The sequence below is a fragment of the Lichenostomus cassidix genome, chromosome 8 (assembly GCF_008360975.1).
Source record: "Lichenostomus cassidix isolate B80296 chromosome 8, HeHo_3.0, whole genome shotgun sequence".
Lineage (NCBI taxonomy): Eukaryota > Metazoa > Chordata > Aves > Passeriformes > Meliphagidae > Lichenostomus > Lichenostomus cassidix.
The window spans coordinates 4,316,683-4,560,475 of record NC_139489.1 but is presented as its reverse complement, the minus strand read 5'-3'; the positions used below and the strand labels follow the sequence as shown (position 1 = coordinate 4,560,475).

Genomic DNA, 243,793 nt, shown 5'->3' with positions numbered 1-243,793 from the left:
TAGCAAAATCTCAAAAAGGCAGAATATTTAAAGCAAGAGGTATAGAAGTAAGGTTTTCAAATACTTAATATCTGACAAAAATATTTTCTCCATGTTCCTAGCTAAGGCAGAAGTAGGGAGAGCAACTGGAGAAAGCATCTCATTATTTTATCAGCCTGTGCTGTAAAGAGGCACCTTCACTACACAGTGATTGAGGGTGGCTGAAGCACAGCTTGAACTGGTGATGAGACCTTGCCATGGAATGACCATGGATCTCTCTGCATTGAAACCTATTCCAGAACCCTATTTTAGGTCAGGAAGATGGCTTTCTTACCAGCCCCTTCTCCTAGAAAGTTAACGTAAAAGCTGCAGCTACACTTGATTAATTCCAGGCATTTGGTAACTGGAGACAAATCTCAGCGGTGCAAAGGGAACTTACACTCCCTCCCAAATGTGTGAATCACGGCAGCACTTCAGTGCACACTGTGTTTTTTGTGTAACAGACTACATCTCCTTTGTGTAAGGTGTGGCAGTAGACACAGGTACAAAAGCAGCATGAATGATAATGAGGTAATCATCAGACACAGCCTGGAAAACCCAAACATGGGATGGATTTGGGAATGAAAGAAAAACCCAAGGTGTGCAGAAAAGTTGTATTTCCAGGTGTAGATAGCAAACACGGCGATCTAAGAAGGTAAAAGAGTGGACAGCAGATACCTCAGAAGAAAAGCAGCAGTATTTTTGGACTAAAAAAGGAGGAAGAGGACCAAGTGCCCAGACTGGGTGCTGTGCCAGGTTGTCATGCCCGAGGCAGGTCCCTGGCTCTGCTCCCTGTCCCACAGGGAAGCACCCCAGCAGATCCCACACAACTTTCACTCTTCAGGTAGTGTTCCTGTATGCTTAGAGAACCTCCTCAGGCACCTGGGAGAGTCCTGTGACAACACCAAACAGCTGTTTATTTGAAAAGAGGTTCAATTTAATGAGCCAGGGCTGTGATACAACACTTAGGGGACACAGAAAGCAAATATCCACCCTCTCTGACAGGCAGCAGCTACAACCCAGCCACATTCTCCCAGTTTTAGGATGGGCTTTTTGTCTCCCTAGGTAGCATTTCAAGGGTTTAGCACAGGGTAGGTAACACAGGCTGTGCCAGGGCAGAAGCTCAGCCTGCCCAAATCCTCACTGGGCATAACATATAATTCCATCTTTATGGATAGTTTTTCCATATATGGTTAGAAAGGCTGTTTTTAGAAATCAGTGGCACCTTCTCCTTGTTAGTGTACAGTGGAGCAACTGAGGCACAGTGAGGTTGAAGGGACTTGCCTGACATCACCCTGCACATGACAGAACCTACATGATCCATTCTCTGCTGTTCCCTTGGCCTGGCAAGGATCCCTGAGAATTAAATCTCTCCTCTGGACACCTAACAGGGCACAACACCACTGCTGAAAAACACAGATTGCAAAGCAAGTCACCAATCTTCATACTACAGCAGAGCTGTGTTCATGGATGCTTTTTAGTACCCCCTTAGGAGATCTCTCTTAAAATTGCACTTCAAGACTTCCATTAAAATTATCACGCTGGTCCCTGAGGTGTGGGTGGCACACCATGTAGCACCCATTCCTTAAAACACTCAAGAGTAATGATCATACTGGAGACACATAGTTGCTCCAAGGAGCTCAGTCTTCTGAGCAGGACCATTTTATGCAATGTCTGCAAAGGAACAAGGACACCCAAGGCTCAGCCTAAAGTTCCTCCTGTCAGGAATATCCTGCTAAAAGACAAAACAGGAATTTTCTTCAATTCCTGCAGCTTTCAAGTATCTACTCATATCTTCATTGAATGCAGAAGAGCCACAGATCAATACAAATGGTCTTCTTCGACAAGAATTTACTATTGTCTTCATCAAGTCTTCATTGAGACGACCAGTGTATGTGTTTTCCTGGTAGCTCCAAGGAAGTTTTTCCAGTGAAGTTTCCTGGAAACATAGAAGGTTTGCCATGTGTGACACTAAAAAGGACAACTGATTGCTCAGAACCCAATCTTCCTCCTCCCCTCACAGTGTACAGGATAATTTTCACTCTTGTGACACCATGTGGGTGATACTGACCCTTCCTGAGAGCTGCATTCCTCTTCCCAAGCTCAGATGAAATCTTTCCCTGACATGGAATGTGGCCACTCATTCATAGGGGACTGAACAAAACCAGAGTGTAACCAGCACTAATAAATGCTGCAGAACCTTCTCCATGGAGAACCATCTCCCAGTGTACCTTTCCTATTCCCAAGCCCCAAATCTATTCCTCTCTATTGCCTCTCCCATTCCCAAGCCTCTTCCAGTCCCAATCTCCCTTGACCAAAACCCTGCTCCAAACACAGCTCTGATCCCATGAGAAGTGTCAGATCCCATGGTGTTGGATCCAGCGGGGACTCCCCCTGCTGCAATTAATCAGGAGCAGAAGGTGCTCAGATGTGGTGCTGACAGGCAGCACAATGAAATACAGACAGATACATAATCCCAAGAGGGAGCATGCATGAGCCAGCCTTGGACTACCACAAGCCTGCTAAGGGAGGAGGAGAAAGGGAGAGAGGAGGGGCAGACAGTGTTGACAGGGGTCAGGTGGGTTTCTTGCCCTTCGCTGATTGAATTTCAAGACCTCCTCATGCTCTTGAGACAGCACTCAAAAGAGTTTAAACACTCTGAAAAGGGTATTTAAGCCATGTCACCAGAGCCAATTATGGCTATGCTCCTACAGAGCAGCCAAAGGGGTGCCCAAGCCACCAAAGGGGTGCCCAAGCCACCAGCACTTTTCCCTCTACCAAATCTCATCTTGCCGAGGCCACGTGTGGAACAGAATGTATGAGGCAGTTCCACTGTGAGAGATACAAAAAAATGATTCATCTGAGAAACTAAAAATGCAATGGGATTCATTCCCTTAGCATAAATAATTCTTTCTATATCCTCCCTGCAATGAATCCTCATTTCTGACGGAAATAATTTTTAACCACCAAATCCATGCAGAGCACAGGCAACTTTGGGACCAAATGGAAATGAAAAAGACTGCTCAAAATGTAAGACCACTGAGAGGTATGCCCTCATCCCATCAATGTGGCAAAAAAAGTAATTTTACAGAGGGGGAAACAACTTTTAGAAGTTTAAAAATGGGTCAGCAAGGAAAAATAATTGCTGGGAAGTTGGTGCTAGCACACCAGAAGAGAGCTCTAGCAATGAGCAATGAATGGAGGATAAGGACAGATTAAGGCACTGGTATTAGGAAAAAAAAAAAATGTTTATCTGCTGTTTAGGTGCAGCAACAACTGCCTGAAATGGGAGGGAATAATCAACAGTGACTATGAACAGCAGGTCCATCCCAAAAGAACAGCTTCCAGGGAGGCAGAGAGGGACAAACAGTGATGGGCACTTCCCTGAAATTCTCCAGACTAGCAGCAGTGTGAGTACATGCAGCAGATTTAAGAACAGCACCTACTGGATCACAAATTAGGCTGGATGACTGGGAAAGAATTAAGATCAAGCCTTTGGAAAAGTGGAGGAGGCAGAGGCCCATCCAGCACACAGAACCCTCACACAAACACACTTCATATCCATTTATTTACCTGACTTAGGACATAAAATATTCTGATGTTCCAGTACCGTGCCAGATCCTGCAGAAGAGGCTTCAAATAAATTTTCTCAAAGGTAGGGAAGCAGCCAACAAGAGTTACAAAGGTTTCATCCTCTTCATCATCTGTTATGGACCGGAGGATGGGAATCATTGGTGCAAGGCCAGTGCCAGAGGCCAGCATGAGGAGTTCTCCATGCTAACAACAAAACAGAGAATTTGGAATGAGCTGTGGTGCCTGGAAGTGGCTGTGCTCATGGTCAGCTCCTCTTGCTGCCACACTGGTAAAGGATCTCTGGAGAAACAACACATCAGAAGGTTACGAATTGGTAAATCCAAAACTCAGAATGTATTTTTCTGCAAAGGATTACAGATAGCACTTAAAGGATTTACACATCAAATCTAACAAAACTGGATTTTACTCAAATATAATAATTTATCCTAACTTTGGCCTTGATTTCAGTTAAATCATGTTTCAGACACAATTCTCCAGTACATTTTGCCACTTCTAGGTAAGACTGCTATGTTCTTTGCCAAACCATTATCTGGAAGCTCTTGAGAAGGAAACAGCAGCCTAAACCAGCAGGGAGAGTACGTCAGGAAGCAGGACCCAACTGCTCTGCATAGAGCTTGGCCACTCAGATTTTACTTATTTTGTTGGGGGAAAAAAACAAACCAGAAACAAATCCACCAAAAACCCCAAAATGCTTTGTGATCTTAATGACCAGTGTTTCAAATTTGCTCCTCATTTGAAAGGTCAGAATGAAGTAACTGAATTAGTGTGTGAGAGAATCCTCCCCGTGAAACCAGATCTGCCTTTCCCTGCAGCCAGCCTGGTATTGGCAGGTGGGATCAGTGTTTGGGGAGCGACCTGACACCTCAACAGCTCAGGGAATACCCAGGAGAGGAGAAGATTAACACCTCCCCTTCGCTTGTGCTCAGTCACAACACATTGATGTGGATCAAATCAGGCAAAAACCCATCCACACTCATTGCTGGTGCAAAGAAAGTTCCTCTTGTTAGGCACATCAGGAACTTCTAATGCAAATGAACACAGAGCCTTGCTAATATATTCCTACCTCCTATCCACCTCCTCTTCCCTCTTAAATATTCTGCAGTTCAAGAAGGTGCTCCAACTCACTGCTAATGCTGTCACACTGCACAGTAACCCAGGAAGTCTCTAAAATAATCATGAAAACAGCAATCAAATTGATGTCTTCCCTTCAGAGTATTGAACAAAGCTAGCTGCCACAGGCTGAAGCATCCTATGTCTCTTAGGGAACTAACCTTATTACGTTGATATGGGAACCCTCCAAACGGCCCACGCCAAAAGACCACATCTCCTCTTTTCCATGTTTTTATGTACTGTGACATTAGCCCAGCTTCATAGCACTAATAAAAAACAGTGCACAAAAGAAAACAATAATTATACTCCATTGGAAAGTTTCCCAGCCTAAAGTCGATTATAAAGTTATCTACACTTAAGCGAAAAGGGGACAAAAAACCATTTCGTGTGTTTAAAAGAGAAAGAAAGATCTTTCTGTTTGAAAAATAACTCAAAGTTATACCCAAAACAAAGACATTTAAATTAAATCATATTGGAACCACTCCAGCTTGACTATAATGTAAACACAATCCCCTCTCATGCAGCCTGAATTTCCAAAACTGGAAAAAGCTTATCAGAGTTCTTGCTTACAAAGCACACAGAGAAGAGTGTCTTGAATGCAAAGCACAGTGCAGGTCTTCAAGTGTTTTCCAAATCTCAGGGTATGGGGTCTAGAAATGCCCTCTGGGTACTGTTAGTTATACAAACACTGCACAGCTCTTGCTTTATTTCAATCTCTCAGATGCTGTGCTGATACAATTAGTGACCCAAAGTCAGGTTTTTCATTTGTAAAACTCTTGTTTCCAGAACAGATCATCAGGATGCTGACGGATGCCTCCACATTTCCAAAGGAATACGTTAATGTTGGCCCCATGGAAGAAAAACACGAGAAAAAAAAAAAAAACCTGCCTTATTTTCTACCAGGCACAAACAACATTATCCAGGCTGTTGCCTGCAGGAATGCTGATCTCACTCATGACTGATGAGAGAGGGTCAGTGCTTGCTGGAAACAGAGAAGGGAGGAGAGGCTGGAAATTGAAGGGCTCATCCAAGCAGTCTTGTTGCCATCCATGCCCTAAAGGTATGCCCACTGGATGTTTAAAGAGAACAGACATGAGCAAAAGAGCAGCCACAGTCTGGGAAATGGCCAGAGAACCAGGAGTGGCCCAAGCAGCAAGAGCAGAAAAGCCCAAAGCTGCAGCACACAATGGGTCTCACAAGGAACCACCTGGGGAAGAGCAACACAACAAGAGGTCAAAAGATGGGATGTGATACAAGCCTTTGGCAACTCCACACAAAAGAAGTGTATTTGGGGGTATTTCCTGAACAGGCATTGGAGAGAAGCCTGGCTCCACACCCCAGTGCCTTGGCTGGCCACCAAGCTGCACTGCAGTCAAACAAAATTGGTGAACCACAAAGCAGCTCAGAAAAAGCGAGTGAGGGAGCTTGTGCTTGCAAGCAGTGTGAGCTAAGAAAGAACACAGATGCTCCTCCCCTCCTAGCCCTGCACATAAACCTGAAATATTAGGAAGTATCAGCACCAGTTGTTACATTCAAAAGGTAAATCACACACACATCCGGGCTATGAGTTACTGTCAGAATCATTTTATGTTCAGAGGGCTCTGGGGCAGGTGTTAAATCTCATGCAAAGAGTGTGCACTTGCATCAAAGAAGCAAATTTTATACTTCCCTTCTTCAAATAGATCTGTAAACCCAAGGCATGAGCAGAAAAGTAAGGCCCACTTACTGCATATTCCCAAAGGACTGGATAATGGAAACTAAAACAATCCTTCTTTCACCAAAATTATTTCCAAAAAAATTGAAATGAGAAGTGATTGAATGGGTTTAAAGTGAGTTTTTCTAAATAAAAAGAAAAAAAAATTATCTCCTGGGGGAAAACTTCCACACCCCATTTTACATGGAGAGAAACCCTAACATTATAAAATCACTCAAAAAGAGGGTTATGCTCTGTAAATGGCAACTCCCTCACTCTTAACTGTAGTATCACAAATGCAATGCTGTAATAACAGGAGACAGAAGGGTTTGAACAGTGCTTGGATTGCATAGTAATAATAATATACTACTTTCCAAAATTGCCTCAATAGTGTGAAATATACCACAACCTACAGAGTGAGTTATAAAAATGGCTGCTTTACACTGGGTGTTACCAACCTCTTTTGTCACTGCCAGAGAATAACTATAGCTCTTTTTGGGATGAAAGGTTCTATATAAAGGAAAGTTATCATTACAATCATTACTATTATTATTGAAATGCAAAACCTGTGAGTAATGAGCCGCTATACATGAAATTTCACAGTCATCCTGTGAATGTATCCTATTAATGCAACTCAAATGCAACATTTCTCTCCCCTACCACACACCAATTGCCACAAGAATGGGGAAATGACCCTCCCACAGGTGTCCTAGAGAAGCTGTTCACTTTTCTAAAGAGCAGGGCTTGTGTTCGAACACACAATGCATAATAAACCCCAGAAACATGAAATCCTGGCAGACAGGCAGAGGACAAGTGGCCCTTCTCTGCAAGCCACCTGGGATACCCAGCACTCTGAATTTCACACCTTTACTGAAGTCTGTGCCTGCCCTAAGGAATGACTAGTAACATACAGATGCAGTATTGGAAAAATGTTCAAGTCAATATTTGCTACACAAAATAATCACTTATGAGTGCCCTGAAGACTTACAGGAGACAAATTTCCAGCCAAATCTCCTAAAATCCATTTGAACTCAACCAGCATTTTGTGGTTGTCTCCAGAAAGGCCAGGACACTTGTCCAAAATGGGCTCTGCCACCCTGATAGATGCACCCTGTGCCCATGGGACACCTCTGTGTCCCTCTCAGACTGCAGCTCCAGAGCCCCATCAGCACACCAGGAATAGCTGCCCACTAACAGAGGGGTGTTTTTCAAGTAAAATACAGGTGAGGAGAATCAGGGCAAACACTTCCCAAAATCACTGGCTCAGCTGAGCTGACAGCAGAGTGCAATTTCAAACAGAGCCTGAAAAAGCAAAATGAAATGAGGGAAGTGAAATGGACACCTCTTTCCACCCACAGGGCTCTCCCAGGTGCTCCCAGGGCTTCTGCTGCAAAGCACTTGTGTGTAAACTTCTGCTGTCAGTTTTGTGGGGAAAACTGCAATTTTTATCAGCAAAGCACAACTGCTTCAAAACAACAGAGAAACAGTCCATGAAGGATTTGAGAGTCTCACTTGCAGCACTGACATCATGCTTGGTTCCTACAGAAAACACCTTAGAATCTAAACCATATTGTCCAGGCATACTTACTTTAATTAGAACTTCAAAGTAACCTTCTGCATTCCCAGGGCTAATCGGAGTATAGGCTCTCTGGACCTCCAAACCATTCACCACTCCTCTGAGAAGAGAAACAGGAACCCCCTATGACTTGGGTCATTTGGGAGCTCTTACAGCTCTCTAGGAGACAGGGCAGGCAGCAGGTCCTCCTTGCAGTGGCCCAGCCTGTGCACAGGTACAAAACATTTCCCTTCCAGAGGTAAAAATCCAGGGGAAACATAATGGTTAACAGCACCTTTTGTTTTCCCAGTGGTGGCCTCAGCTGTACCACATCCAGCTCCTGACACACCCCTGAAAGGGATTTTCTGAGAACATGCAAGAGTGGCAAAGGGGAGAGAAAACATTTCCATGGTTAAGTTTGCTGTTCCTTTTGAGCTGGGGTCACTTTCTGCATCCAGTCAGCATCTGGTAATCAAAAAAGAAAAGCCAAGACACAGCCTTGACCTCAGGCCTTGTCAGTATAGACTGCGTTTTCCTGTAAGTCTTCCATGTCTGTAGAATTATCCACCCTGCTCTTTACTACTGATCACGGGAATTGATTGAACTGACCAAACCTTTTTCTGTGCTGTGTGATGAGCCAGGGCTGGAGGGAGGAGCATGTGCTGTGAGCAGAGCCAGCTGCACACACCAGCCCTGAACGTACCAGGGACGTCAACAGATGCACATCAATAGCATCCTAACAGGACTTTCTCTATCTGGCAATGATCACCACAGATGGCTGAGAGACAGAAACTTTCCCCAAGTGGCCTCTTTCTGGCAAGCAACAAACTACACAGTTTTTTTGCTCGAAATCAGTCAGGCAGTGCCTGGATACTAGGGTGCTGAGTTACCCCAAGATATAGGGCCTAAAATACTGAGCTCTGAGGCAAGTGCAGCTCATTGTCTTCATTCCAACATGCTGGAGTAAATCATCTGTGGTAATGCCTATTCTTTAAGTCTTTCTTTCTGCAAATGGATTTTCTTAATCACACCTAGCTCTTTCTGACCCACCAACGCAAGGATAATGCTGAAGAAAACTACAGCTTTTACCATAGAATTAGTAGAGCCAGTGAGCTCACGAGCTCTTTCATCTGTGTCATTGTGGAGGTACAGAAATCATGATTTGCCTGCTATGAAGCCTTTGTCTATTGACAAAACCCTACATGTTAGGTTACATAATGCAGACTGTTTAACTAGCACAGAGAACAATACCTTAACACGATATGTTGTCCTAAACTCAATCGCAGGCTGCTATTTCCCGGTAATTCAAATTTGTACTGGTAGGTGTCCTCTGTCAGCTGCTCCACCGAGCTCACGCTGAATGCAGTGAATGTATCTGGATTCAGCTCTGAATTACTGCTCTGCAAGAACAACAATAAATAATTACTTGGTTAGATGGTGTCTTTTATGATTTCATTTTTCTCTGGAAGTAAACGTGCGTGCTAATTTAGTGCCAGAGATACTCAGGACGTGTATTAAACACCGAGGCCCGGCGCAAATTTCAGCTCTCTGCTGATTCATTACCATGTTCTGCAGCGTGCACTTTGGGATCTTGCATTTCGCCCCACCACCACCTTTTTAAATTGCATTTTTTTTACACCTTACAGCAAGGTCATCCTGTTATGACTCACTGCAATCATTTTCTCATGTCTGGAAAGAAACAGAAATAATTCTGCTAAAAGAGCCAAGCGCTGCTTTGGGGGCAACTTTGCAACCTGCTGATGGCCACAGTGAACAGAAAATATTGTCAGTTGTTTCAGCTGATCTTTTTTGCTTGACCCCGCATAGTTAATCTCATGTAAAAGGGCATTGACAGGCTTAAAAATTACACTCTGAAGACAACTGCTCCACTACACAACGCAGCTTTTTTCAGCTTCAAAATACGAGTCTAAAAATCAGGAAAAGATGAAAAAAGGTGAGGAAAAACAAAGCTTCTCCAAGGAAACTCGGAGAGAAGCTGCAGAGCCAGGGCTGTAATGCGACACCAGGGAGAACTCTACACTTGGAAAATCACATTACAGCAGGGAGAGAGCGGCCAAGGGGGAGGGTGAAGGCTGAGTTTGGGGAATTACATTTACAGCCATCTCTTAAGGCACCACTTGAATTAATCCCTGCATCCCTCACCCATCACCACAACCCCACACCCAAACAAGTACGATCAAAGCACAGGCACCAGAATGCAATGAAGATAAATCGACCTGCTCCTTCTTTCCCATGAGAAGGCTTTTGTCTTGCATTGCTTTGGCTCTCTCCCACTGTGCAAGCTCCTTCTCGTACACATCGTAGATGCAGGGCTTGCAGCCGCTGCCACAGCACTGGGATGGAGAAGGTTCCTGGGGCCTCAGAGCCAGCCAGTCCTGCTCGTTGTCACTCATTGCCTGCAAAACACAAGCCCTCATCAAACCCAGCACGATGAAGAGCGGCATGTGCTCATCAGCTGGGTGTTTTGGGAGGACTGAGAAAATCTCTCTCGAGCATCTCGCACGTGTATCAAACTGAAAATCTGGAGCTGATCTGCGCCTGCAACACCTCATTTTTGCTCCAGTGCTCAATGCCTGTGCACTGCCTGGTGCAGGAATGCCAGATCTGGCAGCAGAGCCTTAGTTCAGCCTGAGACCTTCCTCCCCAGCCCTCCTGGCTACCCAGCCAAAGCTACACCCTTTAATCCTGCTCAGTCTGCCGTGGTGATTTCCTACAAAAGAGCAGCTTGGTCACCCGCAGCAGAAACATCATAAAAATCTGCTGCTTGGTCCAGGATAAGGGGTGACAAACCCAGCCACCAGGACAATGGGTGACAAACCCAGCCTGCAGCTGTGGCCTGAGTTCTGTGCAGCTTTGGAACAGGGTAGGGCAGCGAGCTCAAAGCAGCGTTTAGAGCCAGGAGACTTGAGGCAAACAGGACAAAAACTCAGGCGAACAACCACCTTGGTTATGGCCATTGAATATGGCTTTAAACACAGACAGGGGAGAGCAAGAAGCACAGGATTTTACTCCTTGCTCCATCTGCTTCCGAGCGACCTGTACCCATTGAACTCAGGCCAAAATCGAGCCACAGACCTCGCAGGGATGCTGTTTTTACACATCGGCCGGGCTAACGCTGTTCCCGACGCTTGCTGTCCGTGTGTTCCCGTCCCTTGCGTTTGTATCCCTCGAGCACAAAGCGGCCCACAGGAAATTATGAAGCCACGGGTGACCAAGCAGAGGAAGCGAACGTTTAGCGCTTCCAGCAGCTTCATTGTCAAGGTCAATTAATTAACTAACCTTCAGCCCTGTAACAGAAATACACTTATTTTAAGGAGGGGGGTGGGGAACGGAAGAGAGAACTAAAGGCGACTGCTCCGGCTTCCCACCGCGCCCGGAGCATCCGCGGGCTGCGAGCGGGAGGTAACCCGACCTGGCCGCGGGTGGGTCCGGGACACCGGGGCTGCGCAGATTTACGGAGTTTTGAGCACTTACTGTGCGCGCCCGGGGGCTCGGGCAGGCCAGCCCGGGGCACAGCGGCCCGGCCCGGCCCAGGACACTGTGCTACCCCGCGCCTCCTGCCCAGGGACGGTTCCTCAAGTGCCCCCCCGCCCCAAGGGCGAGGAGGCGCCTCTGCCCGCCCACCTCCCCACTCACCAACCCAGCGCCTGCCCTAACCCGCCAGGCAATTTGCCGACCCTCCCTTACCGCGGGGCGCGCCTGCCCGCCATTGGCCGCCGCCGCCGTCAGTCAGCGGGGTGACGGTGGGGGAAGAGCGCTCGCCAAGATGGCGGCGGGCGGGCGCTGAGGAGGAGGAGGAGGATGGCGGCGATGGCGGCGGGGCCGATGGCGCTGAGGCGGGCGGGGGCGGCGGCGCGGGGCTTCACCCGCGGCATCACCACCCGCGCTGGCCGGCCCCACCGCCGCGCGCCGCTGCCGCGCACGCCCTGGACCGTGCGCGGGCCGCCGCCGGACGTGCTGGCGGAGATGGTGGAGCGGCGGCCGGTGCGGGAGCAGGTGGAGCTGGACACCATCACGTATGCCGGACGGCTGCACTACGTGCCCGGCCTGGCCCGGCCGCGCTTCCCGCCCTGGGACCGCGGCTGGCGCGACCCCTGGCACTCGCCGGGGCCGCGCTACGAGGAGATGCCGCTGTACAAGGAGCGCGGGTGCTACATCTGCCATCAGGGTGTCCGCATGCTGGAAGGTACACACACCCCGCGCTGCCCCTCAGCGCTGCCCTTCCTGCCCGAGCACAACCCTGCTCCACCTGCCAAGGGTTCTCCTCGCACAGAGTATAAAACACGGGCTGTGCAGAGCCTGCCCGGCCCCACGAGCTGCCAGGCAGCCTGGGTAACACACCGTAGAGTGGTTTGGGCTGGAAGGGGGCTTTGAGGATCCCCTCTGTCACCGGTGATATATCGCGTTGGGTTTCCTTTCCAGGAGTGCGGCAGGCGCAGTGGCTCACCAAGACGAAGCTGGTGGAAGGTTTGCCCCCAGCCGTGCAGGGCATTGTGGATAACCCTGCACTCGGGCTCCAGGAGCTCGAGGAGAGGGCGAAACACGCAGTGTCCCACGCGCGGCTCTGGGACACCACAGAGGTTGCTCCCAGGAGGGAACAATATTGGTAAGTCCTCAGCTGTAGGGGAGGTTTTAAACGCTACAGAGAAAACTCATATACAGCTCTGCTGTGGAAAGAGGGTGTGCTGTGCAAGACTCTCTGCGTCAGATTGTCAAATAAAAAGAACAACCAAAGCAACAAATAAAACCCAATTCTGAATATTGACAGTAGCACTGACATAAACACTATGCTACATGAAAGCTTCTTCCAGGCCAATGTCTCTGTTTCAACACAAGATCTACTTCTAGCTGATGCAGAGTACCAATTTTTAAAATAAAAATTGTAAGCATTACCTCTGCCAATTTGAAACAGGACTGGTGTGTGTGATACCAATCTGCAATCTGTGTTAACTGTTTGGGAGTGTTATGCCATTATATATTTTGCATACAGTAATTTTACAGCATTTGTGCCCCAGAAGCATTTGCCTGCTATTATGATCTCATTTTTATGTAACTGTTTTTCTTCTTATTTTGCAGCCCGGTGTTGTTTGAAAACTTGATACATATATGCCGATTAATGTCTGGGAAGTATCCTTCTCTGAGTAAAAGGATGTTGGCTAGAAACTGCAGGATAGCAGCAACGTGGGAAAGAGGTCAGTTGTTGCTGTGGTGGAAGCATTTAGCTCTGTAAGATAAGAAGGATAGCAAAGCTCCTGGCTTTAAGGCTGAGGGCTTGGAGAAAATGAAACAGTTTCTGGAACCAGGTAATTCTTTCTGATTTAAATAGTGCCATTGGCATGAGCAGCCTTGGATGATGGCAGGGTGCTGTCCCTGAGGAGATTATTAGGTGTTAGGCAATATTGACGAGATGGTGGGAGAAGGGAACCAGTGTCTGAGACCTGATTGTTTATTTTCTTGTGTCCTAAATCAGAGCTGTTGTTTTTCTAAGGATGGTTAGTTAAGAACTTAACCCTAGCATCTAACATTGGCATTTTAGAAGAAGAACCTACAGCTGAGCTACTATTTAAGATGGGTTTGGAGGTGACAGGGAAAGAGTAAGCCTTGCAGAACAGACTTGCAAAAGGAAGTGTTCATCTTTCCCTGATGTTATTTCACCAGTGTTTGACTGTAGCCTAATTTCCCTCCCCAGAATCCATCCTCCTTCAGGTCCGTGGTCTGAGTGGAATACTCATGAACTCTATGACACCAATACCACCAGTAGGCTCCAAAGAGGACATACTGGCCACCAAAGAGCATGTTCTGGAAACCTTCTATCCCATTGCACCTACAATTGATCTTCAGGAGGTGAATGTGTACAAAGAGCTCAATGACACAGGTAATGCACAGGCCAATGTTGATGACAATTATCTGTCAGTGTTCAGGCTAACCTGGAGTCCTTGTCCTTCTGGGAGGCAGCTGAGAGTAGGGAGTGTGTGGGAATGAGGGGACAGAGGAATGGGCACAGGTTTGAAGTGCAAGGGCTCCAGACCTGTGGTGAGTATGTTGTTGCCTAAGCAGGACTGAGGAGAAGAACTTAAACCCCAGCAAACTACTTGAACAGTTCCTGAAGATGATAGGAGAAAACCTTGGCTGCGTAGTGTCTTCCTGAGTGGTTTCTGACATGATTATGTGCCCTTTAGGTTTCAAAGATGGTTATCCCTACTCTCATCCTCACACCCTGTTCTTCCTGGAGTCGGCCAACGTTCGCACCGACAGGTTCAGACCAGAACAGCTCCGTGCTAAAATGCTGATGTTTGCTTTTGGCAACGCTCTGGCCAAGGCCAAGGCACTCCACGGGGTATGTATGGGAGGCTGCTGCTGGGCCTCTCTTCTCCCTCTGGTGTTGCAGTCAGTGGAGAGAAACCTGAAATCCCCTTACAGTAGTTTTCACCTCCAAGCTTCTCAGCCCAGAGGTCAAAACCCAACCTTCAGAAATCCAGGAATTCACTGCTTGGCAGCAAGCGTGTCTAACATGCACTGGGGTGGCATGGGCAGGAACCAGGGAGTAAGTTCAGCTGTAAAAGTCTAACCCATCCCACAGCTCAGTATGTAAATTGACACTTCATTAGTGGCTGAAGGAGGAATTTTAATTAAAATACAAAATCTACATTCAGAACTTGTTTGACTAGAGTAATTTTCTGGGCAAGGTAACAATATATTTATTAAAATCTTGGCTTTAAACCAATCCAAAGATGCAGAATCAGCAAGTACTCATGCAATTTCTGTTGTAACTAGTTTTTGAAACATTCTCCCCCACATGCCCCTTCTTTTCCTAGAATGATCCCAAGGTTTTGGAGCAACCAGTAGTGGTGCAGAGTGTTGGCACAGATGGCCAGCTCTTCCAGTTCATGGTGTTCCAGTTAAATACAACAGACCTCGTCTCTAACGATGGTGTGAAAAATCTGGTCTGGATTGACTCTGATCAGAACCTGTATGAGAAAGCCCAGTGTGTTCCAGAAGTCAAGAAGAGAGTTGTTACGGTAAGGAAAACTTGGGAAATGGTCCTGGAAATGCTGCCCTTTCACCTTGGCTGGGGTTTGAGAGCTGGCACAGAGCTGCAGCAGGTTTTAAACCAGCTGGAGGGACCCAAAGTGGGCATTGGCCTCATTTTTACCTGAGCAGGTATTTCTGACGTCCAGTTCCTGAGTATTTGTAGTGCTGATGTTCTGCATGCCAGGCTTAACATGAACTCCTACATACAGATCTCCCCAGCTGTAATTCACCATCTCATAATGTGCTTGTTTAAAACCAACTCTGATGAAGGGAGCTTGCATGCAATTGTCAGCCTTGCTGAGGAGTAAATAGAGCACAGGGCTGCCAGTACTGGTTATACTGGGAGGGCATCTCACTGATGGGCAAAGGATTTCTGCCATCTGAGATTGACACCCCCACACAAACCCTTCTGGGGAGGGAGAGCACAGTTTGGAAGCTGCCATGCCTGAAAGTCTTATTCAAGCATGTTTAAAGCCGTTGTTTGTCTACATTAATCACTTCACTGCAAACTGAGCATCCGTGTCTTTTTCTCTGCAGAAGCCCGCTGGAATTTCTGGCTTTCAGCCAGACACATTCAAGAAGTTTCTGGCACTGTATCTGCATGGAACTGTGTGAAATTCAGCTCAAATGAAAATACTTCACCAACTGTACCTGCTGCTTCTCTTTGCCAGAACTGTCATATAATTAAAGAAAGGTGGATTAATTTACTTTAAAAAATAAATTATATTATTACTGAAAGTAAAAATTTTTTTAAACTAAATAGTGCATGAAGAAATTCTTTCATTTTAGGGGCTCACCTCTGGATTTGGGTTAGAGAAGTCATCAGATGCATCCTCCTGCACTCTTCCTCCATTGCCTGGGAAGAACATAAGCCAGTCATTATTCCTCTGCGCAGGCTCTGTTCTCAGTGTGCTTCTGCACAGAGCCAGACTCAAACCTATTCCTGAGGTTGCTTTGAGTCCCTCTGAATGCAGAAGAGACTTAAAAAGCTTCAAGGGGAAAGCCTGAGCCACAAGCCTTTTTCATTCTGCCTGGCTTTGACTTTGTTTTACTCCTGGCTGCTGTGGGATGCTTCGTGCTGCCCTGTGCTTAGTTCCCAAAGCACTTAATCGGAGAGATTGCTTTGTTGGATCTGTAGAACCACAGTCCTTTTATCCCCCAATCCTGGATGAAGAGACCTGTGCATTTGGGGAAAGTGGTGTAGAATGTAGCGGGAAACTTTGGTGCCTGTAGCTGGTATTTGCTGCTAAAAATACAAAGGAAGAATTTCTTCCTGCCACACAGAGTTAACTGAGCAGGAAGCATATTCTTTTTAACATGGGGGGATTAGTGTGGGTTTTGTAAAATGAAAGCTAAATTAGCTGCAGCCAAATGTAGAATGTTTTGCAGTTCTGATACCCTCCAGCACATGGGAAGGAAGAGGACAGCCTGCGCTATTTTAAGGTGTGGAAGAGCATATTTCCAAGAAATTCATCTCACTTCAGTGTCTTGTGTCAGAGGTTGGTCTGTGCTTTGTGATCTCTGGCCATCTGGATGAACACCCCAGTTGTGTTCCAGTCCCAGTCCATCAGGCAGCTCCACTCAGGAACATTCACCCCTCACGTTTTGAGATCAACAGTTGCACCCCGTAAATTTGGATGCAGTGGCTGCAAGTTAAATTAACAAATCCCCCCTTAGCTAGGGGAAGTGCTTGAAAGAGAAACAACCTCATAAGTGTTGCGTTTCTCTGCATCATGTTAATCCTGCCTGCTCGAGGGATGCCTAATTCAGCTCATTGGAGTAAATCTATTCAGGTCTGTGATTTGCACCCAGGTGTTTGGGAATACATTTTAACACAGCCGTGCTCTGTGGAGCCTGTCGCACACAGTGGGTGTTTCTTTCTCCGGCTGTTGCCTCCCTGCTGTGTCACATGGACCCTGCTTGACATCCCCTCGCTCTTCCAGCTTCGGGTCATTACCCGTCCTAGGGAGGAAGCCCTGTAGGGCAGCCAGCTGCCCGATAGCATTCCTGAGGAGAGAATTTCCCTGAGGAAGCCTGGTGGAAGGAAGAGCAGTTGTGGTGGGGAGGGGTTGTGTGGAGGTGAAACACCTCATGTCCTTCAAATAGATGTGGGAATTTGTGGGGATGGTCTGTGTGGAAAAGAAGCAGAGTCCCTTCAGCTGCTTTTACCTCTCAACAAAGACATCTCTGTCAGGGCAGACAGAGATGAGGAGAGACTGAGGGAAGCTGGAATTCTGCTGTGTCCAAACTGAGCTGAGACAAAGCACGAGCACAAGGAGGGATGAGCAGAGCAAAGAGTTTGCTCTCTTTGGATTGTCAGCAAGAAAACGAGGGTTATGGGGTTGTGTGAGGCATCAGGAAGCCACTGGATTTGAGTGGATCACACACAAGAAAGTGAGGCCATGTCCCTGCTTTGCTCAGGCACAGCCGTTCTTACCAAAGGCCAGGAGGAAGAGGTATGTGTGTGTTGCTGGATGGAGCAGCTGATCCTCATGCAGGGAATGCTGCTCTGAGGGCCTGGAGGGAGTTCAAGGTGGGAGACAGTGGAGCTCCCAGCTTGGCACGTGGCATGGCTCCTCAGGTTGGCTCCTCGTGGTCCATGAACCAGGCAGCCCCTAGCACCTATCCATGGTGTCCTGCTGTGCTTCCCAAGCACTCAGTGCAGGGCTCAGCTCTCCCAGTAACTCCAGGGTGACCTGCTGGAATTGGCCCAGCTGAGGGAGCTGGGATGGGGAGCCCAACAATGGGTCACAGAAGCACATCTGGGTTGGCATCAATAAGTTATAAAGAATCGTCAGCAGACGAATGGCGTTACCTCAGCACGGACCCAGGGCCAGGCATTAACTTTTCATGAATGGCAGCCAGGGAAGCAGAACATGCAAGAATGGGGTGGCAGGAGCCTGGGAGGATGAGGCAGAGGAGCCTGCCTGCCCACAGGAGAGCTCTCCACCACTCCACCCTCCCTTCCCCTGAACGGCTCCCACTGCAAAATCCAGCTCCACAGGCTGCACACATCATGCCAGCAAGTACACACCGTGCTCAGCCTGGAGCCCCTGGTCGTTCAGATCCTCCTCCTGCATTTAATTTAATGAAAACTAATGGGGGAGACAATTATCCCTGAGGCTGGGCTCAGGAGACGTTCCGAGGAGGGAACTTGGCAGTTTCATGGCGATATTTAATAATACCAGCCTGTAACCCTTAAGAACCAACAGGAAGGACTTTTCTCTGCCCTGCAATAAAAACACAACAGGCAGCAGTGCAGGAGCCTGCTGCTCTGGGCAGCTGAGCAGGGCTTGGATAGGCAGGGATGGCCCCAGGGGTCTGGAAGGGCAGGATTTCCTCTCAGCCTCAACCCCTTGGGGTCATGAATCCAAGTGATGGACAATGTTCACACTCTACTTTCTGCAAATCACAGGGGGACATGATTGCCTGGACAAAAACCCACATGGCTGTGGGCCCTGCACATGGACATCTATGGCATTACCCTGGAAGCAAAGAGTGCAAACACACCCTGCTCCTCTGCTGATGGGCTCTGCAGGCACCATGGTGGTTCCCAAACCCAGCATTTCCCCCCAGCCCTTCTGCTCCGTGAGCATCCACAAGCACGCGGCGCTCGCTGCTGGAATTCCAGCAGTGACGTGGCTGTGGGTGCTGGTGCCAGGTGGGAACATTCCCCAGGAGTGGCAGAGCTCCAGGATGGCCCCACAGCCCCCTGAACCTGCAGCCCACGCCTGAACATTCCCACAAGGAGGGAGAGAGCTCACAGCCAGCCACGTCCTGCCCCGACTAGTCAAAGGTAGAGAACAAGTCTCACACAGCAGCTCCTGGGAGCGTTTCAGGCACCTGGCATTTGCAACCACCCATCCAAAGGCATAAAAATTCCCAATCTTTCCCCAAGTGCTGCAGCAGCCTCTGATGCTGCCCACTGGGGAACCAGGTTTGGTTGCCTGTGTTTCTCCATCCCCAGTAGCTCCTGGAGCTGAGTTTGTTGCTACACTGGTGCACACACACACCCAGCACTGCAGCTCTTGCCCAAGGAGGAGGTCATAGACCCTATTGCCAGCCCAGTATTGCCATATTTAAAAATAACACTCATGCCTTCGTCTCTCTTACCTCCTAGCAGTGCAGGATTCTCCAGCAATGGGAGGTAGCAGGACCTAGCTCCTGTCCCAGGAGCTGCTGCAGCCTTCCTTGCCACACTGGCATCCCAATTCCTCCAAACTCTAATGAGCAAAGCCTGGGGAAGTGTACAAAAAAAATTCCCTGTTTAGCCCCTAAAACATCCCCCTTCTGCCTTCAGCCTGGTGGGCTGGGTGTGGGGAGGGCAAGGGTCCAGCAAGCACATCTTCAGCCCAGTGCAGACACCACTGACCATTTTCTAGGCTAAATTTTCATAATGCTTTAAAAAAATATTCAAGAAACAAGCAGGCATGGTTAAACCTCCCACAGGTCCTCAACTGCAGCCAAATCCCTTTGGGATTTTGAATTCTCAGCCTCAGCCAGCCCCCTAAAATGCCACCTTCTCAGCTCTGCATCACCTCTGCTCCTGCACCCCAAATCTGGGGTTTGGTCCTCAAGAAAGGTTGGAAAAAAATACCCAATTCCCGCCCTGGGTCTGGCAGCAAACACCAGGAACAAACTGCAGAGCACCAAAATCAAATGTTTATGTTGATATTTATTACATCAGGGGGAGGGGGGAGAAGGGGGGGAACTGTTTCATTCAAAAAACCATCCCATACCAATGAAGACAATAATTTAGCTATTCATTTTAAAATACATTAGAACCGGTCCTTTCATTTCCTCACGTCAGAACAAAAAAGAAAAATTAAAAAAAAACAAAAAGGGAAAAAAACCCCAAAACCTGAACAAGATGTAAAGTGGAAAAGGTAAAAAACTGACCCCTTGGGGAGCCCCTGGGTATGCAATGCAACAAATCTGTATTCAGTTACTTGGAAAATACAAACCTGACTGTAACTATGAGACTGACACCCTCAGATCCCCCATCCCACCCGCCCCTCCCTCCCTCCTGACTTTCTACAGGTAAAGCACAATGAAAATGCCTAGGAAAAAGAAGGCAAACATTAAAAAAAAAAAAATTCGTATTACACACTAAAAAAAGAGAAGTTTTGTCATCTCGTGTCTTGCATTCAGAATAATAAAAACAAGCCAAATGTCCCCCGAAAACATTTCAATGAAGGGGTGCGGAAAAAAGACATCCCTTTAATAAAACATTATCAACAAATATCGTACACAAACTACAATGTATAATAATTATTTTTTTTTTCCCCTCTCGGTAATTTTCGAACCAGACTACAAGGTAAGAAAAAACACTGAAACAAGATACAATGCTTTCAATAATCCGCACAAAGGTCAAATCCAAGGGAGAGAATATTTTACAGAATATGATATACATGGAGCAGAAATGGGAGCTGGAGAAAAACAAAGACCAAACTACAGGGTAGTGTCATGTACAGAGATCCCAACCCGCCGCCTTGGCTCGTCCCTTCCTCTCCCACCAGAAGGAAGGGCCTTCGATGCTTGCCATTAATTTTTATTTTCTTATTACAGAGCGAGCCTACAGAATAGCAAGGTTACATTTTAACAACAAGAATTCCTTAAAAAATATCTCCATCCAGTTCCAAATCATAGGTAAGTGAAATCCTGACAAGAGCACATCTCTAAAGAAAAGACCCCCCCTGCCCCCTAAATACCCCCAAAGCAAATAAAACCCCCAGAAAATCCCGAAGTTAGCTGGAGATCACAGTTTCAAAGTCCCAGGTCAGATCAACCCTTTTTTTTTTTTCAGTGGATTAAAAAAAAAAAAAATTATTAAAAAAATCAATCTTTGCAGTGAACCAGCTGAAGGACTCTGGGGAAGGGAGGGACAAGAGATTTCTTCTTGTACTCAGAGGGGGGGGAAAGACTAACACAGTGCATGCCACAGTCACAGAGAGCAAGATCACGATTCATTCGAGGATGTGATCCTAGAAGGGGTCACCTGCGTTAACAAGTTTATAACGAGGTGGTGGAGTCTCTTCCCCAAAGCAGATCTTGTTAACTGGAGGAGGAAGCGTTGTGCTGCAAACGAACAAAAAAACCCCCAAAAAATAGAAGGGAAAAAAACCCCCCAAAACAAACAAACAAACAAATAAACCAACAAAAAAAAAAAAAAAAGAAAAACAACAACAACAAAAAAAAGAAAAACAGGCCTTCTGAACGAAAACCACCATTGTAAACTGTCCAGTTTATTTTAAAAAATGACTACAACAGAGACAACATGATTTCATATCTAGACTAGCTTCCTGGTGTCGCACGGCACAAACATACAACAGGTTCGGTTTCTGTCTTTATTTAAAAGAACAAAGCAAAGAGATCGGAGTTGGGTGCTAGAGGCTTCCGTTTGTTTCCAAAAAGAAGTGTCATGTACATATATAAACCCTTCTGCACAAAGAAGGGTCTTGTCATGTCTTGAAATATTTTAAGTTTTGTCCTTCATGTTTTATGGAATAAAAAGTTCAGCCTTTTTATTGCATGAAACTAAACCTGGGGTTTTGGCCCCCGCCACACGTGTCCCTGCCCATACACCTAGCTTCTTCTTCTTCTTCTTCTTGCATAATTCGTTGAGATCCTCCGAACGGCAGCTGACTCTCTTGATCCTGGAGAGGAGGAGGGGGAGGGAAATCACACACTCATCGTCATGCTGGGGGAATACTGGAAGAGAGACAGAGCCACGGTGAGAAACCAGGTGGACATCGAAGGGGAGGATGCAAAAGGAGGTTGATGACAACTACACAGCAAGCTAATTGGATCTAATAAACCAGGAAGAGAGGATATGCTGGAGACTCCAATTTATCAGGGCATAATCTACGCTGTAACTTGCTTTTCTGGGAAGAAAATCAGCAGAACAGTATGGGGCGAGATGCAATTTAAAACAAATAATTAACATGCACATGTGTATATGCTGCTAATAGAGGGAGGAGGGATGTCTGCAGCCACCCACAGAGCCTTGAATTGGCCAGGCTGCTCCAGCTCCTCTCCATCCTGCAGTTCCTCCCCCCTCCATCCCACTAAGCACCCCAAACTTCCACCCACTGGCCTTTTTCTCCCTGCCCACTTTCCTGTCCTGGAGCAGCTCACACACAGCACAACCCAGCTCCAAAATGCACCCCCCTGTGCCCAGCCCACCCATCCCTGTGCCAGGACACCTTGGGAACCATTCCCCCGTCCCCAGGCAGGCACTCACTCACATTGTCATTTTGGAAGGAATGGAGAAAGTTGCCTCCCAGCTCCCCGTCGTCTCTTGGAGTGCCCGGGGGATTGCTAATGCCACTTATGTTGTTTGGAGAATTCTGTGGGAGAGGGGAGGGGAGGTGGTGAGCAGGTCCCCATGCCCCCCTGAAATGCCACAGGGGCAGAACACATTCCCTGTGTCCCATGAATGTCTCACCCCAGTGCTGAGGAAAGGGGACAGCCCACACACCCACCCTGCAACCCCACTTACTTTTGGAAGTCCATCTATGTCTCCTGACCCTGCACAGAGGGGAGAGAAAGGAGAAAAGCCTTACTGGGCTTGCAGCCACAGCCCCGTGCTCCCCACACCCCCTGATTTCCACCCAAAGGCTTTGCTTTGAGTACTGGTGCCAACTGGGGGCTGAGCCCAGGATGGGAGCGTCCCCAGGGAAGGAAGGACCACTGTGGCTCACCTAATGATCCGTTCATGTGATGGGGCTCCATCCCACCCATGCCGCCCATGGGGCCGTCAGAGCCAGGGCCCATCGGGAACTGCAGGAGAAAAGGGTGACAAAACCAAAATCAGCCACAAAACCCCAAGCAGCTGCCACGGTGGCTCCTGGGGACTGTCCCCTCCCCAGCCATCCCTCTGGAGCAGGGCAAGGAGGGATTCATTGAATTGTTAAGGCTGCAGAAGTTCTTTGAGATCACCAGTCCAACTGTCAACTCAGTGCCACCACTGAACCATGTCCTCAAGTGCCAGAGCCACACATTCCTTGGACACTCCCAGGGATGGCAACTCCACCACTGCCCTGGGCAGCACATTCCAATGCTTGACAAGCCCTTCTGTGAAAAAAAACTTCCTAATATCCAATCTAAATCTTCTCTGGCACAACTTGGGGCTCTATCACCCCTGAGGCTGGGGGGCTCATGGTCCTGTGGGTTCATCTATAAAATTCAGCTGGATGGCAGACCCACAGCCATGGCAGCACAGAAGGCTCTCTCCAACCAGCATTCCACAAGATTTAAGGTTGCCCATATCCCACAAAACCCAGCACCTTGGCCAGAGCAGCAGGACCGCTGCTCTCTTAATAAGCATAAAAAATTAACAAAGTCGCCCAAGAGTTAATCGCTTTTTGATGGTTTGTTTTATTTCTGTTTTGTAACAAATGGCTGAAATCAATTAAACTGCTTTACTCTCAACTGATGAAGTTAATTATGATTTGTTATGGTATCTGATATGTAAATTATTAGAAAGCAGACTTACATTCGATCGACTGCCTGCGGGCGGTACTGGATTAATCATTGTGTAGATGTTGTCACTTGAATTTGTTGAATCTGTGGAACAGTGAAGCCCAGTAAGTCGGGTGATTAATTCATTTCTTAATTAAAACAAACTCATGCCACTTGAACTCATTCTTTTGTATTTTATCACCCAAAATTCCCTCTAACTACCACCATTTTCTGGCTAATTTGTATTTAATGAAGATCCACAAAGTTTTTAATCACAGAAATTCAACTGTGAAAAATAATTCAACTCCTGGCTGGGAAGCATGGGGAGGTAGTTCCTCACCTTCCTGAGCCCTACAGCATTCAAATCCATAGGGGGATGTAGGAACATCCCCAAATGCCATCCTGAAGCCAAGCAGCCCATGCTGCTCACTTCCCAGAAAGCCACATGCCACAAAAATTGGTCATTATCAATAGTCTCCTGGCATGGGAAGAGGCAGGAGCCTGGGAGGGCTGGCCCTGGAGAGGGGGGAGTCTCAGGGAGCTCATACCTGCAGGACTGGGCATGATGGGTGTCCCTGGAGGGCCACCGCCGCCGGGCGGACCCTGCGGAGACAAACTGATGTCAGATGTGCAAACACATGCATTACTCACCTTTGTATGTTTCAAACACTTCCCCCAACTCCCACACCCCCTAGCCCAGCCCAATCACCCCTCATGGCACTGATTATCCCTCTAGACCACATGAACTCCTGATGAAAGGACAGACAGACAGGGCAGGAGGACTCACCACGTATGTACCAGGTGATGAAGAAGAGTATGGGATCTGTAGGAACAAGAGAGACAGGTTCAGCTCCCGTATCAGGATCACAGCAGGGCACAGCCAAGACCCCCACTGCCCCCTCAGCCTGGCCAGGATGGGGATCCTAGCAGCCTAAGCAAGAGGCTAAGAGGGAACAATCCCATGTGCAAGACACTTCCCAACCAACCCTGCTCTTGCTCAGAGATACTCACTGAGTTAGCACTGCTGGGGTTCGGCCACGGTCTGCCAGCGCCTGGCCCCCTGGGGACAAAATTAAACAGGGGAAAAAATAAATGTTGTGTTTTTATCCACACAGTCCCGAGCCAGTGGTCAAACCTCCCAGCACGGGGATTGCCTTACATGTTAATTCCAGGCATGCCAGGACCTAGGGAGTTGGGTGGAGGTCTCATGCCGCTGCCGTAGTTCTGCAACGATAACCAAGGGTCAGTCTACCGTGACAGGAAGGGACACCAGAGAGACAAGGGAAAGGGGAAAAAAGCCAATAAACAAACAAAAAAACCAAGTGGGTCTTTGTGCAAAAATGAGCTTTAAAAAAAAATTAATGATGGTGAACATAGAGGCAATTGTGTTTATAAAAAAACCCAGGCAGCTGAATATGGATGGGAGCCAGGCTGAGCCCCAAATTCTCCCTCCCTGCTCTCTGTGGAAACATCCCCCTCCCAGCTCCAGGAGACAAATCTGTTCACAGCCGCCAGCGCCAACAACAGCCTTTTGGGTTTTTCCCTTTGTGCAGGAGAAAACAGGGGCAGGAGGAGAAAAGGCATCACTTGGAAGGTTCCTGCTGCAGTGTAAGCATGAGGAAAGGCTGCATGAACTCCCCCTGAGATGGAGCACTCCTTGCTCCCTGGGTGACTGCTGGAACAGGGAAAACCAAGCCAGGCTTGTTTTTCTATTGCTCCCCAGCTCTCTGCTCCATCCCCCAGAGCGGGCAAGGGCAGGCAGCCCCCTGGGCCTCCTCTCCTGCCTTATTCCTCCCTGGCTTAGCCTCCAGCTGGGACTGGGAGCCTCAGATCTGCATCCCTCATCTCCTAAAACCAGCTCCAGTACAAAGCCAAGCCCAAGGCAGCGGAGGAAGAGGAATCCCCCGAATGCCGCGCTCCATTTGGTCTGTGCTTTGCTCCCTGTGCCCTCCAGGCGACTTGCAGCCGGATTTAGGTCGCGCTGCCACTCTTCCCCTCCCACCTCCCTCCCTGTAATGCATCTTTTTGGACTGTATTTCTGCCATTTAAAGAAAAAACTACTAGAGCAAGAGGAGGGATGGCTGGTCACTTCCTACACCACAGCCCCTTGGAGTGTGTCAAGCTGGATTTTAAGTACAATACTTTAGTGCTGTCAATTTTTACCTGGATTTACAGATACACCAGTAAATGATGCACTGCTGAGGGCACCACCAAAGTTTGTTTTGAAGAGGCAGGAAAGGGTTTTCCCCAAACAAATTACCAGCAAGCCCTTAATTGATTGAAATTTCAGCCATTTACACTGAATGGAAGCATCAAGCCCCTTGTTTAAAAAAAAGAAAAAAAAAAAGGGCTCAGCATTTTTAATTGGAGCTGAAAGGCTGGAAAACGAAGCCAGCTGAAAGATGCTCAGGGAGGGTGGGGAGGGAACGCAGCTGTGCTGAGCGACCTGGATGCTGGGCTCCGGCAAGGCACCGCCAAAACCCACAGAGCTACAAACCCTCTTCATACTGGCGCTGGCAAACCCCATCCTGGCTTCTGCAGAGCTACAAATGGGACTCTTAAAGGGAAAAAGGCGGCAGCAATCAGCTGAAAGGGATGATTCATCACTGCTGTGTAATAAGGAGCTGCTGTCAGGACGCCGGGATGTCCTGGCTGGGTGTTCTGCAGCCCTCTGGAATCGTTTGAGCGGTGTTTGGGAAGGTCCCAACGCAAAGCTTGAAGGCAAACAAGCCCATGGCACACAAGGTGTGAGGGGCTGCCGGGTCTGGGTCGGTATTTTTGGTGGCTGCCTGCGCAGGCGCCGATTCCTGGATGGCTGCGGGGAGGCAGCGCCTGCGGGTGCCAGATTGGGAAGCCCAGCGCTTCTCCAGGGAAAGGCTGCCTCCTAAAAAACCTCTCCCCGATGTACACACACAGGGAACGGTGGAGTCAAAAATAAAGCCCTGAACATTTCACAACTCCTGCCGGCTCCCGGAGCCGCTGCCATCCCACGCGGCGCTCAGCGCGCGCTCGCCGCTTCCAAGTTTCACGGCGAGCTCTGGAAGTGGGAAGCAGCCTCCCCCGGGCAAGCCATGCTACCAAATGCCTTTTTTTTTTTATTCCCCTGGGTGTAATCCTCCAGGAAAGGAGGATTTTAAGCAAGCAGCAGCGCTATTGGGAAGGCTTGCCTGCGAAACGATGCTCGCGCAGGGCTTTTGTCCCCTGCCCTAGGATGGAGCTGGGTGCCCATGGAGATGGCCGAGCAGCACCCTCAGGTTGGTGCTGAAGAGATGACACAACTCCCTCTTTACACAACATTCGCTTATCTCAACAGTCTCCAGGGGAAAAACAAAACAAAACTCCGGCGCATTGCTCGTCTCTTGACAGACTCTGATCCTCGCGCTACAAACTCCATGTAGGCGACGATGCAGAGAGGATAAACCTCCAACCAAAATATGGTAATCTGGTTTTGAAGTCTCGTGGAAGGAACAAACAGGAGTGAGTCAACAAGCCACTCCATAAAGTGAATCAACGGAACGACAGCATATATTAACCCAGATCTGCTTAATTTCAAGAGTTTACTCCCCTTTCCTGAAATAGAGAGCTCAAGCAGGCAGCAGGAGGGGCAGGTGGAGGGGAACCTCGCAGGGGAAAGCCTTATTCCCTTACTAAAGGGATCTTTGCCATTTCTTTTTATTTATTAATTTCAAATGTAAGCCTCCTTTCCCTTTCCTGCTGTTAGGGTCGTAACTGTTTCCCAGGCAGGCAGTGTAATGCACTCAAAGGCTGCTCTGGCGTGGAGCTAAGTGCCATCCCCTCTGACAGAAGGGCAGGAGGGAGGCTGCAATACCCTTAATGAGCTCTGAAGACCTCACTCATGTTAAAAGGAGGGATTTCCAGATGCAAGACTAATGCAAAACGCATTAACACTAATGGGGGGACAGGGTGTGGGGGGGGAACTCCCAGCCCTCTGAGCCCCGGGAGGTTGTTCCGACGGTTTGGAGGATGCTCTTTGGCACCGGGCTTACCTGTGGACCAGGACCCATGGGGCCCATCCCTCGTGGAGGATTCATCCTTTGCATGGGGCCGCCCATGTTAGGGTGCCCTGTTGGGGAGGAAAGCAGGGCTGTTACACGGCACGGCAGCCACCCTGGGTCCCAAATTAACAGCTAATTAGAAACATCAACGCTCGACCCTCCTCTGCTGGGTTTACCTTGCTGTCGCGTGGGATCCATGGAATTGGGCAGCAATGGCTGTGTACCGGGAACGGCACCCGGGGGCTGTGGAAACAAGGGAGCAAGATTACAAAAATAAATCCTGCATCCCACATCCCACTGCATCCTGCTGCATCCCGCATGCCACTGCCACAGCCTCCACTTGTTTGCCCCCCTCATCCTTTCCCAAAACCCCTCTAAACCCCGAACAAGGTACCAGCATTTCCTCCTCCCCACAGGCTGCATGCTGCTGTACTTTAGGGAAACATGGGCTGAGCAGGGCACAGGTGTCAAATCCAGCAGGGAAAGGTGATGAGCAGCATGGCACTGGTAACACAGCACCAGGGCCAAACCAGGCAGTGATTCATCATCTGGGGCAGGGAGATGCTCCATGTGCAGCAGAGCAGGGCTGGGACCTGTCCCCATGCAGGCTGAGGGGAAGCAGGATGCTCTCCCTCCCCAAACTCACATTCCACTCAGGCAATGCTGCTACCTAAGCTTCAAAGGCTACTCCAAACAGATAAAGAGGAAGAAAAATGCAGATACTGTCTGCTTGAGGGAAGCAAACTGTAACCAGTTTTGCTACAGCATTGCCTTTTACTTGCGTAACACTTGCTGACACCGAGGATCCCAGTGCTGGAGCACAGCACAGGTCCTGGGTGCACATGGCTGTGCTGAGGCAGAATCAGCCCAATCCCAAGTTTTTCGCAGGCTGGAAGCTGGCAGCAGGAGGAAGATAAACCAGGGGGGGTGCAGAGGTGGATATTTACACTTCTGCTGCCTGACCTTCCTGCCTGCCTATTTATTCCTCCTGTCCCTCAGGATGTGACCATAACCTCGCTGAGCTCTGCCTAGGTACAAACATGTGTTTTATATGTGGTGTTTGGGGGAAAAAAATGGAATCTTTCTAATTAACTTCACCCACTCCTGGATGCTTGATCCTGCTGTGTGAACAGCCTCCCCAAACCAGTCTCCCCTTCCTCTCCTACCTGCCCAGCTAACTGTGCTCACGTCCAGCAAAGCTCAGCATGAGCCCAGAACCACTGCAGAATAAGGTCCTGTTAAAACTGACCCATGAGGAGGTGCAGGGAATTAATACTGCGTTAAAACAGCCATCAGTGCCCTGGGTGGATGGACGCTCTAGCCATCCAGGCATGGGGGTCCTCTGTTAGCCCCTGCTGGGTATTTCTCAGCTATATCTCGGCTGTATCACCATCAGTTAGCAAGTTCCAGAGATTCAGGTCTCAAATCCAGCAAGCACAAACCCAGAGCAGGCTGGTATGTCCCATTTCTTGACTATCCTGCTCTTTCTGCTAATTAGATCTACAGAAAAATAACGCTGATAGCCAAAAAACAAGCTCCCAAGATAATTTTTGCCCAGACACCTCTACTGCTCAAAGGAATTACAGGTTTCCTTTAATTTCCCTTTAGTGACAAATCACCTCTGGCTTGGTCATTACCCTACAGATCTGCATGGCATCATTGGGAAGGAGATGAATTCCCTAACCAAAGGCCACGCATGCGTCCAGGCAGGGCGTGGGGTGGAAGCCTCCGTCCGTAAGGCCAGAAACAAACTGCCCTTGTATAAGCTGGGATAAGAGGATAAACCCAACCCAAAAAATTCAGCAGTGACCTGCCCTGCTTGACCCCGCCGCTGATCTAAACGCTCGGTCAACCCAGCAGCAGGATTATCTCCATCACTTTAATTTTCTGCGATTGCAGGGAAAATCCAGGCGGGCAGCGAGCACGCGGCACGGCACAGCCCTGCTGGGAACTCCACGGATGGGAAACAGCACATCCCCACTGCTCTTTCCACCCTGGACAGGCCCAAACCTCAAAATAAAACTCAGCTACCATCATTAAGTGACACCTGATCACCTGATGCTCCAGCACTAGGATAAATGAGGTGACCAAAAGAGGCAATGCTTGCTACCCAAACCCAAGGAGCATCTGCAGGACACCTGGCCCTCATCACCCTTCCCAGGTAACAGCTATCCCTAGGAAATCCAGAATCCCGGGAGCACAGTACCTGGTTGCCCATCCTGATGGGGGGCCGGGGACCTCCGGCGTAGCGCGGCGACATGAACGGCTGCAGGGACACAAAAAAGGGTCAGGGCTGAGCTGTGGGGAGGCAGCACGCTCCCCAAGCACACTGGTTAGCCTGTACACACTGCTTTTGGTATTTTTGTTTTTTTTGGTTTTTTTCTGGAGACATCCTTTTTTAAAAAGTTAAGTTTCAAAAGGAAAAAAAAAATGAGAAAGGTGTCTGGAGTCCCATTTTTTTTTAGACATTTTCTCTGTAGGTTTATTGTTTGAGAGCGTGTTTGGCATCGGCAATACTAGGTGAGGCTGTTAAAATTAGTGCATGGGAAACCCTGAGTGTTAGAAAATGTTCAAGTTTAAATATATAGAGATATATTAAAAAAAAGTGGCAAATAAGCACATACAGACACGCACACACAAAAATCCCCAGTGCTAAGTACTGAAAAAAAAAAAAGAAGAAAGACTTAAAGTTACTTCTTTTTACAACTGCTGCTACTAACAGAAGCTTAAAAACCCACATCAAGGTAAATTTCTCAGGCTACCTTGGGAAGGTAAAATAGTCTGAAACCCATGATTGACTTCTCAGTCCATTGACAACTGCATATCAAAAAAAAAAAAAAGAGAGAAAGAAAAAAAAAAAGAAAAAAAAAGGGAAAAAAACCAACATTTTTCTTCAGAGCTGGGATGCCCGGGGGGATGCTCCCCGGGGAGCAGGTACAGCTGCCCAGCATGCTTACAGAGGGGGAAAAAAGAAGTAAATCGAGCGCACGTCCCGGTTCACAGCCCTACCCATCACTAGTGTCTTTACCTGACTGTGGGGTCCCATCATGCTGTTAGGATTGTGGGGTGGAGGCTGTGCGTGTGGCGAGGGCTGTGACCCAGGCGGTCCCTGTGAGGTCAGACAGTAGAAGGAGGTTATAGATTAGCACATGAAAGCGCAGAAAGAGCTAAAAAAAGGATTCATGGGAGGACCTGTTTAGTTGGGGAGTCAGTTCTCCCGGTTTTAAATTAATTTTTTTTTTCTCCTTTTTTTAAAATTGAGTTTCCATTCATTTGCAGCTGAACAATGAGTAATGATATACGCAAAAAATATATATATATATTCAAAATCAGAACATCTGTCAAAATACAGCAGCCACATTGAGGGTAAACGGTCCAGTGGTTCAACCAAGTCTGCAATGATAAACACACACGGAAACACTTCGCAGGGGCGTGCAACGAGGAAAAAAAAAAATTCAGGAGAGGACCAGAGAGGCTGGGGGGAAATACAAAAAAACACCCCCAAACCAGAAAAGAAAAAAGAAAAAAAAGAAAAAAAAAATCAGAAAAAAATCATTTTTTTCCTCTCTCATCCCAAAGGGTGGAAACACCTCTGGGTTTGTGTTTTGACCGTGGTTCACTGGAGGTGCTGGAGCGAGCGCGGAGGACGAGGAGCACGTCCCAGCTCATGCTTGGGCAGCTTTTGGCCGGCATAACCGGGGCTGCACCGCCACACTGAAGGGATGCAACATCCTTCCTCGAGGTGGATTCCCTAAGGATGCGAGTAAAATGGCTTGCGAGCAAAGAAAGGATGTCTAGGGGAAAAAAGGAGAGATTAGTTGGTGCAGGTTTAAGGCTGCAATGCAGCAGTCGCTGACATTTTGGGCTCAAACGCCCACTTTAATTTTTTTTTTTTTTTAAATTTCCCTTAAAAGCATGAAATGAAAATTTTTGCTTGGAAAAAACCGCGAGCTCGGTGCAAGAAATATACCGGTGCGTGTTAACGTGAGGAAAGACAAAAAAAAAAAAATAGTATTTTTTTGAGTCAAAGGAGGTGTAATTGGTAGAGAAAGCACAGGAGCTCTGTCAGTAGGTGATGGGAAGCGACGGCAGGCTCCAGGACCGGCGCCGGAGCAGATGTTCTCTACCTGCCTCGTTACTAATTTCAACAAGTGTTCGCCTTCTAGCTGCTGCCAGCAATGGCATGGTTTGTTACCATGAGCAATTTTCTTAATTAACAGACATTAATTAGCCATTTAGCAATTTTGCAAGCATTTGTTTAGCAGCTTTCCTAAACATGAATACCACTGTGATAATGGTACTGATTAGAGGGTCCCCTAATTAACAGTACAGGGAAGGAAAATTGAAATCACATAAATTAAAAAGGGAGGGGAAGTTAATGAAGGCAGGACATATTTGCACCTGCAAATCTTTTGTACAGCGGAAACTTGAGTGCAATGTAAATAAAGTAAGAGGGTGGGTTTTTTTCTTCTTCTTTTTTTTTTTTTTTAATTTTTTTTCTTAATTTGAATGGTTAGGCAGCGAGATGGAGCCAAGCGGATTTAAACCAACAGCCTCCTGCCAGCCTCTCTGCTCCAGCCGCTGAAATCCCACCACTTACACCACCATTTATTCTCCAGGAGCCTAAAGGAACCAGCCTCTGCCCCTAGTGCCTGGCCAACCTCATCTGGACGAGGTCACAGCACCTCAGGACAACCATCCCACTGCCTTCTCCATCCATGTCCCACCAGAGCGGAGAAGACAAACCTCTGAGGTCCAACTGCAGCATCAACCTCCTTTAGCAGAAGTCCTCTCCAGGCATGAAAGTTGACTTATTTTTGCTTCTGAGTTGCTAATTCTGTCTGTGAATGCCAAGTGCAGCAAGGGCAGCAGACACCTCCCACCATCCCCCAGTGAGGTCTGGCCACCCCCAAAGCCCTTCCTACATGTCTCAGCTGCAGGATTTGGGGCAGGGAAGATCAGAAGAGGTGAATGAGTGATGAAATCAAGTGGAAGGTAAAAACCAGGGCTGGCAGAGGCCAAACCTCAAGCCTCATTGATGCAAGAGTCAGTGTCCTCCACGATGCCTGCCTTGTGCTGCAAGAGGGGTCACTGCTGTCCAGGTACTGATGTCCTTCCTCTCATATCCCACAGCAGATGAGGGTGTGAGGTGAACAGGTATGAAACACATGGGGGACATGGCCACCTGAAGGCACCCTGACTGGGTCTGAAGGTGATGCTTTGGGTCTGCATTTCGAGCTGCAGAGCAAACAGTGCTTGATTATTGGCAAAAAAGCATCTATGAGACACGGCAGCATTTCCACCAGAGAAAAATCCCCTGTGGCAGCTGGATCCAGAGAGCATCCGTTGTTTGTGCTGCTGAGTGCATCCTCTGGAGTGTGGTCCTGTCCTGACACCAAGGCTGCTCCCGGGATGCTCCAGGCTTGGCACCACAGCATTCTTGCCCTTGCATTATCCCATGTGGTACCATTCCCAGAGGAGACTTCTGACGCCCAGCTGGTGCAAACATTTTGGCAGGCAGAGAGGAACTGAAAGCAGCTTTTTTTATTTTTCCTCCTTCTCTTGCTTTTTCCGAGCAGCAGCATCCAAAATGCTCACTTAGAGCTGTGACCCCCTCAGCATGGCTGCAGAAACGCAGCCCCTCTGGATAGTGTTATCTCCATAAATATTTGCAGATGTTTCAGGGCTGGGACCCGTGCTGGGCTGGGAACGCCTGCCAGAGCGGTTGCCCTTTCGCACGGGATTGCCTCGCTGCAGAGGAAGCAGCAGATGATCCCCATGGATCACAGCAGTTGAGACAAGTGTTTTGCAGGGACCACATGTGGGCTCCAACCAACGGAACAACCCCTTTTTCTTTAAAAACCCGTGTGTTTAGCAGTTATTAACTACTTCTGTTAGAAGAGGAGGCTGAACACATGCCGTCCTGCTGCCTCCACATCCCTCCATCCAGCCCTGGAGTCACATCCTTGTGGCACAGCTCCTTCTGAAACACCATGCTGGATGAGCAGGACCTGCTCTGCAGTTGCTTCAATCTCATCTCCAGACCAGCGCTCTCCCCAGCCAGAGAAACCCCATCTCCTCTCAAGTTTTCCTTTTTTCCCCTCAAACTGGACACTTGTGTGCGGGGCGTTATTCTTCATCTTCTTGTAGCTGCCTCAAAAAACCCCAACAACCAACCCCAACAACTAAAACAGCATTAGAGGAAACTGTTTCCAACAGCTGTCGGTGCCCCAGCCTCTGCTCTGCTTTGTTTTTTTTTCTCCTGTCCACACTCCAGGGGCTTTAAAAGCCCAACCTGGCCCACTGGACAGCCGAAGTTTGCTGCCACAGCTGCTTCCTACAGGGAGTTTCCAGGAGATCAGGTTATTTCCACTCTGTCTTTCATGAGCTCGACTCCTCAAACTTCTTGTAAAATATTAAAGATGGAAAATGGCACGAGTGATCATAGCTCTGCGTGTGTCAATTTATGTTCCCAGCGTAATTCACCACAAATGGATCATGTTTTATGGGCTACATACTTTCAGCTAATGGGGGAGTTTTGCTATTTAAAAACATTTTCAAGAACCTCTGGGGGTGGCAGAACGAGGCAGGACGGTACGAGAAGGCAAAGCATCTCTGCCACGAGACACTGATGGTTTCGAGTTAGCAATAGGGAGGCATCTGGTGTTTAAAATACCTGCCCGTGCCTGCCGGTTTTGACATTAGAAAACACTAACATGAATTAGATGGATATTAATTAAAGCCATGCCTGGGTTTATTGGAGAGGAGCTTTATTCTACTGAAGGAGAGAGATGTTTTGCAAGTCGTCAAGAAAAAAATAAGCTATCTCTGAGAGAGCCTTTAGGAGAGATGCTCCAGTTGCCTTCAAAGAGAAAGATCCCGGTTGGCTTCCAGCACGTGGTGCTGGGTGAGGACCTTCCCGAGAGAGGGCAAGGTGAGGCCAGGAGAGGTTAGACAAGGCAAGGCAAGGCAAAGCAAGGCAAGGCAAGGCAAAGCAAGGCGAGGTTAGGCAAGGCAAGGCAAGGCAGCAAGGCAAGGCAAAGCAAGGCGAGGCAAGGCGGGCCAAGTTCCCCCGCAGACAGCGAAAGGCAGTCGTGGGCAGGAGCTCTGCCTCGCCTGCAGCTGGGGCTCCCAACTGCAGAAGCCTGGTTTTAAGGAATATGTTTAACACAAGCTCTTCAGGAAACAAACCCGTGTCAGCCGGAGCCAAGAACAGTCACCTCCATCTGGCTGGAGCACCCGAGAGAAAGTTGACTGCAAATCCCACCATATGCTCCAGACGCTCGGTACAAAAGCCTCGGGCATCCTACTAAACTTCCAGAAAAAAAACTTTCTCTGATGCTTGCTTTTCCTTTCCTCCAGCTTGTAGGCTACCTTCCTTCAAACCCTGCCTGGTGCAGGCTGCTACCAAGTTCTACCCCAGGATTTTGGGAAGGGCAGCCTGGTTTTGTGGCTCTCATGCTGCCTCACTGGAACTGGCTGACCACAGTTGGTGGCACCCACCGAGCAGTGGCAAATCCCACTGAGACATCAAGACAGCTGGGCAGGGGGAAAATGGTGGCATCCAAGGAGGGAGCAGGACAACATGGACCCTTTCCTATTGTCCCTGGCTTTACCATCCTCACCCCATGGGCGACCTCACCCCAAAAGGGAGGTCTCCAGGATGCAGGGAGGAGAAGCAGGGAGGGCAGGGGACGTGGGGGGAGATCCCCCCGGGCTCTGGAGCCCCCGGTCCTCCCCAGCTCCCGAGGTCTGCCTGCATTAGGGGGCAGTGTGGGAACACGGAGCAGCCGGTGCTTTGTTTTGGTGCATCTCGGCGCCGAGCCGCTGATGCATAGCTAACGCAGCGCCGACATTGATTTATGGTCAACTTTCCATTTCATCAGCGCGGGGTACGGGGCGGCGCAGGGACTCCGTGCTGGGGAGAGCAGGCACGGCTGGGGGGGCTGCTGACTCGGCCCCCCCCCGTTTATTTAGTGGTATAAAGGCGTGGTATTAATTGCCTTCAATTTTTCGTTTGCCTTCCTATATTTCCCTGGCACACCCCTGTCCCTCCTGCGAAGGATCTGCACCCCGGCATCAATCCAGCTTTCAAAACAAAAGCAGGAACGCCTCTGATGACCTTTAGGAGGATGAGCAGAGGGTTTGTTTGCTCATCTCCATGGGACAAAGAGAGAGATTTAAATAAAAGCATCTATCCATGCCGGCCGTCAGCCCAGCCACCTTTTGTCCGGAGCACAGCCGATGCTGTGCTGCTGGCTGGCACCATGAAATGCTCCAGCAACCCAGGAGTGCCATGGGCCTCTCCTTTCCCATCATTTTGGGAGACTCTGCAGCCTGCACTTCCCTTGGCCCCTGGCCTGAAGGTCGCTGCTGAGCCCTAGCACTGGGAAAGGAATCTCACTGCAAGGCAGTGGCTGCAGCCTGGAGTCCTCCTTGCTTCTCCCTTTCCTGGTGCATTCCTTCTCCTCCAAGCTCACTCACGTGGGTTTTTGGGCTACTAAGTACCAGGAATGGTCCATACAATTTTATTCCTTTGCCAGCCTGCACTGGACAGGGTCTTCATGTGTAGGGCTGGGGGTTTCATGCACCCCCAGGGTGGCAGTGTGGGGTTTCTGCTACCTGAGCTTGGCTGGTGACTCATTCCTCAGCTCCCTGTGTGATGCCTCACCACACCTGGACATAATCAGGCTCTTTAAATCCTCTCAAAAACTATCTGCCCATGCCTGCTACCCTTGGGGACATCCCTTGCAGGTCACTGGTGCAGAAGAGCAAGATGCTGAAGCCCCCTGAGCCCTCTCCAGCAGTCTCCTGGCATGAGGATGGCACTGGCTGAGGTGGTACCACCTCACTCATTCCCAGGGTTTCCATACCAAGGGTTGGGGAGAAGTCCTTTCTATCTTCTGTGACCTTTTTGTTTTTGCCTTCTGAATTTAGGTACTTCAGTGTCCTAGAAATTACCCTCGAGCTGTGACTGGCTCAACACAGCCTCCAGCCCACCTCTGTAAGAGCTGCTCTCCAGCATCTCCTGAAGCTGGAATGAGCTCCAGCAGCAGCAATAAATCAGACAGGCTTTCATGGAGGCGATGTTCAGACTGTGTTAAAAGGTGGGATTTTTCTTCTGCTTTCCATCCCGAGGGCTGGGAGGAGAAACCAGATGTTGGAGGGCTTTCAGGAAAGGCAGGCTCTTGAGATGTCACATGTGAGCCATATGCACCAGCACCCATCCTCTCTTCCCTCCAGCAGCGCTGGGGATGGGCAGCATCCCCCACACGACACCTGTACCAGTGTCATGACATTGCCTGGGGTTTAGGATCCCCTCTTGCTTCTGAGCCACCCCCTTCCCCAGCAGCTCCTGGGCCAGCTGCATGGGAGGCAGGGAGCTAGGATGGGGTTGTTTGCTCCTGAATCAGACCCTCAGTGCAAAAGTGCTACAGGAGGGCAGAAAGGAAAGAGTGGGGACAGCTTGGAGGCTGTCAACATGAAGAGTTGAGACGGCAGCATGAACAGCAAGTCTGGAGAGATGTGACTCCTCTTCCTCACCTTTCCCACTCCGGGAAAGCCAACCCATACTCTTGATGCCTTGCCCTAAATTCATGCCAGTTTTGCAGCCCTCGCAGCTCGGCGTGAAGCAGAAGCCCCAAAGGACAGTCAGCTTCACCGCGGGGCGAGATCAGGACGTTTGGAGACACATTTGTTGGAAGCAGCAGCTTGGCACTCGGATTGCTGGCAGCAGCTATGACCTGCGAGATTGCATCTCCGCCGTTGGCTTCACCCCCTGCCGCCGAGCGCTGCTACAAGGTTCGCCTGTTTTAGGGTTCCTGATCAATATCGGATATTCTTACTTTGTCAGAAGCGTGTTCAGGAAATGGGATCTCTCTTTCTCTCAAAAAAAAAAAAAAAAAGGACAGGACCCTCCTTCCCCCTTCCCACACAAACGCAATCGCCGATATCGGGCTCAGATATCGTCACAATAAATCACAAGCTCCTTATCGAGCTCGCCTGTCTACTGCCTGAGAAGTTCTCCCATATACAAATCACAAGCCCAGATTAAAAAAAGCCCAGCTTGCCAAAACAAATATTCCTTTCAACTCTTATCCCATTTTTTACACGAACAAGTGTTTTGTCCTCAAGCAGAAAGATTTTAAAGCACTGAAAGCTTGTGTTGCTGCAAACCAGTGCAGTTCACCCTGGGCAAAGAGATTCCTGAAAAAACCGCCAGGGTTCAAGGTTTGAAAACTCCTTTTCTGTGTGCTTCTTGATATCCTTTTTGTCATCATCACTCCGAACATATGTTACCCCTTCCCTTCTCAAAGCTCAGTGTGGGATGAAGAAGGAGAGAGGGGACTTTGGAGACTTTGCTGGGTATTTGCTTACAAGGTGCCTCCACGGCACTCAGGGATTTGGCTGCAGCCCACTCCCGCCTGGAGCCGCAGCCAGGGTTTGTTAATGCATTCAGTGATTGCATTTGGAAAAAATCAAGTGGTTAACCAGAGGAGGGGGAAAAAGTTTCAGGAATCAAAATCCAGAATGTTTTCAATTACGCACGTCTGTTAGGACTGGAGAACAAATACAATCCCAACCCAAACACAAACCAAGCAGCTTTGGAAAAAAACATTGGTTGTAAATACACAGTAACCTCTTCAAGCAAGAAAGGAATTTGCTTTAAGGCCACAAAAGATAGAAAGCAAACGTGGAAGGACAGCAGAACACAAGTTATTCCTAGACAGGTCAGCTATGCAGGCATGCTGCTTCCCTAGCATCCTCTTGGAAAAAAAAAAAAACCACAGGCACAACAGCGCTGACACCCAGAGCGAAAGCAAACACGTGCGTGGTGTGGAGGGAACGCCGGGAGGAGCGGCAGCCTACCTGGAAGAATCCGGGTGGGATGGGACCCCCGGGCATCCCGTCATTCGGGGGAATGTTTCCAAGCACGGGACTTGGGGCGGCAGCTGCGCTCTGCAGGGAACAAAACCAAGGCAAACGTGGTCAGAGTTACGACAAAAGCACGTTAAAAAAGCCAACTCTCCTGCCACATCACACTGAGTCAGTCTGCCTTGCACCTCCGGAGCCCTGAGCATCTTCCCCCGTGGAGGAACCAGCAGAGGATGCTCACAGCTTGAGGGGCACTGGCCTCTGTGACTCACCCACGGAGGACATGGCCACACAAAACCTGGAGATGATTCTGGGGTTTGTTTATTCATTTACGCAGGCATTGAGTCTTGTTAATCCACCAAGGAGCCTCATGCAACGTGTCATTTTAAGCAGAAGCTGTTTTAAAGCTTTTTAAATGCTTCTCTCACACCTCCCCGCCATGCTTGCTGGTTTAGCCCTGTCCTTAGAAAATTATGCTTCCCTGACTTCACCAGCATGCCAAGACTTTATTATTAATTTTCAAATTCATTGCACTCAACCTGTGGAGTCACATTCCCCCTCGTGCCTCCCCAGCATGAGCTGCCAGCAGAGCTCCAGCCCCAAAAATGAGGGACAGAGACAGACATGGGGTACCTGCACACCCCAATCACTCCTGCTCAGCATCCCTATTGTATTTATTCACTTCCTCTGGGAAAGCACCAGAATGATGGGAAGCTCCTACTCTGAAGGAAAATACAAGAAAAAGATCTTTCCCTGAAAACCACTGCTGGTGACAATCCCTGTGGGGTTAGGAGCAGTACCTGTGCCATCCAAGTGCACCCCAGTTTGCCCACCAGCAAGCTACCCCCTTTCCCAGGGCACTTATAAAGGCACCTCAGTGATGCTAATTGGGTTTGGATCGCTGAACTACTCCCTCCACCAGTTTTTATGATGGACGTACCCCCCTAAAACCATAGTGGAAATATTTTCCACTGAGGAAATCCCATGAGCAGATGGGGTACATGTGAGCCTGCTCAGGCTTGGTTTTACCCAACAAACCCCACGTCCCAACAGCAGCCTAGACAGCCCCAGCTCCCGACCACATCCGATGCAGCGACAACCACAAGATGTGAGCAGAGGGGGGAAGCCAGGCTTGTTAAGGATTATTACGGAAAATTAAGGCTTATTACTAAAGACTAAGGATTGCCAAGGTAGGATCCCCACGTTTGGTTGGGAATCTCACTATTCCTGACCAGAAAGCCTTGCAGAGGCAGAGAAACATCAGACTAATCTCTGCCTTGTGCCTTTGCAGGGCATCCCTTGTGCCCTCATCACGCTCTCCAGCAGGAGATGGTGAGCAGCATGTGGGATGAAGGCCAGGACCACGCCGGATGAGTGGTTCCTTTTCCCACCCCAGCATCTCAGACCTGCAAGTGCCACAGACAACAGTGGAGGCTGATTCCCCAGCAAGAGCCTCCCTTCATGAAATAACCAGCTCTCCCTGAGGCTACAGGGTCCTGCACCCCCAGGCACAGCCCACAGCCATGCTCCCCCTGTGCCCCTGAACAAGGCATCCTGAGCAGCCTTCCCCCCATCAGCAGCAAAGGCCAGATCTGAGTGTTTTTACAGTTAATAAAAAAAAAAAAAGTCCTGGCAGGAAAAATAAGCCTGCCCATTCCAGGCTCTTTTTATACATCAGACGGCAGCAAAAATAGATGGGAGAGGGAGTGAACCCACTTCTCCCCCTCCCTCCATCCCCCCAAGTGGGTCAGCTATAAAAGTAAAACCAAATCTTAATCCAAGGCCATGAACATATTGCAGTTTCTCTGCAAAGCAGATGACGGTTCTTAATGCAAAAATATATAAGACCGAGCCCCAAACTGCAGCGAGCCCATTTGGAATTTCCTTTATTAAACCCTCTATCACGCAAAACGCTTCTCTCCCAAGGCGGCAAGCGCTGCAATAAAGCTGCCAAGGTGATATTTTATGGTTTCAAGAGATTTCCAGCACACTATAATCCTTTGCTAGGGGAATCTCCCAAAGCGAAATGGATCCCGAAGTGGTGGGGAGCGAGGAGGGACATGGATTTGGGGATCCAGGGGAAAAGGATGCTGCTCTCCTCCTCCCCTCTGTAACAGGGAGCAGAGGGAGAAGGGCAGAGGAGCCAAAGAAAACCTTGAAGCAAATGCCCATTTTTCCACAAAACCACAGAGTATTTTTCCGTGTTAAACACCCTGAAACCTCACCTATGCCTTCACGGCGTAAACGGGGATTTAAAGTTCCTCGCACATGTGGCGCTTGGCAGAACTCGGTAATTAAAAACCCGCAAGTGCCCTGAGCATATTGTAGGATGGGAGCCAAATTGGTCAGCCCTTGATGAATGATTTACAAGGCTGCGAAGTGACATTTTATTTCTTTTTTTATTCCCCTCCCCATCACCGCTGCTAAGGTAAACACCGAGGCACCTTTAGCCCTGGCGAAGCGATGGGAGTGTAGCTGTGGCTGGAGCAGCTCTGTAAAACACTTGGGGAGCGCCAGAAATGAAAGAAAAAAGGGGAAAAAAGACAGCAGGAACAACTTTTCCAAACCTTAAGGGTGAACACCCAAACCCTAAGGGTCAGCACTCAAAGCCAAGGGCTTTCCAGCACCCATTTCCAGGACTTTTTTGGCCACACAGCTCCTCCTACATGGTTTAGTTTCACTATTTTTTCTCAGAAACCCTTTTTAGGGACTCTTGGTTGCAGTTTGCTTTCCAATGCCCCTTCCTTAGGTGGATATCTAAAACCCACTGAGTCTCTCTGGTGCAGGTACAGACAATGTGCAGATGCCACAGAAGCTGGCAGAAAACAGGAATGGAACTGCTGTGCCACCAGGTCCAAACTGGTGCTGAACCAGAAGCACATCCAGCCACAGGAAAGTCCCCACTGGCATGTGACACCCTGAATTTCCTTCCACCAAAACACACAGAAACCACTGTCAGAAACGAGCCAGGACAGCTCTGGCAATGCTGGCATGCCAGCTCATTTGCCTTTTCTAAGATGGCAAATTCTCTCCACGCTGGAAATCAACATATATATGTGTTCCTGGGGCGCACATGTACAGCTATATACACAAACATACATATGTATTTTTAATTCCCTGCCACATACGTTGGTATTTTTCCTCTTTTTTGGTGGAAGCCAGCGGAATGATGACAATCTGGATCGCCGTGTTTCGCTTCCAAACCGAAGCTCTCAGTTAACACACCGGCCTGGTACGCCAGCAGATGCCGTCTAAGCCTTTAAATCGCACACTAATTGCACTAATTGAGCTAACAGTCTCTGTTTCGTCTCCCTACCCTGAGTCAACCAGCATCTTCTGGTACTGCTGTAGAGATCCAAGCTGTTGACTGTAGTGTTATTTTGTCAGCCATTAAACGATTCATCAGAGTCATTAATTGATTTATTACCGCTGCCTGTGAGTATAGCTTTGCAAATAAAGAAGGATGGAGGTCAGGAGGCAATGGAAATCGGACAAAACAGCACAGCCAGGAGCTGGGCACTTGAATTATCGATAGGAGCCCGCTTGTGCAGGACCGCTGGCATCAGGTTATGGAGGAAAAAACAGGGAAAAAAGGAGAAGATGCACTGTTTGGCTGTGCTGCAAAGCTGGTTAGGTTCTTCAGCTACCATCTATGCAGGATGTAAAAGGGCTATTAAAACCATCTTGTTATCTTAACCTAATCCTTCAGGAGAAACCAGGTTATTCCACTGTATTAGCTGTGCTGAAGAGCAGCAGGGAAGAGGCACCAGCGTTGCTGCCAAGAGCATCCCCACCAGCACTTTGGTGTCACCCAAATTTGCTTTCCCAGACCGGCTGAGCCTGGAACACGACCCACCTCTGGTGTCCCACAGCCCTGGGAGGAGCTGCAGTCCGGTGCTTTTATTTATTTACTTTCTTTACTGCAGGGTTGAGGTCTTAGCTGGGAGTGAGGGTTTGCTGTGAGCAGGGTGCGGCGAGCCATTTCCTGCCCCCCGCCCTGCCGCACGCTGGCCCCAGAGCAGCCGAGAGGCACCGCCGAGGCCCCGGGAGGGTTTTGGGGGCTGAATTTAGAAACCAGAGCAGGTGGGTTGAAATCACCATCACCGCCAGAGCACTGCTGCTCCCAGCCCCCAGCTACAGGGTACCCCCGTGATAAAAGGCAGCACCCTACAAGAGAGGGCTTGGGAAGATGAGGAGCTTTCTGGATGTGTTGTCCACACATAAAGCTGCTGCAAGGAATTCTTCCTCCTCATCCCCACTGCTGGACCTTGAAGAGCACCCTGAAGGTGGGCTAAGGCACTGCCCACCATCCTGCTAAGCTCTCAGTGTCATGGTGAGACAACAGTGGCAGAGCACCAGCCGAGCTCACCACCCACCCAAAACTGCCAATCTTCACCAACACAAGCAGTGGTTTCCATTAGTCAGCTATGGAAACCAGGTTCCAACTGGTGGCAGTAACTGTGCCGTTAAATGCAAGCTGGTGTCCTCACCACACACTCTGGGTGAGCAGCTTGCCCCAGCATCCCATGCTGGTTTCCACCAAGCACTTATTTTTAATAAAAATAACCTCCCAACAGTGGTGGAAGGTGCTGGCAGGTGGCAGAGGCTGTTCTGTTCGTGGGAAACACCACCAGCACTGCTGCTCGGCCAGCCACAGCCTCCATCAACCTGACAGTGAGATGGGGAGAGCAAAAATACCTTCACAGCACAGACCTAAAACCAAACTAAGGATGGCTGGATATTTGCTTTTTGAGCTCCAGCTGGTTTTGCCCTCTCTCTCCTCTCCGGAAGAGTGGACCAGAGGATTTTGGCTGCATCTCACACCTTGCAGCCACTGTGGGAGCAGCACAAGACTTGAGGGCAGCTGCCTCTGGCAGGAGCATGCGGGGGTGCTCAGGACATGCTGGTGATCTGGTATCTATCTGTCTCCTTTGATTTTATTTTTTTGCCTAGAGCACAGGCTTTGGAGCCCAAAGAAGAAACCAGCGTGCAGGTCAGGACTTAAGCAGGCTGCGTAAACAGGTAATACGGAATTTAATTGGACTCCAGTTAAGCCTTTTCATCTCGTTAAAGCTGCCTTCATCTTATATAGCCAGGTTTTAAATTTAATAATAGAACCCTCCCACACCTCACAGTAACCCGATTAACGCCAGGGAGGACGACACGCCGGCCGCTTCCTCCGGACCGAGCCTCAGATCCTCTCCCACATCCCAACAACCTCCGTGGGTCGGTGCCAGCGTCTGTGTTGCATCAACGTGCTCCAAAATAAATGGAACACCAGCCTGCTGCAGGTTCTGTGAGTGAGACTGCCAGCCCACGTGCCAGCAGCGGGCACCCACTGTGGCACCCACTTCAAAACCACGGTGCTTGCAGAGCCTCTCGGGTGGGCTCAGAGTGTTTTTGGGGAGTGGCACGGTCCATTCTGCTTCCTCCAGTGCAAGCCACTTGGCTGGATGCTTCAGAAGGTAAAAAAAAAGAGTTTTGGTTTATTTTAGGGTAAGAGATGGTAAAAGAACGCTGGGTTGAAGCTTTGTGTATTTGCAAGATATTACAAAAAAAAGCCAAAACAGATTAAATGGGCTCATAGCAGTATCACCAAACCACCCAAACGCCATCGCTACGCACCTGTGGGACACCACGTTGTGCATACAAGTTCAGCTTGATTATACCTCTACAACAGCACAAGCTTTTTGTGCTTATTTTAAATCCATCACCTGCGAGCCGCCTGGCACACAAAGCTCCAGCATACACCCTGGTTGAGAACAGCTACGCTTGGCCACTTTTTCCCTCTCCTTTATGGAGAAAGAAACAACCCCCAGCCCCGTATTTTCCTTGAGTCTTAAAAAAAAAAAGACATTAAAAAAAAGGCAGAACAGTTGAATGGTGTTTCAAGCTAATACAGGCTTTTTTTGTTGGTTTTTTTTTTCCCCTCCCTTGTAAAGGATAATCTGAGACAGCAGCTCCGGCCACGAAACAATAGGATTTTAATCTCTTAAGTCGGCGTCCCCCTTATCCCCGGGAAGGAAACCCCTTCAGTCATTTACAAGTTTGTAAATAAGGCTCTTGGTAGCATCTCGCGGACATCTGCTCCGCCAGCCCGCCAGCGTTCCTGCTAACATTTACAAACATCCTTCCACAAACACCCAGCGCGCTCTGCTGAGCTGGCTTTCTCTAAATATATCCCAAGGAAATAACTTGGCAGGGCTGCAAAAATTTCACAGCGATCGAATTAAAGGGGGGGTGGCGAGCGGGGGGGATAAGCATGGGAGGTGTAAAACGGACTAAATGCAATTAGGCTCCGTTTTGCACACGCGTGTGCACGGGGAGATTTGCAAAGGGAAACTTGTGGGAAGTGAAGCTGGGCTTGCTGGAAGTGCTTCCCCCTGACTCAGGAAGGGCTTTGAAGAGGAGAGCACTCCAGGGCTTCACACCATGTGGTTGGGTGTACAGATTCACCCCAACCCTGGTATTTGGGGATGTTGTGCCATGGGCAGCCCGGAGTGTCCCCCATCCCTGGCTTGGAGTGAAGGTGAAGCTGTTGGTCCCAGATTTCCCACTGCCAGCATCTTCCCCGGCACAAGATCCATGTCCAGCTACACCTTAAAACCTGTGTATGAACCCTCCCTGCTGCCAAACAGCTTAAATGGATCCCATGCAATTAGCACCCTGGAAAATGCTGTAAATACACAGGTATTAATTACTATCAATTCTCCTCTAATAATTCCAGCAACAGACAGGCCAGGCTCTTTTCCAGCAATCAATACCATCCATTTCAGGGTCTACCTGCCAAAAAAGTTATATAAAATAATTATATAAAATTTTCATTAGATAATGCAATTGCTTAGGACTATTAATCTACTGCTCATCTATCAGTGAGGGATGCTCAGCTCTGTGAGGGCCCCCAGCAGTTCCTTGCACCAAAAACCTGTATTTCCTTCTGCACTGGACACTCAGTAGTTCCACCTAAACTTGCTCCTGATGTACCCACACAAGACTTTGTGGAAAACTCAGAGATTAATTTCAGATTTTAAAAAGCATCACAATTTTTAAAACCAAGAGGGAAATGGTTCCAGCAAGCCAAGCTGCCAGGAGAGGTAAATTCCTGGAGTTTGCAGCGAAGTTGTGATGGTTATATTTCATGGGACTTTTCTCCCAGTGGTTTCCCTTGCTCCATGCTGCTGTTTCTGGGGTGTAACTATCTGGGATTGCATGGCTGGATGTTCAGTGGCACGTGCACCAGCTCACCTTCCATCCTTCCCTTAAGCATCACAGCTAAAATCAAGTCCTCTCTGTCATCAGCCTTTGAAAAGATCAGATTAAGGAAAATACTTCCTCCCTCTCAAAAAACTAGTAATAATGTGGTGATGAGGTGCAAGACAGGCTGCTGGTGTTGGCAGCTGGACTTCTGCTTCCCAGTGCTTGCTCTTTGCCGCTCCTCTGCCCTCTTCCACACTGAAACTGCCAAGCACATTTTGGAAGGGGTTGTAAGAAAAGCTAGATTTAAATTGGTAATCTAATTCAAGAAGGAAAAATAGTAATAACCCGTGACTTTAGAAAAATGCCACACCACTGCACCACGTGCACTTGAAAACTAGTTTTAACTTGTCCAAAGGATTTACTGACAACTAACGAGGACATTGCCAATCCCGTTGGCAAAACACCCCAAAGGCATCCAGAGTCCGGCAGCAATTTCCCCATTAGAGATGGGCACAGATTACTTTTTTTAAAAAATTTTTTCCCCCCTTAAATTTTTGTCACCTTCTGTTTCAGCCAGTTGATCTAGTCAGCTGCCCTTTGCAATGAAAAATAACACAAAATAAGCTATGAGTTTGCATGGGGAGTCAGTGATGCCTGGTAACTAACCCTCATCTGAATCCAGGGAAGGGGATGAGACCCCCTTTCCCGGCATCTGCCTTTGCAGTGCAGCAAGAAAGACCGTGACCTCCCCGGAAAAACATCCTTTTCCATTGTCTGGGCTGTGGGATGGAGCACTGACACCCCAGCACAGCATCCAGCACTTCCCACCCCCCAATCCAGCCAGAGAAGACCAAGCCCCGGCTTTACCCCACGGGAAAACATCCCAGTTTTCTCCATCCTCTCCCGCCGCAGGGAAAGAGAGGAGAGAATTAATGCAAATACTCCCATTCTTGTCATGCACTTGAATGCCAAAATATCCCATTTGCTTAAGCCTATTTTACTGCGAGCAGCTGCCCTGGTATTATTCCCCGACACCAAAGGCAAAGGGCAAAAGAAGTTGGTCCGGAGCAGGTGAACACCATCTGCCCGTCCCTGACAAGATGCTCGTGGCCACCATCTTCGTGTAATAACACAAAGCCTGTTTGAACGCCTGCGAAAGGTTACGGCGGCGCTTTTTGAGCAGTGCCGTAACCTTTCGCGGGTTTTGTGTACCTACGGAGGCGGCCAAGCATCCAGCCCTGCTCGCAGCAGCCCCTGATGGATTTGCCTGCTGATCTGTGAAGTTTTTCCACAGCGAGCCCTTAAAAAAAGGAAATAATTAAAAAAAAAAAAAAAAAAAAGAAAAGGAAAAAACCCCTTCTCTAACAAAGCAGCAGGTTAACAAAAAAGCAAATCACCCTTTTTAACAAAGGTGGCTCTGTTGATGTTTGACGGTGCTTTGTAGTACATTCTCTGCACGGCATCTTCCATGAAAAATGCTGTTGGAGGGGTGGAAATGCCTTAAATTCAGGCAAAGGTGGCAGCTGAACTTAACTCAGGGCTGTGACTTGCTGCACGGGGACAAAGTCCGGCACATCCTATAAACCCTGGCGGGGCGGATGGGGAGGAAGGTGGTGGACTTTGCACGGGAGCAGCCAGCACTGCTGTGGCCAGAGCCAGGGCAACCCTTCAGAGCCCTAAATTAATCGGGATGGATAGACTCAGTGTACATTTGAGGACTGCTGCATTCAGTAGCAATGATGGCTATGGGCTTTTGTCCTTGCCACCACCCAAGTAACACCCATCCTGTAGGACCCACCCTCCTGGGAGCACTGGCACGACTAACCCTCCATGTTTCTGCACTCTTGATTCATCCCAAGAAGCCAATATGGGCTTAGAAATCCTCCATGAGGCTGCAGTTGTGCTCTGAGAGCCAATCCAGTCCTCGATGAGCCATTGCTGGGACAGTAACACCAGAGCACCACGAGGAAAGCTGCTGGCAAACCCCAATCCCAAGCAAGATGGGTTTTGAGACTGAGTGATGATGGAGAAAAGCCATCACGCCTTGGCATGATTCCTGTGATTTCCGGGGTGATGCTTTAAAAATGGTGAAAATATTCTGCCCTCCATGCAGACCTTTTCACTGACACCCTGCCTAGGAAAGGAGCCATAAAATATGGCTTGCATCCTGGCATCCCTGCAGCGTTTTGGCGTGGAGCTATGGAGCTGCATCCTGCATCCCTGCAGTGTTTTACTGCCCAGTTTGGAGCTGCAGAACACCCTGCACCCCTGCATCCCACAGCAGCAGTGGTGACCCTCCCCAGGCAGTGGACAGCCACCAACAAGGTCACAAAAAATGTGATTTTCCAAGTGCTGTATTCCAGCCTCACCCATCCCTGGGGAGCGGCTTTGTCCGAGCACCACTGATACTCTTTCCAGGCAAGCCGAAAGCTTGAGCAAACAGCTCAGGTTGGAAACACACCGAGAGGAAGGGAAGGTGCAACATGTGGGTGTGAGGAGGAAAATCCCAGCTTTCCTCACCACCTGCCAGCACAGGATCCCAGCCCAGGCCATGGGCATCACTTTACCCCAGCAGCACCGAGACCCAGTTGTGACTCCTGGGGCACAGACAAACCCAAAGCAGTGCTAATCGTCCCCAGAAATCATCCTTGCACATCTGCCAGGGGTCAGAGATGAGGATTTTTGGGGAGGGGGGATTGCAGCAACTTTCCCCTCCTCTCCACTCATCTAATCCTCCAGGCTAATCCCTTCCAGCCATATGGAGCCCTCACATCCCAAACCTGCTCCCAGGCTGCCCCTTCGCACCCTCTATGCCCCTGTGAGTAATGCTTTGGACCTCAAAAGTGATGTATGGGTGAGGAAAGGGTGTGATCCCCCCTCCAGACCCCCAAGAGATCCCCCAGCCACTGCACACACACAGTTGCTAATGAAAATTCACATTAAAACACTCAAAATCCAGGCAAGCACAGCCCCATGTCTGGTGCTCCCTCCATTTTTTTCAACAGCAGGGTTTATTGCAGTTATCTGTGGGTGCTGCCCCCCAAAAATAGTGTTTCCCAGGTGTGATAATTGCTCGAGGCATTTCAAAATTAATAGAGCAGCTAGAGCAAAGGACAGGAGGAGTAAATCTGACGTAAGCCACTGTGTAATTCAGTGTTGTTCCCAAGAACTGGTGGCTTTCTCCACTGCCAAAAAAAGCCAGGGGCTAAGCTAGCTTGGAGGGGGTGCAGATCTCCCCTGGCAGGCTGGGATTTCTGGGGAGGGGGAGGGTGAATGGGAAGAGGCATTTTAACCATTTCAGCGTGTTCTGGAGGAGAAGAGGAGCACATCCATGGCATAAGAGGGAATTCACCAAACCACCTTGATTCCTGCTCTGCTTCCTCTTGCCTGCCTTTACCTGGGGATTGGAAGCACTGCTCCGAAGTGGCCCCACGTTTTATTTACCTTAACACCAGCTCTCTGCATTGCTTTGGTGTTGCTGGCACTGGTGATCTAGGCACAGCTGAGCTGCAGGACTTGCCCATGGAAAAGTCCCCTTGGGGTTGCACAGCTGACAAGGTGAACATTGGGATGGGGAAGGATTTCTGATAAAAATAAGGGGTTTAAAGTAACCACTGGTTTTTTGCACAGAGAGGTTTGGTTAGATGCAACTCCAAGCCACGTCACCCTTGAAGCTTACAAAACATTAATTATTTCTCTTCTAAGAGCACCTCTCCCTGTCAAAACACAGTGGTTAATACAAACCCCCCATTTATGAACTGGGAGCTTTTTGAAGCTGGCTCTGGAGGGACCCTATAAAACCAGCGTGCAAACCCCTGCCCCCTGACCCAGCAATAAACTGGTACGTGAGGCAGGAAAACTTAAAGTCTGGAGAGCAAGGGAAGAAAAAAAAACAAGAGCCCCAGGCTTTCAGACAGCAGAGAGGGGGAGGGAGCGAAGTGAGAGCACTGAGCATCACTGCAAGGTCTTGTTTAGACTGGCAGTGCTGGGAAAAACCTGGCTAGAGAGCCAGTGAGCAGAGTTCAAGGGATGGACTGGCATGGTGAGTGGAGGCAGCCCAGGCGTGGTGGCCATGGCCATGAATTGCTGATGGAAACTTCCCCACAGGCTTTTTCTCTTTGGCTTTTTTCCCATCCACCATTTGATATAGGTAAGAAGAGCTCCTTCACTCCCCACAGTCAGAGCTACTCTTGCAACACCCCGACACAAACCTGGGCACAGAATGTTGGGTTGTCACCAGTGGCATGGCCCTCACAGCACCCTCCTCTCCACGGTGACATTCCAAGCACCAGGTTGTGATGCTGACCCTCCGCAGTCCCCAAAGCTGAGCATCCCAAAACCTTCCAGCTTTGAAAGCAGCTGCCCCTCACCTCCCTGGGAACAGAGCACCCCCAGACCCCATTGGGACCCGCAGGCAGACCCTGAGCTCCCCAAAAGGAAAAACTCCCAGTAAGTTTTTCCAGGTCTCAGCACAGAATGGAGACAACACCCCTCTCCTGCCCACCCCTCCTGGGGCAGCCTGCGGATTCCTAAGTACTGGCGAAGCTCCAGGCATCTTTGTGGTTCCTCCCTCCCCTAGTCCTGGTGGCACAGAGCACCCACCGCAGCAGCCCCCAGCACCCACCAGGCTTTCGGTGGGCAACGGCCTCTCCTGGGAAAACTCTTCCCAGCTGCAGCATGGAAATGACACGAGGGACGAGGGCCCTTTGTGCAGGCAGCACCCTGCTAAGCCGCACAAAGCTGGGAGCAGGGGGGTTCAAAGGCTCCTGTGCAGGGAAGGGGCCCCTCCATCTTCCCCCCTCCCCAGGCACCGGCTTTTGTATCGCCTTGGCCGGATTCGTTAACTCCCCTGCCGGAGCTGGCTGGGGCCTCCTCCGCCTGCAATCCCTGCGGATTTTACCTCCGGGCAAGAGCAAGGGGGGGAGAAAAGGGGGGGCAGCCCAGTGCCTTAAAAGAGCCTGGTAAAAACAACAGACTGCAGTTGGGGGATAGATACACGATGGCTTTAAAAAAGCACACCGCCGAGGAGAGTTTGATGGCTCTGCCAAAAGGAAAGAAGTGTCTTCCCACTTGCAAACAAGAGTTAATTATAGAAAAAAAGGCCCAGGAAAGTGTTAAAACCATCTGTGCCACGAGGAAGAGGCTGGGGCTGGGCGGGTGAAGGCAGCAGCGCTGACAGCTGCTGTGTACAGGCAGCCTGGACCGCTCCCCCGGCGCCGCACCGTGCCCTGCCATCCTCCTGCCCTGCCATCCTCGCTGTGACATCCTCCTGCCCTGCCATCCTCGCTGCGACATCCTCCCACCCTGCCATCCCTGCCACACCATCCTTGTCATGCCATCCTCCCGCCCTGCCGTTCCTGCTGCACCATCCTCCTGCTCTGCCATCCTTGATGTGCCATCCTTGCCCTGCCATCCTTGTCGTGACATCCTTATCACACCATCCCTGCCACCCTACCCTCCCTGTGCCATCCTCCTCTAGCAAGCCATGGGTCCTACCTGCCCTAGCAGCCCCCAGCAGCCTCCCTTCCTGCAGGGATGCACAGGGCAGGATATCCAGGTTCACCAGAAAAAGGCACCACCAAACTCCAAAAGCAGCCTGGATGGCACAGAAGGGACATCCCAGGGATGTACAGCACAGCCTCACCGGGAAATCTGTCCTAAATAAGCCCCACTGAAGCATCACTCTGGTAACCCCAGGAGTGAGACCTCTACGTCTCATTTTTACCCCAAAGCCTAGAGAAACGTGGCCCAAGTGATGATGCCAAGTGCCCTGCATTGCCTCCACCATCTCCTCAGCAGGGCTGAGGATGGCCATGCCTCCTGCCTTGGGAAGGACAGGATCCACAGGAGGCCAGAGCAGCCTGCAGGGCTGCACACAGCGCCTGACCCCGCAGCCGGATCCCAACCGCTTCACAAATATTTACCTAGCTGGTTTTTAAACAAACCCCAAATGCCAGAGAGTTTAAAGTCCATGTCCTAAACAGCTCCTGTCTTGCTCTTGCCTGCCCTCGGGTCCCCAGCCACCTGCCCAGGGAATCTCCAGGCTCCTGCACCCTGCCCTGACCCCCGGGTTTAAGGAAACTGCAGGCAGCAGGCTCCTGCCTGGTCAGGCAGCCAAGCCAGAGGCAACACTTCTGCCTCTGATTTTATTAGGGACATCCAGGCTGGATGATGCCTGAACACGCAACTGGTGCATTTCAGAGGAGCCCTCATGCTGAGGAGCTTCCATATAGATTCATCGCAGAAAATAATTAGCCATAATTAAGGGCTTCTGGTTTATGGCTCCAACAATTGTTTAAACAGCAGAGCCCTGTTCAAATTAAGTTCAGGGCTCACCAATAAATATTTCTTTACTGTGCTATGGTTTAGTTTCTAACTTGTGCTCGGAGAGCAGCCTGGGCTGAGCTGCTACCCCTGCAAGCAGGCAAAGGAGCTGAGTGGTTGTGCCCATCTCCAAAATAATTTTATTTTGAAACAAAAACCTGTTGCAGGGAAGGGAAGAAGGAATGGAAGGATAAAACTGACAGGAGCTGGAGAACACGGCAGTGGATGAAGAGCAAGAAGGTGCTGCCAGTTTGTAGATGGCTCTGAGACGTGACATGGCACCAATGCCCATGGCACAGACGGATCAGCTGGAATCTTGGCTCACCCAGTCTGAGTTTGAGGCACTCTCAGGCTCTTCTACATAGCAACTACCCACCAGGCCAGCCCCTGCCCCACCTGCGGCGCTCCCTCCCTATGGACAACATATGGCACGTCTCACCTCATTAGAGACATAACTAGCAGAAATAATAAGCAAGTCTTTACACAAAATCTAAACTAGTGCACTAGAACAGGCTCTTCAGCACTGAGATTTTTGGTGTGTCCCACCAAACTCTGCTCCAAATTCCAGCTGTGGGTCTTGTAGCCTGGTCATCCTCCACACCACCAGCCCGGGCAATATCAACTGGGCAAAGCAGAGTTAAATGTGGAGATCAATATTCATATCAAGGCAGCTTCTGAGAGGTTTCAGTTGGTTAAGTAGCCTTGAGATTTTGGCTGTGAAAGGCTGCGCTGCTGACGTGGCCGTAGGTGCACTGCGGGGTCATCTATACAATTGTGATCTCCGGAGGAAGTTGCTGACGAGAGGGAATCATAGAATCATTTATGTCAGAAAAGACCTCTAAGAACATCGAGTCCAATCGTTCCCCCAGCACTGCTGAGCCCACCACTAAACCACATCCCCAAGGGCCACATCTACACGGCTTTTAAACCCCTTCAGGGATGGTGACTCCATCACTGCCCTGGGCAGCCTGTTCCAAGGCTCAACAAGCCTTTCAGTGAAGAAATTTTTCCTAATATCCAATCTAAACCTCCCCTGGTGCAACTTGAGGTCATTTCCTCTCATCCTGCCTGTCCCAGCAGTCCCAGGCTGCTGGGATAGGATGCAGGAACCCCTGATGGGTGGAAACCTGCAAGCAGCCCCACAACACATACACTAAAAACTTTGTATTTTCCATTTTTTAATTAACATCAGCCCTCTGCTAGCACTGGTGGAGGGGTGTGCCACCATCCACCATGAGGCACCATACTGTGATGCAGTCCCACCATGCTGGACCAGATAAAGAACAAGAAAAGAGGAGTCCATATAATAGCCTGCATAGGAGCTCTGTCCCCAGCATGATGGGGACATCATGTGAGAACCCTGGCCTTCAGCCTGGATAGCTTCTCCTCTCCAAGGCAGGTCCTGAAGCCACCCCACAGCCACCAAGGAAAGGCCAGATGATGCTGCAAATCAGTAAAACTCCTTCCACTGTTTTCTTGGAGGAAAAAAGGATGTTTTCCCCGTGTCTGCTTCCGCCAGCAGAAAAAACTTTGCAGAGTCCTGGGAGCAAAACCCCAATGCTGCTTTGTCACCCAAAAGGGCATCTTCACAGACATTTGGTGTCTGCCCAGAGGCACAAGCTGGGAGCACTGCTGGCTCCTGCCAACTGCAAGTTTTTCCAAGTATGATCTAGGAGCACCGTGGGAAGCGCGCACAGAAAACAGCCATATCATAAACCAACTCAACTTCATGACCTGAACGTTTTAAGACATAGCAGGAGCCTTTGTACTGTGGCCATAACTGCAATATATCAGTTAGCCATCGCTTCCACCAAGATCTAGTGCTCCAGATCTCACAGCAAATGCTGACTTAAAGACCCATATCAAATACATTATGATTCCACTGTTTCCCGTTACCCACGCTGATGATTCAATTAATTTAAGAACAGCAGTGAAATTTAATTTCACCATTAACCCTGCAATCCCCAGCAAATACTGGCTGGGAAGGCAGCAGCCACCTGCCCAAGTTGGGATGGACCGGAGGGGTAGGAAGAGTGTGAAGAGGTAAAAGATGAGGAAATACAGATGTGAGAAGTAACATGGGGCAAGGCAGGATCTTTTGTAAACCCTCTGAAGGGGTACAATGTGTAGGAAAGTTTGCAGGAGAGACAGGACAGGAAGCAGATGAGGGGTTGCAGAGCAGCACCTGCAAAGGGTTTTATTCACAACAACCTCTTGCAAAAAAGGTTCACTCTCCTCCTTCCACTGCTCAAATTCACAGGGTCTTGCCCAACTCCAGAGACAAACACCACGCAGAGCACAAAACACACCAGCAGACGCCCTCCGAAAGGGCAACCCTCAGAGCCTGCCCAAGCCTTTCCTCAGATCCATCAGCAGGGCCAAGGGTTAACAAGAACCATCAAATGGAGCGCAAGCTGCTCTTTCACGGGGGTAAAAGGTTGCCCTTTTGAGATCTGCAGTGATGGTCTCCATGTAGGCTCAGGTCAAGTGGGGTTCAGCCGTGGCTCCATCAGGCAGCCCAGCTCACCACGGAGGAACAGCACAGAAGGGACACGGCTGCATGACGAGCTTCCCTCTCCGACACGTGGCCGGAGAAGAATAGTTAGCCCAAGCAGAGCTCTCCCATCTGCTTTTGTTTTCCACTCTTCAGTCCTGGGCTCTGCTAAAGCCCCTGAAGTCACCGGGCATCTGTTCTCCTCCACCCATCGCAATCTGCCAGCCACCGCCGCTCTGACAGCCATCCATCACGCCGTAATACGCTGACCACGAGACCCAGTGGGACATCATTTTCAAGTCAAATGCAGCAGTTAGCATAAAATAAAGCATCGCCCTTGGTTTGTTATTTTTTTCTTTTTTTTCCCCCCTTCCTGACGATCCCCGCAGCTGCAGCGAGGGACTCGGTATGCAACAAAAACGAGGGGGGAAAGAAGGCACAGGAAAATGGCAATTCTACTCTTCTGAGTCATAACAATTATGACGTTGTGATAAGAAACGTTTTCTATGAATTTTTAAGTACCAGTAATCCTGTTTTGCAATTGTCCCCCGGGAACTTAGGCGACAGATTGAATGGGGCTGACAGTTATTTCCATCCTGACGAACGCGGCTCCGACGCGCCGTCTCCTCCCTCCAAACTTCCCGGCCCAGTGCTCCAGCTTGTTTGGTGCAAGAAAAGTGGAGCTGGCTTGGCCACTGGTGTGACTGAGGACATCCCCAAACAGCCTCTGAAAGCACCCCACTGGCTCCAAGCCCCAAGCATACACTCTTCTGCTGCCCTCCAACAGCACACACAGGGAAGAGATGCACTCGGGAAGCCCTTTATCCTTGGACACACAGCCATGCCCTCAAGAAACCTTCAGCTGGGAGCTACCAGGTGAGTTGAGCATCTTGGTCCCCCCTGATCCTGCCACAGCAAACACCCTCGGAGGTCCAGGGAAGATGGGGATCAACAGGGAAAGCATTGCTTGACGTTTTGCTACTTAAGATTCCAAAATTTCTATCACCACCGTAAAACTCTGCAGATTTATCTCACTGGTACAGGAGAGAAGGCGGCAGGAAACACCTTTTTTTGTTCAAGTCTTTCAGACTGGGAACAAAACCAGCTCCTTTTACCTCTTTTGTAAAATGAGCACCGTCATCAGAATCAGTGCAGAGGAGCGAATTTGTTTTGCAGAGGATCAAATAAATAATGGATGACGAAGGAAAGCTGCCACGGCGAGACTGCTTGGGAGATGCTCTGCTCTAGGCAGCCTTTCCCGAAATGCTCCTAACATCCTCATGCTGGCTCCAGCTCCAGCAATGCTCCCCAAACCCAGGTACCAAGGGGTGCACTGACCGAAGTGACACTCTCCAAGACATCAGTGCCTCGTGGCTGTTGTCTCTGGCAGCCTGTACCTAGGATGGGAATGTTTTTTAACTGCCATCAGGCAAGGAGAGAGATGTGGGATGTGCTCCTGCAAACCCAGGGCATTGCATGGGCCCTGGAAGTCGAGCAGCCTGGCACAGAGCAGCATCCCTGCAGGAAAGCCTGTCTTCTTGTCCTCCTGTACTGGCCATTCTCAGCCACTAGCCTGTCAATAATTCTCAATCCTTTCAATAATCTGTTTTATTTAAAAAAGGAAATACTAAGTTTCTGTTTCCCTGCGAGCAGTCACCCCATGCCTCTCCCATCTCCACCCTGGAATGGCTCTGTGCCACCATGCCAGCACCCAGCAAGAGCAGGGATGATGCCACACGCCCACCTACCAGGGAAGCCTGGGCCTTCAGTGCTCTATAGCCAGGAGACATTAAAATCAGCCTGTCAATTTACATGCAAATTTATTTTAGATGCGACAGAGGGCTTACAAAAGAAGGTGTACTAGATGCTGTTTGCTTCTGCTGAGGCTGTTGCGATTTGACTCCCAAGGGTACTGGATGGGTGAGCTCTAGGGATGGGTGCTGGGATGCAGAGCCTTCACCTCAGGACCAGTGTCTGGCTGAAACCCAGCTCCAAAAGGACCAAAAACCCTCAGTGTGAGAGCAGTGCAAGCTGCTGAGGCTGGAGCAGTGCAAGCACAGAAGATCCCCCACCACCACTGCCCCTCTGCCTGGCAAGACCTCCTCGGTATGATCCCACCTTGGCGAGATTCCTTTGTCTTCTGCTTTGTTTTCCTTCCCCTGAGCCTGGGGAAGCCTTCCTCCCATCCTCCTCCCCTCCTCCCTGTCCCCTCTGCCACCCCAGGCCAGGCTGCTGCACCCGGGGTGGTTTCTCAGAAAGTGCAACCGTTTCTGCAGAAAGTCTGGCAGTTTGGGCCAATGGCAGCAGCTTCTTTAATCAACTCAAATGGCATTTTCTGCAGATAAGTCTCCCACTCTCGGCCGCCAAAAAAAAAAAAAGCCAGTCGGACGGCAGCAAGGAAAAAAAAAAAACCAACACAACCCCCCCACAGAGGCTGCAAAGTCACCGCACAAGCTCGCGGGGTGATTATTTATAGCCTTTCCCTCTGCAAAAGCCAAAAATAATTGTTCCAGCCCAATTAATGAATTTCTGAACGCTGGGCTCAGGGGTAGCCACCGAAGTGCAGCACTTTGAGCTACTTGCAATGTCTTGGGTTCTGGGATAATGTATTTAAAAAGGGGGAAAACTTATTGTGCAGGAGCAACTGCAGCCAGAGAAGAGAGGAGTGAGAACATGAAAGCAGCAACCCTGCAGACCTGAAGGTCAGTGGGGAAGGAGTGGGAGGAGATGTTCCAGGCACAGGAGCAGAGATTCCCCTGCAGCCTGTGGTGAAGACCATGGTGAGGCAGCTGTGCCCCTGCAGCCCATGGAGGTCATGGTGGAGCTGAGATTCACCTGCAGCCCATGGGGAACACCATGCTGGAGAAGGGAGATGACCAAAGCAGGATGTGACTCATGGAACAAACCCACACTGGAGCAGTTTGTGAAGAGCTGCAGCCCAGGGGAAGGACCCATGTTGGAGAATTTGGTGGAGGACTGTCTCCCATGGGAGGAACCCCATGCTGGAGCAGGGGAAGATTGGGAGGAGTCTTTCCCCTGAGGAGGAAGGAGCAGCAGAGACAAGTGTGATGAACTGACCACAGCCCCCATTCCCAGTTCCTCTTTGCTGCTAACAGGAAGGAGGGAGAGAAAACCAGGAGTGATGTTGGGCCTGGAAAGCAGGGAGGGGTAGGGGGAAGCTGTTTTAGGATTCAGTTTGTATTTCTCATTATCCTTTTCTGATTTGATTGGCAATAAATTATTTTTTCCTCAAGTTGGGTCAGTTTTGCCCGTGATGGTAGCTGGTGAGCGATGTCTCCGTCCTTATCTGACCCATGGGCCTTCCGTGGTATTTCCTCTCCCCTGTCCAGCTGAGGAGTGACAGAGTGGCTTTGGGGGGCACCTGGCATCCAGCCAGGGTCAGCCCACCACCTGCAAGTGGCACCTGGTGAGGTGGGATGGCTAAAGGCTGTGGGCATCTCTGGAGAGCCGACAGGCTGTGGGCAAGGCAGTGCTACTGGATGCCAGGGCTTGGTGAGGAGAACATGTCTTAAGAACCAAACTCCATGGGGTTGAGCTGGAGAAACCAAGAGGTTCCCCAGTTAAGGGCTGAGCTCTAACAAGGTTTCACTACAGCCAGTGCTGAACCCCAGAAATCCCTACCCCTGAAGGTCTGACCACGGTCACCAGCTGGGAGCAACACTGAGCTGGGATCCTTCCACCCTGTCCCAAAGCCCAGCAAGACCAAAAGCCTTCTGCAGCCCTCTCCCCAGGTACCTTCCCCAGACATTTCTGCCCTCCCTCAGCTTCCTGTTTCTCCTCACAAGCCCTCTGGTTTTGTTTGGAGAGCGTTATTCCTTCTCCACAGGCTCAACCCACTCACGCCACCGCTGCCTTTTCTATCAGCAGAAGAGCAACAACTGCATTTGCATGGGAAGAGAGGGGGAAGGGGAAGCACCAGGCATCCTCTCCAAGTTCCCAAGCTCTGCAAGCAAACCTCCTCTAATACAAAAAAAATATTACATTGTCCTGGTTTTGGCTGGGATAGAGTTAATTTTCTTCCTAGTAGCTGGTACAGTGCTGTGTTATGGATTCAGTATGAGAACAACGTTGATAACACACTGGTGTTTTTGCTGTTGCTAAGTAGTGCTTACTCCAAGTCAAGGACTTTTCAGCTTCCCATGTTCTGCCACTGAGGAGGTGCACAAGAAACCAGGAGGGAGAATAGCCAGGAGAGCTGACACAAACTGGCCAAAGGGGTATTCCACACCACCAAATGTCGTGTCCAGTATATAAACTGGGGGGATTTGGCCAGGAAACAAAATTGCTGCTTGGGGACAGGCTGGGCATTAGTCAGTGGGTGGTGAGCAATTATACAGTGCATCAGTTATCTTTCTTAGGTTTTATTTCTTTTCTGTCATCTCCTTTTTCAATCCTATTATTATATTTTATTTCAATTATTAAACTGTTCTTATATCAACTTCTGGGTTTTTACATTTCCCCCCCTCCATTCTCCTCCCCATCCCACTGGGGCAGAGGTGTGAGCAAGAGGTGTTGTGCTTATTTACTGGTTGGGATTAAACCCCATACATACATAAATGCCATACATATGGCACAGGTGACAAACATCCACAGACCAAAACTGCTGGTGGTGGAGCCAAGCCAAGGGGTACTTCAGGGCTCTACATCTGCTGCCCTTGCAGTCAAAACTGATCCCCCAGGTTGGGTATCACACATTCTGGGAATATTAATCTCTTGGCAACTCCCTGAACAAGCCAAACCACCCACAACCCAACATGAGCCCTGGGCAGAGCTGCTGAGGGCATGGCTGTCTTTGGAGGGAGAAAGCCTGGGTTCCCTCTGCATCCCACCTCTGTCTGTTGGCTTGACCCCCCTGGGAGGCCTCAAAAAAAAAAATCAGTTTTGTAAGAACAGGTAAAGCAGAAAGAAATGCAACTGCTCTGGTGGCTCTGGCTGAAAAGCCAGAAGAGGAACTCATGTAGGAACCCAGAGATGCTCCCATAGCAAACCCACAAATAGACGCATTTCTTTCTTTTTTAGAGACAGCATATACTTTTTCCTTATTGGGGAAGGAGTTTTCCTTTGGTATCCCCCTTGGGAGAGCCACATGTATCCTGCTGAGCTGCTCTCAAGACAGCAAACACCCGAGGTCCTTGCGATGTCCACCCTATGCCACAGAGCCACCACATGCCTCCAACTCAGGCAGCCAGCAGAGCTGCAGATGCCTCAAACCCACCAAAACCACCCCATTCTCTTCCACCCAACTCATCCCAACCCACCACCATCTTCATCCTGAGGACGACCCGCAGAGGGAGAGAGGCTGCACATCCTCCTGTGGATCCACATCCACGGGACACCAAGCAGCACAAGCTGGGGACTCAAGCATGCCGGCGTGGGCTTCAAACCGACCTAGAGGACCCCAAGTGGGAGGAACACGGGGCAGGGGGACCCTATCTTTACCCCTGCAAAGCGCTGCCCCCCCTTTTCCGCGAGGCTGCGCCGGCTCCAGCCGCTCCCGCGATCCAAGCGGAGCAGATGGCACGCGCAACACTTACGGCTTCGCTTTCCAGCCGCCATCGCAGAGCTGCTTCTCAGCAGGGCGGAGGCGGGGAGGGGGGAGACGGCTTTTTTTTAATATATTTTCCCTGGGAATTTTGATTTTCTTTAAAAAAAAAAAAAAATCCCCATGGATAATCCTGTGCTCGAGCCCCAGGAGCCCCTGGCAGCAGAGCAGAGCGCTGTGTGCGTGGACGGTGCGCGCCGGCTGATTGGCAGCCTGTCCGTCTGTCCGTGCCTGGGGACCCGGCTGACCGCCCGAAATCCCCGCCGAGAGGGACAAATCCTGGAAAGCCTCACAAAGCAGAGACGGGGGGGAAAAAAAGGGATGAAGTGATCAAAAAAAGGGCTTTCTAGGGATTCTGCTGGCTTGCCTGGATTTCCTCCCTTTGCCTCCCTCCAGCCTTTGCCTCTGCTACCCCAGCCCTGAGTGGAGAAGACCCAGAGAGAAAGCTGAGCTGTTTCAGCTCCCTGGGACATTGGTCCTCCTGTCTCCACCACACAAGATGGAGCAAGGGAGATGCTGTCCCACCAGGGGTGATGACAGACTCTGGGACCATTTGCCAGCTTGGGGATCAGACCTAGGGTCCAGTGTCCCTACACACCACGGTCCTCTCATCCCACTCCGATGGCTCAAACCAGGTTTTCTGCTTCCCAGTGAAAGCCAACACCTCAAACGAGGCTGGGAAACCATAAATCTGGGCATCGCAGACACCAGATTGCTTTCAGCAGCCGCGCTCTGCACAGAGCTCAGCGATAAGTAACAAAAAGTCTGCGCTTTGCACCGCTGATTTCTTGTCTGGGGATGCATAAAACCTGGAGATGACAGATCAGCACCTCGATCCAAGAGCATCCCCGCGCTCGCTCTGCCGGAGAGGCGGGTAAACAAAGGCGGCTCTCCCCGGCGTCCGCAGGCAGCTGCCACCGACGCCGTGGAGTAGTGGGAGGGGGAAAAAACAAAAGAGGTCTGCACGCTGGGATCTGCGGGAATGGGATGCCCCTGGCGCTATCCTGGCCCTTTTATTCCGCTGGTACCCAGAGGGAGCTTGGCCCCAACCCTTTGGACACCTTCCTTCCCTCAGGGTCTCCTTGCCCAGCCATGCCGGCTGGACTCCAAGGCAGCACTGTGCTCCATAACCACTCAGCATCCAGCAAGGGGGAAAACATCATGGGTTTGGGCACACACAGTGCCTTGGCCGTCCTGAAAAAAGAGCTCAGTGATGATTCGGACCAGGATGCAACAGCTCTGTGCCAACAGGCACTGCTGGGTGTGACCAACATCCATTCCAATTCCACGTGGGACTGCACAGGCAGAAGTTTGAGCCCCAACCCGATGGTGCACAGAGATTTAGTGAGGCCAAATACTTGGCAGGGAAGTTTTGTGATGCAGTTTCTTAATTTAGATGGCTTGGATGAGTGGGTGGTCATCAATGCTCTGCACAGGGTGATCACTACAGCAAGGGAAAAGGGACAACACTGGGAAATGCCAACTTGAGGATGTTTCCAAGAAAAAAAACCAAGAAGGTGGCCATGGCTCTGGCACCAAAACACCCAGGTCTTGGTCTATCCATCCATGGGCATGTGCTGGTTGTGCCACCTCGCCCAGTGTACCCAGAGCAGCCTAAAGCAGATGGAATAATGCTGCCACACTCTTCCTAAGCCCACCAACCTTCCCCAAAATGCTGGTTGGATGCCACATCTCAACTCCATCACCTTTTCCAGCCACTGTGCTTCTCTGTTCGTTACTAGAGCACCACAGACCCCAAAACACAGGGTCTAGAAGTGCCAATGAGCACACCATTAGCTCTGGGGCCACATGGATTATTTCCCCAGGCCACCATGGCAAATCCTCTCAAAAGAGAAAAGGCAAGGCAGGGAACCATCTTTACAATCCTAAAGTTGAATAATTATCACCTGGGCTGCGGGAAGCCCTCTCCCCCTTCCTAAGCAAGAGCTCCCAGGTCCCACCAGCACCCAGGGAGGGGACCATGCTGCTGGCCCCTCCAGGGCTTTGCCAAGGAATGCCGGGGGCGGCAGCGGGGGGAGCAGCGGTGGTGGCGGCGCTGGGAAGGGAACCAGCTGGAGAGCCGCAGCCTCATGAAATAATGAAATGCCAAACCAACCCCTGCATCTTCCACAGTCTCTCAGGTCACCTACCAGATTAGGAGGCCTGTTGCTAAGGCAACCATATCTTGCAAGTGCTAGCTGAACTTCCCCATCGGTTTTAACCCTTTAAGGAGCAAAAAAAAAAAACCAACAAAAAACCCTCTTGGAAATAGATATAAAAAGAAGGGGTAATGCCGATGATGCAACCCACAGGAGACCAGCGGAGGCGAAGGGGGGGCAGCTGGGAAGGGGAAGCAAAGGGAAGGCGCCCCAGCAGCCACCTCCCGCGCGGTGCACGCCGCGCTGGCTCCCTTCCAGGCAGCTAATAAAATTATTCGGCATCCACACACGCACGCAAGACCCAGCAAACTTTCGATGCGCCTGGCACGGCAGCAGGGGAGTGGGGGAAAAAAGAAAAGCCCCCCCTAAAATAAGGCAACAAAAAGTCAGGTTATGCATATGAAATGGGGGCAAACAAAGCAAAAATTGGACTTTTCTTGGTTTTTTTTTTTTCCTTTTTTTTTCCTCCAGTGGCCTCGCAGACGCCGGGCAAGCCCTGATGCCTCGGCAAGCAGCCGGCAGCCCGGCGCCGCACGGGAGGGGACAGATGGCTGGCGCAGCGACGTCAGGATGGAGGCGATGGGCACCCGTGGCCACCCCACCAGTTCTGCTGCAATCCATGGCCAGGAGCATCCGGAACGGGGATACGCGACTTGTGCTCCGCGGCCGTAAAACACAATAATAAAACCAGCCCCTTCTACACGCAGGGATCATGTCCCAGTGGGGTGATGGGACCATGATCCCCTCCTCTAGGAGGATAAAACCCCATTCTGAATGTTCACCAGGCAGGGAGCCCTAAATCTTTTAGCTCGCTGGGTTAACAGGGAGGCCTGCAAGCAATAAGGGGGAAAAAAAAAAAAAAAACCCAGGAGCAAGGCAATGCACAAGCAGCACAAGAGAGTGAAGGAAAAAAAAAAAAAAAGGAGGGAGAGGAGAAAGAGGCATGGAAAGGAGGAGAAAATGTGGAGCGGCATAAATCAGGCGCGCGGGGGGAGCTGGGGAGCGCGGCAGCACGTGCTGTGTTCCAGGCGCACAGGCAGCGCATGCCCATGGCTCCTGCCTGGCAGGGTGAGCTCCGGGAAGCAACCCGTCTCATGCCCCAGAGAAAGGGGCCCCCAGCCCCTCCTGGTGCTAATTCAGTGTGGGGTATTGGTTTGACTAGCCAGCATACCGTCATTCCCGTGTTAAAGTCTCTTTGGGAGAGAAAATGCCTCTGCTGTTGGTGTAAAAGGGACTCGATGGCAAAAATTAGAAGGGTTTTTGCACCCTTCTTCCCACCCTCAGGTCAGGCTGGGGACAGCAGGTGTGACGATTCCTGCTGAACTCCCCTCAAATGAGAGCAGCAAAATGGAAATTTGCTCCCAAAAGCTGCCTTCTTCCCACCAGCCTGCTCCAAATTCATAATAAAGAGAGGGGAAAGGCTCAATGCAAACGCAGCTTTGCTCTCACTGAGGGGCTGCAGTGAGATGGGTTCACACTGTGCCGAGGGGCTGCTGGCATTGCTGCCTGGCTGTGATCCTGCCCTCTGACCTCACCCCATGCCAGCACCCCTGCCCCCTGCCAACCAGCTGACAGGAGAAACTTAATTACCCATGTCCATCAACCCCAAACATCTGTAACCAGCAATATTTACAACCAGAAATAAAGAGGAGTGACCTTCGCGGTGTTGAAAGACAGTTGGGTTCTTGTATTACAACAGTGGGGACAGGCAAAATTCATTATCTCTAATAGCCATCCTTATAACCAGATTAAACACAAAGGCAGCAATTCCATATTCCCTGACCTGCCACCGTCCCCATCCCAAGCAGAGGGGAGCTCCACTGCTCACACAAACCCCATGGCTGCATATTCAGCTGATGTTTATGCATGTGGCCACCTCCATCCCTCCTACCTGGGAAAGACAATACCCTGGCTCATCCCACCCCAAGTGGGACACCCAGCTGGGGTCACATCTCTCCTGGTCCTTCTCCAGGTAGCCCGCAGGAGATGCTCAGCAATCCTATGAACGTCCTGGAGATACCAGGGCTCAGTTCCCTGCTACACCAGGGATGCTGTGCTGGAGATGTGTGCTCCCAGGATGCAAGAGAAAACCACTGAGTTTCCAGCACACAACCAAACAGAGCCCAACCTTCCAGAAATAACCGTCGTCATGTCCCCATTCAGAGACATCTCCAAGCATGAGGAGTCCTGAAGACTCAGCCAAAGCTTTCACCTCTGGCTGCTAGATCCTCGTGGTGCCAATCACCAGCCAGGGAGCCAGAGCCTGTTATTTCCATCACAAGATGTTCTCTGTGGGGACCTTCAGCTGCCAGCCAGGAGAAACAAGCCACTGGAGAAAACCTGAGCCTCCTAATGGCTTTTCCTCCACCAGTCTCGGCTCCGACAGCAGTGTGAGGGCAACTCCTTCTCCAGAAGATGAGCACCAGAGGGGCCAGCTGGTTCCTCCAGTGTGCAGCAGCAACAAGTCAAACTGCTTGGAAAACACTTAAGGTTGGGGGGGAAAGCTTCAAATGGACCAGGCGGACGATGCACCGTGCTGGAGCAACGGTAAAAGTTAAAATTAATTAGCTGGCAGGATGACAAAGAAGCCATTGTGCAGCACGGTGGAGCAATCCAAGTACAAAGGCTTTATATAAGTCATGTTGAAAACTCCTTGATGACTGCAGGTAAGGACGGACAAGCTGTCAGGACGCGCCACAACACCCTGAAGGGCTCCGGGACAAGCAAGTAAATCTGCTTTTAACAATGAAATGAGCCCTGGGAGCTTCAGCCTGGACCTTCTCTCCAGTGGAGACTGGCAAAGGTGTAAAGCACCTGGGTGTTATTGGTGCTGTAATACTCAGGATAAAACAAAACCATCTGGTTTGGGGTTTCCATGGAAAACCATGCTTGAGCTGGGCTAAAGGGACCCATATGAAACACGGAGCAGCGTTTGCTTCCTTGTGAGTTCCCACCTCCATCCCCAACCATATCCCACAAAGCATATGCCTGCCAAAAGCCCCCCTGATGAGACCAAGCATTTCAAAGTGTGGCTGTCCCTGCCCCAAACCAGACCCCAACAGATCTCACAAAACCAGACCCACCTCCTGGTTCACGCCTCACACAGGGAGACCCCAACAGCCAAAGTGTTTCCAGCACCAACAGGCAGAACCAGGTTCTGCTCCTCAGCGAGGAGCAGGTACTCTTCCAGAGCCACAGGGACACAGGAGCTGAAGCTGTGATGGAGAGTCACCCCAAGCTGCCACCAGCCACGACCCCCCCACCATCCTGCTGGCAGATGGGCACAGGGAGGCTGGGTGTGATTTACACCCCACCAGCTGCACAGCTCTCCGGCAGAAAGAAGCCGAGGGGGAGAGAAGTACTTCTCCCTCTTCCTCCTCCTTGGTGTGAGCATCACTCCAGGGCAGGGAGATGCGGGGGTTCAAGCAGCTTCTGCACCACAGGCTGCCTTATCCTGATGAGGCTTCCCCCAAAAAACAGGATGAGCACCCAGTGAGGGCCAGGCAGAGCGGGAGGGCAGGGAGGATGCTCTGCCGGGCTTTGGCAGGGGAGAGGAGCCAAGCGTGACGCAGCACCCTTATCTGCCCACTCCAAACCAGCTTCCTTGAAGTGCCCAGCCCCCTTCCTCAGTGTGCCCTGCCTTTTTTTCACTTAGAAAAAAAAAAAAGCAAAAACACAACCCTGATCAACCAACCTCCCAACTGCTCCCCGGCCCTGAGGCTGAGCTACAAAACATTGCTTGAGGCAGGAAGCAGCCACCCACCTGCCTGGAGACACAGCTGGGCACTGCCAGCTGCCCACGGGGTGACAGAGGAACATTTCCCACCTTACAGTTCCCAGAAATGGGTAAATAAACAAAGCCAAGGCTATCCTGGAAGGAAGGAGATGCCAGCTGGCCACTCACCATGGTGGGCACCAGACAGTGTTGGACGAGGTGACCCAGGTACTATGGCAGCCACTGGGGCAGGAGGAAGGCACAGAAGGAAATCCATGTCTGGTAGGAGGGACTGGCTGTGGGCTGTTTTACCTGCTGGGAATGCCATGGGATGCCAGCACCCCAGCCGTGTTGGACAGGTCGTGCTCACCAGCAAGTCAGAGCTGCTGCAGTGCATCCCCTGCTTCAGTTTGTAGCCAAAAAATTCCAATTATAGGTGCAAGTTCAGCCTTGAGAGATTGTAAAAAACCAGCCCAAATCCAGAGAAAATGGGAAGGAAACCCCCCCTACCCCAGACCCTGTTTGAGGCAGGCAGGAGGGGTGGTGAGAGCTCATTTTCACTACAGAAAGCTGCCGCACCCCAGGAGGAGAGGCACCAGATCAAATGTTCAAGGGTTGATGCAGAAACATTATGGAAAAAAAAATTAAAAAGAAAATGTTAGCTTAAGACACAGCCAGAGGTCTTCCTTTGGACTTTATCTTAAGGCAGCAGGCGCAGCCTTGCACATGGACAGACAGACAGACCCCACAGCCTCCCACCCTGCCCAGGGAAGAAAAGTGGAAATCACCTTGCTAAAAACCACTGGTCATGGTGGCAATGGCCACAGAGGAGGAAGAGTAAGGCAAGTGGGAGGGTGTTGGATGGCTGGGCACAAAGCACTGCTCTGTCCCACCACTCCAAGTACACAGGCACATGCACCTTTATCCATATGTACATCTGAATTCTGCATATTCCACAGATATAATTGCATATGTATGCACACATTTGTTTTCTGCTTAATTTTGATACTAACAGTCACCATGCACACTCAGGCAGCAGAATGAGCATTTCTCTTATTAAAAAAAAAAAAAAAAATCATTAAATGCACAAACCCAATACAAAAGAAAAGCTGGTCTAACCACACAGAGCTGCACTCCATCCATATCCAAATTTTACCCAAGCCCCCCAGGTGCCCCTTTTGCCCTGGTTGGCACAGGAGACTGGTGTCACCACTCTGGGGATGAGAGAAGGGAGGTGGCAGCGGGTGGGTGGGCAGCAGGGTCCCATCACACGTGGGAAGCAGCACCCAGAAGCCACCCCGTATTTAGGAAATCCCCCCCTTGACTGCACAGCTGTAGCTTCGAACTCAGCTCCTGGCACTTGTGGCCAGGACCAGGAGTTTTGAGAGAAGAAAAAAAAAAAAACTAAACCCCAAACCAAGGCAGAGGTGAGGTATTTGTTTACTTGCAAAGAGACATTTTTGCTCCCTGCCAGCCCGGAGGAAAGCACTGTTTCCGCCCTGCTGAGACCCCAGCTCAGGGTGTACCCCCTGGGATCTGCAGGGTGAGGACTCGGAGGGAGAAAATGCTGGGAAATAAGGAAGGTGCAGAAGCGTCAGCATAAGCCAGGGAACCTCCCCGACCCACGAGTGGGATGCTGGCAAAGTGGGTGTGTGATGCTCATGAGGATACAGCCCATTCCGTGGTCCCTGTGGGCAGGGCAGGTCAGACTCCAGCACCAGCCAGGCTGCTCTGGGTGCTGGACTGCTCTCCCTCTGCCATCCCCACTGCTCCTAAGGAAAACCAGGAACAAACACGGCTCCCCCCGGAGCACCCCCAGCAGCCAGGGCTTGGCACAGCCGGGTGCCATTTTGGTGGTGCCAGCTCTGCTGCAGGGGCACGAGTGGCAAGAGAGGAGAAGCAGCCAGAGCCCCTTGCCCGCTCCCCAGGACCTGCTCTGGCAGCTGTTTCCAATAGAACCAGGGACAGCTTTACAAGGGAAAAATAGGGAACAAAAGGTAGGAGAAAATCCAAGTTTTCAAGGTAAGGAAGGAAATGATCAGGAGAACAGGAAAGTCTCACTCGTACCCAACACACGGCGTCCTGACCTAACACATCCCCGCTGCCGGACAGCGGCAGCGCCCGTGCCGGCCACGGCTTCCCCGGCACGGCACGGCACGGCTTGGCACGGTGGCCCCTCGCCCTCTTTGTTCCTGCAGAGGGATCCCCGAAGGAAGGCCGGGGAGGCAGGGCTGTGAGCTTTGTGCTCGCCCGGAGCCCAGCATCTGCCGGGGGCAGCGCTCCCCCCGCAGCCAGCCGCGGGTCCCCTCGCCGGCCTCACCGCTCGCCCACGTGGCCGCCGGGGCAAACAATGGGATGGCGCTGGGCTGCCGCGATCCCATCGCCACGCAAGGCCTTCCTCCTCCTCCTCCTCCTCCCCGCTGCGGGCTTTGCCTGCCGCTGGAAGCTGGCCCCTCTACACTCCGGGGGAGGGGGGTTGGAAAGATGCTATAACACCCAGGGGGAATAAAAAAATACTCCAGTGTGGCTCAGTGCTGTAAGCGAGCTCGTGCGAGGCACGCTGACCGGCACACACCGGGATGGGCAACGGGGCAGCAGAGCAGGACCTCCACGGGACACCCACCCCAGCACCCCATCCATGGCACAAACCCCCACCTGCTCTCCCATCCTCAGGCTTGAAGAAATCCTTCCTCTCCTCCCGTCCTGCTCCCGGTTTTTTTGGAGAACCCCCTCCCGGACTGGAGCCAGAGAAACTTTGCATCTTCGCACCATTTGTTGATATAAAATCCATCCCCTGCCTTACTTTTGCAGAGGCACTCGGGGTGGGGTGGATGGGGGGAACGTCTGTTTCTATTTGAAACCGTCAAAATTAGCATTCAGTAATTAAAAATCACACCCTTTCTCTTAATAACCTAACCAGCATGATACAATCAGGTTGTGCCAACTCTTTAATCTAATTGACTAATTACAGATTTTAATTTAGTCAGTTACTGAACAACTGTTGACAATTTGTTTTCATTAGGGACAGAACAGGATAAATATTTAGGCTCCCCAGTCAAAGACTAAGACATAAGCTCTGGGCTCTGACCTCCGGTTTCACAATGGAGCCTTCTCCACGGGCATCACCCGTGGAAAGGTGCTGCTCTGAAATGCCCTGGTCCTGCTGCTGGGCAGCAGGAAGTGTGGCAGCAGAGGTTGCTCCATAGTGACAGCCAATATCGTTTAAAATATAATATTAAACTAATCCATCTTTGCATGGAACTCCAGCAAGAGCAGGCTTTGAAGTACACCAGGCTCACCAGTACTCTAAACTGGGAGGGAAGGCTCAGCCCAGTGCTGCCAGGAGAGAGAATATCTGGATTTATTTATTTTCGTTGCAATTTTTTTTAAAGTGATGTGGAGTTCTGCAGCTGCTCCTGGCAGCCTGCCACTGCTGAAGGAAACTCCTCTCTCCGGTTACCTACCAGGGAACCCTGTCCCTGCTGAGTGGAGCTGGATGGAGCCCAGACGGAGTGCAGTCCTGCATGGAAACAGGACAGAGCTGAGTGTGCCACGTGCCCAGGGCTCAGGCAATGCCTGTGGGGGCTCACAGGGACCACACAAAGCTGTTCCCAACCCCAGTCCCTGCCCTGTTCTAAACCTGCCCCAAAAACATCTCCTGTACAACACATTTTCAATACACTGGCTGCACACAACAGGAGAAGCTCTCATGGACCATCTACTCATGGACCAACACTCTCACACCTGCTGGTCCCACCCTCACCCCCATGGCTGCCTTGAGCAAGGTCTTACAACCTTCACTGGTCCTGGAAAAAGAAGAGGGCCTGGCGTGAGAGAGGACAGTCACACCAAACCCTCATGCATGAAGTGCATCCCTTCCCAGGGGTCCCACAAGGCCACCTCACCATGAAGTGGCCACACAGACCCTGGGCACAGACGGTGCTGTGACAAGGAAATGCTGCCCTGCAGCCCAAGAGTACCCAGGCAGTGATGCTGGGCACCTATCTCACACCTGGATGGGGTGCTATGGGCAGATACAGTAGAAAAGAACCATCTCTGGGACATCTCCCAGTCTGTGCTGCCACCAAGCCAAAGCCCTTCCAGCCTCCTGTGCTTCACCTTGTTCCCACTGAACAGTGTTGCATACTAACTGCAGCAAGCCTGAAGACTCCATCCATCCCTTCCCATGAGCTTCAGAAACCCATGAGACCTCAGTCCAAGAGGTACTGTTTCAGATGGGGGAAAAAAGAGGAGCCCTGGTTGTCCCCAACCAAAATGAGAGGACAGGAGCCCCAAACACACCATCTTTTCCCAGACCAATCACCACATTTCCAGCAGCAACCACCCCTGCTGCTGCAGAGCATCCTTCCAGACCCAAGTTACAAAGAACTGCAGCAGCTTTCTGAAGTTAAAAACAAAAACAAATAAATCAATGCTTCGCGTTAATGGCAAGTTGAAGACACAGTTCTGCAGATCTTGTGCTGCAAAGAAAACAGCACTGTAAATGCTCCCAAAGTGCAGGTCCTTCTCAGGAGGAAACTGGGGAGAACAGAGGAAGGGAATGATGAAGGGAATGATGAAGGCAAAGTCTTCATCAGCTAAAGGCTACCCCAAGTTTTCTCTCCTGCACATTGACACGAGCTGGCTGTGCAGGCAGAGCAATACTACAAAAAAGTATGTAGCAACAGTCAACTAGATTTAAGTTCATTTTCTATAGCTTGAGGCCAAAATCGACTGAAGTGGTTCTGGTGATCAAGTTTTCTGCAATTCCCCTTTCTGTGTATTAGCTCTTTGACAGAAATTCACTGCGGTATTTAAACTGGCAGTCATCACCGCTAACTCAAATTGTATTGGCTTTCACGGCGTTGAAATGCTCAACTGCGACCAGCCATCGGCCAATTCCCAGATAACGCGGCAGCTGAAATCCCCTGTCATGACGAGCGATCCCCTTGCAAGCTTGCCGGCCCCAGGAGCGTGCCAGAATGCTGGCAAGCTCGCCATGGGGCTTGGAGGAGCCTAAATGAATGGCTATGGGTTGAGTTTTTGGAGTTGGTGAGTGCTCGTGGGGCTGTTACCTTGGATAAACTCTTTGGATACAAGTGGAAGAGGATGACTAACAAGCCTCCAACCAACACAACTCGATGGTTGTGGTAACAGACACGGAGTCCTGCCAGAGATGGGAGGATAGAGCAGTGCAGCATTCCTCCTGCCTGTGACAGGTGAATCCCTGCTCCCATCACTCTTCTCCCAACAAGCACCTTTCTACAAAGTCCCAGCAGGCTTTTGTCCCAGCTTGTGGGAAAACGCTCGGGGAAAAGTAAAAAGCAATATTCCCAAGTGCTCACAAGAACCCACTGTTTTCAAGGGTCGCCTCAAAAAAAAGAGTGGTGGGATTTCTCCTGACTTTATTTTCTCACTGGAGATTTAAATAGTCAAAACTGGAGAGCAAAATCGGCAATTTGTCCTGCTGCTCCTAACAGTTTTCATACAGTTATGCTGGAAGGTGAAGTGGAAATGACACAGCATGCAAATCCCATCGTTAGCACCCCGCTAACGAGGAGCGCTGCTCCCCCTTCCCCAGGATGTGTCTCCCAGGCAAGAACCCCTCTGGTGCTGGCTCTGGGAAGGCAACATACCAAGCCACAAACAGCTCCCAAAGCATCCCCTTGTTCAGTCCTTAGGGTACCACAGCCTCTGGGTAAACACACACTGTATTTTGGGCAAGCACCAAGCGGGACACATGGAGTTTGCCCATTGTTGGCCAAGTGTAGATACAACGCTCTACCAACCTGAGGCAAGACTTAGATTGGGATATTTTTAACCACAACCACCACATGAAGCAACTCATGACTCACTGATCCAGCCCCGTTTGGGGCTCATATCCCATTTTAGCTGCCATGCACCACTGATGGGTCACTGGGTTTGGTGCCTGACACTGGCCACTGTGCTCACCAGTACCAGCAGCCTGCCCCGGAAGCTGTAGAGAAACAAGGTGCTATTCACACTCCCACGGTTATCGTTCGGTTCTTTGGTCAATATTTAAGTTTTGCCCAGGTAGGTCCCTCGCCCTGCAAAGTACACGCTGTGCCAGGAAAACACTGCTCTTCAGAGAGGGACTGTACTGTGAGCATCCACCACTGGCCACACCACGGAGAAGCACAACCCTTGTCTTGGGGCCAAAACATGCCTGGGGAAACCAACCCAGTGCCTCCAAGCCAAAGCACAGGGGAGGGAAAATCTTCTTAGGAGTTACCCAAAAGGTAAAGTGCTCACTTAGAGCTGTTACAAAACTGCATTACACCGAGAATTAAAAACAATCAGGATTGTGTCTATTTACTGTAAGCTTAAAGCAACGTGTATTAAAGAAGTTTATGCGAATCATCTAATGCACTCAGGCCTATTGTTAGAATTATTACCAAGCTAAAAAAAGATTAATTTCTCTAAATACACTAAATCCTCAGACACGACGAGGAGGCTGCTGTGAATGAAGCATTACCATGTCTTGCCTGCTAATGTCATCTTCACCTGTGGCTCTATTGCCCAAAGATCTACCTTGCTCCTGATGAGCCTGCCGTCCCATCTGGGCTCTCAAAACCCCCAAAATTTGCCCCCAAAACATCCAGGAAGTGAGCAGAAGGCAACAACTGGTAGATGTGCTGCTGGTTGGCAGCTCTGACCCTTGGTTCAGGAGTTCACCCTCTTAATCCGACCCAGTGAAAACAAGCAACGCAGAGAGCGAGCGCAAGGATGGACAGACAGACAGACAAACTCCACCTAGCAAATACCCAGAAACACTTCTCCCATGACCCAGCGGGGTGGGAAGACAAGAGGCAGCTCAGCAGCCAGCCAAGGCTCTCTGGCACTGCCCGTGCCCCAGGGCAACCGCTGTGTCCAGCGCCAGCATAGGACAGCACTGTGGAGGTCCCTGAGACATTCACCCAGCCCTGCTTGCCAGCAAACCCTCACACATCCCAAGCCAGGCATGTTGAGGCAACGAGAAACTTGGGAAGGGAGGAAAAATGGTTTCCATACCATAGACTTCCCGGAGCAGACAAAACCAGCTCCTGCTACAAGGTTTAAACGCACTTGACTGGGGTCCAAGCCCACAGCCAGGTGACTAATCCTTTGATGCAAATTCCTCCCAAGGCTGCGGACGCGGGCACTGTGTGCGGGACGGGAGTGGGCAGCCCACCCATCGCCCACTGGAGCACACATGCCACGCACCTTTGCCAAGAGGTATTTCTTTGGGAGACATCTCAGTCCCAGCACCCCACCCCAGAAGCATCATCTGTCCCTGGCTCACGCCACCACCTCTGCAGAGAACAACCCAAAAACCACGGAGAACCAAGGTGCACAGTGATCAACCAACAGGGGTCTGCAACCCCAGCTTCAACACGGCAACACCTCTCCCTTGCTGGGGTCAAGGGAGGACTCAGCACACCAAGAAAGCCCCCAGCCTTGTCAAAGGCAAGGAGATATTAACTGGGGTATTCAACAGCAGTTTGGGGAATCCCCCTTCTCCTCCCCACCAAAATCCAACCCCCGCCCACCCTGCGAGGTGTCCTCAGCATGAAACATCTCACCATCACGGTGTCCTCAGCACGAAATATCTCACCATCGACCCTCTACAAACGCTTTGTTGTCCATTGCTATGCAAAACTTCTTAATTCTACCAGTAGCCCGAATGCCTTGAAGTGCTTAAGATAAGTATCTGAGCTTATTTACATAATTGCAACATTATGAAATACTGTTCAGTCAAATCAGAACATTGCTGGTTAAAAAAAACCCCACGCTTTTTGCCAGTCGGTTACGTTAGGTTGGCTCTCGGTGCGCCGGAGCTCCCCAACGCCGTAATTACCGCGAGGATTAGAAACTTGTTACTCACGTAGTCATGAAAGGCTTTGGCTTCACTCGAATGTTCACAAGTGTCTCGCCTTTCGGGAGCTGCGCAGTACAGGTCCCAAAACACGCTGCGTGGTGGGGAGAGATGGGAGAGGAGCAGTTACTCGTCACGGATCGGACACCCGGGTCAGCACAGGTAAGCAGCTTCCCACCCCACGGGGCCCACGGCTGGATGGGACCTCAGCCGGATCCAGCTGTGCATCCCAGCTTCACACCGCTGGGACCTGACCGTCAGGATAGGGGATGCCGGGTGCGCAAGGAAGCAAAAGTAGCCTCTAAGAGGTAGCACCTCGAAGGGATAACCCCCGTGGGACTTCAGGGACTTCTCCCAGCCTCGCAGCCGCCCAGCCCTGCTCCCCCGGGCGCCCCAGCGGCAGCGGCACAGCCCGGTGCCTGCGGCTGGCCCGGCAGCTCTCCAGCGGGAGCCCTGCCCGCCGCTCCCGCGGGGCCGGGGGTGGCTCCGCCGCGCCTCGACGCCCCGCGGGGAGCGGGAGCCGGGGCGGTTCGGGGCTCGCCACCGCTGCTGACTCACGCCACTGCCGGGGCTGCACCCCGCGGGGCCCCGCGCCACCGGCGCGCACCCCCCGCCCCGGGCGCCGCTCCCACCCGCGACGGGACACCCCCGCCCGCCCCCTCGCACTTACCACCACCAGGAGTGCAGGAAGCCGGGGGGCTCGCCCAGCGTGATGTTCTTCTCCCACCGGATCTGCGGGCGAGAGGAAGGCGGAGGGGGGGTGGGTTGGGAGAGGAAGCGGTGCGGGTGGGGGGTGGTCGCGGGTGGGCGTGGGCCCCCACGCGAGGCGACCCCCCGGCGCCGCCGCCGCCCCGCGCAAGATGGAGGGCGGGCGTGCGGCGGCGCACAAAGGGCGCGGGGGGCGGCGGGGCTCACCTCGGACAGGAAGGTCTGCGCAGACTTCTGGGCGCCGACGTGCAGCAGGTACTCGTAGACGTACAGCGCCAGCCTGCAACAGCCGAGCGGCGGGTCGGAGGAGGAGGAGGCGCCCCGCTCCCGCCCCGCACAAAGCCGCCCCGCCGCCACCGCCGCCCCGCTCCCCCCGCCGCCGCCGCTGCTCTTACTTCTCCCGCGCCTGCCCGTCCGAGGGCACCGCCGAGCCCTTCCCTTTGGCGAACATGGTCCGCGCCGAGGAGGAGGGGGGCGGCCGCCGGGAGCCGCCGCTGCCGCCGCCGCCGGAGCCGCTGCGCCCGCCGCCGAGGGAGCGCCGGGGGCTGTCAGAGCGCCGGCCGCCGCCGCGCCCCCATCGCCCCGCGCCCGCCGCCGCTCGCTGCGCCCAACGCGCCGCTGGCCGCGCACCCGAACGTGGCCGCGCCGGGCACCGCCCCCGCCGCCGACGGGCGCCCGCTCCCGCCAATCACGGCCCGGAGGGGGCGGGGCCTCCCCGCGCCACGCCCCGCTCCGGAGGCGGCGGGCGGCCTCCCGCGGCGGGCAGGGAGGGCGGGCGGCGGCGGCGCGCGGTCCTAGAGCGCACCCGGCTCGGCCCGCGGGCGGCGCCGCTTACCTAGCTCGGTGCGGCGCACGGGCCCTTTAAGGCGGCGGGCCGCGGCGCGGAGCGCGCGCTGATTGGCCGGGGCCGCGGAGACCTCGGAAGGGGGGACTTGAAACCGCCCGTCGGGGGGGTGAGGGGGAGCGGCGGTGCGGCCGGGCGGGCGCTGCCGCTCCGCGGCGCCGGGCGGGACCCGCCGGGGCCGGGCGGGACGGACCCGGCGGGAGGCAGGGAGGGATAGAGAGAAGGAAGGAGGGAGGGAGGCAGCCGGGGACTGGGCACGCCGCCTTCTCCTCCAGACCGGGTCCCGCCCGGCGCTGCGCACCCCAGCCCCGCTCGGCGGGCGGTCACCTCGGGGCCAGGCTCGCCCGGCTGCGCGGAGCTCTGAGTGGAGCCCAGGGACAGCCTGTCCCGGCTGCCAGCTCCAGTCACGGGGCTTGTTCGCTTCGCTGCCCTCAGAAACACGTGGGGAAAGCCACCCCTGTGGGCTGGGTGGGGGTCGCGGGGGTGGGCTGTGGGCAGCCCTTCTGACTCTCGGGGGGCTCGGGCAAGGCCACGCTGTGTCTCTGAGCACTCCTAATTTAGGAGTCAGGGCTTTGCGTCCCTCGCCCCGGCAGCATTTCTGCAGGAGCCCACCAGACTAACCATCAGCGCCGGCCTCGGGTGGCAGTGCCCACGGGGACAGATGTTGGGGCGGCACAAAAACAAGGGTTTCAAACAGCTCGTTCCCCCCGCCCTGGCCTCACCTCTACCTCCAAAGTGACTGGCTGAACAAAAACCAGCCGGGACGGCGGCTGCGCGCTGGGCAGGGGTTGTGTGATGAGTTACCCACCGCTGAAACGGGGAGGTTACTCTGAAAACACCGGGGATCTCGGGGCTGAGCGGGGCTGTGCGAGGGCAGGGAGGCTCGGAGCGGCGGCGTGGGGAGCCGCGGGGCGTGGGAGTGACTCCTGCGGCGGCGGCAGCGCTGCGGCGCCCGTGGGAATGTTCACGGCCATCGGGACCTGCCTGAGCAGGGCCAAACTCGCTTCACAGTTCAAACTGAGGTTTAAATTGAACTGGGGGTGGCGGGGTGGGGGGAAGAAAAAAAAGTCTTGCAATGCGGTAGGTCGTAAAGGATCAAAACTTGCAAGCGTCCGAGATCCTCTCAGCAGAAAGGGAAAAACCTGGGGCTTCGCCCAAGTTCTGGTTTGCAGGGTGGGGGCCGGGGTGACGGTGACAATGACAAGGCAGGCGTGTGTGGGGTTCTGCTACACGCACGCCTTCTGCAGCATAGACCGGAGGGACAGGCCAGACAAACCCCAGACTTTGTGTCTCCCGAGCCTTTGCATCCCTCTGCTCCTCTGCTGCTCTGATGGGTTCAAAAATAACTGGGAGTGTCCCCTGGGACTGAGGCTATGGGATAAATCTGACCCTACCGCAGCACGTGAGAAGTTCACTAAATATCTCTGGTTAAAAATAATACCCTGATATCCTGTACCTCCTGCGTGGAGGTGGAAAGCACTAATGCCACTGGAATGATGGGCGCTGTGCCCTCAGCAGCAAAAGGGCCTCTCTGTGCCCAGAATATTGCCCTGCGCTGCTCCTGTTCATCGGGAGTTTGTTTTCTTCTAACTCATTGATTTTTCTGGGATAGGTGAGTAGGCATAACCCAGCCACCTCCTCTCCCCAACCCCTGGAGTAGTTTAGGACATGAAGTGAGCCCAGGGAAATGAGATGGAAGATGGGATCCCTGCCTCTTTAGGTGCCTTCAGCAGTCTGGTTCCAGGTTTCCATCCAGGAGTGGAGCATGTTTCCAAGATGCTCAGAGGAAGGAGATGGGAAACCACCTTGGCTTTCCCTCCCCTCCTCTGGACAGCTGTTGTTCCCAGCTGTTTCTAGAGGAAATGGCCAAGAGCAGTTGATGAAAAACTTCCCAAAAGTGGCACCAAAAGAAAGTATCAATACTGCCATCCCAGGGTGGCAGAGCCTGACCTGCCAGCTGCCAAATGCCAGCACAGCAAGGGCAGAAACTCCCAGCTTGTGTGAATTCACCGGGCACCGGCCCTGCCTTCGCATCTTCCGCGACCTGATGATTAGAGCAAATTATAAGCTGGTGCTTTGGACCAACTTAGCCAAAGATCAGAAGGGAGACTAATTTCATATCATCACCACCGCAGAATGCAATTAAATGGCTCTGCAAAGTTTTAACGCAAGTTATGACAGGAAATTTAGGAAAAAATAAATCCCCACACCCAAAGCCAGCAGCTTCATCTAGGTGAGTCGCAGGAGGATGTACCATGGCTACTGAGCATTCCCAAGGCTTGGAGGACGACCTGGGGGTTACCCTACTTGGCCAGACTTTCTCTTCACCAGGAGTTTTTCTTGGGTTGCAGCAATTAAAGCACCAGAAGTCATTAGAAAACCCCAAACCAGCACCCAGCTGGTTGTTTTAAACACCTGCCTGTGGATTTCTCCCAGCTGTCATGGTGTCCCCCATGCCAGGGCTGTGTTGCATGGCACCCACCTAGTGGGTACCCAACAGATCCTGCTCTCCTGAGCCCAAAGGCAGGAGAAGGTGCTGGGTGCCAGGGAGAGAAGGCAGCATCCCCTGGGCACAGCAAAGGGAAGGCTCAAATTTACTGCACACTGCCAGCAGCTCCGCTGGGACTGCTGTGGGATCCCCGTGGGCAGGCTCCCAGTGGGCAGGGATGTGCAGCAGGAAGGACAGGTTTGGGAGGGAGTAGCTGTGGGAAGAGTGGCCTCTCCACATTGCATATTAATGCTCCTTGTGCTTTAATTGCGGTGGGACCTCTCGCGCAGAGCCATTAGCATGCAATGCGGAGGAACATGTATTTTTGGGATGCCTGCCTGGCTTGCAGACTCTCAGCCATGGGGAGGGGGTAGGCTGTGGGATGCAGGGAGAGGTGTCTCGTCCTCCCCTAGGGACGCCGCTGGAGTCGCAGCTCCTTCCTCGAGCCCCTGAATCATCCCTGCTGCCATCTGCTGCACCCTCGCTCTTCCCCGCAGATGTCCTTCTTCCTTCCCCAGAAGGAGATGAGAACCGAGGATGAGGTGCCAAACACGACTTCAAACAGCATCTAATAAAACACGGGATTAATTTCTTCTGACTGGTGCTCAATGGCTCTGATTAAGCAGAGCAGGATTTAATTAGCTTGTTTGGACTGCCTCGAAGCCCGTGCCAAAGGTGGGAGAGTCTCAGTGGCTCGGTCTCCCCCGGCCCCAACCAAGAGCTGATGTGAGCCTGCAGGACCTTCCCCTTGCAGAGCAGAGCCCACTGCCTGCCCTGCCAGGTTGGCAGCTCCTTCAGGATCCTGTGACCACCCTTTACCACCCAGGATGAGTGCCCTTGGTTGGGCTTAATCCCAGTGACACCCGTGTGGCAGGCACAGGGGAATGAGAGGAGCAGGGTGGGGGACACAAGTTGGTGGCCCCACCAAGGAGACACTACAATCTTCCCCAACAGCATCTCATCCTCTGAACCCCACACCTCCTGGCACAAACCAAACTTGCCCTGCCACCAAGACCTTGAATTTAAAGTAACCCTCTTCTCTCCCTGATTTACTACCAGTTGCTGGCTCCTCTCCTCTCCCTCCGCCTGTCTCCTTTAACCCATTTCATTATCTATGCTAGCTTAGGCTTGTCTATGTGGGAACATCATGGTGAAGTTATTGCAAAATAGATGGGCTGTGAATGTAAAGCGTGGCAGCTATTCCCCAGCAGCTCCCTGCTTGGCAGCTCCAATTCCTCACCCGCAATTCCTGCGCTAACCTCGGCTGTAGGCAGGCACTGCAAAGTGCCGAGCAGGAGCACCCGTGTGGGACATGGCTCCTGGGCTTTCCCCAGGGAAGGCTGGGAAACCATGCTGCGTTCCCAGAGCTGGTGCTCCTGGGATTTTAACTCTGCGGGTTCCTGTCGTTTCAGAGGAGACAAACAGAGGTAGAAGGCTCAAAGGGAGAAAGCGACGGAGATAAGAGCCAAGGAGCAAGACTTCCCTGTCTGAGGAACATGGACAACTTGCAAGCCCCAAACTCACATTCGTGGTTTGACTCCCAAGGAATGGGGCAAAGGCAAAACCCAAAATGTCAAACTCTGGTTACCCCACAAAGTGTCACCTCTGCCCACCTCTTGCCAGTGCCAGCTGCTCTGGGTGAGTCTGATTCTCCTGTTTCCCACTTCCTTTGCCACTAGCCTACATCTCGCTGTGAGGGACATTTTGCAATGAAATATCCCCTCCTGAAGAAAAAGCAGCATGCAGAGGCTGTGGTCCTGCATGGTGACCGCCCCCAGCCTGGCTCCCAGCAGTGCTGCTGACATTCCCATGTGATACTGTCTGTGTCTGACCCTGCTCCTTCCCTGTGGCTGAGTTCTGGTGGCTGCTGTGTGGGGCCAAGCAGGGCACCAGCGTGAGGTGAGCATGCTGCAAGGGGTTACATCTAAGTGCTGCCTGTAGGTCTCCTATGGCAATGGCATAGCAGGGACACTCCCAGGACATGCCAGGACATCCTTCTGTGTGCCTGCAGACCCTACAGATGATGGGATAGTGTCTGTCTTGGAGTTTTCTCGGTCATCCCAGATGGACAGCCTCTGAGCTGTGTCCAGTGTCAGCCATTCTCAAGTGAAGGATCGCAGACTCTCCAGGGTGGCAGCAGTTTTCAGCTGCCTTGGAAGCCAGGCAGAAACCCCACCACACCACCTAAGTATTTGCAGTTCAACATCAGTGGTTTCCTCACCCCCCTGCCCTTGGCAAGGAGGGGTTTAGACAGGGAACAGGCGCCCAGCCGGCATTACGGGATCTAAATCCAGCTCTGCTGGGTCTGGTTTTGAGCCTCCTCTCTCTGCTGTTGCAGAACCTTTGGGTCCTATCTCTCCTGTTTCTTCTCCAGGCTGAGTCCCTTATCTGTCACCTCTTCCATCTGTCTCCGCCTGATATGTGCTGCCGGCAGTGCCCTGAGCCAGCCACCCCCTCCAGCGTCCTGCAGTGGGGCCAGAGTGCCTCTGATGGGGATGACCTTGGGTTTTGGAGCAGACCTTCTCCCTTGCTGCCACTGGCCCCAAGGGTGCTTCCACAGCAGGGTGGACCAGTGCCAGGTGTGTGCGTGGAGCTGAAAATCTGCTGCCAGCACGGTGACAGTTTGGGTACTTATTTTAGCAGCCTTATTTTAGGTAAAAAGCTGCTGCAGGGTGAGCTGTGGTCCAACTGGCTCTGCTGCCCACGAGGATTTCCTCCATCACTCCTGGGAATTTTGTGGGAGGGAAGGGGACCTCAGGGCTATAGGAAAGGCTTTCCAGTCAGCAACCTGCCATTGGAGCCAGCATCCTCAGGGACACTCGCCTCTGCAACATCCCCCAAGGTTTCAAACCCAGATCTTGCTGCTTGGAGGGCTCGTTCTGGCTCTGCTCACACACCCAGCCATGCATGGCCACCTCGCTTCCCAACAGGCAGTGAGGGGACCTGGCTGGTGCTCATCCGTCCCCTGGCCTGCAGAATGCTGTACAGAACAGACTTGCCCCCAGGCCATAGACCACATGCCCTTTCCTGCTCCTACACTGCACTGAGAACTCCTTTCCCTAACTCAAAAAAAACCCCCAAACCAACCCATTTTATCAAGCCCATGTTTCCCTGGCTTGCACCTTCACTTTGTCATAAGGAAACGCTGTGACTGGCTCTCCCTGCTGGGACCTGCAGGCAGGGAGCCACTTCCCCCCCTTCCCTGAGCTTTTACCTTTACCGTTTTCAGTGTGGTCTCTCCCTTCTCCCTCTGAGCACTCACCGCTCACATCCAGCCTGCACGACTTGCTGACCCAGCACTCCTGCCCGCTCCTCCATCCGTTTTGCCTCCACACGTAATGCACTTTCATAATCTTCCCCAGGAAGGTCGTGCAGAGCAGGTCACAGTGCCGCATGGGGGGCTGTGACAGCACAGGGGTCCCCATGCACTGCCTGGGGCTCTGCAGCTGGGTTTCCCTCACCATCCACCCCAGCACTTGGCCCAAACACCTGCCAGGATGTGGGAAACCCCAAAATACCTAGTTAGAGGGCTGCCTGCAGGACAGCAATGCTCCTCTGCCATGGCCCCGCTGTGCCAGTTGTGTCATGTCACTGGTCCCAGGAGTTTTGCACTGAGCCAGGTTCAGGATTTAGGCTGCCCACAGCCTCCCCACACCCTGGTCCTGGTTGCTGCCAGATGAGTGAGGAGTGGGCAAAGGCTGCTGACTGCCTGCAACAACAGCCTGGGGGAAACAAACAGCCCAGATGTGAACCCCAACCAGATGTGTGCAACAGCCCAGATGGGAACTGTAGCCCAGCTCTGCCAGTGCTACAAGCTGAGGGATGCTTTGTGCCACTATCCCAGTGCCTCCCTCTGCTCCTAAATCTCTTCTGGGGGCTTTGCCATGCCCACAGTGTGCCCATGGCCACTGCCATCATCCCACCCAGCAGGAAACACGAGAGCCATCCAAAGCCTTTCCTATTCAAATCGGTGGAGGCGTGGGCTGCTCACCACAGGGCTTCGTTAGCTTAATGAGTGAATTTCAAAGCTGGGCTTTCAGATGACATTTGGGCATACAGCTTTGGGCAAAAGACTTTTGGAGTGCCAGGCTAGAACACAGTCTCCATGTCTCCAAAAATCCTCATCTTCTGGTTTCTGAGTGAAATAATAACCAAACCAGGAGACTCTCATAAAGGAAATCAGCAAAGACAACTACTTTTATATGTGCGCTTAAGTATTTAGGTCAGTATTTTTAGAATAAATAGCCGTGGGTTGGTTCCTATCTTTTCACTTTCATTTTTCACACTTCAGCTTCATTTTCCTGAATCTGGATATACTGAAGCAGCAATTGGGTTTTTCAAAGCACTCACACCTACCAGTGCGCTGACCTCACTGCCTCCTGCTTCTCCATGGCTCCTCTGGCCTCTTCTTCTCCCCTGAGGTATCACCACAATTAGGGGCTGTATCTATCCCCCTCTGCTGTAAACATTTCCCCGAGAGCTGATGAGGGAAAGGAGGAAATGGGCTGTGTGGGATCAGCTCTGCAAGGAGGTGAGGATCTTTGCTGGTCTGAACCGGGAAAGTTGCCTTGCCATGGCCCACGATGGATGTGTGTGGCACTCTGCACGTCTCCAGTCCTGCTCCCAATGCCATCCAGTTCCTTCTTGCTCCAAAGACAGCCCTGGCCACGAGCTGGGCGTTGCACCCTGCAGCCTGCTATTAAAAGCAAACCATCTAGAAGAGTCCTTCGGAGTGAAAGCAGCTTTTAAAGGAAACATTGGCAGCCTCGTTTGGCTGCAACAGCGCCTGCTTTGCTAACGGCCTCCAAAATTAGAAGAGGCTCAGAAACTTAGGATGGATGTTACTGCAGCAGAGTGGGGAGGGGGTATGAGGGGGAGGCTCCAGCCTGCTCAGCCTCAGCTGTGCTTCCCCAGGAATCAGGGTGCTGCTCCATAGCTCATCGATACGACCCTTTTTTGGGGGGAGAAGAACAGATTGGCATGGGAAGAGAGCATGGGGCACAATGCCTGGCCGGCGTGGAAATCCCGGGCATGCACGTGCTGTTGGAAGAAGCAGCGATCTCTGCTGTGCTAAACATGCTCCACGGGAGCGACGGAGATGTGCCAAAGCCTCTTCATGACTTAGCTCCTAATAAACACGCTGCGGATGGGAAACGAGCCCTCGGCTTCCCCCAGCGTGGGCGAGCGGCGAGCTCACCCCAGCCATGCTCCAGCCCCACAAGCTGGGGGAGCTGGGGGGCATGGGGCACATCCCTGCTGATCCCTGGAGCTGGGTCTAGCCTCCTGCCTGCCCTGCGTTGCCCCTGGGAGAGTTTTTTCCCGAAGTAAAGCCTTCCTCCTCTCCGGCTCAACGCCTGTTTCACCTCCAAGAGTTATTCACAGATAAACTCCATAAATTTGGGGGACAGCCATTTTATCACTCCTGGCAGCTCTGTGCATTGCCTGCCACAAGGTGAAGCCGCGGGAGCTGGGAAGGGATGGAAAAACCAGCTCCTGGGAGAGCTGGAGCAGCGGGGTGCCTGGTCAGAACCAGCTCCGCTCTGGGACAGCTGGGGTCACAGCCAGCCAGATCCTGCCCCAGCTCTTGCTGCTCACCTGGGGTTTCTGAGGCTTTGTTAGATACAGGGAGGCTCGACAGCAGAAAACCTCCTCCTCCTCCCTGCCTTGCCTCCATGGATGATTTATTTCGACATGCGATTCCATCCTGTTTTGCTGCATCACTCCAGGCGCTTTATTGCCTCTGGCCTGGGCTGGCGACATCCCTGCACCCATCCCTGGCCTCCCGGGAGCAGAAAGGAGCCCTCAAGCCCCTGTCACCAGGACTCGTCATGACACCAAAATGCTCCCAAGTTTTGGTGGTTAGTTGGCCTTTCCTGACCTCCCAGAGCAGCTTCCCTTCTCCTGGCTCCTTCCTTGAAAGTGTTGGTCCATCACTGCCTGGCAGCTTCCAACTGGGGCTGTTTAGGATGCCCATCGCTGGGAAGGATGCCTGTGCTTATCAATGCACTGGGAATATTTTGCTGGAACATCACCTGTAAAAATAAATACATTTAAAAAATTTCCATCTTTAATTTTGCCCTACTCTTACCAAGGCGCAGGGGTCTATTCAGTAGATCTAATGGCTCTGTGAGCCTCTGAAGTGACATGGCCCTTGTCCATAGTGGGTGTGTGGGCAGTGTGCTCTTGCAGATGGGCACCACTGCCATTCCAGCTGGACACAGACCTGGGCAGGCTGCATTCCTGCCCAGGACACTGCACTCCAGCCTGCTGCAGGACTGTCCTTCCACCAGGCACCGCTGGTGGCAGTTTGGATTTTGAATTTCAGTTTTGACCAAGCTATAGGTTGTTTTGTTTTCATATTGCTGCCAGCCTGGTATTCCCTTTTCCCATGGGAAACCAAAACTCCAGGGCATGATGTCTGCTGGAGGTGCTGATGGGGAAGACAGGAGAGGGGCTTGCAGCCAACTGGGGCACCACACACTCCCTGCATCCCCCCCAAAACTAACCCCTCCATTTCACAGCCTTCCTGGAGCGCAGTGCAGCCATTGAGAGGGGCTGCATTTGCTGTCTAAAATTCCCTGTCTTCTAACAAGGCTTTTTCCCCTCTAAACCTGCGAGCAGGAAGAACCCCCTCCTCGTCTGGGCGAGATTTCCACACCTCGGTGGCGGTGGCGAGCGCTCTGCATGGCTCGCATTCAAATGAACCCGGCGCAGGCAGGCGGGCAGCGGCACCGCGGGGCTGCCACCCATCCCCTCTCCCAGCCCGCCCCACGCCCGCGGAGCCGCCGATGTTTTTGGGAAGGAGTCTTTAGTGGGGTTGGGGTTTCTGGGTCTGGCGGGAGCTGCGGTGTTGGGGTTTCCTGTTTACCCGCGCAGCTGTGCCGGCGGTTGGAGGGAGGTCGGTGCTGGAGGGAGGTCGGCGTTGGCCAAAACATCATCGGTGCCAAAACATCGCCGGTGCCTTAACCGGCTCCGGAGCCCAAGGCCTGCGTGCAGAATCCCAACCAGCAAAAGGCTTTTTATGAAGGCAGCAGCAGCAGCGATCCGCTGGTAGATGCTGCATGCGCATAATTAATTAAATCGCATAATTAATAACCCTGCATTATTGATAAAGGCCTGGGGGGCGTCCCCACCGTAACCAGGGGGCGAGTGCCACCCTGGCCCGGCAGCCCCGCGCGTGGGGACGATGTGTCCGGCGGGACGCGGCGGCGAAGCCCCGCGCCGGCAGCACCCGAAGCGCGGCGGACACGCGTGGGTGCGATGCCTTGCCGTCGCTCCCCTCCCCCAGGCCGGCAGGAAGGCGGGCAGGGGGCGGGCGGCGGGGCCGTACCGTAGCCCGGTCCCTATCCCGGCCCGTTCCCTCCCCCCTCGCTCCGTGTCCCCCCCGGGGCCGCGCGGCGCCGAGCGGGCGGGGCGGGGCGCGGAAGGGGCTTCTTGAAACCGCCGCGCGCCCATTGGCGGAGCCTCGCCCCGCCCCTGCCCTCCTCCTCCTCCTCTCACCCCCCTTGCCTCCCGCCCTCCCCGCTCCTGGGGGCCCGGGGGGTGCCGGAGGGCGCCGTCCCCCCGCGGTGCCCGCCCCCGGCCGCGGGGACAGGCGGGGACAGGCGGGGACAGGCGGGGCGGGTCGCGGCGCTGGGCCGGGCCGGGGGGGCGGGGGGAGCAGCGCTGCCGCTCGGACCAACGGCGCCCCCTGGCGGCGCGCGGCAGCGCCGGTACCGCCCGGACCCGCGGGGGTGCCGTGTGTGTCCCCTCCCGTGTCCGTGTGTCCCCTCCCGTGTCCGTGTGTCCCCTCCCGTGTCCGTGTGTGCCCCGTGTCCGTGTGTCCCCTCCCGTGTCCGTGTGTCCGCTCCTGTGTCCGTGTGTCCCCTCCCGTGTCCGTGTGTCCTCCCGTGTCCGTGTGTCCCCTCCCGTGTGCGTGTGTCTCCTCCCGTGTCCGTGTGTACCCTCCCGTGTCCGTGTGTCACCCGTGTCCATATGTCCCCCGTGTCCGTGTGTCACCCGTGTCCGTGTGTACCCTCCCGTGTCCGTGTGTCCTCCCGTGTCCGTGTGTCCCCTCCCGTGTCCGTGTGTCCTCCCGTGTCCGTGTGTCCCCTCCCGTGTCCGTGTGTCCCCTCCCGTGTCCGTGTGTCCCCCGTGTCTTGTGTCCCCTCCCGTGTCTGTGTGTCCCCCCATGTCTTGTGTCCTCCCGTGTCCGTATGTCCCCCGTGTCTTGTGTCCGTGTGTCCCCCCATGCCCCTGTGTCCTCCTGTGCCCTGTGTCCCTGTGGCCCCCAGGGGTTCCTGTCCCCGCGTACCCCCGGCATCCTGTGCCGGTCCCACCCCCTCCCGTGGGTGTCTCTGTCCCTGTGTACCCCCAGTGTCCTGTCCCCGTGTGCCCACACCTGTCCTGAATCTGTGTAACCCCTCAGGTTGTCCAAGTGTTCCTGGACTGCCCTGGCACAGCCCTGTCCTCATGTACCCCCTGAGTGCTCCTGTCCTCATGGATTTTCCGGGGCTCTCCCTGCTCTTGTGGACCCCTGGAGCTATTCCTGTCCCCATGGACCCCCCTTGCAGTCCCTGCCCATATGGGCCACCAGCGCCTCCCAAGCCTTCTCCAGAAAGTCCTGCTTCCCACTGGCCTTTTCCTGCTGCCCTGCAAGCACCAAGGAACCTCTGGGGCTCCCCATCCCTGTCAGGGCTGGACGCTGCCTGGGTGTCCCTTGTCACATGCTGCCCCGTTCAAACAAACCCTCATTGCTCTGGGCTTTGGTGTCTCAATTACACCCAAACGAAACGCCAGAGCGAGCCAGAGCCTGGCTCAGCCCTGTGGCATACAGCCTCCATCATCCTCTCCCTGGCAAGCAGGCAAGCTGGCCTTGAAATTAAGTAAATACCAATGGAGGAGTTGAAAAATAGGTTACCTTGTAATTGAATTTTTTTAAAAATTTTTTTGGTTTTTTGTCTGCAGCTAAAGAAAAATTAGCCTCCCTCCTATCTTGTGCAGTGTGTTTTAGAACCTACCGGGGTGTGTAGTAGCTGAAGGGGTGGCATGACAGCTCCTTGGCCCAGCCTTTCCCGCTGCCTCGCTTCTGAGATTGGCTTCTTTTTGTCCCTTTCCCCAGCCTTTTAACTCCAGGCGCTGCCAGGGAAATCTAAAGCTTTGATAGCTTGGAGGAGCCAAGAACAGGACTCCTGGCAGAGTGATGCAGCCCTGATTCCGTGCCAGGAGTCGTGGGAGAGCCCTACTCTGAGGGAGACCCAGGCTTGTGGGGTGCCAGTTTATCACCCTGTCCTATCACCCCATCCCACTGCCTCTGTGCCAGCCAGAGCGGCTGAGTGTAGCAGAGCCTGTCAGGATGAGAGGGTGGCCCAAGGTAATGCTGGTCCCCAAGAGGTTGGAGGGCACATCCTCCCTGGTGTCCTTTGTACCCCCAGCTGAGGCTCTCCTCCCTGGTGGTGCAGAGCTCCTGATGCAGCAAGAGACCAGAGTTTGATTTATGAAGTGCATTAGTATCACTTTTTTTCCTCTTTTCCATAACGAGCCATTTGTATGGCAGTGCCTGTGTGCTGCACTCCCTTCTTCCCTTCAGCACCCAGGTTTTGGGGAGCCTTTTCCAGGGAGAAGAGACATTCAGCTCACCCACCCCTGCTACATTCTGGGGGTGTGGGGTCCCTGCGCATCCCCTCTCAGGGGCTGTGGGTGCTGATTGTCAGTGACTATGTGGCCAGGGGATTGTAGGTGATGACTGCACCCCATTGCTGGGAGTGGGATCCCTGCTAAGGGCACTTTGGGGCACCCTGAAAACCTGTCCAAGCCCCTGGTGTTGTGGTCTCCCCCAGCAGTAAAGCAGGGCTGGGGTCTCAGTCTCCCCTAACCCTGTCCCTAGTGTGGGTCCCACTCCTGGCCTCACAGGGTGCTGGGATTACCTACGGCTGCACCAGCATCCCCTTAAAATCTGAGAAAACCTACAATTCAGCACAAACCCGCCTCATGCCACAGCCCCTTCCACCCACTGCCTAACCCCAAAGCAATCCATCCTCCCAACTACTCCAAGACGCTGTAAAACCAATAGGTCACTTTTTTCCCCCGCACTCAGCAGTAATTAATGATTTAATTAACACTCACGACATCCAATTCCCATCGCTTTGCATGAGCAGCCTCCACTGCCGGGGCCTCGCTGCGAACTCTCCCGTAAGTGGGGGTGGAAAGGGTTACCCGGGAGCTGGTGGGAGCTGCCGGCTGGAGGCTGCCCATCTGGCCCGCATTTCTTCCGAAGCTGGAAAGTTCTCCTCCTCCCGAGCAGCAGCGGCAGATCCAACACGTTCCACAGCCTGCTCTGCTTTTGCACGGGCTTGTTTACCGTGCGGCGGTTCCTACAGCCGAGGCAGAGCCCGGCCCGCGGTGTTTACCCCGAACGATTTTCCAGTATTTTAACACCGATCCCTGAGAAATTTTAGCTGTCCCAAGGAGAATAGCTGCTTGTAACCGATGGCTAATTACAAGTATGAATGTCAATTAATTCATTTAGCTAATTATCCACTCTCTGAGCATCACGCACCAAAGAACTGTAAAAGACGGGCATATGGTGATGGATCAGAAGGAAGGAGCTGGTGCCGGCGAGTGCTCGCTGGGCGGCCGAGGCGAAGGGATGCAGGCAGCCCGAGAGCTCGGGAATTACAACATTATGCTAATTGGGCCTGGAAAACATCAACCCTCTCCTTGCAACTTTTGTTTGGAGGCTGGAGCGTGGGTCAAGCATCTGAAGTGTTTCTAATTGTGCTGTTCCCTCTGACTCTGAGGAGTGGGAAGAATCGTTTTCCCTACATGGAACAAACCTTTTGATCCTAATCTCTGGCTGCAGAAACAAACAGTCCTAAGGAGGGAGGGAGAGATCCCTGAAGAGCTTCCTGGCCAGGCGCCTCCGTGCTAAAGGTGGGGAGATGTTCTGGAGGACGCTTGCTGCAATCTGTTTTGCAGGGCACTTGGGCTGCTGCAAGCGGGTAGAAAACCGTCGTGGTCAGAAATTATCTGATTTGCTGTCCCAAAAGAGGATCCTTTAAAGGAAGCACTCTTTGCTGAAATGGTGGAATTTAATCGCATCTCGGTGTGCAAAGTTACCTGCAAGACATGGAAGGGGTTGTGCAGGGCAGAGGGGCCTCCCTGTTCCTGCTCTCAGAATGAAGAATTGTAGATTTTATCCAAGTGAGCTGAATGCTCGGTGGGGTTAAAGACCTCAGGCAACAATCTTCTTCCAGAGAGAATCTCCATCACCATAATCTGATCAATCACCTGGTGCAATGCAGCGCTGCTTCCTCCATCCCCCAAAGGCTCCAAACCCCCTCGGGGGGAGGCATCACCCTGAGTTTGGCCCCAGCTCCATCCCTGCCTGGCCCAGCTCTTGCAGAGCTATCCAGGTGTCCCACCTCCCCTGCCGAGGAGTTTTGATGAACATTTTCCATGTCCAGCCTAAAATTTAGGTTGCTGAGGCAGGGACTTTTGCTCTGTTCCAGTGCTTTGTTATTCTTATTTACAACAACAACAACAACAACAAAAAAGTGGGGCCTTATTTCCTGTTGGAATTGCTTAATTATTTCTCTGCTGGCTTTCCAGTGGCAATACTTGTGCTGCCGGTGCCTGCCAAGAGCTTTGATCAAACTCTTGTAGGTTGATTACCAAGATTCACTTGTAAAAGTGTGTAAATCAAATACAAATAGAACAACATCTCCACTAAACCCAACAGTCATTAATGCGGTGACATGGCAATTTGCATTTTATTTCCTTGTTAAGGGGAAAAAAAAGGGGTTTTTGTGACAAGCCCTGTCAGAGGTACTTCAAAGGCAGCAGGGCCAGGGAGCAGCTGTGTGGATCAGATTGGCTTCGGAGAAGTTTGTCGAGGCTTTTCCGTACAGTGATTTTGGTGTTGGCACCTGCGGCTCTGGGGAAAATACTGATATTTCCAGCAATTTAAGTTCACAAGTTTAACTGAGCACCCCTTGCTGAGGTGATGGGGGGACAAGAGGATGCTGAGTGGGCTCCAGGAGGGGACCTCACCCCAGGAGCCGCTCGCTGCGGAGGGATGAAGGAGGCATCAGCACCTCTCTCCGCGGAGCTGCTGGCAGCTCGCCGATGCCTCCCGCCGCTCCCTGGCTCTGCAGCCAGCCCGACACATTCCCTCCTGCATCCAGAGCCAAGCTCCGGAGCGCCGGCCATTTTCCAGGCGAGCGCAGATCTGCCAAGCGCTACCTTAAGAAAAGTTCTGCATGGCCATATTTAAGGAAGCGGGAGGGGGTGTGCGCTGGCCCCGTCCCAGGGCTCCGCGCCAGCCTGGCCTCGACGCCCGCGCCCGCAGGTGTCCGGACGCTTCTCCTCCGAGCCAGCCGTCGCCTCAACACCTCCCGCAAATGCTCAGCTTCTTCTGGCTGAGGTGAGGGCTGGGGGGAGCTGGGGACGATGGGGAAAAGGGGGGGAACCCCAGGGCTGTGTGAGCGGGAGCTGCTGGGGAGAGTGCCACTCTAGGCGGCTTCTCTTGGCTCGCAGCGGCACTGGGCGGCTCTTCAAGGAGGAAGATGTGGGGTGAAAACCCCTTGTGCCTCCCTGCTCACTCGGATGGTGTTTTCTTGCCTTTGGGGTTTGCAGCGAGCCGTGCTGCTGCTCCATCGTGGTTAGCACTGGCGACTTGTCCATGGGGACGTGGCACCCTCCGGCTGCAGCGGGGACAGCAGGCGAGAGCTGGGAACATATCAACCTCCCCTGATTATTCTGGGTGTGAGAAGAGGAATGCCAGGGGCCTTTGGCTTGAAACAGCTGCTCTTCACTAAAAAGCAGGGGCAGATATTTAGGAAGCATGGGCATAGGGCTGCTGGGAATAGTGGCGGCGTGGGAGGGCAGGGGGATGTGGTGGCACTGGCTGGGTGGGTGGCACGATGCCATGGTGGTCTCCACCCCAGTAGTCTCAAATGAGGTGGCTTTGGCCATGGTGACTACCATGGTGGACACCACCGCACCACCATGGTGTTCACCTGGGTGTTTTCCACCCCAGTGGTCTCAGCCATGGTGACCCCCATTGTGGAGACCACACAGTTAAGTCCACCAGGGTGTAGACCTTTGCACCAGCTTGGTCTCCACTCTGGTGGTTTCCAGCTTGGTGAGCTCGACTGTGGTGGTCTGAAGCATTGTTGTGTTGATCTTACAGCAGTCTCCTCCCTGGGAACGCCATGGGTGGCAGGGCAAAGGTGCCAGGGCTGGGCGATGCTGTTGGGTGTCCCCATGTGTGTGAATTTTGGCCCTGGCGGTGTTTACAGCTGTACCAGGGTGACATGTGGCTCTGTTCTCCCCCTGCACTGGAGTCAGACCTTTGCCCCCTGGGACACTCCCTGGGGCACTTCGCCCCTGTGCTGGCAAACCAGCACCAGCCTTCCCAGGAGCCTCACAAGAGCAGCCAAGAGCACTTGGGCAGGAGTGGGCATGGGGCTGTGGACATGGCCAGGGCTGGGGATGCTTCACCCTGTGGTGGAGAGGGATGTGAGGGTGCTGGAGGTGTCCCTGAGCAAAGCTTTTCCGTGGGTGATGGCTGGAAAACCATCAGCCCCTTGTAAGAGGAGTCATCCTGTGTCCCACTCTTGCCTTTGACCCTTGATTTGCACTTTCCTGGCCCCATGCCTTGTTTTGCTCCATGGTCTCTAAAGAAACATGATGTGTGGTCCCAAAAATACCACTTGCAGTGTGTCCTGGCCTTTCTCCTGGACTGGCCACCCTCCTGAGGTCCCGCTGAAACCTGCTGCAGGGAGCTGCTGTGTTTCCTCACTGTTCTGTGACCTGGCAGCTCAGTCCCTCTTGTCCCAGTGGAGCCACATCCTGAGTGACAGGTCACATCCTGAGTGGCAGGTCACATCCTGAGTGGCAGGGCTCATCCTGGGGACCCTTTTCCATCCCGATGGGCATGGGGTGATGGAGCTGAGCTGTGCTGGATGCCTCCAGTGCCACTTGCCCCAGGGCTTTGCTGCTGCTGGCAGTGGGACTGGCAGGCCAGGTCTTAGGAGATGGACAGCCCTCACTGCCCTGTCAAGATGGCAGAATTTCCCAAAGTAGGTCACGGTAATTTTTTAACGCGTGCAGATTTGCTTGTTACCATGGATATTGCTCAATTATACACCAATAATCCCCCATGAGAACTTCATTGTCGCCGCTTTCCTCCCCACCATCACCCCCCTTTTCTTCTTTAAATACTTCCAGGGAGGGGTAAGGTTACACTGAGGGGCTGGGGGTAGGAGAGAGAGCCAGGTGAGGGAAAATGGGGATTAGGTGTCTGGAGGTGGCAGTAGGGTGGTGAGAAAGCTCTGAGGGCAGTTTGGGGTGGCTCAAGGTGCGAGGCTGCCCTGCCCTGCCCAGACCCCCCCAAAGCCCAGCACTGGGGACCCCCACCCCAGTTTCACTCTTGTCCCTCCCTCTCATCCACTGTCTTGTGGGTGGCTAAAGCAAACACCCTGCTTTAAATGGGCTCAAGGATTCGGGGGAACAACTGTTCTCCTGCATCTCTGCCCAGCATTGTCCCGGGGGGCTGCAGGACCCACGAGGGTTTGTGGTGGAAATTCATGCACAGTAGTGGTCCCCTGGTGATTTCTGAAGAGGCCAACACTGAATTTCACAGCAGAAACCTTTCCTGGAGCTTGTGGATGTCTTGGTGCTGTGGGACACCCTTCTGCCAGGGTATAGGAGAGCTGTGGGGTGCCATGGGGTTCCTCTCCCCAGTATTTGCAGAGTTGTTGGTGTGTCTTCCCCTCTGTGTCTTCCCTGTTTTGCTCTGTGGGCTCCTTATGCCTTCGGCAGCACAGGAAGTGAGCGTGGCAGGAGGCAAGGAAAATATTCTTCTGGAAGGGTTTTTTTTCCTAATGCAAACTTTTTTTTTTTTTGGGTAGAAGTGGGTCACTCGAGGGGTGACAGAGTAAGAGCATCATCGCCTGGGTACTGCATCCCGTTGCCATGGTGACCCGAGGGCTGCATCAGTCAACAGCTTTAAAAATGTGACAGCTGAGTGAGGCTGAAGATTTTAATGAGGACAGACACTTGCTCGCTTAGTTTCAATAACAAATACTCCATAAATACCCAGCGGCTGAACGGTTCCGGGTCTCTGGAGTGTGGCTGGGGCACTCCCTTTCCCCAGGGTGGGAGTGTGGGCTGGGGCCTCCTGGGAAATAGCAAGGGGATGATGCAAAGCCAACAGCTCTGGTTTTTTCCCCCTCCTCCTGCTAACACAACCCAAGGGACAAGGTGACACGATTGCTGGGCCAGCAGCAGGTTTGGGCTTCTGAGGAATGTCTGTCTGGTGCTGTAGGCTGGGGCTATGGGGTGTAACAGGACCACCCCCAGGCACCACCACTGCCCTGTGTCTGCAGTTGGGCAGCAAACCTGTCTTGTTAAACAGGAGAGTAACTCTTGCACTGGGCAAGGGCAGGTGAGCCACCAGGAAGCTCCTAAACCTCAATAACAAGGCTGGAGAGGTCACGGGGCTAGGGAAAAAGTCATGGGGCTGAGGAAAGCAAAACCCAGTGCTGCTGAGGCAGGGTGGGAGGCTGTGAGAGGCTCAGTGGTGTTGTTTATGTCTGTAGGGCACCTGAGCACCCTGGTTTTGTACCAACCACATTGGGCACACTCTGTGTGACTCCCAACTCCTGATGATGCAGGAGGCAAATCTACAGCTCTCACTTTTTAAACCCTGTGCCAAAATCAGTCAATCCCATCCCTCGGGAAAGGAGCTGCTGCCTCCAGCAGCCTGCTTGTACCTGCATGGGAGAGGGATGTGTGCTGGGAAGCTGAGGGCATGCCAAGGTCCGGGCCGTGTTATGTTTAAATGCAATACAGTAAATATAAAGCCTCTTCCACTTGCTTTTGCTGCAGCTTCCACGCTGCCTTTCCTTGCAATGCCTCCACAATGTCCAGCTGGGACACAGTCACCTTGCACGTGGCCCGGGAGCCTGCAGGCACCCAAGGACACACAATGCCCTTGGGGACTGCCAGGGCTTCACAGGCAGAGAGGTTGGAGCAGGGCACAATGGCATTGCTGGCGTCGGGTGCTTTCCATTTGCTGCCCCTGGTACCACCCGTGGCAGCCTCAGCCCTGCCTGCTGCCAAAAATACACTCCTGGCTGTCTTGTGACTGCGGTGGTGTCACCGCTCCGGCCAGGGGAGCTTCAAGGCACAGTCCTCTGTCACATGTAGCAACACGGGGAGCACTGACACAGCATCCCTGACTGAGGGGTTGGCCATGGCCCTGCACCCTGTGCTTGGTCCAGCACCCCAAAATAGCTGGGACTCTTTCGTCACGGCTGGTGAGGGTGGGACCTGACCCCCACGGAATGGCAGGCACCTGGCCCAGGTCTGTCCTTCTCCATTTCAGCTCTGACAGTCCCCTGATAGGTGCTGGCCATAGGTCAGGAGTGTGGGGAGGGACGTCAGCATGGGATGTGGGGACAGGGTGTGACAAGCTGCCACACACGCTGTGTCCCTGCCGGGAAACAGCCACCCCTGTCTCTGCCAGTCCTTCTGTAACCAGAGCCACTCTTCTCCTTTCCAGGTGTCTCTTAAAAATGGTCAAGGAGAGTTTTGTAGGCCCTGAAGAGATCTTGAGCTTCTGTTGCAATGGCCTCCAGGTACCCCTCGTGCCGTGCAACTAACCCGTTGTGCCGGCGGCTACTAACCCAGCCTGTGCCAGGCAGATGCCACCCCGTGCCAGGAGCTGCTCCCAGCCCTGCACCGGACCTGGCTGCATCCTCTCCCAACACGTTCCCTCCCCATCAGCATCCCTGACCTCACGCTGGCTACCTCAGGGCTCTTCCCACGGGTAGCAGCTTCTTCCCTAAAACCCAGAAATGTCAAAAGCCGGGAAAATGACCGGCGGGATCTCTGGCCAGGCTGTCTGCTCACTCTGCAGCAGGCGGCTTTGGAGCTCTTTGCATTGCTGGCTCGTACCCCAGAGCCTGCCGGCTTCCCAAAATAGCTGTGTGGTACTCGTGTAGGCGCCTCTGCCTGCTGGGAAGCAGCCCGGGAGGTTCACAGAGGGGTTTGGAGCCCGCTGGAGGGGCTCTGGTGGCCGAGGGTCCATCTCCCTGCGGGATGGGGGACCCTTTGCCATCGGCTTGGCGTGGCGACTCATCTCCTTCTCTGCTGAGGCAAGGTTTGTGCCGTTCCCGGGATGTCGTGTACCAGTAGCTATGGAAACAGAGGTTAGACCCGCTGGAGAAAAATGCTATTCTGAGAGGCAGTGAGCTCAGGGTAGTCGGGAAAGCTTCATTTTCAGCATAATCCCATCTTTAAAAGAATCTGGGCAAAGCAAAGGGCAAAGAAGCTGTTGCAGTGGGACTCTGGCAACAAGTGCTGAGAGCAGGAGCTGCAGCGGGAGCAGAAAACGGAAGGAAGGGCTGTGACGAAGCCCAGACAGCTCCTCGTGTCTCCTCAGTTACTCACCGGGCTAACTGAGTTCACCCCTTGTGTAACACGACTCACTTGACATCTCTCATCAGCTATTTTCCCTGCCAGCACCTCCTCTCTCTCCCCCCTGCCTCCCCCCGGGGTGCCAGGGGAGCCTCTCTGTGCCCAGAAAATGGACAAATCAACAAAGAACGGATTTTACTGCCCAAACAACCCCAAACTGAGGATGTCATCCTCTGCTGCTTGTAGCACACAGCTTCCAGTGTTTCCTTTGGAAGCTTTGGTTGGTGGAAGGTGTGGACCACTGTCCAGGAGAGCAAACCCACCCTGTGCTGGGAAATGAAGAGGAAGAAATGAAGCTGTCAGGGAGAAAAATTCCTTCCCAGAGGAGTGATTGCCTTTGGGGTTTTGTGTGGTGTTGAGGAGGGAGCAGTGGGATTGGGTAATAAATGGTCTGGAAACCTGGAGTAATCCCCTGTGGAGCTTTTTTTAGAGGGTTTTTTTTTTCCTTTTGGCTGTGGGCACCTTGTCTTTGGCAAGGGCTGGGTGGGTTTTGGTGGTGTCTGGGGCCGTGTAGGGCTGAGTTCTCCTGGGGAGGGTCTGCATGGATCACTGCTCCCTCAGGCGATTTGCTTCCCTTTGCAAATTTGCTTTTTTTGGGTCAAACAGAGCTTTTGTGCCCCACAGGGCTCGACCTCTCCGCCACGTGCCCGGGAGCCAGAGGAGCGGGAGGAGGCGCCGGGGGCCATGGCGAGCCCCCCGGCTGCCCGCAACCCCACCGAGGTGCAGATGAGCCAGCTGGTGCTGCCCTGCCACACCAACCACCGCGGCGAGCTCAGCACCGGCCAGCTGCTCAAGTGGATCGACACGGCCGCCTGCCTCTCTGGTGAGCCACCCTCCCGTCCTGCTGGGCTGCCGGGGAAGGCACCAGGCAGAGCCCACAGGATCCGACTGATGGCCAGCATCGCTGGCAGCCCAGCACCGTGCCTCGGAGTGACGCCAGCTGGGGACCCACGTCATGCCATTTTGCTGAGTAATTAGGGAGCAAACAGGAGCAGGACAAGGAGGGGAGGAGACGTGCGCTGCAGCATGCGTGCTGGCTTGGGGAGAGATCAAAATCCATGCCTGCTTCGTCTATAATGCTGTCCTTTTCCTTGCCTGGTGTGCAGGGCATGGGGACACCAGGCTGGTGGCATCCCAGCAGCAGCCAGGGGCTGAGCTCCTCCACTCACTGGGAAGCGATGGAGTTCACCAGCTCAGCCAGGCACAGGGAGGCTATGACAGGGAAATGGGTGCAATTCTGCAGTTGGATGAGGTTCCCAGAGCAGTTTTGCAGTCTGAGGTTCCTGGAGTCCCAGGGAAAGTCGCACCGGCAGAGAGGCTTTGAAATATTTGCTGTGTACGGGGAGATGGTATCATGATGCTGCCGGTGCATCCCCAGAGCTGCAAAGGCATGGAGGGAAGGCAAACACCAGCAAAACACACCAAACCTTTCAACATCTGCAAACCCACGTTGCTGTGGGAGGAGAAACCCCAAATCCCACTCTTGCCCCCAGAAATTGGCATAAGCAGGGAAAGAGATGCTGGCTGCATTGTCACCAGCCTGGGCCAGAGGAGCACTCGTGCCACTCACACCCTCAGCACGCTGCCGCAGGTTGCTGATGCAGTTTGTTTTTCCTTTTCCAGCCGAGAGACACGCCGGCTGCCCGTGCGTCACAGCTTCCATGGATGATATCTATTTTGAGCACACCATTAGGTAAATACTCCGCGCACCGGCAGGGCATGCGCAGGCAAACGCAGGGGTTTTTCCCATCTGCCAGCTGCAACGTGGACAGGGGCTGGAGCTGGAGCAGGGAGAGCATGCCTGGGCGAGGAGGAGGTGCTGTGGCAGTGCCAGGCTCGCAGGGCAGCCAGGGACTGAGGCGCTGTCTCCGCCGCAGGGCTGCGGACGGACTGTCTGCTCTGATTTATCCGCTGTCTGGTCGCCTGGGGAGCTCCTGCTGGGTTGGCTTCCCGGTATTTCCCCCAACGCCAGCTCCTCCCTGGCTTTGTTCAGGAAGCAGCTCTGATTTAGTGCTGTGGAAAACTCAAATCTTGCAAATCGTGCTTCTGGAGCGGCCGTGTGGGTGGCTGAGGCACGGTGGGGCTCATCCACCCGGCGGGTGCTGCGGGCGGTGGAACCTCCCGGCTTTGTGAGGTGCATTAAGCTGGACATTGCTTGGCCAAAATCCCATCCCACGCTGGTCCTGGCATCCCCTGGGCTGCCTCACAGAGGTGCCCCCTCTCATTCATGCAGCCCTTGGGCTCTGGTGTGTCAGGGGACAATGTTTCTCCTGACCTGAGGGTGTGACCAGAGGGGACAAAAATCCTGCCAGGGTTCTGCCCTCATCCTCCACAGGCTCCCAGTATTGACACCATTCCCACCCAGCATTCCCGAAGTGGTCTCCTCCTTTTGTAGCCCTGTAAGCCCAGGTGCTGTCACCCACCTTTACTCATCTCTCAGAGCCCCCACACCCCTTGTGCAGGGGCTGCCTGGCTGTTCCTACATGGGTACCATTCCAGGGGGCTCTGTGGGTGTTTGCCATGCAATATAGGATCCTTGCAATATGGGATCCATGCTGCTCAGCAGTTCCTGCCTTGCTGTAAAGGATCCCTGCAGTATAGGATCCATATTCCCTGCTGTGCAGTTCTGCCTGCTGGGGCAGGGATCAGTGTGGGTACCCAGGGCTGGCACTGGGGTCCCTGGCTCTCAGCTGATTTGCTTGGCACTGGGAAGTCTGACTCACTCTTGGGTTTTGCTGTCATTCCCAGGAAATGCTGAACTGACATTTTTGCCCTCTCCCATCGGGTGCTGGCAGGTCAGTGGGGATGAGCTGCCCACTGCCCTGGGGCTCAGCTCCGTGACAAACCCACAGTGTGGGGACATGGTGCCACCTCCCACTGGCAGAGGTGGGGTTGATACCTTGCTCCAGGGGCAGCTTTGCCTGGGATGCTTTTCCCCATGGGTTTCAGGAGCAGGAGAACAGACCCAAGCCCCACTCCACAGCATTCCATCGAGCCCTGCAAAGCATTTGTGCCTCCTCAGGGGTGAGCTGGGCAGTTCTCCAAGGGGGCAGGGAATTTGTGCTGCTTCTGGCTCAGATCCCACTTGCTGTGGTCCAGCTTAAGGCTCTGAGGAAAGGGCCTGGCAAGGATTACCCATAGAGCTGTTGGAAGGCAGACTTTAGTGTCAGATCTCCTCACCCTGTTGTTTGTGCTTTCTGCTGCCCTCGCTCTGTGGGGGAGAGGCAGGGGAGGAGCTGTAGGTGCTTGAGGGCACAGAGGAGACCCCAAATTATCACTGGCTGGGCAGCAGATTCTCCCCATCCCACTGCCCTGCCATGTGGAAGCGCAGCCTCCAGGATCACACGTACCCCTGAGTGGGGCTTCACGTGGCATTTATGGCACTGGCATCTGCTGTTTGATAAGGACGGAGAAGATAAAGTATTTCTGGGACTATATATAGGCATGTGGGGCTGCCAGTCTGCCTGCCTGGCCCCTTGCCCTTGCATGCCCCTCGCCACAAACCCATCCAGAGCATCCATCTGGCTGCTTCCATCGCCTCTAACGCTGTCCCCCCATTTGCTTTCTCTTTTTGCCCCAGCCAGCCGTCTGTAAGCCCTGCTGGGAGGAGCCGTGTCGGGTACGGACGTGTTTGGCCCTAGAGCAGCCAGCCTAGCGCAGCGCTGCCGTGAGTTGGGAGCCTTAACCCCACTGACGTGGCATGGCATGGGAACAGAGGCTGCTCACGTAACCCTGCTAACATTCTGGCATGTCACCGGCCCAGGGTCCTTGCTGGGGGACAGCCAGAGGCACTAGCTCGTGCCACCCCTGCTCCAGCCAGAGCCAACGTGCAGAGCGTGTCATTTACAGAGATCATTTGAAGCTGAAGTCATGCATGAAGACACGGGGGAAAATACAGTGTCAAAGCACATGCTGACTCTTCCTCTCTTCCAGTTTTGAGCAGTGGTGGTTACAGGGTATATTTTTGCACTCAGTTTTCTAGCACTGGCCTCCTTTAGAGAGAGAGGAATGTCCCTGATTTAATAATGTATTTGGTAAAGACCGCTGTCAGTGTCACTGAAAAGTTTAATTTGCTCATTCCACGGGTACCAGTGTGGAGTAGCTCAGGCTGCAGAGTTGTCTGTGTGTGTCCTCTGAAGCTTACTGAAGGTGCAGAGGAGGGCAGCAGTTTGCTGCCAGCAGATTTTTCATTTAAGAGATGATGCAAAATGCCCTAGCTGGATCCTGCCTCCTGCCATCTCCCAGTGTCCCAAGGTATCCATGGCTGGTCCGGTTGTGCAGGGCAGTGGATGCAAGTCTGGAGGATCCGTTTGCTCTGGCAGGAGCATGCATGCCCACAGGGGCAGGGGGTGCTGAGCAAGCCTTGGGCACCTCTGCACCCCTCAGGTGTCCTGGCAGCACCCAGACCTGGGGACCCTCTTGCACACAGCTGCTCAGGGGTGACATCTCACTGCTCTCACATCTCAGGGGTGGCTGTCCCCATGTCCTGCTGGCCATCTGGCACATCCCACAGTCCCAGGAAGCCTTACCACAGCGGGCAGTGAGCTGTAATGCCATGGCACCTCAGTGGGAGTTGCTCAGTGGCTGTTGTCCCCCAGTAACCCCACGCACTTTCTCCTCTTCCTGTTTTTCAGCGTCGGGCAAGTTGTCAACATCAAAGCCAAAGTGAACCGAGCCTTTAACTCCAGCATGGAGGTTGGTGTGTGCCCCTGCCCCCATCCCCCTCACTGTGCTCCTGTCCCCACCAGCCACATGGCCAAATCCCCAAATCCTCCTGTGTTTCCCAGCTTTAATCCCATGTGCCTATCCTCTCTGGCTGGCTCTGGCCAGGGGTGCTTGGTGGGCTGTGGGTCCCCGGGGAGCAGAGCTGTCTCTCAGGGGTGCTGTGCTCTCTCCCAGGTGGGCATCCAGGTGAGCTACGAAGACCTGTGCACTGGCAAGCACTGCAGCATCTGCAAGGCATATGCCACCTTCGTGGCACAGGGCCCCTTGGGCAGCAAGGTGAGCAGTGGCTGGTGGATGGGGGGGACTCTCTTGCCCCTGCACAGAGGCAGTAAGGAACTGGCCTCTGCAGGGCTGGGCTGGGCTGGGCTTTCCAGCATGGCAGCTGCTGTTTCTTCATGGGCCAGTGATCCCTTGTGCTTGTGGGATGCATGGTGGGAGGCTCTCGGCCCCGCTCTGGGTATGGAGGGCACCTGCTTGCTGCTGCTGCTCATCCCCCAGTGTGACTGCACCCTGCCCCATCCCCTTTGCAGGTGAGGCTGAAGCCGCTGACCCCGCAGACGGAGGAGGAGAAGATCGAGTACAGCATCGCCGCCGAGCGCCGCCGCATGCGCCTGGTGCACAAGGACACCCTCAAGGACCTCCTCACCCGCAGCCCCCAGGAAACTGGTACTGTGTCCCTCAGCCTGGATTCCAAAATAGCCCTGAGGCCCACTGGTGACACCCCACTTGCTCAGCAGGATGCTGGTGGTGGTCACCACGTGGAGTTTTGGGAATGCCCTGGCCATGGAGCATCAGCCCCACCATCCCAGACTCCCGGGCCTGGAAGTGTGTGTGGGGATGATGCAATGGGAGGGTGGCTGTGGGGAGAGCGACAAGGGCTGGTGGGGTGCTGGGCAGGGATCCCACTGACCAACTATCCCACACTCTGAGCCCTGTTTTCCCCCTGCAGAGCTGGAGACACGGGATGGCAGTGGGGCGGTGCCGGCAGAAAAGACGCGGGTGGAGAGCGTGGAGCTGGTGCTGCCTCCCCATGCCAACCACCAGGGCAACACCTTCGGTGGGCAGATCATGGCCTGGATGGAGAACGTGGCCACCATCGCAGCCAGGTGACCCAGCCGGGGTTCAGGGTTGGGGGATGACACGCCTGGAGGGGCCACAGCCAGGGCAGCAATAGCCAAGTTGTAGGAACTCTCCAAAAGGGATGGTCCCCTGCATGTCACCCGTGGGTGATGCTGCACAGGGTGCCCCATGGGTATGTGGTGCTGGGGGACTCCAGGGAAGGGTTCACACTCACTGCAGTTGGCTTTTTTTTCCTTCTCATGGCTGGCTTTGGCCATTGAAATCTGGGTGGGACATTTTTGGGGGTCTCCTCAGCCCTGGCTGGGTCAGGGAGGGTGCATGGGGCTGTGGCGCTGTGGGGCCATGTCCAGGGTGTAACCCCTGTCCCCATAGCCGCCTGTGCCATGCCCACCCCACCCTGAGGGCCATCGAGATGTTCCACTTTCGGGGACCGTCGCAAGTCGGAGACCGTGTGGTGCTCAAAGCCATCGTCAACAATGCCTTCAAAAACAGGTGGGTGCCAGTGTCAGGGGTCCCCATCCCACCCTCGAATGGCAGGGGTCCCCATCCCACCCTCCCGTGTCAGGGGTCCCCATCCCACCCTCCCGTGGCTCTCAACTCCCTCATCCCTTCTTTCTGGCAGCATGGAGGTCGGGGTCAGCGCCGAGGCTTACGGCCAGGAGATGTCCATCAGCTGCAGGCACATCAACAGCGCCTTCATGACCTTCGTGGTGCTGGACCAGGAGGGTCATCCCCGCACGCTGCCCATGGTGGCACCCGAGCCAGGGGTAAGGATGAGCAGGGCTGGCTTTTCCCAACCATGGGACCCCTGGGAATCCCACTCAGCCCCGAAGGGCTCTCGGATTCACAGCAAAACAAATGCAGTTTTATGATGATGGAAATGAAATTGCTCAATAGCAAGTGAATTAAATTGATTGCTCGGTATAACTAATAAAATAAACCACTTGCCTGTGTAGAGATGGAGATGTATTAGCCATGCAAGGCTTAACAGAGTATTGCCTGCAAATTCCAGCTCATCTTTTCTATAATTTAGGGGAAGGAATGTTGAGGTTTTTTTTACCTTTCAAAGCATCCTAATCCATAATTTTCTGGGATCCAAATATTTAGGGAAATCTGTCTTGTGAGCACAGCAGCAAAGCAAACACTCACATCTCAGCCTCTCCGGGGCTGATCCTTGCCCAGCTGATTTTTTTGATGCCTTAAAATCAGGATCTCACACTGTGATGGAGATCATCTCGTGGCCAGAGTTGGGCTCCCTAAAACCTCCTATCACCTGCTTTAAAACACTGCACTATCACTTTCTTCAAACTAAACTGCCTTTTTTTTGGCTTTTATTTCCCCAGGGGAGCACATTTTCAGGTGCTAGGGTACACAATTTGTGTTTCAGGGGCTGTTTGCAGCTTTGCAGCCACAAGAAGGGTTTTCCCTCATGTGCCAGTGCCCATCACTTGATCAGAGTGTGGTGGCAATGCTGAAATAACTCACAAATAATCACTGACCATCACTGCAGTGTAGCCAGGGTGGCAGCTGGCAAGCAAGGGGGCTTCACCTCCCAGCCCTTCCCTGCTGAATGTTTTTCCCACTCCCAAGAAGAGGTGAATTTTTTTTCTTCCTCCTTTTCCTATTAACCTAATTGCCTTTTCCCATTTATCAGGATGGAGAGAGGAGGTACAGAGAAGCCAGTGCTAGGAAAAAAATTCGGCTGGACCGGTGAGCAGCAAAGCGAGTGGGATGTGGGGATGGAGGAGGGAGAAGAGGGGAGCTCGGGGCTGAGGTGCAGGGACAATCTGTGGGTGGTTTGTGTCCCCTCATAAGGAAAACTGTTCCTTTCCTGCAGAAAATACGTCGTCTCCTGCAAACAGACCGAGGTGCCGCTCTCTGTGCCATGGGACCAAAGCAACAAGGTAGGATGATTCCCTGTGGGAGCTGCTGCCTCCTGCTCCCCCTCCTGCTCCCCCTCCTGCTCTCCCTCCTGCCCCTGACGTGCTGCCCCCACCCCAGGTTTATCTGAGCTACAACAACGTCTCTGCGCTCAAGATGCTCGTGGCCAAAGCGAACTGGGCGCTCGCCAGAGAGAAGGAGAAGGTACTAAACCCTGTCCCTTCCCCCTCATCCCTAAAGTATGACAAATCCCAGTGGGAACAAGTCCCAGCTGCTCCCTGTGCTCCCCAAGGTGCGGATGTACACACTGGAGGAGGACAAGTTCCTGTCCTTCCGCATCGAGATGTCCGTCTGCATCACGGCCAGTCGAGCCTTCTCCCTGCTCTCCAACCTGCGGCGCCGGCACGAGTGGGACAGCCACTACGTGTGAGTGCTGCAGGCTCCCCAAAAATCACACCCCCGACTCTGAGGCTTGTGCCTGAGCATCCCTTTGGGCTTTTCTGGGAGCCAGGGTGTTGCCTCGCTTGCTCTTAGAGACCTTTCACACTGTCCTGGCTCTGTCTGGGTTGAAGGCCTCACTTAGCTCAAGCAAACACCAATTTTGGGTCCCTCCAAATATTTTGGGTCTGGTGATGGGCTGTAAATGTGTGAGGCGCAGATTCAGGGTTTCTGTGACTGGTCTCCTTCCCTCACAGGAGTGCTGAGCTTGTCCAGAAGGTCGATGATGACGACAAGATCTACCATGTGGTGAGCCAGAAGCTCAGACACGAGAACAAACCGCAGGACTTCGTTATCCTGGCGTCCCGGCGGAAGCCCTGCAGCAAGGGGTGAGTGTCCAGCCCAACCCCTGCTCCCTGTCACCCAAGCTGTGCCAGCTCACCAGGCTCTGTCCTCCCCAGGGACCCCTACGTGGTGGCCTTTCGGTCGGTGACGCTGCCCACCCACCCTGCCACACCTGAATTCACACGTGGGGAGACGGTCTGCTCCGGGTTCTGCATTTGGCCAGAGTCAGAGGAGATGAGCAAGGTGGGATGCTGTGGCTGTGTCACCCACAGCCCATCAGGGAGGCTCCCTCCTCTCCTGTGCCCTGCTCACCTTGTCCTGTGCCCTGCAGGTGGCTTACTACAACCAGGCTACACCGGGGTACCTCAACTATGTCACCACCAACGTGGCAGGATTGTCCTCTGACATCTGCTCCACCTTCGAAGCCTGCGAGAAGTTCCTGCTGAAGAACAAGAATGACCTGATCTCACAGCTGCAGGACTTCTAGAGCCACGGCACCCTGCAGACAGATGGACAGACAGATGAGGGGACACCTCTGTGGTGGAAGGGGATGTGGAATGGTGGCACCCAAACCCTGCCTCCCTGGGGGCTTTGGTCCCAGGGACTGGGGTGGAGGGGTATTGCTGTACCACCTTATCCCTTGCACTGATGTGTCATATCTTTTCTTCTTTTTTTTTTTTTTTAATTTTAATTTTATTTAGAAATTTTATAAGCTGATGTACAGGACTTGGTTTTCTAGTTCACTTAACGCTACTTGAATCTTTATATGATCCAAAATCTTCCAAAATCAGAATTTTTTTTTTTTTCACTAGTTCTTTGTGGGGCATAACTGGTTTCTTTTGAGGCAGCAAAGGGAGAGAGGGGACAGTGATATGGGGCAGGTGTTGTACTTCTCCCTGGTGTAGGGGTGGCTGGTGGAACATCGCACTCTCCCCACTGCTGCTCCTTTTCCCTGGCAGGGCTGGCAAACAGCCCCTGCTCCTCCTGGGCTGAAATCCCACCCCATGGGGCTGTGGAAGGAGCAGCAATAAAAGTGCATTGAAAAGAAAAACATCCCCATGTGCTCTGGAGGGGTGTCTGCTCCAGGGGCTTGTTGTGGGGTGGGTTGAGCAGGGATCCTGTACCCACAGCACCCCTGGGACTCAGGTGCATGTGGGGTCCTGTAGGAAAGGGGTGGTGCTCCATGCAAGTGGCTTTTGGGGACTGCCTGGAGGTTCTGCTGCCATGTCTGGGGCAGCCCTCCTTGTCCCCCTCTGCTGGGTGCACCAACACCTTGAGATGTAAACCCCAAACTGCCTCAGAGGCACTGAAAAAGGAAAAGACAGAGACAAGCCTTGTTCCCCTGAGTCTGGGATGCTCTGGGAAAGCCACCAGAATGCAGCAGGGGTGACAGTGGAAGTGCTTCTCATCCGTCACAGCCCAGGGGACATCTGCCCTCAGCCACAGAGCTGTGGAGAGCCCTGCCAGGCCTTTCTGGGTCACACAGAGCTTTTCTGGTGGTGATGAGTTCCTGGAAGGCTTGCTGCCTGCTGGAAAAGGAATGAGCCCTGGAAGCCCTTAGGCACAGAGAGCTTTGGGCACATCAGGTTTTACAGGTGCAAGCTGTGCCCTTGCCTTTGCCTGCAGAGCCCTGTGCTTAACCCCAAGGATGGGTTTTGCAGAGCTTTGACATGAGCAAGTGATGGTGATGCTGTGCTCGGGGTGAGGTGAAGCCATGGGACACCAGAAATGAGCAAAGGGTCTTTTCCAGGCACCCCAGGTGTTTTGTCCCTTTCTGCAACACCCAGTCCCTTTGCCACCCAAATTCCCCACACCTGGGCTGGCTGTGGCTATAAGCCCCTAATCTCTGCTGTATCTCCCATCATAAACATCTCAGCTCAAGGCCTGGCACAGCTGTGCCCCGACCTTCAAAAGATAAAGCCATCTCAGGTTGGACATAGTACAAAACATTCAATTTTATAGAGCCCTCTTATCTCTCAAAACTCAGAGCAATCCTGCCTTTTTATCACCGGGACGAGAGCCATCCTTTCCTTACCGTTAGGAATTGCTGCTGCTTGATTAAGTGGAGGGGATGATGTATTTGCCTGAACATTAAACTTTAACTGACCTCTCCTTCTCCTTAAGTATTGTGCTTTTTCCTGCTGGGAGGCCCGGGTCAGCCCTGGCTCCAGCCTGGCTGGGTCCCTGGGGACGCAGGATGATGGAGCAGGAGTGACCTGGGGGCACAGCAGAGGCTGCAGCGGTGTGAGGTGTTGTGTGGTTTGTGTGTGTTTGGAACAAAACTGCATCCTGCAGCATCTGCTGGACCTCGGGGAGGGCATGGAGCAGGACTGGGCAGCTTGGAGCATCCCTGGGGCATCCCTGGAACATCCCTGGAGCACTCATCTCCTCTGCCTCATCCCATAGAGGAGGAGATACCTGCTGGTGACTGTCCTTACCAGCCTTTTCCAGAGCCCTCTCTCTGCCCTCCCCATCAAATGCACCTCTCTAGGACCAATTCAGCAATCAATCACAATTTTTCTTAATCCCTTAAAAAAAAAAAAAAAAAAAAGGGGAGTTAGAGTTACTCCCTGCTCTGAACAACTTTCCAACCTGCAGCTTCTTTGCACGACAACACCCAGCTGCCTTGGTGCTCTTGGCTGATATTCCTGCATGGAGCAAATAATTTGGAGAGGCAGATCTGGGACCTCGGGAGCAGCAAGGCTCTGTGCTGGCTGCTGGCAGAGCCCATCACTGCCCTGGATGAGGCAGAGAACAAAGCTTCACCTAAAGACCACGTCTGCCTTCCCTGGGCCCCTGCCATCCCTGCTGGAGGATGGAGCAGGAAAACATCCCAAAAAATGCCAAGAAGCTTTTGGGAGATGTGAAGACAGCTGGGGATTTAGAGGCCAGCACTCCAGGTTGGATGTGGGCACCTTTTCCAGTATGCTGCCATCATGAGAAGGTTTAAGGACTTGATTTTACAGATGCCTAAATAAATACATGGAGCTAATATATCACAGTGCAGGGTGTATTTATCTGCCTTGCAGGAGTGGGATGGAATTAGACGGCAGTGTCTCTCTCAAGGCCAGCCCTGCTGTAATTCATGCCCCGAGGCGACCAGCCGAGGGGAGGAGGAGGAGGAATTCTGCAGGCAGCAGTATTGATGGGCTACTCCCAGCAGCTTTGTTTTAATTAATTTCCAGAGTGCTTCTCGCAGCGGATCAGGCAGCTCCTTCAAAGCCTCTTTCCACCCATTGCTGCCTGTGCTCTTGTGTATGGTCTGGGGCAGTGGGGTGAGCCTGGGGTGACCCTACTCCTTCAGCCCCAGGCTTTTGGTTAAACAGTGCAGAAGCTATTGCTGTTTTTAAACAGTGGTCTTCTCCCGGGCCAAGAGGCCTCTTTGATGGCGACAGCGTGGGCAAGTCTATTTGTTAGGGTTTTTCTCATCCCCTTTTTATTGACTTTCTGCTTGTTCCTGCTGCCAGGGGTCAGTCGGGGCGTTGGCTGGACTTTGCCAAAAGTCCACCCAAACCAGTTGGTTCCCAGGTGCTGATGCAGTGCCCTGCCCTGAGATATGAGGGGTTTGAACACTGGCTTTGCAGCCCAGACGGGTGTGTGGTTGTGGGGCTGGGATGGAGCTGTGCCAGCTCCAAAGCTTTTCCTGAGTAAGCACTTTGTGAACCTGAACTGCATTTGCCCTGTCAGCAGCAAGGTGACAGCAGTAACCACAGCCCAGCGCCGAGCTCGGGTGACATGAAGGGATCTGTCCCCATCCAGGACACCATGGCAAGCGACACGGAGCCCTCCAACACCATCAAACTGCTGCACCTGCTCTTCCTCTCCACCTCCTGGGGAATGCAGGTCTGGGTGACCTTCGTGGCTGGTAGGTTGGGCTCTGTGTGTGCTCTCTGCCCGGGGGGAGGCCCAGGGGAGGGGGCTTTGCCCCAGGACTGACCTGCTCTCCCCTTGTAGGGTTTGTGATGAGCAAGCACCTCCCTCGCCACACCTTCGGCTCCATCCAGCGCCAGCTCTTCCCCTACTACTTCCACATCAGCTCCACTTGTGCCTTCCTCAACCTGACCCTGTTTGCCTTGTCCCACCCCAGCGAGCGGCTCGGCGAGGAGCACACAAGCCAGGTAGGCTCCTCCTTTCCAAACACAGCCCAAACCCCTTCCTCTGCCCCACCGAGGCCGATTTGCAAACGCTGGAGATCCACATGGGGCTCTGGTTAAAAGAAGCCCCAAATTGCAGCAAGCCAGAGGGGCTGGGGGGACAAATTTACCCCCAGCACCCATGTGAGATGCTCACAGCAGGCTTTGCTCCCCTGCAGATCATCACCTTCTTGGTCTGCATCGCTGCCTCCGTGCTGAACACGCAGTGGTTTGGGCAGGTCACCTCGGACATGGTGGCCGAGCTGCACGCTGTGGAGCGCAGCCATGGCTTGGGGCAGGAGCTGGGGCTGGCAGCCAGCGAGCCCCGCAGGCAGCTCTGTGCCTCCAACCCCAGCTACCGGCAGCTGGCCCGGCAGTTCGCTCTCTACCACGCTCTGTCCTCCCTCTGCAACCTCTGCTGCATCGTGTGCAATGGGCTGAGCTTGTACCAGCTGGCTGCCCACCTCTCTGCCCTCTGAGGGCAGCACATGGCCAGGGGATGGCTGGCCAGAGCTCAACCCCTGCTGCCTCTCTGTGAAGCAACCCTGAGCTTTGGACATTAAACTGCAGCATCCTCAGGTGGAGATACTCTAGCTGTATTTGTGCTCGGTGCAGAAATTTGGGAATAGTGAAATGGAAATGTTTTCTCTAGAGCTGTCTGCAGCCAGTCTCCATGATGGAAGCAGGAGTGTTTTATGGCTGAACAGCTTTCTAATGCCCCATGCATTAGCTCTAAAGCTGCAGTGTATTCCTGCAGTTGCAGAGAGACTGCAGAAGAGAAAGAAATGAGAGATTGAGAATTACTTCTAATTAAAAGCCAAAAGCTCATACAGAAGTGCAGAAGACCCTGTATCTTGGCTGTACCAGTTAATGTAATGGATAAGGTTGTTTTGTTGGGGTTTACAACCAGTGTCTGTCATTCTCTTGTATTTCACGAGGCGAGAAAAAAAAAGTCTCATTCATTAGGCAGAAGTCAGTCTAGTTAAAATAGCCACGTTTATTGCAGGTTCTGTAGCATAGCCAGTGAGGTATCAAAAGGGTCAGTCAAACAGTGCTCCAAACAAAGAGCTCTGCTGTACCCTGGCCAGCAGCAGAGCCCAGCAGTGACAAAACAGCAGCTGCTGAGTCCCAGGCAGGAGCCTGACTGCATGCACCCTGCTGAAAGAGGCAGGTATCGCCCCAGGCCAGTGCTGTTAAACCCCAGCAACTACAGCCCACCTCCCAGGAAATCTGTGATTCTTCTCAGGTAAGGAAGCTCATTCCCAGCTGCTGTTACTGCAACCACAGCCAGTGTTTGGCACAGCTTCAGGTTTATTTCAAAACCACATGCAGCCTATCATAGAGGAGAGACCTTCTGCAAGCCAGCTGGGTTTCTTTTCAAACAAATAATCCCCTCTTGTTAGCCCTTCCTTCTCCTATGCTGCTCCCCTGGAAGCTTCCCCGTGTGCCAAGATTATTTTCCTCCCCTGAAGAGTGCAAGGTATTCTTGTTCAAGCAGAAGTCTGCAGCCTGGATGTAGGCTAACAAACAGCAGCCTCCTGCACAGGATTCCTTGTTTCATTCTTGCTCATTACAGTCGATGCACCTTCTTGCCAGAGAAGTATTTCTTGGAGAAAGGAGAATGCTTGGCAAATACCAAAACTGTCGGGGTCCCAGCCTTTACAAAATACCTGCAAAGATTAAAAGGAGTCATTGGCTCCCTTGTAGCTGGCCCAGTGTCCTGCAAAACAAGTGACTTCTGCCCAGCTCCATAAAGACTGACCTCCCAAAGGCTGGTGATTAGCAGAGCCTCTCGGAGCTGGGGCTAAGCACATCTGGGGAGGAGTGTTTTATGAATCAGCTCGTCTCCCAACAGCTTCTTTTAATTAAAGCAGCTGTTATTCTCCCTCTGGAAGAGGGCTCTTTTGCAACTGCCCTTACAGCCTGCAATCTGAGGGCTTATGGACACTGGTGAGCTTTATGGAGTGAAGGAGATCCCTCTCCCACTGCGGCAGACCGAGCCCCCCATGCTGTGCAGCTATGAGATGGTGCAACTCAACAGCACAGGCTGTACAGTAACTTTCTGGCTTCACAAACAGCAAATTCTTCTCCCTGCATAACAGCACAACACTTTAAAGGCAGTTTCAGAGGGGAACAGTGCTGCACGCTGCGCCAGAGGCTGCTCCCGCAGCAGTATGAACAGCAAGAGCATTGTTAACCTTCAACATGCTCTTTATAGGCTGCTGCCTTTTTATTTATTTTTTTTTTAAAGTAGTACTATGTAGATGGGATCTGGAATAGCCCTTCTGTGCTGCTCAGCTGTGCCCAGCTCCCTTTCCCATCTCCATCCAGTCCTGGAAAGAGTTGTTCATTTTTTGCAGGATACGTAAGTCGCTAAAGCCAGACACAAAATCCATGCAGGTTTATACCTTCAAGAGGTAGGACTATTAAGTCAGAGAAGAGTTAGGACTATTTTAAAACAAACTGGACTTCAAGCTCATACTTTTTGCCTTTTTTCCCCTGGACATGGTCAGGTAAAGCCTCACCTTTCGTGCTGCAGCATTTGTAGCAATGTATGTTCTGGGTTCACCTCATACATTTCTTCTCTTTCTCCATCTTCAAAATAGAGCTGGAGAAAAATTTGGGGGGTTATTAAATGCCTGAAGTACATGAAAGAAAATACTAAGCTGCTGAAAGCCCAGTAACAGCACACCATTATCACCTGGGGGTTTATCAAACTTCTGTGGCTTGACCTGACTGTGTCAGATGCAAAATTCAACTACGTAGAAATTGTTTTGTGTGAATTCCAACTTTTCCCTGTATAAACCAGTTTAGGTCCTCCTGGCAGTGGCAGCAGAAAGGCAAAATTCACTGGCTGCTCCTATGCTTTACCAATCCAAATCTAAGGGCTGCTTTTTAACAGGTGAAATGCAGCAATGTTATGAGATAAACTGAGTGGGTTTAGAGGTGTTTGAACAAAATAGAGTTGATTTAAGAGATTAAAACCCAGCAATGGTGCCTTAGGCTGTAAATACACACAGGTTTTAACCTGGAAAAGCACACAGCCATTGTCCTTTCAGACCTGTCTGCTCACTGAACACAAGGCTGTGCTGCTGCCTGGCACAGATGACACTGAAGTGGAAAATGAAAAATAAACATTCATATCCTTCTATGTACAGTTTCAGAAAAATTCTCAAAACCTTCTCCAGCCACAACTAACTCACAACCCACCTTTGCTAAAGTGTTAAGAGAGATATATTATCTTGATGTGATTATGTGCTTAAGTAACTCCACTTAGTTCTGAAAATAAGCTATTCTTTAAATAATATTATCTTATTTGTATTGAACAACTCCATGGTGCAATTAAAAAAAAACCAGGCAGCCTATCAGCTTGATGGTCTAAATCTTAATTATTGTTACAAAGATGGACTCTAAGCAGTATCTATAAATACCTTCTGTCAAAATACAACGTAAGTGGAAGACAACTTTCATTTTTGTAAGTGAATTCTGTCAGCATATGTGGGCAATGTTTGAGTTTATAGGTGAGGGTAGCTCTCTTGTTTCACATCTGTGTATGGTAAACAGATGCCAACACTTTCATACCCTCAAAGCCATGCACTTTCTCACTCCAGAAATAAAAAAAGCACAACACAACAACCCTGAAATCGAAGGAAAAATCAAACTTCTCACCTCAAGATTGTTGGGAAGGTATTTTTTTTCTAAATCCCAAGGAGGTAACTCAGCAAACATCACCATTAAATGATCAATAAACCTGAAAGCCAAAATACACTTGGTGAGCTCAGACCCAGTGCTCAGCTTCAATAACTTGTACCCTTGCCTTTGAATGATGGCAAAAATACATTAGCAAATTAAACAACAGACTTGAAAGTAAGTTTAGATCACTAATAGTTCCTTCCCTTCAAACTCATCACTTTCCCAATGAATTCAAGGCCTTGTTGTAACTAAGGTTATTGGCTTCAAACTTGTGCAGTGCAACAACAAATTATTTTTAACTTTACATTTTCACACTGAAAAAGATGTCAAAATAAACCACCCTGCATTTTGTCTAAAATGGATTTTCCTTTGACACAGTCCCATGCTTCACCAGATCAGAGTGATGAAAATATGTTTGTGTGTCAAAGGCTTCTTTATTTTGGTACTTAAGGCATGTTGGAGGCCAGTTTGTTCTAAAAATCCATTTCCACTTCCTTTACTCACAACAAGCCACAGTGAACACTACCATGTAAGTACTACAACTTTACTAACCTGCTTGCACTGTAATTTTGTCCTAAACTTATTAATAGATCTGAGGAACATGCCTTCCAACAAGCAAAAAGTTACAAATTCCAAGTTTGTTTAACACTGCAAGATCAGAAAATGAGGTTAACATCAAGGAGAATGGAATTCCCAGCTTGCCAGTCACTTGTTTAAAGTCTGGAAGGTCTGCAGCACTTCAGTCAGATCTGCTGAAAGCCCTAAGGAGAACTTTGGGGACACTGCTGGTTATGAGAGGTCCCCTTTGGAAGCTTTTAATAATCTTCCATCTTTTTTTCTGAGACACCATATTTGGAGGGCTTTAAAAAAAAAAGAATCTCTAAAATCCACATGTGTGGATGGGTCACAGGTATCACTGGCCACTAATTAACCACTGCTCTGAGCTTGCACTGCAAGCCCCTTTAGTCACCCTGGCTAAATGTGTTTGTCTGCACAGTAAATCTATGTAAATCACGGAATAATTCAGGTTGCAGAGGACCTCAGGAGGTCATCTAGTGCAGCCTCGTGCTCAAAAGCAGGGTCAGCTGTGTGATTAGAAATCTGGGAGTGCTTCACCAGCATGGCAGTGTTTCACTTGCTGCCTGTTCTCATTTGCTCAAACACCTCCTCTGTGCAAGAATGCTGCTGGCAGTGCATTTACCTGGAATTCTCATGAAAAGCCACAGTGAAATCTGTCTGCTCATGCTCAGGGTACAGGAAGAGGACAGGCCAGTTCAGATTGCCATCAGCATCCAAGTGCACCTTTGCCCCTGTGGCACTGTCAGAATGGAACCCATCTAAGGATATCTCAGCCAGGCCATCTGACACTTCCTCTTCTTCATCTGAAGGCTCAAGGACCAGCTTGATATTTCTTTCCTGGAGGAGAGGAAGTGGGAAAACAAAAATCAATCTAAAACCAGATATGGTGGGGAGAATGAGCTGCATTAGTTACCTAAAATTCAGAAACCTGGGAGCTGTGGCTAGAGCCATGCAGACAAGGAGAATCACGATTTTAACTCAATTTTTTGGCTCTAGCCCTCAAAAGCCAATATATGAGAACAAACTTTTAAAGACAAACAGGAGAGCTCTTAAAAAAACCCCAAACCACACAGAAACAACCCCTCTCAGTGACTCACCTTTATTGCTGCAAGCAAAGTTTCCTTTTGACACTGCTCCTTCCTCTCCATCGCCTTTGCTTTCCTGGCATCGCGCTCCTGAGTTCGCTGCAGGTGAGAAAAGGTTGCACCAAGGTCACACACAGCAAGTGACAGTCACTGCCCTTCCCTGACAATGGGTGCAGAAAGCAGTTTGGATCCCCAGGAAGGTCCCCAGAAATCAGTCTGGATCCCTGGGAAGGTCCCTCTCAACACACAGAACCACCACTCAGTCCTGTCTGGGGACATCCCATGACACAGAAACCTGGATGGAGCCCTCTTCCACCAAGGATCCCAAAGAGACAAGCACTGCAGGTGCTGCCTTAATATGTACCTTCAATTTGTCAGCTTTAGCTCTCATTTCCACGAGTTTTTTCTCTTTTGAGTCTATTTGCAAGCCTTCCTCACACCATGCTATTGCTTCTGAGAAATTCTTTAGCTCCATGTGACAGAGAGCTCCTGGAAGGATTAATATTGTAAGTTTCTGGTGTTGGAGTCAGTGTAACACTACTACACAAAGTGGTGGTTATAAAGGCAGTGTTTGGCCTGGCTTTTTCACTAAACTTTTTGTCTTGTGTTATCATGTCCAGTCACAGACTTCCAGCAGGTGGGTTGAAAAGCAAATCTAAAATATTTCATCAGTTCCTGTATCATTTAGACTCAGAAATCAGCAGAATTATGCTAGAAGCATCTTTTATATACCAAATTTTACCATTGTAATTAGCACTTCAGGATTTGTCTTGTTAGGAAAAATAAAAAGGGGATTTCTATGGAAAAAAGAAACAGACCCCAGAAAACAGTATTGTGGAAAACAGGAAAATTTATGCTGTACTCTACAGAAACAGGTCCAATGCCTCTGATAGATATAGGAGATGAAGAACAAAAGGATATTTTGATTGAAAATGCAAAGAAAAGGCAGAGCTGTGTTTTGACAAGAAACGGCAATAACAAAGCAAGTGATCTCTTCAAGTAACTGCTTTACCTTTCTGAAATTAATTCTGTCCAGAAAAAACTATAATGCCTACTCAGAATAACTTGACATTAATAAATGCACTTATTAAACACACAGAAACATGCAAGGAAACAAAGCAACATAAAACAACAGCTTGTTTCAGGGCTTGTAACAACAACAGCACAATCAGTAAAGTTAACATGAGCCAAGTGTTTGGGAAGGATGTCCTTTGTGCTCCACACAGCAACAGCAGCTTTAACTCACCTCTTATAATGGCTTTGAGATGGGTGGGCTTCAGCTTTTTGGCTTGGATGGCATCATTGAGAGCAGAACGGTAGTTACCTGTAAAGCAAGGAAAAATGCTCAGAACCTTTCACTTGTATCAAAAAATCCAACCAGACACCAAGGTGACAAAATAGTTTATGCAGAGATCCTATACTGCACCCTTTCAGTACTCACAGAGGGCCTACAAGAAAGATAAGAACAAACTTTTTAGCAGAGCCTGCTGTGACAGGACAAGGAGTAATGGGTTTAAACTAAGTGAGGGTAGACTTGCACTAGATATAAGGAAGAAATTTTTTACAATGAGGGTGGTGAGACACTGGCAGAAGTTGTCCAGAGAGGTGGCAGGAGCCCCATCCCTGGGAACATTGAAGGCCAAGTTGGACAGGGCTCTGAACAAACTTGTCTAGTTGAAGAAGTCGATGCTCATTGCGGAGGGATTGGACCAGAAGGGCTTTAAAGGTCAATCCCAGCCCAAACTATTCTATGATTCTAAAAACCACTGGCTGTGTCCTCTCCTGGAGCCAAGGCTCGAGCAGCAGGTAACAGCTGGAAGGAACAGAGCACAAACCCTGCACTCAGACACGGGCTGAAGTGAGCCAGGACTTCAGGGCTCAAGGAGTCCCTTTCTCACGGACAAGCCACTTACTCTGCCATATCACAAAACCAAAACAAACACAAAGGAAACCCCAGATGGGAAGGAAAAGCAGCTCTGGAGTGCAGAGCCGTGCTCCTAGGCGGCCGGAGGCCCCTTACCCAAGTGGAAATGTGCAGCCCCGCGGTTGGCGAGCAGCACCGCGTCCAGCTCGGCATCCCCGCTCCTCCTGCGCAGCCCCTCCGAGTAGGCAGCCACCGCTCTCCCGTAGTCCTTCTCCTTGAAGTACTCGTTCCCTTCGTTCTTGTACATCCTGGCCAGCTCTGCGGGGATGCAGGGGGGTCAGGCTGGCAGCGGGGAAGCCCCGAGCCCCATCGCCCCGCTCGGCGCGCACCTGCGGGGCTCTGCTCCTCGTCGAACAGCAGCGACTGCAGGCAGGCGAGCTCGGGCTGCCGCGCCGCGTCGATCTCGGCCGGGCAGCTCTTCATGAACATGGGGATGGCCTCCAGCTCCTGCGGACGGACAGACGGACAGGCACACAGCGCCCTGAGCTCGGCCCGCCCGGTCCCGCCCGGCCCCGCCGCCTCACCTGCTCCCACGTGTCGGGGTGCAGCGCTCCCCGGTACCGCGGCGCCTCCGGGGCTCCGGACACGCCGTCCCGCTCGGCCTCCGCCATGCTCCTGCTGCTCCTCCTTCTGCTCCTCCTGCTGCTCCTCCTGCTGCCGCCCGGCCCCGCCTGCGACCGCCCCCGCGGTATCAGGCCCGGCCCCGCTCCTTCCGACGAGCCCCGGCATCCAGCGGCATCGCACCGGCATCGGCATCTCACCAAACCCAGCATCCCACCGGTACCGGCATCAGCCCCAGCCCCACTCCTTCCGACCCCACGTCAGCTGGGTTATTAGGAATTCTTCATCAAAAAGGTTGTCAGGCATTGGAACAGCCTGCTCAGGGAAGTTTGATTGAGTTACCATGCCTGGAGGTGTGGATGTAGCACCTGGGGACATGGGTTAGTGGTGGCATTGGCAGTTCAGGTTAGCGGTTGGAGTCAATGATCTTAAAGGCCTTTTCCAACCTAAATGATTCTGAGATTTTATGACAGTGGTGCTGATGTCGCTCATGATTTCCAGATCTCAGACCCAGAATCTGTGGCACAGGGTGAGGTGACTCCCTCCAAGGAGCTCCCTGTGCAGTCATTGCTGCTGGGATGGCAGCAAGCTGTTCCAATGCCTCCACCTTCACAGGACATCTCTGCTCACCCAGAGCCATCACCAACATCCCACACATCCTTTTAAAGGAGCCAGGGCTGCTCAGATAAATTCAGTACAGCAGAGATAAGAGATTCAGAGACAAGACATTTAAAGGACTTGCACTTTACTCAGCAACTCAATGACCCCTTCTTTGGTGAGGAACAAAACCTCGCCAGCATTCTGATTCCAAACCTCAAAGACCGGGGGATCCTCACAAACCCTCTTCCCAGCTACAACCACGTAGGGATAACCCAGCTTATTGGCATCCTTCAGCCTTTTGCCAATGGTCAGCTGGGTCCGGTCGTCCAGCACTGAGTCGCCAGCGAGGTGGGGCAGTGCTTCAGCCACATCATCATACACCTGCTCCAGCTGCGCCACTCCCTCCTCCTCCTCCTTGCTGCCCCTCTTGGGGGGGATGAAGCAGAGCTGGTAGGGCGCGATGAGGCTCGGCCAGCGGATGCTGTCCTCAGTGGAGAGCACCTCGATGGAGGCCGCCAGGATGCGAGTGACACCCAGGCCGTAGCAACCCATTTCTGCCAGCTGGGGTTTGTTCTCAGCGGAGGAGAAGACAGCGTTGGCGACGGAGGAGTACTTGGTGCCCAGGTAAAACGTGTGCCCCACCTCGATCCCTTTGGTCTCAGTCAGTTTCTCCCCGCACGTGGGGCATGAAGTTTGCTCCCTGTTTAGCGTCTCCACGTTGGCTGCAAAATGTCCCTGAGGGCAGAGCAGCAGCCTGTCCTCGCCGACGTCTGCCGGGAGCTGGAACTCGTGGGACGTGGTGCCGCCGATGCTGCCTGTGGCCGCCTGCACCTTGACGAAGGGCAGGCCCAGGCGGGTGAAGAGGCTGCAGTAGGCGTCACACACCTGCTCGTAGGTGTGCCGAGCCGCCTCCTCGGAGGTGTCAAAGGTGTACATGTCCTTCATGTAGAACTCCCGGCTGCGCAGCAAACCGAAGCGGGGCTTGGGCTCGTCCCGGAACTTCCTGGTGACCTGGTAGAGGCGCAGCGGGAGCTGCTTGTAGGACAGGCCACCCTGTGAGGCCACCAGCTCTGTCACCACCTCCTCGTGCGTGGGGCCCAGGCAGTAGCTGTGGTTGTGCCGATCCACCAGCCGGAAGAGCTCAGACCCCATCTGGTCCCATCGGCCGCTGGCGCGCCACAGCTCCGCCGAGCACAGGCTGGGCAGGTTCAGCTTCTGCCCACCCACGGCCTGCATCTCCTCGTCCATCACCTTGATCAGCTTCTCCATGGCGCGGACGGTGGGCGGCAGGTAGCAGTAGCAGCCGGGGCTGGCGGGGTGGATGAGCCCTCCCTGCAGCATCAGCCGCTGGCTGCGGCAGGTTGGCTCGCCAGGCCGGCCCTCGGACCCTGCCTGACCACCCATGGGCAAGGCCAGCGGCTGGAAGAGCTGTGAGAGCAGCAGGCGCTTGGCCCTGCCCGGGGTGCCACCATGCCGGGCCCTGATGCCGCGCTGCCGGGCGCCCAGCGCCGGGAGACAGCACCTCCTCAGCAAGGCCTCCATGGTGGGGATGGTGAGGGTGCAGGGCCTGCGGAGGGAGAGCAGGACAGAGCAGGGGTCAGTGCTGACCGCACGGCGGGGCTCAGCACGGTCTGCGGCCACCCTGACACCCACACGTGTGCACCGCAGCTCACACGTACACACACACACCTCGGGGCACACACGGGAACGCTCTCTGGGATATAAAGGTATCCCTGCAGGACACGTGGACGCTGCACACCTGCACAACTGCACACGCACACAGGTGTGCACACCTGACGGCACCCCATCACACTGAGTGCCGCACGGGCACACCTACGTGCACTCACACACACCTGCACGCCTCCCGGGACACACAGGCACCCGGGCACGGGCACGCATGAACACCGCACGGGCACACCCGCACACACTCGTGGCTGCACACGCGGGAACACCTTCCTTCCGGGACATACAGGTACCCCACACGGTCACGGACGCGTGGGAATGCACACGCACACGCACATGCACACGGACACGCACACGCACACGCGCGCACACACGTGCAAACGCACACACGTGCACACTCACACTCGCGCGCGCTCTTACACCCGCGGGGGCGCGCGCCCGGCCCCGCCGGCACGGCCAATGGGGAGCCCCGCCCTGTCACGCGGGCGGACACACGCGACCATGGGCGGGGCGCGCCGCTCTCTATGGTTCCGCAAGGCGCGGCAGGCGCCACCTGCCGGGCGGGAGGAGTGGCTGCAGCGGGGGGGCGGTCCGGTGGCACCGGGACAGGGACAGGGACACGGACTGGTACAGGGAGCAGTGGCAGGGCTGGCACAGGGCCGGCGCCAGGATTAGGGCATCCCCTGCTAATTAACAAGGGCTTGGGAAGCTGTGTTGTCTGCAGCAGGCACCGCGAGTTCTCAGTGGAGCCACACTGCCCAGGTCAATGACCTGCTCAAAGCGCTCTATGGCAAATATTTCTGTTTGCCCCTGAGGAGCTGCGGGTTGGGAATGGCATCACCCCGGTCAAACTGCACGGCTTGGCCCTGGAGTTTCATTCACCAGTTCTTGCACAGCGTCCACCCTCACGTGATAGTAAAAAATAATAAATAAAGGCAGGACAGGACAAAAAGGGTCCTTGAAAGCGGTGAGCCCATCTGCTTACTCTTCCAGGCTCTGTCTTGGGGCAGGCAGCATGTCCTGAGTGTTCAGGGCAGAACCACTTGGAGGGTGCCTGAAGGAGGCCTGAGAGACGAAAACCCTTTTTCTTGTCTCATTCCATCTTTCTCCCATCCAGTCTGGCAGACAGATATCAGTGACCACCAGTGACCACCAGTGACCACCAGTGACCACCAGTGACCACCAGTGACCACCTCCACACTGCACTTTCCAGCTTCCTCCCTCAGCTCAGAGGGAGCTAAACATCTCTGAGAGCAATTGTGAGCACAGAGCAAAGTCCTCCACTAGAGGAGGAACTATCGCTTCAATGAAGAGTTAAATAATCCTGTTTAAATATAGGGAAGTAAGAATGATCGTTATTTTGTTTGAAAATGAGATTTGAAGAAATCTTCACAATTCTTCTGTAATGGATTTGAAGAAATCTTCATGATTCTTCTATAAAGGGAAATCCTCATGTGCACTCCTGTTGACAGAGGGCTGGAAATGGGCAAAAGCAAGGGATTAAAGAGCACGTCTTTGGTGCTCCGGGTTATTTAGAAGCATTAAAGTAATTTAACAGTCGAGCCAGTTCTACGAGGTGACTCAACATCCTGTGTGCCCAGAGGGACCTGTGGGAGTCCCTCAGCAGCTCAGTGCTAGGGCTGGGATCTGGCCCAGGTTTCCTGGCTGTGAGAGAGCAACTTCCCTCCCAGACCAGCCTTCACTGGTTCTGTCAGGCAATTACTTCTCCCTGCATGTTTGCCACCACAATTAGACAAGCACTGCAAATGCTGCTTGGGAGAGGTGCTGTGGCTGTCTCAGAGGCTGGAGGATCAGGATGTATCCCTGTGGGAAGGGAATTTGCTCACACCTTGGACATCCAGGTGCTGCTGTGTGTCCTGCAGGACCTCCAGAGCCACACTGCAAATCCCTTTGTCCCTCTCCTGCTTGCCCAGGAATTGTGAGATTTTCACGAGGTGGTTCAGGATGGGAGAGTTGTCTCCATTTCTATTGTTGGAGCCAGGGAAGTGAAACACATTTCCACCAGTGACTTATTACCTGCTGTGCTGATCAAAGGGACAAAACCATCTTGGATTGATTTGCTGGGGCAGTGCTTTAACCAGGAGATGTGGTCTGTGGGGAAAGCTGATCTCTTATTAAATCAGCAGACAGGACAGAATGCAGGGCTCAGGCTCAGGGGTTATGTGCCTGAGAGCCTGTCTGTGCTCCTTATTTTTTCCAGCTGTGCTGGGAGAACCTAATAAAGGTACTGCTGTCCCTGCAGCTTTTCACCAAACTGCTCACCCGCTGCTTTGCTGGGGCTGATTTATGGCATTGGGGCCAAATGCATGGCCTGGGAGGGATATGCCCTGCACGTGGTGAGACTGAGGGGCTCAGCTCCTGTCTGGGGCCTCCTTCTTTGCCCCAAGGGATTTCCGGGAGGAAAAATGCTGAGGATGGGGGAGAAGATAAATGAGACCAAGCAGGCAATAGCAGCTGCCTTGAATAAGTCCCTGGCACAGCACCAAAGCCGTCAAGGGGTCAGTGTGAGAGTAGCCACAGTCCTGGATCCCCACTGGGGTGGTGGAAAATGGTTCTTCCCTTTCCAGCAGCATCACCAGGTAGCACGAGGTGAGGGCTGGGGAAGAGAAGGCAAGGCAGGTGAGAGGCCAAGTCATTCGGTGGTCAAATCTCTCCCCATCCTGCAGAGGATTTGGAGTTTGGGCTTGAGGTTGGCACAGAGTGGTGGCACATCCCATCCACCCCTGGACGTGCTCTTATACAGCTTGTAGGGTGTGTGACCCCACAGTGCTGGCTCACACCCCAGCTCACTAATCTGATCCCCTCCAGGGATGTTACTGTAACTGCACAACTGTAGGACAATGTTTTCCTGCCAGAGGAGTGGTGGCTACAGGTCCTGTCTTTGATTTGCCCCTCGGGGAGTTGCTGGGGGATATAAAATTACTGCACACCCCCTGCACCCTGGCAGTTACCCAAGGTGCAGGTGCTCCCTCCTGGGTAACCCCTGGGTGCTTTCAGACAGCTCCTCCTGAGCAGACACCACTTAGTCTTTCCTTGCCATGACACTGCTGTTTTCCAGCCCCTGCACACAGGAGGGGACATTCCCTGGGGAACTGGGACGCTGGGTGCCACGGTGATGGTTGCCATGGCAAGGGCTGCCACCATCCTTGTGGTCCTTGGGGACCAGAGCTGTCAGCATGTGGCTGCAGGCAGTCCTGGGGACATGGGCAGCCAGATGAGAGCTGGATGTGTGGGGAGAGCTGGACTTACTGATGTAGCTCTTCTCATCTGGATTGCTTGTGCCTGCTGGGAAACAGCTTCTTGCACAGGGACTTTTTGCCCATGATGGTTCAGGACACCCAGCTCAAGCTGGGAGCATCCTGGTGGAAGCACAGGATGTGGGTACAGAGCACCCACCATGGAGCACACACTGCCCACAGGCAGGTGAGCCTGGCAGGAGCTCAGCAGTGACCACATTACCTCTGCCTGCATCCTCAGGCCGTTGCCCTTTTCAAGGGATGCTTGGACAACCCTTCCCATTACTTTTGCTCTGTTTCACCTGCAAGCAAGCAGATGCACTTCATGGATGAGGGCGGCTGGGTTTGAGTCCTTTTAGGTGCCAGGAGCTCCTTGTATCCTCAAAAAAAGTCATATTCTGCTGCTTAAAAACCAGTTTTTCCTCTAGCAGCATCAGCAGCACATTGCAGAGCCAGTGCAGGTAGGAACCCTTCCCTTAGTACCCATTCCTGGAGCTGTATTCATCTTGGCAGGTTCCCCACAGAGAACCAGAACAAAGCCTAAAGGGCTAAAAGCAGACAGGGAAAGCTTTAGTCTGAAATAGTCCACCTTGGCTAGGGATAAACAGCAGGAATCCACATGGCTTCTCTCCTTTATCCAGCTGAGTGAGGAACAGGCAGCTTGAAAGAGGTCAAGACATCTTCGTAATTGGTGGGGAACTTTCCGATTACACTTGAGTGGGGAGGTTGTGACACAGCTGCCCTTCACTGCAGCTGGCAGAAGGTGACTGGTGACTGTGCTCAAGCTTGCAGAGATAATCGACTCTTTATGGCCTGCTGTGGCCAGAAGTGCTCCTGGAGGAGACTGGCTGGGCTCTCACCGGTTGCTGTGTCCTCTCCTCCCTCCCCTGCTCCCTTTGGCTGACATGGGTCACCAGCTATTGTATCACTTGCTGAGGTGAGCAGCTCTGGTGCTGCTACAATCAAACTGGTGCACAGGGTATCTCCCAAACTGGGGGAACCTCAGGAGGAGCCAGGAGATGCCAGGAGCTTGCAATTCACATGGCAGTGGCTGATGGGACCTGGACAGGCCCAGGAGCAAAGGACAAGATAAAGTGCTGGAATAGCACCACAGCTTCTCTGGGATAGATATAGAGGATAGGCAGCACAACAGAGAAGATTCCCTATCCTCTCTCTGCCTGGCTGAACATGGTGACTTAAAGGAGGGGGGCAGTGACACTGCAATTGAGTAGCAATAAACTATTTTCAGCCTGGATTTTATAGAAATTACACATTCAGAAGAGGATGCCACATCTTGCACAACCTCCCATGCAAGGTGTACTGGCACAGACAGCTCACTCAGGGTTAAACACGTCCTTTCAAACACTGCCATGACTTACAGGAGTTGCTCATACCTGTTATGGGTGGTGTTGCAACACCTGAATAGCCCCAGGTCCACCACTACAACTCCATAAAGAACTGGGTCTGAAAAAGTGCTACTATAGCAAAGCAGAGCAGGGAATGAAAACCTGGAGGCGATGAAGAAAGTGAGATGAGCAGAAAATGTCAGTAGCAACAAAGGGTGGCCATAAAAATGTACTGGGAGCACGCTGGTTCTCCTAGAGTTAAGTTTTATCAGGTCTTGTACAAGTGTTTAGACCAGACAGGAATAATTAAATCTAGGTGTAATTACATGTTAGTTGTGGCTGATTAAGTATGCTAATTAATCTGCAATTATCATTTGGTGGGGGGAAGATAATGGAACACAGGTAAAACTGCAGCGATTCAAGGAAATCCTGGCTATTGTTCTGAAGGAGAAGGTCTCTGAAGGGAAATGCCTGAGCAGTGATGTGGGTGAGGGAGGGTACAGAAATGCTGCTGGGGCAACAAAGGAGGGTTGTGAAATGCAGCCCAAGCCAAGGCCAGCCCAGAATGTGATTAAAGCAATGCAGGGCTTTGGCACCTGAACTGCAGCTTCAGCAGGGCTCAGGCACTTGGCTTTCAGGAGAGAGCCTGGGAGCTTCTCCCTGGGAAAAGAGCACTTGTGGGAGAAGGTGTAGCAGCTGTGATCCAGGGAGGGGCAGGAACACCTCCCACTGAGCCTACCAAGCTGCCATGAAGGCATTTATCAAGGAGACAGAAGAGGTGGGTGCGAAATTCCTCAGGATGGAGAGTGCACTGAGTCTTCACTCTCATTTTCAGCTGCTCATTCGAGGCAGGGATTAGATTTATTAGCATGAAATGAGAAGAATGAAGTAACTACCCATGTCAATGGGTAGCACCGAAGTCCAAAATGGGGGTTTGTCCTCCTTGGAAAAAAATGTCACAGGGAAAGAATGAGGTGGAGGGGGTAAAAAAATCAGGATAATTGGCATAATGAAGCTGTGTGGAGCTAGTGGGGCCCAACTGATGGGTTAAAGACTCAGCTATGAGGTGTTTCTTTTATTGCAGGTGTGTCTTGGGGCAAAGATAAGTGAAGGCTCACAGACTTCAAAGACATTCCTACAAACATCACCTCCCACCACCCCCTCACAATGCCTTGGGTCTCTTACACCCAGACTTTTCTCAGTAATCGCTGGCCATGTGGAACGACACAAGAAGCACGAGAGAAATGATAAACAGCTGTTGAAAAGCAAGAAATCACTCCTGAGAAGACACCCCTTGGAACAGTACGCTGGCCAGAGCTTTATTTTCAACAGCCCGTACAACCAAAAATCAAGAGCAACAGCAATTATGTGTGTGCATGTGTGTGACTGACACAGTGCAGTACCCAATCAGGGCATACAAAGTTTGCCAATAAATTAAGGAATGAAAAAAACAAACACAGTGCATACCTAAAGATCATCAGTACATAAGTGAAACACAGCCTAAGTAGAAGTATTTGCATATCCTCTAGCTGTTTGAACATTGCCCTTTCAAAGCTAACCAAACCATTCTTGCTCTGTGCAGACTATCATACAAGCACTGGGCTAAATCGAAGCTTCACCCCAGGGACAACTCCCTCGTAGGGGCAGGAAGGCAGGTCACACCCTGAGAATCAACACTTGCCTTCCTGTGTACCCCTGGTGCAGCCAGGAGGTGTGGCAGACACTCCTGGATCACTGACACAGCTCCACGGCTCGGGCAGCACTGAGGACACTCTGCACTGGCTGTGTCTCCCCAAGGAATGCTGCCCCTGTGCAGGATTTGAGGGGGTGCCTTACTTGCACACCGTGTGCATCACTGAGTTACAGCCCAGGCTTATTCCTGCTACTGCTTTATCATTGGTTTCATCTGGACCTTAAACATCCATCTATCAATAAATAAAATCATTGGTTTAGCAAGCATAATAAAATTACACCTCCCACTGGTAACTGTTTGAGAAGTTCTCCGTGTTACCCCCTACACAAGCCTCAAGAAAATGACTTTCTTTTCCCTCAAGCTCAGTCAGGTTTCAAGTAACAATCTTCAGTACTGCTTGGACAAGACACAGGCTTGGTTTGGAACTGTGATTCTGGCTACGGGGTCAAAACATTTCCACACTTCTACACTCAACTGTATCAAGTCCATGACTGTGCCATTTTCACCTGCGAGCAGCAGAAGAGGGAACTAACAGTGCTTGCTGTTATTTCCTCTCCAGGTGACTGAAACAGTCCTTTTACAAAGCCTATCAACCTAACCCAGCTAAAATGAAAAGCAAAAATGTCACTCGAGTCAGAACCAAAGCCTGTGTGTATCAAGACTCACATCAAGAGTTCTTATCCTCAGCCACTTGCTCTAACAAACCTTGTAAAAATGCAGCCTTGACTTCCTTCTCCTACTGGCCAGGACAGAACAGTCTGAGATAAGCCATATCTTCCTCCAACTGAGTACTTATAAGGCACTAAAATTAAGCCACAACCAAAAAACCCCAAAAAGCACAAACCCAAAAGAAACCCAAATAAACTGACCCACAAGGAAATTAAAATTTGGCTATATGAAATAGCAGCAATTTTTTTTCAGTGGTCTACAAAGCCAGAACATTGATACTTTGGGGCAAAAAAACCAATGCACTGTTGGCCAACTACAAAATACCTAAAAACCTACATCCATTCGCACTTCATAATCAAAATCAGTACAAATCTGATAGGCACAAGTAAAAAGCATCTTCTTCACACCTCAATGCTCAGTTTTCCAACAGAAGCCATGGCTGGGGAGCTCAGCTGCCATGCAGGACAATTCAAGCAGCACAGCAGCACCACCACACAGCCACAGGATGACGAAATGTGGATGAGCCACTGCAGAGCTGCTCCACAGGATACTGACTGGAGGCAAATGTTTTTAACAACATGATTAATTAGACAATGTGTTCAGCTTTGGCACCTATTTCTGAGCCCTCCCTCCTGTTTTCAAAAGTAATGTTAAATATAGCTATGGTACACAGCTGCTGTAACTCCAGTGTCTACATCCATTCTCATTATTTTTCTTCTGCTTGGAAATAGGTGAATTCACCTATGTCACTACATTAGATACAAAGGCTAGCACTTCAGATTTCTTAAAAACAATCACTCTGAGTTTGGAAAACTGGTTGTAAAACATACGAAGGAATACTAAACATAAATGTGTGTAAAGCAGGAATTCATACCTTTAAACATCAACAAGAATGAGCTTATTTGGAGAGCAATAAAGCTTTTTTTTTTTTTTAAAGGATATACTGACTAGCTATAGGTAAATTCCTCTTTCCCTGATTGCTTGGTGAGCTCAGCCAGGCTCAGTGCCTTGCAGCTTTGCAGATTTTGTCATACACTTCTGGAAAGGCATCCTTGCAATTCATCTGCTCCCTCAGCTTGTGGTACAATGAGCCATCAAACATATCCCAGAACTCCTCACGGGTCATGTAACAATCTGCATACAGCATCTGGAAACTGCAGAGAAGGGAAAAAGAAGAGACAGAGATTCAATATTAATTGAGCCACAAGATTTCAGACAGAATATGAAAAAAAAAAAGATTCAGTGCAAGCTGTGAATAGCAAATATTTATCAAAACAAAACCATCAAAAACGCTTTTCAAAAACAAGCAAATATAATTGCTCACATGAATTATGCTGGGACACTCAGTCAATTATGTTTTGTGGATTTAGTATTTTTTTCTGCATGTTTTCTTAGGATCCATGGAGGGGTAGAGTCAGAATCTCGTATTTGCCTGCATTACAAAATCCACTCAAGATGGATGTAACAATACACCCTTTGACTTTTTCATTTCTTTGGACATTGAGAGTAGAACTAGGAAGGCAAGACACCACCAAATGAGAGCAGGCCAAGAAGATAAATTCATAGTGTAAACAAAGCAAAGTGTAACAAAGGTCCATTTACAAATTAAATCCTATTTCAGCTGTGGACTCTTACTCACTTCCATTCTGTGCTCTCTACACTGCAGCTACCATCAGAGTACAGCAGCAAAACACAACCTAACATAAAAGCTCTATTGTTTTGTGTGATTACGAAACTGGAAGATTAAGCATTTATCCATTGTTCATTTCCCAATGACAGGTAGAAAACAGACCAAACTCTGTCAGTACAGAGCTTTAAATTAAAAGCTTAATTCCAAGTTAATGAAAAAAAAGCTTAAAATTGACTTTGGGTTGCTTTGTTCTCTGGCAAATCACTTCTTGCAGCTCAAAGTCATTTGCAGTCCCTAAATCATCTCGAAGCAGCCTCGCCATTACAGCTCAGCCACATGGGACATGATCACTGTTAGACTGAGAAGTAGGTCAAAATAGAAATGGGGATAAATGATACTGATGGTGTAAAAATACTGTGTAGTTGCTTTTTGTTCCTGAGAAACCAGCCTGTGGCTGCTTCTCCACTGACACCACTCCAGCAAATTAGGCTGGCTCGAGTCCGTGACAGATGGTGGCACATGCCTCACGCCCACTGTGGTCCTGTGTAATAAGAGCTGAGGCAGGGAAAAGGAAGCTCTGGAACACAAGTTTTGAGGGAGGAAAGAATGCCACCAGCACACAGGGACTGACTGCAGGGACAGCCAAGGCTGGCCCCCTGGGCAAGGACATCCTGGTGCAAGGACATGGCAGAGCTGCATGATGCTGCAAGGACTGCAGGGAGAACAGTCCCAAGGGCAGGCAGGGAAGCTGTCCAAACTTTTGGGATTCCTGAATCATGTATTCCAAGGATGTATCTTGTAGCAGTAGACTCCCAGAGCAGACTGAAGCTAAAAGGTGACCTGAAGTCACCCACTTCCCAGCTACACTGCAAGAACTTCAGCCAGTGTGTCCTTTTGTTTGGTTTTGCAATCAAATAATAAAGTGAAATCATATTTAAAACTGAGAAATAATAGAAATTTAAATTAGTTTTCAATTGTTGTGGTTGTTAAATTATTGCAGTATTAAATATTAAAGTTCTGTGGGATTAAATAACTGTGATTAAACCATATGGGTTTAATTATATGACATTATCACTATTCTGAGGAGTGGGATCCTTACCCATGCACACTTCTTACAAACTTTTCCATTTGCCTCATGGAAGCCCTGGCTTCAAATTGTTTCCTTTTGGGCTCTCCATAAGCTCCTATATCCACGTAGAGTTCTGCTTCATTTCCTTTGGGATGGACCATACCAGGATTGTTGGGCAATATGAAAGGACATAACCAAAGAGGGTACACCTGCAGGGGCAAGAAAACACTTTATCACTTATTTTTCAACACAATAATCCTTTAAGATCTTTAATAAATATGACAAAATGAAGAGTTAAGAGAATTTCTTCCCAGTCTAGGATTAAAACCCTTCTCCTTAAATATTTAAAATTAAAAGGAAAAAAAACCCACAAACAAACCATCCCTGATCCCAAAGCAACAAGTGAATAAACATTTGGAGAAAAAAGAGAAGAAAGAGTTTTCTTTTCCAGGTCAGTCCAAAATTGAAATTCCACACTAACTAAAATAAATTCAGAAATAAAAGCAAGGAAGATAAATGAATCTCCACAGCTGGTGCTTAGTGAGACCACCAATCATTTTAGATAAAGATCATTTCAAGTTTTACTAAGTGATAAAATCTTTTAGAAGTGTTGGCTTCTACCAAAGTTTAAATCTTTTATTTAATTCTTTTCCTTTTCAGAAAGCTGTGTTCATTTCTGCTGCAGCCTTGCATCATGGTCTCACAAAGTACTCCCCAGGACACAAAAATGACCTTTTACTCAAGCAGAGTATCATGTCTTAAGATCAACAGTCACAGTCCTTATCACAAACAACCCAAGATTTGCTGCGTTCCAAAAAGATGTTTTCTTACATTAAGGTCAACGTGGAAGGTCTGGATAGATTTTTCAAGGCTCTTCATGGGCACCAACATGTCCTGCACAACGTGGTGTTGCTCGTACAGCTTTCGAATGGCTTCTCCTTGGGTGAGTTTTAACAGAGAGATTTTTGGGGGAACCATCCAGCCAAACAGGTAACGGAACACAGGGTTGTTGCCAAAAGGAATGATATCCTTCAAAGGGGAGAGACAGAGAGTTAGACTGAAGAATGTGTAAGCAGACCAAAGGAACACTTCAGAATCCTCAGAGCAACACTAAGCAATAAATTTAATTGCTGATACTTTTTGCTAAAGTACTATAACACAAATATGAGGAAATCAGAGGGGCCTGGGCTGCACTTGGCTCCAGAGCTCTGCCCCAAGCCTCCTCTGGTTACCACTGTTTTTCAGTCAAATGAATCACAACACACCCAGCCCCACATACTTTCAGAGAATAAAGTTCAGAGAGCAACAGGCTATTATCTTACAACAGGGGAGGAGTGCGCAAGGAGCCAGACTTACAGAACTCTTGCAAGAATAACCACCTACAAGGTCACTTCTCAAAAGCATTTTAAAGCTGTAAAATTTTAATTAATTCCTGCACAGCTAACTCCTGTTTAACTTCTGCAGGAGCTGAAAGGATCTGGTATCTTACTCCAGATATTTAAAATGTAGTAAAAGGACTATTTCAGAATGTCAAATAAAGTTTTACATAACTACACATCACAACAAACACATTTATGAAATTCCAAGTAATGATCTTACTACATAATTGCTTTAGGCAGGGCAGTTTTTCAGCCATAATTTCATATTCATATTTTTTCCACTGTCTGAATTTGAAAATCACTCATCAGGTACAAAAATTTAATGCTGAAATACATACTTAAGGCCTAAATTCAGAAAAGCACTAAATCAAAAATTAGGCGTTTGTGATACAATGCCTTACATGTGAAGAAGCGTCTTTGGATTTGCTTTACCCAAATGCAGGACTTGTGAATTTGCCATAAACTTCGCTGTTTTTTTCTGCCATGAAAGACAGAAGTTGCTGCCAAGGGGAAGAATGTACATTGTACCTACACTGGGAAAGGGCAAAGTACCTTCCTGCAGATACATTTGAATTTTGGAACTGGTCTTACTTGGAGCTCCCAGAAGATACTGCGAGTATGTCTGTGGTAATAATGTCTGGAAGGAATGTATTCTATTCCAGTCCTGTCAGCTTTCAAATACTTCTCCACATGCTTAAAGAACCATGGCTTGTAGTAGTTGCCAATTCTGTTTATCTAAAAGAAAACATGCATTCATTAGATAACAGTTACACCTTGCTAGACAACACAGAATATCCCCGAATTCCCCTCCTGTGAGGAATCTCTGTTATACCCTCTGTGACAGTGTGGATGAGACTGTCACAAGGCATCTAGGGAGCCTTCACTCCTCCACCTGCAAGGCTCCTTATTACCTTTCTTGCCATTAAGGTTTAAGTAAGGCTTGCTAAGGCTTGCCACTGACAAGCAATTTAAGAGCCCATGAATGTGATAGAACTGGATTCCGAAAATGCCAATCTCTAAACCCACCACTAATCCAAAATATCACATGGCAGAAAAGAAACATCCAGGTGGAGGGTTGCTTGAACACTTAGCATGACTCTCCTGTACATGTCCCTGATGTGTTTTTATTAACAGAATTAAAAGCTTGCTGGGAAGAGAGTTACTCTGAATAACTGCAGTTCAAAGCAGGATTGTTCAGTGTATGAGAAAAGATCCTTCTCTTCTTCCTCAGGTACTGCAGTGAAGAAGCTGTAGACTGAATTATTTGCTAGAACAATTAAATCAGTGGGTCATTTCTCATCAATTAAAGAGCTTTAGAGAACAGACTCCATCATAGTAGCAAAGGGCTGTAATTTAAAATATGATGGACAGATCTAACTTTTAATCCTATCTTAAGAGATTGTTCCAATTTTATAATGATTTTATACTGGCATCTAGTACAGCTTCAGTTAGACTCTGGGAGTATTTTATTCATTGTGAATAACTTCCCTTTAGTTACCTTGCTTTGCTCAGCTTCATCAGTCAAGACTCCTGTCATGATGACTGCTTCATCCAAAGAATACAGAAGTCCTTCCACGAAACTATTCTCCTTTTTCTTAGACTCTTCAGTGAACTTCTCACAAATCTTCTGCAGTCCTCTCACTGGCTCATAATGTATTTTGACATATTTCTTGGCAGGAATCATTTTTATTTCTGCTGCAACCAGGAAACCCAGAGTACCACAAGACCAAGGCACTGCATAAAATAGGTCTGAGTTTTCAGTCTGCAAAAAGTATGTCATACTAAATCATATATCCACACCGATAACTGTCAATGACATTGTAAATGATAGCAAAGTAACATTTTGTCTTACTGGTGAACATCTCACAAGGCTTCCATCAGCAAGAACAAGTTCATAGGCCACACAGGTGTGCTGAAAAAGTCCATAGATATGGGATGAAGACTCAATGCCAGTTCCCATGATCAGGCCACCTTATCAAGAGAGCACACAACAAATCAAATGAAACACACTCCAAAATGTGGGTGATTTGTGAGAGCAGAACCCCATTTTTTAAGCTCTGAGCATGATTTTTTAGAGTATTAAAAAAAAAAAAAGAGGAAGTGCTTATAACATAAATGCCACAAAGAACATACGGTTTAACGGAGTATTTCTAAAACCTTTAAAACAATGCAATGTTTTACTGCATAAAAAACCTTATGCAGCCTTGCAGCAAAAGTGCAGCAAAATCAGTGAGTCTCCTGTCATGACAACGACCCTTACCTACTGTGAGATCATCAAGCTCTGGTACCACAGGAATAGTCCATCCCATGGGATTCAGGTGTGCAGTCAGCTGGCCCATGGACACCAAAGGCTCCACACGAACAACCTAAAAAATGCAAAAAAAACCCCTCCAGCTCTCAACAAACATAAATTAAGAGTTCAGCATTAAAGATGACAAAATATGGCTAACCGGATACACTCCCATCTGCTATCAGATCTCAGAGACTCACTTTCCTAAGAGTGCTACTAAAAATAGTGGGAACTGTTTAGTGATTCCTCCTCTGCCTCAACATCTTGCTGCTCAATGCCCAAACCCATAAATCAATCTGGTCTTTTAGGCTTCAGCACATAAAAGCCAAGCAGTTCCATATGCTGGGTTTTTCAGATAGAATGATCCAAGCATTGTAAAACCTGAAATTTGATGGGTCTGCTACAAAATTTTGTTCTTTGTGGCACTGAATCTCTTCAGCACTGAATACTGCAAAGAAAGCTGTAAAATCCATTATCATGAATGCTTTGTGACAGAATTTGTTACCTGTCTTTCACTGTCCACTTCCAGGACATCCATTAAGTTGATCATGATGTTCTTATGGATCTTCTTGTACTTCCCAACCCGAAGTGACACAGTCAGCCAGCCAGGCCTGCCTGTGCACATGTATCTCTTGCTGCCTTCCTTCTTCCATTCTCGAACCTGTAAGAGCCAACAACTGTCAGAGCAGGGATGCTTTGGAAGTCTCTCTGCAGACCTCTGAACTTCTAAATAAAGTGCCACCAGAATGGTTTAGTTATGTAGAGGAAGCATTTCTAATATCCTGTAGTTTGGGGTTTTCTTTTGGGGAGGGATTCAGAAGACTCTAAGAGAGAATTAAAAAAACCCACAGGAAAACCTCCTCTAAGGGAGGTATTATCACTGTTATAATCTTAGTTCTACTCCAAAACACACAAAAAGTGACCTGAGCTTGCAAATGAACAGGCAAAGAGAGAAAGCCTGGTCTAGTGGAAGTAACCTGGTCTAGAGGATGATGTCCCATGGCAGGGTGGGGTTGGAATGAGATGACTTTTAAGGTAACTTCCAACCCAAAACCCTCTAGGGTTCTGTGAAAAGTTGAGAAGGAAACACATATGCCATACGTTTGAGCCATGAATTCTGCAAAGCCACAGTGGTTAACACCTGGAGAACAAACAATTGGAGCATTTTCTTCAAAGCTGAGTTGCTACAACAGCTGGTAAAAAAAAACCCATGAACAACCCCAAATCCTCAGAGAATAACTCCATTCACATTAATACCCATCTGTGAGGAATCGGAGAGACCAGGAAGGAAACAGAAGCAGACGTGACAGAATCACCACAAATACCAGCGAGCACAGAAACATTACAGACATCTGGGTAGGGGAAAAGTTTAATCTCCCCACCAACCATCCCCTGGAACTGGCAGTGCCGAGCAGCAGGGCGTGAGTGGTATCAAAACCCGCTTGAGCCTGCCGTTCAGAGCCTGGTGTTTCCATGTCGCACACACGTGTGTCCCTGAGCCTGCTGCGTGTCCACAGCACATCCCCGAGCATACCGCAGTGCGAGCAGCCGCACAGCCACACGGAGCGAGTTCCAGAGGAGTTCCAACGGGACAACAACCCTACAGGGGGCTGAATCCCCCGCTGGCGTTTATTCCTTTGCTTCTCCCCGCTCCGGCTGGACTTTGCCGCGGGTGCGGAATGACGAGGGGGAGGATGCGGGCGCGGGATGACAGAGAGCGGGATGGGGACACGCTCTGCTATCACAAAGCCGTGGTACCCGGGGCTCCCGGGTCCGGTCAAGGCTCACCTGCGCTTGGATGTGCCGGACGCGCTGGGCGTGCTGCCGCGGGGCGCTGTGGAGGCGCCAGACGGCCCATGCGCGCAGCTGGTAGTAGATGTCGAAGAGGATGGATAGCGGCAGGAGGAAGAGGCAGACGAAGACCCAGCGGTGGTGCACCAGCACGGCCTCCAGCCCGCGGTGCCGCACCCACAGCAGCAGCAGCAGCAGCCCCGCGCCCACCGACCACAGAGCCGACATGGCGCCCGCCGTCCAGCCGCGCTCTCTCACGGCCGCGGGGACCCCGCCATGCCGCGCCCGCCGCTCGCGCGCTCGCCGCCCGGGCCACGCCCCTCCGCCCCCATTGGCCGAGGCGTGAGGCGAGGGGAGGGCAGCGACCAATAGGGGAGCTCCGCGGAGATCGGACCAGGCGCTGAGAGCGCCGATTGGCTGCGCGCGGCCGGCCCCGCGCTCCCCTCATCGCCGCGGCCGCCGGGCCCCCCCGGGGCGGGGGTGTCACCGGCTGGGTGTCACCGGCTGGGGACAGGGGGGGAGCGGGGACAGACCCCGGGCAGGGCTGGGAGTGCGGACCGGGGAAGGGTCATACCCCCGGGAAGGGCTGGGGGAGCCGGGGCAGACCCCCGGGCAGGGCTAGGGTCTGAGCCAGGGGATGCAGGGCACGGAACAGGGGCTGAGGCAGAGCGGACCCCTCCCTCAGGGCTGGGGACATGCCCATGGTGGCCAGTGTTCCTCGGGCAAGGGCTGACCCTGGTGCCTCTAGGCTGGGGTCTGGAGCAAAGCACCTCCGCATCCCCCACTGGTGCATCCCGATGGCGTTTCAGGTACCAGAGAACCTAGCAGTGCTGGTGATTCCCACAGAAAGTCCAAAGCACCATGCAGTTCCATTTCTAGAATAAAGAAAGGGACACCTCTCTCCAAAACATGGCTTGCTCTCCAAAACCCTGGCAGAAAATTCCTGTCCATGATGGAACCATGTGACAGAAGATAAATAAAGCCTGTGAGAAAGACGAGGCTTTGTGAAAAGATGAGGCTTTGTTTTTTGAAGCTAAAATCCCTCAAGGGATGTGGAGCTTGAGAGGACAGTGACAGAGGTCCGGTGACAACCCCAGGGGGTCCTGGCACAGCCAGTGCCATCAGGGACCCTGGAATGGCAGAGACTTTGCCACAGCACCGCTGGGTTCAGAGAGCAACATGGAATCAGGATGTTCCATGAGAACTCTGCCATGCTGATGTAACACAAGTGTCGGGTGGTGCCTCTTCCTCTTTGCCAGCGGGAGAAATGCTCACCTCGGCTTTAGATGATAGATAGCTGGGAGATGGTTGGGAACTCCAGACTGGGAGGGATCAAGGTTCAGAGCTCAGCTGTGGCAGGCCAGCCACACCTTACAGCCTTCTTCAGACAACTTTGTTTTGAACCCCACTTCATGATTTCGTGGACTAACAGAGCAGTTTGGGTTGGAAGTACCTTAAAGATCACCTAATTCCCATCCTTCTGCTTTGGGCAGAGCCACCTTCCATTAGAACAGGTTGCTCAGGTCCCCATCCAACTTGGCCTGGAACAATTCCAGGAGTGGAAGTTTTGGCACACTGCTTTTATGGGTTTTGTCCCACGCTTTTATTGAAAGACCAGTCTGGAACTTCACAGCCCTCATATTTGGAAATGGCCTCCTGATTTCCAGACTTAATTTATTTTCAGCCAAATTATATTTGTTGCACTTGTGCCTAGACTGATCAGTAGCTTTTCTTCCATCTGAGCTGCTTGATGGTATCTGCTTTTATTTATCAGTTCATCTGCTGACTGAAATTAGTCCCTATGCCCAAATGGAGGTTATTTTAACCTCTCTGAAGGACCTAAATAATTATTCCTGATCTGAATGTGATCAAGCACTGGGTTTATTGAGTAATAGCATCATTTATTAATTAGGGGATATTTATGCCTTCAGTGTAAATACTGTTTTGAAATTATTTTTATGAAGAACCATTAGAAGTGCTTACAATGTTTTTCATGTTTTGCTCTTGTTTTTGTAAGGCCCTAGGCAACAAGAAGGGGGTAGGTGAGCTCAAAGATTGTGATGTGAAACTGCTTTAAAGCGGAGGAGTGAACCACCATTGAGATTATGGTAAAATTGCTCGTGTACCTACTGATGCCAGGAATGAGAAGGGGATGGGGGAAGGGGAGATAGAGATTAGAAATGCTGCTGGTTTTCAATTCTAGTTATTCTAGTGATTTGAACAAAACATCATCCAACGATCTATGTAGGCTTAAGAAATCATCATCTGCAAATCTGGTTGGAAGAGCTAAGGTTCCCTTGGTATCTTGGTGAGACTAAAATCCCTGGTTTCTTCAATTAAATTATCATTTTAAGTGTGTTTAAGCTGTTATTGCTTCTTAAAAAAGCAGTCCTTTTCCCTTCCTCTCCTCCCTCCCTCCCTCTCCTGCCATCCCATCCACCCACTCGTGCTGTTCTGGGCATGCTGTGCAGTACAAGTGCTTCTGCTGTCACTCAGTAAAACAGGTTGGAGAACTGATCTGACTGAAGAATTAAACTTTTTTTTTTAAATCAGTTTTTTTTTCCTCCCTAGATCAGCTCCCTGGGGGAGTTCACCCCACGCACGCTTGTGCTGGGAGCAAAGCAGGGGCCTGGTATTGACCATGCTGGAGCTCTCCATCCTCTTGGGGAGAATTCATCCCAGATGGCCCTGCCAGCCCTGCTGGCACTCTGCTCCTTACCCAGCAGGGCTTGCTGGTAACCATGCGAAGGCTTTTGGGCAGAAGATGCAGCAGTTTGTCCAAAGAGACAGGGAAAAGGGACACAGAATCATAGAATTGATTAGATTGGAAAAGCCCTCTAAGACCATCAAGTCCAACTCTTCCTCCAGCACTGCCAAGGCCACCACCCCAAGTGCCACATCCACACAGCTTTTAAATCCCTCTGGGGATGATAATTCCCCTACTGCCCTGGGCAGCCTGTTCCAGTGTTTGATAACCCTGTCTGTGAAGAAATTGTCCCCAATATCCAATCCAAACCTTCCCAGCACAACTTGAGGCTGCTCCCTCTTGTCCTGTGCCTTGTTTCCTGGAAGCAGAGCCTGACCCCCACCTGCCTCCAACCAATTTTCAAGGAGTTGTAGAGAGCCAGAAGGTCCTCCTGTGCCTTCTTTTCCCCAGGCTGAGCCCCTCCAGCTCCTTCAGCCTCAGACTTGTGCTCCAGACCTTTTCCCAGCTCTGTTGCCCTTCTCTGAACACACCCCAGCCCCTCAATGTCTTTTGCGTTGTGAGGAGCCCAGAAACGCACACAAGATTCGAGATGTGGCTTCATCAGCACAGAGCACAGGAGGAAACAATCACTGCCCTGATCCTGCTGGTCACACTGCATGATCATAACATACAGATTATTTGAGCTGCACACAAAAGTAGGCTGAGGACTTCTGTCTCTGTAGGAAAAATAGCAAGAGGCGTTCAGTGGCACCAAAGGACGGCATTGAAGAGCATCAAAAAGCCCTTTTTTCCCCCACAGGCTCTCACAGCCCTGGTACTAACTGCCACAGAGCTGCTGCTGAGCAGTACCAGGACATTGAAAGGACAGGCATTTAATAGGAACAGTTATGAAAACTGATAAAGAATTTTGGGAAAACTGCAAGCCTGCTTAAATCCACAAACAAACCAGCTGATGGTTACCAGGGTTAGGAGTCACCTCCCTTCAGTTTTCCTGCACGTTTGTTTGGTGCAAAGCTGGTGCTATTTGAAACAGGATCGTTTCTGAGGGCTGGAGGGAGGTGGTGCTCAAACTGCTTGTGAGAAGCTCCCTCTGCTGAGAAATCCAAAGCATGTTCAGTCGCCCTGAAGGGAAATCCTGTAGGGGAACACAGGCTGGAGTGGGGCTCCCTGGGTTAACCTGATGTTGCTCAACTGCCTAGCTTCCAGATGGGGTTTTTTGAAAGGTATTTATCAATGGGATATCTATTGCCCAGGACCTATTTCTCAGGTTTCACAAATGTTTCGTGTGAGGGCGTAGAGATGAGTGGAGTTGGTGAGGAGAGCAGAGGGTTTGGTACAGCACCTGTAGCTGAGCTGGGGTGTCCCTTGAGAAATCGGTCAAAAAGAGAAAATGGGATTTTAGTTACTTTAGAAACTTCCAGATAGCTCTCAGGGAAAGTGAATCACCACCTGAAGGCTTAGGCAAAGTTAGATTGGTGAGGCTGTTTTAGGTGTAGGCAAACCTAATGTGGAAGAACTTGTTTAACACCTGTGTTGGGGAAAGCTCTCCACATGAATTAGTCCACCCTGTCCAGTGCACTGAGTCCTCAGGATGACTTTGCTCTTTCTTCCTTGCTTTCCCCTTGTCCTCTTAAGGCTGCAGTCACCCTGTTCACACTGGGAAGGGCTTCACCAAGAGAAGGAGTGCTGCAGGAACCAAGGATACCTGGGCTGTATCCTCTGTGCTCTGATACCAATCATGTTGTGTGGCCCCACTCCTCTAGTGATGAGCTATTGTAGGCAACTGGTGAGACCCATCAGCATCTTGGGAGGATGAAATCAGGAATACTGATGATGGCAGAGTGTGTTCCATCCTTCAGTGGCTCTCTGCATCAGGAGACAAGGTCAGCTGCTGGTCAGCATGTTCACAGAGCTGCCAAAAAAACTCCCAGTGCTGTGGAACATACGAGAGCTTTCATGTATTCTCTGTGATGTGCATTAAATCCAGCTTTACAACTCCCTCTGAAAGGATACCCTGTCTGGGATTTATAAAAAGAATCACTTGTCAAAACAGAGAGCCAGACTGGGAAAGGAATTCAGCCCTCCCTTCATTGTCACTGGGGCCAGTGTCCTCTGTGGCAGAAATGAAATGGCTGTGGCACAGTAGTGGGTGTGGAGAGCTGGTTAATGAAGAACTTAGGGTTCCAGCACTCTGAAGGAGGCCACATCCCTCTGGGTGAGCAGTGGGGGACAGCGAGCTCATGGCAACCATCATTTGGCTTCACATCCCTGAGAGTGAGGAGGGCAAGTGGGTGAAGAAGCAGTGGTGCTGCCCTGTCTCCTTTCATTGGTGAGATCCTGGGGACACTGACTGTGCTGGGCATCAAAAATGAGCTGCAGTCACTGAAAGACAATAAATGGGTTATTTCAGACTCATGATATAATGGACACATATACCAGTGGCCTCAGGGTGAACTTTGTCATGGAGGCAGTTGTGAACCACAGCTGGTGGGGAATGACTGCAGGGTATCCTCTCCCATCACTTGCCTCTGGAATCTTCTCTCTTGGAGTGGCAAATGCTGTGGGAACATGCAGGAAGCATTCGGGGCTAATGTGATGGTGAAGGCTTGCCAATGTCACCCGAGGAAAACACTACAAGTTGTTTTTCTCTACAGGCCAAATTTTTCTTCTGTTTTCAGCTCCCAGCAAATCTGCCTGTGTGTTTAGCCTCCCAGTACCAGATGTACTTGCTGGTCCTTTTCCTCCAAATAAAGCTAAGGCTTGCACTGCCTTGGCTGTGGCCATTCTCTCTGTCTGGTGCTGTCACTCTGTCACCTGTCTGCTTTCATTTATTTCAACGTTTTAAAAATTTCATGGGCCCAATCCCAGATGATGTAAACTGATAAAACTCCTGGCCATACTCCAAAAACATCAGTGTAACTGTAGGATCTGGCCCTTTGGGTTTACTTACCTATGCCAAAGAAAAATAGAAAAGCTGTGAGCAAAGCAAAAAAAAGGAAAAGAATGGCTGGAAAAAAAGAGTTTAAGATGTTGGTTATATAAGAGTTGTATAGTTGTTAAAGTCACCTAGCATATCCTTTTAATAAACTAAGAAATTGCAGCCAGATAAGTTAATAATTAAGGGTGACAAAAATACACCATTGTTCCAATAATAAGGAACTGTATTGGTCTTATTGAAGATAAATGGAGGCGTATTTAATGTGGTTCAGTGCTATGCTGATAGACTACAAATGTCCTTTTTTCGCTAGAAAACTCAGTATAAAATCAGGTCGAAAGCTGATTGCCAGTATTTGTTCCCTCCAAGTTGCTCAGCTCCTTTCAACAGCAGATGTGCCTTGGAAGCAACTCCCACGTGTATGGAGCTGAGCAGAAGGAAGCTGGAGGCTTTGAGAAGAGGTTCCTGCCCCTTTCTGTGGAGAAAGACATGATGTGCTCCCACGTGTGGATCATCTCATGGAGGTACAGAATGATTTTCAGACTGAGTACAGGATAAATGAACTGGTCCTCAGCTCTGCAAATCAGGGACTGCAAAAGGTGTCTGCACGGAAGGTGATGAGGATGTGATTGCTCAGTTTCCTTTAATATAAGAAATTTCTGTAGAATCCAGTTTGACAGGTTGGTTGGAGCCATACCTAGTAAAGTGAGACAGCAATTTCAGTACCTCCTGACACAACCAAACCCCAATTTTTTTGTACTTCCAAAAGTAAGCATCAAAATATGATTGCTGCAGCGCTGTGCCCATGGGGAACAGTGGCCTTTAAATACCCACCCACAGAAACCTTGTGACTCACAAATAAATCTGAGAGTGGGTAAATGCACTGATGCTGCCCCCAGCTCATGTTAAACTCCAGGTGCACTTCCAAGTCTCATGGGTTGAGCTGGAGACTCACACAACTGCTTTCTTTCTCCTCCTGCCCTCTCCATCCTTGGCAAGGCCCATTTTTTACAGAATGCTTAAGGAAAGCATTGAGATATCAGCCAGCAATAAACCATTGTCATCCCAGAGCAGTTAATTACCATTATCTCTGGTATCAGCGCAGAGTCTGTAATAAGCTCTGAACTTTTATTGCACTGAGGTGTCTGCTTACACCCAGACTAATGCAGATTATAGGGCTGGGATGAATTCTCCCTCATGCTGGAATTGGCAGAGTGAATCACAGGGCAGGAGAGTTTCATCCCTCTGGGAGGCAACGAGTTGCCTGCCAACAAGAGCTGGCACTTCTCTAGCACAGGAAAAGTGCCAGGGAAGTGAAATTCACCTTTTTCAAATAAGATGAGTAGCCAGGGGAAAGGACAGGATACATTTTGGGGAGGAAGATTAACCCTCTGGATCCTGGGTGACTTCCCAGGGAGGTCGAGCAGCGAAGCCTGTGCTCTCCATCAGGGATGGCAGGTCTGTGTCTCAGGGATGCTGCTGAGGGGTGCTGTCTGTGAGGTCCTATCACAGTCTGAGGTGCTGATGTAAGTCATCTGCATGTGGTGGATGGAGACCTTTCTTTTCAGTCTGAAGGCAGCTAATCCAGGCAATGTTTTCCAGCTGTTTCTTCACACATATCTTTGTAAATGCCTCTTACTCACATTCACATCCTCCTCTTTCTTCCAAGTCAGTACAGTCTGTTTTCCTCAGAGAGATCACGGGAAGAGATGGGAGCAACCTGTTCCTACACTTCCATTTCTGCTGTTTCTTTCAGGCAGAAATCAGGAGGACATCAGGAGTGGGGTCTCCTCAGAGCCTCATACCACAGAGCTAGCCAGAGTGAGAGCCAAATTCCCCGTTGAGGGAGCTGTGGCACTGGAGATGAGTGTTGATATCCTCTGACAGCCTGGCCGTGATTCTTTTAGTGCCATTACAGAGAAGTTTCAGCCTGTTATTTCCCAAACTCACCTCCTGTCATTTCTTGCAGAGTTTCAAAATTGTCACAATTTTGTGAACAATTGTCTCCAGTTACCTAGAAACCCATGTAAGAAGATGTAAATGTTCTGGGTTAAAACAAGGCAAAGGGTGCAGGCAGAAATCACAGAGCTCTTGCTGGGTCAGCAGCTGATATTGCAGATGAGCTTTGAAGAAAGCAGCCAGGCTTTTGGGCACAGCAGGACAGCAAAGGCACCCCAGGTGAGTACTTCACTGAATTCAAAGGGAATTTCTTCCAGGTGCCTTGTGCAGTCTCTATGTCTGTGTGCATGCAAGTGTGCATATGCTGAATCAAATGTACTGGGAATGCTGCTCTGCTGGTTCTTAACTACTTTAGGTTTGTAACTTAGGTCTGTAAGTAAGTTACTGTTGTAGTATAGTAAATCCTGTGTGAATCTTTTGTTATATTGTTTAACTTAACTGGTAACATAAGTTGAGTCTGCTAGGTCTAAATGCCGTTAATTTTAAATGCTGTTTATTGAAGTATTGTTGGGCCTTTAGGATGTGTTTCTTTTTACCCTTACCTTCTCCCGTCCTTTTGTCTCTCCTTCCCCAGCCCAGCCTCCACACAGATGATTTTGGGTTTATTTCTGTTTGGATCGATTGACACTGGATTTTTCGTTTGCTTTTTTTCTCTCTATGCTTTAACCATCTAGTAAGTAATGGAGTGAACCTTGCCAACGAACTTTGTTGTGCTGTTGCTTTTATATTAAGTCTGTTTTTGCTGATACCTTTGCTGGTGATTCTTTAACAACCTCAGAACACTATTGACAACACTCCTCCTTTCAGCCATCCCTTGCATCTCTCCCCAGGCTTCACACTTCCAAGAAAATGTTTGTAAGGTTTGCTGGCAGCATAATATCCCTCAGCCACCTCCCTGCACAGCACTCTGTTGTGAACAAGTGCTTGTGGGCAGCCTGATGCCAAGGCAGGCAGTGGGATAATGCAGGGGCATTGGAAAAAAGAAACCAGCTGTGGAACATCTGGGACAGGTGTGTGTTGGACACTGAGGGCTTTTTTGTGGCTCCACACATGGTGGCAACCAGAAGAGCTAGATGGCTGCTCCATACTTTTTTTCTAAAGTTTGTAATTAATGCTGCTTTGAGCTTCTCTTTTGCATTTTTGTGCTGAAAAATAAACAAAGCCCAACCCATTCCCTACTCCCTGGAGACCTCTGTAACAGCTGCATGCAGCAGAGGCATGAAGAAGCACAGGGGCTTGGGGATGTCAGCATAGATGTAGTTCATCTCACATCTAATGCTGTGTTCACTGGAAATCAAATTTAGCCAGTTTTGTGTTTAATCAAAATGCTTGCTACTTCTTTCAACATCAGCATTTGGAATCAAGGATACACAGGAGCTTCAAGCTCAGATATCTGAGGTGTGGAATAAAGCAAACTCCTGTCATGTTTCAGCAGCCAGGGCAGGTCTTCCATAGCTCACTGCTCAGGTGTGGTAGATGCACTTGTGACTGACATCCAGCTTGACAGAGGAACCTGCAGGGCTGGAAATCAATGTTTCCTGACTGCAGCTCTCACTCTAGCAGAGCTGCAGCAGCTGTGGTGTGTAAAACATGCTGCGTGGTGGGTTACCCATGTGTAACACAACTGGGGTGGCTCTTCATGGATAAAGAAGCTCAGATATGGGGCTTCCCTAAGGCAAAATTCACCAGGAGCTCAGGAAAAGTTTTGTCTGAATGAAGGCTGAGCTGAAGCATCAGGATTGAACTCTTTCCTTCCTTCATCCCTTTTCAGGCGAATTTCAAATCCTTTGCAGACTTTGTTGGGAAGCTCCTAGGAAGCTGCTTCTGTCTTCAATTGCAACACAGAAATTTCCCTTACAGGAAACCCAGAGCTTTATCATACCCTTTTACCTACACAACAGCCCCAACAGGAGTTGGCACCACAGCCAGGTGCTCCTGTACTAACACAATTCCCAAATGAAGAGCTGAAGGAATTTGAGAACATTGCTTGTCCATAAAGCCCTCTGTGGATGATGCTATCAGTACTTTCCAAGTCTCTTTCCAAGACTTTCCACCACAGTTGAGTTCCTCAGTGTGGTGCAGCTTTACAGGCTGCTAGCTGGGACATCATTACAGCTGAGTAAGCAAATATTTCAGCTTTGAAACACTCAGAGGTTTTGGGTCCAGTGGCTTGCTGGATGATGGACATAGCTAGTGCAGAAACCACTTCAGAAACGGGTGTTAAAAAACTTTATGCACATCTTGCTCTTCTGTTATAATTCAAACTCGGTAAAAGCCATTGGAATGAAATAATAAGATATATTACAAAGTACATATTGTGGTATGAAAAGGGCTTCTGCAGTCAATAAAGTCTCGGGGCAAAAACACAGCTGTCTGCAGAAGGAGGTGAACAAAAACCACCCATGCTTTGTGGTCAGGGGAAGATCTCCTTTCACATCCAAATGCTTTCCTGCTGGAGAGCACAAAGGAGTGTTCCCAAACCCCCAGCTGCCCATGCAGCAGGACCACCACAGAGACATCCATGTCCAGCTGCAGGTTCAACCCCAAACAAGCCAAAGGACACTGGTGAATGTTGCATCATGTGAAGATGTAGGGCAAATATTTTCAAAGCCTGGGTTTGCTGACTGGATTAAGTAGGAGTGCCAGAGACGGTATGTCAACTAGCACAACTAATTAGGCATTTTAAGAGGATGCAAATTAAGGCAAAGATAAACAGCAGGAGGTTTCTCCTTTGCTTTACACGTGTTGGATGCAGGAACTGTTTCCCATCTGCACATCCTCATGGCTACGTGCTGCAGCTCCTTATCAGCCTGGCAGGCTGCACCCACTCCTGCTATGCCCAGTGGCCCTTGCTGAGGAAAACATGAGATTTGCTGGCCCCTGGGAATGGCTTCTCAAGGGATCTGGATGACATGGATGCTTTATGCCTGCAAAGCCACATCAATGGCTCTTTAGTGACTCTGTCATGGGGGGCAGGACCAGAGGTGCTTTGTATGGGCAGCTGGGTGTGGTGCAAGTGGCCTGTGTGCCAAATCACTGATGGACACTTGTGACCTGGCCCAGGTCCCATGTGTAAGGATTCCAGCAGGGAGCCTGGGCTCTCCTCCTCTGGACTTGGTGCATCTGAATTCATTCTTGACTTGGTGCTCTTGGTATCACCCTCCCTATTGTGACAGGGCAGAGAGTCCACGCATATGCACACACACACCTCTTGAAAAAGCGGACTTATTTATCTTGATTATACAGTGAAATGCACTATTCTACATGTGATTTGCTGCAGTAGCAAAATTCGGTGAACAGTGAATCAAAAAGCAGCACTTTTTGTGCCAGCAGCGTTGCTCAGGCTCAGCATCCTTACCTGGGGGAGGCAATTACTGGAACAATCTCTTTCCCCGTTCTTCCTTTGTTCTTGTTCTTGCAGGGGCTGTAGATGTCTTTTATATCTCCTTGTTTTCTCCACTGCAGTTTCACTGTACATGGGATGTTTTACATACTTTGCACAGATTTTCTGTCTTTATTCTGGAGAAGCCCTTTCCCTGTGCCCTGTGTTGCAGCACCTTGTCCACCAGCAGGAAGAGGGAAAATGCAGTTTGGCCAAGGTGCTGCTAAGCAGACAGAGTTGCTGGTACAGCTCAACACTTCCAGCCTCTGCCTTGTGGTGGAATAATTGTCATGGTTTTGTGGCTGCCTGTGGGCCAGATCTCTGGGGAAGGCAGAAGGTTGTGGATGGTTGTGGGGCTGGAGAAACAGTGTGTTGGCACAAAGCCATCTCACTCTGCAGCCCTGTGCTGGGAATAGCATGGAGTCATGCTCTAATGCCACCTTGAAGTGCTTCAGATCCTGTTTGACAGTAAAATTTCAGTTAAATACAAAATCTGAGCAGGTAATGAGCAGACGAAGGTGCCTCATTGTTCTTCAACAGGGTAACTGGTGATTCACAGTGCCCACATCAATGGGTGCTGGCCTTGGGGACTTCTGCCCCATGCTCCTCTGTGATGGAGACCCAACGTGCTGCAGGGCCAGCTCTCCATGTGCCTCAGTTTGCCACGTGTAAACCTGCACAGTGTCTGCTGTACACCCACACCTTCTCAGCTGGGCTGAGTGGCTTCTAAGCATGTATGAAGCAGATATGAATTCCACAGCGGGGCTTTGCATCATTCCCTGCAGCCTGTGCAGGTAAAGCCTGAGCTGGTTTTGAGGTGAGGAGCTCCAAGCAGTGCAGGAACATCAGCCCAGGGTATCTGCAGAAATGGCTCTGCCTGTCAGTGATGCTCAGCTGTAGCTAAAGAGCAGCATGGTGGATCTGTGGGGCTGTGAGATGCACAGCCATAGCACATCACGTTACAGCAGCTCTTGATCAAATCTTCCTCCTGCTCTCTAGTGAGGAACTGTGCCTGAATCCAGATGCTGTCGTACCGACCGTCCTGAAACTGAGATCAGAGCACCCTCAGCTTGTTTAATATCCAGGTGTCCTGAGTGCTGCAGGGTAATGGTTTTAAACTAAAAGAGGGTTGACTGAGATTAGAAGTTTTTTTACATGAGATTGATGAAACACTGGCACGGGTTGCCCAGAGAGGTGGTGGATGCCCCATTTCCGGAAACATTCAAGGCCAGGTTAGATGGGGCTCTGAGCAGCCTGATCCAGTTGAAGATATCCCTGCTGGCTGCAGGGGGGTTGGACTACGTGGCCTTTAAAAGGTCCTTCCAAACCCAAACAGTTCTATGATTCCATGAACTAGGGAAAGGGACAATATTAGCCTTTGACAGAGAGGTGAGCAGAACTGAAGCGGTCGCAAAGCAAGGCTGGGGCAGAGACCCTCCTGTGCTGCAGCGTGGGTGTCCCACACAAAGGACAGCGGGGATGTCCCCAGAGCAGGGGTGTCCCAGCCGCAGGGACCCCTCACGGGCTCCGCATCCCGAACTGCCGGGAGCGCTCCGACGGGACGGAACGGAGCGGGAGCGCGCTGCGGGGAGCCGGGAGCCGCCCGCCCGCCGGGCTGTGCATTACCGGCAGGGAGCGGCGGTCCCTGCCCGCCCCGAGCCGCCCCCCGCCCGCCCCCGGCCCCGCCCGCCCCGCGGGCCGGGCTCGGCGGAGCCGCCGCTCGGCCGGAGCGGGCTGCCGGCGGCGGTGAGTACGCGGCGGGGCCGGGGCGGCGGGGGGACACGGGCAGCCCCCGGCTGGGCGCTGTGCCGGGCGGGACGGGGGCTGTGCCGGGGGAGAGACCCCCACGGGTGCCGCCAGGACGGCCACCTCCTTAGAAGGGACGCGGGGCTCAGGCATCGCCTGGCTGGGGGGACACACGTGCCCTCCGCTGTCCGAACCTTCCTCGGGAGGCTGAGCGCACCGGAGTTCTCGGATGCTCTTCCAAAGCATCACTTATTACTTTGCTTTGCATAGGGAGCAAACCCTCACTGATAACTATCACGACAAAATAGCAAATTTGGATAAAGGCAGGAAGGGATCTCCCTAATGACATGCTCACGCTTTGGTGCATCTCTGCCCGGCGTTCTTCTTCTGTGACTAAAGGTCTCCAGCCCCGCGTGGAAGGACGGTCTGTAAGTGCCGTGGAGGGACGGGTGTGGAGGTGGATTTCTGCTTGATGGCGGTGGGAGAGGTTCAAAACTCTTTTCTTTTCTCGTGTTGCTTGAAAAGAGCGTTTTTCTGAGTAATGCTTAGTAGACCCAATGAATCACCATCTGCATAACTTTATATGGGGGCTGCTATTCTCAGCATCTCACTGGAACTATGTAAACTATCAACATTCGTATCTGTTTGTACATGCAACGTGCAAATCTATTCCCCGGCAAACTATTTCAGAGCAGGTCAAAGGAGGAGACAGGGCAGAACAAAATGTCAGGGTGGCTCGGAAAGTGGAGAAGGCTGTTTGGGAGCCGGCAATTGCCATGGTCAGATGGGCAACCCTTCCGTGAAAACTTGTGCTGGGAATGCTGGCGGGGAGGGAGATCTGCTGTGCGGAGTGCCCCGGGAATTGAGCCGGGAGAGGCTCCGGGAGCAGTGACTCGGGTCCTGCCCCAGCCTCGCACCTCGCTCCCTGCCTCTGCTCCTTCAGACCCTTCTTCCAGCGGCTGGTGTGCTGAGAAAACACCGTGGGTCTTTTGGAGAGGCTCAGGAGAGCTGTGGCAGCCCGAGAGCAGGCTTGGCAAGGGGACGGTGCGGTGGCAATGTCACCCAGCGGTGGCAATGTCACCCAGCGGTGGCAATGTCACCCAGCGCGGCGGAGCTGCCCCCGCACAGGCACGTGCAGGGAGGCTGGGGGAGCTTTCAGCGGCGCTCCCTGCGCTGCGCTGGATTTGTCAAGAGAGAAGAGTTTATTCTCTCGAGCTGTCAATCTGTCACCTCCCAGAGGCTTCTCCACCTTCTCTCTGCCTCCCCCTCATTGCCAGCGCTCCCAGATGTGCGCTGTGCTGGAGGCTGCAAAATTCCCTGTGCCTAGGCAGGGGAAACACAGCATCTCCTAAATCTCACCAGAGAATTCATGGCATCTCCCAAACCTCGCCAGTCTGACCCCAGAATGAGGAGAGTGTTGACTGCAGGAGCTGAACATTTCAACTCTTGGTGCTGGTCCAATCCAGGCTTTCAGTTTGGAGTGACCTGACATTTCCATGCAGTTGGATTGAGAGCTTTGCTGTAGGGTTTTTCAGGTGGTGTTTTTTTCTCTAAACAATATTGGCTGAGCTTTTTTTTTGTGAAATTGCGTTGTTTTCCAAAGAAGCTGCATTCACAGGTCAGTGGGGTCCTTGTGCTCTCCTGAGCATCTCCTGCTCCAAGGCAACCTGAGTCCAGCTCTTCTGTTGTGTCTTGCTCATGCTCAGTGATGGTTTTGGGGTGCTGATCCCTGATAGCATCTAATGCCATCCCCAATAATCCCTTCTCCATCTCAGCTCAGCCAAGCCCCTGCCGTTCAGGAGGGAGCATCCAAACGTTTCCCCAGTTACAGAGGGAAGCTCTGCCTTCTCCAAACCTGGGAACATGATCTCCTTCCAGTGGGTGGTCACAGCTGGTGACCATTGGCCACTGCCAGCCTGGGCAGAAATTCGGGCTTGTGACCCTGAGACAAGAGCTGGAATGTGCTGCTGGGGCTCCCAGTCCTGCAGCTTTCCTGCAGGGCACCGAAATCCCATTTCTCATCAGTTTCCTTCATTACATGTCCATTAGATCAGATAGTGTTTCTTTCATTACAAGGTAATTTGGCTTTCCATTTATTGGGCCCATCTGATAAATAATGGCTTGAAATAACATAATTCCACCTGACCTTGATGACACCAAGTTCATGCTGGACTTCTGCTCCCTGCTTAGTTCTAACTCAACACTTCCAGATCTCAGGGTATGATTTAAGACTCCTCTATTGGAGATGAGCCCTGCCTGGAGGAATGGAGACCAAAACCACCACATTATCTTCTGGTTACTGACATACAGGCAGAGTGATGAAAGCAGAGGTCACAACCCCCTCTGCTTGAGCTGCTCCTCTGTCCTGGCCATCCCTTCTGTGTGGGTACTCTACTGGCACTGCCACCACAAGAAACCCTCACAGAGGAGTCACCCAGGACTGAATCTGCCTGGGGCTGTTGATGCTAAATTCTCACATGGTCTGAAGCTTTTTGTCCATTGAGAAGTGGGAGCTGAACCTGTTCCTTCTTGCTGGGCAGCAAGCAGGGCCCAGGGGATGTTGTGGGACCTCTCTGCCTCCCTGATTAGCTGTTTTTTTGGGAGATGAGATGCACAAGCCGAGGCAGCAGATGCTTGCTGTTTGCTGGAGAAAGCAATGGGGACTGAGATCCCAAACCAGCTCCCCCTTTCCAAGTTTTGCAGTGCCAGGGAAAGTGGAGCATGGTTGCTCTCTGTGTGTGATGTTTAGCTGAGAAGAGCCACCCAGCAGAAACATGTGGGACTACCTCATCTGTTCAGTTCTCAAACCAACCCCAGACCACCCTGACAAGGAGGGTGAATGTGGTGATAACACCTGCAGGATCAATCTCGACAAGAAGTTGAGAAAGTTTGTGCTGGAGCTGACCCAGGGGAGCAAGGTTTTGTGTGCCAAACCTCATGTGGATGAAGATTGAGCAGATTTTTCCAATGTCATCAGTTCTGGAGGAGAAAACAGGCACACTGATAATTTGGAAGTGATGACATCTTAAATTTACGTCCCTCTCTCTGACCTCTTCCATAAGCCATGTAGTGAGAACCCAGGAAACCCAGCTGGCATTCCTCCAAGTTGGGGAGGAAATCTGGAATAAAACCCAAAGAGAAAAGCTATGGAAGCCCCTGGAGCTGGGGTGTCCATCCTGCTTTTGTGGGAGTGCTGTGCTGTTCCTTGACAATTAGGATGTTTTTATGAGGCTGTTGGAAAGTTTATGGGTCCAACCTGGCATTGACTTTGCTCTTCCCATCTGAGATGGTGGAAATGCCCCTTCTGATGGTCAATAATAACCACTAAAGAGGCTGCAATCCTCAGCGAGGTCCTCGCTCAGTCATTTTCTCCTCTGGCAGGTCTTCCCTGAGTTTCTCCCCCTCAAACCCATCCCCCTTCTTGTCTTTCAGGACGTGGGCTCTCTCATGCCTTATCTCCCCCTTCTCCCCTCCTAAAACCTCCCGAAGGATGGCAGCCTCCTCTTTCCGCTACGGCATGACCATCACGGGGGCCGTGCTGCTGGTGACGGGGACACTGTGCTTTGCCTGGTGGAGTGACGGCGAGGTGGGCTCGGGCAGCGGCGCTCGCCTCCTGCCTCCCCGGGAAGCCGAGGCCGTTCCCAGCTCCTCCTCCTCCAGCGCCCTGCTCCGCTCCGTCAGCTTCTTCTGCTGCGGCATCGGCGGCATCCTCCTCATCTTCGGCCTGCTCTGGTCCGTCAAGGCCAACGCCAGGGTGGTGTCCAGGCGCTACCAGTACCATTTCCCCAGGGACCTGCAGTACTTCACGGCAGAACCTCCGGAGAAGTGGAACTGCAGGTGGGAGCCACGTCCCTGCTCGGGTGGGCAGAGGTGGAGGGTGGGTTTGGCTGTCCCTGAGCTTCAGTCTGCTGCCAGCCTTGCTCGCTGAGGAACAGCAACACATCCCCACAGCTCAGAGCCTGCTCTGTGCTCTCCTCCTGCTCCTGGAGCAGATGCTCCTGCTCATTAATGTCAACCCTGCCCGCCCCCTCCATGCCCACACTGGCTGTGCCCACGGCTGGCTCGGCTACATCCAGCTCTCCTTGCCCTGCAGGGCCATCACATGCCAAGGGAGACATCTCCTTAGCAGGGCCACCAAGCAGAAGAATGCATTGGTTTTCTGGCAGAAGGTTTGGATGTGGGGGTGGGGAGGGGTCACCCAGACTGCTGACTGTTGGATCCTGCCCTAGTCTCCCAGGTCTGCCATGCTCTGTAAGGATAAGGGTGCTTAATACATTCTAAATGGAAGCAAATTCTTTGTTGAATGGGAGTTAGATGAAAAAAAATAAGGAAAATAACCCTTGGAATGACATCAAGACAGCAATGTAGGCAGAGGGTCCTTTATGAAGCCCATTTTTTCTATAGAAAGACTCCTTGCCCTGGCCTGAATAGCACTGCTGCTTTTTGGGTCTTCACACTGTTCCACTGTGAGCCTGAGATTTATTCCCACTTTTTGATTTAAAAGTTTTTTTATCAAAATGGTTATTTTTTCCAGAGATTGCTGTGGAAGCAGAGCCAGCCAGCCCTTCCCAGTGCTGCTTTATGGGGTCACAGCAAAGATCTTGGCTCCGGCATAAATCGGGCTCTGGGGAAAAGCAGCACTAAAAGAAACTCTTAAGAACATTAAACCATAAAAACTTAGTTGGAGTGGGAGGCACGTTCCTGGTTCTCCAGGGGTTTCAGTGCCCATCTGGATATCTGTGAGCTTGTGAGCCAGTCTGGGTAGCTGGGGGGAAGTTCCTTGTCCCAGGATGTGATTTTGCTGTGCCCCCCGTGGGGAATGTCCCCTTCTCTGAGCTCCCAGCTTCTATGCTGGATGGAATGCAGCACCCTGGCACTGCTGGTGCTGCAGCAGCTCCTCCAGCCTCAGCAAAGCATCCTGTGCTGGGATAAATCCCCCTCTCTGCATTTCCAAGGCAGCATTCCTGTGCAAGCTGAGTCTGTTTGGCAAAATCCCAGAGAGCACAGAGGCCCGGGGCAGTCTGTCTGGGACAGAGACCTGCCAAGTTCAGGATGGAGGCATCCCTGTGGAGCACGTGGCTTTTCCTTTGGACCAGCTGTGCCCTCCAATGCCTGCTGCCTTCCTAGCACTCTGGGCTGGGTTTCATCTGCAATGATGAATTGCTTTCACAGCCTCCCCAGCTTTGGGGCTGCACCGTTCCATAGGGTGCCAAGCAGGGCCATGCACAGGGCAAAGGTTGTCCGGAGGTTTTCCCTGTACACAAGCCATGTTTGTTCAGCAAAGCACTGCTGGAAGTGGCACCAGGCTTAGCCAGTGCAGGGAAGGCTCTGGCTCGAGTGAGAGTGGGGTATGACCACAGTGACCTGGGGTGCCTGGTGCTGGTTTGGGTTCTTGTGTCAAACTGCTCCCTTGGCTGTTGGCAGCCTGTGCTCTTCGAGGGGGTGAATTCGGGGTTAGGCATGATGAGGGTGCTCTTCTGCCTGTGGGACCTTCTTGCAAGACCTCATGGATGGCTTCCCACCCTCCTGGTGCTGGGAAGCAGCTGATATGGTCATCCCTTGACCCTGAGCATGCAAAACGTGCCCATGTGCCATCCCCAGCACATGTGTTAATCTGCTCAGGGATGCTCCAGACAATGGAGTTGCTGGAGTGTTGGGATGCTCCAGCTGATGGGGCACTGGGATGTTCCAATTGATGGGTTCTGGGATGCTCAGGCTGATGGATGCTGGGATGCTCCAACTGATAGGACACTTGGATAGCTCTGGTTGACAGGACACAGGGATGCTCCAGTCGACAGGTGCTGGGTGTTGGGATGCTCTGGGTGATGGGGAATTAGGATGGCTCTGGCTGATGAATGCTGGGATGCTCTAGTCAGTACTGGGATGCTCCAGTCGGTGCTGGGATGCTCCAGTTGGCTGCTGGGATGCTCCAGTTGGCTGCTGGGATGTTGACAATGTGCATTGCTGGGTTCCCTCCTCTTCCCCCACAGCACCTGGGACTCCAGTGCCATCCCGACCTACGAAGAAGCCCTGACCTGCAGACCTGCCCACGGCGCCCCGGCCTACGTGCAGCCCCCGGGGAGGAAGGAGGAGCTCACGCCGCCCCTGTATCGCTACCTGGAGGAGGAAGAGGGCTGGCAGGGCGGCCGCCGGCGCAGCTCCTCCGACAGCGCCTTGTTCCGCCCCAGCCCATCCTGGCTGGACACGCCACACCCCGAGGAGCAGCAGGCAACGCCTCCCCCCAGCTATGAGAACATCAGCGTCCGGGGGGTCTGAGCTGGGCAGCTCGGGCCGGGACTCTGTGGGTGGCTGCCCAGTCCCTCAGCTTTAAACTGAGCCTCTTCCTTTGTGGGGTGAGAGGAGGGTGGGCGAGGAGGAGCGGGAGGGGTCAGCCTGGTTTTCCAAGCGATGCCTTCGGCGCTGTTGGGGCTGTGGGTCCTGCAGGCGATGTGTTCAGAGCGTCGGGGGTAACTGGCATGTTTGAAAGCTTTCATATTTTTAATAAAACCACTGCTGGTTTCAGAGGCTTTGCATTCCCTGCTCTGATCCTATTTTGGGGAGCTCCTCTCAGGCCAGGAGCTGCCCACTCAATGAGAAAAGCTGCAGCAAAGACTGGAGAATCCATGCAGAGAAAGCCCAGCTCTGTGATGCCCCATTTGCTTCTCTGCCTTCCCAATGCCCCTTCCAGCCCTATCTCCATCCTTTCCACCTTGCTGCCCTGCACACTGACTTCCCATGCCTCACTTCATTTGGTGTGAGATGCTCAGTGGGTCTTGCATGTGGTCAGAGCATCCAAGTGCACTTGGCATTTCCAGCAGCTTCCTATAAAATAAAAGCCATCCCAAGTGGCAGAGCCTCCTCCCTCCCTGCCCACCACGGATGGGTGTGCAGCCTTGCCCAGAGGAAAGGCCAGCTGTGGCAGGGTCTGCTGCCAATTCCTCCATCCCACTGAAATAATGGGCTGCCTGAGGAGCCACGGCCACGTTTAACATATTGTTTATAACAGAATTATTTCTCATAAGCCAGGTGTATCAAGGGAATAAAACGAGGGAATGAATCAAGGGAATAAAACAAATGCTGTCTGGCTGTCAGATGTGTGGTGGGAAGGAGACACCTTTTAACACCTCAACTCCAACTTAAGTGAACACAGGGCACAGGGATATTCTGTCCTCACTATCCCTGAGTAGATCAAACCCACTCCATCCTTTCTTGGCTTTAGTCCCCCTTTCACAGCCCTCTTGCTGCCCAGTGAGGCAGCCTTAACACTCAGAGCAGGGCAGGGTCTGTTCCAAACCCACTGGCCTCCAAAAGACCCCAGAGCACTCCCTCTTTTCCTGTAGCAGCCCCGCAGCCCCTGGGAACATGCTGGGCCCTGGCATCCCCCTTATCTGGGGCTCTGCCAGCTCTGGTTTATGACCAAGTCCAGCTCCAGTGCCCAGGGCTGGGAAAATCCCAACAAGACCAGCTGGTTTCCGGGTCTCCATCCCTGCTGCCGTGCCCCCTCTGTCTCCCTGTCCCCTCCCCAGGCGTGGGGTCCGGCTGCGTGGCCGCAGGGAAGGTTACCCGGACACGTGCCGGGCGGCTCCACTGGAGTGTGAACAGCGGGTCAGTGTTTGCATTCATTACAAACCCATTAAAAACTGGCTGGCTCAGCCCTGGGCAGGACCAGCTCAACGTGCGGCTGATCCTCAGCTCCTGGCAGCCTCCGGAGAGAGAAACCACTCCTTGCCTTACCCTGCAGGTGTCTCAGCAGGCAGCAGCCGAGGGTGAACCGGCAGGAGCTTCCCGGCACCTCTCCTCCTGCCTCTCCCACCCGGAGCCCATGGCAGAGGAGAAGACCTTTCGCTATGGCTTCATCATCCTGGGTTTCTTCCTGGTCATGACGGGGATGTTCATCATGAGCGTGGAAAAGCCCCATATCTACATCACCTTCTGTGTCCTAGGTGTCCTGCTGGTAGTTGTGGGCATCACCTGGAGCATGTGCCAGTGCTATCCAAAGGTAGGATCCTTCCCGCTGCTGAGCACTTTGAGGGGCTTGAGGGCTCAGCTGGATTTGGGGGGCTTTGGCTGCTGTGGATGTGTAGCCTCAGGCTGTGCCTCCGTTTCCCAGGGGAAGCCAGCTGCAGCAATCTGGAGGGGGAATTGTTGGTTTGGGGAGAATTGTGTCCTGCTGATGCCATCAGGATGTGGCTCCTCTCCTTCACCCCCTGCCCACCCCTCAGCCCTGGGCTTTGCTTTCAAGCAGGCAGCAGGGAATAATCCCAAGGAAGTAAATTGTGTTCTTCTCTCCCATGCAGCCCTTTCCTTGGGGTCTGGGGCTTGGCAGGCTCCCAGGACTTGCAAGAAGGGACTGCCATGGCCATGGGGGTCGGAGGGTCCCACTTCCCCCTGAGCCCAGCCCTCTCCTGCCAGTCTCCTTGGCAGAGGGCACTGCTGGCACGGAGGGCAGCCACACGTCCCTGCCCTGGGAAACGGGGCTGGCAGAAAAGGGTTTTTTCCAAGGAAAGGACGTCTGTAGGACTGATCTGCGCTCTGCTGGGTGGCCTGTCAACAACTTGGCTGCCCTCCAAAATGTGGGGAAGTGACCTCAGGACCTGGGAGCAGCTGGGATCTTTGAAAGCAGCTGTGTTCTCTGGGACTGGGGTGAAAGAGAAAGCAGCTCCCCTCAAAGCTGAGCCCCAGTGAGATGTGGCTTTGCTGCTGTGCTTGAGGCGCAAGAACTGGGGCATCCTCGGTGTTGTTCCTGATCACTGCCCTCCCACGTGGGTCTTGTGACTTGCTCTGGGCTTGGGGATGTGTGTGACTCCACTGGGGGAAAGGCACTGTGAGCAGGGCTGTGGTGAATTCATTCATTCCTTATTGATTTCCCTCAAAAAAGCCCATTTCCAACAAGACATCCACATACAGAGGGAAAAGACCCTAAACCCAGCTGAAGGCACACTCTGACCCTGTCACCACTAAGGAGGGCAGAGGGTCCTTGTGATGCCCAGTGCAGCCCCTGGGCTCTGCCTTTCTTTTCCCCCACAGATAACTTTCATCCCTGCGGATCTGGAGGCCAAGCAGTTTCTGGACCACAAACCCATGATTCTGCCGCAGAAGGACACCTGGTGAGTCCCAGAACAGGGTAATGTGTGTGCCCTGAGGGCAGTGTCTGAGACTGGGGACAATTGCAGCACAAAATGCCAAGCAGGGATGAGGCTGGGAGAGGCAAAGGCTGTCTGAGCCTCCCCAGGGCTGAGCTTGAGTGATGCTGGGGGATGCAGAGCATCCAGTGATGCTCCTGCAGGTTCCCCTGGCTCTGCTGCTCCTGTGGCCACTGATGTGGCCTTGGTGGCCTCTAAAGCCACTCCCTCAGGTGATGGAGCCCTGTGTGCATGTGCCTGAGCATCTCCTGGCTCCATGGGGTCCAAGTCCTGCTGAACACCCTGTCATCCTTTTGCCCGCAGCTTGATTGCCCCCTGCCCCAACCAGGAGGCCACCAGCAGCTACGAGAAGAGCCTGCCATCCTATGAGCAGATCCAGAGGCAGGCAGTCAGCTCGGCTCCATTCCTACCCAGTGCACAGCCCAGATCCCGCAGCTGCTCCCAGTCAGCCGTGCAGGCCAAAGCTGAGATCCACCGGGAGCTGGGGGCTGCTGCAGATCCTCTCCAAGATCTGGCACCTCGGCTGGAAGCAGCAGCAGGCAGCTGGTATGTGATGCCTGTGGGATGTGGGGTGAAAATGGGGCTGGTCAGACCCCAGGATAGGGGGAGGGAGAGGATGCAGAGGGGTCTTTGCTGCTCTCACAGCACTGAGCCCCCAGACCCTTGGCCCCACTGGAGCCTGGATGGTGTCTCAACCCATGGGGTGTCTCTGCACCAAATTGTTTCCCAGGAAGAAATTTACATGGCCTTTGGTTGTAATTTGCATTTTCAGCTTTGCATTTTTGCTTTTATTTCATTTTATCGATATAAACTGTGTCCCTCACAAGAACAACCCCAAAGCTCCTGGTCAGACACTGATAGAAATGAGATGCCCAGTATGTGACCCTCAAACCAGATGCCACATGAGATACCCAAGCATTGGTTTGGGAGGTCCCAAAGGGCTCTGCAGGTGATGGGGGTCACTCTGCAGGCTCGGGGCATAGGACTTGAGCACCTGGGGCTGGGACAGGGACCTCCCAGGGGGCTCCAGCAACCCAGCAAGGGGACTGGTGATGCTGGGGTGCTGGCTGAGCAGCGCTCCAGCAGCCACCAGCTCCAGGGGGAACTCCTGCTGCTCCAGGGCAGCTCCTGCCCAGGTGTGACTCTGTCCCCACAGCCCTGCCCGGCCGGCCCCGGGGGATGCCCCGCTGGCATCCCTGCTGGAGGAGATGGACACACCATCGCTGGAGGGCTCCGTGCCCGGCAGCCCCACGCCACAGAGCCGGACCCTGCCCTCTGCTGCCCGCTCTGGCCGCACCCCGAGCAGCCCCCCGGAGCGGGGAGAGCACCCCGGATCCCCCCGGCAAGGCGCTGGGGAGGAGGATGACCTCTACTACGGGCTGCGGGAGGAGCCGGATGCTCTGCTCAAGGACAGCGATGGCCTTTTTGAGCCTGAAAACTGATTGCCCGGAGGGAATGGCCTCTTGGCGTGGACTCATGTCTTGGAGGGGACACACAGGTCACAGCCTGGAGGAAAGGGGACTGTCCCCGGAAGTGCAGTGGCTCCAGGCTCCTGCTTGTCCCTGTGCCATGCTGCATCCCTTGTTCACACTCAGGATGCTGTCATTGTCCCCAGACCCAAAGGGGCTACACCAACCTCCTGAATCAACAGAATATGGGACAAAGCTCCCTCACCCAAGCCCTTTGTGTGGGCACAAGCAAGCTGGGTTGGGCAGGATCTGGGCTAAATACTGTGCTTGGGAAGGGAAAGGATTGGCTGTGCTGTTTGGAACAGATCAGGTTTAGGTAGGAAAAGATGTACTCAGTGCAGGTGGCTTTTATGAGGCAGAGATGTCCTCAAGGTCTTTTTCCCACTTCTCCAAACTGCTGAAATTAAAATTAGATCCCGAGTCTCCTGCAGCAGGCAGCCTTCATATCTCCAGGTTGGGAAGGGGTGATGGAGGTGACAGGCCGTGTTGTCCCCTATGTCCTGCACAGGGACCAACTTCCAGCACCTTTGGGGGCAGAGGGAGGAGGACTCAGCTGAGGCAAACCCCTGGTGATGGCACTTGAGGTGGTGGCTTTGAACACTGCTGGGTCAGTGTCAGCAGCTGCAGGTGTGTTTGAACGCTGGCACCTGCCACCCCCAAACCTCCTGTGAATAAATGTTTGTTTCAAACCATGTGATGGATCCCAGGCTGGCTTGTCACCACAACAGGAACAACACAGGGGCTCTCCACAGCTTTGTTTCCAGCACACAGAGATGGCAGTGCTGGTGGGAGCCCCAGCCTTTGGCTGCTCAGGACCATGGGGATCTGTGTGGCTGAGCCTCCCCAGGGCAGCTGGGTTTGGATCAAAGCATCAGTGGATCCAGAACAGTCCCTTGCTGTGTTTTGGGAAAGCTGGGCTGGATGCTGGCTGTGCCCAGCATGGCCCCAGGAGGCTTGGGAGCACATGCCTGCTGACAGAGGAGTGCTTCAGCAAATTCTGTGGAATTGTAGAACTGTGTTGGAAGGGAGTTAAAAAATCCTGCAGTTCCAACCCCCCAAACCCAAAAGTGGGGAAAAGCTGTCCTGAGCACCTGAGCGGGGTGAATCACGAGAGCCCTGGGAGGTTCTTGTGCTCCCTGGCCACCCAGGGAGTGCTTTGTTGGTACAGTGAGAGGAGTGCAAGAAATGGCTGTACCTGAGGGGTCACACCCCTGTGACACCCTGCTGCTGTCACTGCACCCTCACTCACCTTGGTGTCACCAAAGCAGCCAGGGAGAAGGGCAGGGAGCACCTACACACTTGGGGTGTTTATGGCCAACAGGAGGGTGGGGAATGAAGGCTCCAGTGTTGGCTAAACATTGCCACAGGATTGCAAGAGGCTCTCCAGGAGGAAGCAATACCAGATTGATTACACATAATCAGCTCCTGTCTCTCTTTCCCGGGTTGGGGGAGCATGGTGGCTCTGGGAATGTCGTTTGGATGAGGCCACATCTCACTGAGTTTCAGAGGGTGCCTGGGGCAGGATGTCACCCTGTCACTGCTCCTGTGGAGTGAGGGAGTCTGGAAGAGACCTAAATTTTTTTGCCCATAGAACCACAGAATATTTGGGCTTAGAAAGGACCTTAAAAATCATCTTGTTCCACCCCTCTGCAAAGGGCAGGGACACCTTCCTCAAGACCAGGTTTCTCCAAGCCCATCCAGCCTGGCCTTGAATGTCCCCGAGGATGGGACATCCACAGCTTCCCTGGGCAATCCGTGCCGGGGCTTCACAGCCCAAAGTCCCTCTCCAGCTCTCCTGTAGTCTCTGTAATGGAAGAGGCTCTAAGGTCTCTCTGGAGCCCTCTCTTCTCCAGGCTGAACACTCTCCCAGCTTTTCCTCACAGAAGAGGTTCCTACCTCCTGGCTTGCCACTCACTCCCATTTTTGGCAAGAGAAATCTGCTTTTTCAGAAGCATTTCTTCAGGCAGGGGCAAGGGAGAGGCTGACACGGAGCCTGGACCCTCTCCCCCAGGGAATCCTTAATTCAGCTGGATGTGCATCCCCTCACCCCCGGCGCAGCATCCTTGAGCCGAAGGACTGTGCTCCCGCGCCGGCCGAGGTTAAACATTGTGCGAATCGGGACATTCCTGCATGGCATTAAGCGCTGCCAGGTCCGGCTCAGCTTCGGGAGGTGGGGACATCACCCGCCCGCCGCCCACGCGTGTCCCCCACCCTCAGAGACCCCGCAGCTCGGAGCCCACAGAAGGACAGAAGGGACTGACAATGCCACCCGCACGGCCACGCGGGATGAGTGACACCCGGGCGGTTGGTGGCCCGCGGGAGGAGGTGACATCAGCGCACCAGTGGTGTAGTGGTATCATGCAAGATTCCCATTCTTGCGACCCGGGTTCGATTCCCGGCTGGTGCAGCGCGAGTTTGCAGCGTCTCCTCTGACTTGTGGCCCTGTGATGTTGACTAGACACGCAAAAGTCTCCCAAAAATGTTGGAGGAAGCTCCTTTTTACCAACGGGATGCTCGGCGCAGCGCACCCAGCCCTCTGCCCGCACGGCCCAGAGCCTCACCTCTCCCCCTGAGGGACGGCAGAAGGGATTTCGGGACCTTTTCCCCTTGTTGAGATTTTCTCTGACTCGTCCTCTGCCCTCTCACTCCTCCCCCTTCAAGAGAAGCCCCCACTTCACACAGACACAGACGCTGGAAGCCCCTCAGGGTGCCAGGACAGAATCAGATCTCTTCTGAAAAAGGTGCAAATTTTGGGCTATTTCTGAACAATTTTTCAATTAAAAAAAAAAAAAAAGACCTTTCTGCAGGTATCCACTCGTGGAGAGAGCTCCAGAGCTGAGCATCTCTCACATTCCCTACTCAGAAGCCGCGGTGGATGTTCATGACAAGACTTCTGTGGGTTCCTCAGCAGTTCGGGATGCACATGGGGGGACTACCACCACCCCCTCCTCTGTGGAATCCTTCCATCCTTGCCTGGGACACAGCTTGTCCCCTGTGCAAAAATGAAGCGAGCGACTGCAGGGAGAGGGAGACTGTCCCCCTTGAGATGGGGTCCCCCCGTGCTCAGCTGTCCCGGAAACCTCCTGAGACCCCAGTGGTGCTTTGGGGGATTTCGCAGCACTGACAAAGCAGAGCCCAAAATCAGGAGTGAGACTCATCCCCGTGATCAGCGTCCTGAACAGACTCCTTCCAGTGTCACCTCTCTGCAGTGAGTGGGTGACAAGCAGGGTGTGGTGTCCCTCCGGTTACCCAAACCAGAGATCAGGCATCCACCTGATGTCTCATTAAAAAATCAGCATTGTCCATAAAAGCTGTTCACATCCATATTAAATATACACATCCCTATAAACCATGCACATCATTATAAAACACACACACCTATATAAAACATGTATGTCAGTGCAAACCAGACACATAATTATAAAACATGTACATCCGTGTAAATATGTCCATACAAACCACACACACCCTTATAAGACATATATATGCATACAAATCATACACGTAATTATAACATGTAAAATATATGTCCATGCAAACCACACACATTCACACGAAACACACACATCTAGATAGAACACAGAACATACAACCTCTGAGGAGCTTATAAACAACCAGTCAGAACATAAATATATTCCTATTTCCCCGAAAAGCCGGGAGCAGGGACAGGGTTCTCCGGAGGTCACTGGGGATGTGGGGCAGTGTGAGATCCCGATGCTGCGGGAGGGCAGAGGAGGGAAGCGGCCTGGAGACCCACGGGAAAGCGCCGATATCATCCCGCAGAAAAGGGCATTTGCGATGTGTGACGACTCTGTAAAAAATGCCCAAACAGGATTAGAGGATTTCATGGGAATTTATTCCTGGAGCGAGGCAGTAGGAGGCACATTAAAGCTCTCAGCCCTTTCTGAAAACAGTCCTTGAGCTGCTGTGATTTGCTCTCCAGAGCCCCCAGCGATCCGCCGGGACTCGGGGTGAGCAGCGACCCCATTTGCCCTCTCCCCGCCGCCCCGCCGCCCCCTCCCGCGGCCCCGTTAATGCTTAACCCGCCCGTGGGGGCTGCTGGGGCTGGCGGCCGTGCAGTGATCCCCGCCCCGCCGCGCTCAGCCCCGGCGCGACGGGCAGAGCCTTGGCCGCCGCTGCACCGGGAGCTGCGCGGGTGAGCTGCGGGAGCTCGGATCCGCGGGTGCGCTCCGGGAGCTCGGATCCGCGGGTGCGCTGTGGGCCGTCGGCTCCGCCGGTGCTCTCCGGCTCCTGAGCTCCGCGGGCGCGCACCGAGCCCTCGGCTCCGCTCCAGCTGCCCGGCCCCGCTCCAGCCCCAGGACTGCTCTCCGGCCCCTCGGCGGTCGCGCAGGGGGTCCCTGCCTTCGCTGTCCCCGCGGCGTTGACGGTCCCGGCGTCTCCTTGCGTTTCCGTCGGGCCGCGTGATGTCCCCGCGGGCGCTGCCGCTGGTGCTGTCGCTGGTGCTGGCCCTGGGAGCGGCCGAGGGGGGGGAAGCCGCCGTCGGGGCAGCCTCCCCTGGAGCCGCTGCCTTCCATCGCGCCGCCAAGGTGAGGAGCTTGGGGTTGGGGGAAACCCCCGCGCCCGTGCTGTGTCCCCAGCCCGGTGCTCGTGTCCCCGCAGGCGTCGTGGCGGCTGCCGGGGCGCTACGTGGTGATGCTGCGGGCAGGCGGCGAGGCTGAGGTGCGAGGCACGGCCAGGCGGCTGCAGGCTCGGGCGGCTCGGCGGGGACACCTGGCCGAGCTGCTGCACTTCTTCCACCTCCTGCCCGCCTTCCTGGTGAGGATGAGCAGCGACGTCCTGGACACGGTATGTGGAGCGGGGGCAGGGGCTGCGGGGGGCACTGGTGGGGGTCTCAGCCCCAGCTTTGGGGGGAAACCGGAGCTTTGTCACCACGCTGTGTCCTCCCCGCAGGCGCTGAAGCTGCCGCACGTGAAGTACATTGAGGAGGACGCCTATGTCTTTGCCCAGAGCATTCCCTGGAACCTGGGCAGGATTGTGCCACCTCAGCACAGCTCGGGCGCCTACAGCCCTCCCAGTAAGCGCTGCGGTGTGTGACGAGGCCACCACGGGGGTCTGGGGAAGGCTCAGGTCCCCTCTGTTTAACTTGAAGGGATGAGGATATCCCTCTGCCCCATGGTGCTGCTGGTCTGGAGCTGCATTTTGGGACCATCCCAGGGGGCCTGTGCTGAGCGTGATTTGGGTTACCTTTTCGCCCTGCTGCATCCCTGGCAGATAAAGGTGACCTAGTGGAGATTTACCTGCTGGACACCAGCGTGCAGAGCACTCACCGGGAGATCGAGGGCAGGGTGACTGTGACCGGCTTCGAGAGCATCCCCGAGGAGGATGGCACCCATTTCCACAGGCAGGTGAGCCCCGAGGTGCTGCATCCTGCCCAGAGCACACCCCTGCATCCACCAAATCCTGGCCAGGGTGGTGGGGCTTTCCAAGACAGGGAGACACTCGGCTTGGAGCAAAAGGCTGGGCAGGACATGCAGCAGCAGCGGCTGTGGTCCTGGGGGATGTTGGGATCACCCTCAAGGTGATACGGCTGAGTGGGGCAGGGCTTCTTTCTGGGAAAAGTGTTCTAGGGTGACACGGGTGTGTGTCAGGTGAGAGGGAATCAAGCTGGGAAGGATGCTGTGGGATTGCAAACCTGCTCTGATGCAGTGGGTTGGGGCATGAAACTGCGGTGCCTGTGCTGTCCCAGGCCAGCAAGTGTGACAGCCACGGGACACACGTGGCCGGGGTGCTGAGCGGGCGCGACGGCGGCGTGGCCACGGGAGCCAAGATCCGCAGCCTCCGTGTGCTGAACTGCCAGGGGAAGGGCACCGTCAGCGGGACCCTCACGGGTGAGTGACCCCGTGCCCCGGAGAGGAGCAGGATCCCTTCCGGAGCCTCTGCGATAGTGTCTTGTCCCTCCCAGCCCTGGAGTTCATCAAGAGGACGCTGGAGGCTCAGCCCTACGCGCCGCTGGTGCTGCTGCTGCCCCTGGCCGGTGCTCACAGCCCCGCGCTGAACGCGGGGTGCCGGCGGATGGCACGGATGGGAGTGGCGGTGGTGGCTGCTGCCGGCAACTACAAGGACGATGCCTGCCTGTACTCGCCCGCATCCGAGCCGGAGGTAGGGTCTGGGGGGTGTCCCCTGAGCCTTGGGTGCCACCTCATCCCTTCCAGCTGCGGGTTGGGCTGGGGCTGGCCGTGCCATGCCGCCCGGGCTCCCCTGTCACTGCCAGGTCATCACGGTCGGTGCCACCGACAGCGAGGACCAACCTGCCTCCATCGGCACCCTGGGCACCAACTTCGGCCGCTGCGTGGACCTGTTTGCCCCGGGGGACGACATCATCGGCGCCTCCAGCGACTGCAGCACGTGTTTCACAGCGCAGAGCGGGACGTCGCAGGCGGCAGCGCATGTGGCAGGCGAGTTGTGCTTCGAGGGGCAAGGAGGGCTGGCCCTCCCCTTGCCGGTGCTGGCACAGGGCATCAGGAATGTGCATCAGCTCAGGAATGCCTGAGCTGGGGGCATTTTCGTGTGCCGCGATGGTTTTGGCAGGTTTGCCCCATTTGGGTGCCACAGCCTGCACAGCGCTCCGGCATGCCGTGCGTGAGGGCGATGGGCTGCAGAGATGCCTTCTGCGGGCTCTCTGGAGCCCATGCTGCCCATGGGAGAGGGTGTAGGTGGCTGTGTCCCCCCTGGTTCTCACAGCAGCCTCCCGGGCCCTTGCAGGCATCGCTGCCGTTCTGCTCAGCGCTGAGCCCCGGCTGAGCCTCACCGAGCTCCGGCAGCACCTGCTGCACTTCTCTGCCAAGAATGTCATGGACACCGCGTGGTTCCCGGAGGAGCAGCGGCTCCAGACACCCAACAACGTGGCTGGGCTGCCCGCTCGGCTGGGAACAGGTAAGGACCTCAGTGCCTGCTGGGTGCTCGGCGGAGCTCTGCCCGTAGCGGGGAAGAAGCGAAGGGGTGAAAGCACAGTGTGCGGGCAGAGCATGTTCCCCTCGAGCTGGCTGAGCCTGGGTGCAGCTGGATGGGGGAGATGGAGAGCCTCGTCAGTGTCGGGTGACGCTGCTGGTGACACTGCGGGTGACACTGCGGGTGACACTGGGTGTCCCCCCGCCGCTGACGCCCTGGCCCCCTTGCAGAGGAGCAGCTGCTCTGCCGCTCGGTGTGGTCGGCTCGCTCGGGGCTCATCCCGCACGCCACGGCCGTGGCTCGCTGTGCCCGCACCGAGGAGATGCTCAGCTGCTCCAGCTTCTCCCGCAGCGGCAGCAGGCTCGGGGAGCACATGGAGGTGAGCAGAGCGGGCAGAGGCAGAGGTGCTGCCCTGGAGTGCCCGCTGGCCTCCGAGGGGTGTCCCCAGCTCCCCGAGCACCCTGCTGATGCTGTGCTGTCCCGTCCACAGGACAAGGATGGGCAGAAGGAGTGCGTGGCCCACAACGCTTTCCATGGCCAGGGGGTTTATGCCATCGCCAGGTGCTGCACATGGCCCAGGGCTGAGTGTTGGATCAACAGGAGCTCCCCGGCAGACGAAGGGGCTGAGTGCTCCCCACGGGACCATGTGCTGACTGGTAACACTCAACACTCTGGGCTACAGACCTCTGAGCCTGATGGACAAGGGTGTTTCTTCCAGAAAAGCTCTGGGATCTGGGGGTAAAAGGGTGGCTGTGAGTGCTGGGGTGACAGGGAAGGGGTACATGTGCTGTGTGCACAGAGTGTGGAAGGCTCAGGGCTCTCTTGGGACATCCTCAGCACCTGTGTGTGCACTGGGATGCTGCCATGGCTCCCAGTGCCAACATCCCCTCTCCCTCTGGCAGGCTGCAGTTTCCACTCCCCGTCCCTGGGGCTGGGTGCTGGTGGCAGGCCTGTGCTGGGGCTGGGGAGGGGACCCAGCCGCTGTGCCAGCAGGACAGAGGGGATGGCACACGCCCTGTGCTGCCCTGCTGCCAGCCTTGAGTGTCAGCTGAAGGAGCACATGGCCCTGGAATCTGAGGAGAAGGTAGGGATGGGATGCGCTCTTCTGTCTGTATGTTCCTCTGCCACCCTGATGGGTTTGGGTTGGCTTCAGTCCGTTGTGGCTGTCCCAGCTCCAGCCTTGACTGGTGTCCCCACCTGCAATGGGACACCCCACCCAGCTGGGTGCCACCAGTCACCTTCCCCTGAACTCTGGGGACATTGGGGACGGCTCTTTGCTGACCTGTGTGCCTTGACTTCTCCTCCCCGTTAGGTGACGGTGTCCTGTGACGATGGCTGGACCCTGACGGGCTGTAACGCCCTTCCCCAGAGCCCTGGCCACATGGGAGCCTACGCCCTGCACAACTCCTGTGTAGCAGCCACTGTCCCTGGTGGCAGCTCGGCCGTGGCCATCGCCATTTGCTGCAGGAGCCGGCAGTAGGGATGGGCTGAGCCAGGGAGGCCATTCCTGTGGCACAGCAGGGATGGATGCTTTGCTGGACTGCTGTGTCCCTGGCTCAGTGCCTTTCCGGGGATTCCAGCATGATCCATGCTCCGACAGGTGGCTGCTGTGATCTCCACGCTTGGTGCTGGTGGGGATTGAACTCCTCTCCTCCTCACACACAGCAGGACCAGGATCCAGGGGGGCTCTGCAACAGCTCTCCAAGCAGCCCCTGTGTAGCTGAAGCTCTGCCCTGTAACCAGAGTCATCCCAGCATCCTTTCCCTGCCATGCACTGGGTTTTCCTATAAACACCTCAACTGTGCAAAGCACGGTGGTGCCACCCAACCTACAACAAACCCATCACCTTTTTAAAGAAAAAAATATTGTGAGGATTGCTCCTTCCTTTCCTGGTTAGTTGCTCATTAGTTGTCAGCTAATGCTGCTTAGTACCTGGAAAATCCTAGTTTAGCCATTTTTGGGCAGTTGTATAATTGCCTACTCTATTCCTAGGAGATTTCTTTACTTTTGAGTCAAGTGTAAGGGCTGTAGTTTAAACAGCCTGCTTGGTTAATTAGATTTTTATCTGCATTGCTACAGTCAGCTACTGCTTTGTTAGTGCTTTTTTTGTTGTTAAGTCAAAGTTAATGATCTGCTGGTGTTATGTGTTAAGAGTTTCAGGTCTTCCCAGGACACACAGAAATGTAGGAGGCTGTAATTCCTTTAAAAAATAGAACAAAGAAAAAGATTTCATAGCACCTTAGTTTTTACATTTGTACCTTAAATATTTATTTGGAGTTTTATAAATAAGTATTTTATAAATGCCTTTTTAAAATAAAATTCATAGACCAGTGCTGATTGTCTGCCTTCATGTACATCCCCCTGGGGAAATGGTCTGGAAGATGGAAGTGGGACACATCCAGCATGGATTCTGCTCTCCCAAAAGATCTCAGCTTTGTTAGTGAGCAAGCCATGGGCCTCCTCCTTGGATCTGATCCCTGCCTGGGGTCCAAGGTGCTCCTGGATGACAGTGGCACCTTTGGAGGTTGGCACAGACAGCACAGGCACCCTTGCTCCCAGCTGGGCAGAGCTCTGTGTTCTTCACACACATGCAAGACCAGAAGTTTGTTTTAACAACAGTGGTGCAGGGCAAGAGTTCCTAGTTATGGAAACAAACACCACCCAGCTTTGGGGAATGTGCCCTTGAACTCGTGTTGCTGCTGTTACTTGGGAAGTGTTGGAGCCCCGGGAAGGAGACAAAGCTTGGCTCAGAGAGATGCCCACAGCAGGGAAAGACTGAGAACACCAGAAGCCACCAAAGCTGGGTCTCACTCTTCTCTCAGTGTTTAGCAGCCTCCTGGTACTACAATATATACTTTTTGTGGTGTTATCTGAGGATAGATGAAAAAGAAACGCATCTTGATACCACAAGCACCAGGTTAACCTGTCAAACTTGGCTGGGTTGGCTGTTTTTCCCCATCCAAAAGCTCCCTGCAGCTCTGTTAGTCTGGCTTTAATTGGCGAGAGAAGACAAACCCAGCACAAAGCACCGCTTTGAGAGGTTGAAACTAATTCTAACTTGTTAACTAAAGCTGGCAAGAGCCCAACCCTAATCTAAACATGTAATTACATAACATGGACTTAATTACAGCCCATAATTTCATCAGCTGGAACCTGAATTTTGTACAAAGCGGCAGAAAAGAAAAAGGGATATCAGCCTGAAAGCTCCTGGACAGCTCTGATACAGAGGGTGATTTTGCAGCAGACTCCTCAGGCTGTCACCTCTCAAAACACACATCAGGATTTCAGCTCTGCTGCCTTCCCTGCGAGAGGGGAGGATCCAGCACAAGGTGTGAGCATTTTCTATGCCTGATAAGCCAGACAGAGCTTCCCCAGCTCACTTCAAGCCTTCATAAGCATGGTGGAAGGAAACAATATTAAAAGATTAGCCCTTGCTTTGTGCCTTGTACGTGGGTAGGCAGAAAAGCCTCTCATGTTCAGGAGAGCAGCACTGATCTCAGGGACGCTGATCCCAGTCCTGGCAGCAGTTTGCAATGCCCAGACCATGCTCTCAGGACCACCAGTGGAGAGCAGTCAGGATGGAAAAGTGAAAGGTGTCATCCTTAGAGCAGGGGACAAAGGAGCAGCACACCAGAGTGGGGATGGCAGCCCTGGCTGGAGCTCCTGATCCCAAATAAGTGAGAGGGGAACACCAGCTCCATGTGCACCTCTCTGCTCCTCACCCCCATAGGAGGCTGGATGAATTCACACCCAGATCACCCACAAATCTTGGATCTGACACACAAAATCTGCTCTAATCCACCTCTGTGAGCAGGGCCAGGGTAAATCACTGCTGAGGTCAGGAGAAGCTGCACAGAGGTACAGATGTGACACTGCCCCTGCACACGCTGTGGCAGAAGGATATACAGCAGGGCAGCTCCAGGGCCACTCAGCTGCTTCCATTTACTCTGGACAGGAGCCAAAATGGCAATCAGGGCATCCTGGAGGAGCACAGCATCTGCAGGGCTGGCCAAGGAGGGTCAGGATAAGAAGATGGACAAGACAAGAGCGTAGCAGCATGTGCACAGTCTAACGATTACACTAGTTTTCTGTGAAAGGAATAACTTTATTCCATTGACCAGGAATCCCAAGACTGTTCATCAAGACTGCCTATTTTTCCAGTGCCAAATGTCTATGCATTAATTGGACAATATCTCCCCGAGTGCTCACAGGCAGGCTGTGGCTGCTCCTCACTGAACATTTTGTAAGCTGTATAAAAACATTTTCATCCAAAAAGATTGGCAGTAAAAATTACAACATATAAATGCATCACAATTTACACAAAAACTAGTTTGGTTTTTTTTTTTTCCGTTGAACTCTATTTTCCAAAAAATAATCTTCAGCAGGTTCAAATGACAGCAGCTGGAAACAAAAATAATCGACCAAGTATCATCTGATTGCAAATTATAACCACTGACTTTGTACAAGCGTGAGCAGAACCGTGAAAAAGTTTGTATTGGTTTCAAGTAGACAGTGGTGATGAGCCATCCTGATGCAATTCCCACCAATGCTTCCCTGGGCCTGCGGCTATCGAGGATGTTGTTTCCATAGGAAATAACAGGAACCTGAAGTGACAAGTGGTGCCAACCCACAGGGACATGACCAGCTTCTCCCATCACCATCACCACTGTGTACTGACTTCTTGGGAATATTCATCACCCGTTACCGAAGGATTTGGGGGTGGGGGAAGGAAGGAGGGGGGTGTCCGTAAGAAATGATTTATTCAAAATTAATTTAAAACATCACATTTAAAATGTCCCAGCACATCATCAGAAACATTTATAAAATGCTAACTCCGCCGTGTGTCTATGGAGACGTCGTTTGGAGAAAAAAAAAAAGGAAGTGAGAGAAAAAAATTCACTACAGTGCCCCCCTGCAATCCGTGACGCCGACTCTCCTACCCCACTTTAATAAGTTATAAAGCTGTACAGCTGACATCACATCCCATGGTTACTTCCAACAGTGAAATGACTGGTTACTTTCAATATTAGTGCACAACAGTGAAAAGCTGTCTGCTGCTCTGTATTTTGGCAGCAGCGTGTGAAAAGAAACGAAAAGAGGCACTTTTTGGCTGGTTGTGCCTTTAACTTGGCAAATTTGTCTATTCTGGAGGTACCCAGGCACTCCTTAAGATGTCCCCCCGTTTCTGTGCATGTTTGTTTATATAATTTTTTTTTAAAGTAAGGCAGAATCCATAAATAAAGGCAAAAAGCAGTGCAGAAAATGTGACAAACACAAAATGTACAAAAGATGAAGTTAGTTGGCACAAAAGAAGCTTGAATCCAGAGCCAGAAATCACTGAACTGCGCTTGACATGGAAAACAAAACTGTGCTCAAATCATCCCAACTGGTTTCCAGTTATCTGTGAGCAAATTAAAAGAGCTGTGATATTTTAAACGTTGCCTGGTCAAGTGAAAATACAAACAAAGCCAATTCTTTCTTTCCCCATGTTAAAATTGCTATAAAATCTGCACAACAGTGTTCCCAGCTCACTCAAGGAATTGTTCATCATTTACAACCAATACCAACTTTCTCAGTAATTTCAAAGCATAAAGCAAGTGATTGCAGATCCATGACTGAGACTACATTTTATTCAATATGTCTCCAAAAGTTAAAAAAATTTAATGAGTAAAACTGCAACAGAATTCCTTCTTAAAGTGCTTTTTTTTCTTTTAAACTACTCATTAACTTTTTTTTTTTAATTCACCAACATCCTTGATTAATAAATGCTTGCATACCTAGAGCACAAAGCTTTTCTTTTACTACCCTTCCCAGTTGTCTGAAGGGTTTTTGGAAGGTAAGGGAAAGATGACTCATTCCAGAGCTCCTTGACCAAATCATGTAAGGAATCACTCTTCTTACAGAGCAATCCTGCTGATCTCTCTCATCAAGAGCTTTACTAATTAGCAGGGAGACATATTAAATACAGAAGTCCTTATGTAAACCCATTCTTTAACTAATATTTTACAATGAAATGTAAGTCATCACACATCTTTACAGAAATTTGAATATTCCTATTCAATATTATCAGAAAGATTAAAAATTTGCCCTCCATACATAAGGGCAGTCTGTTTCTTTTTTTGTTTTCCTGTATAAAAACCAAAAGAATTTTTTTTTGCAGCATCACAGAAAAGCAACAGTTTTACATTCACTCATTTAAATGTTCACATAAAAATTCAACCACTAGCGTTTGTGTATTTGATAAAATCTTCTTGACAAACTTGCTTTCGGTGTTTTGGACTGTCACAAGCTACTGCAGGTGAAGATGCAGTTTTCTAGAGCATTTGTTGACCTGAAGCCTTCGTGGCTAAAAAAATGCTTTTATCTTTTAGGGAAACAACCTCCTCCAGCATCTCCTCTGGTCCTGTAAAGCCACTGCTCTCCCAGATTTCCAACAGCAGAAGCAACATGACTCCAGTTCCAGTAGGTACCAGTAGGCATTGAATGTTTGAGTTGGTTCTTGTGTTCACAGGGATCTCCTCTAAGGGTCAACATCATCAAGGTCACTTTTAGGCTCCCCAATCATCATAGGAGACTCTGAGCCCTTTCAACACACACAAGGGACAGGGAGAGAAGGACACAGTTATTTCTGTAAGATGCACAGTTATGTGTGTGGTCAGTGCTGGTTCTGACCCAAGCTGCAGGGATCAGGTGCCCCACAGAGCCCCACAGGGAGGGTAAATCTGCCCTCATTTACCTGCTGCAGGTGCCTCTCTCCGTTCTCGTTGGCAGGGCTGCTTTCTGACCCGTTGCTGCTTCCAGACTGATCCTTCTCATTCAGCAGGGCTGTGGCATAGGCCAGAGTGTCCTGAGTTGGGAACAGCCCAAGAGTGTCAGGGGCCATGGTGTCATTTCATTTCACAGTTGTTATTTTTTAAAGTTTTTATTATTCTATTATTATTATTTTAAAACAATAATAGCTGCTGCAGTGAGACAGCCAAGTCACCGCAGGTGAGTATTAACTAATATCACTCAAGGGGTAATTTTTTTTTTCCAGAAACAACCACAGGGTCTGAGCTTTTAAAGGAAAAACAGCCTGAAATGCACTGGAGTATCACAGAATCATTAAGGTTGGAAAAGACCTTTAAGATCATCAAGTCCAACAGCCAACCCAGCAGCACCACCATGTTCACCACTAAACCATGGCCTCAAGTGCTGCATCCACACATTTTTTTAACACTTCCAGGGATGGGGACTGAAGTTGCCAAACCCGAAGATGCCTCCAAGAAAAGAAATAAGCAATTTTAACATCATCTGCCAGGACTGACACATACCTGTGCTGAAATAGTGCGCTGGAAGGTTTTTGCAGTGGATGTTTCATTAGACACGTTACTCTGGGGAGCCCAGTAATGCTCAGACATCTGCATAAAAAGCCAAGAAAGCCATAAAATTGCCATTTGATTTTGATTTGTGTAAAGCCTCAAGCATTTGTGATGGTGGGTAAACTAAGACTGGAACAAGCTTCCTGAATCCTCTGGCAACGAGCTGGAGCTCTGGGGCACAGACACTTCAAATGCAGCCAGAAAGGTTATTACTCCTCAGCTGAAAACCAGCAACCAACTTCTGCTGAGCTCTAAGTTTCCAAACTGTCTTTGGATATTTATGAAAGATATGTTGGCCAAACTTGGTGAGTTGGTGAGTTTAGAGGGAAGAACAAAAACTACACGGGTGGGAAGAAAAGCTGTATCTGTCAACAGCTGTGCTTTGTGCAAAGCTGTGATAATTCTGTAAGGAATCCAATCATTTAAACATTCTCCTGCATCAACACACAGGCAATGGAAAACTGCTTTTTTAAAAAAATGAAGCCTTCTACACGACCACAGTGGCACTGAACGCTTCCCACATGGCAAAGAATAATCACTGCAACCATTCACACTTGGTTTTATTCACTGTAAATGCATTTATGCCTGAAACACATGGGGGGCTACTGAAGTTCTGGCATTGCATCAGGTTTAGCTGCATCCAAGTTGTCCTTGTAAAAAATGAAGTAGCTTGGATTTTGTCTTTTTAGACATCTCAGAGAGCCATGCAGAGGATGGAGGTTATCCATCCATGATTATTGTTGTAAACAAATGACAACTTCTCTGTTACAAGCCAAATTACCTTTTTCTGTAGCCACTGCACAGCCCAACTCCAGTGGTGGGAATTCTCCTTGAAGTAATCTTTTGCAGTAGGGCACCTTGGGAATTGAAATTATATTCATTAGTCAGGAACAAGGCATTCTGGCTAACCTAAAAAAATACAGACTCCTCTCTCTTTGCACTGCTGCCCTCTGTGTGCACTGTAATCACTGCAAACTAACAAGAGTTCAAGTCAACTGAATTAACAATAATGACTAGTAAAATTTACTCAAAGCAGTGTACCCCACAGGTTCACAGAATTCCAGAATTATGCTTTATTGGGACGTATGCCAAGTTCTAAACAAAGAGAATTTAGGAATCATATTTCAAAAATCTGGGACAGTTTCCCTACGTTTATTTGGTGTTAATGTCAGACTCCTGCTCTGCAGAATGACCTTTTCTAAGGTAATTTCTTTCTTTTTTTTCCTAAGGTCATTTTCTTCTTTCTCTTTCTGCTGTTCTTTTATAAACAGCAATTATCATTTGTAATCTGAGAAATCCTTTCAGGTACCAACCAGCAAAGATTTCACTTCATACTGGCACATGTACTACCAAGACCTTTGAGCATCAGTAAGAAAGGATAAAAACTGATCAAAAATAAGAATAATAGCAGGCTTTATAACAGTCACAGAGGGGCCTAAGGCAGGGATGAGGTTAAACCCTGAAAGCTGCATTACTCACTTCTGAGCCAAAGTAACAAGGAACTTGACACACTGGTAGCAGCGGCTGCTGTCCACGTGGTTGCTGTGGTGCATCAAGGCTGTGGGGAGAAACACATGGATTAAAAACCACAATCCATATTTCTGTGTACCAGCCACTCTGAAAACATCAAGATGAAGCTAAAATTTTAAGTTAGGGAATAGAATTTGTTTCTACAGATGTTAGCATGAGGATTTGTGCTAAACACACTGCTGTAGTGCTGGCAGTCTTGAGTACTTCCACAACTCTAGTGGATTAAAAATAGAACTGCTGCATTTTCACTTTGATCTTTCAAATACAGTACCTGAATTTTAAACAGCCCTAATGCAGTTATTCTTCCCCTATAATCCATTCTATGTGAGATAATCACTATGGTTACATTTGTCTGAAGGAAAAAAAAAAAATTGTCTGAAACCCCCTAAATGAACCAGATCACCAGCTTCTACCTGGATCAAAGTTTGCAAAGCCAGAGGAATGTTTAAATCTTCTTCACATAAACAAGCATGGCAGAATTCAACAGCCATGAAACTTCTATGGGACACTTGGGCAAAACCCCAGGCCATTCCTACCAGGAATTTTCCATATCATGAATTCTCACCTCTTTTAAAAAATTATTTTACTGAGGAGAAGCACAAAGATTTCCACGGAGCTGCCACAATCAGATTTGCTACTCAAAACTTGCTCTGTCCATAGCAGTCAGCAAAGAATACAGTAGTGAAACCTCCAAAGCTGGCAAAAATTGCTAGGGAGCTGCAATTGCCAGTTTTAATACTGTTAAAGCAGAGCACATGATTAAAATTACAGCACTGCTGTACTGCAAATTATGCACAAACATCCTATTAAGGACCACCAAAACCTATTATTTGCTGATTTCCTCTCCCTGGACTAAAACTAGTCAATGTGAGGGATGCTGTTCAATGCTGTTGAGAAGAAACTTCAAGGTAAAACAACTTTCATTCTCAAACCTCAGCACAGTTCTTGAAGCCTTCAACTCAAAAATCCAATCAAATACTTGCACCTCTCCTCTGCAGAGGAAAAAAGGTCATGTATTGCCTAAGTTACAGGATAGAATTGGTCCAACTGGGACCAGTTTATCCAGAAATTAAAATAATCACTTAGCAATTCTCTCACATTGCTGCATATTTCCTTCTCTTCCATCAGCCATATGTGGAAACTACTAAACAGAAGAGCACTGATGAGAGAAATAAAGAACAAAGCTAAATATTCCTTCTCACTACAACAGAATCCAAAATAACTGAAGGTGAAAGCCACAATCTGAAGCAGCTCCTCACCCAAACAGCTATGAAAGAGCTGCCCAAGCTGCACCACCCCATCAGAGGTGCTCTCTGCTACCCCACATTTCATTTACACACAAAAGCCTCTTCTCCTGATGTACATGAAATAAGCTCTCATTACTTCTGTGACTTTTCTGCTGCTTATGAAAGCTTCAGTAACTTCAGTAAAGTTTCTGTATCAAATGGAAAGACATCTTGTATGAGCAGCAACTGGTGGGAGCCACCTGTCCCACTGTGAGGCTCTACTGCAGTTGGCAGGACAAACATCCTGCTGTGCTGAACCAGTTTCTTTTTATGGTAACTAGGATGCTGACAAAACAAAGATTGGCAATTTCTCAAGATATGCAGGAAATAAAAATTAATTTTAAGGTCACAGGTTTCCTACAGTTCCTCTATCATGGTAATCAAAGGTACTTTTCTTCCCCCCTCGTTACATATACACCCTGATCTACTTCTTATTTAAATAAGTTAGCTCTCTTTCCCAGTTCAATTCCTTTCCAGTTTGCTGTCACTATAATATTTCAGTGCATATTTTGGATTTTCTTCGAGCATTTTTGGAGTGGCAGTTACTAAATCAAATGTGGTGTTTTCCCTGAGAAGGAGAACAGTTTAGGAGGATTAGGAAGCAGGAGATGGTGTGAACCACCACCACCATCAGGGTCAGCAGGAGACAGGACTGTTCACCCACTGGCTTACTTGCCTATTAATCCATTTTCAGTTTCAAAGGCAAATTTGATGCGCTCTACTTGTAATGGGTCTTCAATAACCTGTTAGGGAAGAAAAATGACAACTTAGATAAGTTGTGTGTGATACTGTATCTATTCTATGGGATGGTTTTAACCACCCCAAAATGCAAAACAAGACTCTGAAGTTTTATGTGTCACTGCATTATCAAGGCAGAAATTTAGGAAGTAATAAAACTTAAATCTGAAGGATTAAAATACATATGGATGTTGAAATTACCAATGCAGTCCTGACTTTTCTCATAACACATCAACACAAAATCTATCCCGTACAAGTCTTTACTCTTCACCTACCAGGATCTCATGGAGTAACTGGAATATGTTTTTCAGTTCATGAGGAGGAGCAGTTTCCAGTTGAGTCTGGACGTAAGAAATACAAAGTTAGAGAGTAAAAGACGCTGATGAAACAAAGAATTTCAAGATAGCCATACAGATTTTTGAAAATTTGTTGAGTTACACAGTAAAGGCCTAAGATAACCTAAACCCCACCACCTCCACAAACCCAACAAACCACACAGATTGTTCTGTGGTGCTGTTATAACCCACAAGGCACAGAATGACCAAAGCCTGTAAGAAACACTTCTGTTGAAGGCTTGTCCTGGTTCAGTGTGTACCTTGATGAAGTGCAGCACAGTGAAGGAGAAGTGCTCGTTGCAGAAGCAGCAGTACACCACCATCTCGATGAGCACCGACAGCGACCCCGTGAGCTCCCGCAGCGCGTGCATCACCTGCGGGCACAGCACACCCTTCACAAGCTGTCTCGGGGAAAATACATCTCTAACACAGTGTTAGGCCTTCCCAGCAAGGATGCAGGTTTTTTCCCCTGTTCCTGCATGGCCCAGGAGGCTGCACTTCTGCCCTCACAGCTCTCCTGCAGCTCCTCCTGCCTGCCTCCAATGGGGTGGTCAAGCATCATCCGTTCAGTTAGAGCAACTCAAGTTAGCACCTGCATTTGACATGGTACAAAGCTGCACAGGACCTTGTAAACTGTGCATAAAAAACCAAACTGTGCATCCCAAAGCTTAGGGATATACTAGAATAAGAGGTCAAAAACCCAAAGGTGCTATCTTGTTTGGGCCCAAAATAATGACCATATACTTTCCAGCTGCCTGTTTTTGAATATTCAATGTTTTTCATGTAAGGATATGTCAAATGAATGCATCAGCCCAGCTCTTAGATTCAAACAGGGCAGAATTTAGAACAGATACCTCCATTAAGTAGGGCTTTCCCTCAGACAGGAATAACAAGGCTTCCACTTCTTCATGGAGTGCCAGAAGAGGCCCTGAAGCGGTGATGCTGAGAGGTGGACGCTGCTTAAAGAGACCAGGAGCTATAATAGCAAATACAAAAACAATCCACTCATAGATTAGTTTGTTCTAACACACCTTGAAGACACTGCTGCTCATTTGGCACCATGAAATCCCTCATGACACTCATCTCAACGAGGTTATACCTTGTGTGCTACCACTCCAAGTAACACATCTCTTGCACCCTGAAGTGTCACTTACTTTAGTGACAACAAGAAAAAGAACTGGAAGAAGCTCAAAGCAAAATGTTTATAAGACTATAATTACTTTGAGCTTTAGTTTTACTGCCAATCACTGTTGCACATTCATTGTACCCATAATGTTTATAATTCTCCTGTTACCTTCTGATTTTTGATTGCTTTCAACCCTAGACATAAATTAAGTTATTCTTTTAAAAGACAACTTCAAATTCCTCCTTCAGGAAACAGAGGATTTGAACTTATTCCTTTATTATCTTTATTTGGATATTTCTGCCTCTTGTAAGAAGGAACTAGGAGAGTGTTTACTTGTTTGTAATTCAGTATTTTAGTCTAAATACTCCCCTTTAGGTTAGCAGCACAAATCTAAACCAAATACAGGCTGTGAGTCTGTTCAGCCAACAACACAGCTCGATTCACCCACATGAGGAAAGACCTTGTAGGCACATGGGGAAGGGAAGAAGGCACAAAACTGTTAATATCAAGATTTCCATCTGCCCAAAATACTATTTGCCACAGCCCCTCAATACATTTACAGCAAAATCAGAAATAAACATGTATTAACCATTTCTGCCCTTAATTAAAAATTACTGTATTTTCCTCATTGATATTAAGTTACTCCCAATCAATGTAACTGAAATGCTAAGTCACCAGAAGACAAAACCCCAATTCTTACCAACATTTCTTTGTGAGGAGACGTCAGAGTGCAAGACAAGTAGTGCTACAGTGTTGTGAAGATATCCAAACTCCCGTGCCTGTGCTGAACTCCACCTGCGGTTCTGCTTGAGCCAAACACAGATTTAATTAACTTTGCTTGATTTAGTCAACTTTGTTAAGCCAAAATAATGATCTTACAGCCCATCTCCATGGTTTAACACTTTGGAGTGGATAAAATTTTTGTTATTATCAAAACTATCATTCTCACTTCTATAAAAACAGTTTCCATGCTTAACTACACATAGGTGGGCTCACACTAGCATGAGTCTTATATAGAATAATCCAAGGATTTGTCTATCCTACCACATGAAAAGTATTATTTATAATTTAAACATAATAAAAAATGTGGGGATGGACAAAGTACAGCACAACCCAACTCTACCTGATTGCTCTGCCTGTTGGGGCCAAGGAGAAAGTTGACCATGTGCCTCAGGGCAGAATGTCTGAGGAGAAGACTGCTAGCCCTTATTCCCTGCTGTGGAGACAACAACAGCAAGTTACTTTCCTGTGCAGGTGAAGAATTAGTGCTCAAGAGAAAAAAAGTAAAATGCACCTGCATTGTCCACTCCAAAAACCCCATAATATCCCAACAAAGACCAATAAGGTAAATTGCTGAAGAGCTGTCTCATTCTACAAAACCACATCATGTAAACCAGACCAGAACCAGCAGATGCACAATAAATGTCTTACAAGAAAAAAAATAGAAGAATAGAGAAATAGAAACCATACTGGAGTGAACAGTACAGTTCAGTCAGTTAATCTGCTTCCTATGGGACAAAAACCCTGAATGCTGAATTTTTTTAATATATATAGATTATTTTTAAAGAACAGCCCCATAAACTCTCTCAAATCAGAAACACAAAATTCAGATTCTGGAAATGACATCTTCCATTGGTATATTTTACTGGTATATTTTTTGTGTGGTTTTATCTTAATCCAATATTTAAAGCTGTTTTCTTAAAAAAAATACCCTGATTACTCTTAAAAGCTCTGAAAGGGTTTTACTGTGCTGCTAACCCTTCTATGAATAAGGATCACTATCTGCTTTATTATTGTCCTTTAAAGTTTAAATACCCATGAGAAAACAATGGTTTCTTACCTTCTGTACAAAGTTATTGAATAGCAAAAAGTACTGAGCACAGTTTTTACAGTTTTCAGGTACATCTTTATCCAGCAGAGCAAGTAGCACCTCCAATAGTTGATGCAGAGTTTTTAACTGTGGAAAAAAAAATAGATTTTCAACATAAAGAGCTGTCTACTGCTTAAAAATCCCAAGTGTTTCAATATCTCCTGGGCAGGAAGAGATGAGCATAAACCTACTCCAGAAATGAAGGATCAGCTCACACAGCTCTGCCTACAAACAGAGCAGGAGCCAAGCAAGAGGATCTTTGGAGAGCAGGTGACACTCACTGACCTTCTCCTGATAAAGCAAGGCACTGTCGAGGGTTTTTTCAAGGATGGTGGCCACAGCAACTCGCACCTCCCTCACGCTGCATTCCAGGAGGAAAGTCCTGGAAGATAAAAGGTGAAGCTGCAAAGAGAACTGGAATCAAGGTGTACACACAGCTGCTGTGATTAAATGTGGTGTTTAGTATTTAGTATTTTAACAGTCCAGATATATTTTCTATTGTGCTTTTGTGGGTAAGCTTTAACTTATATTCACACACTCCTTATGGACACTAGTAAGGCCTATAATATCTCTATTTATATATTTATTCATTCAAGTAAAAAAAAAAGCTCTAAAAGCTCTCATAGGACCCTATTTTTCAATGCAAATTAAATGATAACATTTTCTTTACACTGACACACTTCTTTCAGTATGTGAGATCTCCAACAATTTGTTTTCAAAACAGCTATTAGCTGATCCTTAGCTTGGCAAGAAAAAAAAAAAAAAACTTTCCAGTTTATCTGTGATCTTTGTCAGGTAAGTATTTAACTTATCCCAAACACTTTCACCATGTTCTCTTCTCCCTCCATTGCAGGACTGACTATATAAACTTAAACACATTCCAAGTTACTCTACTGAACTCAACACCTGCATCCTCCTCCATGTACTCTGCACTAATTTGATTTTCAGAATTCTCAGAAAGCTGCATAGAGAAAATACTAGAAATAAAACTAAGTGATTATCTAAAGTGTCTGTTTAAAGAATGTGCACAGTCAGCTCTTTGGGAATATATCAGTAAAAGCCAGATGATGTCATTGGGAAGCTCTGTCCATCCATGAGACACAAAACACCTCAGACAGAATTCCCAGGACTTACTTTACAAGCTCCCGGCCCTCTGGCCCAACGAAATATTCAACCAACCACTGACAAGCATCAATGCTTTTGGAGAGCAGTGCATCTATGGTGGCAATCCATTCTTCTGTATCAGCCCTTCAACAAAACAGGGACAACTGTCAGTCATCCAGGAGGAAAAAAACATCTCCAAAACCTACATCATGTTTCTTGTTTGCCTTACCTGAGTTTCTTCTTGGTTCGGAGATAGGTTTGGAAGAGGAATTGGACTGCCAGCTGTAAGCTCACCTTTGCCATGCAGGGATAATAGGGATGCTTCACTTTAGTCTGAAAGAAACATCACATTTACTCCAGAGCAGGCATAATGCTGTCTCTCAAACACAACAGTATGTTCTATTCAAGTTGTTTGCTTCACTTGGAAAAAATCAACCACAGCATTTTTCTGTGCTAAGTCAGTCTCCAGTGTTGACTATGCTACTTAATAAATAGGAGCAAACTTGCTGTAAGGCCAACTAGATCTGTGGATTTCAAAGATTTAATAAATGCTGTTTGTTTATGACTCCATTTAGAAAAAACTTAATTAAGAAACTATTTCCAATTAAACTTTATCAACTTTGAGGTAATTAACACCAACTTTTGGACCTTCCATATGAAGAGGGATTTCTGGCCCTCTAGAGCTCAGTTTGCATCATTATAAAGGTATGGTTTATTAAATTAATTTTACTGTGGCAAAATGATGTTTCCCCCAGTCCTAGAAGAGGAGGCTGGAGTCTGCTTTGAGACAGATATTATCATCAGCATCAAAAATTACCGAAGACAAGGAATTGATTGTCTGGAAAAGCAAAATCATGCCAACCCTTCTCTTCCAGTTTTCCTGGTTGTGACCCAAATAGCTTCTGTGGCTTTTTTACCTAACAAAATCCAAATACTCTAAGATTAAAATCCAGGTACTTACAGCATTCAGGGAAGCTAATGATAGAACAAAACTGAAGTAATCACTACAGTATACATCTCTGTTCTTCATAAACTTCAAGTTTTCATCTCTCACCATCTATAAAAGAAGGTAAAAAAAAAAGCTGTCAAAATACACTTCTCTAACTAAAACTTCATCTTTTATGTAAATGTATGGGGTTTAAAAACCAGTGTCAAACTAATTCTGTTTCCTTCTGAATCACTACTTCAACAGGAGAAAAATACATACAGGAAACTTAGAAGATTTGGTATAAACCCAGTGATTTTCTTCCAAAGACATTAAAAAACAACAGATGAGGGACTTAATCACTCGGCCATTCATGGAAAAAAAAAAGGAAGAAGTTGCAGATAAGTTCTATTTTTTGCTTGCTTTTAATAAAAGAGCCAAGAGAACATCTCTGAAACCAGAAAGGCTTTCCTAACAAATATAGATGTACAGAGCAAGAAGCCCTGGTGTAATTACAAGCTGCAGCCACAATAAGGTATTTAAATGCCAAGACCTTCTTTGTTCAAATGAGATTTTGCTGAAAGACTCTCCATAAATTTGAGCCAAGTTCTGTCCATTGTAATAATACAATCCCAGATACAATAATGCCCAAAGTGAGTGTTAATACCCTGAAACAGCCCATGTAGAGAGCCAGACAGCCTGCAGAGCTGATTCTCCTGTGTATGTGATGCAGGCTCTCTTCACTGCTCCTCCTCTTTCTACATTCTTGTGAACTCAAGAACTTGAGGATGACTGTAATTTGCCATCATCTCCATTACTCCTCAAGTGTACTTCAAATGAAGCACCTTTTCTGCTGTTGTCTCTCCCTTCCTGCATGCTGGCTGCTGCCACATCTCATGTTTGATTCATCTGCCTGCAGTTTCTTCAAAGCAAAGAACTGATGTGCCAATTTTGTGAGAAAGTACAGCAAAACTTACAATAATGTATCACTAAATAGCTTGTTAGTAACTTCGTGTCAGCATCCAGAATTCCTATCTAGCTTTGCTACAAGGGAATTGCTTCAAGGTAACCTTTCAAAGTTACTGTGTTTCTCTCACTATGTGCTTAAATTTCACTGGACTGGGATATGGTTGCCACTTTAAGGTTGCTGTACCTGATATATCCGCACAGGCATTTTCTCTACAAAAAGTCCCTTTTTTTCTCCTTTTCGAACCAGTTTGGTCAAGATGGAGAGACGGTCACTGTTGGGCCTGTGGGGTCGAGGTGATGACTGGGGTGAAATTTCTGGTGAAGAGGGAGCAGATCTGAAATAGAAACAAGCTGAAGGTGAATTATGAAATCTTCTGGAAAATCTACAGTTTAGGTATAAAATACCTATATAGATCAGTCTTAAGGCAAATTTGATGACAGCCTGAATATTTCTTGAGGCTGCCAGTCAGCTTGACCTTCTTACTGCAATAGTGACAGCAAGTAAACAAGCAGCTTAAAAACCAACCCAAACCAACAGAAGGGTCAATATATTGCTTTGCTGGACAGGAACTATTCAATCCTTAGTTGTGCAGAGAGGTATAGATATCATCATGAGAGAATCCTTTCTGGATACAAGAGGAACTTACAAGGAGAGGTCCTCAGCCTCCTGACGCACGACACTGACTCTGCTTTTCTTTGGTAGGACAGGAGAGTTCTGGTCAGACACTCTCTGGTAGAAGAGCATGTAGGCATTCCAGTAGCGCCGGCGCACATCGGGGTAGGGGTTTGCTGCAGGAGAAAAGGCAGCCCATGAAGGACCATGAAGGTTTAGTACCTTTCCCATTCCTATGTGGAAGCAAAACTGGGGGTGCAAGTAATATAAACTGCTGCAGTATAAATTTGTCAGATCAAAATGTCAGTGTGTCACTGTGTCAATGATTAAAACTATCTGAATTAGGAAACAAGTGAATATTGGAAATGTATTTGGAATAAATTCCTTAAAGGATGAAAAGTTCAACGATGTGATGCCACACTGTGTCCTATGCAGTCATTCTCACTAGCCTAAAATATGAGCTGTTTTGTGTTTGGTTGGGTTTCTTTTAACTATTTTAATCAGGTGGCATTTTGCCTTTCAATCTCTGCTCTTAAGTCTACAAAGTGCTGGATAACAGTAATATGGTTCAACTCATATTAGGCCATATACAAGCTGTTACATCCTTCAGTAAAGGGAAGGCTTTAGGAAAAAAATGCTGCAGGATTATTACACCAAGTAACTCAAAGTACATATAATGGACTAAGCTCTACTGCTACTGAAATCAGTATGACATATGAAGCTACTGTTAATCAGTCTGTACTTTTGCTTACATTGATCGTAGACTTTAGGTCTATATTCTCCACCAAAACATTCGTATTCCAAGGTTTCATCAGTCAAATCAAATTCTTCAACAACAGTGTCATTAAACTTATACCACTTTCCTTTTCCACATCCTCTGCGATCAAAACAGAACAGAAACACAACAGAAACAAAGTTACTTGATTATCTTAGTAAAAAAAAAAAATCAAACCACCCTGAATATCCTAGAAGTGACAAGCCTGAACTCACATTTGTTTTGACACCAAGAAGAAAGCTTAGTTCACTCAATGTCAAAGTTGCATTAAAAAAAAAATATCCTTGATTAAAACTATGAGAAATATAAGTGTCAAGCCCTCAAACTGCAATACAAGGTATGTAAGAATTAATGAGAATTTTTTACTGCGATGTCCCATATCGTTGTGTCATTGCCTCACCAGCTTCTCAACACCAGTTGAGAAAGGAACAAGTGGCTCCGGCAGATCCCTGAATTGCTCCCTACACCTTCCCAGGACAAGAAGTCTTCAGACAGCTCTCAAACCTCCCACATGCACCTTCCTGCCCGTTACCTCCTGTCCTTGATGAAGGAGTAGTAGTGCCCTGCGTGCGCCTGGCCGCTGTGGACAATCACACCAACGAGCTCGTAGTTTTCTGTAGGGGCAACTTTCTTCCTTGGGGAGCCTCCTCCTCCCTGGTCTGTGCTCCTGCCATTTTCCCCCACTTCTGAGGATGAGTCCTGACGAGCCATCCCTGACACAGTGTAAGGTTCCATGTTCAGCATCCAGGGAAACTGTTTGAAGAGGTATTTAGGATTAATCAAGACATTAGAGTGTGTACATGCTTTTTGTAATTCTGTGAGAATGGTATTAAGACTTCCCATATTTGGAACAGCAAAGGAAGACATGGAACTTCAACTTTGTATGCTTATTACACAGGAGTTAAATAACAAAATTTCTTTAAGAAGGTTTTTTGCCTTGCTTTCTGAAAGGACCCTGAGAATATTGCAAACAAGGAAAGCTCTAAGGAAAACTACTTTTTTTCTGTAGAGCAGTTTGTCTTATTTTCTCTAAGTGTACCACATACTCAAAATCCCTGAACCAAAACACAGGGAAAAGAAGGAAAAGTAGGAAGAATGAGAGTCCACAACATGAAGAAGTGGGGGAAGGAACCATAAAGAAAAGTTTTCTTACCCTTATTTGTTCATCGTATTTAATAGAACGGCCGCTCTCCCAGTCAAAGCCAAATCTCATCAGGTGAATCACCAGCAGGCTTGGTAAGACCTTAATGCAGGTGCGCTTCACTGTCGTTCTCTTAAAAAGAAACAAGAACATCACCTCCATCTGATACCTCAGGCATTCTGCAGCCTCCTTCTAGAGATTCACAATGAAAATACAGCCATGGGAAGCAAAGTGTCTACACAATGACTGGGATACTTCTCAATATGTTACACAATAATTTACCATCCTGCCATCCCTCTAAGTTTTTAGTTTACAACATGAGTTACAGACATTGAACAATTTGTCTTCAATGTAGCAAGAGAGAGTAGCATCTAAGCATGGTTTCCCATGACCATATAGCTCTTAGAAAACATCAAATTGCACATGAAACTTCTTTCACAAAAATGAGGAATCAGTACCTTTTCTTTGCACTTTTCACAGTAGTATGCATTGCTTCCTTCCAGAACTTCTCCTCTAACAAACTGATCCAGTGATATTTCCAGGCTTTGACATGAAGTCACACCTAGGTTGAGAGCCATGAAGGCTTCCTCACGCTCATACCTAAATTCAAGAAGAAAAAGAGAGCAGAAGTTACCCAGCTTGCAGGAAAAAGACTTATGCTTAGGAAAAAATATTGCATTTACCCCATAGCTATCACAGCTGTGATGCTCACAAAGGCATTTTTCTACTTTTCAGTGTTACTTTGACCTACATATCAATAGTTCTGGGAGCACATAACTTGATAACTGATGCGCTAAATGTAACATTACCTGTGAGGACAGTCCTTGCAGATCTTCTGATCAGAGAAGATTCCTTGAAAAGTATTCTTAAATATCTGGTCTCTTCCTATTTTCTGTTGGAGATGTAAAGTTAGACATCAGCTGGATATTTTGCAGGGTGGAAGACCAAGAAATCAGTAGGAATTTTAAACTTCTGAATACTGTGCAGATTATAAAATAAGCCAAATGGCTGTCTGCCTTATTTTCTGAAGATCAAAGCAAAAAGAGAAAAAAGGTACCAAGGATATGCATATAAAACAGGAAAGAAATTGCTGAAGTTTTTACCTTGAGGTACTCATCCATTTGATCTATAAGACTGGTGAAGAACTCGTAAGCATCCTGTTGCTCTCTAACATAAAGTTCCTTATTCCACATCTTGAAAATCTATATAAAACACAAATATATGTTAAAAGGTTGTTTTACACATATATTACTAAGAAAAATAATTTTTTAAAATATAAAGTTAATTTGTTTTGATTTTTTGAATTAGAACTTTCTTTACAAATTCTGCAATGAGAAAAGGCTGAATGAATGATTACTTTTTAAGTAAAAAAGTTATATATTCTAAACAAAAAGATGCAATACCTTCCAAAAGTTCTCAGGTACATAATACTGTAGCTTGCTTTCCATCAAATGACCGAAAAGAGACTGAACTTGATAGAACACATTGTCATCAGGATTGTCTGTATCATCATCAATGGAAAGCAAGGCCTGAAAGGAAACAAATAATATTATATTGTTTTTTGGTACAATTATTACTGTAAGCTGTCATGGTCCACAGCACCACAACTTAAAATTTATTTATTTATTGTGCAGACAAATGGTGCTAATGTGAAGTAATTCAAGAGAAAGTAATTCCAAAAAGAGGACTTTATCAATTGCTGAACTAATTACCTCTGGGAGACCAGGCTGCATATACAGCTGCTGGAAAACAGCATTCATGTAACAAGTGGCACCACCATTCTTCAGTCCCACAAACCCCGAAATGGAGCGACTGTCCACTGGTGGAAGATACTAGAATGACAAATATATTTTTTATCCCAATAACTTCTAAAAAACATGAGACTCCAACAACATTCAACAGCTTTTATAATCACCTTTCTATCATAGAAACATAGAATGGTTTGGGTCGGAAGGCACCTTAATCCAGTTCCACCTCCTGCCATGGGCAGGGACACCTTCCACTATCCCAGGTTGCTCCAAGCTGTCCAACCTGACCTTGGACACTTTCAGGGATGGAGCAGCCATAGCTTCTCTGGGCAACCTGTGCCAGGGCCTCACCACCCTCACAGGGAAGTGTTTCTTCCCAATATGTAACCTATCTGCATTTACCCTTGTCTGCTTTTTGTCATTTTAAACTAAAGACTATGGAAATCTCATGAATGAAGCAGTAAAGTAAACCATGTACAGCACTCCAAACCATGCTGATACAAATTAAAAAAGGGTTTTTTGCTTACATCAAACTCCTTGTTAAGTGCAGGGTCACACTGGTGGTGCATAGAGAGCAGCTCCTTTGTAATAAGCTGGAGATTGGAGGGTGAGCTATCAGCCAGCATTACCAGCACTTCATAAGCAGCTAATCTGCTGTCTGCTGTGCTGCACCTGGAGAGAAAACCACATCTGAGATCTACTGGCTAGATAATTATTTCTAATTCCAGAAAGCTGTATTACTCAGAAAATGCAACAATTAATGTTCTAAAGAACACCAAGTGATAAAACACTCCTGAAGGACTGCAGAATGCTATTTTTTAAAAATTTTCTTTCTTGGGGTAGGAGGATGGGGAAGAATCCAATGAGAAGAGTGGCAAGTGGAACACTCCTTCAAACACTCCTTTAAAGCCTCCTTTACTGGTATGGATAAACTTGGTAACATTCAGTAGCAAGGGAAAGGAGGTGCTCTAGAAGAAGACACAGAATTGGTTGCATGCCTGGACAGACAGGCAGAGAGACAGATCCTCTTCATCATGTAATACTGATGGAGACATAATGACTTATTTATAGGGAAGCTTGGGAAGAGCTAGACTAGACAACATCTTTGCTGCAAGAGATGAGCTTAGACCTGAGCTAGACCAGTACAAAACACTCCCAAGTCAGCCCTTTTCAGTGATCATTCAACACAGCAGCCCTTTCTTCTGAAGGCTAAAGACAAAGCTTTATTTACTTCAGGCAAACAAAAGAGCATGCTTGGGATGAACTGCAGTGGAGCAAAGCTGGAGCAAAACACTAAGGTATCAAGTCCCATTCATTTCAGGGGTTTTAAATGCTCCACTGGAACCTTCTTTTGGGTTTGTGGAATGGCAGTGAGGATACGCCTGATCCAACTCTAACACCAACTACTCAATACAAACAATTCAGCTGTATTAGCGCAGAACTCCACATGAGCTAATTTACACTTCAGATACTGTATGGCCATACCAGCTGAGTCAGGAAGGAGAAAGCTCACTCCTTTTTCTTCAGTTGATCTGTTCTGGGCTATATCAGCTTTCTCAGGTGCAAGGACACTTGCTTGGTGTTAGTTTTTTACAAAATGAGTAGGGACAAGGGAAAAAGAAAGTAGTGGAACATTTGAGAGTCTCATTTACAAGGAGATTGGGAAGTTAATTTCCTGCTCATGCTCCAATTTAGCCAACTTCCCAAGAAGTAACAAGTTAAAGGAATATTTTTTTTTGACTCATGAAATCAGCACTCAGTTGTGCCTGAAGCTCATCATTGATCTAACGAAGCACATACTTCAGAAGTACAGAAAATCAAGGATATTGGGTCACACAAAAACTTATAAAATGCTATTTGGGCATTTATGGAGGAAGTGTAGAACACTGGAGAAATGCTCCACCATTGGTACTAAATCCTACTGTCAGTAGGATTTAATACTGACATTTGCATTCATCAGATCCAAGACAAAACTCAACATTAAAAAAAAAATTTACTTTGGATGGAAGTCTTGCTGACTGATTGCAGCACTGCCTGCTGGGGAATGGCTATTCAGAATAATCCTGGATGCTCGGAAGAGGAAATCGTCCAACAATGGCTTAATCAGAGATGAACCTGAAACACAGCAATCCACATCTACTGTTAAACATTCACACTATCACTGTAAATGCCAAAAGGTGTTCCATAACAACAAAATCACTTCATAGCACCACATCAACAAATGTTTTATCGAACAGCAAAGGTACTGCCAGAATTACTCCTGTATCACTTGTACTGATGTCTTCACAAGTGCTGTCTAGTCATGGGTTAATGCAGAATTCCCACCAGCCTAGTAAATTCAAAGAGGAATTACTTACCAACCATTTCCTTCTCTGCCCCACAAAGTGAAAGGAGAGTTTTGATGAGCCTCAAGTGCCCTGCTAACAGGATGTTATCAGCCTCACTGGTCTCACACTCAGCCGTGCGGTTGGGCTCAAAATTGTCAAGCCAGGTGATCTCATCTTCTAACATGGCAGCTGGGCTTATCTTTAGCTGCTCCATTTCTGATGCTGTAAGAAGAAAAAAAAGGAACACCATAAAAATTACCAGCTTTGGAAATGCAGAATATAGATATAAAGAATTTCAAACAGTTGGTCTAGTTTTGCCCCCAGTATGCACCAAGTAAACCCCTTCCACCAAGGAACTCAGTTAATTTTCCAGAAGGAATGAGCTGCCTTGCTGCTACCCAGCAGCAGGGACAGAGCATGCCAGACACTAGCAGAGGACAGGATGCTGGCAGGTCACTATGACTTCAAGGTGCAGTAACCCCTCTGTGAAGGCAATTCTGTGTCTTTTCTACAGAAGGAAAACATGCTTGAAAGCTGCAATCAGAATGATTGAATCAGGTGTCTGCACATACTTACATGTCAGGTCATCCAGTAACTGACATCTCAGGTCAAAATATTCTGTACACTGGGACAGAAGCCTGAAACAGGTATAAATACAAGAAAATTTTATTTAAAATAATGAATTTTCCTCTAAGCAGTTGACTTTAAGGCCTGTATGCTCTGTCCATCTACCCCAAAGCAGCATAACTATCTAGGTGTGCTTCTGCATGCTGCAGCTTTAAAAAAAATCCTTCCCAACAGCTACTTCTGAATATTAGGAATAACATTTAATCCTGATTTCTTCCCTCACCTCATAGCAATTCTAGTTAGTTATCAGACAACAATGAAACAACAACATGCTTTAACTTCTCAGTTACTCCTCTAGAAACTGCAGGAATGTCTACTTCCAACACTTGCCAAGTGCTAATCCCCTGTGCCTCAGAACTTCTACAGTGCTGCTCATTTCAAAACGTGTTAGATTTGCTTCCTCAGCAAACACACATCTGACTTACCTCTGGTTGATTCCTCTCATGATGCTGGTTGGTGACCAAAGAGGCAGCTGGGCCCCAAGAACAACACTCAGGAGGAACTGGTTTGGCTTTTGAACATCTGGGTGAGCTGAGGTGTCTGTCTGGCTAAGGGTGTACAGTTGGTCGCAGGCAACGCGACGAATCTGAAACAATGTCATTGTCAAACACCAGCAGTTATTCAAAGGTTGAAATAATCCCCACACTTATGTTATGTTAGAAATATAACAGGAAAAAGTGGACATGGAAATGGTGTAAACCAGGCTATGAGGTCTGCACTCACCAGCCAGGGTTTCTACAAATTTAACAAAACCTGCTCACCCCGAGTGAAAACCTCTGACGCTTTGTTAAACACAAATTATAAATTCAGATAGAAGGGGAAGATGCAATGACTTCATGTATGATAGATAACAATGAAATGAATTGAGCATAAAAGTCTCTAGATTTTAGAATATCCAGGATAATCTTCAATCAGAAAGAATGAATTTTAGGAGGATTCGAACACTCGGAATAAATTTCCAAAAGTTCTGAAGAGTCCATTAAATTTTAACCAAATCAAAGTTACTTAAAACTTTCCCTAAAGTACTAGTGTTGTGCTAAAATATGTGTCACCAAAATAAAAGTATTTCCTTTAGACTAGTCACAGCACAATCCTGTGCACCTCATGGATGAAACAAGCCTGAAAAATGTAATACTACAGCATTTTCTATCAACCCATCACTAGATACTGGAATTACTAACAATTATACAAAGGTTATTCATTCAAATACATAACTGTGGGAAAACTTACAATAAATTTCATGTTCAGACCATACAAAATTATCAAAACATACACATTTCAGAAGGAACATTTAGAAAGTTTTCAGAGAAAGACCCTCACCTCAGCACTTGGTGATCCAAGCAGAATATCAATGATGAAATCAGCAACACAAGGCAAATTGTAAAAAGATCCTGGAACAGAAAGGTACCAGGATATCTTATTGAAAATAATGCTTCAAAATAAGTTACAATCTTGCATTAAAATACCACAGGACATAGAGTACATCCCCACACCAATAAAGAAAAGCAGTAAAGGCTATTTGCCTATTTCCTGATCTCCTTCCCTCACCAGATGCTGACACCACGATATTACAGCATTTTCCTTGCCTTCCTGCACCTGCAGTGTTTACACTTCCTGTACACAAAGACTCAAGTACTAAACACTAGCTGTGCAAACAGCAGCACTTACAGAATTACATACTTCAAAGGCAATGCAAATATTTATATTCTGGCAGTAAGTCAGCTTTCCCAAAACATTTCACTAGGGCACAGCACTACATGCCTTGTTTCCGTGCTGAAAAAAAAAAAATCCTGTAATTTTTAATGAAATTCTGTGGTTTTAACTTGAAGTATCTTAGCTAACAAAGCTACAAGTTTTTTCTTTGTTTTTTAAAATTTTTTTAACTTGACTGTCCCCAAAAGCTTCCTCCCAACCTGGTTTACACTCCAAATAGTGAATAATCCAATTCTTTTCCATACCTAGCTGCTGACTACGTAGCTGGAGGCATGTTACCAAGAGAGACAAGGCTTCCCCAGCAATGAGAGCATCTTTGGTGGACACAGACTGTTGCCTCACACAGATCCCAGCGTGCAGCGCCGTGGGCTCCCCTTCGCTTCCTGAACTGCAGTTACTTCCTGCATTAAAAAAATGAACAAGTGATGTAATTTGTTATATTTTTTCAGATGTTTTCAGCTTTTGGTCAGTTCTCTGCAATTTAAAAAAACTTATCCGAATGTCACACGAAATGTACATAAAATTACCCAGATTTTTGTAATTCAATTAATGTCCCGAGCTAGAAGAGACCCAAGAGGATGAACATCCAACGAATTCAACTTCAAGCTCCTAAAGCGTTCAATTAAGATTAAACCAAACGCTTTTAGATTGGTCTAGGGAGACAGTTAACCCACCTGAGCTGCTGAGTCTGTTTCTAATCCCAGCAGGAAAGAGAGTGTTGCTCTCTTTGATGGGCTGACTACTTCCCACGAGGTCCAGGCGCCCTGCAGCAGCAGCCCAGGAGAGGCGCATGAAACAAGCCACTGTGGAGGTGAAATCATTCACCTCCATGGTCTGCAGAACAAGAAACAGCAGTTACTTTTGTGATATTTAACAACCTTTGTTAATCACAGGGGTAAGAGGAATGTATCTTCTGGATCATGTCAAATTGACATTTACATTTGTTTTCCTCTCTCTTCTCTAAGTAGGTTCAAGGATACAAGAGACTTTTTGTTCCCAATGGGAGATTAGTATTGCTAAGGAGAACTAATTAATTTTTAAATTCTCTGTGAGAGTAGACACCCTTTTCACCTCTCTGGAGTCAGGCATGCTGATTTCAATCATTCAATCCATTTGGGAAGCACTGCTCAAAAACCTAACACAGCATACTTGTCAGATTAACTACAAAGTTTCTTTCAACTTGACTCAGCTTTCAAATGGGTTTTCAAATAACATATTCTTAAGATATTGAAAATAAAAATTTCCTTTTCCTCTACAGTACCATCAAGCAAATTTATTTTTTAATGAGCTATTTGAAAAAAACTCACCCAATTCTTTCTAATTCAAAGCATCATGGACTATAAAGCCACAAGTTCAAGCAGGAACCTTCTTTCAATTCAAAGAAAATTAACAAGAACAAGACCTTAAGAGTTAAGTGTGACTGTATATATATAAATGACAGGTAAGATTTCTGTGTAGATCTATTTCTCGTACGACTTTTGGGGTACTGCTTCCTCTTGTACTGCCAAAAATAATTTATGAGAATATGTTAAAATTCAGATCAAGACCAGAAGAGAGACTGATGGTCCAGATTTTCAGAGGCTTTTAAATGAAGCCAGAGCAAAAACCTCTCTAAAAGACACATTGACTAAAAATCCAGCTGTCACTGGAGATGACACTGCTACATCAAAACCATCAAACACTTCCTTACTTGTATGGCAACTCTTGCTGCTGGGATGATTTCTTCTACCCTGATGGAGGATCTGTCAGACACAGAGAGCTGGCGGTAGGAGGACTTCTCAGGAGTGCCACAGATGGACATCTGCCTGCTGGCCTGGCGGCTCACGTTGCGAAACGGCCGGGAGGACAGTGCTTCCACCCCATCCTTAATGAAATCCTCATCCAGCAGGGTGGGCATTGTCTGGCCAACCAGCAAGAACCTTTGACAAAGCAAAAACATCAGGCTTTTACTTGAATGGTGACAGAGTGAATGAAACAGAACTCAAAGTACCAATTAATCTTAAATATTAAACGCTGCACGCTAAAAGCCAAGAAAGCAGCACTTTCTCTAATGAGAGGCAATTACATACCTTGCAAGCTGCAGGCAGATGGAATAGACTCCTTGTCTTGTTTCATAGTCTACCTCTGATGGGATGGAATCTCTCTGCATCACATTCACCACCAAACTTAAAAACAAATCAGTAAGACAGACTACATTTGGAAATGTTTCACATTAGGAGAGCTTCAATTAATTTCTCTCTATATCTTTCCTTCCTTCTATTCACTCAGCTCAGTCTCAGTTCAAACTGACTTCTTTGGAGGCCAACATCCTCATTTTCCCCTTTTATATCTACAGATGGAAGCTTTCTGCTCCTGCTGGAAAATGCTTCAGGATCTATGGGACAGAGGGCTGTCATGGATAGAATTACTAAGAGCAAAGTATACTTGACAAACCTCACACAATCAATATTGTTATGTCTTCCAAACCACTCACACTGTGCCTCAACTTCTATCTGAAGGGTCTGAATTTTCAAGGCTGTAATTACAAATTTAATTTGGTTCCCACTGCATGATCTCTGCTTAAAATGCCCACTGGTGTCTACACAGGAGAGTGCAATGTACACTTGAACTGAAACACTCAAATGTCACTAAACTATCCAAATATCAAGTGCTTTAGGACAAGCTAGACTTCACAAGTTTATTTGTGCCTAACTTGATTTTGAGGTTTCACATGTACTCTGAAACATATGATAGCTACTGGACAGTGATAAAACAGCCTTGGGTGGATTTTTTTCTCTGAAAATTAAGCTGGCAGGTGTATTAGCATGGAAATAGGAAACCACACAACTGCTAACTAAATGAAATGTTATAAATTGAGTCAAGGTTTTGAAATCTAACCTCAAACCTCCTGCTCTGAGGAAGTTTTCACAGAAAGACTTGGCACAGTTTCTTGCCATTTCATCATCTGCAGTTGGCATCAGCTTGGAGCTCAGCACCTACAATAAATGAATAAATAAGCAGATGTTAAACCACTACCCCTCTTAGTGTTCTTTATGTGTTGAAGTTTGAAAGTGTAACAGAACAAAATCTGCTACAAATGAATCAATTAATAATACACAAAGCTGTAGTCAGTAAAGAGGAATCTCATGGAAAATATTCAGGACAACTATGGCTATTACAGATATCGGTTCTCTTCGCAGTTTACATGTTAAAGGAAAAGATGAAATACATGGAATGTCATCTTCTGGTTCACTTGGTGCTTATTAGGAGCCCAAATTCTTCTTGGTTCTGGATTTTCAATTCACAGTATCCCATAGAACACCCTACAGACAGCTTACTTATTGATTCACACCTTCTGAAATATAATTGTATCGCTATTATTCTGGTGTTCCTTTGTAAAAGATGGCTCAGGTAACTCTAGAGGCATTATGAACATCACCACTCCATCATCCCTCCTGTTTTAAATCAGCACTAAACTTCAGAGTGCAAATACACTCAGAAACATGGCCAGAAGGAAGTCTGTGGTCTCTGTGGGTCAATTCTCATTTATGCTTATAATCCATTTCACTTCACAAAAAAGCCCTGCAAAACCCAAACACACCAACCAAAAAAACCCCCCACAAAACCCCCAAAACAATCAACCAAAAAAACCTCAGCCCCTCCCAAAACCTCAGAAAGCCCCCAGAGATTATTTATTTTCTTGGTAAGTCTCTTTGGCATGTACAGCCAACAATGCTGCAAACAAAATACATCTCTTCCAGGTTCACAGGTCAGAAGAATGTTTTACAGAGTTCCAGGGATGAAATCTTATCACCCCCTGGACATCTGCAACATTCAATTTTCATCTCTTTCATATGTTCTGCAAATTTCCTGCACACATTTTTTTCAGCAAGCAGTTCAGACTGGTTCCCATATTTTCAACAGATCACCAGCTGAGAGGATAAAAAAGCACATTATCCTTTTCCTGACAGAAACCATCTTCCAATTGGCTTGACTCAAGTTGAGGAACAAGTCCACTCATATAATCTACACATCTGATCTAATTTATTACTTCTCATCCCTTGCCAGAAAAGCAAGCAATTTCTTACTTGCTTTTATTATTTTTTCTGGCACAGAAATAGCAGATAACTGTCCCATCCTACTGCAATATAACCTGTCAGTTCAACAAGACACCCTAAACCATTTGCTTCAAGCTGTAGAACTTGTCAACATGTTCCAAAGACATAATCAAGTATCTTTCACTCCAGCTGTACAGAAGAAGGGGGAATCCTAAGGCAGGAGTGTGATGACAGTGTAGGAAGATGAAGAGCTAACATTAGACTGTGGAAACCTAAAGGGAAGCAACTACAAGGAAATTCCTACAATAATCTTGGCACACACCATGAAGGAAAGAGAGTAATTTTGTCTAATGTTTTGGAAGCAGCTGGCAATCAGTCCTCCACCCTCAAGTTGTTCAAACCACATTTGTAGTTGCACTTATAAACAGTGGGACTTACAAGTAGAACTAAACACTGTCCAGCTTTTAGTGTGCAGGTTACAGTGTCCTACCAATGACACTAGCTGAACTCCTGTAAACCTTAAAATCCATGCACTGAACTCTAGGAAAGAATATTTACAGGGTCCAATCCAGTATGTTGGCTAAAGGCTTTAGGAGAATGCTTAGAGGGGCAAAAAAATTCTGTGTATTCCACTCTTCATATGGAGCCAAAACAGGTCACTTGGTACAAGCCCTGCACGTTTGGATAGTGAAAAACCTTCCCAGCTGAATGCTTTGTAAGAATACTCCTCCATAGACAGAAAATGGGAGATTCATACAGCACAGAAGTTTCTGACAAATTTAATCAAGCAAAACCAATCCAACTTAAAATAACAGCTCTCATTAATTTTTAAGGGCCAACTTTTTGCTTTTAAGATATATTTTTTATATACACACACACAATAAAAATTGCATATTCAGAGTTCTGGAGATTCAAGCAGGAATTTTACTTAAACAGTAAGACTGATGTTTCTTTACTCTCTCCACTTACTTCAGAACACTCCTTCCACCTTGCAATTCACATAAAGAAGGGCCTGGTTTCTCAGTAAAGGCTCTGACTTTTTATCCCTTTCATTCTGTGTAGAATTTATTACATACATAAAAGCAGTCTGTGTCATGATATTTATATTTGCATAATGATCCCATCACAGCAGATTCCTGCCCAAAAAACTTAGAAATACTTATCTCTTGGTGCTCAGAAACACAAATAGAAAGAAACAAATTTGTTTTCTTACCTCTAAATTATAGAGGACTCTGAAGGTGGACATGCCTGGAGCAAAAGATCTGAAAAGACTTTCTAGTATTGAACTGGCACTGGGCTGATGTTGGTGTTTTGAAGACAAGGATGGTGATTTTGAGGACTGAGAACTGGATTCTGAAAGCAGTGTTTTCTAGGAGGAAAAAGAAACAGAATAAATATTTTGAGACTCCTGTGTTTTGCTGTAATTGCAATACTTCCTTTAAACCCTGTAATAACCCTCTCACCTCTGGCTGCTTGAGAATAAGTCAATAATGATCATTGACTTAATATGAACATTATTTTGCCATAGTGTGTATTATAATCTGTCAGGGAATTTAAGAAACCTGGTAATAAAATCCTTTCTGTTAAGCTCACCAAGATCAGTTACTCTTTAATCCATACCTTCCTTCCCAGGGAATCAAGCTGATCAAGAGCCTCCTGGATGGCTGGGTCAGTGGGAATCAAGAGCAGAAGTTTTCTCACCCTCAGTGTTATCCTGAAAAGAAATCAGAAGTTAATTACACAAAATGGGTTCAGCCACATTGGCCTGGTGGATGCCTGCACACAGTGGAGTGAGTGGCTGTTCAAACTGGGCACTGGGAGCAATTCTTTAATATTTAGTAACCATTTAATTTGCTTACCTTGGCTCCTCCAGGTTGGCAAGCTGGTAAAGCATATCAAACACATTACACACGAGAGCCATGACTACTCCAGGGAGGGATTTCTCCTGAGAATTAAGCAGAAATATAAAGGCCTTTTTCTCTCTTCTGTTGCATATAAATTTTACAGAGCTCTTCACTGAAGCAAATGACCTAGATGCCAACCTGACCCACAGAAATTCCAGCTACTTTCTAGGCTAAGACAACACTTGAATTTTTACATCATTACATTTCCCTTTAAACAGTCAATTTTTAAAGCCAGCTGTTACAAGCAAAACACAAAGCAGACCAGGAGTGATCTGAACATGCCAGTTGATGCTTCTTAGTTTATTTTCATACTGCATCTTTATTAGTAGGGAAAATGTGGAAATCTCTACCCTCAACAGATACACAGTCTCAAAGTTAAACCAGATGGGTCGTTTGTTTAAAAGACCCTCTAGAGATGAATAAACACCAAGGAGACTACCATAGGTGACAGAATACAGATTATAAAATCCAATCTGCATGCACAAGGCAGTCGTGTATTTAGATGATTTGTTTCCATTGCAGTTTGAAAGCAAAATCAGATTACTAAAGATTGGATGATCTTACTGGAGCTCCTACTCTCTCCCCCAGCTATCCCTGCTTCAGGAGAAATCTGAGGGAAGGCTTCAGGTCATGTTTTGCTGTACCTGTTCCATTGCATAGGATGAACTAAATACACTGCTGCTGTTGCTGGAACTGGTTGAGGAATCTGCAGAGCTCCCAGATGGAGTCCCACTTCCTGATGTTTTCACTGTAAGGATTTGTTCATCAGAGAAGCCCAGCTGGTGGAGTAGTTTCTGATCTTTGTTTACTGTTAGCTGCAGGAAAATATTTATTGTTTAGTTCTGGAAAAGACTAATTTCACAAAGAATGAGAATTCTTTGTAGTTAACATACCAGGCTGTCATTGGCAAATATCTGTATATTTTCCACAGGTGAATTCAACATCTTTGCTATCTTCCACCTGACGCTTCCTACAGTTTCATTGCTATGAGCCTGTGAAATTAAACAGCACTGCTTCAGTGAATCTTTTCAAGCAGTACATGCCAAGAGAATAAAATACAAATCTTCCAACAAAATCTTCCTGCTCCTCTGCATAGGGTGGTAAAAGTATTGCCCATAAGGGTGACAGTATAGCAGACAAAAGATCCAATACAACAGTAATCAAAAACTTTTTCCCACCCTGGAATGAGAATCAATATACATTTGGTCCACAGACATTTCCACATACATATTTTTAACATTTTTAAGAAGAGTTTCCAAGTTGATTTGAGTCTTTATAATCATCTTCCTCTATTCAGTCCAGGCATAAAACCCACCAAGAGTGGCTGCATAACCAAGAGCCCATGGCACACACAAGCTGTGCACACCTACCTCTATGGTGAAGGTATCTTTGGTAGACTCATATGTAACATTAAGGGTTAAAAGATGTCCATGGAAAGAGGCACCATGAGGTAGAATAGTTCGGGGAACAGAGTAAAGGTCCTACAGGAAGAAAGAAAAGGATGACAGTAAATACCACCCTTGAAAATGAAGATATTTCTGGTGGGTAACTAGGGCTGCATGTTTAAATAACTTTCACTGTTTTTAATAATATTAGAAATTGTGTTCTTAGCCTTGCCTAGTAGGAAATTACATATCTTACCTCTATTGTTATCACGTAACGCTCTGCCAACAGCAGCAGCCTCTCAATTATTACAAGTTTAGTTGACCTAAAGATAAACATTGAAAACAAGAGTAACTTGTCTCAGAGATTAATTTCCAACGCCTAGGGGTAAGTACCATGAACTGTCTGAGTTTTGAATGTAACTCCTTAAACTTGGAGTTAATTCAGCAGAAATGAACCAGGAGAACAGGCCAAGAGGCTTGTGTTGTACTGCTTGAGATGATGCCAGCTTCAGAGGAAGCTTCATGTTTCTAAGGGTTCCACCCTATACTCCCACATTTATGTTACACATATCCAGGTATGCCTCAGTTAAGGTAGAGGTTGGAAAAACATCCTTTTCTAATTTAGAAAGAACCAAAACCAAACCCCATTGCCCCAGAAATATTATGTGATTAATAGGCTGGTAATAACCTGTGTGTTTTTTGTTTTGTGGGGTTTTTTTGGGTGGTTGGTGTTGGCTTTTGGGGGGTTGGAGGCAGGCGGGATTTTTTTGGTTGGTTGGTTGTTTTGGGGATTTTTTGGGTTGTTTTCTTTTTTTTTTAATGTCTATTGGGCTTTGGTTTTCTTTGTTTCCTTGTTGTTTTTTTTTTAAACACAGATTTTTCCAAATGCCTGGAACTTCTATTTAATTGCAATTGGAATATTCAATTGAGAAACCACCAGAATATACGACTACCAATTACCGAGAATTTTAATTAGCACTCAAAATCTTGTGGGAAGCAGCTGGGAGCAAATGTCTACTGTCAGATTTATTCCTTGAGAGGTTGGCCTACCTGTAAGGAGACTGAACTGATGTAGCCACTGTAGGCATAGCAGTTGCTGTAAGCATTTTTGTAGCTCTTGTAACAGCATGTGTTAATGTTGGACCACCGAGTGCAGAGCTGGCTGCCTGCAATACAGAGCAGAGGAAATAACAGTCAGGATGTCCTGGAAAGCTCAGAGGACAAAAAATATTTGTGGGAAGAATTTTTTTTTCTTTACATGGAATTATCAGACAATTATTCTTATTTTAAGATAAAAATCCAAAAGGGTGTAGGTACAAGAATAGCTAAAATTTGTCCTTTACCTCTAATCGCGTGTAGCAATCAGCAATGAATTTCTTGTGCAGTGATACTGAATCCTGAAGATAAAATGTACAAATTAATTAGAACTTCAACTAAAATCATGGGAATTACTCAAACTGATAGAACCCAACAAATTACCAAGCTGAACATGCAGAGCATCAAGACTTCATGAAGGTCAAAGCACATTTATATACAAATATATGCCCACCTTCTTCAATCTAGGAGTTAGATTAATGTAGCTGTAATTTATTATCAGTTGAATAGCTTCATTGGCAATTTCTTCATCTGGTGACTCCATTGCAATCTTCCAAATGAAATCCATTCCTATTAATTCCAGTTTTTCTACGCTCTACACAAGAAAGAACAACAGTAAAACATGACTGGATTTCTTACACAATAGTGAGTTGAACCAGAGGGATAAAACTGTCTACCACCTGCTGGAAAAGCACCTTTCGATTAAAACCTAAAGTTTTTTTCCAACATGCTGTCAAACTTTGGCACAGTGCAAAGGTAAACCAACTGCTGAACATTTGTGTATTTGTACAAGAAAAAAAGAAATGTTTACTGGTGGATAAACGAGTTCCAAAGAACAAATCTCAGTCAAGCCAAGTGAAAAATTAAAAAATTTAAAAGCATGGAGAAATTTAATCTAGAATGGAATTTGTTTCAAAAAAGTCAACATGGTAACTAACCACACAATAAGCCATCATAAAACCTGCTATGATACTTGGCAAAAATTTCTGCATTTGAACTAAGTTCTCTGTGATAAAAATCTAAAATGCCTGTGGTAAACTACTTAACATATAACCATTAATTTAACAAAACCATAGAAGGATCAGAGCTAAAAATTATAGTAGGTTATAACTGAAATATGATAAGCCTAACTCCCATGTAAAGAAGAAAAATAAAAAAATAATGAAAAAAAGAGTATTGCCCTGCTAGGGAAATGCAAAAAGTGCACACCAGAATTCCTGATTTCAAAAAAAAAAAAAAAAATAGTTCAGTCATTCCTCCTGCAAAGTTTTACAAGCTCCTCACCAGCTTCCAGTTACCAATTGCTGAATTTTAACTGTGGAAATTTACTGCCAAAGTTTTAGCTTCAGAATTTAACACTGTTAATGCTACAAGGACAATCTGGATATTAATACAAACATGACCAAGTCAAACAGCTGCTCCACAATCCTTGTCTCACCTTCTCCCATCCCTAAGAGGCCACGGGTAGGACACAAGAAGAACTCGCCCAGAACACTCACCAGCTGAGTTCCTTGCCTCTTCAGTCGATGGTCACACAGGTTCACATTTTCAAAGAAAGTCTTAAATAAACTAAAACCTGAAAGTGAAAAATAAGGTGCAGGCTTTTTATGCAGGTTAGGCTTAATTTCTATGCTTATTTTAAAAAAATGAAGTTATCAAATACAAGAGATGAACTTTTTCCTCTACAAATAATTGAACTCCAAATGAGAAAAATACTCTATTATTATACTGATTTATAGAACTGGTTAGATGTTTCATTTCAAGGCTTTGGAAGCGAATCTATGGTATATATTTCTGATATATTTTCAACCCCAAATGATTCACCAAAACCATTTTCTTACCATTCATAGTAATTTCGTAAGATTCCAGTTTAAGGATTTTCTCTTTGAAGAGCTGTTGCTGCACATCACTCTCCAGATCATGCTGCCCTTTTGTAAACCACTCAAAGCACATCTGTGAATGAAAGGCAGATGTATTTTTACCCTCTTGTCACATCAAATATGTTAGTTTTATACAGCAAACTATGCCAGACACCACAGGAATTCCTCTTGCAGAAGTTTTATATACAGCAAGAGGTTCAAAATCACATCTCTGGGTAACTTCACATATTATAGAGGCTGCATTGCACCTTTAGGGTACTTCATAGTCATCTTTCACCCAAATAATGCTGAATGTCTCTTGTGACAGCAGAAACCTCCACGTAGCCCTTTTCAAACCAGCATCTCCAACCAATCTCCCAGCTAATGTCCCTCTTCCAGCCAAATTTATTGTTAAAAGAGCATCCTGGCCATAAGTGAACACCTAAGAGTGGCTGCTCTAGCCTACACAAAACATAAAATGCATTACAAGTTTGTGTTTGCTACTGATACTCCACATGTCTCAACAAACACACATGCTGCTCATGATCCACTAAAATTCCTTCTGCAACCACAGAAACCAACTTTTCAAGTTTTTCTTACCTCTCGATCCAACTCACAAACATCCTGGCCAGTTACAAGGCATTCCCAGATCTCCCTGGCACGGTTCCAGCCCAAATAAAGGGTGGCTTCTTGCAGAAAAAATGCCAAAAATTTTAGATGTGCCTCCAAATACTGAGAAAGAGGAAACAAAAACTCAAGCTTAAGACTTTTCTTTCTGAAACAAGAACTCTGAGCATTCTCTTTATTTCTTTTTTTTTTTTTTCCCCAAATTTAGTTCTCAAACAACAGTACACTTTGAAGAGCCTGGAAACAGAAACTGTTTTTGAGATTTATTTATATTTTAAACATACTTTGTGGCTACCTTTCTAAAAACAAACACTGGAGTCCCCTTGGATTTGCTCTTACTTTGCTGGCAGTGATATTATTTGACACTAAGTCAAAACTAGCATGGAAAAAATAATTATCAAAGCATTAGCAACAAACTGCTGCAAGCTATTTGCGTGTGGCTTCCATGTGCTAATTAGCAAATCTGTTTCAGGTATTAACAGCTTCACAACACATTCAAGGGTATCACCTCTACCAGGGCAGCTGAACTGAAGCTGGTGAAGAAACTGGAACAAGCTTGGGGACAACAGATCTTAGGATGGGGAGATCTAGCTCTCCACCAGGTAAAGGTTTTGTTAAGGAACTGTAATGTTTGCACACCTTTATATAATAACAAGGCTACAACAACCCTTCATAGATAAATATTAGAATGATTTATAGATAAAAACTAGAGTAATTATCACCAGTGAATCTCAAAAATCAAACAAGGTAAAGAAATTCAGGGGTCAGTACCTCCCGGTAAGTGTATCTGCCATCCACCAGGGTTGCTCCAACCAGCCCTCCTGGGCCTGCCACAGATGCAGCCAAACGGTGACAGGATATCAAGCTTCCTGTCACCAACTTCACTATTTCGAAGTTTTTCTTTAAATCTTGAATAATGCTCTTGGCAATAAAATAAAAAAGAGAAAAGATGTTTTTAAAACAATAGATAAACAGCGATGTGCAATTTGCTCTTCTGCAGACACACATCTCTTATCACAAGGAGTCATGTTCCCCCCTCAGAGTCAGTTGTGCCCCTTTTAAGCACCCAAACCCCTGATGCTGGTGTTTTCAGCATGTGCTGAAATACATGTGCTGCAGATTGCAGACAAAGTCCCACACCTCCACTCAGCCGCTCCACAGCACATGTGACTGCTGGCTGTTTAGTCTCTTTTCCAAGAGTCAATGTCAATTCAATTACAAAGCAGTTGGTGTAAACATTAGCCATTGTTCATTTCTTAACAGAAACATGCCTGTTAATTATTCTACAAAAGGCTGAGAATAAAATAAATTAGACCTGACACAGCAAACAGATTTATACATACACACACATATTCACAAAGGGACAGCACAGAACCTCTACTCCAACAGTTTGTTTATGCTACATCACTAAACTCCTTTTAAAATTATTTATTAGCTGTTTTTTTTTCTAAACTCAAACTCCCATGTTTGGCAGAGCTACACAGACACAACAAAGGCTTCAAAAACCATCTCAGCACATAGTCTTACCTTGTCTTGTTTTTGGTAAGTTTGCTTAATAAATGAACGTGTGATTTCATGGAGCTGACGCAACGCTGGCACCACCCACACAAACTGGGGATTATTGTGCTGGGAAGACTGGTAGCAGGAAAGGTAAAAACAATTACACATGTGGTACTTGCTCAAGAACAAATTAACTTTCTTCTCAGACTCCTGGAAGCCTAATAATATCTGTTAATGCTGCTGTTTCAAAACAACAGCTACCATCTCTGGTAACTCTGGCTTCAGTTACTTGTTCCTGGTTCCTTTTCAAACACAAAGTGCCCTTCTTCACTTTCTACAAGTCCCTTGATCCACACATTTGCCATTTTGCTATCCCTAATATTAAGCCCAAAGGTACCAGCTCTTTGCTAGACAACATGCAAATTAAGTAGCCAAAAAGAACTCAGTTGCACCATGGAGAGTTGATAACCACCACCTTCCTCAATTATGGGAGATGAAGCAGGTCTAAAAGGGCATAAAAGGGCAAATCCAGTCTAATGATATTACTGATAAAGCAAGAGCAACAGAAGAAAGAATCTCAAACACTACTGAGGGCTAAGAGGCAAGAAATTTCTGATTGGTGCTGCAAGGAGCCCCCTGATAGGAAGCAAAAGATACTTAAGCTGCATTTTGAAAGAGATCCTACAAAGAATAACCCTCCTACCTCATTTTTAGAACTGCTCATCACTTTTCTGGGAGGCTTCATTTTCTGTAAAGTTTGACCACACAGACCAGTACTGAGGTTGCTTGTTCAGAGAAGTGATGTCTGGTTTAAATACTGACAACACCCAAATACCACCTACACACTCAGAGGTTGAAGGAACCAGCCCATAACAGAGAGGTCTCCACTGAAGACTCCCTCAGGTATTTGAGAATGTTGCCTTAACATTACATTCCCAGTTTATGTCATTTCCCTAATGAAGGGAAAGAAGGACACTATGTATTTTAGAAGTCTGCTGTATGCTTACCCCAATCCCTTCTAGTTTACAATTACAGCTTTTGTTAGTGTTTCCCACTGCAGCACCTCTGTAAAAGCCCTTGCCAGGATATAATTAATAAGAACAAGATTAGGAAAGCATAAGAGGAGATCCAAAAGAAAAATAACTTTCAGACATTGAGAACCTAAGATTTTAAATCCATAATTATGAATACACACACAGAAGTGTGATCAATATCAAGGACCAACATACTATGCCTCCTAAACATCTAAAATCCTCTACAAATGCTGCAACACAGACAAAACCTAATATATAATGAAAGAAATGAACAAAAAATGTACAAGCCTTTTTCTTTATTTACAGCACACTTCAGGCTGGAAAAAAAAGAAGACAGGAGCATTGCTGCAGGCCTCAAGAAAAACTGCCTGCTATGTGAACAGTGCAGGAGAGAATATATGCAGTCTTTTAAGCCATGCACATCTCTGCTGCTGCCAGGAAACAGCACAGGCAGCAGTGGGAATGGCTCCTTTATGTTACATGAAAAGAGTTAAGTATTTTACTAAAATACAAAACTACTACGATTTAAATATTGATTCACGTTTTGAGACTTAATGGTCATGCCAGAACACATGCTTTACTCAAAAAAAAAACTAATCTAGGCTTTCACATGAAAGGGACAGTTAAAATACTGACATACCTTTACAGTGGTTCCATTTGCAAATTCTAACCTTGGGCCCATCCTGGTAGTTTCCCATAAACTGATCACTCCTTGTGCTGAAAATTTGCTTAAAACAAAGGCAAGAGACTTACTATGAGTCTCATGATCAACAAAGTGGCTCACACAAAGCCTACCCCTCTCGTGGACTCCCCAAGGTGAGAACTTACAGATGGGACACACAATTTGTGCATCTTGAAAGAAAGGGCAACATCGAGGCTAGATAAGATTTCATTTTGGAAAAGATAAAATATTGAACCAACCCTCTTAATATCCTCTATGCATTTGATGATGTAGCTCCTTTTGATTGCCTCTTTCACTGCATAAGCATCACTGAGGATTGTCAGGTGCTCCTCCAAGGCCTGCTGGATAAGACTACACGGTAACGTTGGAAGATGAGCCAGCTCCCAAAGTACCTCCAGAACCTGCAGGAAGAAGGGCAAAGATAGTCAGGACCTAGGAAATACAGAGGCTAGAAACTCTACATTTAATATACCAAAAGTCCAAAGGAAAACCCATTCACTTGCCTTGCCAGTGGTTGTTTCCACTCGAGCTTCTCGGCCGATGCGTCCGATGAGGCTCAGCAGCTTCTGCCTCACTCGGTCACTCTCTGTCTCCCAGCTCTGGACAGCAAAAAAATCACCATTAAAGCACCACTGTCAGGCTGTTACATCTCCAGTGTACACAAAAATATAATCCACAATTGCTTTACTGCAGGAAAATTAAAATACAAACAAGTAATTTTTCCGCCAAACCTATTTCCTTATTTCTGTTGCCGGGAGTTACAGCACTAATTTGCTCAGCTCTTTTTCAAATACCATTAGGGATTAAATACAATAATAAAGTCTCACTTTAAGTCTCTTAGGACTGGCTACCTAATGTACTTAAAATCCAAGTCAGTTAGCAATACTGTAGCAGATCAGGCTTCTGGGTGAACACAAAAATTAGTAGTAAAAGTGTTATTTTTTTAATAGCAAATTTTACATTTATTTAGAAAATACAAATGTATTCAAGGCATTTGCCTTTCAATAGGCTGGATGCATAAATGCACCTCATCAATTCTGTTCCTAAGGAATGTAAATTCATGTGACAACTTACCTTTTGGATTAGAACAAATAAGTGATTGAGTTGATCAGAGCTAAACTTCACAGCAGCTGCAGCAATAATAGTATGTATATTTTCAATCACAGTGGAGGATTGTCCTGACTGAAAAGGAGGAAAACACAAGAAGGTAGAGCTTTAACCCAAACAAGATAGATAAAAACCTTCACATAAGCATTATTCTACTATTCACACTAATGAGTGAGAATAGCAGCTCTTGACATGTTAGAAACACAAATTCAGAGTAACTGTCTGTGCTCCTTTCCCTGGCTGAGAAGTCTTTGGAAGTAATTGTAAAGCAGAAAAGTACATGTCTGCCATCATTACAGCAGCTTCAAGCTGCTGCAGTGGCAGCAATACAAACATCACCTTTTCTATTGCTTGGTGAAATTCACGTGTGGGGTGTTGAATTTCTGACACTCTCCCAGGCTTTACTCAAAAGTGAGCAATACAAAATCTCCTCCCACATGGATGGGAGCACCATGGTAACAGCAGCCGGAGAGGGGGAGGAAATACTACTTTTTATTAAAGAATAAAAGTGAGGGAGCTAGAATCACATTTCAGCTCTGCTAAGCATTGAAGACTTGCTACCATGCCACACACACACTGCAGAGCTGACAGTGTTCAATGAGTTTAGTTTAAAACAACATTTGCACAGAGAAGAAAACCATTTCCTGCAGTGGAAGATTAGTTTCTGGTCAAAGTTTCCATGTGTCACTTGCATAAACACTCAAACCACCTTCCCCACACACTAACAAGTTGAATATCCTTCAAGTGAAGGCCAAAAGATGACTTGTCAGTCAATTATATGTATATACAGGAAGGTAAATTGGAATTCATACAGCTGGAGTTCACTCTCTTTAAAGCCACACTCTGACTTTAAATTCATAGCTCCAGCTACAAACATTTATATCCTAGTTTGGTCCAGACAAACATTCTTGTCACCTGTTTCAGGCTGACAACCTCTTATGCCAAATCAAATACTTCTGCAGCCCCTTAACACTTGCTGCAAAGAACTGAACTTCACCATAGGATTTAACAGCTGTGATACAAGAAATTGACAGGACACTTGATTTTACATGGTAAAGAAAGAAGTAGAAAGAAGTCTTTGCATTAATTATACCGCTAAAATCTCAACACCTCCACAATGCAATAAAGATGTATAAATTATTAAAAAAAAATCCCTTCACTGGAATGTTTGCTTTTGTAAGATAGCCTAAAAGCACCTGTCTAGTCTTGATTGCTTACCTGAATTCTCCAAATTTTAGTGAGCTCATCTAAAGATAATTTACTGCCCAGCAGTTCAATAATTCCCTTTATACGATCACAGTATTGCGCTTGATCTATATTACCTGTGAAACAAAGAAAGGCGACTAAATTAATATATTTCAAATGGTATTAGATACATTAAATTAATTTAAAAGAACAAGCCCTTTTAAAAGAGACAACAAAACTATCTTCATTTGAAAAGTTTTTCTTTCCTGTTACATACAAGTCTACCAGTACAAAGAAAAAGAACACGGCTTTTCCATTTTTATTTTGTTTTAATTCATACATCTGACAGCACACCTATAGAATGTTACTACTTGGGGAAAAAACCACCTCTTTTCTCTCTTTTACAAACTGAGAGTAAAAACCTCCAGGTATAGCAGAAGACATCTTCACAGATGTCAAACAGAGGACTAGATGACAGCAGCAGAATTTGTGTGATTTTCGTTTAATTGGGAGACAACAAAAACCTTTAATTCTTTGGTTAACAGTGCTCATGAAAATGTATTGAAAGGAAGAAATGAGATTTTTAAATTCATGTTCTTCAAAGCATATGCCAAAACTATTTGTGAGAATTCTTACCTTCCAGAGCAATCGACAGGACCGAATTCTCCACGAGCCAATTTAGCAGTCGGTCTGTGTCTATTGCATTCTTCACTGACTTGGAGACAGTGCTGTCTTCTATTAATTTTGTTACCTAGAAATTGCAAAACGTGAGATTCTAACAAAAAAATTCCCACCTGCCTCATACACATACACAATGAAATCTATTCAAAAAGGCCTATGATGAAGCTTAAGTGTGAATCCTGAAATTCTTTGAGTACAGAAGTGTTTGGGATTTTTTGGGTTGGTTGTTTTTGGTGGTTTTTTTTGTTCACTTGCTTGTTTTTGTTTTTTAGTAAGCTGTTTAAAGGCAAATTCCTAACCAAAAACACCATGTCATCATTCTCTGATGCAGCAGAATCTTGTTCTGAGTCTGACACAGAAAAGCTGGCCTGTGCTGCCAGGTATCTTTCTACAGATATGCCAGAATTAGGTTATATCAGACTTCTGCTTGTTACACTCAAATCAGTGTCCTATTTTTTATCCAATACTGAACTGATACAGTGAATCCTCACTCTAGGGAGAAAGAGCACATTTCTGCTAAAACCTTCAAAAGCTGCACTTTTATAAATTCACCACGGATATGCAGCATTTATGATTAAGAACCAAACAGCAATGAGGTTTAACATCTCAATTTTCTCATAAGGAGAGAAAGAAAAAAGCAGAAAAGATGGACTCTGAAACACTACAGTGTCCACATACAACTGTAATAAAAAACCACAATTATGTAGTGCAATGACCTGATATGAGTAGACTATGACATCAATATAGCTTTAAGTTCCATTTGGGTTTTTTCCATTTCCTCTCAACAAAAGGAGAAAAAAGGGATATGCCACAGGATGCTCAGGATTATCCCAGAGTGAATATTCAATGAATAACATAGACCACTGCTTATAAATCAATCTAAAATTCCACTTCTTAGTATAGTGCACTACTCAAACTATACCCAACTGGGAGGCCTTGCAGTGGCCACCATTATAAACAACTCCTGTCATTTTAACTTGTTTTGGTGTTTATTACAACTGGAGCTTCTGCTAAGGCAACATAATTAGTAAGGAAATATTGCACTATCTCTTTTTTAAGGCTGTGGTTTCAGTGGCTTGTTAACAACCCATCCCACCCAAACACATGCACTTGTGCACACATTCAGACAGACAAAAAGCCAACCTACTTCTTTGAGGGAATTCATTTTTGCACTGAAGTGGGGGGATTTCAACATGCGCAGCAGAATGTCCAACCGCAAGTCATCGACCGCCGTGACCAGGTCAGGTTGGAAGCGCATACACAGCAGTTTGATCCCAGACAAGAGCTCAGGGATACTCACCAGTCTCTGTTTAAAACGAAACAAAATTTTAAAAAAGGGACTAATAGAGGCATTGGTATTTTTGCTATTCTGCTACAGACTTCAGTGATTTGCAAAGAGAGGGTTTAGTGACCAAACAGATTTGTTTAATCTATAGAACACAGTATCTGGTACTTCTGAAAGTATTACTGGTACACTAGAAATTTTAAGACAATGAAACCTTTGGTTAAAGCTTCAGATTTGGTACAGTAAATTGTTCTCCTTTAGTTCCACTACCTATGAATACTTTTCTGTTAAGGATGAAAAATTTAAATCTAAGTAAAAAGCCAACGCAATTTAATAGAACTTGAATGCCAAATTCAGGGTAATGCAGGAAGTAGCCACAAGTTACTCAGGCACTTTACCAACAACTACCAAATTCTCAGAAGCAAACAGCTAATGCAACAGTAATATCAATTTAACTGACTGAAAGAGAGTAAATATCTTTGAGTCAGAGAAGTGAGCATTCAGCATGCTGTACAAGGGGACAAACAAAACCAAACAACTGATAGCAACAGCGGCAAAATATTTTAAAAATGGTCATAAATCAGATATTTACTGAAAAGGGTAATGAATGGAATGGGGTAAATACATTTTCTTCTCTGTCTTTCAGTTAGAATTCATAACAGGTTGTATTCTTGCCAGTGAAAAGAAAGCTATTGCTCTAGTTTACATTGACAGCATTTCCAAGACACGCAGGAAGTTCTTCCTAAATATTTAATATGTAAAACATTACCTTGTCTTTCAAGTCCTTCTCTTCTACATTCTGTACATATTTAATCATTTTATGAATGACTGGATCCAGCATGGGCTAAAGAATGTGAGAAAAGGCATGACAATCAGTTTAATGTTTCCTGAAATCAATTAAATTACTCGACAGACCACAGCAGAGGAACTACTTAGCTGAAAGCTCACCATTACCTTAGACATAAAGGAACACCTACAACATACATAAAACTAGCTAAGTCCAGGGAAAAAAAAAGCAATTAGAGTAAGAACCCATTTCAGACCACTGTAATGCACAGAGAGACAGATCAACTGCCCTCTAAAAATGCAGCAGTTTTCAGGTGCATGTGCTTTTCTGACTCCCAGGGGGCTCTAAACTACAACCTCTTATTTAAAGTCTGTCAGTCACTTAAGTCAACAGTTTTTGGTGGTGAGGGCAGGTGTGAAGACTGGAGTAGATTTGCACATACAAAAAGATTCTGGTGAATTTTTAACTCTATCAGAATTTTTGCAGTGTAAATTCTCATTTCCACGTGCTTGATCTCAGCCAGGAAGTTAAACTAAATGCAAAATCCATCCATCAAGCTGGATTTTCTTCCCACATGGTTTCTACTGATGAAGCTTACTAATGGCAGCGGTAAAGCTTCTGACTGCTGCAGATGTAGATATATGACTACAGATCACTGCTTAGAAAATTAATCTGAACATTGTCTGAGCCCTTTATTCATCACCTCAGGATGCTCAAAACGGTTCTTGTACTTTCTGCAACGTGAGGCTTGAAAGCTTTTCAAATTAGTCACCAGTTTCACACCAACACAGTTGGAAATGAATTTTCAGTCCTCTTGTAAGTCATAACAAAGACATTTTACCTGTACTACAGAAGAGTTAAGATATTCTGCACAAACTCCAAATGGTTGAACTAATGCCGAGATTGCCTGAAAGAAAGACAGCGAGTATTTAGGTGCATATTGAAGAAATCTTTTCATAGTTAGTAATCTGTAGCTTAAAAGGGAAATGAAGGTGAACAAGTATTATTTATCTCATTGTATATTTCCAGTCATTTGCTACGACTGTTTTTGGTGTGCAAGTCCTTTACAACAACACATGGTTTAAGAAAGATTTACTCTATGGCACACAGTAGAGTATGTGCTATGTATTATATATGGCATACAGTATGTGTTATATATTTTTGTCTGAAATGAAAAATGCCTTCCCAGTTTTCACTAATTTCAGTCCTCCCATCACTCTGTTGAGTGTTCTCTGACAGATCCTGTTTCAGTCACAGAAATAAACAGACGGAAAGGAACATATCACATTTTGCTTGCTCTCTACAGCAATCAGAAGTGTGAATGCAAAATTTAAGGTTAAAGCCATATGGCAAATTTCTTTCCCAAAGCATTACGTGGGAGAAAGCTTTTGTAAATGTGTCATATACATGTCAAGATCTCTTCAATGCATGATTTTAAAGTGGTATCTATAGTCAAGAAATTAAATGTTTAAAAGTATTTGTTTGCCAATAAATAATATCAAAATCAGTTTCTTTTTACACTGGATCAAGAATTGTGGAACTGAGTGTGCAGCAGTGCAACCCAAGGCTCAAATTAAGTGATGTTGACCCAGATTTCCTTCCTAAGCAAGCCGTTATTAATCATTAAACAAAGTCAAGTCAAAGCTTCTATCACAGGACTGGGATGTAAATCAAGTTTTCCCTTATTCTTCTCTCAAGCTCACATATGAACCTATCTCTATATAAAGCAGAAAACATCAATATCCAAAGAAAAGAAGTTGAATTATCTCCAAGTGGCATGCCACTGAAAGCAGAGTGATTTTCTACTGGGGGACAAGGCTGCACATAACATTTTCCTTTAGCCTCCTCATTCTCCAACATTTGAAAGAACTGGAAGTCTTCTGAATATAGGTTAGGAAGCTAAAACTAGCCAAGTTAGACTTCACAAAAAATCGTTTAGCTCTGTTGAACCAGTCAGTTTTAAGACACAGCTCTTGAAAAGTTGTTTAGGATTAGACACTGTCTGTCTTCCTAAGGATTTTTTTCCTTAAACAGTGATTTCTATAACAAATGACAGAAGTCAATTCACTTGCAGCTAAATGCAGGCACAGGTGCAGTAAACAGAAATCCAGGGACATGCTGATGAACATACAATGAAACTACTTTGGCTGATGTCTCAGCAGAAGGCTGAATGCTAGCAGAAAGGTACACTAATTTCTCCATTTTTCTGTGAAGTCTCAGTAGCTCTCCAGTCAGGATTCTTATGTACAACCTCATTTGACCTCCAGCCTGACAGCACTTCTCCAGGGCTCTGTGGGAGTGTTGCTCTGGTACCAAAGAAAAGGTAAAAGCACTGCCAAAAGGGACACTGCTGGTTCTACATGAAGGGTGCAGTGGAAAGGGAGAAGTCTCATGACAGAAGATGGACTTACCCCAAGTTCAATATCTTCAGAATTGAGTTTGGATTGAATTGCTGAAAATCCACCCAACTCTGCAAACTGAAATAAAACAATCAGTATTACACAGTGAACTACAATATTTTATCTTTTAAATAAGAGATCCTAGAAAATACTCCACTGACAGTTCCTGAGATGCCAACAAGTGTCCTTTACCATGGAATTTTCAAAAGAATATTTATATTTTCGTGGGAACTCAGGGACACACTGGGGAATGCAATGCAATTATACATGGTACCAGAGTTTAAAAATCAAGCTAGAAACTCTGTCTGGAGTGAAAATAAGGAAGAAAGGTAGACCACATACAGCAACAGCTGACTGGACTGGCATTTTTGATTGGGGGACCTTTGATTGCAGTCCCAGCTGGGCTTTCAAATTCCTCTAGTCACAGATACCACATCAGGAGGTAAAGGTGCTCAAAGGAGAAGGCAGCAATTCAACAAGATGTATTTTACAAGGCAGGATTAAAATCTTAAACTATTTTTTGTGCTTGTCAGAAAAGTGAGGAGTGAAAAAAACAAGTCAAGGCAGGGTGGGGGGTCGGGAGAAGAAATTATCTCTGAAGACCAATGAATTCAAGTGACAAACAACAATTCTGGTTTACGTTTACCTACCCTGTTTACCAGATCCACCAGCCACCCATGAGGTTCCTTGAACAATAAGAACAATAACAAATTAATAGCTGCAGCATCAATGCTAAACATTTATCTTCTGAAACAGACATTTGGAAAGACATGTTCAGCCCATTAACCCACACCTCAAATGGATGTACTACTACCCAAATAAAACAATGCTTGTAACAGCTACTTTATTAAGTGTAGCTGGAGCTCTGGCTGGTTGTCACGAGCATCATCCTGTTTTGGACTCTGCTTGACATCACTGCCCATGTGCTGTGGCAACAGTTCACACTGTGGCTGCTGACTCACAAGTAAGTGTATTTATAGCACTGTAGCAGTGTGGAACATTACTGAAGCACCTTTCCCAAAGCAGCAGATGTAGAATTTTCTTGCTATGGTCATAAACTTGTTTCCTGAAGGAGAAAATCAACTCCACTGATGTTGTTTTGGATCCACTCATCTGCAATAACCGTGACAAGACACTGCAAACCTCAAAAACTGCCTCCTTGCCACTGTGTCTGAGTTGAAGATATTGTATCCTTGGCTGTCAGAAAAACCTGAATCCTCTACTAGAACTGAACACTTGGTCATTTCACACTCCTGGTCATTTCACACTCAACAACCAAACAGATGTCAGTCAGATACACAGGTCCACCCGTTGTGTGCTTCATGTCTAAAGCAACACACAGATTGTTGTGCTGCTTTAGACATGAAAGTACACTCATGTCTAAATGTAGCCTCTAACAGAGAATTGGAACAATTTGAGAGCACAAATTAATGTCTACAGACCAACATACACTCAACAACTCTTTGCTATAATTCTTGGTGACATATTTAAACTTTGTGTTATAAATGCCTACTAATCAAACAATCTTATCTGAAACAAAGACATCCACCCTAAAATTGGTTTTTAGGGCATGGCCATACTTACCTTCTGAAAAGTGGATATGGGTGAGACAGCATGCATGTTCCCCTCCCCAAAGACTTCTGCCCAGTTTCTCTGGCACACCTTCATTCGATTCTTGAAATGATATTCGTTGTCGGGATTAAATGCCTTGAAAGAAAAGCCCATGGCAATGAACAGGTGGCTTATGCCAGTTTCAAAACTTATCTTGATAATATTTGACTGTTTCAGTTGAGCATTCTCCCTGCTGAGAGTTAAAGATCTAGCAAAAGATAAACACAAGCCCCCTGCTCCTGCCTCTCAGATGTCACCATGTGAAGTATTTTGAAGCTTTTATTCTGTGTAGACAATATGTAATAACCCTGTGAGCCAGAGGTCCATAAAACAGGGAACTGAACTCAAAACATCAGTTTTAAAAAATAAACAGGAAAGTGACAAAAATGTGTTTTATTTTTTTGAACTGCTAGTTTTCAGAAATTTTGAACAGTATCCACTCCTTTGAATTGCATATTGGATGTAAAACACCTGCAGCAAGCAATGGCTGCAGATTTTGAGACAATAAACTACAACTTACACAGCTGGAAAAAGCATCAGCTGCATAAATACAAAATGCCAATTATCCAGATATAAGAAACAGCAACACAGAGTCAAATACCATTGTAAGCACACCAAGCAGGCCCACGGGGATAGGATCTTGTTTTACTCTTTCTGCAACCAGGTCCACCAGCAGCATCAGCATGTTGTAGATTCCTTCATGGATTTCGGTTCCCCACTTGTGAACAGCACTGGATGTCAACAGCTAATAAAAAAAAAGTGAGTTTTAAAAAGTTTGAGTACAATCACAAAACAGGAGAAATCTATCAGCTTCTGAAACTGTTTTCAGAGCAAATGTTTCCTTGGAGTTCACTCATCACTGTCTGGTGTGTTTTTCAGATGTTCTTTCTGCACTAATGGCTTAAGAGTTAATTCAATTTGTAATTTCGCGGAAGAACACCTTAAATCAGAGTTTATGACAGAAAATAAAATCTATTGAACTGTTTTCCATTTCCATGCACTAGTAGAGACTGTAACCTTTGCAAAGAACAACTAATATGAAACTAATCTGTTTGCAGATTGAACACACATCTATTAAATCTTGAAAGTACAGCCACAAAGCTGCACTGATTCAGCTGAGGTAACCATTTACCAATTCACACTTTCTGAGCAGCTTCTATTGGAAAACAAAGCACATGTACCACGAAGAGAGAAGTATTTAATGCTGCTTCCACCTACTTCAACATGTTATTTAAATCTGGTTTAATGATTGTTTATAAAGGACACCTGGCTGCCATCTGCAAACTTCATTTAACTTCTGCTGTCAGAACAGAAGCAGATAAAAACTTAGTCGTTTAAATACAATAACTTAATCGTTTAAATACAATTACTTTTTGTACCATTAATAGTTTCTTGCAAATATTTCAACAAATTGTAATTCAGCCCATCCTGAATTTAGATTTCTACAAATTATCCTTCTGGAGAAACAATGTACATTGTTTCTTTCATATGCAAAAATATCAAGTATATAAAACTATGGTATGGAAGATTAGTACACTGATAACTAAATGGAAAAAGAATTTTTCCCTTGAATTTCTACCTTCCTTAAATATGATTATATTTGCAGTATTTCAACACTAGGACAGAGTAACTTTTTAAAGGGTATGTATGTGTTTTTATATATATAGTCTAAAAACTGGGCAGGAAATTTAGGCAATACCTAAAGTGGATGGAATAGTGTGAAGTCAATTAGTTTGGGGAGCTCTGTAGAGAAAATTCCCTACAGCCCAGAGAAACGCAGGGCATCAAGCACTGAGGTGAAAGATAAAACTCCAAATGGATTGTGAAAAGAATTTAGCAACCCTCTGAAGAAATAAGAGAAAGAATAGTTAATGGAAATCTGGTCATGAACTTGCCACCAGTGGCCATAACCAAGGGTCTTTAAACCTCTCTTTGGGCTCTGGTTATTACTACAGGGTTCCTCATTTAAGGGGAAACAAAAGAAAAGGAGCTATGTGTTAAAGTTGGCCAGAGTTACAGAACTGGGACCTTGTATGATTTAAATGTAAGTCCCTATGATTTTAATGTAGGAAAATAATTTGAGTGTGAGTTTAATCTAAGAACCCACTCAGTAGCTCCCTGAAGTCTGGATTACAAAACACTATTTCCAGCACGAACAATGCAAAGAAACATTGAACTGACATACTTTGCCTACTTACCTTTTTAAATGCTTCAGGCATGCATCTGTCCATAAATCTCTTGCAATTCTCATCAGAATCAGAAAGACCTTTATGGAAAGGAGAGTGATTTTTAACAGTATTTTAAAAAAATTAGTTTTTAAGATGACCTCAGGGACCTTGTTGCAAGTTTTTAGGAGCACCAATCCAAACTAGCTAAATGTGCTACTGTTCATTCACAACTGGCATGCTTTTTAAGCCACAAAAAACATGAGTCAAGAGAATCTGCCATTCAGAACTAACAATTAGTTTCCCAATACTTTTTACAACTTCTTCAAGGATTATTCGCACCGTAAGAACTTGTAAACTTCAGAGTTTACAATTCGTACATTACTGATGCTTCATAGGCTCTGTCCAAAATAAAACTAAAGCACAGCCTTTTAACACAGATTAGAAACAAAGAAGCAAACCAGAACCACTTAACAACTTCTATTCTTCCAAGAGATTACAACATTCCTTTAGTCTGCCATCAGGCACGACTGAAAAAACGATCTTGTACTCTCATTGTACAGCAGTTGTTGGGTGTGGTGCCTCCATAGCACTCTTAACCCCAGCCAAAGTGCTGAATACAGAAGAGTCAAATTCGGGTCTAATGCAATATAAGCATTTCTCCCGGGAAAAACAACCACTTATACAAGCATGGTACAAGCAGCGATTGAGATGACAGCTTGTTTTTATGAATGGAAAATAACCAGCACAAGGAAAAAAAAAAAGAAAGAGTCAGTAATTTGGCTCTGAAAAGATGTAATTCCAAAAATCATTAGAACATAAAGAAACACGTGCACCACTTTTTAAAAGAAAAAAAAACCTTAAGTAAACAAATTACTTCAGAGAGAAAGAAAAGAGATCAACGTTGGTTTTAAAGCATTGCGTAGAACAGTTCACTGTTAACCTCTTTCCTGGAGATGTGATCACTGTGCAGGGTGTGAGTAAACAGCTGCAAGAATAAAGTGAAGACACAACTGCCCCACGTTCTGTTGTGACACCCTTAGAACTGATAATCTGTGTATTTGTGGAAATGGAACTTACCCAGTCTTGCCAGGTAGGTGGATGCAATTAGGCACTTGCCTAGAGACTCCTCCCGCTTGTAGGGTATGGACCAGTGATCTGTCAAAACTCTGCTCTCCAGTTCATACAAATTGGTTGTTGGAAACTCAATTCCTTCACCAGAGCAATTCCCATTTTCATCATTTTTCTGTGGATGGGGAAAAAAAAAAGTTCAAGTGAAAACAGTTTCTTAGACACATTAAAGCGTTTAGAAAAGGCAGCTGTGCTTGTAACAAGCATGTCAAATTCTCAACCCTGAGGCTGCTTGTGTTTTTCAAAGTAGAATTTATTATTTCAATTTGAAGGGATTACATACCTGGATGTATTTAGTGCAGGTGATAACTACTACGTTTACATAACTAATTGCTAACTAATTGCCTGTTTAAGCGGCAAATCTTGTTCCATAGCATATCAGATCCTAGAGCCAAGTGATAAGTACTTCCTGTCCCTGTGAGACTGTAGAGTACAAATTTTGATCTCCATAGATCTGAATAATAATCCTCTGTTCAACAACTGCTGTAGAATATGGGAATCATTTATTCTAAGGCAAGTCCATTTCACCCCATCACATTAAGAAATACAGGACACTGTTCCAGTACATTAGGATTTTTTTTTTTCTACTAACTAATAATCTAAAGAAAAATATAGCTGTTCAACAAGGTAATGTAATTGTCCTTCTCCCGAAGTTATAATGAGTAACTGGCAAATATTCTGGAAGGTAAGAGGGAAAAGGCAAGCAGATGACTGCAGCTAAGCTTTACAGATTTCCTTGCTAGAGGCATTACAGAGCAGCTATTTCTGTGTACAGGACACAGAATTACCCCCTGCCCTCCACTTAGTGCCATATGAGGTAACTGTTTCAGCAGTGCCAAAGAAAGAGCAGACAAGTTATTCATTTATTTTCTTTTGTTTATTTTTTAACCTCCCATAGATGTCAAGTACCCAATGTGTCAAAGAGTTCACATGGACTACCTTTCCCTGCCTCCACAAGAGCAGGCAAAGCAAGCAGGAGAAAGGACAGAATGTCTGGATCAGGCCTGGCAGTGAGCAGGAGCTACTGATGGAGACAGTGGAAAACAAGAGCAGTGATGGTAACAAGATCCCACTGAGAAAGAAGCCAGGGACATGGAGGGAGGGAGGAAGGACAAGCAGGAATTTGAATTTGTTTTACTTTTGAAAGTAAATTTGTTTTACAATTTGAAAATAAAAACTAGACGGTGACAGGAACAGGAATGGAACAACTAGAAAAGAATAAACCAAAAGAAAGAACTGAACTCTGAAGGAGATGGTATACAAAGAATGAAATCAATGTATGCACACGAGTGTGCTTCCAGATCTCTCATTGCACTTGCTATTTGTAGGATTAGATCTGTATTAAAAAAAGTAAATGTGTCATTCACTTTCATAATGGTTCAAAAATATTAAGCCAAGGGAACAGCAATTGTACAGAGCTTAACCTTTAAAGTTCATGGACTGCATGTGGGCTGGACTTACTAACAGGTTGTGGAGAGCAGCAGTACAATTTCACTGAATAGAACACAAAAAAGTGCTTAGCAAAAACCACACAAATGTGTTTGGGAAACAAAGTGCCACCTTTCTCCAACCTCATACTAAACATTTAGTCCTCAGTTTGTGTTTATAGAAAGTTGTACTTTAGCAAACCTGAGTATAAGCTTCTGAAACTGTGGTCACCTGATCCAGCACTGTGCATGGAAGCCCAATGTAATTCCCATCTAGCAAATCACACTCTCTTTAAATACCTTGGGTTTTTGAGACGTTTGAAGGTCTAGATTGAAAGACATTGAAATGATTTAGAAGCATTTTTTAGGAAATAAAATTAACTGTTCATTAAACAGTATACATCTTCTGTATAGAACACCCATGCAGAAAACAAAACCATTTCCTACAGAAAACAATGTGCAGTTCTAAAGAAAGTGCCCACAGTAACAGAACAGGAATGAGCTTTCAGTAAAATAAAGGCAGACTGAGAATAATATAAACACCAAATTGCTGGGTGTTCAACAATTGCAGTTCAGCCTGCAATTTGTAGCCAAGGAAAGCAACATTTCAACAAATGTTACAGAAACAGCTACAGTCGCTTCACTCCCTGGAGGAAAGTGTCCACATTAAATAAAACCAACGCTAGCAACTGATACATTAAGAGGCGCAGAATAGCAATGAAGATCTTCAACTGCAGCTGAAAAACTCCACTTGTTCTTCTGTTTTCCCATCTGCATCCAAGCAATGCTGCTCTTTAGTTACCTGTTTCCACACAAGTGATTGCCAGAATCCATGGTACAAAAATTCATATGGAAAGAGTGAAATAACACTTGTTCTTCACTGTACATTCAGGACCCACATTATCATGAATTGTGCTTAGGAAATGTCTGGCTTATTGCTGGATTGAGTCTACCAACAATGCAGTGAAAAAAGATGGTTTTACACAAAAAATGAGGGTGGTATTTGGAATATTGCCCTAGTAATAATGGGAGCTATTTGCATTGAAGGAGCACACTCTTGGCACATTTCAGTAATTAAGAGGCAATGAGGCTTCTTGCTTGTCAGTGCTCTACTACTAAAACCATGTGCAGAAAGTATCAAGTTCGTTTATTAATTTTAGAACATGTCACAACCACACAGCTTCACAGCTACTGTGAAACCTGTGACAGTCTCAAATACACACCCAGGCAGTTTAAAACTCAAATTCCCTCTCAAACCATTAATAATTTTAACACTCTGTATTTCTGGGAGATTACAGCTATGTTCATGTTATATTAGTGCAGACTGAGTGGAGTTTCTTACAACATATCTACCATGAGAAACAGTCTCTTCAAAGACTTACTGCTGCTCTTTCATAATTAGTGTCCTTCTGCACATGAAAAAAAAAGCCCAAACTATTCACCACCCAACTTTTAAATCGATTTGGGCATTGCTCTTTAAAGTGAGGGATTTATTACCAGCAGCTGCTGCAGCAAGGTGAAACGTCAGCTCAATTCTTGCATAATCTTATGTTGGCTGGAGATCCTGCACACAGATCTCACACTCCAACACAGCCTGGAGAACTCACTTGATGTGCTGACACTCACAAATGCACAAATACCCTGAACATGAATCCACAATTAATGCTCTGTAACTGGGGAGCTCAGAAACTGTCACAGCAAAATCAACAGACATGGGTCCATGAAATAAAGAAAAGATTTTTCAAGAAAAACTATGGCATGTGTGAAAGTAAATATGATACAAGGTCACGTCAGCCTCCCAAAAAGTGGTTTTCTGAATCTCGTCCTTGGGGAATTATGTGGATTTTGTATCAGGACTCAGCAATTCTGGCTGAACAGATTTAACACTGGACTGCCCCCTGACATGCTAAGGATTTGTAGGGATGCTCTTCCATAGAATAGCAAAAAGAAAACAAAAAAAACCCCACCCCTAATTCCTGGTAACTAATGTATCATCCAAACTGTCTAAAAGTCTGTAACAATCACTGTTTTCTGCAGCAGAAAGTCATGTTGCACATCACAAATCTGTGACTGTTTCTGCAGCTGAAATACTGAGACCAACAAACTTTTGCTGGCAAACCTTTAATATAATTTTCCATGCCTTCTGATATATCTCTTATTGCACAAAAGCCCTGAAGATCCCCTCATTCTAACAGTCTTGACTCTTCTGGCTTATTTTCAAGGTGTGAAAATGCAGTTATGGCTAAACGAACACGCAGGATCCCAGGAGAAATACCCTCCCAGGAACAGATTCAAGCACTGATTCAAGACTCCCTCTCTGGGGACTTGGCACCTCCTAGAGCTGCTTGCAAGGCTGAATAAACAAAAATTGTTCAACATCTGATCAATAAAGCATTGCTTAAATCCGTAGTATAAAATCTTCTATTGAACAGTAACACAGAACAAAGATTAGCACAAAACGTGAAATATGAATTAACGTTAATTGCCAAAAGGTCACAGTTCATAGCTTCAAAATGTATTCATGCAGTATTCAGCTAATTAACTCATCAAACACTGTTTAACTAAAGCCACTGACAGTTCCCATACCAGTCACTTTACATAAAATAAAAGGAGTTTAAGACTTGTTTTGATTCTAATTGGCAGTCTTAGTAATGAAATTACAGTCAAATTATAATTGAAATTCGTTAATTTGATTTTGATAGGAGGCTACCAACAGAATCTATTATCACCAGAGCTAAGTCACATTATGAGCTCTTGAATCTAGTATAACTTAGGAAATAAAACCCCAAAGTCACGTTTCTTTGTGATCCTGCTGCTTTTCTTTCAGCAAGCAGAAAGATCAGACTTTCTAAGACACCAGCAGACCAAGCAGTTACCTGCATCCTCAATCCTCTCTAAGTGATTATCACAAAATAACCATCATTTTATAGCCAAGAGTACAGATTTTTGATGTTTCATTGCATTGTTTAAAAAAAAACAAACCCACAAACCCTTTTCACTACGTACCAACAAACAGGATTACATTTAACTGTTCCGAAAAGCAGTGATGAAAAAAATACATAAAGCCAGAATTAGCAAAGATTTTAGGTCCACCTTTCAGTTTTTATCACAGACACAGTCAACATAAATCAATTTTTCAATGCTTCAGCTTCCCCAGCTGCCAAGTCTCAGCAGGGATGCTCCCCTCTGCCACAGCACCACTCACAAGTGTTTGCAGAGCACTGCAATGCTCAGGTGGAGGCAAGGTGAGAGAAATACATCAAATACCCATAAAAATAGAGCATTTCTCTCGTCTGATGTACTATGCCCATCAATTTGTGGGAGAAGCTATGAATCCTGAAGTCATGACCTGACAGTCCCTCCCTCTGCCAGATTATTGACTAAAGCAGCTTTTACTTTCATGCCTGGATGCCAAACCTTTTTTAGTTTTAATTAACTCCTGAAAGGAGGATATTGTTACCTAGAACTGAAACACATGGGTAAGAATTCAAAGACTTACAAACAACTCAAAGCTGGTTTTTTTTTTTTTGCTCCTTGCACTCACACATGAACACTAAGAACAAGGTATTGAACGTTTAAAAAAATTATCATATTTCATACCTGTAACCCACTTGCTTTTTACAAACTGGTACTCCAAAAGCTTAAAGAACTTTCAACTCTGTTAAGTAGCAGACATGGGAACAAAATTGGAGTATTTCCTAGTGCTTATTCCTGCACTCAGATCAAACCCATTGGACTCACAAGGCTAAGAGAAAGCTTGGTATCTTCTTGTGAATACGTCAGTATTAGTAAGACTCACACAGTGGTGTCATGTATGGAATTTCCACATTATGTTTCTTATCTGGCAATAAGAAAACCCACTGTGATTTCCTGAATGTTTTACTGACAAATAGACATTTACCTGCAAAGTCTTGTCAGAGTTTTTAGCTGTTTTAAGTTCTGAAGAGATAGAGCATCTCATCTTTGAATTTTCATCCACAGAAATATACCTGCATGCAAAGAATCTAAGTGCAGCAACAGATAGGAATGTTCTTTGTCATTTATGTTCTGCTAAGAGAATATAAGCTTTTTGGTGAGATACATGGATGTTTTGTTTCATTCTTTTTGCATAGAAATGAAGCATCTTAGTTCAAATTTTTTACTATGGGCTACTTTACACAAACAAATGCAGTCTTGTAGTAAGAAAAAAACACTAGTATTTTGCCACATTAACATAAAAGAATGATACTAATCTATTACTAAAGGAAAATAAATCCTCCTTTACAGACTCCACCAAACTGCAGTTGATTTGGACTCTCATCTCATCATATAGATGCCCTAAGAAAACTCCCATTTATTTACTGAGCTTTCTCACAGAAAGTTTTAGACACTGACCTTAACTGAGAGCTGCACAAGGACACCACCAAGAATGCATGTTTAAACTAAACCCTTAGGAGTTGTAAGGGATTATAACAAATTATAGCCACAAAAATCCTATGGCTCCATCTTCCCTCTGCCTCCCATCTCTCACCCGTGTAAAACTGGGAATAAGGACACGATACGAATTTGAAAAATAAAAATAAATTCAGCAAAGCTGGAAATTAACTCAGAGTTTCTGAAAACATGGGTTCTACTCTCTCCCTGATTTCCAGGGTGATGGTGTGGTGTTACTAGGCAATACTCCCTGATGTACTTGCCTGCTTGTTCAGAGATAAACATAGTCCTGAGAGTCACAGCAAAACAAAACAACCGAGGCTCTGTAAAAATAGCACCTGAATTAAAACCTCCCTTTAACTTCAAAAATAAAAGGAGCCTCTTTGCCCTTTTATCCTGCTATTATCGCAGTATCCAGTGAAAACAGAGGCAGAGATCCACTACAACCACTTTTGGCAGTGTATTTTGAAGTCTGATAAGATGTAGGCGAGGGAGAGGTCATGGAAAGCACTGTTAGGAAAGGCATTCATAAGGAACCAGGAAAACACTTATCTTCCATGTGTTTTCACTACTGTCTGTGGATATATTTCAAAACTTACTCCATCAGTGTAACTACAACCAGCCAGACTCGGAGTTGACACCATTATTCCTCCCAACCCTAGAGTTTTCATAGCACAAAACCTCATGCTTGTTCCCAAATAACTCAGAATAACTTTGTGTGATATCAGATAAACATTGTGCTTTAAAACAACGAATCACAAATGCTTAACATTTCAGTACTTAAAATTAAGTCAATACTTGCATCTCCCTGTGCCAAAGCACCAAGAATTAATAGAGAAATGCTGCAGAACCACTACATAAAGTATTTATTGTAGCATTTTAGTGACCAAAGGTCAGGCTCTGGAAAGGAAAATTAATTCAATAATGCTTTAAATGCTACTGTTCTACAGATGTACAGTGATGTATAGTGAAACAGAAACCACAACTGACAAAGCAGCTGATTTTTACAGTGTATAATTCCAAAATTGTGACTAATATGAAAATAATCTTTAAATGCCTTTCAAGATCACTCTGCTGGGCATCAGAAAAGCCAAATTACACTGTTCCTTGTGAAGTAGTGAGCAGGAAGATCAAGTGGCAAGAAATAATGGGAACACTGGCTTTTAAAATTAGTTTTAAATTTCACCCCTGAAACATATATACCAAAGGCTACTCCTACAGCAGCACAAATACATGTTTTTTTCAAAATAAAGGCTTACAAAAGAAACAGCCACTTCCTCTTTGCCCTGCTCATACAAAGAGCTACTGTTCCTTAATCCAAAAGCAATCCAAATGATTTGCTGGAATTAACTTCTAACACTGGCTAATTTGTTTTTATTCTCATTCTTCCTCAGTATTTCACTTCCTTATTAAACAGCTGCCACAGAATAGCACTGTAAACTGGGAAGATGACCAGAAAATGCTTCCAGAGGACATTATACCAGAGACACTTCCTGCCCAGCTGAGAATTTGGCTGTTCAGAGCTGTCTCCCACCTTCACTGACCCTGCAGGCATCACCTTCACCAATGAACCAGTAATTACAGAGTGCTCCTCTCAATCCAGCAATTACTCTAATGATCACATTACATGATAATGACTTTGTGAGTTATTAAAAAAAAAAAAGCTCACATTTAAAATTAACCAGCTGCATCTCTCAGTATCACCCCTACTTCCCTAACTACATGGAGCATCTCTATTAGTCTGTGTTATAGCAAGAATGAAACCCAGAGTATTTTCTTTCAAATGCTTTCAAGGAAGTGTTAATGGAATCAGAACATAAAAAGAGGTTCCACACCAGGGCCACTCATTTTTGAAAACAGTGATGCTGAAAACCAGGAGTGCTAAAATACTAATTCCACTTGACATTCTGATGGCATCCAGCCAGGGACTCGATGCCAGAATCCACCACAGAGCTTTATTTGATTGCTTAATTGTTTTACAAGGCCAATTCGTAGACAAGCCACACTGTAAAACTTCCATGTGAGAATGCAAGAAATATTCACTTTTGCAAAGCTCAAGACTACTTACGACAGAGGAGACTGACTTTAAATGTACAGAACTGTAGCGTGAAATCCATCTCATTTGCTTGGAGACTAAATACCTTCTTTGTCTTTAAATAAATACAGCTCCTTCCATTCAAAGATCAAAGAACTTCACAAGCTTAACGTCCATGGCTCTCCTAATAAAGCACACCCCATTATCCTCATTTTACACATTAAAAGCTAAAGCAGAGGTTAAGTTCCACACCCACCGTGACGCAGCACATCTGTGGCAGAACTGCTTTCAGTCCTGAGCTTTAATAATGAGGAGAGGTAGGGTTTGAACACCACAGTTCTGCAGCATGACTAGTGAGAATGTTCCTGGCACTGGCACTCACTACAGTCGCCGGCCTGCTTTTTTGACAAAATCCCTTCTCTTGCAATCAAACAGCACCTCAAAGGCAATCTTGGACAAGTTTTATTATAAAACCTTACCTAGTAAAATCTGGCATGTGTGAGCTTTTGATCCAGTTCAACTGAAAAAACATAAATCAAAAGAGCACATGCTGAAGGGGACAGAAATAGCCAGAGGGTAATAGAATCTGTTCATCATAATTTAGCCAAAAGGTCACAGTAATGGCTCTCAGAAGCTGTTTTAAAAGCAAATTAAGATTATTTCAGTAAAGGTTATACCAACCACTGTTATTTGTTCTATATTTTTACCTGCCTCTTCTCACAATTTCAGGTTCTCCAGTCACAGTCCCTACATTTGTTTAGCCTGCTCTTCTCCATCTCACTCCTCTCAAACTCACTAAAGCCAGCAATTTTGGCACTCGTGGCAATTCGTGGACACACTGACAGACGTTGTCATCGCGCTCATTTATAGACTTGTCTTAAACGATCAGGATTTAGCAGCAGTTCATAAAACAGCTTATCTGTCAGTCAGATGAAGAGCTGAGCATGGCATCCTTCACCCGCCTCCCTCAGCACAGAATCACACCGTGACAATCTGCATGTTGCCTAAGGAATAAACACAGAAATCCCACATTCTTGCCAAATTGCACTTGCCAGATTTACTTCTGTCAACAGACATAAACAGAGAAGTTATGGCAAACACACAAAGTTACCTCTTGGAAAAGCAGGTGACCTCAGTCTATCAAAGTGGTTTGGTGTTGCAAAGGGCACAACTTCCAACCAGCTGTAAACCTAAACTGGAACTTCCTGCATTTTCAGGAAGGCTGCACAAATGAACTGAAGCCCCCCTTGTATTTCCAAGTTCATCTGGCCTTTTCCTTTTGATGAGTTGTGTGGCCATGCTACCAGCATCAATGCCAGAGGCACACCACAGCTATTAACCCAAAACAGAAACAATTGCATGCTCTTTGGGGAAACAGTGGCCTGCTGAAACTGAAGTTTTAACCTCATGAAATTGAAATTTATGCACATCAGCTCAAGCCTCACCCGGAAAGAAAGCACAGGGCATGTGTTGGGCCAGCTCACAATCCAGCTACATTGCTTCTGGGCCAGTTACTCCAAATTCAGGCTTCTTTAACACTTCCAGACAGCCCTGAGGACCAGCAGTCTGGACCACTGAAAGAGGATTCACACTGATTTTTACAATCTTATCTAAAGAAAACATGTTTTAACTAGCATGATATGTATCTGGTTGCTGTGCTCTTCTCAAAGAAAACCACTAGACAAGCCTTTCTTTGATCCACATGAATGCTGAACAGATTTTAACATTATGTAATAGAGACCAAATAAGCATATGCAAACATAATGGATTCATTACTGATTAGGGAAAATGTAAAGTGTTTAATCATTCATAGACCTATTATTATATGCATGCTAAAGTGTGCTCAGCCAAAAAAAGCATGCAAATTCAAAGAACCTGTTACACACATCTTGAAGAATGACTAAAGCATTCTTGTTATTTTTATATTATAACATCTAATCCCAACTTTTGTTCATGCAGTGTTAGACTGGAACATTTTACTCAGGGAAAAATTTCTGAGAATTCTTCTCTTGTGATTTATCTGCTGTTTATCTCCTGTCGCTGATATATAAAATCCAAAAATCTAGCACACCACTTCCTCCCCACTGAATAAAAGTTAAAACTGGTATTATGAAGAGAAGGAGGAATACACACTTGAAGAGCTGTTAGAAAGAGAGATTATACTGAGAGGAAGAAAACCAGAAATAACATCTGAATTACCACAAGACAGCATGGGGTACAATATGTTTCACCATAATGTGTATGACTACAATGAATAATATAGCTGCTTCTGCAATGGCTTTCTGTGCAGCTTCATATGCCATAAGCTTCTGCTGAATGGAAAACTACTGATTAACCTGATTAATTACTGATTAACCGCTTAAAGAATAGCTGTAGCTTATTAAATGTAATGCTAGATTACAACTGGAGAATAAAAAAACCCAAGAACTGATAATACATAGTTTCCCCCCTTTCATAACATGTATGCCAAAAGCTGTTAAGTTGTACTGCAGCGTTAGACAAATATGCACAGGCAACAATTCCAATCTCAGGACGTTTATAGATATAACTCTTTTATTACAAAAATACTGTTTTGCATACACGTGCAAGAGTTGACAGATGCTCATATGCAAATGAATCCAATTACTAAACTGAGGCATGAATTTATATAAAGTTTCATGCAGCAAGACACGTCAATCCTTCTGAAATGCCTGCTCTTTGCAGTGATTTACCTACATTGAAATGTTTTGACTTCCCTCCTGTGGGTTAACAAGAGCACAAGTCAGAGCAAACAAGAACGTGAGTGGCAAAGGAATCTATTATAAAGTGTAAGTTAGTTTGATCAGAAATATAGGATGAAATAATGGGGGGCAGCAGAATCCTCTGAGAGTTGTCAAAGTGCCACTTGCAATGGGAACAAGCGCAGGGAAAAACGTGCTTCTCTGAAGTTTACACTGACAGCTTCTCTTGAAATGCCACACTGACAAGCCAGACTGTCCCAACTATAACTCCATCCAACCCAAATGCCAACAAGAACTCTCATTCATTCTCAATCCTTCCCAGGAAAGGTTAGAAACGCTTCAGTCGGGGAAGTTTCACAGCAGCTCTGCTCCTGCGCAGCGCACGTGCCATCCCACAGATCACCTTACTCCACAAGCACACATCAGCAGCTTAGAGGAGCTCAGGATCTAACCCAGTTAATTCAGTGAACAGGATCACCTATCTTTATTCCGCAGCAGTGGACGTCAATATGCCGAGGCTACGGATACGGATGATCCGTGCAAGTGTAGTTACGCACCAGATACGCCCATGGATTCTTCAGAAATGTATTTATAGACACATACACATGCATGCACAGAAAGGGAGCACTTTTCTGGCACAGAAAACCCTCAGGATACTTTTCACTGAAGCCTGGGAGGGTGCATGAGGCTCCCTGGTTTTATTCACGAGCTTAAGCATCTGCTCTCGACCACTTCTTGACACAGAGACCATGCAAGGTGGCACTTTGGTCCCACACGGGGGCTTTCTGCTGTTATCACTCCCATGAGTCCCACAGGCTGGACACTACTAATTAGCTCTTTTCTTATAAGCACTCTGTGAAGTTTTGGGAAAAAGACCAGCAGGAGGAGAAGGCTTTATGGGAAAGCAGTACAAAACCGTTCCAGACAGCAAGAAGAGCACCATGAATGTATCTGCATGCTGAGGGGTTCAGAGTACTGCAAGAAGATGGAAAAGAGAGAAAAGCAAAACAGGAGGAAGGAGAGAACCTGGGAAAGGCTGGCATTCTCCAGCACCTCTATCTGCTTCTGTTTCATTTCAGATCACAGCTCTGAGTTAAAGCCCTGTTCTGAAAAACATTTGACCTCACCGCGTTCCTATTTCAGAACTTACGCTCAGCTTATCCAAATAGAACTGTATGTAAAGTCACACCGCGCTTTCCTTCACATTGTGCAAACAGTTAAAAAAAATAGACAGCCCTTAGTCACCGGGATTATGCAAGAAGGCACAAGAGGGGGAGCGAAAACTAGAGCCCTACGGTAGCCACACATTCCTGGAATGCCAAGGAAAACCCTGGGTGCGCTTCACCTTGCAGCGAGCGCAGGGAACGGGCTCGGGAGCGCGCCGGGCGGGCGGCAGGCGGGCAATGCGGGCGGATGAGGAGCCCCGGCCCGGGCAGTGACCGGCAGCTCCCCCGGGCACGTCCCGCCGCCCCCCGCCCGGGCCCGGCCAGCAGGGAGGCTGCGGGCTGCTCCCACCGCCCGGCGCTGCCCCGAGCCGCCCCGGGACCGCCCGCCCGCAGCTCACCTCGGTCTCCACCACTTCGTGGTACGCGGGCGGCGGGTCGAAGCCACCCCCGCCGCCTCCGCCGTCCCCGTCGCCGCCGCGGGGGCCCTGCCCGCCGGCGGGGGAGCCGTGCCCGCCCGGCGGGCCCTGCCCGCTCTCCATGGGCTCGTAGCCGCCGTAGTGCAGGCCGGGCCGCTCGTTGGTGAGCAGCGCCACGGCCTCGTTGATGTCGTTCTTGGCCAGGCGCAGGGCCTTGCGGATGGCGGCCGCGTCCGAGAAGCCCATGCAGAGCAGCGTGGTCATGTGCTGCTCCTCCTCGCTCTCCATGGCCGCGCCGGGCAGCGGGGCAGGCGGAGGAGGAGGAGGAGAAGGAAGGAGGAGGAGGAGGAAGAAGAGGAGGAGGCCGGGGGCGGGGGGGAACCCCCGCGGACCGAGGGGCGCCGGGCTCAGGCGCTGCCCGCCCCGCGCGCCGCCATGTTGCCGGGAGCGCCGCTCCCCTCCCGCCGCCGCCGCCGCGGCGGCAGCCCCGCCCCGCCCCCCAGCGCGCGCCCCGCCCCGCCCCGCCCCCTGCCCAGCCCGGAAGCGGCGGCGAAGCCTCGGCCGGGGAGCGCGCGCCGCGTGACGGGGGGAGGCGGTGGGGATGAATGGAGCGGCGTGGGAAGGGGGCGTGGCCGAGGCGGCACGTGAGGGCGGGCGGTGTTGAAGGGGGAGCGGGGATCGGGATGGGAACCGGGATGGGGATGGGCACCGGTGATCGGGATAGGAACGGAGATCGGGACCCTGGATGGAGACAGGAACAAGGCCGGGGGTGGGAACGGGAACGGTGATGGGGATGGGGATGGGGACCGGGACCGGGACGAGGATAGGGACTGGGGATGGGGACGGGGACGAGAATGTGGACTGCGATCGGGACCGGGGATAGGGACCGGGATCGGAACGAGGATGCGGACGGGGATCGGGACCGGGGATGGGGACCGCGACGAGGATGGGGACCGGGGATCGGGACCGCGCCCGCCACCAGGACCGCGATGGGGATGCTGGTGCCGGGACCGAGACCGCCGCCGGGACCTGGCGGTGCATCACGGGCTCGGCTGGGCTGCACGGGATGGGCTATCCAGGCCTCCTAGCGCTGCCGGGAGTGCTGCCGTTAATTACTGCTCTAATTAATGGGCAGGTGTCGGCGGGGCAGGCTCGGCACGGCGGGGACGCGGTCACAGCGGGACGCTCATGCCCGGCGGGGCTGGCTGGGCCAGCGTGCCCTTGGCTGCGGGAACGGGGTCGGTTTTAAGAGCAAACAAAGTCCCGGCCCCTGCTGACACTTCCTGCCCCTGGCAGGTGGGGTTGGAATGGAAGTGCTGGGAGGATGCTCTGGCTCCCGGGAGCACATCGTGGAGTTACTGGAATTACATTCTTTAAGGATGTAATATTAGGAAGGAACTCTTCTCTGTGAGGGTGGGGAGGCCCTGGCACAGGTTGCCCAGAGAAGCTGTGGCTGCCCCTGGATCCCTGGAAATGTCCAAGGCCAGGTTGGATGGGGATTGGAACAACCTGGGACAGTGGAAGGTGTCCCTGGCCATAGCAGGGGTTGGATCTAAATGATCTCTAAAGTACCTTACAACCTAAACCACTTTGTGTATACAGAATGAAGCAGAGGAAAATCAGGAAAGAATGATAAAATTCTAGTGCCTAAAGCAGAGAGAAAGTAGTATGTATTGCTTAAATGCATTTGGTGAATTCTTGTACTGCACAGAAGTCAGCAGATCTCGATCTGCTGGCACTCTCCCAGGCAAAATTTATTACATCATTGTAACAATGTGTTTTCTGTGTCCACGGAAGAGGAGGGAAGAGGAAACAGATAAAAGATTTGTCGAGATACTCAGGGCTGGTATCTGCATATAAACATTTGGTTTTGAAGGCTCACATTTTCAGGCAAGCTATTTTGTGTTAACAGTGGCTGACACCGCTGAAGGCACTGGGTTTAGGAGTCCAGAAACCCCTGTCTGATGTCTCAGATACAAATCACATCCACCATAAGGGAAAATTTCGATTGTAATGAACACAAACAGTATTTAGATCTCTAACATGAACTTTCAGAGCTTAGCGTTGGTGTCTGAAAGAGACAAACTGATGGATCAGTCTTTTGGACTGGCAGGTTTTGGATTCATTTTTAGATTGCAGTATGGCATCAGTAATCTCATTTTCCTTATTTACTTTCCTGAAAGGTAATCACAGCCTCCTTTGTCTTGCTCAATTCTCTCTGATTTTTTTTTTTCCTCTAAGCTGACATTCAGTGGAATGGAGATAATGTGCATATGACTCTAATCTTCACCTTCTGGATCTTAGGAAGGTCTTTCATTCCGGCTGATCTCCAACTATAAAAGAAATTGTTATGGCTCAGTCTTGGCAGGCTTCAGAAAAACTCCAGCACTTCAAATGCATTCAGTTAATATGCAGAATATTGACTCACTGCTTACTCATGTGACTAACATTTAAATGACACTTTCTCATTTTTAAAGGATATTATAAATGATAGTTTAATCTCCACAGCCTGATGAAGTCAGTTGGCATCATTTCCCCCTACTAATGCAGGAAAAGTTTGTAGGAGAAAGTAAGAAATTTATTACCTGTCATTATTGCTTTTAGATTTATTTCAAGGAAGTGCTCCTGCAAATTTGTGCTGAGCTAATTAATGAAAACCACCACAAGTGATGGAGGAATTGATTGTAATCCCAGGTGAGTAAGGAAGAAGAAGATGCTTTACCATTAAGTTACTCAGGCTCTGCAGTCCAGCTGTCTTGAAAGAAGTTTGAAGGGAATTTGAATTTACCAATATATGAGAATAACACTCGGACACAGCAGCTCAACATAACTGACAGTGAGGGGTACTGGGCCTCAAAGCAATTTTTGCAACCTTCACTGACAGCACCTCTCTTGAGACTGCATGAAGGACAAGGATCACACATACCATCTTAGTGAAAGAATGGCTGCATCCTTTTCTGGATGTTATTCTGCCTAGAATTCCCAGTTTGAAAATGTTTTCCATGCATTGCCATGTCTAGAAAAGTTGCAGAGAGAAGCACAGCAAACTTGTCTGAGAGCAATGAAAGCAGCGAGTGATTCTTTCTCTGTGGGGCACCAGGAGCTGCAAGGAGACAAAGGAAGGAAATAAATTGAAAATACCATCAGGATCTGTCTTTGGATGACTTGCAGTTTGTGCCTGTGCAGTTGCCAGGTGGATATGACACAGAGCTACAAATTATTTGATTGCATTATCATGTGGTAGATGCTTTCTTCTGACTGCATCATATTGTGTATCCTGAAGCGTGTCTGACATGAAAAACCCCTCTGTTACAAAAAAGAGATGTTTTTGAACAGAAACCACTGTTTTGGTTAGATGCTATGACATCTAACCTGGCCTTTTGGGTTGACCATGGTGTGGCCATGTAGAACAAAACCAGAGTGTGATGGAGAATTGCAATGGCTTCTGCAGAAATGTCAGAGTAGGTGTGTTTGAATAATTTGTCTTTTTATGAGAATGCTTTTATGGTTTTCTCCATAAGCTTGTTCTAAAGCCAGCCCTGTGTTTACAGATCTCTTGTTATTTAAACAGTGCATGCAGTGTTTCCCCTCAAAGAGAAACAACTCTATTGTTCTGGTGGAAAATACACTCACAGCCAGACTAAGAAGTGACTCTCTGCCTTATTGAACTTGGAAGTTTCCTTGTTGTTCACAGCTGTTGGGAAATTCCAGCCAAAATCTCATGTACTTGGAAAATACCAATGCCACCCTGATTTTGTTTCCCTCTTGGTTGTACCATCCTAGCCATGATTGTTGCATAAATACTCAAGAGATTATGATAGAAGGGAACCTAAAGTTCATTATGTTGCCACCAAATCTTTGATTTCATGTGTATGTTTTACTCAGCATAAAAGAGTATCTTTCTCATATTTTATTAGAAGTACCACAGGAATATATTACTGAGCAAAGCTTAGCATGAGCTAAAACTTGCTGTTTATAATAACTAAATATGGGAAATCAGGACAAAATTTAATGACAGGATTCTACCACTCTACAGTGCATAAGCACAGAAGGAGTTGTATGAGAACTGGGGCTGCAGTAACTAGAAAAAATTCCTTTGCAATTTTTGCATGAGTGAGGAGTATGTGTGAGCCTGTATGAATCCAACCTCCTTTGTTTGGAAGAGAAGAACATTCCTTTTCTGACTAATGTTAGAGGTTTGGGATCCTAATATAGTTGGATCTCGGGATTTCAAGAAGAGGCTTCTGTCCTATCTGCCAGATGAACAGAAACACTCTCCACAGGTTGCAGGGGAAAATGCTTTTTTGTAGACTTGGATTAGATTAACGAAATCGTCAGCAGAGTAATTGATGCTGTCTTGCAGAAAATCTCATTGTCCACTAGAGACAAAAAGGCAACTTTCAGAGGAGAAATATCTTGTCCCTGTACCCCTAAACATACCAAATGCTGACAAGAGGGTATACTTACAAAGATCTCTGTAATCTTATATTTTGGATGGGCCAGGCACTTGCTGTTTAGTGTAGCTGCTGCTGGGGCAAAGGATCTCTTTACTACCCCAAAAAAGAATATCTGGGATATTGCAGAACCGGGCATTTATATAGTATTGCGAAGAATTAATTTAGCTTTTCTGATTTTATGATTTTATCTTTCCTTCCTTCCTTACCTCCTTGTATGCCTTGTCCCACCCAGTCTCTTCCAGTTTCCTGTTTCTAGTTTATTTATAGCTTAATGTAATAGGTAGATTTTAAGGAAGTACCTCAGGAACTAGACAGTGCAAATCCCTCTGAGTTATTGAAAATCACATTTCTTATATATAGATGTTGATGAATTGTGTTTGGCTGCCTTTAGCAGAGGGGTTAAAAGTGTTTGTGTAGAGAAAAACTATGTAAACCCCCTGCAAAATACAGTTGCAATGCAGAGACAACAAAATAGATGCACAGATGTTTTTGACTCCTCAGGTAGCTCCTCACATGAAACAGATTTTAGCAAACACAGGAAGTGTGTGAGTCTGTCCACAAGCACCAGCTGACAGATTCCTGCAATACACTTTTGGACTTTGTCTATGGTAGTAATTTTTGCTGCCTTCATGGCTTTTGTCCATCGAGAAAGGAGATTTGTGCTGGGGCAGCCGCCAAGGCTTTGCCTGCTGTCAGCAGTGATTTGCAAAGAAGCAGCTTCCCAGGGTTTCAAGCTGGGACTCATGCACACCAGTAATCATAATTACAATATTTAGCTCTAACACAGTGCTTTCAAGATGGGAATCTAACAAGCCTTTTGGGGGATGGAGGGATACCGTTAACTCCTCAAATGGTTTTAATTTTTACAAATGCTACAAACCATTCTGGGGCTGAAAGGGAAGGAAGGTGAACAGATCTTGTGGTGTTGCTGTCCCTCCTCTAGCAAGCCTATCCCTGTTGTTATTCCAGAGTCCAAAGGGAACAGGAGCTGAACCATGACCATTTTTCTGCAGCAGAAGCTGGGTACCCGCTGGCCTCCTGAATACAAAAATGAAGTTTCATACTGTTTCCCTTGAATGGAAGCAGCATGACGTGAGCGGGGAAAGAGTGGAACAGTGTGTTAAGGGAAACAGGACTGAAAGGAGAGAACAGCTGACTCCAGGGGCTGAGCAGATCTGCCCCCTGTGCTTCTCTGTGTGGGTTTGTTTTCAGCTCTTCAACTCAGACCATCTCGTGGGTTTCACAACACATCTCCACAGCTCTGGGCTGGAAAACGAAACAACTGCAAGGAGGTTGTTCCTTCTTCCTGAAACAAGCTTCACAGTCTGTGGGAAATGAAAGCTAAGGCTGAACTTTTAAAACAAGCTGAAAGCACTCAGATGCAGAAGTGCAGAGTGAAGCCATTCAATAGAGTCAGATTTGGAACAGAGCCCTGTAAAAAACCTGCAGTTATGACTAATCCATTTTTAATGTGTGTGGTTGTAGGTAAAATCACTTCTTTAAAAGATCATTTCTCTCCCTGCATTGGTTACAGTTCTTTACCCTCATTTTAGAAAAATGATGTGTTGACACATGAATCCAGTTACAGATGGACTACAAGGACAGAATTATTTCTGATGCTGGAGTGGCTCTGGTGGCTCTGATGCTGGTGAAGGGGAGAAACGATACAAACAGGATATTCAGTGTCAAGCTGCAGCAGCACCCCGAGAGACCCACCCAGAGGCAGGAACTTGAATGCTCACTGTCTCCTTCAGCCAAGTTAGCTGAGGAAACTTGACGTAATAGTTGACTGTAGAGCCCCGTTTGTGCAGGGAAGAGCTCAGGCAGTGACATTTTAGAAGTGAAACAGTCTGAAATGGAAACTTCTTGTGGCACTGAACAAGTCTGTGAGGCACCACACAGTTTTACAGGGTAGCCTTTGGGTGCTTTTGTTTTGTCCTCAAGTTGTCCCAGCCTTGCTTGCTGTTTCCCTTGCAGGGATCCCTCAGTTCTGTGTCACAGAGCCACTGATATTAACACACGTGTGACACTGTGAGTGTCCTGGCTGCTGTGATACCAACCCAAAGCTCGTGGACTTTGCAGTCTTATAATCAGAAGAGCTGTGACTAGGAGCCTGAATTCACTGCAAATACTCAGGGAACAGCATGGAGAATGTTTAGGCAGGTAGAAAACAGCACAGTGAATCCAAAGCTGGTGGGTTATGCTTAAAGGCTCTCTTAGTCTGGCTAAGGGTGTGTGGTGACAGAGCCTGTAGTGACAGGCTGTTCTCCGGGGTGTGTGTGTGTATCTGATATCCAGGAACAAAAGCAGTTGGCGTTTCCCTGGTGTACACTGAAAATGTGGTGCAATGTGATAGAGCAACAGGGAACTCCTTGCTGGCTTCTTGCCCTCTGCAGATTCCTTCTGAATTAGGTGCTGACCTTTAAAAGCAAGACCTGCTTCTTCAGTTTCTCATTGTCTGAATTCTGCACTGAAGCTTGAGAAACAAGTCTGTGAAGTTGCAGGATTTTTTTTTAAGCTCTAATTAGTGAAACACAGAATAGGTTGGAAGGAGTCTGAGGGCGAGTCACTAAATGGAAACCATTTTATGGATCTGGTGCCTTTTTTATTTTACTCCATTCCACGGCAGCATGGGCTTGTATGGTGCTGGGCTTAAAACAGCACCAAAAAAAGAGATTTATATTAAAGACTGGTCCACAACCCTCTCCTGCTGTTAAAGGGCACCTCTGCCTCTTGATCAAAACACCACCTTGTTTGCCCTCAGTGATTTGCAAACCCAAAGTTGTGCTCCTGCTGCCAGGGTTTTGTACTAGAACACTGCAGCTGCTTGGCACCAGCAGCAGTTTGGAGGTGAGAGAGGTGAAAACCATTATCCTGACTGAAAATCTGGAGGTATTTAGGCAGAGGGGCTCTGATGGAAGAACCTCTTTCCCTTTTTCAATGTGTTTAACATTACCATTGCCCCGGCTGCATTTTCACAGGATTTCTCCATTTCTCATTCAGGCAGATTCTGACATTTCATGCAGATTATGGAGTGCTGGCCGAAGGGCAGCTGGAACTGGAACTCAGCCCTGGGTGGGAGGCAGCAGCTGTCCCATGCCATCGAGAGGCCTCAGTGCAGTGCTTTGGGATCAGCACGAAGGATCGAAGCAAGTGAATATTTTTGGTAGCAACACGAGGCTTAATTTTTCAGAAGCACGAAGAGGTCCTTCAAGGCTGTGAGAGCCTAAAGCCTTGGATTTCTCCTGCCTCATCTGCCTGCTGGCACGCACAGCCGTGTTGTCCCATTTACAAGGCATTTGATCTGTCAGTGACTCATTCCCAGGCTCGCTATCTGCACCAGCAAGGTGCTCCAGGGCTGAGTCGCACCCATGGATCAGCTCTGTTACTGTACCCTGTTATCAGCTACTCCTTTCGCTCCTGGGGTGCTCCCGGCCTTTGATCTGATACCCAACTGCAGCAACAGCTTTCCTTGTTTTTCAGAGCTTCATTACATCCTGCAGGGCCATCAGCCCCCGCCGAATGCTGCAATCTCTGCTGCTCTCACAAGTACATCCAGGCTTTTTCTTGAAAGCACGAAATAAACTCTTATTCCCCTCAGCCCTCAAATAATCATGGTGGAAATCAGTTTGCTTCAAGATGGCAATTTCCATCAGACACTGCATGGTGGTATAATGATATGGTTAATTATTCCCTTGCTTCTCCCTGCTGCATTTAGCTGCTGCTTTTAAAAACCTATGCTGCAGAGGCTGTTTATTGCATCCTTACAGCACCTGGTGGGTCCTGACCAGTCTGTAAATCCTGATGTTACTGAGCAGTCCTGAATCCTGTCTTCCAGCAGAAGTCCCCTTGTGCAGGCCAGGCTGGCTCTTGTTTAATTGGAGGCTGATTCTGTCAAAGCTAGAGACCCCAGTGGAAAAAAGGTGCTCTGTGTGCTGAAGGACTGAAAGAGCTTTCTGTGTTTTACAGCTGGTGGGTTTTTTTTTTTTTCCAGAGTGGCAAATGGGCAAAGGCAGAGACACACAATAATTTAAAATGTATTTGCTTAATATCAGCTAAATTCATAACAATGCTGGAAGAAACCAGTAGTAGCATCTGACTAGGTTGTGCACAGGGCTACCTCTGTGTTTGTCTGCTCTTGGGGTCCAACCAAGTGGCACAGCCCTGATCTGCAGCACGTCCCTAACACTGGGAGTCCTGACCATGATGTGCTGGCCCTGATGTGATTTAACAGTGACCAATCACTTTCCTTCCACTGGCCAGGTTGGGCTTGTTTTGTTCCTGCCTCGAAACCTCTCCTCTCCCCCACACTGTGATCTGTGCCAAATTGTTTGCTGCGTGGGCAGGAGAAGGGCTGCAGCGTGGTGCAGAAAATGTGTGAGATGTGGTCCAGGCTTGGGGAGGATGAGGTGAGGAGCTGAGGTGCCATTCCTGTCCTCAGCTCACGACTTGCCCAGCCTGTTTCACGGACTTGTAACGACTGATCCTTGGCTGTGTTTTAGGCCTGACCTACAGTCACTAATTGTCAGTGTCCTGGGGCTTCTCCCAGGTTTTAATTGTCCCTATTATTATGATGGATGTTGGAAGAAAGGTCGTGCTGGAGAAAGGTGGCAGTGTTTTCGCTGCTGCCATTGTCATTGTCAGGGCTGCCATTAAAGCTGCTTATTGGCGTTTGCCCTCTTGTGAAATGTGTAGGTGAGCTATTTATAAATGTGCAGAGAGATTCTACATCTCTAGCTTATGCTCTGATTTAAGAGTAATCCCCACCAGGAGGGAAGAATCTGTCCAGAGCTGCAAAGGAGCTGGAAATAATCTCCCACTTGTGAGCTTCAGCCTTACCTGTAGGGTGGGGTGGATTTCTGGGGGCAGATGTGGAAATGGAGAAGCAGCATGCTGTTTTCCCACTAGCTCAGCCTGTTTCGGTATGATCTCCCATCTTCAGGGCAGAGAAAGGCACTTTTCCTGCTGCACAGCCCCCTCTCCTGTCCTCTTCTCCTTCTACACAGAAAATGCACTCAGCTCTCTCCTGGGCTGCATCCAGCCTCAATCTTTGCTTGCTTCTACTTTTCCTTTCTGGAGCAGATTCAGCCTGGTGTGCAGGAGGGAATGACCCTTTTTCTGGAGCAGACCAGCCCAGGCATATGGGAATTAGTATCTGTGCTCAGAAATTCTTCTGAAAGCAGATACAGCCATTTGCTTCCATTATTCCTCTCCTGCAAGGTGCAAATGATCTTAGCTTTCAAAGCATGCAGCTTCCTGAACAGCAGGATTAATATAGCAGGATTATTAGTGCATCTGATTGTTTTTTACCTTTCCACACGAAGACTTGCAGATGACCAATACCAGATAAGCTTCTCAGTCTGTCCTCAGTGAGAACATGATTCTTCTGCCTGACTCACAGATTTTGTTTGTTGTGTTGTCTTTTCTTGCCTTCCATAGCTTGTTTGGAAATATCTTGCTCTCATCTTAAGGATGCTGATTAATGTTATTCCCAGAAAAAAATTGTTTTCTTTCCTGTTACGATGTTTCCCTTTAACATGATCCTAAGGTAAAACTTCAGTAAAACCAGGAGATGGATTTGATGATCCTCATAGGTCCCTTCCAACTCAAAATATTCTGTAATTCTGTGATTTTATAAATTTGAGGGAAATTACCTTGCTTTGAGTCCTGCACCTCAATACCCAAAAGGCTCAAGTATGATCACACAGACATGGATGCACCCCAAACGGATAGCAGGAACCTAAATGCTGTAAGAAGGTTAATCTGATGTAGTTATAGTGAGGAAATGAGACTCTCCTTGAGTCCTGGATCTGCAGGACACACTGCCCTCCCTTGGCCGTGCAGGGGCTGTGGATCTGGGCTGAGGAACCTGCTTTTCCTGAGCATCCCGGGGCCAAGGGAAGATTGCTGGAACCTGGTGTGTGCTGTGATTTATAAACTCGGTCAGAGGTACAGACTTTGTAGGTGATTCCAACATTCCCCCTAGGAGTTCATGACAAGATTTATGTGAAGCTTCAGCACTGTGTGAAATCAACTGTGAGAAAAATAGCTTAGGAGTGATTTTATCGTTGCACGCAAGAAAGTGATGTAGGAAACCACAGAAATCTGCTAGACTGATTCTTGAGCATACAATGAAAGACTTTCATCTGGTTTTGCTTGCAAATGAGAGTTTTATGTAGATGTTGGAAAATCATAATTATGACATAAACTTCTGAGAGAATTTGTACTTCCAGATGTAATAGAGATGTGGGAGCAATCTTGGAACAGAGTTTCATTTGAAGAGACATCTCTGACTTGACCCCTTTGGGGTTGTGCTCACTCAGAGCCTCTTCCTGGTGCTTTGATTCAGTGTCAGGCTGAGCTCTGCACTGGTCCATATTGGTATTCCAACAAGTGGGAAGTAATGATCCCACGTTCTTCCATTTCTGCTATGTTGTTCCTGCCCTTGTGTGGGTTATGTTGTCCTGGCAGTGTCTGACATTGTATTTTTCATTGCCTGGAGAATCTCATTAACCTTCTCTATCTCCTTTTTAGATTACTGATATTTCAAATTACAACAAAGTGGAGGCAGGGGGGAGGAATAGTTAGCTGTTTTCCAGTGTGACTGTATTCTCATGTTTTGTCTTTTATCAAAATAATTATTGTGAGCAAGAAAACTCACTGTGACTTGGAAGTGTGTGTACACACAGCACGTACCCTTGGAGGAGCAGGAGCTGGAAACAGGCAGTGCTTGGGTCAGAATGCCTCAGAACAACCACTGTCCTGGGGCTGCACACATTGATGGATATCTCCCCTCTCATCTATATTCACAAGCAGCCACAGAGCCAGTTCTGGAAAATAAAAAATAAAGGAAAAAAACTGTGATCCCAAAAATCTCATCTCTCTTACCTGCCTTGCTCAAGAGGTCCCATTCCCTCACTGTGTATTCCCACATGGGCTGCAAACCACTCTATGTGTTTGTAGCTCTGTCCCTACATCATCTCTGCAGCTGGGAGCCCCCAGGGATTGTGCCCACAGTGTGTCAAACTCTAGGCAAAGTCAAAATCATAACAGCTACACAGGCAATGGGAGAGCTGGGTTTTTGGTATTGCCAGGGACTTCATACACATCTCCCAGAGACTGCCTGAATTCATGAGCTGCCAGAGGAGCCCTGGGCAGGCTGAGGGAAGGCTCAGGCTACTCTTCCTTGGAAGCAGAGGGGAAGAGCAGGGCAGAGTTACCCACATGGGAAAGCTTTGTGTGCTCATACAGGGGGAGCAGACTCGCTCTCAGCTTGCTTTTGCAAAGATCCTGACACATCTCTGTTTAGGAATCCACTGTCCTGGCATACAGGACACCTACTCAGCACTCTGCCAGGCTGGTACTCTTTCTGATGCTTTTTAAAGAAAAAAAAAAATCACTTCGGCTCTGCAGCACCACACAGGAGAAAGTGCCTGACCTCGTAGAGCATTCTCAGCCCCAGATGTAAAGAAGCCTGGCAGCACACAGTGATCACAAGAAGGGGTGTTCAAATGATGTCTCAGTTTGCTTGCCTTTGGCAGTTTCTACTCCAAGAAATACATTCTTTGTGGCTCATTCTTACAGATGGGGCTGAGGGGCCTAATTCTGTTTTTGGACGATTTTGGGGACCAGTAGGTGCAAAGAGACATAGGTTATGAAAATGGTTACCTGACCCACTCTTGTTGTTCTGTGACAGCTAAAACACAGAATTAGGTGTGAAAACCAGTGCTGGCTAACAGGGTTCATCTGGCACTTCCCCCATGATGCTGGAGAACATTGGGCAGTCACAGCCCCAAAGCACTGGGGCTTCTCTGTCCTGCTCAGACTGCCAGCACCCTTGGCATGTGGGTTTGGTGAGTAGGAGAGACACCCCATGAACATTTCTGGGGTTTGCTTTTTCCTCTGGCAGCCCACAGTTTTTCTCAAGCCAGGACCCACACCTGATATTCTCAGCCTGTGGACCACCAGGAAGGGAAGGTGCCATGAAAAAGTTTCAGCACTGATTTGCCATCATGGGAAGAAATGCCTTCTCTCTCACTAGACCCCCTTGCCTCTGCTTCCTCCATCCCTCTGTTTTGGGCAGTGTGTGCATGGCCTCTGTGTTCTGGGAGTTTTGTGACATTTCTGTGAGTTTGCCATGCAGGGAATGCTCACCTGTACTAGTGGTGACTCCCTTACCCCATTCTGGTGAGGAACCAGCTATGTGAAATTGGGAAGTTCCTGCCTCCATATCTAGCCTTGCTGCTTCTTCCCATGGCTTTGCACACTCACTGCTGGCCATCAGCTGCTCCGTGCTGGGGTTGTCTGGTTGTGCCAGCATGAGGGAAAAGCACTCTCCATTCCAAATATCCACTTGGTATCTCTATAGCAATTTCCAATCTCTGAGATCAGGCCTTTGAACCAGTATTTTCTTTAAAACCGCAATGAAAAGAGAAAGCTGGAAAAACAGCCAAAAGATTTTATATATTTTTTTTTTCCAATGGAAGCAGGTAGGTTTTGAAGACAGCCTAGGATTGCTGCTGGCAGAGGACACTGTGGCAGCCTCCCTGCTCAGGGATCAGCTCAGGCTATCCATGCCAACCTGGACAAACCCCCAGGTAGCCTCGGGGAAGTCCAGACCATTTGATTTGCAGTTCTCACGCCTCAGCTTGGCCAAACCCATACCCTGACCTTATAGCTGCGGGCGAGATCAAAACAACTTCGCAACGGCTGTTTACTCACTTCCATTAGTCACTCCCGTAATTAGGCGATAAAGCAAGGCGCATTCCAAAGGCTGCCGGGGCTGCTGCCGCCAGAGGACACTCTTGGATAGCCTATGGATCCTTCCCAGCCCGGCAGGGCGCTTTCCCCTCTCAGGTTGGTCTCAAATTCATCACCCCACACTCCCAGCCTCAGCCTGCCTCTCTCCGCCACCCTCCGTGCGCTGAGCGCGCTGTCCTTGGCACTCCTCGCTCTGGCACTGTTCCTCTGGAGCTGTTCCCTGCAACCCCGACTCTTCGTTCTCCTCGGGCAGTTTTATCTAAGCCCAAGGTCACCGTGTTGCAGTATCTGGTGTTTTGCTCTGTCTCTGTCCCCAGGGGCAGGTAGCCAAGTCCCAGTTTGCAGGGAATGTGTCAAGGACCTGCAGCACTTGGCACGCTTGGGACCGAGAGACACAAGCCAGACACAACCTGCCCTGAAGTTTGGAAGCACTTGGAGTAGAGATTTGGGTTCAGGCCTGTTTAGGAGATTAAGTTCAGTCTGGTTTCAGATCACTCCAGTTCTGCCTGTTAAAAAAAAAAAAAAAAGTCCTATAATTCTATTCCCTGTAATAAGCGTGAAGTGTAAGGTTCACTGCTTTTGAAGTTAGTGCCTTGATGGTTTGTGCAATAAGACTGACATGTCATTACTTGCTTGAAATAAATAATAAAAAAGAGGTGTCAGATTGCTTTTTCAGATGGAAAGAGGCATTCCTGAAGGAGCCTGAGCAGGTGGGTATGTGAGTGCAGTGGTTCTCTTCCTTCTGAGGAAAGCAAGTTGGGTAATTTTTGTTAAAAGCACCTCTTCTCAGGGAAGGTCACTGAGGGAGGGAAGCATCCTTGGCTGCTGGGAAGAGATTTCTCTCAGCATCCCACCCCAGGATGAGCAGCTTGTCAGTGCTGGTCTCATACAGGCAGCCTTGGGGACAGGAGAGTAGAGGAGAGACTGTGTGCCTTGGCTAGGGCTGGTCACTCATGGTGGCAAAAATGGATTTTGCTCCTTACAAAGGCAGGGCTTCCTTAGGTCCAAACTCAAGTGGACAAAATCACTTTTGAGTGTCTACAGTTAAAGATGTGGCTCACATGTTGCTAGGGACATGATTCAGTGCTGGCTGCAGCTGCTCTTGGCCTTTGGAGTCACTTAAGAAAGTGATGGAGAATTGTCCCGGCCCCAGGCACCACAGAGACATTTTGCAGTGCCTCATTCTGAGTGTAGAACTGCTTCATCTGTGAGAAGTTTTGGGATTGTTGTCATTTTGGAAAAAGGATGTTCCTTTTTTTCTAGGATCCCCCAAGTCATGAGGTATCTTCTGATTTGCATTGTTGCCTGAAATCAGGACAGTGTTGTTACCAATCCACTGTTGTTTCTCTGCTAACACACAGGTTTAGAGCAAACATTATTCTGTATCTCTGCTCATGTCACTTGGCATAGCCACCTTAAATTCACAGTTTAGTCCACCTGAGAATCTGGTCCATCTTGTAACTCAGGGCTTTGTTTTATGTAGTGGTATTTCTCCAAACCCCTTTGCTGAATGCTAATATTGAAGCAGAGAGAAAGCACACACTTGTGCTTTGGTGAGAACTAGTGTGCTGCAGAACTTCATACCTTCTGCTTAGACCAAGAGGGATTCAAACACCTCTGGAAAGTGTTTTTAGATGGCAGTTTCCTTTCTGTTTGGGAGATGTTATGTTCAGAAAGTGCCCACAACAGTTACTGTAGGAGAAGCTCCACTCGTGAGTGCTTTTATACTTGAAGTGTTTAAAAAAAAAGGAGGGTGATTTTAGAAATGAAGAGTAAAAATGGTCTGGCAGTCAAGTGATGTTTAAGGATGAATGCAGTGTAGGCAGTGTTCCCTATTCCCCACTAATATGTCAGGAGCGAGGCAGCAGTCTGTGTTAATTATGCTTATGGTGAGCAGCCAGTGCTTCAGCCAGGACTGACTGTGCTGATTATGATTGATTGGAATTCCAGAGAAGGCTCAAGCTCAGTGTGACTTCTCGAAGGGGGAGATAAGTATGCTAAGATGATAATAACAATTCATTAAAGTTTTATATTCTTTATGGTGCTTTGTCCCTTGTGACGGTAGAGGCATTTCTGTAATCCAGAGCATGTTGGATTATTCCTAGAATATTTCTTTCCTAAAAAGTGTTTTTTTTTCTCAGAAAACTGCTTCAAGTCACTGGGAATGAAATTTTCCTGCAGAGTCCCAGATTTCATGTGCATGTGGCCACCTGGAAATTGATGGAAAGGAAAGAAAGGTGCTGAAACTCATAAGAGAAACCCCCTGCTTCCCTGCATCCCACATTGCTTCCTGAAGTGGCCAAGGAGTTTGGCAGAGCCTCCTGGCTCTCACAGAGACACTGAAGGGTTTCCATGTCACTGAGGTTTAGACCATGTGTTGGAAAGGTAGTTTCCTCCTGCAGTTAAAGAAGAAATAGATATTCTG

The 243,793-nt window shown here is 48.5% G+C and overlaps 12 protein-coding genes and 1 non-coding gene across 32 annotated transcripts; 7 read left to right on the top strand and 6 right to left on the bottom strand.

Annotated features, from left to right (window-relative positions):
- Positions 1–933: 933 nt before the first annotated feature.
- On the bottom strand, positions 934–11,821 carry CYB5RL (cytochrome b5 reductase like). 9 transcript variants are annotated; one of them, XM_085067532.1, is made up of 8 exons: positions 11,679–11,761; positions 11,067–11,157; positions 10,208–10,387; positions 9,222–9,370; positions 8,004–8,091; positions 4,884–4,988; positions 3,592–3,795; positions 934–1,957 (listed from the first exon to the last, which is right to left on the bottom strand). In XM_085067532.1, exons 3-8 carry the CDS (start codon positions 10,382–10,384, stop codon positions 1,754–1,756), a joined length of 927 nt encoding a protein of 308 aa, XP_084923658.1. In that variant the 5' UTR covers positions 10,385–10,387; positions 11,067–11,157; positions 11,679–11,761; the 3' UTR covers positions 934–1,753. The 9 variants fall into 9 exon arrangements, with proteins under 9 accessions (XP_084923658.1, XP_084923653.1, XP_084923656.1 ...); XM_085067527.1 differs by lacking the exon at positions 11,679–11,761 and adding an exon at positions 11,466–11,546 and having other exon boundaries at positions 11,001–11,157; XM_085067530.1 differs by lacking the exon at positions 11,679–11,761 and adding an exon at positions 11,466–11,546.
- MRPL37 (mitochondrial ribosomal protein L37) lies at positions 11,793–15,783 on the top strand. The gene is made up of 7 exons (XM_085067526.1): positions 11,793–12,177; positions 12,414–12,597; positions 13,068–13,183; positions 13,681–13,866; positions 14,171–14,328; positions 14,807–15,010; positions 15,561–15,783. The coding sequence occupies exons 1-7, from the start codon at positions 11,793–11,795 to the stop codon at positions 15,636–15,638; spliced, it is 1,311 nt and encodes a 436-aa protein (XP_084923652.1). The 3' UTR covers positions 15,639–15,783.
- Positions 15,784–20,223: 4,440 nt separating this feature from the next.
- SSBP3 (single stranded DNA binding protein 3) lies at positions 20,224–75,001 on the bottom strand. 3 transcript variants are annotated; one of them, XM_085067524.1, is made up of 18 exons: positions 74,809–75,001; positions 74,621–74,693; positions 74,376–74,437; positions 73,715–73,799; positions 38,372–38,461; positions 30,531–30,611; positions 29,709–29,768; positions 27,679–27,745; positions 27,494–27,570; positions 24,646–24,710; positions 24,498–24,546; positions 24,274–24,309; positions 24,035–24,089; positions 23,521–23,591; positions 22,727–22,805; positions 22,525–22,553; positions 22,271–22,372; positions 20,224–21,679 (listed from the first exon to the last, which is right to left on the bottom strand). In XM_085067524.1, exons 1-18 carry the CDS (start codon positions 74,862–74,864, stop codon positions 21,548–21,550), a joined length of 1,269 nt encoding a protein of 422 aa, XP_084923650.1. In that variant the 5' UTR covers positions 74,865–75,001; the 3' UTR covers positions 20,224–21,547. The 3 variants fall into 3 exon arrangements, with proteins under 3 accessions (XP_084923650.1, XP_084923648.1, XP_084923649.1); XM_085067522.1 differs by having other exon boundaries at positions 20,224–21,734; positions 74,809–75,000; XM_085067523.1 differs by lacking the exon at positions 30,531–30,611 and having other exon boundaries at positions 20,224–21,734; positions 74,809–74,999.
- Positions 75,002–89,995: 14,994 nt separating this feature from the next.
- On the top strand, positions 89,996–105,792 carry ACOT11 (acyl-CoA thioesterase 11). Of its 2 annotated transcripts, XM_085067512.1 has the most exons (18): positions 89,996–90,148; positions 94,295–94,370; positions 95,836–96,034; positions 96,835–96,904; positions 98,792–98,830; positions 99,846–99,906; positions 100,111–100,212; positions 100,467–100,602; positions 100,886–101,042; positions 101,389–101,508; positions 101,639–101,783; positions 102,671–102,726; positions 102,854–102,920; positions 103,018–103,101; positions 103,190–103,323; positions 103,593–103,724; positions 103,797–103,923; positions 104,012–105,792. In XM_085067512.1, exons 1-18 carry the CDS (start codon positions 90,126–90,128, stop codon positions 104,165–104,167), a joined length of 1,884 nt encoding a protein of 627 aa, XP_084923638.1. In that variant the 5' UTR covers positions 89,996–90,125; the 3' UTR covers positions 104,168–105,792. The 2 variants fall into 2 exon arrangements, with proteins under 2 accessions (XP_084923638.1, XP_084923639.1); XM_085067513.1 differs by lacking the exon at positions 98,792–98,830.
- A 1,448-nt stretch (positions 105,793–107,240) lies between these two features.
- On the top strand, positions 107,241–125,078 carry TMEM205 (transmembrane protein 205). 2 transcript variants are annotated; one of them, XM_085067520.1, is made up of 3 exons: positions 107,241–107,545; positions 107,635–107,798; positions 123,626–125,078. In XM_085067520.1, exons 1-3 carry the CDS (start codon positions 107,416–107,418, stop codon positions 123,929–123,931), a joined length of 600 nt encoding a protein of 199 aa, XP_084923646.1. In that variant the 5' UTR covers positions 107,241–107,415; the 3' UTR covers positions 123,932–125,078. The 2 variants fall into 2 exon arrangements, with proteins under 2 accessions (XP_084923646.1, XP_084923647.1); XM_085067521.1 differs by lacking the exon at positions 123,626–125,078 and adding an exon at positions 107,993–108,397 and having other exon boundaries at positions 107,247–107,545.
- On the bottom strand, positions 108,787–115,809 carry TTC4 (tetratricopeptide repeat domain 4). Its single transcript, XM_085067519.1, has 10 exons — positions 115,619–115,809; positions 115,424–115,541; positions 115,191–115,352; positions 114,417–114,494; positions 113,535–113,659; positions 113,183–113,269; positions 112,708–112,922; positions 111,483–111,564; positions 110,339–110,421; positions 108,787–109,483 (listed from the first exon to the last, which is right to left on the bottom strand). The coding sequence occupies exons 1-10, from the start codon at positions 115,703–115,705 to the stop codon at positions 109,384–109,386; spliced, it is 1,137 nt and encodes a 378-aa protein (XP_084923645.1). The 5' UTR covers positions 115,706–115,809; the 3' UTR covers positions 108,787–109,383.
- On the bottom strand, positions 116,384–118,421 carry PARS2 (prolyl-tRNA synthetase 2, mitochondrial). 2 transcript variants are annotated; one of them, XM_085067517.1, is made up of 2 exons: positions 118,359–118,421; positions 116,384–117,822 (listed from the first exon to the last, which is right to left on the bottom strand). In XM_085067517.1, exon 2 carries the CDS (start codon positions 117,795–117,797, stop codon positions 116,385–116,387), a length of 1,413 nt encoding a protein of 470 aa, XP_084923643.1. In that variant the 5' UTR covers positions 117,798–117,822; positions 118,359–118,421; the 3' UTR covers position 116,384. The 2 variants fall into 2 exon arrangements, with proteins under 2 accessions (XP_084923643.1, XP_084923644.1); XM_085067518.1 differs by lacking the exon at positions 118,359–118,421 and adding an exon at positions 118,343–118,358.
- Positions 123,836–133,374, bottom strand: DHCR24 (24-dehydrocholesterol reductase). The gene is made up of 9 exons (XM_085067514.1): positions 133,060–133,374; positions 131,777–131,932; positions 131,242–131,347; positions 130,834–130,952; positions 130,480–130,743; positions 129,573–129,716; positions 128,434–128,631; positions 127,633–127,811; positions 123,836–126,057 (listed from the first exon to the last, which is right to left on the bottom strand). Exons 1-9 carry the CDS (start codon positions 133,288–133,290, stop codon positions 125,904–125,906), a joined length of 1,551 nt encoding a protein of 516 aa, XP_084923640.1. The 5' UTR covers positions 133,291–133,374; the 3' UTR covers positions 123,836–125,903.
- Positions 133,375–140,403: 7,029 nt separating this feature from the next.
- Positions 140,404–152,316, top strand: TMEM61 (transmembrane protein 61). 5 transcript variants are annotated; one of them, XM_085067511.1, is made up of 3 exons: positions 140,404–140,881; positions 149,230–149,628; positions 151,782–152,316. In XM_085067511.1, exons 1-3 carry the CDS (start codon positions 140,745–140,747, stop codon positions 152,065–152,067), a joined length of 822 nt encoding a protein of 273 aa, XP_084923637.1. In that variant the 5' UTR covers positions 140,404–140,744; the 3' UTR covers positions 152,068–152,316. The 5 variants fall into 5 exon arrangements, with proteins under 5 accessions (XP_084923637.1, XP_084923633.1, XP_084923635.1 ...); XM_085067507.1 differs by having other exon boundaries at positions 140,761–140,882; positions 149,224–149,628; XM_085067509.1 differs by lacking the exon at positions 140,404–140,881 and adding an exon at positions 145,396–145,434 and having other exon boundaries at positions 149,224–149,628.
- Positions 152,317–153,464: 1,148 nt separating this feature from the next.
- BSND (barttin CLCNK type accessory subunit beta) lies at positions 153,465–156,833 on the top strand. Its single transcript, XM_085067506.1, has 4 exons — positions 153,465–153,790; positions 154,819–154,898; positions 155,238–155,480; positions 156,091–156,833. Exons 1-4 carry the CDS (start codon positions 153,614–153,616, stop codon positions 156,374–156,376), a joined length of 786 nt encoding a protein of 261 aa, XP_084923632.1. The 5' UTR covers positions 153,465–153,613; the 3' UTR covers positions 156,377–156,833.
- A 1,906-nt stretch (positions 156,834–158,739) lies between these two features.
- Positions 158,740–158,810, top strand: TRNAG-CCC (transfer RNA glycine (anticodon CCC)). Its single transcript has one exon. It is a non-coding gene; the product is annotated as a tRNA-Gly (tRNA).
- Positions 158,811–160,318: 1,508 nt separating this feature from the next.
- Positions 160,319–164,932, top strand: PCSK9 (proprotein convertase subtilisin/kexin type 9). The gene is made up of 12 exons (XM_085067505.1): positions 160,319–160,950; positions 161,024–161,209; positions 161,315–161,438; positions 161,636–161,769; positions 162,111–162,252; positions 162,327–162,523; positions 162,636–162,819; positions 163,127–163,297; positions 163,543–163,691; positions 163,803–163,968; positions 164,215–164,396; positions 164,625–164,932. The coding sequence occupies exons 1-12, from the start codon at positions 160,828–160,830 to the stop codon at positions 164,790–164,792; spliced, it is 1,926 nt and encodes a 641-aa protein (XP_084923631.1). The 5' UTR covers positions 160,319–160,827; the 3' UTR covers positions 164,793–164,932.
- A 2,464-nt stretch (positions 164,933–167,396) lies between these two features.
- USP24 (ubiquitin specific peptidase 24) lies at positions 167,397–228,619 on the bottom strand. Of its 3 annotated transcripts, XM_085067503.1 has the most exons (68): positions 228,134–228,617; positions 215,924–216,089; positions 214,877–214,944; positions 213,280–213,423; positions 212,652–212,774; positions 211,718–211,753; positions 211,080–211,145; positions 209,510–209,575; positions 208,651–208,725; positions 207,744–207,902; positions 206,552–206,666; positions 205,949–206,052; positions 204,698–204,805; positions 204,127–204,222; positions 203,863–204,024; positions 202,611–202,655; positions 201,935–202,042; positions 201,179–201,328; positions 200,381–200,512; positions 199,763–199,874; positions 199,421–199,497; positions 198,376–198,516; positions 198,170–198,223; positions 197,877–197,992; positions 197,083–197,149; positions 196,812–196,922; positions 196,335–196,433; positions 196,086–196,256; positions 195,397–195,482; positions 195,158–195,251; positions 194,751–194,906; positions 192,378–192,475; positions 191,570–191,665; positions 191,191–191,419; positions 190,175–190,334; positions 189,746–189,901; positions 189,108–189,178; positions 188,213–188,373; positions 187,737–187,798; positions 187,191–187,382; positions 186,831–186,948; positions 185,361–185,505; positions 184,798–184,917; positions 184,489–184,614; positions 184,189–184,287; positions 183,895–183,977; positions 183,544–183,685; positions 183,098–183,217; positions 182,477–182,697; positions 181,922–182,046; positions 181,204–181,345; positions 180,741–180,891; positions 179,624–179,719; positions 178,892–178,995; positions 178,693–178,806; positions 177,844–177,940; positions 177,529–177,645; positions 176,812–176,904; positions 176,389–176,491; positions 175,417–175,538; positions 174,823–174,936; positions 174,503–174,568; positions 174,166–174,232; positions 172,153–172,231; positions 171,455–171,530; positions 170,626–170,712; positions 170,049–170,159; positions 167,397–169,895 (listed from the first exon to the last, which is right to left on the bottom strand). In XM_085067503.1, exons 1-68 carry the CDS (start codon positions 228,437–228,439, stop codon positions 169,833–169,835), a joined length of 7,839 nt encoding a protein of 2,612 aa, XP_084923629.1. In that variant the 5' UTR covers positions 228,440–228,617; the 3' UTR covers positions 167,397–169,832. The 3 variants fall into 3 exon arrangements, 2 of the variants coding, with proteins under 2 accessions (XP_084923629.1, XP_084923630.1); XM_085067504.1 differs by lacking the exon at positions 202,611–202,655; XR_014853681.1 differs by lacking the exons at positions 167,397–169,895; positions 170,049–170,159; positions 170,626–170,712; ... (2 more) ...; positions 174,166–174,232; positions 174,503–174,568 and having other exon boundaries at positions 175,417–175,518; positions 228,134–228,619.
- Between the last annotated feature and the right edge of the window lie 15,174 nt (positions 228,620–243,793).

Coding starts and splice junctions, on each gene's coding strand:
- TMEM205 (XM_085067520.1), top strand. CDS start 107,416: ATGAAGGGATCTGTCCCCATCCAGGACACCATGGCAAGCGACACGGAG. Junction 107,546..107,634: donor CTGGGTGACCTTCGTGGCTG/GTAGGTTGGGCT, acceptor CTCCCCTTGTAG/GGTTTGTGATGAGCAAGCAC. Junction 107,799..123,625: donor GCGAGGAGCACACAAGCCAG/GTAGGCTCCTCC, acceptor CTTTTATTGCAG/GTGTGTCTTGGGGCAAAGAT.
- CYB5RL (XM_085067527.1), bottom strand. Junction 4,989..8,003: donor ACTTTGAAGTTCTAATTAAA/GTAAGTATGCCT, acceptor GTTTTTTATTAG/TGCTATGAAGCTGGGCTAAT. Junction 1,958..3,591: donor TATTTTATGTCCTAAGTCAG/GTAAATAAATGG, acceptor CTATGTTTCCAG/GAAACTTCACTGGAAAAACT.
- TMEM61 (XM_085067511.1), top strand. CDS start 140,745: ATGTTCTGGGTTAAAACAAGGCAAAGGGTGCAGGCAGAAATCACAGAG. Junction 140,882..149,229: donor AGGACAGCAAAGGCACCCCA/GGTGAGTACTTC, acceptor TTTCAGGACGTG/GGCTCTCTCATGCCTTATCT. Junction 149,629..151,781: donor CCGGAGAAGTGGAACTGCAG/GTGGGAGCCACG, acceptor CTTCCCCCACAG/CACCTGGGACTCCAGTGCCA.
- PCSK9 (XM_085067505.1), top strand. CDS start 160,828: ATGTCCCCGCGGGCGCTGCCGCTGGTGCTGTCGCTGGTGCTGGCCCTG. Junction 162,253..162,326: donor CGTCAGCGGGACCCTCACGG/GTGAGTGACCCC, acceptor TGTCCCTCCCAG/CCCTGGAGTTCATCAAGAGG. Junction 162,524..162,635: donor CGCCCGCATCCGAGCCGGAG/GTAGGGTCTGGG, acceptor TGTCACTGCCAG/GTCATCACGGTCGGTGCCAC.
- TTC4 (XM_085067519.1), bottom strand. CDS start 115,705: ATGGCGGAGGCCGAGCGGGACGGCGTGTCCGGAGCCCCGGAGGCGCCG. Junction 114,495..115,190: donor GGCTGCACATTTCCACTTGG/GTAAGGGGCCTC, acceptor CTTGCTTTACAG/GTAACTACCGTTCTGCTCTC. Junction 111,565..112,707: donor GCTTTTCATGAGAATTCCAG/GTAAATGCACTG, acceptor TTTGGCTTTCAG/GTTTATTGATCATTTAATGG.
- SSBP3 (XM_085067524.1), bottom strand. CDS start 74,864: ATGTTCGCCAAAGGGAAGGGCTCGGCGGTGCCCTCGGACGGGCAGGCG. Junction 74,694..74,808: donor GACGGGCAGGCGCGGGAGAA/GTAAGAGCAGCG, acceptor CGGCTGTTGCAG/GCTGGCGCTGTACGTCTACG. Junction 24,547..24,645: donor GGCATGCCTGGAATTAACAT/GTAAGGCAATCC, acceptor TTTTGTCCCCAG/GGGGCCAGGCGCTGGCAGAC.
- USP24 (XM_085067503.1), bottom strand. CDS start 228,439: ATGGAGAGCGAGGAGGAGCAGCACATGACCACGCTGCTCTGCATGGGC. Junction 196,257..196,334: donor TATTTGCCAATGACAGCCTG/GTATGTTAACTA, acceptor ATTTTCCTGCAG/CTAACAGTAAACAAAGATCA. Junction 178,996..179,623: donor CATTAGCTTCCCTGAATGCT/GTAAGTACCTGG, acceptor TGTTTCTTTCAG/ACTAAAGTGAAGCATCCCTA.
- DHCR24 (XM_085067514.1), bottom strand. CDS start 133,290: ATGTCGGCTCTGTGGTCGGTGGGCGCGGGGCTGCTGCTGCTGCTGCTG. Junction 131,933..133,059: donor TCCGGCACATCCAAGCGCAG/GTGAGCCTTGAC, acceptor TGGCTCTTACAG/GTTCGAGAATGGAAGAAGGA. Junction 128,632..129,572: donor GTATCTTCTGGGAGCTCCAA/GTAAGACCAGTT, acceptor TCCCCTTTGAAG/GATATCATTCCTTTTGGCAA.
- BSND (XM_085067506.1), top strand. CDS start 153,614: ATGGCAGAGGAGAAGACCTTTCGCTATGGCTTCATCATCCTGGGTTTC. Junction 153,791..154,818: donor TGTGCCAGTGCTATCCAAAG/GTAGGATCCTTC, acceptor TTTCCCCCACAG/ATAACTTTCATCCCTGCGGA. Junction 154,899..155,237: donor CTGCCGCAGAAGGACACCTG/GTGAGTCCCAGA, acceptor TTTTGCCCGCAG/CTTGATTGCCCCCTGCCCCA.
- PARS2 (XM_085067517.1), bottom strand. CDS start 117,797: ATGGAGGCCTTGCTGAGGAGGTGCTGTCTCCCGGCGCTGGGCGCCCGG.
- MRPL37 (XM_085067526.1), top strand. CDS start 11,793: ATGGCGGCGATGGCGGCGGGGCCGATGGCGCTGAGGCGGGCGGGGGCG. Junction 12,598..13,067: donor CCCAGGAGGGAACAATATTG/GTAAGTCCTCAG, acceptor CTTATTTTGCAG/CCCGGTGTTGTTTGAAAACT. Junction 13,184..13,680: donor AGCAGCAACGTGGGAAAGAG/GTCAGTTGTTGC, acceptor TTCCCTCCCCAG/AATCCATCCTCCTTCAGGTC.
- ACOT11 (XM_085067512.1), top strand. CDS start 90,126: ATGCTCAGCTTCTTCTGGCTGAG. Junction 96,035..96,834: donor CACGGCCGCCTGCCTCTCTG/GTGAGCCACCCT, acceptor TTCCTTTTCCAG/CCGAGAGACACGCCGGCTGC. Junction 96,905..98,791: donor TATTTTGAGCACACCATTAG/GTAAATACTCCG, acceptor TTTTTGCCCCAG/CCAGCCGTCTGTAAGCCCTG.